At 42.7% G+C, this 288,358-nt stretch overlaps 1 protein-coding gene and 1 pseudogene across 2 annotated transcripts; one reads left to right on the top strand and one right to left on the bottom strand.

Moving 5' to 3' along the window:
• Window positions 1-106,877: 106,877 nt before the first annotated feature.
• On the bottom strand, window positions 106,878-252,070 carry MKLN1 (muskelin 1; the record flags this gene model as incomplete). Its single annotated transcript, XM_080701907.1, has 18 exons — window positions 106,878-106,999; window positions 116,247-116,301; window positions 123,536-123,638; window positions 125,491-125,630; window positions 130,137-130,251; window positions 131,847-131,994; window positions 155,610-155,739; window positions 161,572-161,793; window positions 169,817-170,029; window positions 176,029-176,141; window positions 194,140-194,205; window positions 197,894-197,971; window positions 209,463-209,655; window positions 211,646-211,755; window positions 218,836-218,924; window positions 220,899-221,041; window positions 234,043-234,112; window positions 251,973-252,070. 18 exons carry the CDS (start codon window positions 252,068-252,070, stop codon window positions 106,878-106,880), a joined length of 2,208 nt encoding a protein of 735 aa, XP_080558033.1.
• LOC308267058 (small ribosomal subunit protein eS1-like) lies at window positions 164,765-165,592 on the top strand (annotated as a pseudogene). Its single transcript has one exon. The product of its transcript is annotated as a small ribosomal subunit protein eS1-like (transcript).
• Window positions 252,071-288,358: the final 36,288 nt, after the last annotated feature.

The raw sequence follows: 288,358 nt of genomic DNA, 5'->3' as shown, positions 1-288,358 counted from the left end.
AAATTGCTGAGTCTGTCCTCGAACCTCCGACCTCTCAATGGATTATAGGTGTGCACCACTATACCTATCCAGCCAGTGGGTCTTTAGGGAGTCAACATATCTCTTCTGTCATCTTCTAAGCTCTCGGCTGCCATAATATGTCAAGGACTGACATCCATAAAGCAGAAACGATTTCTTTTCTTCTGTTGGGGTGGGGAAGCTGACTTAAACATACCTGTGTTTACCTAGGCACTGTGGCACATGTCTGTAATCCCAGTACTTGGGAGGCAGTACTTGATTTTACCTCTCTGGGCCTCAGACAGTTCCCCTGCAAATAAGAGCGAGGGATCGGGCATCATCATCCCTCTGAGGACTGGCTACCAATTCTCGAAGGGGCTCCGGCCACCGAATAGATGAAGCTGAGGGGCAGGGGAAGACATGAACTCGGCACTCGGGGCCAAACAAGTGTGGGCATCAGTGGAGCAGGATTCAGGAGAAACCATGTACGTACCCTGAACTCTTACTCTGGCTCCCCTGGGGTGCAGAAACCCGGTTGTACACCTGCCAGGGGTTTCCCTGGGATCCAGATTCCCAGGAAACTTCCGAACACACAGCCTGGGTGTCGTAAACTGGAGCGGGAGACTGAAGCTCTTGCTTCCTTCTGGCACTGATACAGACCCACAGACACCTGCTGAGTGGTGGGTGCAACTAGTGGTGGCCGGCCTCAGCCATTTAGTGAGACACTCAGAAACTTAGCAAGACCCAATTTCAAAATAAAAATAAAAAGCTGAGCTGGGCATGGTGGCGCATGCTTGTAATTTCAGTACTTGGGAGGCTGAGACAAGAGGGTGGCAGTTTACGGACAGCCTCAGCTATTTAGTGAGGCCCTCCACAACTCATTGATTTCAAAATAAAGAATAAAAAAATAGGCCGGGGGTATAGCTTGGAGGTAGAATGCCCCCGGGTTCAATTCCCAGCACCACCAAAAAAAAAAAAAAAAAAAAAAAAAAGCTGGGAATGTAGCTGGAAGGAAGAATGTCCCATTAAAAACATAAACATAGTTATATCTAGGGACAGCCTTAATTGGCAGTTTTGAAGATGGGGCAGCTGGGAATCTCAACAGTTTAGAGAACTAGATGATTGTGTGTGGTTCTGGGGACACTAAGTTGCTGAAGCTGGCCTCCAATCTGAAATCCTCCTAAATCAGTCTCCTAAGTACTGAGATTACAGGCGCGCATGCCCGGATGGATGATTGGTTTTTTGATACCCATGCAGCTTGTAGAGTCCTATGCTGTTCAGCAGACTACTCCTGTACTAACAGACGCAGGCACGGGTTCTTCAGATTGAACTTGCATCAGCTTCATCTGGAGGGCTTCCTGAAACCTAGGCTGCTAGGCTCACCCCAGAGTTGGTGAAGGAAGCCGAGAAATCTGCTTCTAACAGGTACTGCTGATGCTGCTGGTCAGGGGAGAAGAAATAAGCAGGCAGAAAGGAGACAGGAAGGAAAGGTAAAAATAAAACTTTAATATAAGAACCTGGAGCTAAAGTGCTTTAGCCTTTACTCCCCCAAACGGTTCTTTCCCAAGCCTATCTCTTCCAAAATTTCTGGGAAACCTGTAGATCCTAGAGTTAACCTCAAAACTCTAATTGCTCTGTGCTTTGTTAACAAGACAGATAGGATACCTTGAGAAACATATAATTTAGGACATTCTCCAGCTTATCTGTCAATCAGATAATGAAGATCTCGATCAGCCTGAAGACCCTAAAGATGACAAGACCATAAACTGCCGCAGGACTACCGGACCTGAGGTCATCCTCCCAAAAGCTGACCAGATCACAGACCATTAGAAGCTACCTGGGGACAGCTGGATTGAGATCATCCTCACATACCTCCTCTAGCCCACCCCTCACAAAAGTCCCCTAAAACAAAAGAGCCCTGCATGCCCAAAGGGTTGCGCTCTCTCTCTCTCTCTCTCTCTCTCTCTCTCTCTCTCTCTCTCTCTCTCTCTCTGAACCGCCTTCTCCACCTCTACATCCCTGACTGCTGCGTGCTGAAATTCTTTCCCATCACATTAGCCAAGGACCCTGTCAATCCTGAGTTTCTGAGTAGAGAAATGGACCGTCACCCCAAAAAGGGGCCTCACTTTGAGAACCACTGGAATAGGGTCTCCCCTGGCCTCAAGGAGTCTATACATCAAGTGAGACAGACAATACATACCTGATTTATCCCCCGAAACAGTTTCAAAGCATACACTACCACTGAATGCAATGAGCGCTGAGTTTAAGAGCATGGAAAGGATTAGACGAAAGGGGATATGTTTCCTGGGTGCCGACCACCCCCCAGGCAGTGTCCCCCCCAAATGTCATGAGATCAGTACAGTGGGGGACTGTTTGCTCCATTTCACAGATAAGAAAAGAGACGCTCAGTGTCGGGAGTTAGGTATTGGGTAGGCATCGAGGGAACAGAACTTCCCAGAGTAAAGGTTTAAAAAACACAAAATCCAAGACCTCCCCCCAGAAGGAAGGTGGTTCATGTTGTTCATTGGACCTAAACATAAACAATAAATGTAGAGGAGTGGTGACAAGATATCAAAAACTAGAGATCTACGTGCACCAACCATAGACCCATAGACTGTGGCCACTTACATACCACAGAACAAACATGTACAACAGTCTCATGATTTCGGGGAATTAACCGCCAGAGACGACAACTTAAGAAAAACCAAGATGAAAAAGGGGACTGCTGTTAATGTCTACGCAACAGGCTTCAAACCTAAATAAAGCCCTATGCTCAGCACCAATATCAGCTCCCCTCTGGGCCCCCCTCCTCTACAGGGAGTTTTTCTTTTTTTTGGGGGGGGTGGTACTGGGGTTCCTATTTTTAAACTTTTATTTGGAAACAGGGTCTCTTACGCGCTTCAAACCTGCACAATCCTCCTGTCTCTGCCTCCCAAGTGCGGGGATTTACAAGCGTGCGCCACCACGCCCGGCTACATGGGAGTTTTAACCCTGCTACTCTCTTTGGTGGATCGAGTGGACTTTGGGGGTCCCCCAGGCGTGATCTGCCCCCTGCCCCGCTCGGTCCTTTAAAATAAACTTCCTACTTTCACCATCCTGGTGTCTGAGGGATTTCATTCTTGTTTGACAAAGACCTGGTAAGAAAGTCAGTATCAAAAAGTCAAGAAACAAATAGGTGAGGATCAGCAAAGGGCACCAGGCGACCTGGGCCCAAGGGCCAAAGTTTTGGCAGACAAGCTTCCTCCAGGAAAAGAGCCTGGAGCTGATGAGGAGTGCTGAGCAGTGCAGGGTGGGGGGGGGGGTGCGTCCTGTTGAAGTGGGAGGGGCAGAAGCCAAAGGCAAACAGGGTGGCTGGGCAGACAGGAGAGCCACACCTCGACCCCTGGCCCAGACTCAGTGGCCAGAGGGCACCCCAGAGGGTTCTGAAGTCAGCAATGACACAGCAGGGCTAGAAGAAACTAGTATTAAGTCAACCAGAAGCAAGAAGAGCTCAGACAAGTCTTTCCAGCAAGTGGTCAGGACCAAGAGGGCGGTGACTCCCTCATCCTGCCTGGTGATCTCCATGCCACCTGGATGGGTCGTTCATGCGGTGACCCTGCCCACCCTCCCCAAAGATGACCTGTGGGGTGTCATTCCTGCTCTGTCTCACCCTCTGAAGGGTTATGGTAGCTGCCCAAGGACCCAGGGCTCTGCAGTAAATAAACTGGCACAACAAGGGCCAGCAGCCATTTGCCCAGGTTGCCAGGGGCCGCTGGTGTCAGGAGTAAATTTTTATGGCGTGGTTTTAAAAAAAAAGACACATGTTTGAAAAGCAGCTCAGCAAGGCGAATCTTACTTTTTGCAAAAAGGGATCCTGCAGCCAGTAAACACAGGTAAGCAAGAACAACAGGGAGGGAACAAGCTGGACTTTTTTATTTTGGGGGGATGGGGAGAGAAGGGCTTCTGCGCTGTGCTTCTATTGGTGGAAACATAACTTCACTATCCTTATGCCATTGGCTGACGGGGATGCCGGGGGAGGAGTTAGCACTCACAATTTTCAGTAAATGTTATCTTTACAAAATTACAAGTGCCCAAATTATACAATGGCAGTTTTACAAAATGGCGCCCAAGTCAAGCTATTCCTTTGATAGAAAAGATATAATTATTTCTTACACTGGTACCTCCAGTGTCCCTTGGTCTCCTCAAAATGTCTTACAGGGAGGATTCCATGGGCTTTTTTTTTTTTTTAGCCTCTTTCTTCATTCCTCAGGACGTTGTTGGAAAAAGAGTGAAAGAATGCTAACCCAAGCCAGGCGTGGTGGCGCACGCTTGTAATCCCAGCATTTGGGAGGCTGAGACCAGAGGATCGCGGTTCGCGGACAACCTCAGCTACTTAGTGAGGGTCTCTGCAACTCAGTGAGGCCCTGTTTCAAAATAAAGAATAAAAATAGGGCAGGAGGTGTAGCTCGGAGGTCGAATGCCCCTGGGTTCCATCCCCAGACCCGCAAAAAAAAGAATGCTAACCCAAAGGAGGCGCCCCCCCCCTTCTCTCTTTTGGTGGTACTGGAAATCAAACCCAGAGTTGTCTGACCTCTAAGCTACACCTTTTTATTTAAAAAGTCTCACTAAAAGTTGGGAGTGGTGGTGCATGCTTGTAATCCCAGTGCTTGGGAAGCTGAGACGGGGCAGGATCACAGTTGTGGCCAGCCTCAGCTATTTGGTGAGGTCCTCCACAACTTAGTGAGATCCTGTTTCAAAACAAAGAATAAAAAAATAGAGCTGGAGAAGTAGCTTGGATGTAGAATGCCCCTGGGTTCCAACCCCAGTATCACAAAAATAAAAATTTAAAAAATTTTTTTAAATGTCTCACTAAGTTGCAGAGGCTGGCCTCAAACCTGTGTGTGATCCTCCTGTCTTAGCCTCCCAGGCACTGGGATTACAGCATGCCTCACCCCTAGGGAAGGCTCCTCTTAAAGGCCATCCCCAGAAAGCAAAGTGTCCTAGCCGCCCTGGAGTGTGTGAGTCTTCCAGTCCTCCACCTGCCAACCAAGCCAGCAAGACTGAGTGCACTGTCCCATCCAAAGGTCCCTGCCAAGTCCCAGCAAGAACCCGACACAAGGCCCAGAGAGACCACCCGGGTCACGAACTATCTTCTTAACCAAGACAAGCCACAGGCCGAGCAGGAAGGTTCCTAATTTCGTTTCTCCTCAGATACAGGCTTTTAATCAAATGGGCAGTAGGCCAAGCCAGGCTGGGGAAGAAAGCCGCCATTGCCATCGGCAGGGCCCGCCTGGGGAGCTGGGCCAGGGGGTGGGGGAGACTCTGTAGAAGGAGGCATTTTGGAAATTCCTGACATTTTTGGCCTTTGTCTCTGGGCATTGAGATGGAGACCCACGTTTTACTCCTTTGCATTCAAAAGGAAGATCCTAGCAGAGCAGGGGAAAGAATGCTAGGTTCTTTTTCATCTCAATGACCTGACTGAGCTGCTTGAGGTGGGGGCATTGCCAGGAAATAAGCTTCCTCCATCCTTCTGGGCTGCATTTCCCTCTCACAGCCCAGCACCTGAGGGTAAGGGCTTGGAGGCGACCCTGGGCAGATCCAGTGTCAACACTCTAATAAGGGACTGGTCTGGTGCAGTAGTGCGCACTTATGATCTCAGGGCCTGGGAGGCTGAAACAGGAAGATCGCAGGTTGAGGCCAGTCTCAGCAACTTAGCAAGACTCTGTTTCAAAATAATAATAATAATAATAATAATAATAATAATAATAATAATTAAAAAATACAGCCGGGTGTGGTGCAATCCCAGCATTCAGGAGACTGAGACGGGAGGATGGCAGTTGGCACACAGCCTTTGCAACCCAAACCCAGTGAGATCCTGTTTCAAAATAAAGAATAAAAAATAAGGCTGGAGGTGTGGCTCGGAGGTAGAATTACCCTGGACTCCATCACCAGTACCACAATAAATAAACAAACAAACAAATAAATAACCTTAGGGTGTAGGTCAGTAATAGAATACCCCTTGGTTTAATCCCCCCCCCCAATTTTTTTTTTTTTTTTTTTTTTTTTGGTGGTACTGGGGGTGGAACACAGAGGCTTTCTACCTCCGGGCTATACTTCCAGACCTTTTTAATATTTTATTTGGAAACAGGGTCTCACTAAGTTGCTGAGAGCCTCACTAAGTAGCTGAGGCTGGCTTCGAACCCATGCGATCCTCCTGTCTCAGCCTCCCAAGCGCTGGGATTACAAGCGTGCGCCACCACGCCCGGCCCCAAAAATGTTTTTAAAAAGGGACAGGGACATCATAGCTATGCTCCATTAACAAGCTAGGCAGAGCTTGGCATGTAGCTCAGTGGTATACATGTGGCTTACAAGCATGGGGCTCTGAGTTCAACCTCCAGCACCACCAAAAAAAAGTTGGTGGGAAGTGCCCTTTGCTCAGGAATTTCAGCCTTCCTGGCACCACTCAGTTAAAATACTACTCTGCCATAGTGAATGAGGCTCCCTGGTTACCGACTTCAGATCCCAGCCTTCCATCCCTCCTCCTCCCCAAGTATTGCTTGCCCCCTCCCACCAGATGTCACTTTGCATCCAAATCTACTGATTTGCAAGCCTTTGGGGAGGAGGCCAGGGAGCCCCACGCTGCCCTAACTCCCTGCAGGCCTGGGCACCTTACCACCTCCCCCTCTTCCTGTCCTGGGCCCCAGCTCACCTGTGCTCTGAAGGGTTGTCAGTTTTCCTTGCTATTGAACTAGTGAGAAGGGGTGGTCTTGTCATGGAAGAAGAGAGTCTGATGAATTCCCAGGGAACGAGGTTCTTGCTTGACAGAAAAGAATTTCAGCTGCCGGGCGTGGTGGCGCACGCTTGTAATCCCCACGCTTGGGAGGCAGAGACAGGAGGATCGTGCAGGTTCGAAGCCAGCCACGCACGCTGGCTTAGGAGACCCTGTTTCCAAATAAAAATGTAAAAATAGGTCTGGGAGTGTAGCCCGGAGGTAGAAGGGCTTCCAGGAACCCCAGTACCACCAAAAAAAAAAAGAAGAAGAATTTCAGCACCTGTCAGTGATCCTGAGCTTCTTATCAGGTTCTTGTCTTATGGAGTCGAAGAATGATATCTACTGACACCAGGAAAGTGAAGATTATTTTTTATTTTTTTGCAGTACTGGAGATGGAACCCAGGGGCATTCTACCTCCAGCCCTATTTCTTATTCTTTATTTTGAAACAGAGTCTCACTGAGTTGCAAAGGGCCTCACTAAGTAACTGAGGCTGTCCATGAACCTGGGTCCTCCCGTCTCAGCCTCCCAATGCTGGGATTACAAGCGTGTGCCACCACACCTGGCTGGGAAGTGTATTTGAAAGGAATAAGCAAGCCAGGCGTGGTGGTGCAGGGTTGCAATCCCAGAGCTTGAGAAGCTGAGACAGGAGGATCACACAGGTTCGAAGCCAGCCTCAGCTACCTAGTGAGGCTCTCAGCAATTTAGTGAGGACCTTTTTTCGAAACAAAATATAAAATAGGTCGGAGGCATAGCCCAGAGGTAGAGGCCCCTGGGTTCCATCCCAGGGACCACAAAAAATAAATAAATAAAAATAAAGAAACAAGTAATCAGAGAGGTAGATTACCCCTCAGGGCTCTGGTCAACCCAGAAGTGTAACCCCGGCCACACACTGCACACCACAGACTAACCCACCAAAGAGAAACAAGCAGAAAGGCAGATCACCCCTGCGGTATCTTGGCCAACTCCAGAGCCCAGAAGGGCCTTCTGGCACTGCCTGAGTGGAGCCCAGGCCACGCACCCTCAATTGCACACCTCCTTGCCCCAAAGTCCACCCAATCCACCAAAGAGAGTTAAAGCTTCCTGCAGGGGAAGGGGCCTGATACTGGTGCTGAGCATAGTGCTTTATATAGGTGTAAAGCCCCTTTGCACAGACGTTAATGATGAAGAAAGTCCCCTGTTTTTACCCTTGTTCTTCTTGACTTCGTTTGTAATCTATGGGGGTTAATTCCCCGAAGTCACGAGACTGTTCCGCGTGTTTGTGCTGCGGTGTCTCTAGGTGGCCGCGGTCCGCGGGGCCACGGTTGGTGCGTAGGTCCTGACTCCTTCTTGAGCTCCGCTCCTCTGCATTTAATTGTTCATGTTGAGGTTCAGTGAACTACACGGAACCCCTTCCTTCTTAGGGAGGGTCTGGATTTTGTTTTTCTTAACCTTTATCTCTCAGGAGTCCTGTTGCCCTCAAAGCAAGGGAGAACAAGGCCATCTCCAGGAAGAAACCTTTGGGGCAGAGCAAGGAATACAGGTTCATGGTGAGACAGGACAGAAGAAAGAAAATAAACGGGGAGGAAGGACAAGAGCCTGGCACAATGGCTCATGCTTGTCATCCCAGTACTTGGGCGGTTGAGACAGAAGGCCGAAGGTTCATGGCCGGTTTAGTGAGGCCCTGGGCAACTTAGTGAGACCGTATTTCAAAGCAAAAGAATAGTCTGGGTGTGGTGGCACGCGCTTGTAATCTCAACATTTGGGAGGCTGAGACTGGAGGGTCCAGGTGCCAGGACAGCCTCAGCCACTACTTAGTGAGGCCCTTCTCATCTCAGTGAGACCCTGTTTCCAAATAAAGAATAAAAAATTATTATTATTTTTTTTTAACTGGGGGTGTAGCTTGGAGGTAGAATGCCCTGGGGGTTCCATTCCTACTACCACAAAAAATAAAATAAAAAAATTTTGAAGAAAGAGTTGGGAGTGCAGCTTGGAGGTAGAATATCCCTGAGTTCAATACACAGTAACACACACACACACACACACACACACACACACACACACACGGAAGAAAAAGAAGAAAAGGAAAAAAAAAAGAAAAAAGAAGAAAGGGGGGAAATGTTAATTCCTAATTTCCACATACCTTTGGAGACCTGTCACTGCCAAAGCCAGTCTCTCCCCAGGCTATCACTTCCAATTACCTGGGAAAGCCATAAGTCTGAAAGTTAACTAAAAATTCACAGTCACCTGTGAAAATTGCCTCTTGCACTGTTAATTAACACTCCCAATAAATAGTTTAAACCAGAGACATGATATCTTGAGAAATCTGTAACAGGGGACTTTCCACCATTATCTCCTGATCAGATGATGGAGACCAGGCAAAGCTCCTGGGAGACAGTGAGGCCCCATAAATCATCTTTAAATCACTGAACTGATATCATCCTCACATACCTGCTAGTACCCACCCCTCATCAAAAACTTTTTTTAAAAGAACTCTAGCCGGGCGTGGTGGCGCACGCTTGTAATCCCAGCATTTGGGAGGCTGAGACGGCAGAATTGCAGTTTGCAGACAGCCTCAGCTACTTAGGCCATTTGCAACTCAGTAAGACCCTGTTTCAAAATAATTAATTAAAAAATTGGGCTGGGTGTATAGACTGGAAGTAGAATGCCCCTGGGTTCCATCCCCAGGACTACAAAAAGAAAAGAAAAGAAAAGAAAAAAAACCCTACAAATGCATCTCTTTCTCAAAATGGCCCACATTCCCTCCCCCCTTTTTTTGTGGTACTAGGTATTGGACCCACCTAAGCACACCCCCAGTCCTTTTCATTTTAAAACAAGGTCTTCCTAAATTACCATACACTGATCTCCTTGAATCTGCACTCCTTCTATCTCAGCATCCCAAGTACTGGGGGGGGGGGGGGGTTACTGGTGTGCACCACCATGCCTGGCACCACATTTTTTTATTTTTTTTGGTATGAGGGATTGAACCTAGAGGCATTCTACCTCCAAGCTACATCCTCAGCCTGATTTTACTTCTTTATTTGGAAACAGGGTCTCATTAGGTTTTTGAGAGCCTTCCTACATTACTGAAGCTGTCTTTGAACCTATGATTCAGCCTATCTCAGCCTCCTAAGTACTGGAATTACAAGTATGCACCACCACGCCCGGCTCCAATATTCTCCTTTTAGTGTATATACCTTGCTTTCCTACGTAAATCTTTGTGACTGTACCAATTTGTGCTGAAATTCTTTTTTATAATGTCAAGGACCCCGCTGGTTCTGAGTCAAGTCCCCCACCCCATGAGCTCTAAAAGGTTCTGGTGGTCTGATCATTTCCCAGAATCCTGGGCTGATAACGCTCTCCCTCATTTGATCCATAGATAAGCTGCAAAGTCCCCTAGATTACTGGTTTTTCCGACCTATATCATACCTTTCTTGCTTAAACTATTTATTGGTGGGGTAATTAACATGCACAGGGTAATTATTACACACAAGTGAATTTCCAGTAATTTTAAGACTGTCTGTAAAGATTTATTGATTTCCCAGAAATTTGGAAGTGACTAGCCTGGAAGAGAGAACGGGCTTGGGGGGTGGGGGGTAAAAGTAGGGGGAACTTTAGCATGAGGCTTTCATATTAAAGTGATACTTCCCCCATCCTTCCCTTCTGTCTCCTTTCTATTGGCTTCTTTCATTTCCTCTATCCTATTCAGCCTGAGTCACTGTCCCCTTGGTTACCAAAATGAAGTCCTGATCAGCCCAAAAGAGGAGAGAGCCTACAGGGTGAAGCAGAAAGTTAAGGCAATCCCGGAACCCTTTCAAAGACACTTGTACCTTATTTCAGGGTTTTTTGTTTTGTGGTACTGGGGATTGATTCTACCTCCAAGCTACAGCCCCAGTCTATTATTATTGTTGTTGTTTTGTTATTATTATTATTTTGTTTTGAAACAGTCTCACTAGGTTGCTGAGAGTCTGTCTCGCTACATTGGTATGGCTGTCCTGGAAGTTGCAATCCTCCTGTCTCAGCCTCCCAGGTACTGGGATTACAGGTGCATCCCACCACACCCAGTTTATGTTCAGGTTTTGTCCCAGCTGCAGCCCCAGCCCCCCCCCCCCAGATAAATAAATAAATAAAAGCTGGCCCAAGGTAAGGGACAGCAGCCTTCTTAAACAAGCTGGCGGCAAAGAGCACTTACTTCCGAATCCCAGGTGAGTCACAACTTCCGAGCTTCATTTCTCTGAAACGTAAGGGTCGGCCCTGAAGTTCCTTGCACATGCACAGCCCAGAGCACAAGTGTGCCCTCCACATCTCACTGAAGGGGCAGCTCCTCCAGTGCCTCAGCCAGCCAGGTGCCTGCCCCACCCAGGGCACTGGCGTGGAGGGAATCCAGCATTCCACCCCTCCGCGGTTTGACCCTGTGGGTCGCTGCTAGGAGAAAACCAGACAGGTGACAGCCACACATCCATATAGTGTGACCCCAACCATGCTAGCCATTTCACTGTGGGACCCCCATCTAAGGCAGGTCCCTTCTGAGTGCAGGGCTCCCAGCCTAAACAGACACTTAGGGGGTTTTGTTGTTGTTTTGGGGTTGTGTGTGTGTGTGTGGGGGGGGTACTGGAGGTGAACCCAGAGGCATACTGCCTTCAAGCTACATCCCTAGCCTGATTTTATATCTTCTCTGGAAAGAAGCTCTCAATAATTTGATGAGAGTCTCACTACTTGCTAAGGCTATCCTCAAACCCTCAGTTCTCCTGCCTCAGCCTCCCAAGTACTGGGATCACAGGCATGAGCCACCACACTTAACCCTAAATAGACACTTTGAACACATCTGTGTCCTGGCTGCCTCTGCAAAGAACTTGTACTCTTGCTTTGGGGGTTTTGGTTTTGGTTTTTCAAGTTTAAGAAACACACTTTCCTTTGGAAAGAGATCAGATCAACTCTCCCAGGCACAACACCCAGCCCTCTCTGATGATGAACTCAGCAGGTACATGATGGCAAAATCCTAAGCATCAGAAAGAAGGTCTGTGTCTCTCTTCTGTACCAGATGGCCTCTGTCCCCTGTATCAAAAGACCATGCTTCACCGGGGCTGCATGCGGTCCTCAGCTCTCTGCTTGTTTCGATGGGTATGGCTGGGCCCTGTGTGTCTCTGAATCCTTGTCTTCCTGGCTCTCTGTGGATCTCTCTGATGTTTCTGGATCTCTGTCTCTCGGGGTGTCTTGTCCGGGTGTGTCTGTCTGTCTCTCCATGTCTGTCTGCTGTTTCTGCACACACCTCTCTGGGTGTATGTGTGGATGTTTTGCCTCCACCAAAATTAGCCTATTTTCTCCTTCTACTCTCTGCCAGACTTCTCAGATCTTTCTAGTGGCCAGCAGTGGGCTGAGCCCCCAGGAGCAACCTCTATCCTAAACTTGTGCCTTTCTGTTTTTTGTTTGTTTGTTTGTAGATCTGGGGATGGAACCCAGGGGCATTCAACCTCCAAGCTACACCCCCAGCCCTAATTTTTATTCTTTTTATTTTGAAACCGGGTCTCACTGAGTGGCAGAGGGCCTCACTAAGTAGCTGAGGCTGTCCGCAAACCGCGATCCTCCAGTCTCAGCCTCCCGAATGCTGGGATTACAAGCGTGCGCCACCACGCCCGGCACTTGTGCCCTTCTGGAGTGCAAAGTCAGCCCGGCCAGCCTCCTTCACACTCTCAAACCTAATGCTGGAAGTTTTGGTGAGTGACGTAGTGAGGTATGTTTCTTAGTCTCCATGGGGCGGCAGAGGTTGTAATACATACCACAACATTCAATCACACTGGCATTCTTGAGACACTCTCACTCTCTCCCTAGAACTTCGGAAAATGTCACATTTATCATGTCATTTATACTAGATGGGCGGACAGGCCTCTGGAAGACTTTTTCACATTTGCATACAAAACATCTTTTTGTGTGTGTGTGTGTGGTACTGGGGATGGAACCCTTCTACCTCCGGGCTATACTCCCAGACCTATTTTATATTTTATTTGGAAACAAGGTCTCTTAAGCCAGCGTGGCTGGCTTTGAACCTGTGCGATCCTCCTGTCTCCACCTCCCTAGTGCGGGAATTACAAGCGTGCGCCACCATGCCCGGCATACATTTTTTTTTCTATATGGGACTTGAGCCCAGGGCCTTACACATGCTAGGCAAGTGCTCTACCACTGAGCTGCATCCCTGACCCTTTCTGTTACATTTTGAGACAGAATCTTGGTCTCTTGGGATCGTCCTGCCTCAGCCTCTTTTAAAGGCACCATGACCACAACTGATTGAACTAAGGTTGGGCACCTGACCTGAAGGCTGTCACTCTATTGGTCAGCCGATGAGTGTCCTATGAGGTGGCCCAGCCCAGGAGCTTATGATTGTCTGAACTAAACTTTTCCCAACGCAGTACAGAAGGACAGTGGGGACTCAGGGACATAGAGCACCGCAGGCACACTGCGTTCCCATAATGCCTGCTGCGAGGCCTCTGGACAGAGTCCTGAGACCCCTCCCTTCCCTCCAACCACATCCTGTTCTCTGTGAGAGATTTGAGGCTGGGGAGGCTGCAGTGAGAGGCTTTCCTGTTCCATTCTGTCCTTCTTAGACCTCTCAGGACAAGGCTCTTTTCATCCCACTCAAGAGGGACCTCCGATCCCTCGGTCCTTGAGTAGAAGAGGTAATCCATCAGCACCCACAATTTTGTTGGGTCCCCTGGGTCCCCTCCACCCAATCTCCCCTGCTCCGGTGGCACTGTCCGGCTGAAGGGGAGTAAAATTGGAGAAGAATGCGTGGAAGTTTGTGGCTTTCATCTCTTAAACAAATAGCAAATTCCTCTGGGCTGCGGCTGCTGGAATTAAACAATGATGTGTTCGGGAGGCTCTAAGGCGTTACCTTAGCAACGCCCAGGCTGTTTTCAGGCGAGATCCAGTTAAAGAGGAAAGAGAACAAAAATAATAAAGGGCCGGGCCTGGACGGGGTCCAGCACGGAGGGTCTTTGGGCAGAATGTGTGCGTTTTGTGTTCTGATGTGTTTGCGGTCCTCCTTTCCGCTGAGCCTCCTCTGCTCCCCCGGCGCGTCCACGTCAGGAGGTTGGCGCTCCAGAATACTAATGGAGGTTGGGGAAAGAGACAGAGCCACGTCACAGCTGGGACTGCTAAGTGGGAGGTGACGTGCATGGAGCCTGCGAGGCTGGCTCGTGGAATCACGAAGGCACCGGCGGAAGAGAGCAAGAGGGAGACGGTTCCTGCCGGCCTCCTCCAAGGCGACAGGTGCGAGGGCCTCTGGCAGGGTGGAGGCCTGCAAGGGAGAGACCCCGCAGGCCCTGGCCACTCGCAGTGTGGCCCGTGGGCCCGCAGCAGAGGCGCCTCCTAGCAGGCTGATGGAAACGCAGTCGGGCTGCCACAGGCCTGGTGGCTGCGTTTTGGCAAACCCTGCAGGTTTTGCGGGTGAGGTATGCCTGCCTATAGGTTTTGTTTACAGTACTAGAGATTAAACCCAGGGCTTCTAGCACCCTACCACTGAGCTATATCCCTAACTCTTTTTTTTTTTTAATTTTTATTTCAAGGCAAGGTCTCACTAAGTTACTCAACTGGTCTCGAATTTGTCATCCTCCGGCCTCAGCCTCCCAAGTAGCTGGTACGGCAGGCCGGTGCTGCTGCACCAGAGCGACCACATGATGCTCTATGCGGGAGCGTGACCCGGGCTCTGTCTCTCTCAGTTCCTGCAAATCTGTCAGCACGTTTCTAGTGTTCCAGTGAACTACCAAAGGAAGGTATCAATCCCACATCAAAACAAGTAGATCCAGTTTGCCGATGCGGCATTCTCGGTGTGTTTATTTTTAACGTTGGCTCTTTGTGGTGATGATGGTAATGTTGGTGCTGATAACGAAGGTGGCATTAGATACGGTCGTGGTTTGGACTGTCCCCCCCAAAAAATACGTTAAAGTCCTAACCCTTCCCTGTCTACCTGGGAACGTAGCCTTATTTGGAAATACAATCTTTGCGGAGGTAGACCAGTTAAGACAAGTTCATTAACAAGAGCCCTAACGCGATGACTCGAGTACTTATTAGAAGATAGAAATGTGGACACAAACCCACAGGAGACACCCATGCGGTGATGGAGGCAGAGAGTGGGGTGATGGTGTCAGGCCGAGGAACACCGAGGAAGCGAGGACAAGGGGCTTGGGACAGAGCCTCCCTCTGAGCCCCAAGAAGGGACCAAGCCACAGACATTTGAACTTCAGACTTCCTGACTCCAGAAACGTGAGAAGGTGAACTTCTGTTTGAAGCCGCCCCCTTAATGGAACTGATGATGGTGACTCCCGCCAGCGAATCCAGCTCCCGTCTGGGAGGCATTTTGTTCTGTTCAGCAGAAAAGAGAGCCCTCTGAGCACCATGAAATATCACAAGTGATGACGGTGCAGGGCCCCGTGGAGCCTGCCGGGCTGGGGAAGAGGCTCACACACAGGCCATGCGCCCTACTGGCCACCTGGGCTCTGTCCCATGGTGGCCACCACCGCAAGGGGCTGGATGTCACAGCCCCTCTCCTCTTGGGTGAAAGCCCCGTCATCTGCATGAGCTCAGGGATGCTACCGGGAGCGTGTGTCCTAGCATGAAATGATGAATGATGCAGCCCAAGTATGCACCCTACCTACCTGCCATCCAGAAGCTCACGTTGAGTCGTCATCCGTCACCTCCGTAATGACCCTCTTCCTGAAGTCAGAGCACTCACACTCTCCATGAGGGTCCTGTTCATTGATTTGGCTATTTTCTGTCTCCTTTAGCAGAATGCAAATCCTGGTCCCCAAGAACGGAGCCATGTCCATGGCGAGACCTCTATAAACAGTGGGGAGGCTGGGCGTGTGTCTCGGTGGTAGAGCTCTTGCCTCAAATGAACGAGGCCCTGCATTTATCCCCACCAGTGAGGAAAGAGAGAGATGGAAAGAAGGAGGAAAGGAGAGAGAAAAAGAGGCAGGGTCAGAGACAATTTGCCAAAGTTAGAAGGCGCAAGAGAGACCAAGGGCAAATCCTGCCTCTGCGGCTCTTCGGTGCGGCTCCGGGGATGTTCTATCCCTTCTTCCATGCTGCTGCCACTGACTTGTGCTACCTGGGTCGGTGCAGCCTGCGGGAGCCCAGAGGCCGGCTATGTTCTGCCCTCCAGAACTTAGCTGGCTTCCTTTCCTCCAGAACTTTGAGCTCTTTTCTGAAAACCAATAACGGAAGTGGTGAAAGGTGAATGGGGGGGGGGGTGTCTGGCCAGCGGGTTAAACCAGTAGAGAGAGGGTACAGAGGGGGCGGGGTGGGGGGATTAGCTGAGAAGGCAGCCAGGAGCAACCCCCACCTTCTCAGACTCCAGGCTTATCCCTGCCCATGACACAGGTGCTACACCCCTAACACCGCCCTGGTTTCAGCTGAATTCAGCTGTTGGCTGGGAAGAAGAACAGCTTCTACCTCCCCCAACACAAAGGAGAAGGGGGATCCCTGGCCTCAGAGGAACTATGGGGTGACAGGCTTTTTAAAGTCCAGAGCCAGGCCGGGCATGGTGGCGCACACTTTTAATCCCAGCATTTGTGAGGCTGAGACAGGAGGATCGCGGTTCACAGCCAGCCTTGGCTACTTAGAGAGGCCCCTTGCAACTCAGTGAGACCTGGTTTCAAAATAAAGAATAAAAAATAGGGGCTGGGGGTGTACCTTGAAGGTAGAATGCCCCTGGGTTTCATCCCCAGTACCGAAAGAATTAAAAGTCCAGCACCCTCTCCCCATTGCCAGCTAAACCGTGGGAGGATATGCGTCCCCACCCCAGCCCGCCACAGCCTCCTCCCCTCCTGTCACCCGAGCAAGGTGGTCACTCTTTTCTGAGAACTCCCGAGAGTTTCCACACTTGGCCGATCTGTTCCTCCTGCAAGCCTGACTTTCCTGCCTGCGACCCTTTGTGAAGGCTGGGGCTATTTTCTCTGCCTGAAGTGCTCCTCCCTACCCTGCCCAAGGGTCTCCTGGGTCCTGGCTGGAGCAGCTGGGTGCCGCCTGCTCCAGCCTGCATGGAGGCAGCCCTCGGCACTGACGCAGCTCCAGGCGGGTTGGATTCTGGTTTTAGTTCTGCTGTACTAAGCCCCTGACTCCTAGGCTCAATGTCTTCATTCTACAGCAGTTAGGGCAGCTGTTGGTGGGATTCAAGGCTGTGGTACCTGCAGAGAACTCACCCTGGTGCCTGGGACCTAAGAGGCGCTGCAAAAGGTGGGATTGCTATTATCAGAGTATGAGCTTTGGGCCCAGCACCAGGCACCATGTAGGCCACAAAGACTGAGGAACTGAAGTGTCCACCTACCAGAAACCCACCAGGAATGAAAACCAGGAGACCGTGTGGGACCAGTCAGTGGTAGTAACACTGGGCAGTGCCTTAGTCCACCTGCTCTCACCCAACTTTTCCCAGAGGGCGTCTGACAGCACCTACCCTCTCCACGCCTGCAGCCCAGGCTCTTCTGTGGCCAGGGCGGCCTTCCAGACATTCCCACGTACGTGCAACAGAATAATCCCCAGACGGTAGGATCTGCTGGATAGGTGCTGTCCCCTTCTGTGCTTCCCCAGGTGACTGTGACACCCGGTCCCTGTATTCCTCAGAGATCCCCAACCCGGGCGCTGCGAGCACTGCCAGCCTGAAGACGTGTCCTTGGATGGGAGGAACGTGGTTGGTGGACAGCCTCAGCTACTTAGTGAGGCCCTTTGACAACTCAGTGAGACCCTGCTTCAAAATAAAAAAATAAAAAATAGTGCTTGAGGATATAGCTTTAAAAATAGTACTTGGGGATATAGCTCGGAGGTAGAATGCCCCTGGATTCCATTCCCAGTACCACAAAAAAAAAAAAAAGAAAGAAAGAAAGAAAGAAAGAAAGAAAGAAATTGGAAGGCAGCCTAAAACTTTAAATGTACTCCCCAAAAAAGGTTCAGTGTCAGCCAGGCACATCAGTACACACCTATAATCCCAGCTACTAAAGAGACTGAGGCAGGAAGATCACAAGTTCAAAGCCAGCCTGGGAGGCTTAGTGAAACCCTGTCTCAAAATAAGAAAATAAAAAAGGCTGGTAGTGTAGCTCGGAAGTATAAAGACCTTAGGTTCAATCTCTGGTACCACAAAAATAAAAATAAGATTTTAAGAAGGATGGGGCAAGTAGCTCAGTGGTAGAGTGCCCCTGGGTTCAATCCTAAATACAATATAAAAAAAAAGTTTGACTGTCGGGCTAAGAATGAAGCTAAGTGGTAGGGAGCATGCCTAGCATGTTCAAGGCCCTGGGTTCTACCCTCACTGCTGCAAACATTAATAAATGGAGAAATAGTTGAATATCGTAGCTTAGTGATAGAGCACTTGCTAGCATTCGTGAAGCTCTGAATTTGATTCCTAGCCCTGTAATCAATCAATCAACCAATGGATTGCCAATGAAGGATGCCATGAACAAAATTAGTAGCTGGATGATGAAATGGCACAGGCTACCTTCAGGTCTAAAACCAATACGAAATTTATTCTAGGTATGTTGTAACACTAGATCTGTTCTAATATCTAGACTATACAATGGACACCTAGAAATCAAGGTGAGGACAGCAACTCAACAGAAAGTAGGCAAAAGCTGGGCATGGTGGCACATGCTTGTAATCCCAATACTTGAGAGGCTGAGACAGGAGGATCACAGGTTCGAGGCCAGCCTCAACAACTCAGCAAGGCCCTCCGCATCTTAGTGAGATTCTGTTTCAAAATAAAAAATAAAATATGGCTGGGGATGTAGCTCAGAGGTAGAATGCCCCTGGGTTCAATCCTTGGCACCACAAAAAGAAAAAAAGAAGAAGAAAGTGGGCAAAATCTGGAGGCAAACTAGGCAGCTAAGGAGCACATGAAAAAGGTTTCAAGCTGGGCGTGGTGGTGCACGCTTGTAATCCCAGCATTTGGGAGGCTGTGACAGGAGGATCCGGGTTCACCAACAGCCTCAGCTACTGAGTGAGGCCCTTTGCAACTCAGTGAGACCCTGTTTCAAAATAAAGAATAAAAAATAGGGCTGGGGGTGTACCTTTGAGATAGAATGCTCCTGGGCTCCACCCCCAGGACCCTCCCCCAAAAAAAGTAAAAAAAGAAGAAGAAAAAAAAAAGGAAGGCTCCATGGTCAGTAATAAGGGCGCAGGAGCTGGGAGTGCCAGTGTGCTGCCCTCTCCGCGCCCTGGGACGGTCCTCAGGCCTGACCAAGCCTATGGCTGCTGCGTAGCCAGCCAGACATTCCTTCCAGGGTGCTTACCCTGGACGTTCACTGCAGCATCATCTCCGGTGGGGTTGGAAGGTGTAGGCCAGGCGCTCCTTTGAGGGGTTTGATAGATCTACTTCCTGATCCAGAGCCTAAAATATGCTTTATAAGCTGGGCATGGTGGTATACATCTGTAACCCTAGTACTTGGGAGGTTGAGACAGGAGGAGCTCAGGTTTGAGGCCAGCCTCACCAACTTAGCAAACCACAGCAACCTAGCAAGATCCTATTTCAAAATTTAAAAAAATCAAAATAATAAAAAGGCCTTTGCTGTATCTAAGTGGTAGGAGCCCATTGTGTTCAATCCCAGCACCACATGGAAATATATATATATATATATTTTTTTTTTTCTTTTTTTGGTGGTACTGGGGTTGTTCCTGGAAGCCCTTCTACCTCTGGGCTACACACCCAGACCTTTTTTTTTTTTTTTTTGGAAACAGGGTCTCTTAAGCCAGTGCGGCTGGCTTCGAACCTGCGTGATCCTCCTGTCTCCGCCTCCCAAACACGGGGATTACAAGCGTGCGCCACCACTCCCGGCTTATTTTTATTTTTTAAAATAAAAATACCTTGTAAACATTTGCGGTTGTCATTTAGTCTAATCAGGAGGAAATAAAAAGCCAAACCCAACAGGACCTTAAGAAGAGGCCTAGCAAGCCGGGCGTGGTGGCACACGCTTGAATTCCAGCATTTGGGAGGCTGGGACAGGAGGATCCGGATTCAGCCTCAGCTACTTACTGAGGCCCTAGGATGCCCCTGGATTCCATCCCCAGTACAGAGAGAGAGAGAGAGAGAGACAGACAGACCGACCGACCTAGTGACAAGGGAGAAGGAAGAGAACAGACTCTCCAGTGCCTGGGTTCCCCAGGAGAACAGGGAGCCCAGGTTTCAGCCCAGAGCGGGTGAGTGGCCAGGGTCTCAGAAAAGTCAAGAACGGAGGCACAGAACCTGGTGTGGTCTGGAGGGGTGCGGGAGATCGGAGAAGTAGCACAGCCCAGAGGCCAGTGAGGCCTATGCTCTGGGAGGGCAGGAGCCAGCTCGGGGAGCAGCGGGAGCCTGCCCCGCCCCTGCTCCCGCTCCTTGGCAGGTTCAGCTGTGCCCACCTGCTCAGCCTGCGAGGGGTGGGGGCACATGTCTAGAGGAAGCTCTGAGGGGCAAGCCATGGAGGGCGAGGAAGACACCAGCCAAGGAGTCTGGAAGCAGCCTCAAGAACAGAGATGCTTGCTTTTTTTTCTCTTTTTTTCGCTCTCGCTCTCAGTGTGTGTGTGTGTGTGTGTGTGTGTGTGTGTGTGTGTGTGTGTGTGTATTCTTAGGGATCGAAGCCAGGGGCATTATGCCTCTGAGTTACACCTCTAGCCCTATTTCATTTTTCATTTTATATTTTTATTTTGAAACAGGGTCTTGCAGGGGGCCTCGCTGAGTTCTGCGAAGCTGGCCATGAACCTATAACCTTCCTATTTCAGCCTCCCAAGTACTGGTATTACAGGCGTGTGCCACCACGCCCGGCTGACAGAGACGCTTTCTCAGGTGGAGAGGGTGGAAGCCCAGACACAAGAAGGCACGGGGCCTGAGCAAGGAGACAGGTCCCTGGCAGGGAAAGGCTCAGAAGCTGTTCTGAAACCCATCCCGAAGGCCCCTGTGATGGCCGTGAAAGAGCAGAACTGGAAAACCTCAGGGCTCCACGCTACCCCTGGGCATCCAGACTCTGCCCCGACCCCTCCTGCCGCCCATGCCTGGGCCTGGGGGTGTGCTGCCCCTCGCCAGGTGCTCCAGCTCCTCCTTCTCTCCCTCTGACCCACTTTGGCACTTTCCTGTCCCCTAAGGGCCCCTCTTGCCTTTCCCCGGGGATAAGGGCAGGTTATCTGTCCATCTGCTGGCCCCTGGCCTGTTTATCTTCTTAAGGCTTTCTTCTTAAAATAGCCAGTGGTTATCTAAGCTGCTGGCTGGGCCGCCTGCCTACCAGCGCCCTACTCCTCAGGGACTGGGCTCGTCCCTGGGTCCTTTAATCCAGACCCCAATGCATATTTATTAGGCCTCCCTAGAAACTCCGTGGGGTCCCCTCTCTAGGAGAGCACGCTCCCCTTCCCTGGGAGGTGTCTCTTAGCAGATGGGTTGTCTTCCCTTCTCACCAGCACCAGGCAGCTGGATCCCAGAGGCACCAGAGGTCCCCTCCACCCATGCCAAGTCACCTCCCTCTCCACGACTCCATCCCCACAGTCACCGCAAAACCCCGATGCTCCCAGGTGAAAGCCTCAGCACCGTCCGGTAGCTTGGCACCCCAGCAGAGGCTCGTGTTGATTTTGTGGCACTACACCCCCAGCCCTTTTAATTTTTTTTTTTTATTTGGAACAAACTCTTGTTAAGTTGCTGAGACTGACCTCAAACCTGCGATCCTCCTGTCTCAGCCTCATGCCTGTACTGGAATTACAGCCATGCACCACCACACCTGGCCCTGCTCAGGTCCTCTGGCGGCCTTTCCTCCAGGCTCTGGGATGCTCAGCCTCCCACACAGCTGCAGAGAACTGACTCCCGCAGTCATTTCCCCTAGTGCGCTGCGGGCTCCCTGCGCCTGGCCGCACGGCATCCGAGCACCTCCGCTCATCCAACATCACCTCCCAGGACTCCATCACGCAAGAGTCTGTGAAGCCTCTGCACAGGCGTGCTCTTTGGAGGCTCCATGTCGTGGCCTGGGTTGACCCTGACGCTGTAGCATTTCCTCCGCCTTGTCAAGCCCTCCTCTCCTCGCAAGTCCCAGCTTCATCCCTCGCTCTTCCATGCCATTCATTCATTCAGTAAGTGAGCAGTTCCTTACAGACCAGGCAGACGCTGCGGCAGCTCTGAGGCGCGACAGCAAAACTCTCCCATTCACTTTTTCAGAGAATCCCTGGAGGTCTAGTACCACCCGTGTTATTGGTCCGTGGCCCTCTGTGTCGTAAGTGCCCTGAAGGCAACAGCCTTGTCTCCTGCATCTTCTGCAGCCCCCCCCCCCCAGGCAGGTGCCCCTGGACCACCAACTTCACAAACTAGGGCCACTGTTTTCTTGTGTGTGTGTGTGTGTGTGTGTGTGTGTGTGTGTGTGTTACTGGGGATGGAACCCAGGGCCTTTTTATGTCCAGGCTACAGCCCCGACCTATTTTATATTTTATTTGGAAACAAGGTCGTGCTAAGTTACTGAGAGCTTAAGTAGCTGAGGCTGGCTTTGAACCTGTGCGATCCTCCTGTCTCAGCTTCCCAAGTACTGGGATTACAAGCGTGCGCCACCATGGCCGGTTTAGTGGCACTGTTTCTTCATGTTTGTTTGGAAGATTAGAACAGGACTGACAACTTTTTGTTTTATCAGATAAATGACTTTTTAATGATCACGTTGACATAAAGAAAAGCACATTTTAGCCAAGTGCAGTGGCAAAGACCTATAATCCCAGTACTTGGGAGACTGAGACAGGAGGATCACAGGTTTGAGACCAGTATACGGTAACTTAGCAAGACTTTGTTTCAAAACAAAAACAAAACAAAATAATCATCATCACCATCATCATCATCATCAGTAAAAATGCCCCTGAGTTCAGTCCCACATACTACTTATTCATTATAAGTGAATGCATAAACAAAAGCACACTTTTTAACAGTAAGAAAAAGAGGAAGAATACAGTTCCAGAATGAAGGACGACCCTTAAAATTGAATGTGCTCAGCAGTATGAAAAAAGTAACCACATTTTTTTCTGTCTTCATTTCAGAACATAATCTCAGAGTCAAAAGACGGTCCTTTCAGTGGAATAAATTGAGCAAGATGGAAAATTCATCATGTGTCTTTTGTCCTTCCATTCACAGAGGACACGAGACCACTTTATCAATGTCAATCCCGGCGTGTGGGCACCACCGTGTACATCCTCACCAGGACGGAGAACAGCTCAAGCGAACAGAACGGTTGGGAGATCCATTGTTCAGTGGCTGGCTGGAGAAACTGTCCTGACCTTCCTGTCACAGGGTCCCCGGCCTCCATCCCTGCAGATGCCACCTCCCATCTTTATCTTGACTCTACCACCAGAAGCCACGCTCTATAGCTCTGCAAGTGGTGGCGACATGCATTGAGTCCTACTCTGGGCCAGCCAATGGCATCCTTGAACCTCTTGGGAAGCATCTAGAACAACCCACCTGGAATGTCCGGCAGGAGCAGGAAGCAAATGAGCTGCAGAAACAGACCCCAAGCGGTGGCTTCCTCGGGCGTCAATGCTACTGAGATCTGCCGCTCACCTCCCCATCTGAGCCAGGTTTGCAGGGGACAAATCCAACCTCGACTTTCCACTGCCCAGCCCTGGATCCTTCCACTACTTCCATAAAAAGCCATTGCTCCCTGGACGAGAGAGAGAGAGAGAGAATTTTTCCAAAGGATGTATGTGTATTGTTGGGAGCAGCCAGCGTTTCGGTGAACTCCGGGTCATGACACAGCCTGACAAATGGCAGGAAGTCGGGAACTTGGGCTTGACATTTTTTGCACAAAGGCCCCAAAGCCCAGCCAGGTGAGCTGGGCCCTGGGATGGACACACAGGCCACCGCCCAGCACTTCCTGCCCTTTGTTGGCCTGTGTGACAGCCTTTCTTTCGTGCCTGGCTCCTGTTCTTTATTTATGGAGAGCAGAAGCTCAATATAGAAACGGGTGGGCCCAGGAGCCAGCAGCAGGATGTGGGACTGCAGACTGGAAGGGTGCCCGCCGGGCGCAGGATTGCCGAGTTACAATAATGTGGCCATGCACACTCAATAATGGGCCTATCTGTTATTTATATACCTGCTGAGATGCTCCACACATTCCCGGGCACGTTTTAGGGACTCACAGGCTGCTGGCCTCACCCTGGGCTTCTCATGTCCTGTGGGTTTAGCCACCTACAGACTCTCAGCTACCGTGCGCAACTTAAAACAGTTCTTGGAGCCGGGCGTGGTGGCGCATGCTTGTAATCCCCGCGCTCGGGAGGCGGAGACAGGAGGATCGCACAGGTTCAAAACCAGCCTCTCTGGCTTAAGAGACCCTGTTTCCAAATAAAAAATATAAAAAATAGGTCTGGGAGTATAGCCCGGAGGTAGAAGGGTTCCATCCCCAATACCACCAAAAAAAAAAAACAGTTCTTGGAGCAGGGTGTGGTGGTGCACGCTTGTAATCTCAGCATTCAGGAGGCTGAGACCGGAAGATCACGGTTCACAGACAGCCTCAGCTACTTAGTGAGGCCCTGTTTCAAAATAAAGACTAAAAAATAGGGCTGGGGGTGTAGCTCAGAGGTAGAATCCCCCTGGGTTCCATCCCCAGCACCCTAAATAAATAAATAAATAAATAAATAAATAAACAAAACAGTTCTTGGAATAGGTAGTAAGTTACATGACTCAAAAAGCACAAGTGAAGCCGGGTGTGGTGGCGCACGCTTGTAATCCCAGCATTCGGGAGGCTGAGACTGGAGAATCGAGGTTCAAGGCCAGCCTCAGCTACTTAGTGAGACCCTCTGCAATTTAGTGAGACCCTGCTTCAAAATAAAGAATAAAAAATTGGGCAGGGTGTGTAGCTTGAAGGTAGAATGCCCCTGGGTTCTATCCCCAGACCCGCAAGAAAATTTTAAAAAACCCACAAGTGAGCTGGGTACAGTGGCTCACGCCTGTAATCCAGTACTTAGGAGGCTAAGGTGAGGGGTAGTAGGTTCAAGGTCAACTCAGTTGCTCAACCTGGGCATCTCCTTAGAACTCCTGCCCTAGTAAATAAATAAAAACAGGTTGGGGATGCAGCTCGGTGGTACAGCATCCCTGGGTTCAATCCCTAGTACCACTAAAAAGATATATATATGAAATGTGAAATGTGATGACTACATGACTATTCTCATCCCATCCCTTAACAACCCATTCTCCCCATTCTCCTCCTTACAACCAATGTTATTAATGTCTTTTGGATTCTTCCAGAGATATTCTACTTGTGTACCAGGAAATATATATATATATATATCATAAAATTATATGTGTATAAAATATATTTTATTTTATTTTATTTTTGTGGGTCTGGGGATGTAACCTAGGGACATTCGACCTCCGAGCTACACCCCTGCCCTACTTTTTATTCTTTATTTTGAAACAGGGTCTCACTGAGTTGCAGAGGGCCTCACTAAGTAGCTGAGGCTGTCCGCGAACTGCGATCCTTCAGGTCTCAGCCTCCCTAATGCTGGGATTACAAGTGTCCGCCACCATGCCCAGCTCAAAGTGTACTTTATATATATATTTTTATGGGTTGATTTTGGATGAGAATATTTAATAATACAGCAATCCATCAGTTAAAATCCAACACCTCAGCCAGGCGTGGTGGTGCACGCTTGTAATCCCCATGCTTGGGAGGCTGACAGGAGGATCGCACAGGTTCGAAGCCAGCCTCAGCTACTTAGTGAGGCTCTCAGCAACTTAGTGAGACCCTGTTTCCAAATGAAATATAAAATAGGTCTGGGAGAATAGCCCGGAGGTAGAAAAGCCTCTGGGTTCCACCCCCAGTACCACAAATAAAAATAAATAAATAAATAAATAAATAAACAAACAAATCGATACCTCACCAGACCTAGTGGCATATACCTGCAAACACAGTACTTGGGCAGCTGAAACAGGAGGATCATAGGTTTCAGACCAGCCTCAGCAACTTAGTGAGACTTTGTTTCAAAACAAATTTTTTTTAAAAGGACTGGGATGCAGCTCAGAAATAGAATGCCATTGGGGTTCAATCCCCAGCATTAAAAAAAAAAAAAAAAAAACCTACACTTACCAAGTACACAACACTCAGCGCCCATCTCTGCTTCCAGAGCTGGTGTGTGTGTGTGTATGTGTGTGTGTGTGTGTGTGTGTGTGTGTGTGTGTACAATGGTGCTCCTGGGACCTCTTTACCACCTCATTCTTTTCTCTACTCTCATCACTAATGGTGGAATTCTTTCCAAATGGAATCACACATATCCCTGCTATCTCAGATAGAAGATACAGAACAGAATCTGAGCTTTCCGTGGAATCTCAGGATCTTTGCTGAGTCCTGTGTGGACTCACAGTAGTAGAAAGCAGTCTGTTCAGAGAGGTCCTGACAGGGGCCTCTCCTGCTCTCCCTACCTGGCAAGCTGTGCAGCCTTCGGCAGGTTCCGTCCCCTCTGGCCCACGGAGATTGGCCTGACCACACACAGCACACAGACACACAGTACTCATCACAGTTCTCACGTTTTGTGGCCCCATATTGGTTTTGGACGATGCAGTCCAACAGTGTCGTCATGCAAAAGTTACCAAAGTACATCAGGTCGTCTGTCCCCCACGCGAGGTCCTGGCTGACTTCCTGGGTTCGCATACCAGTGTTTGGTATATTCTCTTCTCTCCTACCCTTCCTTCCATTTTTTCTTCTCTTTAGTGCTGAGGATTGAACCCACCATGGCATTGTGCACGCTAAGCATGGACTCTACTATCTCCTGTGTTGCTTTTAAGCTAATTTTAGATCATTAATTATGGATCAACCCATAGTAGGAGTATTCCCTCTCTTTCTTTCTTTCTTTCTTCCTTCCTTCTTTCTTTCTTCCTTTCTTTCCTTTTTTTGCGGTACTGGGGATGGAACCCAGGGCATTCTACCTCCAAGGTACACCCCAGCCCTATTTTTTATTCCTTATTTTCAAACAGTTTCTCACTGAGTTGCAGAGGGCCTCACTAAGTACCTGAGGCTGTCTGTGAACCCGGATCCTCCTGTCTCAGCCTCCCGAATGCTGAGATTACAAGCATGCACCACCATACTTGTCTGCGTTCCCTCTTTCAAGTTTATGACTTCCTAAACTGCTAGAACTACATACACAATCAGAGTAAATTACCCACGCTGGGCGTGGTGGCGCACGCTTTTAATCCCCATGCTTGGGAGGTGGAGACAGGAGGAGCGCGCAGGTTGGGAGCCAGCCTTGCTGGCTTAAGAGACCCTGTTTCCAAATAAAAATATAAAATAGGTCTGGGAGTGTAGCCCGGAGGTAGAAGGGTTTCCAGGAACCCCAGTACCACCAAAAAAAAAAAAAAAAAAAAAAGTAAACTACACCAAAGTAATCACACAAATGCATAATTTATGTCAATACTTATACTTATGGCCTATTTCCAACTTATCAATGGCTTCTTGCTTCCTAGGTCTTGACCCTATCCCTGAACGCCAAGATCCAAAACCAAGAGGTATTACGATCTCTTTTCCATGTAGTTCTATCATGCTTTCATGGAACACAGGAGGAATTTAATAAATTATTGTTAGATGGGATAAAACTCCCCTTCTATTTACAAATTCCCCCTAAAGCTGGGCTCATCCAGTCCATTTCTGGGCTAAGGTTGGAGGTGAGGCTGGCCGGGCCCACATGCTTGCATTGTTCACCAAAGTCTTGCTTCTCTTCCCATAAAACAGAGCATTGCAGTTCTTCCTCTCGGCCTCCTCCCTCACTCATACCTCCCTCACTCATACAGCCCACCCTGTTACTCCCTGAGGAAAGGAATGAAGCATCAGTTACATCCCGTCCGCAGAGGACTCCCAGACACTGCTAGAGGTCACACAGAGGCACTGCAGGAGAGGGTGCTCGGAGGACGACGTTGCCAACGTTCCCACGGACTTGGACACTAGCCTGGCGATAACGTTTCGGCTGAAGATGAGCCGGTGGTGGTCCCACTGAACATGCTCTGTCCATGGGCCATACTGGACCCAAAGTAATATCATGGCACAAGCTGTTACTCACGTGTTTGTGGTGATGCTGGTTGAAACGAACGCACTGCCAGCCCTGCAAAAATGCAGCAGAATCAGGTACAGTAAATAAGACTTGAAAATGATAGCATAGCAGATGATTATGCAACTGGTGTATGTATTTACTATACTGCGCACACATATTAATTTTAATTTTTTTTTAATTTTCTGGTACTGGGAATTGAACCTAGGGGCATTCTGCCTCTGGGCTAGATCCTCAGTCCTATTTTATTTTTTATTTTGAAACAGGGTCTCACTAAGTTGCTGAGGATCTAAGTTACTGAGGCTGGCCTTGAACCTGTGATCCTCCTGTTTCAGCCTTCAAAGTACTGGTGTTACAGGCATGCACCACCATGTTCAGCTTATACTATACTACTATACTAAATATACTAATGTGTGTGTTACTGGGGATAGAGCCCAGGGGTATTCTACCTCTGAGACACACCCCCAGCCATTTTCTTTTAATTTTTAAATTTGAAACAGGGTCTCTCTAAGTTGCTAAGGACCTCACTAATGCTGAGGCTGGCCTCGAACATGTGATCCTCCTGTCTCAAACGCACAATGACGGGTGTTTTGCCGGGCTGGGATTGAACATGCTCCTAAGGGCTCTGCCCCTGAGCTACACTCCCAGCCCCAGCCTCACCTGTTTGGCCTTGGGGAAATTCAAAGTCTCTGAGCTCCCTGTCGATTCCCTTGACTAAAAGGGAGAACGGAAAAACTACAGCACTGGCAATACAGCCGCAACAACACAGTGGCAGCAGCGAGCGCTGCTCCTCGTTCTTCCGAAGGTCAGCGTGCGGCCGAGAATCCACGCACAGGAGGCACGTTATGACGTAAGCAGCGCCTGAGTGAGGCCCCGAGGATGCAGAGATGAAAGGAATAGACAAACAGCAGGCAGGATGCTTATCTTCCAGGGACCCATCTCCTTCATCCCCCGCATCCCTCTGCGTCCCTTCCTCTGTGTTGTCCCACCAGGCTGTGCAGAAGGATGGGCCACCTCAGTAAGCTCCCTGCCATTGTCTGTACAACTGCTGCTGTAAGAATTAAGAGACTTAGCAGGGCATGGTACTGCAAGTCTATCGCCCCAGTACTTGGGAGGCTGAGACAGGAGGATTGCAGGTTCCAGGTCAGCACAGGTAACTTAGCAAGATCTTGGTTTTTTATTTTTATTTATTTATTTAATTTATTTATTTATTTATTTTGCGGTACTGGAGATGGAACCCAGGGGCATTTTTCCTCTGGGCTACACCCCTAGCCCTATTTTTTTTTTTTTTTTTTTTTTGTACTAGGGATGGAACCCAGGGGCCTTCTATCTTCGGGCTACACTCCCAGACCTATTTTATATTTTATTTGGAAACAGGGTCTCTTAAGCCAGACGAGGCTGGCTTCGAACCTGCGCGATCCTCCTGTCTCAGCCTCCCAAGCGCGGGAATTACAAGCGGGCGCCATCACGCCTGACCGTGAATATATTTATGCATGTGTCCTGTCTCAGCCTCCCAAGCACAGGGATTACAAGTGTGCGTCACCACGTCCGGCTTAGCCCTATTTTATTCTTTATTTTGAAACAGCGTCTCACTGAGTTGCAAAGAGCCTCACTAAGTAGTTGAGGCTGTCTGCGAACCAAGATCTTCCTGTCTCAGCCTCCCAAATGCTGGGATTACAAGCAAACACCATCACACCTGGCTCTCAACATTTATTACTTTATTTATTTATTTATTATACTTCTGGTGTTCCTGGAGATGGAACCCAGGGCCCTTCTACCTCTGGGCTACCCTCCCAGACCTATTTTATATTTTATTTAGAAACAGGGTCTCTTAAACCAGCCGAGGCTGGCTTCGAACCTGCGCGATCCTCCTGTCTCAGCCTCCCGAGCGCAGGGATTACAAGCATGCACCATCACACCCGGCTAATTTATTACATTTTTAAATTAAGAGTTTCTCCAGGGAGCCTGGTGTGGTGGCCTATGCCTGTAATCCCAGTACTTGGGGGGTGGAGACATGAGGATCACAGGTTCAAGGACAGCCTCCGCTACAGAAGGAGACTGCAAGCAACCTAGCAAGATCCTATTTCAAAACAAAAATTCAAAAGAGCTGGGGCATAGCTTGGAAAGAGAACCCCCCTGGGTTCAGTCCACAGTAACACACACACACACACACACACACACACACACACACACTCACTCACTCACTGGGGGTATAGCTCAGTGATAGAGCACTGTCCTAGCAAGCATAAGGCCCTGGGTCCCATCCACATTACAAAAAACAAGCTTTCAATATGATTATCTGAGCCAGGTGTGGTGGCACCCGCTTGTAATCCCAGAACCTGGGAGGCTGAGACAAGCAGCTCAGGTACTTAGTGAGGCCCTCTGCAACTAAATGAAACCTTATTTCAAAATAAAAGACTAGCCCACACTTGTAATCCCCGCGCTTGGGAGGCTGAGACAGGAGGATCGCACAGGTCTGAAGCCAGCCTCAGCTACTTAGCGAGGATCTCGGCAACTTAGTGAGACCCTGTTTCCAAATAAAATATAAAGTAGGTCTGGGAGTATAGCCTGGAGGTAGAAAGCCCCTGGGTCCCACCCCCAGTACCACACAAAAAAATAAAATAAATAATAAAAGCATAAAATATAGTGAGCTTACTCCCCAATATAGAAAAAAAACTTATCTCAAAACATCTTTAAATTATTCTCAAAAACTGGGCATGGCAGAACACTCCTGATATCTCAGCACTTGAAAGACTGAGACAGGATCATGACAGGTTTGAGGACAGCCTTAACAGCTGAGCAAGACTGTGTTTCAAAATCAGATAAAACAGGAGCCGGACATGGTGGCACATGCTTGTTATCCCAGCATTTGGGAGATTGAGACAGGAGGATCCGGGTTCACGACAGCCTCAGCTACTTAGGCCCTTTGCAACTCAGTGAGACCCTATTTCAAAATAAAGAATAAAAAAATAGGGCTGGGGGTGTAGCTCAGAGGTAGAATGCCCCTGGGTTCCATCCCCAGTACTGCTAAATAAATAAATAAATAAATAAATAAATAAATCTAGAGGTATAGCTCAGAGCAGAATGTCTCTGGTATAGATCCCCAGAATCCCCAGTACTAATATATATATACATACATATATATATATATGTATATATATAATATATATCATATATATTATATCATATATATATACATATATATATATATCCTCAAAAAACCTTTCTAAATTTTATTAAGAGCAGAGTGATTTATTACTAATTAATCTTTTAATTAATGCTTATCATAAGTGATATATCAGTCTCAGGGAAAATTTGTGAGACAGCAGTATAATTTTTTGTGTTGCATGTTCATTTTATGGTTCGTTGAGGCCTCTTCTGTAATCAATGTGATTAGTACGTTTATGTACATTTTTTAAAAGCTTTGGAGCATACGTTTATTATTTTAAGTGATCATGAAGGTTTATAGCTCTTGGTCCTTATGACATCGCCAGTGACATCTGAGTTTTCTGATGCCAAGTTCTTACTTTTGAACACAACCTCCAAGTGCAGCATTATTTTATGGAGAACATATGAGCTGCTTTACAATGAGTTACTGTGTGTGTGTGTGTGTGTGTGTGTGTGTGTGTGGTACTGAGGGTGGAACCCAGGGGCTTTTCTACCTCCGGGCTATCCTCCAGACCTATTTTTAATTAGAAACAGGGTCTCACTAAGTTGCTGAGAACCTCACTAAGTAGCTGAGGCTGGCTTCGAACCTGCGGGATCCTCCTGTCTCAGCCTCCCAAGCGTGGGGATTATAAGAGTGCGCCACCACGCCCAACTATAATGAGTTACTTTCTGATTAATGGAGCACAAAGTAAAGAAAAGCGGTTCATTCTCCTTTAAAACTAAATTTGGACAGGGTTCGGTGGTGCACACCTGCAATCCCTGTATTTGAGAGGGCAAGACAAGAGGATCGCAGGTTCAAGGCCAGGCACAGCAATGTAGCAAGGCTCCAGCAAGACCCTGTTTCAAAATAAAAAATAAAACAGGGCTGGGGGTGCAGCTTGGAGGTAGAATGCTCCTGGGTTCCATCTACAGCACCTCCCACCCCCTGCACACACACACAATGCCACCCCATCCTCTCTCTTACCTTCCTAGTCTGCGCCTTATGTCCCAGGCCAGGAAAACTGAAAGGATCCATCTCAACCCATCCTGAATATATGAGGGTGTGTGTGTGTGTGTGTGTGTGTGTGTGTGTGTGTATGCACTGGGAATTGAACCCAGGGGCATCCTGCCATGGAACTGCATCCCCATCCTGTATTTATTTATTAATTTAGGCAGGATTTCCCTCAGGTGCCCAGGCAGACCTCCAATTAAGGATCCTCCCGCCTTCACCTTCCAAGTACTGGGGTTACCGGCAGGAGACACTGTGCCTGGCTCATTTATACTTTTCAATCATATGACTTACTACCTCTTTCAAAAGCCATTTTAAACCAATCCACCTCCCTAGTTAATCTCTAGATATGTACCAGATATGTATATTTTTGCCATGGCTGAATGCCATGGCGTGACATGGGATGTCACGGCACAAGGCTTAGGGTACGTGTTTCAAGTTATGCTCTGTGCCTTCCCAGCTAGATCCCGAGCTTCAGAAGGTCCAGTGTTGTGCCTTTTATTCGTTCTCTCCTCCAGGATCCCACGTCAGCGTGCCGCGCACCCCTAAGTTCACTGTGATTCCGATCAGCAGGCAGTGGTGGGGCTGCTTGGGAGCCCTGGGAGCCTGGAGCCAGCAACGGACCTGAAGCAGCATCCTCCTCTCAGGAGAAGGGCCGGAGTCCAGTGCGGTGCCACCACCTGTCACAGCTCACAAAGTGAAATAAACATCGTGCCACAAGGGAGCAAGCATAGACGGGTGGTTTCACAGTGGGGATACTTCCCAGCTGAGCCATGATACAGACAATCACGGGAGAAGAGGGTTCTTCAGAGAGCTGTGGCAGAGGGGTTAAAGGCATGCTGTTGACCATGTGGCTCCTGAAGCCCAGGTTTGCCATTATTGTGTGCCCGTGGTTTGTTGTGAAATTAAAACACAAAATTGTTGTGACTCGCATCAACAAGGACCTGACATAAAGTGCTCGCAAAACATAGCTATAGTATTACACCCTTTTATTATTACCTGATGCACAAAAAAAAGCAAACACCTTCAAGGATTGAACCCAAGGTCAGGAATTTCGCATGCCATCCCAAGCTCGCTGACTTTCTGCAGCTCCAGGAGGACCTCATTCCATTAATTCAGTGTGTTACAGTTTCCAAGTTAATCCTCTCTGCCTTGGGTGGAATTCTGGTTTCAAAAGAGAAGAGAAAGCCAGGCATGGTGGCGCAAGCTTGTAATCCCAGTACCTGGGAGGCTGAGACAAGAGGATCATGGATTCATAGCCAGCCTCAGCTACTTAGGCCCGCTGCAACTTAGTGAGACCCTGTTTCAAAATAAAAAAAGGGCTGGGGTGTAACTTGGAGGTAGAATGCCCCTAGGAGTGTGTGTGTGTGTGTGTGTGTGTGTGTGTGTGTGTGTGTGTGTGTGAGAGAGAGAGAGAGAGAGAGAGAGAGAGAGAGAGAGAGAGAGAGAGAGAGAGAAAGAAGCAAAAGGGCATACCTATAGTTCCAGCACTTGGAAGCTGAGGTAGAAGGATCATTTGAGCCCAGAAGTTGAAGGCCAGCTGGGCAATAAGGGAGGGAGGGAGGGAGGGAGGGAGGGAGGGAGGGAGGGAGGGAGGGAGGCAGGCAGGCAGGCGAGGGTTACACAAGGACACTGAGCTTGGGGGTGACCTGTGGTAAAGAGCCCTGCAGTTGGGTATATGTTGGGCATTGGGCAGAAGGACGCTTCAGAGCCTTTTTGCTGGATAGAAGGCAAAAGGCTGTAGCTGTGTGCTCAATAGCATAGACAGGGTGGTGTTATGAGCCTGTGGGAAGTAGTTACTGTTAGAAAAGCAAAGGCCCAACCAGGTGTGGTAGTATACACTTATAATTCCAATACCTGGGAGGCTGAGACAGGAAGATCACAGGTTCACAGCCAGCCTCAGCAACTTAGACCCTGTTTCAAAATAAAAAATAAAATAGGACTGGGAGGTTAAAATGCCCCTGAGTTCAATCCCCAGGGGATTCAGAGGTTTAAAAAAAATTTTTTTTTCAGCACTGGGGATGGAAGCCAAGGGCACTCTCCCTCTGAGATACACTCCCAGACCTATTTTTTTATTCTTTATTTTGAAACAGGGTCTCACTGAGTTGCAAAGGGCCTCACTAAGTAGCTGAGGCTGTCCATGAACCTCAATCCTCCTGTCTCAGCCTCCCAAATGCTGGGATTACAAGTGTGTGCCATCACGCCCCAGCTTCAGAGGTAAAATAATTGAATCAGGACTCAAATTTCATCCATGGATAAACCCACTGATGGATTAATGATTTAAACAGACTTACTGGGTGGTAACATAGGCTGGTTGAGTGTACCTGAAAGAGGGGGTGGGTTACTAAGGGCGTGGCCTTGAGGGCTTCCTGGACATCACTGAGTGGAGCTTAGTTTTCTTCGACCACACCCTGCTGCCACGCTGTCTGCCGTGGTGTTGGCCAGCTATGGACTGGACCTCTGAAGCCATAAGGCAAATAAACCTTTTCTTTTCTCAGTTGTTTGTGTGAGGTGTTTTCATCACAGCAATGCAAAGTAAACTAAAACAGCCCTGTTGGTCTCCAGATGGTAAAGGGAAGGGGCATGTTCTTTGTGGCCCGTGTTCCCCAGAAAGATAGCTTAACTAATGTGAGGCCCAGGCTTTCTTCTAAAGAGTCTAAACTATTTTACCCAGGAAGGTTGCAGTCTGGACAGAAGAAGAGGTGACGAAAGCTGTCGAAATCCACCCGCCTGACTCTCCCTATGGAAGGGTTGGAGACTGCCTCTTTCCAAAGGAACTAGGTGTAGCTCCACTTCAGGGCAGAGGGACAGACTGCGGGATCTCAGTACTTACACCTCCTACAGCAGTCACCATCTCTGTGCTCAGGATGTCATGGGTACCCAGCTCGCAGCAAATAGCATGGAGAAGGACTCATAAATTCCCCCCTTCAGCCAGGCATGGTGGCGCACGCTTGTAATCCCAGCATTCGGGAGGCTGAGACAGGAGAAGCTTAGTTTGCGGCCAGCCTCAGCTACTTAGTGAGGTCCTTTGCAACTCAGTGAGACCCTGTTTCAAAATAAAAAATAAAAATAGGGCTAGGGGTGTAGCTCAGAGGTAGAATGATCAGTACCGAAAAAAAAAAAAAAAAAAAAAAAAAAAAAAAAAAAACCTCCAGTACCCCAGTACCGTAAAAAAAAAAAAAAAAAATCTCTCCTTCATTGTTCGAAGGTTGAAAAATGCAGGATTCTTGAGGTGCCCTGGGAGTGCTCATCCCTGGAGTTTAAATTACTTGTTCTAGTCAGTATTAGAAAGCAACCTGTGTGACGTCCACGAGGGACTGTGAGGAAACATTAATAGTGATATGAACCTGATCTGTGATAACTGCAAAGACTCTTGCATTTCTCAAAGCTCTCATACAATTTTGCATTTAGACTTTAGAATTGTCTTCCTTCCTTCCTTCCTTCCTTCCTTCCTTCCTTCCTTCCTTCCTTCCCTCCTTTCCTCCTCTCTCTCTCTCTCTCTCTCTCTCTCTCTCTCTCTCTCTTCCCCTCTCCTTTTTTGTGGTACTGGGGATTGAACCCTAGGGCATTCTACCTCTAAGCTATACCTCCAGTCCTATTTTTTTAATCTTTATTTTGAAACAGGATCTCTTTAAATTTCAGAGGGCCTCCCAAGTTGCTGAGGCTGGCCTAGAACCTGCGATCTTCAGGTCTCAGCCTCCCAAGTATTGAGATTACAGTGCACCACTATACCCGACTCTGGAATTGTCTTTAAAAAGGAGTTAGGGTAAGATAGTCTTTCTCCTCTTTCACAGATAAAGAATTAACATTTAGAGTTTCCTGATACCATAAACTAGTGAGTAGCAGAGCAAATAATAGAGATACAACCTTTTTTGTGTGTGTGTGAGTCTGGGGATGGAACCCAGGGGCATTCGACCTCCAAGCTACACCCCCCAGCCCTATTTTTTATTCTTCATTTTGAAACCAGGTCTCACTAAGTTGCAAAGGGCCCCACTAAGTAGCTGAGGCTGTCTGCAAACCACGATCCTTTGGTCTCAGCCTCCCGAATGCTGGGATTACAAGCGTGCGCCCCCACACCCGGCTTGATACAACCTTTTTTTAAATTTTTTTTTTTCCTTTGAAGCGTCAGGACCAACCCAAGGCCCTGCTAGGCAAGTGTTCTATCACTTTCAGCCTCAAACACAATTTTTTTTTTCGTATTAAATTATCTCTGGAGATTGATTCTTTCCTCCAGCCATACTTACTGAGCGCCTACTAAGGCCAGGTCCTGTCTAATCAGGGTGAGGGAGACAGGGCCACATATGCAGACAGATCTAGAAATGTATGTGCCAGTCACACCATGAGGGAGGAGCAGGGGCCATCAGGGGGGACCCTGTACGTTTTAGGATTCTCTGAGTCTGTGACTTTATGTTTTCTATTTTTGGTGCTGGGGATCAAACCCAGGGTCCCAAACATACTAGGTAAGCATTCTTTTTTTTTTTTTCTTTGGTGGTACTGGGGTTCCTGGAAGCCCTTCTACCTCCGGGCTACACTCCCAGACCTATTTTATATTTTTTATTTGGAAACAGGGTCTCTTAAGCCAGCGCGGCTGGCTCCGAACCAGCGCGATCCTCCTGTCTCCGCCTCCCAAGCGCGGGGATTACAAGCGTGTGCCACCACGCCCGGCAACTAGGTAAGCATTCTACCACTGAGCTACAGCCTGAGTCTGTGATGAATCTTTAGGGTTTTTTTTGTTTTGTTTTGTTTTTGGTGCTGGGGATTAGATCCAGGAGCATTCTACCTCAGTCCTATTTTATTTCTTATTTTGAAACAGGGTCTTGCTAAGTTGCTGAGACTGGTTGTGAACCTGCGATCCTCCTGTCTCAGCCTCCCACGTACTGGAATTACAGGCGCCGCGTCACCAACGCCCGGGCCAAGCCTGTGATTTCATTCCAACTCCTGACCTACATGATTGTCAAGATTCTTTCCAGTCTGAAAATTCTGTTGTTCTCACTTGGCCTCTGCAAAACCCATCAGTGATGGATGGCTGGGAGCGGGGAGGTCTTTCTCAGCCCCCAGGCTCCTTCCTTGGCTACAGGTTTTGGTCTCCCAGCTATGGCTCTGACTCCTCCTCGGAGTCAGATGATTGTAGGCAGCTCCTACAACCCCAGCATTGTGCCTCCAGCGTGCAAATGTTATCAAAGTGCCACCGTGACAAGAGAAGAACAATGCTCCAGAGGTTAATGAAGTCATGGGAACCTCTACCACGCAACTCAGCCTCCTCAGTGGCTGTCACTTGTCCCTATCTGAGCAGCCTGTTTACCTTGTGGGTCTGTAATCTGGTCTCCTGGGCCGCCCCGCAGGGCCGCCCTAGCTGTTCTCATTCTGTAGCCAGGGAGAAGGACACCTGAGCCAGAGACTTTACCCAAGTACCTACCCCCCACCCCAATGGAGAGTGGATCTCAGGATTGAAATAATCGTGGAGTTGCATAATAAGTCTGGGTGTTGTAATCCAACTACCAGGAAGGTGAATAAAAATACTTAACAATTGCTAACTAAGTAAGACAGTTTGGAAGACCTCAGAAAAGGAGAAAGAGAGGTGGGGAACAATCGTGTAGAAGCGCTGGGGTGCAGGAGCAATTCTGATTTTTGCAGGTGGAGGGAATTGTCCAGAGACGTGAAGCATCTGCCATTGAAAGCCAAGTTATTATGCATGTTTTACTTAGCTGCAGGGCACTGGCTGGGCTATACACACATTGCGTGGAGTAGGTGCAGTAACTGAGACCAAGTCTGAGCACAGTTCCATTTTTGAGTTGGGTGGATTCTGTTGGGGATACAGGGTAGGTAGTGTGGGTGTCACAAGTGTACAAGAGGACTCGGTGGGTGAACCAATAACATGCATGGATCAAGAAAGCATACCTAGCCAGCACAGTAGCGCTTACCTGTAATTCCAGTATCTGGGAGGCTAAAACAGGAGAATCACAGGTTCAAAAGTCAGCCTAAGCAACTAAGAGAGACCCTATTTCAAAATAAAAAGAACTAGGCATGTAACTCAGCAGCAGAACACCCCTAAATCCAACCCCTAAATTCAATCCCTCATACTAACACGCACACACACACACACACACAATATGAAAGAAGGAAGAAACTTCTAGTTTGCTTTATCTATACCATATATTTTAGACTGTTCCTAAGGGCTGGCATTTCATCTTTTAACCATGTTTATGAGACACAGCAGGTAGAATTATAGTGCAGTGACTGTCACTTTGCAGTCACACCACATGTGTGCACTTTCTGAATCATGAGTGGCTTAGGAGCTGAGCTGCAGGGTTCAATCCTGATTAACAGCTGTGTGATCTTGGGCGGGTTACTTAATTTCCACAAGAGTTTCAATGCCCTATTCATAAATCAAGATTAAAGATAGCACCTACATCCTGGGGTCATTGCAAAGATTAAGCGGGGCTGTCCTGTTTCATCTGGCTGGGTGCTGGCCTCAGAGTGAGGGTCGAAGAGCCCCAGCTGTTACAGCGTTCTCATTCCTCAACGCCAAGTGCTCGGGCTCGAATGCGTCCCCAGATTCCTATGGTGGGAACTTGGTCCCCAGTGCAGCACGTCCCCGACTCAAGAGGGGGGCCCGTGGGAGGTGACTGGCTCATGGGGCTCCACTGTCATGAGTGGACGAAGGAGTTACCTTGGAAGCGGTTTATTGTAAAAGAGTTCTCTCAGCCATGCTGGCTCTCTGGCCGTGGGATGCACTCCGCCATGGAGTTACGAGCAGCAGGAAGGCCCCGACCAGAAACTCTGGACAGAGAGCTTCCAAGAGGGGGGGAAACGCACCAGCGATGATGTAGGGGTGGGTGCAGTTTCGCAGAGGACACAAGAATACCACCAATCCATTTGACGAGCACCAACCAGGCATTGCGCACTCCCCAAATCCTCACATCTTGAAAGACTGCTGTTGTGACTTATTTTATAGAGGAGGAGACTGGCTCACAGAGGTGAAGTGAAAGCCTAAGGTTACATGGCTTCAAAATCACAGAGCAGGCTCAAGTCCTGGGCTACTCACCCCTAGGTAACCCCGCGGCCCACGATGGACGGCATGTCGGTCCCACACCCTCAGCAGTGAAGTCCCTTTGGCCTGACGTTGGTCCCTGGTCCCTGATCCCCATCACGTCTCTTGTACCTTTTCCCTTTCTCCTGGCGTCTTCCTCCTGGGCACAAACATTTCCCGTCACCTGGTCTCCCTTCTTCCTGTCACACCCACCACTGCCTCCATTTCCTGACCCCACTTCACTGCCCAAGTGAAAATCACATGGGGTAAGACCCCCAGACCATCCATTGCCAGACTCAGCTGGTAGGTCTTAGTCCTTGCAGAAGGTGACACTCCTGACCACCTCCTCCTATTGAAACGTCCTTCTTTCTCCATTAATTTCCTCTTTTCTCTTCCCTCCCTTTCTCCCTTCCTTCCTTTTAATCTTCCTCCTCTTCCTCCTCCTCCTCCTTCTGATATCTGGGATTGAACCCAGTGGTGATCTACCATTGAACCACACTTCCAGCCCTTCTTATTTTTTATTTTGACACAGGGTCTTACTAAGTTGCCCAGACTGACCTCTAACTTGGAGATCCTCCTGCCTCAGCTTCTCAGGTAGCTGGGATGCCCGGCTCTTCCTCCATTTCTATAGCACTCTTCTCTCTTGGTTGACCTGTTCAGCAGTGCATCCTCTGTCTGCTTGCCCCAGCCCTTTCTGTAGGGCTCCATCTCTATCCTCTCCTCCTGTCCACAGCAGAAGGTTCCTGGCTTGTCTTCTCTGGTGCTGCAGCAGCTCCAACTGAATACTGATTGCTCTCCAGTCTGTACGCCAGGTCACAGACAGAACTTTTAGACATGGCCCCCGCGCGTGCCGTGGGTCTTCAGTGTCAATGCATTTGAAACTGTACTCATCATTTTCTTCTCCCGAATCTGCTTCTCTTCTCCCTCAACCATGGCACTCATAATCCACCCAGGAGCCTGGGTGGGAAGCCTCGACTCCTGCTATAGCTCGGGCCCACGAGCTGCATCACACCACGTCCACAGCCCTTCTGCTCTGCAGACACTCCTTGTGTCGGGCCCTTCTCTCCACTCTCACTGAGTTCAAGACGTTCAGGGTCAGTGGTCCTCGCCTCCCCACATGCCGTGCCCACCTCCGGCCTCATACCTGCCCACTTGTCCCGAAGTCTGCCACAGCTAGAATAATCTGGTCCTGTCTCTCCCAGCTTACAATGCTTCGGGGATGCTCCACGGCCTTAAAGGTCTTGCCCCCTGTGAACCTCCCCAGCCTCATGGCTCTCAACCCACCCCCCAAGCCCTGTGCCCTGGGTAAGAAGTTCCCGCAGACCTCAGCTTCGGCTCCACTTGGACCTGACTGCCTGTCCCAATGCCTTACCTTTGCCATCCCCAAGTGAAGCCCTTCACCTTCTTAGAGACCCACGTCCCTCTTCCAGGGGCCTCCATGCATCTCCCCAGCTGAGCTGAATGGTCTCGATCTCTGCTGCCCACTTACCACTACCCTCTCCAGCCATCTGTCCCAGCCCCTACCACAGGGTTTACATCCTCAGCAGAGTACACACTGTCCACATTTGCCTATTACAGTAGATGTGAGCATGACTTTGGGATAAAGTGCCCAGTTAGATCCCCAAGCGGTTGGTTATTCATAGAATCACATGCCATGACAGCCAGAGAGAAAGCCCAGCCTTGCTGATAAAATCCAACCATTTCTTCATCTCTTTAGACTTTGTGTATTTAACACCTTTTGGGCAACAGCCACCAGCCCTGCTGGGCACTGGATTCCAAAATGAAAACAATATTGCTATGGCCTTCAAGAATTTAGAGGCCAGTGGTTAGAAAACTCAGGTAAAAAGCATCCCTGAGGGCCTGGGATGCAGCTCAGTGGCAGAGCACTTTCCTAGCATGTGCAAGGTCCTGGATTCAAGATCCAGCACAGGAGAGATAGAGATGGAGAGAGAGAGAGAGAGAGAGAGAGAGAGAGAGAGAGAGAGAGAGAGAGAGAGAGAGAGAGAGAGAGGAGAGCGCGCTCCAACACAGGAGAGAAAGAGAGACAGAGAAGAAACACACAGGAGTGAGCATCCCTGACTTCTTATAAAGAGGTATGGAAGCCTTAGGATGGATAAATGTGCACACTCAATTTTTACTGGGAGGGATCTGAGGGAGGCTCTATCCCACCCCAGATGTTGTAACGAGGGATCAAAGTTATTCGGGATGAGGACCAAGATGACTTAATAGGCCTGTAGTTAGTGATGAGGTAAAAAATGTCAGCAAATTGTACTTTCAGCCAAGAATCATGCCATTGACCATGGAAAAAACTACTTTAAACCTTGTGCAATACCAACCCAGCTGGCATTCATGTTTGCATTCTGGATCTGCAATTCTAAGAGCAGCATGTAAGGTCTAATGTACAATTCCAGTGGGCACAGGAAGTAAAAGACAACCAGGGAAGACCCATGTTAAGGAGTTCAGTCTACTAGGCAGCGGGCCTGGTGGTGTACACTTGTAATCAGAGTACTTGGGAGGCTGAGATAGGAAGGTTGAAGGTTCGAAGCCAGCCTCAGCAACTTGGTGAGGACTTCCACAACTTAGTTGAGACCCTGTTTCAAAATAAAAAATAAAATAGGGTTGGGGGGTTGTAGCTCAGAGGTAGAAGACACCTGAGTTCCATTCCCAGTACAATAAATAAATGTCTACTAGGAAAGGTAACATGTGTACACAGATAACCAAAATGCAATAAACCCCAGAAGGATCGTGAGACAGCACCTATGTAGGCCTTTGCATTTTGACCAGAGTCTCTCAGGCTGGGCCAGCAAGCTCAGTAGCTGGAGGGCAATGTCAGATGAGGCCACAGGCACAGGACAGTTACCAGGGGACAGCTCTTCTCACTGACCACACGGGCCTTGTTCTGCAAGTTCTTTGGGCATAAGTGGGAGCTTGTTGGATGGTGGGGACTGGATGGGGGTGGAATGGTGGGGGTGGATACTTCAGTATCTTCGAAGAGTAACCCATTTGCTAAGCTTTTTTTTTTTTTTTTTTGTATCTGCTTTCATCTTAATTTTGCATGATCTGGTAATGGAACCAACCCTAAGTCGTGCAGATTTAAAATGCCCCAAGCTTTACAAAGTTAATATGATTGTTTCTAAGTTTTAGAGAACTTGATTCACTGCATGCAAAAACACTGTTCAAACCAAAGCGCCTAAAGTAATTTTTTTTAAATCCCGTGGGTTTTTTTTTTTTTTTTTTTTTTTTTAAGTATCGCTTGGTTTCAGAGGAGAAGCAAGCCTTTCCTTGGCACGGATGTCAGAGGGAAGAGGACTAAAAACACACTAGACGCCCCCTACACACACACACACACACACACACACACACACACACACACACACACACACACAATCTCAAAGTATCCACAGAGGGAATGCCCTCTGTCTTTCCCAAATGCGGAGTGGAAAAGGGGCCAGAATGATCCTGCAGAAACTTCCTGATGCTAACAGTCGGTCAACCCTTCCAAGCAGCCACCCGGCCCCAGCCAGGGCTCCCGTGCTGCCTTCGCCGCTGCACCGACGCGGGGCCCTGCAGGCAGAGGCTCAGCGCAGCCGGCCGCAGGGGCTCGCTGTCCCCGGCCCTCCAGACACCGCTGGGGGGTGGGGTGGGGGTGGGGGGGACAATGCTCTAGCGCAGCCCCATCTGGCCGAGAGACCAGATTAGCAACCCAGGAGTCACGTGAGACAAATTTACGCCTTTCCCTCTTCCACTGCTAATCACCCCTCCCCCTCCAGCTCCGCATCCGGGCGACGCTGCGGGGCCGCCTTCGCCGCAGATTCCGGGGTCTGTTTCCCCCAAAGCAGGTTTTTGTTGTTGTTTTGCAAAAGGAAAAGAAAGGGAAATAAGGTGGCAAGGAAGGAAAGAAGGAAGAAAGGAGGAAAGAAGTGGGGAAAGGAGGGAAGAAAGAAAAAAGAGGATGGCTTTTTTGTTCCTTTCTGGGGTGAACTGAGCCTTAGGGAATTCTCCAGACCCCACCCCCACCCTGGGTCGGCGCCCCTCTCTCTCCCGCACCTGGAGCGCGAGCGCTTCCTGCGTAGACGGTCCAGGTTCCCAGCCCTAGGCTGGTGCTTTCCAGCGCTGTCGGTCTCTAAGCTGCTCTTGGAGGCAGGTGTTATTATCCCTATCCCCCCCCCCCCCGATGGAAAACTAGGCACAGAGAATACCTCGGCACATCTAGGTTTGGGGCCCACGAGGGAGTTGACGCCAAAGCCCTAAATCTCTTACTGCTTTTGATACGGCGAGAGTAGCTGGTGCTTAGGGAGCAAATATTCCGTGCCAGATACCGAACAAAGCATTCTCCCAACTACGCTCGCACGCAGGTCTCTCTCTTCCCAGTTACGTGATTCGGAACAAGTTTTTTAATCTTTCTGCCTCGACTTTCCTTTCTGTAAAACGAGGCTAAAAATAGGGCTGTTGTGAAGGGCAAGTGGCTTAGTGCACGCGGAGCGCTTGGAGGACACAGCGGCACAGGTTCACCCCCGAACATTTTGCCTTTTGAAAAACCATCGCCTGGTTTCCCGGAGGAGGAAGCTGCGCGTGGCGGGTGCGGGCGGTCGAGGGGCCGCCCTGCCGCGCGCACACCCCGCAGCACCGACCTGCTGCCGAGGGGTGCGCGGTGCGGCCGGCCTGCAGGTGAACTGCACCTGCCCGGGGGGCGCCGCGCTGCCGGGGCCCGGCCGCAGGGCGCGCTGCAGCCCGGGGGTCCCGACGGCTCCGTCGCCAGCGAACGCACAGGGCTGGGGGGCTCGGGCTCAGAATTTGTGCGTGCTCAGGGCCGGCGCGGGGTGGGGGATCCGCCCGGCCCCCACCCCCGAAGCTCTGCGGCGGTACCTGGGCGCGGGGGGCCGGGCCCGAGGCCCCCACCCGCTTTTGCTCACGCACACACACACTCGTACACACACACTCGTGCACGCCCGCCCGCCGCGCTCGCCCGCCCGCCGCGCTCCCCCGCCCGCCGGCTCCAGGGCGGAGTTTCCTCCGCAGCTCATTGTTCGCGGCCCAGCGCCCGCCCCGCCGCCGCGGGCGCGCTCCTGGGGGAGGGGGCGGAGGCCGGCGCGGACGGGACGGGGCGGGAGTCGCCGCAGCAGCCCGCCCGGCCGCAGGCGCGCAGACACCGCCCGGGACGCCGCCGCCGCCGCCGCTCCGCGCCTGGCTCCGCGCCCCAGCCCGGCTCCGCGGCAGGAGGAGGGGCCGCCGAGCGCGAGTCCAGAGCCCCGGGCCCCCGCCAGGCCGCGGGAGCCTCCCCGGCCTCCCCGAGCGGCGCCCCCGCTCCCGCCGCCCAGACGCACCGACCCTGCGCCGGCGCCGCAGCCACCTGCTCCGGCCCGAGCGAGGACACCATGCGCCGCGCGCTGGCGCTCCCCGTGCTGCTGCTGCTGCTGCTGCTGCTGCTGCGGCCGGCGCTCTCCCAGGATGATGGTGAGTGGCCGGCCGGCCCAGCCTCTGCAGGACCCCTCCCGGGCTCGTGCGTCCCCGGCCCGGCTGCAGGGGAGCCGCCGCGACTCGTGGTCCGACTCCGGAGCGGCCTCTGCAAGGCCGGGCCGCGCGCGGAGTCCTGACCTTGTGCCATCCACGCCCCCTCCAAACTCCAGAACGCGGCAGGTGCCCGGCCCGAGCCTGGGTGGCCGCCAGCCCCCACGCGGGGAGGGGAGGGGGCCCTGGGGCACGCGGTGGCCCAAGGGGGTTTGCGGGGAAGAGGGAAAACTTAGGGCACCGCGGCACTCCTGGGCTGATTCTGTCTTCGTGTTGGAGGGGATGAGGGACAACAGTGTGTGTCGTAGGTTCCAGGATAACGCGGCAGGCTGGTAGCTCCCGGGGAAGTCGCTACACAGGTGACCAGCTTCCAGTCTGGGCCCCGGAGGGCCGCGTGCTCACTGGCCGGCTGCAGGGCTCTTCTCAGGCGTGCAGGCTCCACCCGGCAGCCCGTGCTGGAGCGGGTGCCGGGGAGTGACCTTCCACGGTCCCAGAGTCACCTGGCTGGGTAGGGACCCAGCCCCGTGTGGAAGAAACAGACCCAGCACCATGGGACCCCTCCTGCTCTTAGATACAAAGGAGAACTTCTCTCGTGAAAGTGGCTTGGGCGGCATCTTAGAAACCACACCTGACTCTCAGGAAAGAGGACTGTGTCTTAGAGACCTCCCTCTTATGTTCCTTCTGAAGGCTAACAGGAGCCGTCAGTGACTGCTGATCCAAAGAGCAGGTGTCTGAAGCCCCTGTAAACAGCGTCTCAGCCAGGGAGAGGCTCATTTCTTCTCTCTGTGCCCGAGCATCTTGCCTGCCAGGAAAAAGAGCATGTGCATGTGTGTGCGGTGGGGGGGAGTGAGGACCCCCCACCCCAGGGCCAAGAGGACTTTGGGGGATGCCTGCCCAGACAGGAAAGGGACCCTGCTGCTGCAGGTGGTGGCCCTTGGAGACCAGACTCTTCAAAGGGGTTGATGAGACAGCCAGACAGTGTCTCCTCAGCACTGCAGCGGACCTTGGTGGCCAGGAGGGCTGGCACTCGGATCTTGGCGGCTTGGGCTTCAGCGGGTGGCCCCGGCCTAATAGGGAAGGGCACTCCCAGTGTGTGTCTGGTAAGGAATGGTGGGGACAGATTGGGATGGCAGTCTCTGTAGATTTGTACAACCCTGTTGATGAGAAGTTGCTGGAGCTTGTTGGCGCCCCCAGCCCTGCTTCTGGACACCAGACTTCAGGGTGTGCCTACACATGCAGTCTTTGGGGGAGGGGAGCCTCTTAGCACCACCCAGAAGTGAGGATGGGTTAGTTCCTGGTGCTTCTGAGTTTAAAGAAGGAGGCAGAGCTACCCTTTCCTGGAGAGCAGAAACCCCCCCATTGTTTTGCCCTAAGGGGAGATAAGTCCAGCAAAGCCCCAAGCTCAGCTCACTGCTGGCTTTGAAACTAGGACTGTCTTTCTTGGCACTTGGGCCCTGCTCAGAAACCATGCCTCTGATGTGAATCCCTCCCCAAGCCCAGCACAGGAACATGGTAGGAGCTTGATGTGTGCACACAGCCTCCTCCTCAAACAGCAAGTCTCTTGGCCTTCCCCAGCTCTGGGTTCCCAGTCCCCCCAATGCAATTACGCTTTGCAGTGATAACAGAGAAGTACCTTGAGAGGTGGACAGTACCCCCCGGGGGCACAGTGATCTGCACACACTGAGGTCAGAAAGAGTTCAGGGGCCAGCTTGGTGTCCAGTAGCTTTAGCGACGCGCCCTTCCTGGGCACTTAGGGAGGCTGGCTGCTTGGGCTGCTGTCATCAGGAGTGGCATAAGCCCCCAAATTGCAGGAATTCAGTGGCTTGATGTGGAACAACTTGAGTGTATAGTGTGTCTTGCAAAGGAGTGATCCCCGGACAGGCTCTCAGGCTTACCTCCCAATACGCGGATCAGGAGGCCCCCAAGGTAAACAGCATTGAGCCCAGGGGCCTGCCTTCCAGTGCTTTCCGATTTGATGTCATTTGACTGGCCCACATGGCAAGTCAGATCTCAGTCTCAGTTTCTTATCTGTGAGATAGAATAAAAGAGCAGAAAAGACAGCTAGTTCCAGCATTGCAAGATTGCCGGATTCCCGTGTTCCCGCAGCTGCTGAAAGAACAGGCTGGATTAGTACCGTCACTCCCGTATTCATCTGATGGGTAAATTCTAAGCACAGGAAAGACAGCGTGGTGTGTGGGTGACACCCAGACTTTGGGTTAGATAGACCTATGTGACCGTAGACAAGTACAGAACCCCCTCCAGCCTCAGTTTCCCCCCTCCCCCGTCAGGTGATTGCAAACCTGCCCTGTGGCATGCTCTGGAGAAGATAACATGCAACGGGCTTGGCCTGGCGCCCAGCTCCTGGGCAGCAGTAGCAGCGATGATGATTCATGTAGCACAGAGCACGGACCCCTTCAAGCCCCCACCCCCCCAGTATCAGGATTCTACTGGCTGTGGGTGTCTACACAGACATGGGAGAGGGAGGCATGTATAAAAGAGTGAAGAGATTTGGATTGGACAGGGTGTACTAGGGACACTTGGGGAAGGAGATGGGGTTTTCATTACAGGGAATTAAGAATAAAAGGTGTCAGCACGGTACCGGAGACCACTTTGTAGGCTGGCTGAGGCGAAATGAATCGCAGGGTGTGGGGGAGATACGGGTTGAGGCCTGGGGTCCCCGACTATGAATCTCGAGGTTGCATCTGTGAACTAGAGGGGGAGGTCTGGGAGGAGGGAGTTCCCAGAGCTGGGGAGAAAATTCTGTGGCATGGGTGGGGGCGGGGTTCTAGGTGGGCACCATGTGGGCCAGGACTCACTGTGAGTGAGGCAGGAGTGAGCGGAACCCAGGTGGAGAGCAGGCCCAGAGAGACACGGGCACCAGGTGGCAGAGTGGGCGGGCCTGTAGGGAGCAACCTGGCTTGCCCAGGAGGGATCCTGGGGGGAGGCTGCCTGCCTAGCGAAGGCTGGGCAGCGCGGGGCGGGGGGGGGGGCGGAGAGCAGGGCTGCCCTCCTGCCTTTTCCTCTGGAGTCCACCTGGGGAGGGAGGAAGAGGCTCCGGGCTCCGGCTGGCTGTGGTTTTGATGCCTCTGCCCTTTGGAAGCCAAGAGGGGAAGGGGCAGAGGGAAAGGGGTGTTACAATTCTAGAATCCACTTCCCCACTCTCCTAGGTAGAACTGTGTGGTGTCCCATGCCCTCCATGCCGGGCCAGCGCCAGGTTCATCTCTACCTCTCGGCCCAGCCCAGCTTCCTGCACAGAGCGCTCACTGGGAGATTTCAGTTCTGGACTGCTGAAGGGAGCTGGCCCCAACCCTGGGCCTCGGTTCTCTGGAGGGGGTGTCCAGGGGTGTCCGTTGGGCACCTCCTCCTGTAGCCAGAGCTGGTGGGGGCAGCTATCGAGTGTAGAGGCTTCTGGGCTTGGGATCCCCAGCTGCTGTGACTTGGCGGCAGCTGAGAAGATGGCGCAGCTCCAAGCCCTCCACTCCAGTGAGACATGCGAGGAACCCCATGGGAAGCCCTGGGGACCTCCAAGGGCTTCCTGGGAGGGGTCTGGAGGCTGTAGGTGCCCCTCCTTACTTTGGGGAAAGAATTACTTTTTCATACCCTTGCAGGCACAGGCCTCAGGATGCACTAGACGCAAGCCATTGCTCTAGCTGGAATGGCGCTGCTTCTACAAAGGCTGACCCACTGGGAGCCACCTGGAGCCACCTGGGGCTCAGACCTGGGCTCGGCTCTGGTACGGCTCTGGTGTGAGGCAGGGCAGGGCGCTCAGCTGGTGGGGTTTCCTGTCATGCTGTTCCCAGGAACACCATGAAGTTGGATGAGTCTCTTTATCAGGTGTCCCATCCACTGGTGGGGTGCTCAGAAGATGGAAGGAAGTGGCAGTTCTGGGATCTGATTCTCGATGTCGCAGAAACCAAAGGTATTCCTACGCAGCTGGGCGTGGTGGTACACAATTGTAATCCCAGTACTGGGAAGGCTGAGATAGGAGGATTGCAGGTTCGTGGCCAGCCTCAGCTACTTAGTGAGACCTTGTTTCAAAATAAAGAATAAAAATTTGGGAGGCTGGGTGTCTACTGGGAATCATCTGCTATAACTTGACCGTTTTTCTAAAGGAGGGAGTACAAAATGGAGGTGGATCTCCAGAAGCCTGCCAGGAGGCCAGGCACAATGGCACATACCTGTAATCCCAGTATTTGGGAGGCTGAGACAGGAGCATCACAGATTCAAGGCAGCCTCAGCAACTTAGTGAGAACCTGTTTTAAACTGAAAAATAAAATAGGGCTGGGGGGTGTACCTTAGAGGTAGAATGTCCCTAGGTTCAATCCCCACTAACACACACACACACACACACACACACACACACACACACATCACATATACATATTCACACATACACTAAGCTTTTTCGGTGCTAGTTCTCTCTTTTGGGAACTACATAAACTTTTGATGGTGACAGATTTAGACTGCCCAAATCTTTCCCATCCCTCTGCTCTCAGGGTAAACTGAGGCTCGGGGCCACCAGGTCACTCAAGAGCTAGGCTCTCCACCATGCATAGTGCTGGCCACCGAGCATTGTGACTGTCTACGTCAGTGTCTGCCATTGGCCTCTGAGCCCCTGTAGTGGTGACAGTGTCAGCTGTTTACCTACGGTAAACACATGGTCATGACACGCTGGTGGGATGGATGGTGGCTGCGCAAATCCAGAGCTGCCGCAGGTTCAAGAGCAGCCCCTGCCCGCATCGCCCACATCCCAGGCTCCTGTACAGGCTCCGAGCCTTGCCCCACCTTGAGCCGCCCAGCAGCGGGAGCACAGCTCTGCAGCATGAGCTGGCCTCCAGGCCTCCAGGCCTCCTTCTCCTCCCTCTGTCCCCACCCAGCCCCCTGAAATAAGCACTGCCGCCCTTTCTTCCTTTCTAGCCTTATCCCCATTGGGTCAGCCACCTCGCACTTCCCCAGGGCCAGGGCATGGGTGACACCCCGTCCGCCAATTGTCACGGCCGGAAGGCTGTGTGCCCAGCCCAGGGCAGGAGGATCCTGCTGAGTGGCTGGGTGAGGCCCACATTCAGGCCTGGTCGGGGTGCAGGGGGCCCTCCCAGAGCCAGGCCCCGGAGACTGGGGTCCCAAAGCTATCCGACCTCTAGCCTGGGTCAGTGGGGAGGGAAGACCCGATGGGAGGGCGCGTTGTGAGTCTTTAACAGATCGGGCGCGTGAGGCCGTAGCCACAGAGCTGAAAGCCACCGAGCTTGGCCCAAGTCACAAGACCCCTGGGTTTCCGTCCAGTCTGATTCCACGACAGCCTACCCAAGCTCGCTGACCGCAGACGCAGGGCATTCTGGCTGCGCTAGCATGAGGTTGCCGATGGATAGCCTCTGTCTATCTCTCGGCCCATTCCAGAGAGGGGAAAGCTAAGAAACAGGCACAGGGACTGCAGTAGATCACACACCCAACTCTTCTCCCAAATATTGGCATTCTCCCAATGTTGGGATCCACCCACTGGGATCTCCCATGCTTGAATGGCACCTCTCAGGCGCTTTGGGGCCGCCTTGTGTGAACTCCTTCTCCTCCGCTCCCTGTCTTCTTACTCTGCTTTATTTTCTCCATAGTGCCTTTCACCTGATTATATGCACCTCTTTCTGTATTTCCACACCACCCTAGGCTGTATGACATTTCGTTAGAAAAGTGCTTGGTGTGGAGTGGATGTTCAGTGAGTATTTGGGAGTGAGGGTGTGGCAGAGCTGGTTTGGAACCCGAAGCCTCATCTGCCAGCTCCGCCCTGACTCTAGGTGAAGGGAGGCAGGGGCTGGCCCTGGGGCTCAGAGGAGTGGACCGGTGGGCATGAGAGGGAGCAGGGTACTCCTGGGAGGAAGAGTGGACAGTGCAGTAGCCTCAGGTCTCCAGCGCTGTTCTCACCCTAAGGATCCTTTAGTGATGCTGTTTATTAGAACTTAATTCGGCTCCTTATAGCAAATAAAAGAAGTAGCAAACTAAACAAGGTAGATGTTATGTGTCTCATATAATGGAAGTTCAGAGGGCTGATATGGCGGTTCTGCCATAATTAACATATAGCCTCATGGTCCAGGGTGGCTGCTGGGATTCCAGCCATCAGGAAAGGGGTAAAACAAGAAGGCTAGAGCTCCTCCTTTTGAGGGTGCATCCCCCAAATGGTGCACAACACTTGCAATTACATTTTGCTGGACAGAACTTAAGTCACATGCCCACATCTAGCTGCAAGGGAAGCAGGAAAAGAGTACTTTCCTTAGGAAAGAGTTATTTTTATTTCAGGCTCCCAGCTGTCCCACCAAAATATCGGTGGATCTGTTAGAAAGAAGCAGCGGAGAGCGGATATGGAGTAGGTGGCTGGCAAATGCTTTAGCAGAGCTGGTACCTGAACACCTTGGGCTTCCAGATGCCCTCAACTTGACCTGTGCAGGTTCAGCCCAGCACAGCTTAGCCCTTGGTATTTGAGGCTCTAGCCTTATACTAAGTACCATGACGTGTAGAGTTCCTATTAATCCACAAGGAAGCTCAGCTCTTCCCGCTCCAATTCCTTAGTCCCTCAGCTTGCTGGAAACCCCCCCCCCACACACACACACACACGAACTGGGCCTGGGTCAGGGCCAGCACAGGGAGGCCCCAGGTCCCACTGGCTTGGTGGGGAAGAAGTAAGTGTCTCTGCTTCCCGTCTGCCCCTTTCTCCCTGTGAAGAGAGTGCAGGGCCTAGGGAACCACTGTCTTAGAGGTTGGGTCCCTGCACCATTGGTGAGAACAGCTGAGGCTGGTGGCTTTCCAGCCTGGTGTACGGTAGGTCAAGAGTTCCTTGGAGGAAAAAGTCCTGCTGTCAAAGAGAAGAAAGATGGAAATCTTTCTACAAGATGCCCCTGACTTTGAAGTTCGAGGCTTGGGTCTTGCCCCAGCTTTGACATTTGCTACCCTCCTGATCTCAGGCTTGCTTCGTGGCCTCTTTCCCCTAGCAGTAAAATGGACACAACAGCCAGGCGTGGTGGCGCACGCTTGTAATCCCCGCGCTTAGGAGGCAGAGACAGGAGGATCGCGCAGGTTCGAAGCCAGCTGCGTGCACTGGCTTAGGAGACCCTGTTTCCAAATAAAAAATATAAAAAAAAATAGGTCTGGGAGTGTAGAAGGGCTTCCAGGGACCCCAGTACCAACCCCCCCCCCCCCAAAAGAAATGGACACAACAGACAGGTTGAGGGCAGGCAGGATGTGCTTAGCTACGAAGGGGCTGAGGTGACCAGCCCCTGGGCTTCTTGGGTCCCCATACTGAAGTGTCAGCTCAGCCCTAGGGGCCCTGCTCACTGGCGGTCAGTTCAAACAGGCTTTCCTGAAGCCACCAGCACGGTGACCCTGGCAGTCCTGAGGTTGCACCTGTCTCATGGTTCAGTGTAGTCTTGCGTCTCCCAGACTTTCTTCTGCGGGCTTAAACGCCCTCATGATTGGCCCTGAGAGCCTCTGGCCAGACCTGTGCACTCCTCCATCCAGCCTGCAGAACGTGTCTCCCTTTCACTTCCTCTAAAGAGCTCCCTTCCTGGCATCACCCACCCCTACCTGGACTCCAGCACCAGATTCCCCGCGAGCACAGGCGGCCAGGCAGCGGCGCGCAGTGAAGCATGATCCTTGTCCTCCTCCGGGAGGGGACTGGAGGAGGGAGGAGGAGCGTGGAGTTACAGTCCAGCAACCAATATGAGCCAGGGATTGGAGAAGAAAGGTGGGAGGAAGATAGGAAGGGAAAGTGGGAAGTACAGGTCTGCACAGACCCCAGGGGGACGCTGCTCCGTGCCTTAGTTTATCCAAGTGGTAAGCAGACCTAGCACCATATGGGTTTTTGTTTTTATTTTTACACTCCACCAATGCAAGCTACCTGCCCTATTGTTCAAAAAGAACTAATACTCCTCAAGATTTTACTAGGCTCTCATCAAATGTCTGATAAACAAGTAAAGACTTTTTAAATAAAAAAGTTTTGTAAATAAAAAAAAAGGAACCATGATCCAAAAGTTTGGAAAATGCTGCGTACTCTCTTTCCCCTTCGTAGAAGTTTAGTACATATTAGGATCTGGTTTTTACGCTCATGATGCCCCCGATGTAGGATTGCTAATTATCCTCCTTTAACCCTGTGTTCTCTATTTACTTTAACCAGGGACCATGTCTATTTCTCCATCCTCTTTTTTTAGTAAAATGTATATTAATTTTTTTTTTTTGCGGTACTGGGGATGGAACCCAGGGGCATTCTATCTCTGAACTACATCCCCAGCCCTATATTTTTCTTATTCTTTATTTTGAAACAGGGTCTCACTGTGTTGCAAAGGGCCTCACTAAGTAGCTGAGGCTGTTTATGAACTGCGATCCTCCTGTCTCAGCCTCCCAAATGCTGGGTTTACAAGCATGTGCCACCACGCTTGGCTAAAAGCATCTACTATTGAAACACACCAAGCCGGACATGGTGGCGCACGCCTGTAATCCCAGTACTTGGGAGGCTGAGACAGGAGGATCACAAGTTTGAAACCAGCTGCAGCAACATAATGAGACCTTGTTTCAAAATATATAAAAAGGGCTGGGGTATAGTTTGGAAGTAGAATGTCCCTGGGCTTAATCTCTAATGGCCAAATAAACAAAGCAAAAACACACTGAGCATGTTTCTGGGAGGTAGCTATGCAAGACCTTGTTGAAATGAAACCCAGATCTTAGCGGGCCCTTCTTATTTAAGGGACTTAAAGGCGAGCTCGTGGAGTTTGTGTCCACCGTGCAGGCTGCTCTCATGCTTCTCCAGAATCAGTGTCCCAGGTTCTTTGCTCCTCAGGGTGCTAACATTGGTGTTGCTTCCCAGACAGAAGTACTGTGGATGTGCTTGGGTGTGTTTTTGACCTTTTGATCTCTATAGTTTGCTGGTTGCCTTTAGCTGTCTCTCTCCCGGAGGGCCTCTGCTCCCTGCTGCTCTGAGTTCCTGACCCGCACAGCATCATGTTTCTGTTTTAAATTCAGTCTGAGACCTGTCAACCTGCCCCCTGCCCTGGAGCCTGGAAAAGGACGCCTGAGGGGGAGGCGTCAGCAGCCTGGCTAAGCGGGGCTGGCTGATCCTGTGGTGCCGGCTCCTTTGGGCTGCCCTTGTCTGGGAGCTGGGGAGCCACATGGTGGCCACAGCTTTGCCTGTGCTTTCCAAGCTCCTAGGCACCCTGCCTAGAGGACCAGGAGTGAGATCGGGTGCTCCTTGCTCAGGCAGCTGCACCTCCACCTCCCAGCCCTAGGAGGCGCTGCAGAGCAAGTTTGGGCAAATGCAGAGGCCCGCCAGCTCCCTTCCCAGGTCCCATGCTGACACCTGCTGTTGGCCCAGGGCCCTGCTGGAGACAGCCCACAAAGTTACCTCTCATCCCGAGGCAGCCCTGATTTGGGCTTCTTCATGGTTGGGCTTCATGGCCAGGGAGCTTGTGCTGTGGACAGACGGCTCCAGGGAACACTCGGGGTAGGAGCCAGTCCTCAGCTGTCATTCCCCTTGGCTTCCTGGCAGGTTCAACTTTAACAGGGAAATTCCCTGGCTTTACCCTGTAAACATCTTGGGAGAACCTGGGAGTCTGGTCCACACAGAATCCCATCTCAGCCCACGGGCGCTTGAAGCTAATTGCATGCACACGTCGCCCATTGCTGCCCGTGGTGCCTCCTGCTACTTAAGCTTTGGGTATTTTGTGGGGTCCGGGGGTGGGGGTGGGGGAGCAGACTTGGGGAAGAACCCAGGAGGGTCCATCTAGACTGAGGATTGAACTGCAGAGCAGGGAAATAAAGAGGTTTGCAGAAAGATGCTCCTCTGGACGCCTGCCCAGAGTCCTCTCTGCTGGCCGTAGTTATCGTGAACGAGGAGCCGGCCCAACAGCCTCCCGTCTCACATTTCCCATGGTCCTGACTTATATGACGATTTTGGTCCAGGTCTAGTATAACAGGACTGGATTCCCGGGTGGACACATCCACAGAGAGGGGAGCCCAGGAGAACAGGGTTCTGAGACCTGGGGGATGGCTGGAGGGGGCGACTGTCCTGTGGCAGGTGCCTGCTGGGGGCAGCCAGGGGCGCTGTGAGTTCTGGGTAATGTAGGCGGGTGTACGCCCCTGCCCGCCCATGGTGTTCTCGGGACCCTCTCTCTTCATTTCACGCAGGCCAGATGCCCCCCTCCTCCCGCCATCCGGTGGCCAGGAGAAGAGGCAGGAGCTGAGGCTGGGCATCCACGGGCATTCATACCCCACAGGCTAGGGACTGCTCTTGGGGGCTGGGCCACAGGCTCCAGGTGCTGAAGAAGGGTGGCCTGGCCCCCTGCACTCTGACCATTTCTCCACCTGGGTGGATCAAGTGATGCCCCTGAGGTGCGGAGGACAGTGATGCTCACCTGGCTTTTAGAGAGGAGGGGACCGCCCGGGCATGTGGTCTCAGCACGCTATGCGCTCAGCCACAGCCAGACCTGGCTGCTCAGTAGCTCGCTGCCTGGCCCTCGCCCAGCTTCCAGCCTGGGGCGATGGCATCAGCCCCTTCACCTGGGCATCGATGGGCAGCGGCTCCCTGGGTTGGGGTCTCTGAAATCCTGAGACACAGCAGGTCAGGGACCATTTGCTCCGTGGAGATCTCTCTTCCATTTGAGGAAGACAGGACTCTCTCTATAATGCTGAGGTTTCAGTGCTTTTGTGTTTTTGTTGTTGTGTGTTTTTTTTTTTCTTTTTTGCGGTACTAAGGATGGAACCCAGGAGCATTGTACCTCTGAGCTATACTCCCAGCCCTATTTTTTAGTCTTTTTTTTTTTTAATGAGGTCTCACAGAGTTGCAAAGGGTCCTGCTAAGTAGCTGAGGCTGTCTGCGAACTGCAATCCTCCAGTCTCAGCCTCCAGAATGCTGAGATTACAAGCATGCACCACCATGCCCAGCTCAGCTGTTTGGATTTTTTTTTTAAGATGAGTCTCCCCATTTGCCCAGGTACTCATGCTCCTGAGTTCAAGCCATCCTCCTGCCTCCGCCTTCAGAGTAGCCAGGACTATATGTGTGCAGCGCCATGCCCACCTAGCTAAAATATTTTTTTCTTTTTTCTTTTGGTACTGGAGATTGAAGATTTAACCCGGGGGCATTGTACCTCCAAGCTATACCCCAAGCCCTATTTTTTAAAATTTATTTACTTATAGCCAGGCGTGGTGGTGCACGCTTGTAATCCCAGCATTCGGGAGGCTGAGACCGGAGGATCATGGTTCGCGGACACCCTCAGCTACTTAGTGAGGCCCTCTGCAACTCAGTGAGACCTGGGTTCAAAATAAAGAATAAAAAAATCGGGCAGGGGTGTAGCTCGGAGGTCAAATGCCCTTGGGTTCCATCCCCAGACCTGCAAAAAAAAAAAAAGTATTTACTTATTTATTCATTTATTTATTTTGTGGTACTGGGGGTTAAACCCAGTGGCATTCTACTTCTGAGCTATACTCTCAGCCCTATTTTATTTCTTGATTTTTTTTTTTTTTTTTTTTTTTTGGTGGTATTGGGGGTGGAACCCAGAGGCTTTCTACCTCTGGGCTATAGTTCCAGACCCATTTTATATTTTATTTGGAAACAGGGTCTCACTAAGTTGCTGAGAGCCTCACTAAGTAGCTGAGGCTGGCTTCGAACCCGTGCGATCCTCCTGTCTCAGCCTCCCAAGCGCGGGGATTACAAGCTTGCGCCACCACGCCCGGCTATTTCTTGATTTTTGAAACAGGGTCTCACTAAGTTGCAGCTGACCTCACTAAGTTGCTGAGGCTTTGAACCTGCGGTCCTCCTGTCTCGGCCTCCCAAGTACTGGGATTACAAGCATGCGTCACCATGCCCAGAAATTATTTGAAAACAGGGTCCAGAGTGAGGGTTCCCTATGTGACACGGTTCCTGCTTTTCAGATGGGAGCCCCAAGGTGGGAAGAAGGCGGCACTTCTTATCCAGAGTCACGCCAGGAGGTTCCAAGTAGCCCCTTCCTTCCATTTTAGATTTGCTTCAGTGTTCTGGGCATTGGGGTAGCCGAATAAACTTGGGCTTGATATCTGGGCTTCTGCAGCCAGCTTATAGGGTAGGAAGATTGGAAATGCCAGAGAGAGCAGGGGAAGGAGGTGATGGGGGTGGCTGTGGGGCAGGAGACTGTGCCTTTCCTCTTGCGCCAGGCCTGACTTCAGTAGCTCTCCACGTGACCTAAACAAGCCTGCCTCCTTTCCTGTCTCACGGAACTTCAGAGGGATCATTACACAGTACTTCCGGTTTCTTGGGAAAAAAAGGGCCGGGAAGTCCGTGTGCGTGCGTGCGTGCGTGCCTGCATACTGTGATCACGCCTCTGGCCACCTCTCTGATATCATTAACTTCCTTGGCCTCTGTGCAGGGATGGGTGTGCAGCTCCTTAGACACCTAGCTCACCCAGGGCTGGCCTGGGATTCTTGATTCACTTCCTAGGCGGAGCCCATAGGAAACAGGCTTCCTCGACCAGCTCTGACTCTCAAACAGGGTGACGACTTGGCTTTGTTTAAAAGGAACCTGGGGACAAGGGAGCTGCTCCTCAATTGTTTAGTTACGTCCATTTACTTGATTCTGTTTGTTCTTGTTAAACAGCACCCCTCTCCCGCCCACACCATGCCCTACCCCATCTCCGTTCACCATCATTTCTTTGGTCTTCCAACACCAAAGAAATCCAAATTTTGTGCTCCCTGGTGGGCAGTTGTGTTGGGGACAAAGGGGGGACTGGGTTTCAGAGTTTGGGTTTTCCTTCTCCTCCTTTGCAGAGGAAGTGGGTGACAGCTGGGAAGCTGGACCAGCCCCCTATACACTGTGAATGCAAAGGTATTTATCCCGGGGAGTGTATTTATCCCGGGGAGTGTATTTATCCTGTGCAGCAGCAAGGACACAGGTGTTATTCCTGGAAGGCAGGGGGCGCTTCTCTCCAGGACAGAACACAGTTGGGAAATTTGGAAAGCTCCACCGGCCACCATGACCTTCGGCTTCCACCGGGTGGCCGCGGTCACTCCCTGGGAAATTCACAGGCTCCGTTTCACAGGACTCTCTCCCTCACTCCCGGGGCCACTGTGGGTGCGGGAGGTGACTGTCTCACAGCCGTGGACGCCAGCCTTCCCTCTGGCCTCCAGCCCTTGTTTGTTTCAGGCTGGGAGTGGAGGCCGGTCTCTCTTGGAGGTTTCCCGGGGCCACCGAGAAAACTGTACACATCTGGCTATTTTCACATTGGCGGGAGGCGGGAGGTGGCGTGGGAATGACAGCATGCGCCCTCGGAAAAATATTTACCAAGGTTGTTTTTGAACTTACTGGGAAGGGAAGAGTTAGGTGCCAAATGTGCACGGGCCTTGGCTCTGGAAGCGTGCGCGCTGCCGAGGGCGCAGCAGGCGATGCTCCAGGAGGGTGCAGCCCCCCCCCCCACCGTGCGCCCTGAGGGAGGAGCCTGGGTCCCGGGCTGGCTCCTCGCTAAGGGGCCCTCCCTGTCTAGTGCCCTCGACGCCGGTGAGACTGTGGTGCGACTGTACGGGAAAGGACTCAGCCCAGGGCCCCTCCGACACCGGAAGAAGGCCTGGGCGGGTAAACTTAGCTGATGGTCAAGCAGAAAAGCAGGAGAGGAACAAGGGTGGAGGCAGGTGTTTTATAGGCGGAGTCTTGAAAAGCCCAGCATATGAGGGAGAGGTATAGCACACCTGCGCCTCTGCCCCGTGGCCGCGGTCTCAGACAGCGGCAGGTTTAGGTAGCGGTACTCCTGGTCTCCAGCCTGCCATAGGGTACCGGCAGGGTGTCTGAGCCAGGCTCCCCCTTCTGGCCACACCTGCCTCCACAAGGACGGTCTCTAGATTTGGACTATTTTAAAATTTCGCCCCAAAGCTTATACATTTTTTAAAAAGTGCTCATTTTGTCTCAAGTTGGATATTTCTCCCTGCCTTGACAAATCAAGCCCCGGGGACACCCCCAGCTCACGTGGGGACCCAGGCCTCCAGGCCCAGGGCTTACCCTGTTTTATCTTTCTTTGTGGTACTTGGGTCTGAATGCAGGGTGCTCTTCCATTTAGTGACATTCCTTTTAATCCCACATCCCCATCCCTTTTTAAAATTTTTTATTTTAGCCGGGCACGGCAGCACACACTTGTAACCCCAGTATTTGGGAGGCTGAGACAGGAGGATCGTGGTTTGCAGACAGCCTCACCTACTTAGTGAAGCCCTTTGCAACTTAGTGAGATCCTGTTTCAAAATAAAGAATAAAAGTCGGGCGTGGTGGAGCACGCTTGTAATCCTCGAGCTTGGGAGACGGAGACAGGAGGATCGCGCAGGTTCGAAGCCAGCAGTGCTGGCGTAAGAGGCCGTTTCCAAATAAAAATATAAAAATAGGTCTGGGAGTGTAGCCTGGAGGTAAAAGGGCTTCCAGGAACCCCAGTACCACCAAAAAAAAAAAAAAAAAAAAAAAAAAAAAAAAAAAAAAGAATAAAAAATGGGGCAAGGGGGGGTGTAGCATGGAGGTAGAATTCCCCTGGGTTCTATTCCCAGTACCGCAAATAAATTAAATAAATAAATAAACAAACAGGGTCTCCTGAGTTGTGGAGGCTGGCCTCAAACCTGTGATCCTCCTGTTTCAGCCTCCCCAAAATAGAAATTTCAGGCATGTGCCACCATGCCCAGCTCAGGGCTTGCTTTGTTTTTTCTGTGGAGGCTTGATATACATCATGCAGGTAGCCATTGAAACTTTTTTTGTATATGGTGCTGGGGATTGTACCCCAGGGCATTCTACCTCCAAGCTACACCCCCAGCCCTATTTTTTCTTTTTTATTTTTTGAAACAGGGTCTAAGTTGCAGAGGGCCTCACTAAGTAGCTGAGGCTGGCCACGAAACAGGATCCTCCTGTCTCAGCCTCCCAAATACTGGGATTACAAGCGTGTGCCAACACGCCAGGCTGAATCTGACTTTAGACAAGGTGAAGGGGGCTCTGCCACCTCGCCCAGGCGCTGTCCTGTTGTTGTGACCTTTGCTTGAGAGCCTTGGCAGGTGAGAGGAGCCCGGGCCGTGGGCATCGCCCGCCCCACCCACCTGCTGGCCACGGTTCGGCTGCTCTGGGCGCCCTGCCCGGCCTGACAGATCAGGATTCACTTGGCCTGCGCAGGGAGGGGATTAGGAGGCCCCGGAGGGTATTGTTTTAAAGAGGTTAGTCTACACTTTCTATCTCAGGAGGAATCCAGCCCCTTCTCTGGGTAGCCTGGCAGTCCCTTCCTAGATGAAGCCTCAAGGACTCCGTGGGTGGACCCCTTCTTGTTAGGAACAGCCATGAAAGGCAGGGGCCCAGGAAAGGGAGGGAGCGCAGACGCAGGGAGAGGAGCCAGGGCCTGGGGACTCAGCGGCCGGGTCTGGTGGCACTGCTGATGGAGCGGCAGGCTCCTCTTGCCTCTGCCTTTAGCCGTAGAATCATACAGTGGATAATCCAAAGTAAGTATTTAGAAGTTTCCCACTAAGGGGCTCTGAGTAGGAGCGGGGAGTAGAATTCAGCCCCTGATCTAAGGGGTGTGGGTCTAAGGGGTGTGGGTTGGTGGGGTGTTTTTGTTGTTGTTTGTTTTGGTACTAGGGATTGAATCTAGGGATATTCTACCCTGGAGCTACACCCCCAGCCCTTTTTATTTTGAAATAAGATGTCGCTAAGTTTCTGAGATTCTCGATAAGCTACTGAGGTTATCCTTGAACTTGTGATCCTCCTGCCTCAGCCTCCTGACTAGCTACCATGTCCATTGTGGGTGGGATATAGTACCAACCTCAGCCCTTGGGGTTTTTTGTTTGTTTTTGTTTTTTTTGCAGTACTGGGGATGGAACCCAGGGGCATTCTACCTCCGAGCAACAGCCCCAGCCCTATTTTTTATTCTTTACTTTGAAACAGGGTCTCACTGAGTTGCAAAGGGCCATACTAAGTAGCCGAGGCTGTCCGCGAACCGCCATCCTCCTGTCTCAGTAATCCCAAATGCTGGGATTACAAGCGTGCGCCACCTTGCGGGGCAACCTGAAACATTTTAAATCAGAGTAGTAGTCATCTTTGGGGTACCATCCTATGTTGTGACCTGGTGTCGGTCACATTTCTCCAAGCTTTCCCCTGGAATAGGCACTGTATTGTAAAGGCCTGTAATTCTGCTTTGAAATGTTATCCCATTACTTGGGAGGCTGAGCCAGGAGGTCTGAGGTCAAGCTTCAGCAATTTAGTGCGACTCTGATCATCTTAGTGATACCCCGTTTCAAAAATAAAATATAAAGTAGGAGCTGGGCGTGGTAGCGCACGCTTGTAATCCCCGCACTTGGGAGGCTGAGACAGGAGGATCGCACAGTTTCGAAGCCAGCCTCAGCTACTTAGTGAGGCTTTCAGCAACTCATTGAGACCCTGTTTCCAAATAAAATATATATAAAAAAAAAGGTCTGGGAGTATAGCCCAGAGGTAGAAAGCCTCTGGGTTCCACCCCTAGTACTACAAAATATATATAAATATATACATATATATGGGCTGAAAGTATAGCTTGGAAGTAGAATACACCTGGATTCAATCTCAAGTGTGTATGTGTGTGGGTGTGGGTGTCTGTCTTACACACACACACACACACACACACACACACACACACACACACACACACACACGGTGGGCTGAGAGTGTGGCTCAGCACTTTCCTAGCATGCCCAAGGCCCTGGGTTCAATTAGCACCACTGGAGAGTTAGAGGGTTAGCTGGGTATGGTGGTGCTCACCTGCAGTCTCCAGTATGTGGGAAGCTGAGACAGGAAGATCACAGGTTCAAGAACAGCTTCAGCAAGTAGTGAGACTTTCTGCAACCTAGTGAGGCCCTGTTGTTTAAATAAAGGGGGGGCCTGGGATGGGGAGACTGGGAGTATAGGGGGTATAGTTCTAAGGTAGAATGCCCCTGGGTTCAATCCCTGATACTGGGGCGGGGGGAAGGACAGGGAAGGGGCCGTTCTCTGAGGCCCTGGTGTGAACTCACTCAAGAACCGCACCACCAGGCTCGGGCAGGTAGCTCGGGCGAGCCCCTGGGAGGAGAGCTGTGGACCCAGAGCATCCAGCCCCAAGGAGACGGAGGGAAAAGCAGGCTGCTGGCGGCTCTGCCCCAGCCCTGACCCCAGCTGGCGCTGCCCAGGCCTGCGAGAGCCAGGGGAGCGCAGCACCTGCCTGCGCCATCCCTGGAACCCGCTTATCAGTGTCCCGAGACAGGGTGCCGTGCGGGCACCAGGAACACCAGGGGCCGTCACAGGCCCTCCCACGGGCCTCAGCCTCCCAGGTGTGACCGGCTGGTGACAGCCCAGGAAGAGGGGGGCGCCGCGAGGAGGCTCGTCACGCCCTGGCCGCCCGCCCCTGGCCATCGCTCTTAGGATGTGGAACATTTCGATTTGTTAGCTTATTTATGACCTTTTCATTTTTTAATGTAGGTGGCAGTGTGGGTGTTTCCTTTGTTGGAGGTTGGAGTCCTATGTATTCTCGCTCGCTTTATTGCCCCGAGCTCACCCGAGGGGTAGGCTGGCACACACGGCGCTTTCGGGAAATCCCAGGACAGGACGCACCGCTGGGTACAAACAAGGCTTCTAGCCCCCGACTCAGGAGGCGTGTTGGACGTGGAAGGTTTCACTGGGTTGCAGCCGTACATTCACTTCCAGGTCACAGTCGAGCAGTTGCGACAGAGGCTGTGTGACGGATGGAACGAGTTGTGCATTACCCGGTCACCTTGTTATTCTGCTAGTGAAACGGGTGCTTCCCAGCCACACGGAGCCCTCAGGCTGAACTGACCACCTCGGTTTCTTTGATTTTTTTTTTTTTTTTTTGGTGTGGTTCAGTATATGTAATGTACCATTTAACTCATTTTTAAGTGTGCAGTACAGGGCTTAGGCACCTCCACACTTGTGTAACCATTACCAGCACCACCTGCAGAAGAGTTCCCCCTGCCCACAAGGAAACTCCGCCAAGCCCAGAGACTCCTCACTCAAAATGGCGTCACAAGCGAGGTATGGTGGTGCACACCTATAAAACTCCAGTACTTAAGAGGCTGAGACAGGAGGATTGCAGGTTCCAGGCCAGTCTCAGCAACTTAGTGAGACCCTGTTTCACTAAGTAAACTAGGGCGGTGGGGGGCTATCTTTGAAGTAGAACGTCCCTGGCCTGGTTCAATCTCCTGTAGCAAAAATTATAAATAAAAATGGCGTCACCACCCAACCCTTCCGTCATTCCGAGAGTTAAGTGAGATTCCGCGTGGGAGTGCCTGGCTCTCTGGACAGTCAGAGCCACACTTATCAGCTCCCCATCGCTATCCACACCCTTCAGGGGCTGGAGGCAGGAGAAATGACAGGGCTTCATTTCCCCAGCAGGAAGCTCAGGCCCAGAGGAGGCACACCCAGGAAGGGCCAGCTTCCCCACCTCGGGCTGCTCTCCTAGACGAGGCCGGCCGCCTGGCCTTCCCCTGGAGACAGGGCCCGGGGTGGCTGTCAGGGCACAACTTCAGGATGCTGGAGGGAAAGCCCTCCCTCCTGCCCCTCCTGCCTCCCCCAGCCCTTTTGAGGAGGTGAGGCCGCACTTCCCGGAGCCAGGCCCCACCCAGCCTCCGTTTCCTCCTCTGTCTCCCCCCAGCAGATTCAGACTCAGCGCCTTGTCTGGGCCTTCTCTTAACCCGAGCCCACCGGGTGCCACCCTCTTTCCTCCTTCCTCAAACCTGGGGGCACCTGGGAGCCTCTCCCTGGGAGAGTTAGGACAGAGAAGCCCAGGGGGCCTGGCCAGGCCTGGGTGCACCCTGCCTCGTGAAGGCCTGTGCCGGTGTGAGTGTCGGAGGGGCTGGGGAAAGTAAACGTGCTCATGTTAACTGAAATGCTGGCTGCGCACCCAGGCTGCTGGGTACCTCAAGGCACACCCCGCTTACTATTACGACCCTCCTAGCTACTTTGACAGATGGGGAAATCGAGGAATGGAGAATTAAGACCCACATGTTGATCGAGGCATGTGCCTGGCTGCACACAATGGGAGGGCTGGCAGCTAGGTGGGATCCAGGGGGGCCGGGCCAGGCCAGGCCAGGTGGCAGGCTGGAGCTGGGGCATTTCCAGGCACCCCCCCCTCCAGCTACAGAGGATGGGGAGGGATGAGGAATTGCGGCCCAAGGAGGAGGGAGCGACGTGAGCCGGGGTCTGTCCCAGGTCTCCCAGGGTCTGTCCCAAGTTTCCCGGTGGTGCCGGCCTCTGGGCGGGTAAAGGCTCAGGCGTCCCTGCTGGACAGTGGCAGTTTTCTGCCCTGGGATGCAGGCAGGCAGACAGGGCCTGGCTGATGAGAGTGGAACAGTCTCAGATTTGAAGAATGCCCGGAATTACCGCCCCTCTGAGAGGGGCCCTGCTGAGGAGCCACGCCTCTGATGGCCCCTGGGGTGCCTGGAGGTGATGCAGGGGCCAGCAGGGACAGGGAGAGGGCAGCGCACGTGCCGCATGCTTTACTTAATGCTTAGCCTGGGTGGGCGAGAGGGCAGGCTGGGGCCCTGCCCTTCCCGTTGGTAGTCTCTGCCCGGAAGCCCTCATCCGAGTCAGCCGGGGCTTTTGTTACGATACAGCCAGGTACTATATATGCCAGCTTAAACAACAAATTGGTGTAAATAAGAGTTCTGGAAGCTGGAAGTCGGAGGCCAGGGTGCGGAGCAGTCCAGTCCCGGGGAGGCCTGCCTCCGGGTTTATAGGTGGCTGCTTCATGCTGTGTTCAGGTGGCAGAGAGGAATCCCCGGTGTCCGTCTCTTCCTCTTCTAAAAGGACACTAATCCTCATGGTGGCACACACAAGTAATCCCCGCATTTGGGAGGCTGAGACCGTAGGATCGTGGTTCACGGACAGCCTCAGCTACTACTTAGTAAGCCCTTTGCAACTCAGTGAGAGCCTGTTTCAAAGTAAATAATAAAAAAATAAGGCTGGGGGTGTAGCTTAGAGGTAGACTGCACCTGGGTTCCATCCCCAGTACCAAAAATAAAGAAAAATAAAGAAAAGATAGGACTGGGGGTATAGCTTGGAGGTAGAATGCCCCTGGGTTCCATCCCCAGTACCAAAAAGAAAATAAGGCATTAATCCCACCAGCCCACCACGGAGCCCACCCTTGACTCAGCTAAACCCACGCACCTCCCAAAGGCCCCCCCCCAACACATCGGGGTTAATCAAGGGGGCACATTTGGTTCGTCATGTGCTCTGTGCCAAGCAAGTTGGGCAGGCTCACTGTTGGGGCCCTTCGGCTAAGCAGGGGCCATTTAGATGGCAGTGCTGGGGGGCGTTATACCTATCTTTTAGATGGGGATCTATAACAGATCAAAGAATGCCCTCCACTCAAATAAAGATACACAAGTTTCTGGGACTTGTAGTTATGACCTGGGCAGAGACTTCGCAGGTGTAATGAAGTTAGGGGCCCTGAGATGAGACCGTCCTGGCGTATGTGGTGGGCCTTACACCCAGTGACAGCCATCCTCATAAGAAACGGGAGGAGAGACCCTGGAAACAGACGAAGGATGCCACTGTGAGCTGAGGGATGCTGGCCACCACTGGGCGCTGGAGAGGCACGGGATGGCTGCCCCTTGGGACTTCCAGAGGCTCGGCCCCGCCCCGCACCCTGACCTCTGCCTCCTGGAATTGACCAAATACATCACTGTTGTCTTAAACCTTTGTGGTAATTTGTGGCAGCCCCAGGAGACTGATAGAGGACCCCAGGGGACAGGAGCAGCCCAGTGCCACCCAGGTTCAGTGCAGCGTGGAAGCTGGCAGGGCTCAGGCCCCTCCCGGGCTCCCAGCCCTGTGCTCTGACTTCTGCGGATGCTGCCTCCCCAGGTCAGGCCCCTCCCAGGGGCATTTACACCTGCCAGGGACCTAGCAAGAGTGTGCGTGCGTGCGTGCGTGTGTGCGTGTGTGTGTGTGCGCGCGCGCGCACGCACTCGCCCGCACACGTAAGCTTTCTAAAAGCCCACAGAGTGTAAGCATTCCTGTGGGGTGGGTGTAGGACCAATGAGATCCCAGCAGAACCTGGGAGCATGGAGGGCCCACACCAGGGACTGGAGACGCAGAGGGGCCTTTTGGTGGAAGGAAATGAGAGCCCAGCCAGCAGAGAGGGAGGTGGTGGCGATGTGAGCTGACTACGGAGCCCTGGTGAGCGGCCCCCTTGGAATAAGGGGTGCTTACTTAAATGACCAGAGACAGGGCGGTGGGACCCTGACCCGAGGAGCATCGGGTCTGTCGGAATGAGGGCAGGGAGCGAGGGGGCTGCTGCTGTGGGGGAGAAGGCACCTACGATCCCGGTCTGGGGAAGCCCCTGCCGGGCCTGCTCAGTGCCCTGAGCAGCCCCAGGCCCAGCCCATCCTGCTTTGCCAGCCTTCCAGCTGCAGCCCAGGGCCTGGCAGTAAACCCGGGCGTTAAGGGAGTGGGCCTGGGTTGCTGGGGGCTTAGGCCTCACGATGGCTGAGCCCAAGGCAGTGTCACACCGAGTCCTTCCCACGATCAAAGCTCCCTCCCGGAAGGACTGGGCTGCGAAGCAGGTGTCTCCTGCTGGGACGATGTGTTGAGGCTGGGCAGCCTTTGTCCCCACCAGCCCCCAAGGGAGGTGCAGAACAAGCCCCCTGCAGTGGCTGCTTAGGATGGCTCTGAAGTCACAGCGAGAGCAGACTTCCCTGTGTACACAGCATCTTGTTGGGCAGCGTGTGCACAGCCCAAGGGACCTTAGAAGTCATGCTGCCCATTTCACAGGCGTGTCTCAAGAGGGCACGTGGACAGGCGTGGTGGGCCACACCTGTAATCCCAGTACTTGGGAGGCTGAGACAGGAGGATGGCAGGTGTGAGGCCAGCCTCAGCAACTAGCCAAGACTCTCAGCAACTTAGTGAGAACCTGTTTCGAAATAAAAATAAATAAACAAAAAGGGCTGGGTGAATAAATAAATAAATTAAAAGCTGGGCATCGCCAGGCGTGGTGGCGCACGCTTGTAATCCCAGCATTCGGGAGGCTGAGACAGGAAGATCGCGGTTCGCGGACAACCTCAGCTCCTTAGTGAGGCCCTTTGCAACTCAGTGAGACCCTGTTTCAAAATAAAGAATAAAAAATTGGGCAGGGGGTATAGCTTGGAGGTCAAATGCCTCTGGGTTCCATCCCCAGACCCGCAAAAAAAAAAAAAAAAAAGAAAAAAAAAAGAAAAAAAAAAAAGCTGGGCACCGTGGCACACACTTGCAATCCCAGCTTTGGGGAGGTTGAGACAGGAGGACTGTGGTTCGAGGATAGCCTCAGCTACTTAGTGAGGTCCTTTGCAACTTAGACCTATTTCAAAATAAAGAATAAAAAATAAGGCAGGGGGTGTAGCTCAGATCCAGAATGCCCCTGGGTTTCATCCCCAGTACCAAAAAACAAAAAAAGGGCTGGGTGTGTAGCTTAGAGGTTAAATGCCCCCGGGTACAGTCTGTAGTACACACACACACACACACACACACACACACACACACGCGCGCGCGCGCGCGCAAGTGGCTTGCACAGGAGCTGGGGTCAGAGGCAGATCAGGGCAGAAGGCTGAGGCTCGCCCCTTGCTGTTGCCTGGTCTCACGAGCCCAAGAGGACACCAGCTGGTCTTGCCTGGTCTCTACAAGGTTTTGATGGCCCACCGTCTGGAGTGTCCAGGCCTGGAGCCTCCCGCCCGCTGCCTTCCTGCCTGCCTCTCACACACCCTCTTCCTGGGGCATTCTTTCCAGTTTCCTTTTCTGCTATTAATAGTCAAGAGTCAATCCCAGGTCTGGAAATGTCGGGGGACGGGAGGAAGGAGGCTCTTGTGGAAGGTTTAAGCCGGGTCTCCTCTCCCTGGGGAGGAGGCCGCATCGGCCTTCTGCTCCCCGGCCCACGTCCTCCGCCTCACTGGAGTTGCAGCAGCAGCCAGCTTGGCCTTGGGGACCAGCCGGCCAGCGTCTCCTGCCTGCCGCTGTCTGCAACCTCTTCTGCCCTCTCTGTCATCTGCTGAGCATCCGCACTGACCCCTCCATCTCTCTCTTTATCCCTGACTTCAAGACCCACCTGGACTCACAGGGAGATGCCCCAGGCTCTGAGTCTTCACCTCACCCCATCTCTACCTCCTTCTTCTCTTCCCCCATCTCACCCCAAACTGAATCAACACCACCAACTGCACTGCTCCTGACGCAGGATGCTGACGTGCGAGCTCAGAGCGCTGGCTCGCTGCGTACCAGTGCGTTTCCTGAAGCTCAGTCATCCTGTGGTGTCTGCAGGAGTCTGGTTCCAGGACCTCCTCCCCTTTCCCATCCCCCAGATACCCAAATCATCAGATGCTCCAGACCCTAATAGAAAATTATATATATAATTTTTGTGTGTGGGTCTAGGGATAGAACTCAGGGGCATTCGACCTCCAAGCTGCACCCCCTGCTCTATTTTTTTTTTCTTTATTTTGAAACAGGGTCTCACTAAGTTGCAGAGGGCCTAAGTAGCTGAGTCTGTCTGTGAATGGCTACCCTCCTGTCTCAGCCTCCCAAATGCTGGGATTACAAGCGTGCACCACCACGCCTGGCTAGAAAACGGCATTATATTTGCACATCACTTATGCACATCCTCCTATCTACTTTTACTCATCTCTAGGCTGCTTCCAACACGTAATATAACGCAGATGATATGTAAATAGTTGTTATACTGACTGGGTGTGGTGGTGCAGGCCTGTAATCCCCGCACTTGGGAGGCTAAGATAGGAGGATTGCAGGTTTGAGACCAGCCTCAGCAATTTAGAAAGACTCTCATTTCAAAATAGAGTAGGGCTAGGGCTGGGGGTATAGCTTGAAAGTAGAATGACCCTGGGTTCAATCCCCACTGTACTGTTTTTAAGGAACAATGGCAAACAAAATAGTGTGTACATGTTCAGTACAGATCCAGGTCATCGTGGCCGTGGTCGTGGTCGGTGTCGTCCTCCTCCTCCTCCTCCTCCTCCTCCTCCTCCTCCTCCTCCTCAGCCCACTACAGTCCACACCTGGCCAGTACCTCCAAGGCTGGCGCACCCTTCCCGGCTCAGGCTCACCTAGCAAAGCCGCCCCATGCCCAGGTCAGTTGTCATCTCCGCTGTTTCTATCCCACCCCCAAGCAGCTGAGCCCCGCCAGAGCAGAATCACACAATTTGGCTGATTGGATTAATTTTAAGCTCATGAAACCATGCCTTAATCTGGCGCCGAATACCACCTGGCAATCAGATTTTATTTCTCTAGTATAATGTCTCTCAAAGTGCAGTCCTCTGGCCAGCAGCAGCAGAAGTATTTGGGAACTTGTTACAAATGCAGATCACTGTGCTCTCTCCCAGACTGCCTGCCCATCACGTCAGTGTTCAGAGCCCTCCTTTCCAGCGGGGGCGGGTTGCTATTTCCAAGATGAATTCTCCCACCTTTTCCTGAAGCTTCCCGTGACCTCCCCAGCCCTCTCATTTCATCTGTATCTCGGTAGCAGCTTTCGACTGGACCTCACCGAAGCTGTCATGGAAAACTCTTCCCTTGCCAAACGGACAGTCTTCCTGTGCCACAAGTGTGTGTGTGTGTGATAAGTGTGCGTGTGTCTGTGCCGGTGAAGGCCAGGTCCTCGCGGGCTCTGGTCAGCCCAAGCGCATCCCCGTCCACATCTCAAGGACCCTGTGAAACACTAGAAAAAAACCAGCAGCCAATAAAAGAGCACGTCCCTACCGTTACCCGCTCTGGCACCTCCCGCCTTCACCAGGCAACTGAGCGGGCACCCCCAGCTCCTGCGGCTTCCTCTGCTCCCCCACATTTGACAGACTCGTCCACACAGGCGAGCGCAGGCATGCTTCTCACCACACACAGCCAGCCCGAGCCGGGCTGTCACCATGCTGCGCCCAGCGAACCTGCAAGTCCAGGTTGCCAGGCATAATTGCCCACGCCCTCCTCAAAGTGAATAAGTAAAGAGATATCAGAAGCCCCCCTCCCTTCGCATCTCTGTATTTTCCCTTAGAGTTAGTGCCTATCTTAAACTTTGTGTTCAATTCTCTGTGAAGTTTTAACATTCTATTAAATTTTAATATTTTTTTTGTGTGTGTGTGGTACTGGAGGTAGAAAAACCCAGGGGCTTTTCTACCTCCAGGCTATACTCCCAGACCTATTTTATACTTTATTTGGAAACAGGGTCTCACTAAGTGGCTGAGAGCCTCATTGAACTTTGAACCTGTGTGATCCTCCTGTCTCAGCCTCCCAAGCGCTGGGATTACAAGAGTATGCCACCACGCCAGGCAAGTTTTAACATTTTAACATAGATTTGAGATTCTCTGTTTTAGTAATATTTTCTTTCCCTTTTTTTTTTTTAAGGTACTGGGGATGGAACCCAGGGGCATTCTACCTCTGAGTTACACTCCCAGCCATATGTGTGTGTATATATAAATTTTTTTTTTTTGAAACAGGATCTCACTGAGTTGCAAAGCCTCACTAAGTAGCTGAGGCTGTCTGTGAACGGAGATTCTCCTGTCTCAGCCTCCCGAATCCTGGGATTATAAATATGCACAGCCATGCCTGGCTTAAGTTTTAGTAATGTTTTCTATTACTATTTCTATTAATACTTAGTAATATTTTCTATCCCTAAAATAAATTTAGTTTTCTTAATCCAATAAATAATCTTGTTTTATATTGTTTTCTGAGGAATTATTGCTCATTTTAAGTACTATTTGATATTCCAGCCCATAAATGTAATTATCACTTATTTACCTATACTACTATTGATAAACATAGGAGCCAATATAAAGATACCCTTAGAGGCTTGTAGGCCTCTTTCTCGGGTGAGCATCCCCTGGCGCACTTGCAAGCTTGAGGGACTGTGCATGTTTGACTTTACTTGATAATGCCATACTGTGTACGTCCCACCTCGCCCTAGTCCATATTCTTTTTTTTTTTTTTTAGGTATTCAAAACAGACTTCCACATTTACTTTTTGTTGTTTTGTCATAAAAATATGGAACGCTTCACGAATTTGCGTGTCATCCTTGCGCAGGGGCCATGCTAATCTTCTCTGTATCGTTCCAATTTTAGTATATGTGCTGCCGAAGCCTGCACCCTAGTTCATATTCTTGCTAGAGTTTGTCTGTCTGCAAAAGTTTTACCAATCTGGTGGGTATGAAATGCTTCCTCCTAATTTAATTTATACTTTCCTAATTATTAAATTTTTTATGTTCATGGGCTAATTGTGCCATTTTTTATTTGTGCCATTTTTTTTTCTGTGAAATTTTCTCTTATTTTTCCTCTACGCCCATTTTGTATTTTATTTTCTTTGCAGTACAGGGGATTGAACTCGAGGTGCTCTACCAACCAGTTGTTTTTAAATTTTTTTTAAATTTTGAAGCCAGGTGTTGTGGCCCACGCTTGTCATCCCAGCATTTGGGAGGCTGAGACAGGAGGATTGTGGTTCATGGACAGCCTCAGCTACTTAGTGAGGCCCTTTGTAACTCAGTGAGACCCTGTTTCAAAATGAAAAGAATAAAAATAGGGCTGGGGGTATAGTTCAGAGGTAGAATGCCCCTGGCTTTAATCCCCAGTACTGTAAAAAATAAATTTTCTTTTTGAGACAGGGTCTCACCCAGTTACCCAGGCTGGCCTTGAACTTGAGGTCCTCCTACCTCAGCCTCTCAAGTAGCTGGCATTATAGGCGTGTGCCTCTGTTCCTGGCCCTTCTATATATTTTTCTGTTGGATTATTGTTGACATTTTGGGGGAAAAATACAATTTATTTTTTAATACTTCTGTAAGGATGATTTATTCCTTTTCTTCTATGTATTCGATCAATTATTTACTTATCAGAATGGGCTCGTGGATATTTATTTTATTTTTTGGGTCCCAAGCTGATATTCTGTTGCTCAAATTGTTCTAGGTTTAATCATTGGGAGTGCTTTCAGGTGTGTCCCTCTTTCAGCTTGGATCCTGTGTCTTTTGGATGTGCGTGTGCGTGTGTGTGCGTGTGTGTGTGCGTGTGCGTGTGTTGCTAGGGATTGAACCTGGGGGCATTTTGCCTCCTAGTCACACCCCCACCCCCTTGTTATTTTTTATTTGGAAGCAGTGAGGGTCTTGCTAAGTTGCTGAGGCTGGCCCAAAGCCTGCGATCTTCCCATCACAGTCTCCTGAGTCCTGGGATTACAGGTGTGTGTGCCTCTGTTCTGACTGCTTTTTTTTTTTTTTTAAACTGTTCCTTATTCTCCGGCATTACAGGATGTTCCGGGCGCATCTTGCATTTTGCCCGAGTCAGCACTAGAATTGAGCTGTTCCTCAGGGAGCCCTGGTTCATTTTATTGGAGAGAGGTATTAGAGAAAAATCTGGGCACTGCGTGTGCTCTGGCTACCGGTTTATCACTGCTTTTAGATGCTCTTGGTAAACAGAGCTAGGAAATGCGCCTTTTTGTGCTTTTCTTATGTAAGCATGCACATCTATATTTATTCCTATCTCTCCATCTGTACATTTATTAAAACAGGAGTTCACGCTGACCTCTGTCTCTAGTCAAGCATCTCTGTGTTTATTAGTCTCCTCCCTACCCCCTAAGCTTATTTTTAACTCCTTGGAAAACTAGGTTTTTTACTCTCGAAACGCCAGCTACTTGGGTGGCTGAGATAAGAAACTCGAAAGTTGAAGGCCTAGGCAACTTAGACCCTTTCTCTAAATAAAACATAAAGCAGGGCACAGTGGGAATCTGCACCTGTAATCACAGTACTTGGGAGGCTGAGGCAGGAGAATTGCAGGGTCAAGGCCAGTTCGAAGCATGAGTTTTCAGAAAAAAAAAAATTTCCCCTTTGGAATTGGCTAGGACTTTCGGTACAGTGTTCAGTAGGAGTGGTGAGAGGATGTCCTATGCTTTTCACCAAATTTTAGGGCAAATCACTCATTTCTCACATTAAGTATGATTTTAGCTCTAGGTCTATTTTGACACGTCATTTATTAGGTAAGGGAAGTTTGCTGAGAGGCTGGTGGCTTTTGTTTTTTCCATTTCGTTTTGTTTTTAATCATGAATAAGATGATCATAGAGTTTTTTTTGTTGTGGTTTTGTTTTTCAGTACAGGGGATGGAACCCAGGAGCATTCTACCTCCAAGCTATACCCCCAGCCCTATTTTTTTATTCTTTATTTTGAAACAGGGGCTCACTGAGTTGCACAGGGCTTCCCTAAGTAGCTGAGGCTGTCCATGAACTGCGATCCTCCGATCCTCCGGTTCTCAGCCTCCCAAATGCTGGAATTACAAGCATGTGCCACCACACCCAGTGATCATAGAGCTTTTTAAAATTGTGTTTGTTGACATGGTGATTTGTGTTTATTGATTTTCAAATTCTAAATTATCCATAAGATAAACTTCATTTGGTCACCATGTATTGTCCTTTTTATGTATTGCTGGATTTGATTTAGTCATTAGGGAAACAAAAACTTAAGCTACAATGAGATAGGACTTCGGCTCGCTAATGGGGCTATAATGAAAAAGATAAATAAAATTGTTGGTGAGAATGTAAGAAAACTGGACCCTCCCCCCCCAAAAAAAAAAAAAAAACGCCGGGCGTCGTGGCGCACGCTTGTAATCCCCGCGCTTGGGAGGCAGAGACAGGAGGATCGCGCAGGTTCGAAGCCAGCTGCACGTGCTGGCTTAGGAGACCCTGTTTCCAAATAAATAAAAATGTAAAAATAGGTCTGGGAGTGTAGCCCGGAGGTAGAAGGGCTTCCAGGAACCCCAGGACCACCAAAAACAAAACAAAACAAAACAAAAAAACCACTGGTTGTCATGTAAAATGGTATAGCAGTTCCTCAAAAGGCTAAATACAGAGTTATCATATGACTTAGCAATTCTGCTCCTAGGTATCTATACCTAGAAAAATAAAACATGTCCCTATAAGAACCTGTACACAAATGTTCATGGTAGTGTACTTATATAATAGCTTAAAAGTCGAACTCACCCACACGTTCATCACCTGGTGAATGGACGAGCCACACTTGGTAAAGCCATCCTGTGAATACCACTCAGCGGTACAGAGGGGTAAAGAGCTGACACAGGCCTTAACACGAAGAACTTGAAAACAAAGGTGGAAAGAAAACTCGAAAACAGAGCTAAGTGAAAGAAGCCAGCCACAGAGGACCACATACTGCATCATGACATTTCACACGAAATGTCCAGAACGGGCCAATCCACAGGCAGAAAGTCAATTAATTAGTGGTTGCCATGGCAACCAGAGCACTTTTCTTCTGCTATGTCTTTGGTGTGAGGGTTTCTGTAAATCTAGTCAGGGGCTGGGTTTAAAATCTCCTGTTGCTATAGATACCTTGAATGCCCAAGAGGCTGCAGACCCCTGTGGGATGCATACCTCCCCTCTGCTTGGCTGTAGGTCTTTTTTGCTGCTCCCCGAGGGTCTCTTTTCAGCTCCCTATTCCACTGTCACAGGCACTTGCTGGCACTGTGGGCCTGGGAGGGGACATTCTCAGATGTTCTGATAGGTCTCAGTCGGTCAGTGGTACAGCTGCTTGAGGGTGTGGCCCCACCAGCCTTCCGGCCTCTTTTCTAGATGTTAGGATTAGCCTATAACCCTTAGAGATCCCATTCTTTCCCCTAGCTGCAGAAGGCACCCACCAGTATACACCAGTGCTGTAGACTCTGTTGTGCCCCATCTGGAAGGCTTTCTCCTTCTCTTTGTAGGATACAGGCTTCGCTTTGGCTTCCCTCTGGGCACCTGTTGGATGCCTTTCATACTATGCGGCTCATGATTTCACACTCAGACCCAGACGTTAGCAATTCACTTAAAAATTTACCTGGGTCAGGTGTGATGGTACCTGTAATCCCAGTATTTGAGAGGCTGAAACAGAAGCATTGCAGGTTGGAGGCCAGCCTTAGCAACTTAACTAGGCTCTCAGTAACTTAATGAAAACTTGTTTCAAAATAAAACATAAAGCCAGGAGTGGTGGCGCAAGCTTGTAATCCCAGCATTTGGGAGGCTGAGACCGGAGGATCACGGTTTGCGGCCAGCCTCAGATACTTAGTGAGGCCCTTTGCAACTCAGTGAGACCCTGTTTCAAAATAAAGACTATATATATATATATATATATATATATATATATATATATATATATACATATACATATATATATATATATATATATATATATATATATATATATATATATGGCTGGGGGTGTAGCTTGGAGGTAAAATGTTTCTGGGTTCTATCCCCAGTAACGCAAAATAAAAAAAAATAAATAAATAAAAAATAAAACATTAAAAACCAGCTGGGCATGCACCAATCAGCCCCATTCTCTACTCTGTAAGTTTTATTACTTCTTTGGGTGAATACAAGTGCCTAACTTCTTTAAAGCCAACAGTCAGCCTTTTTCTGTGGCTTGCACTTTTCATATTTTGTCAATGGGCAATCAGGTATAAACATCCTTTTTACAAACACGTATTTCAGCAGAGCAGACTACTATAGAAAATTCATGTAAGGCTCTAATTATTTGATACACAAATTCAGTTTTGGTGCTTCTATTTATGAGGAAAGTATTGACAACCTTTTCATTTTCTTTATAAGTTCAGGGCAACTTATTCTTTATATTTCTTCTTGAGACACTCTGATAAGTTGTATTTTTAAAGAAATTTAGAGGCGCATGGTGGTGTACACCTGTAATCCCAGTACTCGGGAGGCTGAGACTGGAGGATTGCAGGTTTGAGGACAGCCACAGCAATTTAGTGAGACCATATTTCAAAATAAAAAAATAAAAAGGGCTGGGGGATGTAGCTCAGAGGTAGAGTGCCCCTGGGGGCGTGGAGGGGGGGGTTGAAAAAATTTGTCCATGTCATCTGCTTCAAACTTACCAGCATTTGTTCATGATGGACTACGCTTTAAGTAGTTACTATTACTTTATTTCTCATTGTTTATATCTTTGAATTTTTTTTCCTTTGGCTAACTTTGCCAAAGGCTTTATTATTTTATTAGCTTGGTTTAAAAACTTTTAATTTTGCCAGGTGTAGTGGCACATGCTTCAGGCTCACCTCCTCAGGAAGCTGAGGCAGGAGGATCTCCTGAGCCCTGGGGTTCAAGGCTGGCCGGCAACAGAGTAAGACCCGGTCTGAAAAACAAAAACAAATCTTTTTTTTGCCTTTTTAATATTTGAGATTATATTTTTGGTTCTACTTTACTTTGTTCTTACCATCGATAGTTCATTCCTCTCATTTTTCTTTTTCTTTTTCTTTCTTTTTTATTCTACCTCCGAACTACACCCCCTGCCCTATTTTTTAGTCTTTATTTTGAAACCGGGTCTCACTGAGTTGCAAAGGGCCTCACTGAGTGGCTGAGGCTGACTGTGAACCGCGATCCTCCGCTCTCAGCCTCCCGAATGCGGGGATTCCAAGCATGGGGCTTCCTCTGGTCTTTCTTTAGGTTTACTTTGTAGCTTTCCAGGCTGCTAACAAAGCTTTCCAGCCTGAGCAGGTGGCAGCGAGGCGCACCTCCTTAGAGCGCCCTCTCCCGCCCGAGGCACCTTTCCCCCCGCGCAGCCTGAAGGTCTTGGAGGGGTGGCTTCCTGGGTCAGTCCACCGAGCAGTGTGGAAGGCAAGCCTGCTTCTAGGTGCTGTGGGTGATATGCTGGTGCCAGCCCAGAGCGGACAGCTCCAGGATGGTAGCTCTGTTTTGAGGAGACCCTAAAGGAGATGGTAGGAAGAAAATTCTTTCCCTGGCCAGGACTTTGGTGCACTTCCTGGCCACTTATTTGGAAGCTGGGTTACACTGAGGTTAGGGCGTGAGCAGACTCAGAGGGCACAGCTAATGTTTTTCTGAACCGTGCTTAGGAAGGAGGAAGGAGAGTCCGTGTGTGGGAGCGCAGGGATGGCGCGGGGACACACCAGAGAGGAGGCTGCCTCTCTCATGCTGAAGCTCCACGCGCCTGACGGTCTTGGTGGCTCCTATGCACAGTAGTTCATTTCTTTCCCTATCACCTAAAGGTTACCCCGTGGGCCCAGGGACAGTGGCCTTGGAGCAGGGAGGCCGCTGAAGCAGACCCATCCAGGACCTGCACTGTCCCCACAGCCACGCCTCCACTGGCAGCACCGCCCATAGACTGAGCCTGCCTCTCTCTCCCGCCACGTGGTCCAGAGCCCAGAGCTCCTCCATGGGGCTCGCTGTCCAGATGAGTGGAGCATCTAGCTCATGAGAGTCACTCTTCTTGCCACGAGTCCTACATGCTGCTAAATAATGAAGCAGAGAGGAATATGGATGGGACTCAGGGGACTCCCCGGGGTCCCCCAGTCATAAAGGCAAATGGAGAGACTACTTCTGACAGCATCCCTCAAGACCGCATCTCTCAGAAAGGAAAGCCAGGGTCCCGTCCTCATGGCGGCAGCGGAGCAAACACAAGCAGCTCGCACTTGGTGCTGGCAGACTGGTGAGTCAGTGCCCAGACGCTCCTCACCACACCAGGTCAGGAGAGGTCTGGGCACTGACTCAAGCCTGATTCTCTAGCCATCCCGAGTATTTGATTAGCTAAGTAATTATCTTTTTAATAGACTTTGTTTCTGCTTAAAGCACAGAGAGTTGCTTTTCTTTCTTTCTTTCTTTCTTTCTCTCTTTCTTTCTTTTTTGCAGTACTGGGGATTGAAACCAGGGGCATTCTACCTCTGAGATACACTCCCAGACCTATTTTTTTATTCTTTATTTTGAAAGAGTCTCATTAAGTTACAGAGAGCCTCACTAAGCAGCTGAGGCTGGTTTCAAACCTGTGACCCTCTTGTCTCAGCCTCCCAAGTGCTGCGATTACAAATGTGTGCAACCATGCCCAGCTCAGAGTTGATTTCTAATTTTAGAAACTGGTTCTCATAGCCGGGCGTGGTGGCGCACACTTGTAATCCCTGCACTTGGGAGGCGGAGACAGGAGGATTGCACAGGGTCGAAGCCAGCTGGGCTGGCTTAAGAGACCCTGTTTCCAAAAATAAAAAAGTATGAAATAGGTCTGGGAGTGTAGCCCAGAGGTAGAAGGGCTTCCAGGAACCCCAGTACCACCAAATAAATAAATAAATAAATAAATAGAAAGAAAGAAAAAAAAACCTGGTTCTCATAACAGTATATGAGGGCAGAGTAGGTGGTTAAATAGTGTACCCTAAAAGGAAATGTTCCAGTCCTAACCCTGACACTGGATTTGACCTTATTTGGAAATAGGGTCTTTGCAGATGTAATCGGGTGAAGATGAAATTGTATTGTCCTTATAAGAAGAAAGGCTGGGGGTGTAGCCCAGTATTAGAGTGTGCATTAGCATGTACAAGGCCCCAGGTCTAATCCCCAGCACTAAAAAGAAAAGCAGAAGGTATATAGATATCAAGGCTAAGGGCATAGCTCAGTGGTGGAGTGTGTGCTTAGTATGTGCAAGGTCCTGGATTTCATCCCAGCACCTGTCCCCCTCCCACAGAGACACACAGGGAAGAAGGCCATCTGTTGATGGAGTCAGATCAGATCACAGGATGCCGAGTGTGATAGCATACACATGCCTGTAATCCTCATATGTGGGGGCTGAGACAAGAGGTTTGCAGGTTCATAGCCAGCCTCAACAACTTAGCAAGGCCCTGTTTAAAAAAAAAAGTAAAAAGGGCTTGGGGTGTAGCTTAGAGGTAGAGTGTCTCTGGGTTCAATCCCCAAGAAAGCACACCACCATCACCACCACCACCACCACCACCACCACTATCACCACCACCACCACCACCACCACCACCACCACCACCACCACTATCACCACCATCACCACCACCATCACCACCACTATCACCACTACCACCACCACCATCACCACCATCACCACCACCACCACCACCACCACCACCACCACTATCACCACCATCACCACCACCACCACCACTATCACCACCATCACCATCACCACCACCACTATCACCACCACCACCACCACCACTATCACCACCATCACCACCACCATCACCACCACCACCACCATCACCACCACCACCACCACTATCACCACCACCACCAACACAACCACTATCACCACCATCACCACCACCACCACCACCACCACTATCACCACCATCACCATCACCACCACCACTATCACCACCACCACCACTACCACCATCACCACCACCACCACCACCATCACCACCACCACCACCACCACCACCACCACCATCACCACCACCACCACCAACAACACCACCACCACCACCACCATCACCACCACCACCACCAACAACAACACCACCATCACCACCACCACTATCACCACCATCACCACCACCACCACCACCACCACCACCACCACCACCACCACCACCACCACAGTGATACGGCTGCAAGTCAAGAAGCAATTGTCAGGAATAGGCAAGAAAAGATTCTCCCAGTTTTTTCATGGGGAGCATGGTCCTGAGTTGAGGTGTGTAGCTCCAGGACCACGGGGGATACATTTATGTTGTATCGAGCCACCCAGGTGAGAGACATGTCACAGCAGCTTTCTAAAAGGAATTCACACTTCACTGGAGGGAGCGGCTGTGCAAACATCAAGTCCTGGGAACGGGATAAGTATCTCTGTTCTCCATTGTCTCTCCACACAGCTCTCAGTTTGTTGAGTCTGCAGGAGGAAGTTGAGAGCTGCCCACCCATTCTGACCCTTGTGAAGCTCTTTGGTGTATTGTTCTGGATACCACGCCAGCCTTCCCTATATACCTTTTCCATGGGAATTAAATTCTGCTCTTGCCTCTACCAGCCAAGTGATGTCCTGCTCCACTGGAATTAGCAACATTTCCCACTAACATTTCTGGCCACTGAAGAACCATCACAACAAAGATCTTACAATATGCTATTAGTAATAGCATATTGTAAGATATGCTCAGTCATAGCCCCAATTTAATCCAGTCCAAGCCAATGTCAGTTACAGGATGCACTACTATGTTATGAACAACTTAGAAAAACACACCACTGTCAAAGTGTGAGCTACAGTCCTTTACAATATATCCTCATTCCAGAGACATGAAAAGATGTATATCTTAGAACTCATGAAATACAGTATTTCCGGAAGCCTTGTGAAGGGAGTGCCATTTCAGCTCTTTTAGAGAGCAAGTAATTCATAATAAACACTCTTCACACTTCTCTCTCTCCAAGGCCTTGGATTTCTTCTAATACATTATTCCAGGTGATTTTTGGCAACTCAACTTTTAGTACATTTTGTGTTGCTATAACAAAATACCTGAGGGCTGAGTACTTTTTAAAGGAAAAAAAGGCTTCTTTTGCACATGATTCTGGTGGGTAGGAAGTCCAAACAGCCTGGTGCCAGTGTCTCCTGAGGGCCCCTTGGCAGACGACATCACAGGGCAGGAGGAGAAGCAAGAGAACAGGGAGGGCCAGGGGCCCCGTGCCCTAAGAACGGGCTCTCACAGGAACTCATCCATTGCTGTGACACCCAGCCCGCTCCTTGAGACCAGCATTAATCCTCTCCTGAGGCAGACTTGACCCAGTCGCCCCACACCAGGTCCTCTTCCTAAGGGTCCCTCCAACTTCAAAACAGTTACACTGGGAAACAATCTTCCAGCCATGAACCTTTGGAGGGCAGACTTCATCCCACTGTAGCACCGATATTATGTAATGTGGGCTATCAGGTCTCAGTCAACCAAGAAAACAATCAGAACTGCTTGAGCCAGGATATTGAAGGCAGAGTCTCCGGTATGTGTTACCCACATTGGTAAATACAGCTAGCCGTAAAAACCACCATCCTTCCTGATCTAGCATCCTCGTAGGTATTTATTTGCTAGATTTTTTTTTTTTTTTTTTTGGTGGTACTGGGGGTGGAACCCAGAGGCTTCCTACTTCCGGGCTATACTCCCAGACCCATTTTATATTTTATTTGGAAACAGGGTCTCACTAAACTGCTGAGAGCCTCACTCAGTAGCTGAGGCTGGCTTCGAACCTGCACGATCCTCCTGTCTCAGCCTCCCAAGCACGGGGATTACAAGCGTGCACCACCACGCCCGGCTAGATTTTTGTTATTTTGCAAGTATTTTTAGTGTGCAAACATTCTCCTGGGTCAGACTCCATTTGTATCCCTAAGGCATTCAGGAGGCTGAGACAGAAGGATCGCGGTTTGCAGACAGCCTCAGCTACTTAGGCCCTCTGCAACTCAGTGAGACCCTGTTTCAAAATAAAGAATAATTTAAAAAAAGATAGGGTGGGGGTGGAGCTCAGAGGTAGAATGCCCCTGGGTTCCATCCCCAGTCCCCCCCCCCCCCACACACACACACATCTGGTTGGGACAGCAGGTTGGCCCCCTGGCAGGCCCTGTATCTCGAGCTTCCCTTTGTCCTGAACTCAGTCTACACCCTTCTCTCAGCCCCTTCCCTGCCCGGGTCTTTGCAGGCGCGTCTCCATCGGAGACACGGCTCCCATTTTTCACACAGCGGTCTCCTCGCCATCCTTGAGCTCTGAGCGCAGCGGCCATCTCTGGGCCACCTCTCCTTCCCTCTGTCTCCCGTGTCCTCTTCTGTCTGCGTGCGTGAAGCGGCGTCTCGGTCACCAGTGAGGGCCTAGCGTGGCGCCTGCCATGTCACGTGCCCTCAATAAATATTTTGTGAAACAAACCAATGGCAGGCCTCCCTTTCCTCTGCCTTCCTCCTCAGCTGGGCTCAGGCAGGATGTGATGATGGCTTCCCTGCTGGCTTCTCCTGGCTCGGCATCCTTGGGGGAGCCGCATGGCTCTTGCTCAGCCCAAGATCTGTTACTGTTGCTGATTGTGTTGGGGCACTGGGGACTGAACCCGGGAGCATTCTTCCTCTGGGCTATACCCCCAGCTCTTTTTCTTATTTCTAACCAGGGTCTCTAAGTTGCCGAGGGTCTCGCTAAGTTGCTGAGACCGGTGCGATCCTCATGCTTATCTTTTTTTTTTTTTTTTTTTTGTGGTACTGGGGTTCCTGGAAGCCCTTTAACTCCGGGCTACACTCCCAGACCTATTTTTACATTTTTATTTGGAAACAGGGTCTCCTAAGCCAACGCGCGCGGCTGGCTTCGAAAGCACCGGTCTGTGGAATCTTTGGGGTCCCTGCGCCTGGTGCTGTGTAGCAGGCCCAAGGGGCTGCCTGTGGGCCAGGCGGGGAGGGCACGGGGCCTTGTAGTTCTGTGGGTAGCGCCTTGGCTGGCCCCATCCACCTCTTCTGTAGAACTGCCCCATCTTCTCCCACCTCACTCTCAACCTCCCTCCTAGGGGTTTCCTGATTCCCAGAACCCTCTGGACTCATAAAGGACCCACTCGTAGGCAAGTGGTGGGGTGCTGCGTCCTGGGAAGGGCCAGAGAGCCGCAGAGAGAACAGCTCCGTCTGGCGCCCTGTCCTGACTCTGTTCTCTCTCAGCCGCAGGCCAGCCCGTCAGTGACCCGGATGCCGCTGCCACGACCACAAAACCCCCCACAGACCCAAGCAGGAAGGACCCAGCACCATCAGTAGCCGTGACCACAGCCGCAGCAGTGACCACAGCTAAACCCCACACAGACGCTGCAACCAGCGGTCCAAGGACAACCACACTCCCGGGCCAGGGAGACAGCCCCAGGGTGGCCAAGGACCCGGCGGTGACCTCAGCCCCTACCTCAGTGGTGCCCACCAGCCCAAGTATGAAGCAGAGCACGGACAGCCCTGCTGGACCAGCTGGTGGGTCCCAGAGCAGCATCGAGCATCCCTCCTCCACCCCGAAACCACAGGCACCCAGCCCTGCACCCACAGACTCCCAGACCCAGAAAGGAACTGTTGCCCCTGGAGACCAAAAGAGCGAGCCTGCTACTACCGGCCCCCCGACGACCATCGCGGGGAAAGGCCAGACGCACCCTCAAGCCACGGACACGGTCAGCACCACGAAACCCAGCCCCGCGCCTGCGGCCACCAGCCCAGCCAGCCCTCAGCCGTCGACCCAGGCCACGTCCAAGGCCCCGGAGAGCTCACCCCAGGGGCCGCACAAGCCCACCATGGATTCCAGTACTCTGAGCCCAGGGTCTGGCACAAGCCTCACCCCCACTGCAGAAGGCTCGCCCACCACACAAGGTAAGGAAGGCCTTGGGCTTTTGATCCCCCCACCCCCAAGCAAGAATAAACATTTTCCCCAGCGCTTGCTGGGGAAGGAGATGCAGGGCTGCTTGGTTGTGGTGGCAGAGTGTTAGAACATTCTAGAACAGTGTTTCTCAGACCACCATCATAAAAAACACATCTTCATGTTACATTATGATCCAGAAAATGCATCTGGCCTGGTGCAGTGGCGCATGTCTGTAATCCTAGCCACTGAGGGAGGCGGGGGCAAAAGGATCACAAGTTTGAGGCTAGCTGTGGCAATTAGCAAGATCTTGTCTGAAAACAAAGAATAATAAGGAGCTAGGGGCGTAGCTTAGTGGTAGAGCACCCTTGGGTTTAATCCTAGTACAGAGAGAGAGAGAGAGGGAGAGAGAGAGGGAGAGAGAGAGAGAGGGAGAGGGAGAGGGAGAGGGAGAGGAGAGGAAGGGAGGGAAGGAAGGAAAACACATACAAATTGGGCTTGGTGGCATAGCCCCGCAATCCCAGTACTTGGGAAGTTGAGAGGAGAGGATCTTAGGTTCAAGACCAACCTCAGCAATTTAGGAAAACTCTGTTTCAAATGAAAAAATAAAAAATTAATCTGCGGCTATAGATCAGAGGTAGAGTGCCCCAAGGTTCAATTCCCAGCCCTGGGTGGGGGGAAGGGAAAAAAATAAAATATACATACAATGTATTTTACAGGATCTATAACATATAGTTTTCATCCTGATGTTTTCTGTTTTAATTAACTCGTTTCTTTTGTGTGTGTGGCACTGAGGATTGAACTCCAGGGGTATTCAACCCTGAGCTACATCCCCAGCCTAATTTTATTTTTTGTTTTAAAACAGGGTCTCACTAAGTAGCTGAGCCTGGGTCTCCAACTTGTGACCCTCCTGTCTCAGCCTCCCAAGTACTGGGATTTACAAAAGTGGGCACCACCATGCCTGGCTTATTAACTTATTTCTTAAAGCGCAGGTCCTAACCTAGTAAATAAATTTCAAAGTATACTGATAGATCGTGAGCCCCAAAATCATCGCCCGTCTCAGATCCACTAAGCCACAGAGCCTGCGTTTCTAGGTGCTTCTGAGCAATACAGACATTTCCTGAAGTTCACGACCTGCTGCATCCCTGAGTTTTTAATTTGGAGAAGCCTGTATTCAAATCCCTGCTCAGCCACCTGCTGGCAAATGACATTGGCAAATAATGGCACACAGGATGGTGTGCCTCCCTCTAGAGGTGCCTTTGAGGCACTTAGCACAATCCCTGGCACCAAGCAAGTGCCGTGTGAATGTTAGCCCTTGCTGCACACGCCCTTGTCGTGGCTGTGACCTGCTTTGACTGGCCTCTGACGCAGCTCATCCAGTCTGTCCTGTTAAACAGTATCGGGCCACACTCTGTCCCTCTGTCCCTTCTCTCTACCGGCTTCAGCTCGGGAATGCTATGGAACCAGAGAGCTGCCCTTTCCTCTGCAGGCTCCGCTCTTCTCTTAGCCTGTTTCCCCCTCTACAGCAACTCCAGGCACCCCACAGGGAACTCAGCAGAGCCCCACGCAGATGCCAGCCAGCCCCACGCCACCACCGTCCGCCTCCACCACCCCACAGCCAGAGCACTCTTCATCAGAAGCTGTGACCACGCCTGCTGTCGGCAGACCCACGGTCCCCAGCACTAGCTTGGCTTCCACAGCCCCCCAAAGCCCCAGCGCACCCTCTCCCACCTTGGATCATAGGAATATCACGGTAATTCCAGCAGGGGTGGGACGAATTTTTAAAAAGCCCAGATTCCAAGAAAAGTGTTTGTATTCTTCCTTCCAGCCTAGGGTCCTGGCTGTGACTGTGATGAGCCCTGTCCATCCCTATCCGCCACCCCACCCCTTTCCCCAGGGCTGCGGGCAGCTGGGCAGCCAGGGACTGACCCGCTCCCCAGCCAAGCCCCATCTTACCATGCACACAAGGGTCCCAGCCCTCTCACCCTGAGCCTAATCCCTCACCTCCTGGCTCTTCCAGGTGAAGTGCCTGCCCCCTGAAGGACGCAACGAGAAGCTACTGGTCCTGAACCTCACAGAAGCCAGCCCCTGCGTGAGTAGCAGAGCCCCCAGCCCCACCCCGCAGGCTGGCCCAGAAGGGCGCAGGGACCATCGTGTTCCTTCTAGAGGGTTGCTGGAGGAGTCATCCATGCCCCTTACAGAGCAGCAAGCAAGTTCAGACTTCTCTGAGACAGGGTGCCACCGGGCCAGAGCAGGACCCAGGTCCTCTTGCTTTCATGTGTCCCTACTAACCATGTTTGGCATCCGATCCTGGTTCCCCTTTGCTTCCATGAGTCAGCCTAACCTCTGTTCTAAAGGTGGCTTCCTATTTCCTGGGCTACATGCTCCCTGAGAACCTCCCTCAACTCAAGGAGTAACAGGGTCTGGACTGAACACCAGGCAGCTGCAGCCCAGGGCTGGAGAGTCAGTCTCCCAAGGACTTGGTGCCCCGCCTACTCAGAGCACAGGCGACGGCTGGCTCGCTGCTGCCATCTCCTGGCCAGCGCCTAGTTTTGCAACCACCCGTAGGAGCTGGAGCTGTTTCTGTAGGCTGGACTTGCAGCTCTGCATGCTGCTGTGCCCCTGCTGTTGTTTTCTCCTGGGCATTGTTTCAGCCGGAAAGCTCACTGCCGTGACCCAGCACCCGACACACGGTCTATATATGTATTTCATTCATGCCAGCTGCCAAGGAGGACCCAGAGCGACACAGGTGCTCTGGGCGTGATGGTAGAAAGCCAGGGAAGCCAGGGGAGGTGTTTTGGGACATCTGTCCTCCCCTGGCCACGTGCCCAAGACACTTCTAGTCACCTCCTGCGTTCAGAGTCGCACACCCAGGGACCCGCCTCTGCGCCTGGCCGCTCCAGAGCATGAGGTCCGGGGGACACTTTACTTTCAAACAGTAGCAGGCATCCACTTTGCTGGTCTGTTCCACGTCACCTTGCAGAAGCGCACATTGGACCATCAGTTTTTTTGTTTTTGTTTTTGGGGTTTTTTTTGGGGGGTGGTACTGGGGATGGAACCCTTCTACCTCCGGGCTACACTCCCAGACCTATTTTATATTTTATTTGGAAAGAGGGTCTCTTAAGCCAGCGTGGCTGGCTTCGAACCTGCGCGCTCCTCATGTCTCAGCCTCCCAAGCGCGGGGATTACGAGCGTGCGCCACCACTCTTGGCCGTCGGGGATTTTAAAGGGAGCGATGTTCTCCTGGGATTGCACTTTAGGGAGAAGGCACGGGTGGCATTGAGGTTGGCTTTGGGGACAGTCTTTGGTGGCTGTGTACTGGTGGTAAGATGCATTTTCCCACTTTGCTAAAAAGGAAGACGCAAAGCCCGGGATCCCTTCCTGATGTCTGGGAGGGGAGTTACCATGCCCGTGGTAGTTCCAGGTGGCACCACAGCTTGCGGTTTGTGGGGTCCTGAGGGAGCCATGCCCGGAGGCCTTTCCTTCATGGCAGCCCTGCACTCCAGAGTCAGATCAGAGAAACCTCTGAGGGGAGCCCTGGTGACTAGGCAGGACCGCATCCGGGCACCCAGTGGGTAGCTTTACCCCCGGCCCACAGCCCCGTTCTCTCTGCTTTGGGGTGTGTAAACGGCCCCGTGCGCGGCTTCAGGATCCCCCTTATGTTACTGTATCCTGCGGCGCCTTGCCACCCCCTTCTGTTGCCTCGGTCTTATCCTCGGGAGGGCGTGGGCACATTGTTTGGGGCTAGACCTCCTTCAGCTGAGAGCCGGGGACTTCCCCTCCTGTGGTCTTTGAGCTGGCAGCAGAGGCTGGCAAATGGCGGGTTCAGAGAGCATTGAGCTCCTGCTGCCGGCAGTGCGGTGTTGTGTAGCCTCCTGCTCCCCTTGTAGGGAGAGACACGGTTCCCGATGCTCAGAGACCTTGAGGGGAGGAAAGGGGGAGTGGGGGAAAGGCGCAGGGCGTCCATAGACAAGCCCAGCAGGCTGATGAGGCCGAGAGCGGGGACTCACCCAGCAGAGAATAGGAAACCCACCTCTGACTCCTAGCAGGGCCGGAATGGCCGCAGCAGGCGTGCGGAGGGGAGTGGGTCCCGGCAGGCCCCCAAGCGTAGGTGGCCCTCATGCCCTCGCACATCACCCATGCTCTCTCCCCGCAGGCAAAGGGCTCTCCTCCCGATGACAGACTGGCCGCCCTGCTGTGCCGAGCCAGCAAGCCCACCTTCGACCCCGCCCAAGATTGGTGCGATGTACAGCTGGCGCCTATTCAAGGAGACCAGGCGGTGGCCATCCATAAAATCACTATTCAGAGTGAGTTGGGGGTGCGGGCGCCTAGGCCCGAGTGGGTGGGCGGTGATGGTCCTGGAGCTCCCTTAGTGTCGGGCCAGGGGGTTACAGTCAAGCCCTGCACCCTGCCCTCTCATGGCTACCCAGATTGGGCCACACGCGGTCCCTCTTCTGCCACCGCAGCACGGAGCAGCCCCTGAAGGCAGCCCCTCTCCCTCTCTCCTGCAGCAAACCTCCACTCCAAGGACGTGTACGAGGTGCTGAAGGACAAGTGGGACGACCTCCGAGACGTGAGTGGGCTCCTGTGTGCACCAGGCACGGTGCCTCCAGAGGCCCCGTGTCCCCTCCGTGTGGGAGAGCCCCGGCCATGCAGGCAGTGGCAGCCCCAGGCCGAGGAGCTCACGATAGGTGGGGGCTCGGGGAGAGGGGCCCCAGCCTCTGCTCTCTGGCACATAACTCCTCTCTCCGGGCCAGGTGGGCGTCAGTGACATGCAGCTGGGGAGCGAGGGGCCACCGGAGGAGCCCGACGACCGCTTCAGCATGCCGCTCATCATCACCATCGTCTGCATGGCGTCCTTCCTGCTGCTTGTTGCAGCCCTGTATGGCTGCTGCCACCAGCGCCTCTCCCAGAGGAAGGACCAGGTGGGCACCCCCCCTGGCTGGGGAAGCAGGCTGGTCTGCGGCGTTTCCCAGAGGATGGACGCACCCGTCTGGCAGGCAGAGTCCCCGCTTCTGGGGGACGCCGAAGAGGCGGCGACAAGGCCGGAGGGAAGAGCAGGACTTTGGAGCAAACACAGGCTGGAGCCCTGGTCTCTGTGTGACCTCGAGTCCCTCTTGGAGATTCCGGCTTCTCCTGGCAGGGTGGGGATGATACCGACCTTGCAAAGCTGCTCTAGGGCTTGATTGATAGAAATGGCCCTGATCAAAACTCTTGATCCAGCCGGGCGTGGTGGCGCACGCTTGTAATCCCCGCGCTTGGGAGGCAGAGACAGGAGGATCGCGCTTGTTCGGAGCCAGCCATGCTGGCTTAAGAGACCCTGTTTCCAAATAAAAAGTTAAAAGATAGGTCTGGGAGTGTAGCCTGTGGGACTGTATCCCGGAGGTAGAAGGGCTTCCAGGAACCCCAGTACCACCAAAAAACAAACAAACAAACAAAAAACTCTTGCTCCTACATGACTAGGACTCCTGTGTTTACAGTCCCACCCGGGGCTATGGCTCTCCACCCTGGGTGCGTGCCACAGAAGCTTTAGGAAAATTCCCTCGCCTGGCTTCCCCACACCCCAGCCGCAGCACAGTTTCTGTCTCATGGTGTATTCATAGCTCCTGGCTGATTCTATGTGCAGCCGAGGCTAAATCCCAGAGAAAGGGCTTGTGCCATTGCCAGGAGCTGCCATTTGCAGCAGACGGGCTCATGGGGACTGCTAGACCCGTCTTGCCCAGGCGTGGTGAGGTCCCCGGTCAGCTGGCCCGAGGAAGGTCATTTTCTCAACTGTCCTGCCCAGTTGATTCTGTGGTGAGGTGGGCACCTGTAGAGGTTTAGGGGAAGACTGAGGAGAGAGGACAAAGTTCATCTCCACCAGTGTCACAGGTGTTTGCCCTCTGGGTGAGGGTGAATGGCCAGCACGTCTTCCAGACTGCGCTGGGGAGTTTAGGGGCAGTGTGGCAGGCCAGCGGCTAGGGTAGCCTCCAGGGGAAGCCAGCGCCCAGAGATGGACAGTTAGGGCCTGCTTCAGCCATGTATTATACACCTCTCTATAGTCCCAGCTACTCAGGAGGCCGAGCAGGAGGATCTCACGCTTGAGGTCAGCCTGGGCAACTTAGTGAGATCCTGTCTCAAAACTCAAAGAGCGAGAGTGAGCGAGAGAGCGAGAGAGAGAGAGAGAGAGAGAGAGAGAGAGAGAGAGAAGCCAGGCGTGTGGTGGCACACACTTGTAATCTTAGCACTTAGGGGACTGAGATAGGAGGATTGCAGGCTTCAGCAACTTAGCAAGACCCTGTTTGAAAATAAAAAATAAAATAGGACTGAAGGTATGGTTCAGAGGTAGGTAGCGTGCCTTCAGGTTCAACCTCCAATACAGATATACATACATGTATATATGGAAGCTGGGGTGTTGCTCAGTGGTAGAGTGCTTGCCTAGCATGTGCAAGGCCCTGGGTTCAATCTCCAGCACTGCAAAAGAAAAAAAAAAAAAAAAAAAGACTGTGTGGAGGCTCATGGTTTACAGCCTTAAAAATGACCCTTTTTCCTCCCTGGATTGTCTTCCCCACTCTAGCAACGGCTCACAGAGGAGCTGCAGACGGTGGAGAACGGTTACCATGACAACCCAACCCTGGAGGTGATGGAGACCTCTTCTGAAATGCAGGAGAAGAAGGTGGTCAACCTTAACGGGGAGCTGGGGGACAGCTGGATCGTCCCTCTGGACAACCTGACCAAGGATGAGCTGGATGAAGAGGAAGACACGCACCTCTAATCAGGTCTGCTGGCGTCCCTGCAACGCCACAGGCTCTGGACTGACACCTGAAGTGCCATTGGACAGAGGAGAAAAATCCCTCCCCACTGGAGGAGGGCAGGACTGGGGAGGGAGAGTGGACTTCCAGGGCTGCCACCTCCCAATCCTTACAGGGCCTTAATTTTTCCCTTTTCAAGCTCAATGAATCACTTTCTGTCTAGATTCCTCTTGTAAAATAACCCACTAGTGCCTGAGCTCAGAGCTGCCGGAAGACAAGAGGAAGGGAGGTGGAGGGAAGGCCACGTGAGGGGTCCCCTCTGCGGTCTCCAGCAGGTTCCTTTTGTTTTGAGGTGAGATGACAGAGTAAAGAGGGCAAGCGGCTGGCACGAGGTCCCACAGCCACGTGGTGACAAAGGCTCCTGCCTCCGCCCAGTGCTGGCCTGCACCGCCATGACGCTGTGTTCTCTTGCACCCCCTCTCCAGAGCTGCCCCGGCAGCGGGGGGTGGGCTGGCGAGGAAGGCAGACCCACCCCAGCCTCAGTGGTATCTGATTATTCAGAAGGACGGGTCCAGCATTTGGGTCCCACATCTCCGTGCTCTACCCCAGCCTCATCTGCCAGCTCTGCCCTCTCCTCCTCTCAGTTTCTAGTCCCTCTCTGTCGGACTAGCACAGGCCATTCATCACCCTGAACCCCCTGTTCTGTATTCTGATTGCTTTGCATTTGCTTAATGAGATTGAGTCTTGAACTTCCATGGGCCTTCCAGTTGGAATGAGGTCGCTTAGGGAGCAGTGGGCAGGTGAAGGGGGGAGCCCTTGCTTGTCCCAGGGTGGCCCCATGGCAGCTGACTTGGGCTCAGCACTGACACTGGCCACCCAAGGCACTCCTTGAAGACAGCCACTCTCCAAGACCTCTGGCCTTCTGCTCCCACCAGGGAAGAAAATCTGTAGTAGCTACAGAAAGCAAGATGTTCTCCCTACAGCTCACGGCTCAGCCAATGGAGCTGCTCCCCCCGAAGCCCAGTAAGAGGAGCAGTAGCGGTAGGACAGACCTGTCCCAGGGCCTCCAATCGGCAGAGTAGACAATCGATTGAAACCGCTGGAAGACAGGCGTTACCCTGTTTCATAGGAAACTCAGGGACTTTTCAAGTTGCTGAGAGTTTTGTTGTATTTGCTTGCTTTTAAGTCCAGCCCTGCACTGCCAAAGGCCAAAGCTAAAGCTACTGGAGACTCTTGAGTTAGCTCATGTCACTGGTTGCCGCTCTCCTGTGTGGTGGAGAAAGGTCCAGGTGCAGTGCGTTTCGAGGTGGCTGCCTCCCCACTCCCCGACACGCAGCTCGGCTGTCCCCCACTGTGTTCCTGCTGGGGCTGCTGCAGGCCTCCTGTTCCTGGTGGCATCTCAGGGAAACACAGGTATGTCTATCCCCCAGCACAGGGTCTTTGCAGACTCAGCAGTTACCTGCCTTGTAGATGGCTTCCAGGGACTGGGCATAGTGCTCTGGCTCTCTGACAAGGGGGAATCCTGCCGCTGAGTTTTGAGCTTTGAACATGGTCTGTCTGTTCCTGGAATAAGTACCCTGGGATCAGTTATCTGTTTTGGAACAGATTATTTGAAAAAGAAAAAAAGATGAGGAAGTAGGGGGGAAGATCCATGTCCTTTCCTGGCTGTCTGATTCCTTCTTCATGGCCTGTAGACATTTGATGTCCTAGGGAACAGGGAAGTCCAGGTGATCAAGAGCCCCCAGCAGGTTTTACAAGAGCTAGAGGGATGCCAGGCTGACCAGGGTTCAAAGTATCTGCCCAGCTTCTCTAGCATCTGGTGGAGAGCAGTGCAGGTTTGGGGTGAAGTAGAGAAAAGCTGGTGAGTGTGGAGAGGTGCGTCCCCTCCTTCCTGCCTGGTGGCAGGCCCTCTTCACCCAGTGGTTTGTCATGACCTCTGTGCTAGAGGCCAGGCTGGATTATTGCTCCTCTGCCAATTCTGATCACATTCACCAGCCAGGGCGTTTGACAGAGACAGCACACACTGCTTCTCCAGCAGTGCGTAGAAGAGGCTGCAGCCCCGAGGCCTATTGTAGAGAGCCGAGGACTAGAGGGCAGAGCTTATGCCTGGCTAGAAGCAATGTGTGTGGCTCTCACCATGGAGAACCTGAGAAGCTCTGGGCCAATTCTGAGGCTCCTCCTTTCAGTGCATCCAAACTGTGCTGCCTTTTAGTGCAACTTCAGGATCCGATACCTGGTCTTGGCTTGCTCTTGCTGCCAGGACATCTGTGTCAACAGACAACATCGTCAGCATCTGCAAAGGTCATCTTCTTTCCACGCCTTTCCTGGGTTCTCAGTGCCACCTGTTAATTCAGGTTCTGGGGCTGAGGAGGGGTGAGAACACCTGGGGCTCAGCAGAACATTTGTACCAAAGAGAAGTTAGGAGCTCTTTATTTTAGTGTAAACTGTGGTTTCCCCCAGCTGCAAAAACCATGAATCCAATGATTCCCAAGCTACAAAAACTGTGGGTCTGATGGCAGAATGGGCGAAGGAGACCCAGTGTGCAGAGTGCAGCCGTGTGGGTACGTAGAGGAGCCATGCTCGTGAAGGAAGTACAGAGTAGCTCACATCGGAACACAGAACGCAGGTTTAATCCAGTAGATACCCCTCTTGATTGGGAAAGCTACAGGTTTATTTAAACCATTTCTTGAGTTTTTTCTCTTTTTTGACAACATACTAGAGAAACTTTGAAGAACAAGTTTGATCTGATATATAGATATACATATTTTTGACAGTGTAAATACAACAGCCACATGTTAATCTATCCTGCAACTGCTTTAAGAGAATATACTTTGAAAAAATATTTGTTAGCTAGGGGAAATAGCTAAGTTTTTTCCCTGGACTCTGATAAGAATGTAAATGTCTATCTTACTAGAAATGGCAAGTCTTTGAATGTCTTTCACAAAAAATGAATATAAAAGAGAGGCTGGTGACAGTATTTGTGTTGCAGATTGGGCATTTTAAAAATAGGGCCATTCTCTCTTTTCCCCTGCGAAGTCTGTCCTAATTCAGTAAGGGCTGAAGTGGGTGCACACTGGTTGAAAAGTAACACTCTGGTCACAGGGACAGAAATATAGAGATCTAGCCCAATCTTTTTCTATAGAAGAAAAATAAAATGTAGAGATGTAGTTCAATCTTTTTCTACTGAACCCCACAAAAGTAAAGTGATTTGGTCAAAATCCCATGGTCAGTGATAGAAACAGAATTAAAACCTGGGTCTCCAGACTGTCCCATACTATGTGTCTCCAACAGGATCAGGGAACTAAGGCCTGTCATTCCCAGACACCAAGATGATGCTATGTACGCCATTCCTATCTCCCAAGTTACCCTGACAGGGCTGGGGAGGTCACGAGGCACGAAGAGGGTCCTGCGGGTCTGTTACACTTTCTCTGAGTCATTTAAGGCAAAGATGTAAATGAGCGATTCTTTCTGTCAAGAGTTTTCAGTGACCTGTCCATTCTGGAACCTCCCGCAGACTAAGGATCGGAGGGGACAAGCGGGCAGGTGGAGAGGGAAGCGTGAAGCCACCTCTAACTTTTCTCACTGCCACTAGCTGAGTGGAAGCAGATTACTATTTCATGGGTTTTTTTTTGTTTGTTTGTTTGTTCATTATTAGTGAATGTTAAACAATTTGCCCAGGAGACTGGGGAGCACGTGTCTTAGTGGACAGGAGTCTGAAGTACACTGGAATTTATTGAGAAACTTGTTTGTAAAGACTATAGTTAATTATTACATTTTCTTACAAAAATATATTTTTGAAAACGGTATACTGTCAATTAAAGTGCTTTTATGTACGCCGGTTCAGGCCCTGCTATTTTGCTGTGGTTGGCTTGAATCCTTCAGCTGTGTCTCACCACTGAAGCGCCTGAGGATATCAGGTGATTCCCCTAACAGCAGCTGGGGCACCTGCCCCCTGTGGGTACAGAGGAGGGGAGGGGAGAAGTGGGAAGGAAGCCTCCACACCACCTCAGGCTGTCCTATGGATGTAACCAAGCGGGCCCCATTGCCCCAGCGCCCTGGTCTGTAAGTCTATCTCAGATACAACTGTGAGTCACTACCACCAAGATCCCCTGGGGGCTGCTGAGCCCAGATCAGCTATGAAAACACTGGCCGAGAGACAAACACAAATAAAAATATAAAAAACAAGCTCTGTGCTGGCCATTTCTGCCCACAAACAAACCTGTTTACTTGTCACGAGCGGCTTCTGCCAGTTTCTTCTCCGGGTCCACGGTGGAAGTTCAGGGAAGGACTCCGGTTCGTCTCACCTCCTGGGGGTGGTGGTGTCGGCAACTGCACAACTATCAGGCAGATTTGGTCCACACTCTTGGTTGCTAAACAAATCTCCACTGTACAATTTTATAAAACATTCCCTCACCGTGTGCGTGTGTGTGCATGCGTGCGTGTGTGTGTGTGTGTGTGTGTGCGCGCGTGTGTGCGTGTGCGTGCGTGCGTGCGTGTGTGTGTGCGTGCGTGTGTGTGTGGTGCTGGGGATAGAACCTAGGGGCATTCTACCTCTAACATCCCCAGCCCATTTTATTTTTTATTTGGAAACTGCCTCAGTGAGTTGCTCACTGAGCTGCTGAGGCTGGCTTCAAACCAGCGGCCCTCTTGTTTCAGCCTCCCAAGGACTAGGATTACAGATGTGCACCACCACGCCCGGCACATTTTCACAAAGCTTACAGAAGGCTGTCCCCACTCTAGAGGGAAGCAAGGTACGGAGAGTAAGCATTCTCTTAGGGCAGATGCAGCCACTGATGGCAACCTTAGGCCTAGACTATCTTCTCTCTCTTTACTCCTATGTTCTTTTCGCAAAATCATATTCAAGCTTGCATTCCAACAACCATGATTTCCCTTAAATCTGGGAGTTCTGAAAGGCAGCAAACATCCCTAAAGGGTGGGCCCAAGGTATTCTGAGGTTAACCTAACAGGGTGCCAAGAATACCGAAAAAGTCCCAATGTCAGGAACTCCCGCAGGACCCTGGCCCTGCAAGGGCACTGTTCTAACACTGACTCACAGTTTATCATGGCCACAAATTAGATCTAAGACTTCATTCTTTTCCTGAGTAGGTCACTGACCCCGCTCCCTGCCCATGGAGAGGCACTCTCGGTCGGCATAAATGTTCCGCCCTTTGTGTCACTGGCAACCTTGCCATCTTACAAGCTCTGTCCCAGACCACTCATTTCTTCTAGATGCCAAGGGAGAAAAGTTAAAAGAAAGAATAGCTCTGGCTACTCTACACAAATACTAGTGATACTGAGGTAGCATTTTTCAAAGATCTTGGCGTTTTATAGATTAAGGAAGTCAGCAGAACCCCAGCAAAGAGGATCTGCATAGCCGGGCGTGGTGGCGCACACTTGTAATCCCCGCCCTTGGGAGGCGGAGACAGGAGGATCGCGCTGGTTTGAAGGCAGCCTCGCTGGCTTAACAGGTTTTTAAGTAAAAATATAAAAATGGGTCTGGGAGTGTAGCTTGGAGATAGAAGGGCTTCCAGGAATCTCAGTACCAACCACCAAAGGGGGGGGGGCAAGGATCTGCGTACTTGCAGACTACTTGAGGCTGCTCAATGCTACCACAGAAGTCAGCGGCGGGCAGATGTGGAGGCGCAGGACTCCTGGCTCCTGGCTTTCACGTGCATGATGTGTGTGCCGTGCACACTGTCAAGCACCCTCAGCATCCTGTTGGGTTTTGCCAGTCATCAAAACTTACTAAGAAAGGGGGCGTGGTGGCACATCCCTATACGCCCAATACCTGGGAGGCTGACATAAGAGTATTCGAAGCCAGCCTCAAGAACTCAGCGGCACGCCCCCCCTCACATACACACACACACACACACACACACACACACACACACACACACACACACCTTACTGAAACCTTGTTTCAAAATAAAAATAGGTCTGAGGGTGTAATTCAGAGGTAGAAGGCCCCTGGATTCAATCCCAGTACCCCTCTTCCACATACACACAAAACTTATTAAGAGTGCTGGCCAGGCCACTTTTGCCTAATTTTCCTCTTTCCTGTAATGGCAATGGCTCTGGCAAGGCCATTAAGTGATGGCCCTTGCTTTTCCTGGGTGAAGGCCCTTCCTGTGGTGCTCAGAGAAGCCACAGAGAAGGAATGTTCAGATAATTCCAAACTGCCCCTTCCCTACACTGCAAGAAGCCCAAGTCTCCACTCCTCTCCCCTGTCTCAGCCATGCAGCAGGCAAAAGCAGTTTGTGGTGCTGAAGAGAAAATGCAAATGCAGTGGTGTTTGAATTTGTCTCAGGACTAGCACAGCCTGGAGAGCCATGGGCGAGTCTTTCTTGGAAGAACCACAAGGCAGAAGGATTAAGGAAGGTTGCCTTTATTGACAGTGACAGTCTTTTTTCCCCTCTAATTTCTATGAACTCTGGTCATCACTGTTTTGTACAGGTAGATATGGCCATAAAGTAGCAGCATCCAGTCTGGGCATCACTAGCTCAGCGCCAAGCCTCCTCTCATTGCCGTCCGTCTTCTGGCGGGGACGAGAATTCAGTGATGGGAATTGGTCAAGGACCAGGTCCTATGTTTTAACCCCTTCAAGTAGGTTTGTTTGGAGAAAAGCCAATTCCTTACCTTATAACTGCATCTCATGTTTTTGTCTTTAGAATACAACAGTTACTTCCAAGCCACATTCAAAGCATAGCCTAGAAATGAAAACTATACAATAAGACAGGGTTTACTTGATTTGTAGACTGAGAAAACATAATCCCTATTCTGAATAAGTAGCAGACAAATCACGACTCCAGAACACAGCATCACAAAGCCAAGAACCTGCGAAGCAGATGAGATGACAGTGGCTCGGACCTCCTTGGTATTCAGAGGCCATGGACAGAGGTCACACTACCCCAGCATCCCAGTGTCTTTATCTGCCATATTTCTAAGTTTTTTTAAAAAATTATTTTTGCGTTACTGGGGATAGAACCCAGGGGCATTCCACCTCTGAGTGACATCCCCAGCCCCATTTTTTTAAAATTTTTAATTTTGAAACAGGGTCTCACTGAGTTGCAAAGGGCCTCACTAAGTAGCTGAGGCTGGCTGTGAACCTGGATCCTCCTCAGCCTCCCAAATGCTGGGATTATAAGTGTGCGGCACCACGCCCAGCCCTCTAAGACCTTAAATTCTTTAGATCCCTGATTTTTTCTAAACTTGGGTAACACCTCTGGGTTTGGATCTCATTTTACTATCTTTTCTATAATTAATTTTCTATTTTAGTTTAGTTTCTCCTTCTATTTCCTAACTATGAGTATGTCCCTCTGAAAGAATATCTAGGAAACAAGTCCAATTCACAAAACAGGTAAAATAAGGCTGGTGGTTAATAGCAAAAAAACATTTCATTTAATAATTTGCCAGAGTTATTTAAAAATGGAAACTTCCAGCCAGGCATGGTGGCACGCTTGCAATCCCAGTACTTGGTAAGCTAAGACTGGAGGATTGTGCAGGTTTGAAGCAGGCCTCAGCTACTTAGTGAGGCCTTATTTCCAAATAAAATAGAAAATAGGTCTGAGAGTATAGCCCGAAGGTAGAAAGCCTCTGGGTTCCATCCCCAGTACCACAGGAAAAAAAAAAAAGGAAACTTCCCCCAGAAACTCTGTGAGCCTGACCAATACTTCTTTTAGTCTCAAATGAAAATGTCACAAAGCCCAGAAAAAACTCACCTTTTTGAGGAAAAAAGATAAATATTCTAAAATCTATACACATTTTAAAGGTTGACTCCAACATAGTTTTGGCCAACATGAGACATCTTAGAGCATCCATATATAACTTTTTATTAAGAAAATGAACAAAATACATTCTTTCTCCATATGTACATTACATACAGCATAAGTCTACAATTGCAATTGTTTAGCAGATCACTCAGTTTTTATTCACAAAGTGAAGATAACATATGTACCAAATCTAGGATTCGAAAATTACTTGTACTAAGAAAAAAAAGTCCCCAAACATCCACATGTATCAGACAAAAGGTAAACCAAAGAGGATCATCATGGGGACAGGAAGACCAGAACACAACCCCACCCCACAGTAAGTTAGAACACTTCGTGGTGCAGTAGAGGCCTGATGCCCACAGGAGCTCTGTACGCTAACCAATGCTCCAACTAGCTCGTGCCACCCATCCAGGTGCCTTGTGGTTTCTGTTTTGGATTCGGGTACTTCTGGAAACAGACTGACTCCACACGTCACAGAAGAGGGGGTAAAGAAACGAGGGGAATCCACCCAACAATGTAGATTCTCCTACATGCACTAAGAGAAAAAAATCTCATCTGAAATAGTAATGAGTTTCAGAATTTCTGAATTTGGCTGGTGTTTAGACCAATACAATTTTGGGGGGGAGCTGTGTGTTTAAGCATGGTAAGGAACTCTTTTTTTGTGGTACTAGGGATTGAACCCAGGGGCATTCTACCACTGAGCTATATCCCCAGCCCCATTTTTTTTTTAATTCTTTATTTTGAAACAGGGTTTCACTGAGTTACAGAGGACCTCACTAAGTAGCTGAGGCTGGCTGCGAACCTGTGATCCTCCTGTCTCAGCCTTCCAAGTACTGGGATTACAAGCGCGCGCCACCACGCCTGGCTATGGAAGAAACTCTCATATTGATGTTCAGTTTGTCTGTATTCCTTTTGTTTTGCCTTGCCTTTTAGCCTTTGAAAAAAGCACCTTATCCTTTCTGGGTGTGGGTGTATTATGGCCAGATAAAGAAGTGCATCACCAACAGAAAGCTCCTCGTGGTGTGAATAGGCTCCATGTGCCCTCAACGGTACTGAAGGGCTTAGCAGCTCAAATGAGTCTTAGGAATGAAGCTGTCAGCTCTCTACAGCTGATGGTCACATCCGTAGTTCACGCTTAAAGAGATCAACATAATTGTTTTTATACTACCCAGAAAAGGGCAATACTTAAGGAAAAAAGTAAGCGTGGGACATACACCAGCAACCCGGACCTCCTGCATACATGTGGCAGAAGACTGTTAACATTTTTTTTTTAACCTTTTTTGGCCTTTACCATTTTTAGTAATGGAAAGAAGTCAGGAAAAAGAAAATGAAATCTCATCAATTAATAAGGGCTTTTCTTCTTCACACTTAGCAATTTCTTAACTCTACACAATAAGCATTTTATAATCACAAAAACCAATACATATTATTAAAGCCTCATAATGTTGTATAACACTCTCCAACTTTCAAATGGGCTGGCTGCTGCCACAGCTGTTCCGGCCCAGGAGATGTCCTCACAGGGAAGGGCCCACGGGCAGCACTGACGGGCAGGCCTGCGAAAGACAAGGCTTTCTAGTTCAACTTCCAGTTCAACTGTGGTTTTGAAGATCTTTTTCTATCAGAAGAGATCTTAATTTCTGGCCACCAAGTACTTCTAATTTCTAAAAGTAAAAATATTGACTTAAAAAATTTCTAACTTCTTTCTCAAGCCGCTTAGAAATAGGCCATTTTGGAAAGATGAAATACTTTTTGTTCCTAAGACTAAGACAAGAAAGAAGTCCTCTGCTTAGCTTTCCTGTATTTTTCTTCTAAGAGTAAAGATTCAACTGTAAATAGCTTTTAGAGTGGTGGTAAGGGAAGGAGTACTTCTAAAAAGTAAAAAGAAACACACACAACACACACGCACATATCCACAAAGAAACCTGCTCACAGAAAATGTCACAGTATTTTGCAAATTGAACTGAAGGTTATAAAAAAGACAATTCTATATAATCTAATTTAATTCACATCAAGACATTGCATACAGGTCAGAAGAGTATGTCGGCTTAAAAAAGAACACAACCACATCTCTTACACAGGCTAAATGCGGTGGTTAGGAAAGAAATCCACTTGTGTTTTCTAAATGGATGGTTTACAAGTGAAGAAGCTTTTACAACTGTCAGTCACCAAAATCATTTACTGGGAAAAGTTATCTTGAGGATATCAAGTATATGACTAAAAAAGCCAGCCCCTATAGAAGACTACTCACATTTCACCCCGTATTTTAAATTTTGATATTCTATTATCAAATTTAGGGTTGGGTTGGGCTGACAATTATTTTCCTATGTCTTACAACTTCCTATTTAGTGCTCTCACAAGTACAGTGAACACACACATATGTGTGTGTGTATATACATAAGTAATGCCAGTCTTACCGAGCTCGAAGTGCCCTCAGGCTCTTACGGTGGGCAATTTTAAAATGTTAAATGACCTCTCCCCCCTCAGTGGCCCCTTTCATCTGAAAAAGGGGAATACAGAGCCGGGGGAGGAGTTCGGTGGGACAGCAGTTTGCCTAGCATGTGGGAAGCCCTGGGTTGATTCACCAGCACCACAGAAACAAACAAAATATAGTAAATATAGTAATTACAAGGCATTTGCAGATTTACATTGGTTGTAGCACTAATACTTTAAGATTCTCTCTTGTTTCAACTAAATTTGTAAAGCTTTGCCAGCTATGACAGAATTGGGATTTTATTCTAGACACCTTTAATCAATCACTTTATAGACATGAAGAAGGCCTAGAGAATAAAGCAAAATTATTAATTAAATACTTCTAATGTCCAAGATTCATATACTTTTGGCAAAGCAAAATATAGATCTCTGGGATTATATGTGATTAATTTATTTTTATTTATTTATTTTTTTTGCGGGTCTGGGGATGGAACCCAGGAGCATTTGACTTCCGAGCTACACTCCCTGTCCTATTTTTTTATTCTTTATTTTGAAACAAGGTCTCACTAAGTTGCGGAGGGCCTAAGTAGTTAAGGCTGTGCGCGAACTGCGATCCTCCTGTCTCAGCCTCTCAAATGCTGGGATTACAAACATGCGCCACCACGCCCAGCTTCGTGATTAATTTGTTTTAAAAATGAACACTAATGTCAGTTCAATTCTGTATGGGTAATAAGTCATATATAAAATGATAATCTTCCTACTTTAAAAGCCTACTAAGTGAACATCAACTGAATGCCACTAGCTAACCTGTAAGGAAGACTTTCTTGAGATCTGCTAACTAAGGAGAGGGAAAAATCTCAAAACTGGCTACTTGAGCACCTCCTTTCTCATGTACACAGGTCTGTCCCACACAGCACACAAAGTGTTTCTTCTTCCTGCCAATCAACCTGGCATGCATTAAGTAGTGGACCAAACTCCTGAAGAAGGACATCCCCCCAAGGTGGTGCTTGTGTGACGGCCAGCTCGCTATCGGAACTCACTGCTGGGAATGCCAGTGCCCTGACAGTCCAGAGCCATGCTACAGGGAGAGCTTAACCCTGACTACTGCATCCTTTGTGAGCTCAACAACCATATGTGAACATTCCTCCCTGCTGGTGTGCCCTCTGAATCCTTGAAGGAACTGGCTGTACAGAAGAAACTGTTCACCTAGTGTAGAATCTAGAGGTCATCACACTGGGTTTCTGTTTCACAATCTCCAACAACTATTTGGGAGGAGGGGAGAGAGGTAACTTATAACAACTTGCTATTTTCCCCAAGACTACTCAAAATGACTGAATATTCTAGAAACAGGAGCTTTGATTCCTTCTGGTGGACTTTTCCCCAACATTGTATTAATAAAGTTATTCAGAGTTAAAAGTGAAGAGCTTTCTGTTTCTTTACATTTGTAAACCTTTAAATTTATAGGCAAAAAGCTCCCACTTTTTCTTTGCTAACATTTTTATTTTTAAAAATTATTTATTTATTTATTTATTTATTTATTTATTTTTGGTTGTACTGGGGTTCCTGGAAGCCCTTCTACCTCCGGGCTACACTCCCAGACCTATTTTATAATTTTTGAAACAGGGTCTCTTAAGCCAGTGCGGCTGGCTTCGAACCTGCGCGATCCTCCTGTCTCCGCCTCCCAAGCGTGGGGATTACAAGCTTGCACCACCACGCCCGGCTCTTTGCTAACATTTTTATTCTCCTCTCTATTCCTGAGGTTCAGTACTTCAAAGTCAAAATGTTTTGGATAGGTAAAATGGACATTGCATACAAATGTGTAATAACTCACTGAGGCTCTCTAAAGAGCAAATAAAAAGGAAGACGTACGACTTCATAATTGCAAGTGATTTCTCAGCACTAGTCTCAATCCCTACCAAACATCTCCCTTTCCCACCATTTTTTTGTTGTTGTTGTCGACACTACAGTTCTCAGATGACCCATAAACTGTTTCCGGGCAAGCTGGGCAGTATTTGGGGACATGATGATATATTAACAAATCTTAATTTCCAAATGATAACTCTAATGTAGATGAACTAGAACCATCCTTTGTCTTTTGTATTAATAGTAACCCAGGACCCATTTTAAGATCTTTAACTTAAGAGTGCTATCTGAGAGAAAAAGGTAGATAAAGAGAATATTCCATGAAGGCCCATCTCACTGCAGCATGCAAAAATCTAACTTGCTGTAATCCGAATGACTCCTTAGATGAAGAGCTACAGAAGCCACTGTCAGGTGATTTCATCACTGGCTGTGTGACTGGGAATGAGATTTAGTCAGCTGGAACTCGATCGAAACTCATATTCTTGAGAAGAAGAGACATTCATACAGCTGCATTATTTTTATTTCAGGATACCAAATATTCATGCCAATTAAAGATACTCCTAATATTAAACTGTAACAGAAACTGAGAATCAATTCTTAAAACAAATTCCAACTTTGGCAGAAACTCAACCCTACTCATAAGAGGTGGTAGCAGAAAAGAAAAAGGCAAAAAAAAAAAAAAAAAAAGAAAAAAAGAAAAAAAAAGAAAAAAGAAAAGAAAAACAACCCAAAATGAACAAACCAATGAAAAGAAAAGACAGAGCTGGGCAATGGTGGTGTTCACCTGTAATTCCAGTTGGGACCCTGAGACAAGAAGGATCAAGGCTCAAGGCAGCTTCAGCATTTCAGTGAGATCTTCAGCAACTGAGAAAAACCCTGCTTCAAAATAAAATATAAAAAGGGCTGGGGTGTGGCTCGGAGGTAGAATGCCCCTGGGTTCAATCCCCAGTACCAAAAAATAAAAACATAACGAGTAGGCAAATGGAAATTCTGGCAGTATTCTGAATTCTATGAGTCCTTCTATAAACGCATACTCTACCAATACTTCTTTGATAATAATTCTTAGTGCAAGAAAAAGAAGCCAGCAAAGGATCCACCGAGAGCTGCCATAGCCATTATTATTATCCCCAATGAAAATGACACATTTTATAGCAATATCTAAATGTTATTACTTTTTAAATTATATTTTAAATTTCACTATTCTGTGTCATAAAAGAAAGGATAACAGTGCATGTATGCCTCAGGATGATTTGGACATCTTTGGCTAAAAAGCTAAGAGTTAAGTTAAATTAAGTAAGAAATATAAATGAAAATAAATTTCACAGTATTTGGTGAGTATTCAAGGTTAAAAACCATATATAAATAAAATCTCTAGCATTTATTAAGAAAAACGAAAAGAACATTTGGTGAAGAAATCAATTCACTCATGAGTCCCACATCTAAACAAACTATGGCAATGCCATTCGGCTAAGCTAGTCAAACTTAGAAACTCTGACCTTTAATTGACACATCTCTACACTAGAAATTCTGAATAGCCAAGTCATTCAAATTTAACACAAGTCACTTAGAGATAATCCACAGTCAAAACCACAAAATAATAATGTTATTTTCCTAACATGGGAAACAATCTTTGCATTAATGAGTCCAAAGATTTAAAAGTGTTGTCATATGCCGACCTTTATAAACTCCTCCAACTATAAACTTCTGGGGGAGCTTACACATCCTCGATCAAGGATTAGTTAAAACCAGGTGAAAATTCAGGTTAGAGATTTAGCAAAGGAATGAGATTGTGGATAAACAAGAATTTTTAAGAAAAGTGTTAGGGAGAGCATATTTTTAAAATAGCTGCATGACTTTATTTAAGAGTACAAACTGTCATGATCTCCGCCCGTAGAAATCACTTCAAAGTGTAATTCTCAACTGCTGTGTAGTGTTCAGTCAGCTCAGGATTTCACAAAACTTTCAGGAAATAATCAAATGACCTACAATGAATTCCATGTAGTGTTAAGAATAATTACAGGGTAACTGCTGGGTGTAATTACCATGAAATGGAGCATAACTGAAAAAATATAACCAGGAACATATATCTTATGCTTTTGACCCATTAAACATCATTCTCTCTCACAAAATGATTAAGTGCCTCAAACTAGTTTTCATTCCTATGTTAGATTTTAAAATCCTGTTTTATGAAATAAAATTCTGTTAATGTGTAATCTCTACAATGTATGTTTTTACTTTTTTTTTTTTGGCAGTGCTGGGGATTGAACCCATAAGTATTCTACCTCTGAGGTTTATCGTCAATCCTTTAAAAAGAAATATTTTGAAGCTGGGCATGGTGGTGCAATGCCTATAATGTCTCAGTACTTGAGAGGCTGAGACAAGAGGATCACAGGTTTGAGGACAGCCTCGGGAAGTAGTGAAATTACTCAACTTAGCGAGACCGTATTTCAAAATAAAAATAAAATAGGGCTGGGGTATAGCTTGCAGGTAAAATGCCCCTGGGTTCAATCCTCAAAACCACAAAAACAAAAAAAATTTTTTTTGAGAAAGGGTCTCTTCTAATCAACTTACAACCCACCTGCCTCCCAGGTAGCTGGGATTAGAGGTGGGACAGCATTCTTAAGGCAACTGTGAAGAAACCCATTGGAACAAAGAGCTACCAACCATTTCTATGCAGTATATACTGTATTTCACTCAGAAACGCAGTTTTACAAGCTTAAACAAATCACTGCATCCCAAATCTAACAAGCTTTTCTATGACAAACCAGTGACTTAACTTTCTAATGCTTTGTAGCAGTTTTTACTTATTAGATGTGGGCAATAAATTTGGTATAAATGAAAACCACATCTATAAAGATAACCTTGATAAAGGTTATAAATGTCTGTTAGCTTTAGCATAGAGGTAGGCACTCTGAATTCCTTTGCTTTGTGAATAAGAGTGATATACTTAATCAAGCTGGCCATGTGAGGTTTCTAACATTTCATTAAATAAAATGCAAATACATTTGATCTGTAAATAAAATGACTTCTCATGAAATATAAACATTGAAAATAATATCAAAGGTCTGGTTTATTTCTGAGTGAAAACCATATATTTAGCTGGGGAAAAGACAAATGGGAATGGAGTGGAAGCCAGGGATAAAACTGGGCAAGCTGTATCCCACTAATTACTCTGGCTAAATCATCAGCCAGGAGTTTCAATTTAGGGTTCATTAAGCTAGAATTAAAGAATTGTTAAGTATAAAGCACACGTTATACTTAATGTGGCTACCTGAGTACTAAATTTATTTTTAAAAAATCTGCTAAAATTCTTGGAATTCTACATGTAGCTCCTTTACTAAACATATAAACGAATTCCAGATCAGGGCTCTGATGTGAAATGGTGGGAGCAACGTGTCAGTCTTGGTAATGGACGACAATGTCTTACATTCTCTGTGGTCATCCTAGCAATGCTCCGCTAAACCTGCAAGGTGCAGATCCTAACTTAGTCAATTACTTAAGTTCATCTCGCTTAGTAAAACTAAGTGGCTCACCGTTGTACACCCTGCTTAAACATGGTAGTGAAAAATAATTCTAGAAATGAGGGAAAAAATCCACCTAAATGAAATGAAGAAAGATAAAACAGTCATGCATTTAAAAAATAACTAGGGAAAAGCAAGGATAACTAAAAACAAAGTCACTGAAATAGAGAACTAAATTTCCTCCAAATAATATGGAGTCTAAGGAACTGATGGAAAAAAATTACAAAAAAGGCACTATAAAATAAATGGTGGAGGGCAACAGAATTTCATTTGGTTAATGTTTTTAAAGTGCCAGAATTCACAATAGCCAAACTACAGCTTTTAAATTTTGGCAATCTTACCAAGTTGAAGTTCTTCTCTGATGACCTTCTGATTTGCATTGGTCTCAACAAAATAAGATCTAACAGGCTACAATATTAGTGATAGTAATATTTTATTCTCTTAACTGATACTCAGGGGAATCATTCTATGAAACTGTACAATTTTATAAACAATAAATTTACTCAACTGTATAGTCAATTGGTTATTCTGCAGCTACCTAATTTGGTATTTGCTGAATTATATACTATACTTTTCACAAGATAAAATACAGACCTAAATATTTAATAAATCACTATTAATTGCTTGGGATGCTTGAAAGTCAAGAAACCCAAGATTCAAGCCTAGATCTAGCAAAAATACATTTCTGTTCATTCTCAAAAGAAGATCATGTAATAAAGACAGAGCTAAAACACACCTTAAACTCCCATTGTGTACATGATACTTCTTGAAAGTGCAGGCCAATTTCTTCTCTCTGGTGAGGCCTCATCCTGCTACTCAGGGATATAATTCCATAAAGTCATTCACTCCCAACAGTGGACATATGGACATTATACTTCCAGAATGGCAGAGAAGAATTGAATAAAGCACACTTTTTGAGCAAATGTGAGCACAAGCTAGATGTCCATTTCTCATATTACATTCTACAGCACTTCATAGGAAGATATAACTTCCATTCCCACATACACAAAAACAGAACCATGGAAATGCTCATCTGTTATACTTTTCTTTCTGTTAAAGCCTGGACTGTGTGTATAATGAAGTGGCTGTTGGTCGTACACCAAGGGACAATCACAAACCATTACACTGCAAAATATCAGTATTTAGAAGTAGATGCAGGGAGACGTATAGGAAAAAATGAAAGTGCAAGTCTGGAAACTTGCTCCCCCTCCAACACACGCACAAAGGAAACCGCTACAAAGAGCACAAAAGAAAAATGAGAACCTTGGTTTTGTACAGCTCTACCAGAGGGAAAGTCTTTTTGTTTTTTGAAATTGCTAAAAGGACTTCAATGAGCATATTAATCACCATTGGATCTCTCCAGCCAGTGTTTTCAGAGTGGTGGTTAATGTTTCTCAACTCTGATCTTCTCAGTTTCAAGTTCCTATGACTCAAAACGAAATGCTATTTAATATTCACTATAAAATATATCACTACAGAAATATTATATACCAATCTCTGGTAGGGTTTCTCAGTCAATCTTGGGTTTCATGTTTTAAGTACAAATTTGAGCCCTCTATCCTGTCTACTGTTTAATGTAATACGAGCAAGCCAACACAAGACATTTATATTACCTAAACATATATCAACTGTCCTACAGAGCTGACCCGTTACGAATGGAGAGGTGAACACCATTACAAGCAGTTGCACAATGTGAGGTAAAGTGAAAGGGGAAGGGAGGAGAAAGAGGAAATAAAGGCCCCAAAACAAAATACAATAATCTTGTTCAAATGAATCTGTTAATAGTGCTGTTTCCCCAATTTAAAAAAAAGAAAGAAAAACCAGAAAAGGAAAACTGCCTAGTTTTTCTTTTATACTCATTAAGTCTTAAAAATTAAAGTAAGAAAAAATATATGTATTTAAATGGAAAGTATACCAATTTCACTTTATTAGCCTAATTTAGGAATAAGATGAGGAAAAGGGTGGGTTGAGGTCAAGTATGAAGAAGAGGGTTAAAACGCGTGACGGTAAATATCCCTTCAAAACTCTGGCGCAGTCCTTCACCACTGCAGCTTCGCCTCAGCCAAGGGGTTGCAATCCCAAACACTGAAAGCAGCTCCTGTCCTCCGGCCTCCATGCCCAGTGACTCTGCAGCTAGAGTGTGATGAGGTCGACCAGGTTGCCTTTAGGAGGAGTCATGCTGTCAGGAAAGAAGTTTACTAAGGTGTCAAAGAGCTGAGTTCTTTGAGCATAGGTGTGATCCACATCCGAAAAGCCTGGTGAAGAAGAGATAAAAGAAACTCATCCACTATGCTTAAAGCTCAACCTAGAACAAAAAAGCCAGCGGATACCAGCAACAATGTACAGTGGAAAACAAAATCGAATCAGGCTTCCAAACCAGAGACTATACTAATGTGCTCCCAGTTCTACCTGGCAGTGGTGTGAATTCAAGTATTATCAGCCTCTCCAGCTTTCAGCACATGTTTCTTCAGTTATCAATCTGTGATAATCCTGCTTACTTCATGAAATTATTGTGTAGATTAAATGCAATTATATGGAAAGCATTTGGCACTTTGGTAAATAAGACTGATTTCTCTTCCTTCCAAGGTTTTTCCTCTGCTGGTATATTAAGGAAAATACCTCTTTTCTGACTATTTAATGCTTCTGACCCACTAAATTCTCTTTTTATAAAAATAAGATAAACTCAAAATTAAAAGAATCTTCTTTCTAGAGAATCTGTAGAAAGTAGTCTAAAATCACTAAGGCCTTGAGAACTATAAGTACTATCAAAAGACTGAGCAAAAATGTAGGTGACGAGGAGAAAGAAATACATGTACAGTATATAGAATGGCGCATAGCAAACACCATCTATATTGTGGTAGTACACACCAGGTTCTATGCTAGGCATGCATAAGAATAATGAACTAAGCCAGGTGTGGTAGTGCACGCTTCTAATCCCAGCATTCAGGAGGCTGAGACAGGAGGATCATGGTTCGTGGACAGCTTCAGCTACTACTTAGTGAGGTCCTTTGCAATCCAGTGAAACCCCATTTCAAAATAAAGAAAAAAAAATAGGCCTGGGGCAGCTCAGAGGTAAAATGTCACTGGGTTCTGTCCCAAGGACCACAAAAAAAAAAAAAAGACAAAAAAAAAACCCCAAAACTATTTCTATTTTTAATCCAGAGAAATATAAGAAAGTAGATGATATTCTTAAAAGATGGAGACTGTTCATCTAAAGGAAGTTCCTCCCCTTAACAGTAAACATGTGATATTGGAGTTCACATGGCTACTTGATACTCAGCGAGACCACTCCTCCTTTGAGTTACTTAGTGCTTTGATCTAAGCTGCTTCAGTTTTCTTACACACAAATGAGGTATTTAAATAATATAATAAATGATCTTTCAATTTCTGAAGTGGCTAAGACATGAGAACCCTGCTGAGAACCATCAGAAAAGAACTAGCGCCATCATGAATCGTATTTGACACGATGGTTCCATAAAGACTGCTTCAAGCCAGATTGATTTCCATTCAACTTAGAATAGGGCCAATTTGTTCTAATCTTATAAAGAACAGGAGTAGAACATAATATTGCAAGGATACCAGTTTTCTGGAAGGAAATAAACAATGCCTCAAGAATGGCACATTCCTTTCTTATTTAGAAAATTATTTTACATTTGATAGGAAAATGTTTCTACCTTTGATCTGAGCTTAAGATGAAACAAAAACTTATATAAATGAATACAAGTAAAATATTAGCAAGGCTGGTCTCTGAATGGTGAGATTATAATCTTTTTTCTGTATTATACTTTTAAATTTTCCAAACTGCTTTTTTTTTTCTTTTTGTAGGAGTAGGGTTTGAACCCAGAGGCAGTCTACCTCCAAGCTATACCCCCAGTTCTATTTTCTAATCTTTATTTTGAAACAGGATCTCACTAGTTGTGGAGGGCCTCACTAAGTAGCTGAGGCTATCTGCGAACCGCGTTCCTACGGTCTCAGCCTCCCAAATACTGGGATTACAAACATGTGTCACAATGCCTGGTTTATTTTCAATTTTTTATTTGAAAAATTTCAAACCCACAGAAAAGGTTCAATAGTACAATGAACACCCATATATATCCTTTACTTAGATTCATCAATTGGTAAGATTTTTGTCAAGTATGTTTTTTTGAGTGAATGTGTGCACCCCAACTTGGTAATAGATTTTGTATATACTTGCCCCTTAGTTTTTGTTTTCTGTGCATTCTATCTCAGAGCTATACCCCCAGCACCCACCCTTCTTCCCTTCCTCTTTTTCTTCCTTCTTTGTAGTACTGGGGATAGAATCCAGGGGGATTCTACTTCCAAGGTATACTCCTAACCCTATTTTATTCTTTAATCTGATATAGGGTCTCACTAAATTGTAGGGGGCCTCACTAAATTGCCGAGACTGGCTGCGAACCTGCAATTCTTCTGTACTGGAATTGCAGGCACCACACCTCACTTTATTTTTTACTTTGAAATAGGGTCTTACTAGGTTGCTGAGGGTCTTACTACTTGCTGAGGCTGTCCTTGAACCTTCTGTCTCAGCATCTCAAGTGCTGGGATTATAGGCTTGTGCCACAATGCCGGCTACCCCGTAATTGCAAGAGTGCCAAGAAGTTTTTAGTCTGTATGGTGCCACACTTTTCAAATTTTGGAATTGCCGACTTAATTGTTCAAAATGGCCTCCAAATGTAGTGTTAAAAATGCTATTTAGTGTTTCTAAGTGTAAGACACAATGTGCTCTATGGAGAAAATAGTGTTAGATAAACTTAATTCAGGTATGATTTACAGTGCTGTTGACCATTGAGTTTGATGTTAATAAATCAACAATGTCTTTTAAATATGGTATCTTTAAACAGTAACACATACAAGTCAGTTAAGAAAACATTTTGAACTGAGGCTCACAGAAACTGAACTCTACTTCCTATAGGAACAATGATTCCATATTGACTAATTCAATGTTCCTCATGGCATAATAAAAGGTAATTACTTTGAATAATGAGAATCAACTGTATTTATGTCCCTTTATATGTGTGTTTTGTAAAGCTCTACCAGAAATGGCAGAGATACGGGGAACAGAGACTGAGAGAAGTGGTTTAAGAGGAATTTTAAACTTTATCTGTAGTTTGTTTATTTTTTGCAGGTCTGGGGATGGAACCCAGGGGCATTCGACCTCCGAGCTACACCCCTTGCCCCATTTTTTATTCTTTACTTTGAAATAGTCTCACTAAGTTACAGAGGGCCTCACTAAGTAGCTGAGGCTGTCCCCAACCCACGGTCCTCCAGTCTCAGCCTCCCAAATGCTGGGATTACAAGTGTGTGTCACCACGCCCAGCTATCTGTAGTCAATTTAAACACACACACACATGTGCGGGATATGTGTGTTGCATGTATAGTCACACAATGATTTAAAAGCCAGAGCAGAGCTAGAGCAAAAAGGTCATATTGATTCTAAACCTTCTGTTCCTAATAACTAAGTTTCTCTCACTTTCTTTCACTACAAAATTGAACGAGAGACTACCCGGCGTGGTGGCGTACACTTTTAATCCCAGCAGTCAAGAGCGGAGACTGGAGGATTGTGGTTTCAGACAGCCTCAGCTACTTAGTGAGGCCCTTTGCAACTAACTCAGTGAGACCGTTTCAAAAAAAATAAAAAGAGCCGGGCGTGGTGGCGCACGCTTGTAATCCCCGCGCTTGGGAGGCAGAGACAGGAGGATCGCGCGTGCTGGCTTAGGAGACCCTGTTTCCAAAAAAAAAAAAAAAAAAAAGTAAATATAGGTCTGGGAGTGTAGCCCAGAGGTAGAAGGGCTTCCAGGAACCCCAGTACCACCACCACCAAAAAAAAAAAAAAAATAATAATAATAATAATAATAATAATAAATAAAATAAAATAAATAAAAGACTAAAATATAGGGCTGAGGTGTAGCTTGGAGGTACAATGCCCACAGGTTCCAAACTTGGTACCGAAAAAAAAAAAAAAATAGAATGAGGAATTAACCGCTCAGAACATTGGATACTGCATGGGAATTAAATGAGTTAGGACACGCAAAGTGCTCAGAATAATACCTGGACCCACAGTAGGTGTTCAGTTAATATAACCAGCTATTACTATATCACTGCTACTTTGGCTAAAGAAGGTGATCTACTAGGAATATACTATTAATCCTACACAGACCAGCTGATGTGTCCTATTTATGGTAAAAAAAATCTTGAGAATTTTTATTTTCCCTAGCATATAAATTTTTTAAAAGTTCCATTTCTAACACTAAACTTTTTATATAACAAGCCCCTATACATGTGGGCTTTATAAAATATTATTAATAGTAAAAATAATATTTCTAACACTAAACTTATTATTTATGTTACAAGCCCCTATATACACGTGGGCTACAGATAGGAGGCTGAAGAAAGTATTTTACTGAAATATAAGTTTGATGGATATAAAAAAATTAACTGTTAAAAGCGCAAAACACATGCTCTGAAATTCTTAAAGCTACTTCACAAATATCAACAGAGTGCCAAAAAGCACTGTACTCAAGACATAAAATGTTTTAAACATTTGTCTAAATTCCTATTTGCATATCATATTTGGATTGGAAACTTCAAAAGACAGGTGTGAAGCCTGAAAGGCAACATGCTCCACAGACTAGACTTCCTCCTTGTCACACACCTTGCTGAACACAAGTCTAATTGCTCCAATACTTCTAGAAGACACAGCTGTGTGTGGTACTGGAAGTGGAACCCAGGGACCTCTACCTCCGGGCTATACTCCCAGACCTATTTTATACTTTATTTGGAAACAGGGTCTCACTAAGTTGCTGAGGCTAACTTCGAACCTGTGTGATCTTCCGTCTCAGCCTCCCAAGCGCTGGGATTACAAGCGTGCGGCACCACACCCGGCAAGACACAACTTTTAAAATAGTAAAACAGTCTGATCTCAAAGGTGCTACAGCAAACAGAAGCTCTAAAATAAAGATCCTTAGAGGATATTTGCCTCCCAAGTCAGTCTTTTTTCTAAAAGTAAGAGAATACCAGCTGTAAATCACTTTCCATTTGATTCTCTAAAATATTACAGATAACATGAATATGTGCTTTTTAATATAACTTAGATCAATCTTGAAGGAAGCCAGTCAGAAAGTATGATTGAAGCTATTTTTTTTTGCAGAGTTTAGAAAAGGAAATATCCATCTATATGATGAAAAGTTTGATAAATAACCCATTTTATTTCAATTCTAATTATTGTAAAAAGTAAAACAGTCTGACAGAATTCGAATGAGAGCAAGAACCAGGAACTCTGAATAGTCATGAAACCTTATGAAAAGAACTTCAAGTTTATAATGTCAAATTTATCGTTATTAAAATTAGCATACAACCTGAATTTGCTCCTCATTCAAATTCACCTTGGTTATAAAAAGTACATTTTTTTTTTTTTTTTTTGGTGGTACTGGGGTTCCTGGAAACCCTTCTACCTCTGGGCTACACTCCCAGACCTATTTTATGTATTTTTTAAAATTTGGAAACAGGGTCTCTTAAGCCAGCAAGGCTGGCTTCAAACCTGAGCTATCCTCCTGTCTCCGCCTCCCAAGCCCGGGGATTACAAGCATGCGCCACCCCGCCTGGTGCCAAAAAGTACATTTTTAAGGCAGATATTAATAATAGTCCCCTTGCCAAGCATAGTGGCATATGCTTGTAATCCCAGAATTTGGGAGGTGAGACAGGATTATCATGGTTCAAGGACAGCCTCAGCTACTTAGTGAGGCTCTCTGAAACTCAGTGAGACCCTGTTTCAAAATAAATAATAAAAAATAGGGCTGGGGGTGTCGCTCGAAGGTAGAATGCCTCTGGGTTCCATCCTCAGTACTGGAAAAAAAAAAAAAAGTCCCCTAAATGGAGCATTTGCTACACGGTCTACTGTAAGTGGTTTCTATAATTCTTTCACTTAATTCTCTCAACAACTGAGGTCAGAACTTTCATGACCTTCAGTTTATAGATTAAGAAAACCGATGGTTATTAAGTAATTTGTTCAATTCCACTTAAACAAAGAAACAAACAAAAATGTTTGCTTGTTTGTTTATCTGTAATCCCAGTACTTGTGAAGTTGAGACAGGAGGTCTGCTGGTTTGCAGCCAGCCTCTGCAACTTAGTGAGGCCCTCTGCAACTTAGGGAGGTCCTCTGCAATTTAGTGAGACCCTGTTTCAAAATGAAAAAATAAAATAGGGCTGGGGGTGTAGCTCAGAGGTAGAATGCCCTTGGGTTCCATCCATAGCACCAAAAAGTTAAATTAAATTAAAAAATAAGGTGCTAGGGATAGAACCCAGGGCATCACACAGTCTAAGTACTACCACTGAGCTACACCCCCAGCCCCAAGGTGACCTTTAAAACAAACCAGTGGCAGAGCTGAACTTCAATTCTGACTGGTAAATACTATGCTACATTCTAACTTCCTAGCTACTCAATCTGTACCACCTCCCTTTAGACAAGGTAGGAAACAAAGGCTCACAGCATTTTCCTTTTGCATTTTTCTCTGTTGTGTTTTATTATTCTTTGTGTATCTGTGGTTTGTTTAGCATCCAAGTAAAACAAACTGTTCCTGAAAAAATATGTTAGCTGGCAGGGAACAGGGCAGAAACAACAGAAAGGAGTGAAGCCCAGGGCAGAATATTTGCTGATGCTACTCAAACATTCAAATTACTGCCAAGAAATTCTTGTCCTAAAGGCTAGAAGTCAAGTCAGCTAGAGACAATTTAGTGCTGCCCACCAATAAATAAAAGCAATGTCCCTGGGTTATGGTCTCCATACATAAGGCACATATTCATTCAAATAGAATATCTGCGTGTCAGGCTTCCAAAGTTCACACAGGCCAGAGCTTTCATAAAAACACCTATCTAGATTCTCCATCATCACAGGCTGAGATTTCTAGTAGCCTGAAAAGCTTTTAAGAGTCTCTGAAAACATGGAATAGTGGCAAACAATTATCTAAATTCTTAGGAGATCCTATTTGAGGCCTAATTTTATTTTATTTTATATTTTAGTATTGGAGGTTGGACCCAGAGGCATTCTACCCCAGCCCTATTTTATTCTTTTATTTGGTATTGTTAAGTTGCTAATGGCCTCACTAAGTTGTGAAGGCTGGTCTCCAACTTGAGATCTTCTTGTCTTAACTTCCCATGTACTGGAACTATAGGCATGTACCACCATAACCAGCTTTTCCTTTCTTTCTTCTTTCCTTTTTTTTTTTTTTTGGTGTGTGTGTGTGGTACTGGGGTTCCTGGGAGCCCTTCTACCTCCAGACTACACTCCCAGACCTACTTTTTATATTTTTATTTGGAAACAGGGTCTCTTAAGCCAGCATGGCTGGCTTCAAGCATGCACGATCCTCCTGTCTCCGCCTCCCAAGCACGGGGATTACAAACGGGGATTAAAAAGGTGCACCACCACGCCTGGCTCTTTCCTTTTTTTTTTTTTTTGCTGGAAGTTGAACCCAGGGGATCTCTACCCTCTGAGCTATACCTTCAGCCCTTTAAATTTTAAAACAGGGCCTAAGTTACCATACTCTGGTTTCAAACCACACCCGGCTAAAATTCTCTTTCTTTCTCTCTCTCTCTTTCTTTCTTTCTTTAATTTTTTTTTGTGATCCTGGGGATGAAACCTAGGGGCTACCTCCAGACTACACTTTCAACCTATTTTATATTTTATTTTGAAACAGGATCTCACTAAGATGTTGAGAACCTCACTGAGTAGCTGAGGCTGGCTTCGAACCTGTGTAATTCTCCTGTCTCAGCCTTCTAAGTACTGGGATTACAAGCATGCATCACCATACCTGGCTTAATATTCTCATATTTCAAAAGAAATATAAAGGCCGGGTGTGGTGGCGCATGCTTGTAATCCCAGCATTTGGGAGGCAGTGACCAGAGGATTGTGGTTTGCAGACAGCCTAAGCTACTTGTTGAGGCCTTTCACAACTCACTGAAACCCTGTTTCAAAAATAAAGAGACTAGCCCAGTATGGTGGTGCACGCTTGTATTCCCAGCATTCAGGAGGCTGAGATGGGAGGATCACAGTTCGAGGCCAGCCTCAGCTACTCAGTGAGGCTCTCTGCAACTCAGTGAGACCCTGTTTCAAAATAAAGAATAAAAATAGGGCTGGAGGTGTGGCTCAGAGGTAGGATGCCCTGGGTTCCATCCCCAGCACTGCAATAATAAGTAAATAAATAAGTAAATAGACTAAAGGCTGGGGTGTAGCTCACAGGTACTGTACTCCTGGGTTCCATTCCCTGTACCCCCACCCCACCCCCCAAAAAAAAGAAAAGAAACATGAGAAGATTGGTGAAAAATTAAAGCTCCCAACGAGTTATTCTAAAAAAAAAATCCTTGAAAATTCACCTAAATAAAGTTAAGTTCTGGGTCCTAGAACTTTGATGTAGACCTTTTTCTTTATTACATCTAGTTTAACTACTTTAATAATTCATTAATACTAAACAAAAGTACACGGTGTGTGTGTGTGTGTGTGTGTGTGTGTGTGTGTGTGTGTGTGTGCTGGTGGTTGAACCTAGAGGTATGCTACCTCCAAATTATATCCCTAGCCCTATTTTTTATGTGGAAACAGGTCTTGCTAAGTTGCTGAGAGCCTTGCTAAATTGCTGAGGCCATCTTTGAACCTGTGATCCTACTGTCTCAACCTCTCAAATAATGGGATCACAGGCATGTACCACCACACCTGGCCAAGAGTACTACCCCCCCGCCCCGGTCTGGGGATGGAACCCAGAGTTATTTGACCTCCGAGCTACAACCCCTGCCCTATTTTTTATTCTTTATTTTGAAACGGTTTCACTGAGTTGCAAAGGGCCTCACTAAGTAGTTGAGGCTGTCCACGAACCATGATCCTCCTGTCTCAGCCTCCCAAATGCTGGGATTACAAGCATGCGCCACCATGCCCAGCTCCAAGAGTACCTCTTAATGAAGACTGATGCCCACACTGAGATGTCTGAGAAAGAACCAAGTTCCAACTGGAACTGTTCTTAAAGATTAAGATACCAACAAGCAAACAATCATTTTAAAGAATAAAATCATTTATTTTCTCTGCTCCCCTAAAATTTACTTCATTGCCTACCCAAATGGCATTCTCTTGGCACCACACAATTCCAAAAAGAACTACGAGGAAAACTATTTAAGCAAAAAGTGTTATCTAATAGCATGTACAGCTGTAAAACAGCCTGCATCCCAAAGCAGTGCTAAACAATTGATTTATTTTGACCATGCTTCTATTGCCATCTGTTTACATCACAACAAACAACTGGTGAAACAGGATCTGCAAAGTGGTCCATGAAGTGATGAATGATACTTCAAAAGTAACCTTTCAGCAGGTTACTAAACATATTCTGTGCTACCTTAAAACTTGCTCCACTTATATGAATGGTATCTCACCTAATGTTACATTAAAAAAAAAAAAGGAACCTTAAATGGGAGGGCTCCTGACTGTACAAACGATACTGGCGCACTTACCTAGAGCTGTAAAATCTGAACCAGACTTGAATAGAGCTGAAGCTAGGAGCTGAAACTGTAAAGAAAGGGGAAACATTAGTAGGGTAGCATATTTGAGAAAAATAATTTTTAAAACTCTGACCATTTATTAACCTCAGTACGTTTCTGCACCTGTTACATAGGTCTATTCACCAGATGTCAACAAGAAAAACCTCACATTTAAATTAAAGAACCTGCTGAATTTTCTATTGGACTGCTACCACTGGTTTCCAAAATACTAGAGCAAGTCCTGAAATTGTTTTACTTTTAAGTTTATTAAAGCATGTATGTGTTAAGGAACAATAGGTCACCTGTAATAAAAAGAAAATAACTCATTTGGGACTCTTATAAACAGATTGACTGGTACCTTGGACACTGTTGTTGAGATTTTAGTATAATGCACTTTTACCTCAAAAATAAAGACACTGTAAAACACTTGCTATCTCTGCTATCTAAATCAAACTGTGAGAAAAAAGCATTCATAGGCCATTCCAAAATTATAAATTGGGATCCTACAATCGTGTATTAATTATACTGTAAAACTCAAAAGCCTCTTTAAAATATACTTTTATTGGTGCATTACAGCCTCACATCATAATGAAAATCCTGTTGACAGTGACATACAAGCACACAGCGCTTGGCAGGCTTGCCCTCAGCTCCCTCCCTATCCCCCTTCCCAATATATGGAACTGAGACTGACACTGGTCTTCTCATATATGTACATAAAGCCAATGGTAGTAATTTTATTGATCCTCAATCTTCCCCTTCCCCTAGACCACCTCTGTGGATCCACTGAAGTTTCTCCTTCTTTGTTTGAAATCCCTCTAGTATCCCAATTACTTCCTAGCTTCCACATATTAGAGAAAATATATGACCCTTCACTTTCTGTGACTGGCTATCTCATTTAACGTAATGTTTCCCAGGTCCTTCCACTGTCCTGCAAATGACATAATTTTGTTCTTCTTTATTGCTTAGTAGAATTCCATTGTGTGGACATTCCATAATGTTGTAATCCATTCATCTATTGATGGATACCTAGGTTGGTTCCATAATTTGGCTACTATGAATTGTGCTGCTATGAACACAGATATGCATATATTACTATAGTTCTCTGATTTCAGTTCCTCAAAGGCCTTTTTAAATGAAAATAATACTGTAAATGATGATGAGATTCTCAGGCTAGTCAGCTTAAGTTAGTTTAAAACAGACAACGTAGCCGGGCGTGGTAGTGCACGCTTGTAATCCCCAAGCTTGGGAGGCGAAGACAGGAGGATCTTGCTGGCTCAAAGCCAGTCTGGCTGGCTTAAGAGACCCTGTTTCCAAATAAAAAATATAAAAATAGGTCTGGGAGTGTAACCCGGAGGTAGAGGGTTTTCAGGAAACCCAGTACCACACACACACACAAAAGACAATGGAAATGAACAATGACAAAACAGTAAAGACACGATTATTCCAACACTGGCAATTTAACAAATTATTAAAATACTTTAAGAAAAACTAAGAGCCGGGCATGGTGGCGTACACTTGTAATCCCAGCATTCGGGAGGCAGAGACTGGAGGATCGCAGTTCGCGGACAGCCTCAGCTACTTAGTGAGGCCCTCTGCAACCCAACCTGTTTCAAAATAAAAAATAAAAAATTGGGCGGGGGTTGTAGCTCAGAGGTCAAATACCTCTGGGTTCCAGCCCCAGACCCGCAAAAAAAATTAAATAAATAAAAATAAAAAAATAAAAACTGTATTTATCCTGAATGAAGATGCTAAAAAAGAAGAAAGTTAAAGGAATAAAAAAGAGTAGACAAATGAATAGATTATCAATAGGAGTAAACTGATACTTCCCTATACTTGAGCAGTTGATACCATCAATTCCTTGGATCAATGTTTATATAGCTTTTAAAATTACAAGTATTAATCACCGTAATATTTATAAGCCCTGATTTACAGTCTGCTGAAGGTCCTGAATGGCATACATATTTCAGATGTACCTAAGCACAAGTTAGGAAAAATGGAATAAAAGGAGGAGTTAAAACTACGTGTAAGATCTTTGCTCTAGATAGAAACCGAAGTCAGATTGGTCTATGAAGCCACCGGAAGTCTGTTCTTCAGACACCGCTCTGCAAATCACTCCATCAAATTCTTCAAGTCTTTGTATGCTTTTTTTTCCTTTTTTTTTTTTTGTGGTACTGGGGATTGAACCCACAGGCATTCTACCTCTAAGTTAAATCCCCAACCCAATTTTATTTCTTACTTGGAAACAGGGTCTCGCTAAGTTGCCAAGGCTAGCTACGAACTTGAGATTCTCCTGTCTCAGTCTCCCAAGTACTGGGATCACAAGCATGCACCACCATGCCTGGTTTATACATCTCCTTTCTCACCGAGGTCTACTATGATCATCTTTGGACTGCAGCTGTCCAATACTCATCTCTTGTACTTCTGATTTCCCCGATCCTTCTGCTAACTTTACTTTCCCACACTACTTACCAAATTGTAATGTGCTATGTAACTTGTCTACTTTAATGTACTCACTGTCCCCCCATCCCTCCAATAGAAATCCAAGCACCTATGGATGATCATTCCAAAAATGAACGCATAGTTTCTAATCCAGAAAAAAATATCCGACAGCAGGAATCTGACATTGAAGAAATATGGGCCCATTTTAAGAGAGCTAACCTAAGAATAATTGGAATAGACGAGGGAAAAGAAAGTGAAACCAAAAGGATCAACAATCTCTTCAAGGAAGTAATAGCAGAAAATTTTCCAAACACAGAGCAAGAAGTTGATACACAGATCCAGGAAACTTATAGAACTCCCTTTAGACAGGATCAGAGAAGAGGATTCCCACGCCACATAATTGTCAAAATGACCAATGTGGAAGCCAAGCAGAGAATCTTAAAGGCAACAAAAGCAAAGGGCCAAGTGACATTCAGAGGCAAACCAATTAGAATCACTCCAGACTTCCCAAACCAAGTTATGAGAGCCAGAAGGGCTTGGAGTAACATATTCCAAACTCTCAAAGAAAACAACTTCCAGCCAAAAATTTCCTACCCAGCAAAACTTTCTATCAAATTAGATGGGGAAATAAGAAGCTTCCACGACAAACAGAAACTGAAGGAATTTATGTCTTCAAAACCAGTGCTAGAGAAAATACTCAAAGAGATTAACTACAAAGAAGAAATAGGTAACACACACCAGAACCAGAGAAACAAGATTCTCCATCCAACAGACAACTAAGATTGGTTATCTGTGGAGATTCATTATGTTAGTCTTTTACCTATCTCTAAATTGTATTGTTTGCCTTTATTGTTGTTAATTTTTAGAATTTCTAGTTGGAATATTAATATACCTTCAGATATAGCATTTGGAAATATTTTATCCAATTCTATTAGTAACTTTTAACTCTGTTTACATTGTCTTTGGATATACAATATTTTTTTATTTTTTAGGGAGTTTGTATACTCTTCTGTTGCCTGTACCATTGAAATCATATCCAAGAAATCACTGCCAGTTTCAATGTTGTGAGGTTTTATTACCCAGATTTTCTTCTAAAAGTTTATAGTCTTAAGATTTATATTTAGGTCTTTTATCTATTTTGAGTTAATACTTGTATATGGGATTAGGTAAGGGTCCAATTTTATTCATGTAATTATTATTTTTCAACAATATTTAGTTAAAAGATTATTATTTCCACCACCAAATGTTCATGGAAACCTTGTCAAAAATAACTTGACAATATAGGGAAGAATTTAGCTCTAGGCTTGTATTTAACTCCAATGGTTTATATATCTGCCTTTAGAACAGTACTACACTGTTTCAATTATTGTAGCTTTATATGGTTTGAAATCAGAAAATATATATCTTCTAGCTTTGTTCTTTTTCAAGATCGTTCTGGGTATCTAGAGTCCATATTCCATATTAGGATAGATTTTTTTCTGAAAAATAAATATATAAATATATGATAGTTTCACCTAAAAAATAGAAAAAAAAATTCTCTGGTAAGAAAGAAAGCAAAAAGAAATATTGAAATGTTATCTTTAAGTCATCAAAAGCTTGGTATCAGACAAATGAAACTATTATGTGAGATTATCATTTTTAATTTTGGATAAATTGCTATAATACTAGATGTCAACCACTAAGCCAAGCATGGGAAGGAGAGATGGGGAGAGAATGGGGTGGGGATCGGGTGGGGGATGACTGGGTGATGTGTGCATGTATGTCTACAAAAGTTTGTATCTAGGATGTATGAATACAGTGCACCAATAAAAATAAATAAATTAAAAAAAGAAAGAAAATGAAGATCTATTTGCATCACTGACAAATCCTGTAAGCAGATATACTTTAATTGTCACCACAAAATTCCTTTCCTAAAAAAAGATTGTTGAAAATAAAAAAGTTTTTAAAGGGTGTAGCTTGGAGGTAGAATGCCTCTTGGGCTCAAATCCCAGCAGAAAAACAAAAAAAGAGTGGTTTCTATTTTTGTTACACATGCAGACCAAGGAGAATCTTCGGGTACAAGTACTGTTTTGAAAGTTTCTGAGGTGACTATGATGCTAACACAAAATTTTAAACTTCTTCTAGGGCTAAACAACACTTGCTTGATTAAGCTTTTAGGGAATGGAATAGAAGTGCATAGCTTACAAAATACAAAGTAAGCCAGGCATGATGGCACACACTTGTAATCCCAGCATTTGGGAGGCTGCAAAGGAGGATCTCAGTTAGAGAACAGCCTCAGCTACTTAATGAGTCTCTTTGCAACTCAATGAGACCTTGTTTCAAAATAAAGAATAAAAAATAGGGCTGGGGGTGTCACTCGAAGGTAGTATGCCCCTGGGTTCCATCCCCAGTACAGAAAGAGAAAGAAAGAAAGAAAGAAAGAAAGAAAGAAAGAAAGAAAGAAAGAAAGAAAGAAAGAAAGAAAGAAAGAAAAGAAAAATAGAAACTAGCTACCAAAATTTTAGAAATGGTTCTGTTTGAACTTCAGATACCTCCCTGTCCTGATTTTTCCCATTAGCTTAGCTAAGAACAAACTATTTTCTTTGGCCTACTTACAGCTCACACAGCTAAAATTACTTACTTTGAAATATTTTGTTTTGTTTTGGTTTTTAAAAATAAGAGGAAGTCAGAGATGGTGGCACATGCTTGTAATCCCAGTACTTAGGAGGCTGAGATAGGAGGATCACAGGTTTACAGCCAGCCTCAGCAACTTAATGAGGCCCTCCACAACTTAGTAAGACCTGTTTTGAAATAAAGAATAAAAATATATATATATATGGCTGGGGGGGGTGTAGCTTGGAGGTAGAATGCCCCAGAGTTCAATCCTCAGTACCTCAAAAAGAAAAAGAGAGATGCCGGGCATGGTGGAGCATGCTTGTAATCCCCGGCTTGGGAGGCTGAGACAGGAGGATCGCACAGGTTCAAAGCCAGCCTCAGCTACTTAGTGAGGCCTTCAGCAACTTAGTGAGACCCTGTTTCCAAATAAAATATAAAATAGGTCTGGGAGTATAGCCTGGGGGTAGAAAGCCTCTGGGTTCCACTCCCAATACCACCAAAAAAAAAAAAAAAAAAAAGAAAAAGAAAAAAGAGAGAAATGACTATGCCTGGTTATAGCTATTTTATATAGGATATGGAGAAATAATCACAAGGAAATATATTTATAATTTTCAAATGTATGGTTCAATAATTAACATTAATGTTCTATTCACAACTATGAAGAGTTGTAAGTCATAACGGATTAAACAAAACATATTCTACTTCTTGACAAAACAATTTCCCCTATTTCCAACATGAACTGAACTGAAGTGTTAATGAAAGACAACGAACTACCCCCATACCGAGGGTCCTAAAGTGTGTTTTGCTGATTCTCTGCCTAGTGAAGGCTTGTAACCAATACTAAGAGAAATAGGACTTATTTTCACAGCAGAAAAGTATGAAAGAATATCTCTTTGCTTTGGTGCTGAGGACATGCAAGCTTTATTACTTTGAAAGTACAATGAACCTGGTCCCTGAAAGTAATTTGAAATTAAATCTGAAATTTGGCCTACTTACAGCTCACACAGCTAAAATTACTTACTTTGAAATATTTTGTTTTGTTTTGGTTTTTAAAAATAAGAGGAAGTCAGAGATGGTGGCTGACTGTATCAGTGCTGAAGAAAGAAAAGCACCACTAGATATTGCTATTACAAAACCAAAGCAAAGTAACAACTGAAAAAAAAAAAAAAAAAAGGAGGTAAGGAATAGAACTGCAGATCATCCAAAACAATTCTGTGAGTGGGAAGGCAGAATGGACGGCAGTTCAGATGCTTCTAGATAAGCAATGATGGCTGGCAAAAGAAAGAAATGACACAAAGATTTTCTGAAGTTAAAGGAAAGAGATGCTGTAAAACTATGAAAGTCACTGCAGTCACATCCACACAGTGGGTGAGCATATATGACGTTAAGAATGCGACATCTTGCCGGGCATGGTGGCGCACGCTTGTAATCCCAGCATTCGGGAGGCTGAGACCGGAGGATGGCGGTTTGCGGACAGCCTCAGCTACTTAGTGAGGCCCTCTGCAACTCAGTGAGACCTGGTTTCAAAATAAAGAATAAAAAAAGAAATAGGGCAGGGGGGTGTATCTCAGAGATCAAATGCCCCTGTGTTCCATCCCCAAACCCGCAAAAAATGAGACATCTTTAGAAACAGTTGCTTTATCCCATGTGCCAAAAACACTGAGAAGTCATAATCAGATAATGTTCCTCAAGATTAGGAACTACTGACGAATAAACTTAGTAGTCTATAGTCAAGCTTTACTCATACAGCATTCATACATGTAAACATTAAGGCAGCAAGGGGGGCTGAGTGGGAGCCACGAGACCCTGTGCTGCCCTCACACCCCCAGCAAGGCGGCAGGGATTCTACTCCCACCATACTCTCTTTACCTTCTCCCTACAATAAGGGGATTTTCCCCCCTCTTTTTCCTTTTCTTTGATCTTGAGTATCAACAGAATCATGACATAATTCTTAAGTAAAAGAACCATGGGATTATGGAAAAAATAAAAATGTCTACTTTCCTAAAATATAATAGTAATATCTAAGTTAAACTTTTACAACTGAAATTCCTATTTTGAATGGACTAAGGGTTTTGAATTTTATCAAATGAAAATGTTTTATTTTTGTTTCACCTGCTCTGTGTCATTTTAAAGATTAGTGTCACAATATGTTCTTCATTTTTCTTTAAACACTCAAGTTAGAAACATTTAAAAAATTCAATTTCTGGTTTATTACCACCATTCTTTACCTCTTTTGTCTCTTCTGGGTCTGAATGATCCACTGTTATATAAAGATCATTTTGTAAGTATTTCAGAGCACTAAGGGGATCCATTTGGGCCTTTTCTTCAAACCTAGAAAATATAAGCAAGAATAATAATTACCTTGAGTTGTAAGAAAACATGAGAAATGCCTTTAAGACCCGGAGTGAATATAATGTATACAAGATGAGTTACTCTGTACATCTAAAAAAACTTGTGTTTGGGAATCCAGAGTAAGAACACTGCTATGCAGATGGTGCAGATGTGGAGTCCTTGGCAACTGAACGGCAACCCAGGTGCCACCAGCAGTTGTGTTGTGAGAGAACAGGTGAGAGTACTTCCTACCCTCCTTTTAAAACCACATTCAGGAATTAAATCAACTACAAAACTGAACATATAATACCTTCCATAACAACTGCAAAAGAGCTCAATATATTTCATCAAAAACAAAGATACAAGATCTACTTAGATTTGTAGAATATATTTTCTCATGAAGTACTTAATCCTTTAGAAAATGAAATGTGTGAGCTGGGCGTGGTGGCGCACGCTTGTAATCCCCGCGCTTGGGAGGCAGAGACAGGAGGATCGTGCAGGTTTGAAGCCAGCCGCGTGTGCTGGCTTAGGAGACCCTGTTTCCAAATAAAAATGTAAAAATGGGTCTGGGAGTGTAGCCCGGAGGTAGAAGGGCTTCCAGGAACCCCAGTACCACCAAAAAAAAAAAAAAAAAAAAAAAAGAAAGAAAGAAAGAAAGAAAGAAAGAAAGAAAGAAGAAAATGAAATGTGTAGTGTTTTATTTTCTTTCTCTCTTGCTGTGTGTGTGTGTGTGTGTGTGTGTGTGTGTGTGTGTGTGTGTGTGTGTGTTACTGGGGACTGAACCCAGAGGCAGTCTACCTTTGAGCTATACCCTTAGCCTGATTTTTTTTATTTGGAAACAGGGTCTCACTAGGTTGATGAGTCTCACTACTTACTGAGGCTGTACACACGTACATATGTTTATGTACACACACACACACACACACACACACACACACACACACACACACACATACCACAGTGGTTAAGTAGACAGCTCTTAAGTCAGAATACTCAGAATCAAATCTTTGTTACTTATGTTTGGGTTATATAAACTATATAATATATATTAAAGTGCCTCAGGTTTTTTCTTTGATAAAACAGTGATAATGACAGTAACTACTCCATTAGCTTACTGGTGAAAATAAAATGCAGAACTTGTAACATAATAATTACTTAACTTTACCTAATCTTTTCCTCTCAACCTACAAATTTTTATTACCATCTGACACTCTCAGTAACCAAAATGATAAATACATATTACATTGTTTTAGTGGTTTATCACCACCATTGTTTTAACGGTTTATCACTCAGACTAGAAAGTAAACATGTCCCAGGAGATATACAAGGAAATATTTAATTACATGATATTGCAATTAACTGTTAAGGGCAATGATGCAAACCTATAACCATATTTTAAAGTCATATTGTGAAACATCAAACTATAAAGGACTACTATGAAGTCCATTCTATTACCACATCCAATATCAAGAGAGTCATGAATAGGTTAGGGATTTGTCAATAATCTAGAGCTGATATCACTTGTAGTAGTTAGAACTTAAATTACTCCAAGGTAGGCAAATCATCTTCACAAAAATTTTTTTCTATTACTTTAATATTTGAAAAATTGTACTTGCTTTGTATTTAAAATTTTAGCACCAATATTTGTCTTCATTTTGCATCTTCCTTTGAAAAAGGAAAGCAAGAAATAACTAGAACTAACAGGATATTTATAAAATACATTTCTTAACAATATTCACATTATCTTCTTATTAAAGCTGCAAAGAGTATTCACATCTTCAAAGCTAGGTAATATTAAAAATAGTTGATAATGTTAATTAAAAGTTTTCAGTGAATTTTTTTTTTTTTTTACCTGTGTTTTCTTATAAGGTACTTGCAATGCCTCAGTAAGTAATCTTTTGAAGGTCTACACAATTTCAGTGACCAGAAGTCATCAAGTCTCATCTTTGGAGAGCAAGATTTTCCTGGATTCCCACCAAATAAATAATGAACCTATAATAAAAACAAATGAGATTTTTAAATAGCCACATATTGCCAGGCCTGGTGGTGCACCCTTGTGATCCCAGCAGTTGGGCGGCTGAGACAGGAGGATCCCACAGGTTCGAAGCCAGCCCCAACTACTGAGTGAGGCTCTCAGAACTTAGTGAGACCCTGATTCCAAATAAAGCATAAAATAAGTCTGGGAGTATAGCCCAGAGGTAGAAAGACCCTGGGTTCCACCCCCAGTACCACACACACACACACACAAAAAAAGTCACACATTGTCAAGAAACTATAGAAGCCACTATAAAATTTCTCCATTTAGTAGCAGTGTTAGTAGGAAACCTTACTCTTAAAAAAATAAAAATAAAAAAATTACATTTTTCTCAAAAGCTTCTCTTGGTTTTTTCCATTTTCATTTTACTTTAAAGCACTATAGCCGGGCGTGGTGGCACACGCTTGTAATCCCCACGCTTGGGAGGCAGAGACAGGAGGATTGCGTAGGTTCAAAGCCAGCTGTGTGCGCTGGCTTAGGAGACCCTGTTTCCAAAAAAAATGTAAAAATAGGTCTGGGAGTGTAGCCGGGAGGTAGAAGGGCTTCCAGGAACTGCAGTACCACCAAAAAAAAAAAAAAAAAAACCACTATAGCTCTGTTCCTAGACTGTATTTTATACTATAATAAGTTTTACTAGCATAATTAAAATGACTGTGGAAGACATGAATCTAAAGCAATGACAGAAGAAGCTACCCAAGATACAGTTTATGGAGGTAACAAATAATAGGGTTATCAAGTGACACAAGTGCTGATCAAAACAGCAAATGCTCTCTTTTTGAAAACAGTGACACAAGTCAAGTACAGTGGCACATGCCTGTGATCTCAATGCCTGTGGATCCCAGTGTTTGGGAGGCTGAGACAGGAGAATCACAAGTTCACAGCCAGCTTGGAACTTAAGACCATGATTCAAAATAAAGAAAAATAGCTAGGTGTGGTGGCACATGCTTATAATCCTAGCATTTGGGAGACGGAGACAAGAAGATGGCGGTTCGTGGACTGCCTCAGCTATTTTCAACTCAATGAGACCCTGTTTCAAAATAAAGAATAAAAAATAGGGCTGGGGTGTAGCTTGGAGGTAGAATGCCCCTGGGTTCCATCCCCAGTACTGGGGTGGGGGAGAAAAAAGAAGAGAAGAGAAGAGAAGAGAAGAGAAGAGAAGAGAAGAGAAGAGAAGAGAAGAGAAGAGAAAAAGCGTTAAGGGTATAGTGGTAGAACAGGTGGGTTCAGTCCCCAGTACCACCAAAACACAAAACAAACAAACAAACAAACAAACTCTCTGAAATGCATGTTGAATCAAATCACTGAAGGTTAACAATACATTAAATACTTAAAAATTTTACCATCTCATTTTGCTTTAACCTAAGTACAGGTATTAAATGGCATATATTTTGTAAAATAACTTTAAAACACCATTATTCAATTAATATAAAAAGAGAGAAATGTTTAATGCAATTCCACATATTGATCTGCCTTACAGTTTCTTGTGTCTTTGGAGTCTTGCTGTGAAAGTTTTTACCTGTGCCTATGTGTTGCAGTGTTGGACCTATGCCCTCTTCAAAGAGTCTCAAGGTCCCTGGTCTAATTTCCAAGGTCTCTGGTTTAATTTCCAAGCCTCTGATACATCCTGAATTTACTCTTATGCAGGTTGAGAAAGTGGGACTTATTTCCATTTTTCTGCACATGGTTAACCAATTTTGCCAACACTATTTGTTGAACAGGCTATTTTTTTTCCAATGTATGTTTTTGGCCCCTTTGTCAAAAATCAATTGGCTGTAAATGCACAGGGTCTTCTATTCAGTTCCATTGGTCTATGTATCTGTTGTTGTGCCAGTACCATGCTGTTTTTTTGTCTTTTTTTTTTTTTTTTGTGGTACTGGGGTTCCTAGAAACCCTTCTACCTCCGGCCTACACTCTCAGACCCATTTTTATATTTTTATTTGGAAACAGGGTCTCTTAAGCCAGCGAGGATGGCTATGAACCTGGGTGATTCTCCTGTCTCCGCCTCCCAAGCACGGGGATTACAAGCGTGTGCCACCACGCCCGGCTACCATGCTGTTTTTATTATTATGACTTGTAGTATAGTTTAAAATCAGGTATTGTGCCGGGCGTGGTGGCGCACGCTTGTAATCCCCGCGCTTGGGAGGCGGAGACAGGAGGATCGCGCAGGTTCGAAGCCAGCCGCGCTGGCGTAAGAGACCCTGTTTCAAAAATATAAAATAGGTCTGGGAGTGTAGCCCGGAGGTAGAAGGGCTTCCAGGAACCCCAGTACCACCAAAAAAAAAAAAAAAAAAAAAAAAAAAAAAATCAGGTATTGTGATTCCTCCTGCATGATTTTTGTTAGCAGAACTCTTTGGCTATTCTGTTTTTTTTTGTTGTTCCAAATGAACTTAAGGACTGATTTTTCTATGTCTTTGAGGAATGACCTTGGTAATTCAATGGGTATTGCGTTTAATCCGTAGATCACTTTTGGAATATGGCCATTTTCATGATATTTATTCGGCCTATCCATGAACATGGAAGATCTTTCCGAAAGGTCTTCTTCAATTTCTTTTTTCAATGTTTTATAATTTTCTTTGTAGAGGTCTTTTAGAGCTTCTGTACAGCAAAGGAAACTATCAAGAACCTCATCAAGCTGACAGAATGGGAAAAAATTATTCCCACCTACTCCTCCGATAGAGGACTAATATCTAGAGTATACAGAGAACTCAAGAAACTCAGCACTATGAAAACAAGTAATCCAATTAAAAAATGGGCAAGTGAACTAAATAGACACTTCACAAAGGAGAAATTCAAATGGCCTATAAATGTATGAAAAAATGCTCAACATCATTAACAATCAGAGAGATGGAAATCAAAACTACCCTGAGATTTCACCTAACTCCAACTAGAATGGTAACTGTTCAAAATACAAACAACAACAGATGTGGAGAAGTGGGAACTCTAATACAGTGTTGGTGGGATTGCAAATTAGTGCAACCACTTTGGAAAACAGTATGGAGGATCCTCAGTAGAATGGGTATAAACTTAACATATGATCCAACAATACCATTTCTGGATATCTACCCAAAAGAATGAAAACCAAAATACCAAACTAATGTATGTGTATCTATGACCATAGCTGCACAATTTACCATCGCCAAACTATGGAGTCAGCCAAGATGTCCATCAACAGATGAATGGATTACAAAACTATGAGATTATGTACACAATGGAATTTTACTCAGCCATAAAGAAGAACAAAATTACATCATTTACAGGGAAATGGATGAAACTGGAAAACATTATGCTAAGTGAGCTTAATCAGTCACAAAAAATAAAAAAATTGAATGTTCTCCCTAATATGAAGAAGCTAGGGGGGGAAAAAGTCATAGGAGGAACTCTAGACAAAGGAGAGACTACCGATGAGAAAATGAGGTGACCTAACTAAGGGGGATGAGAGGGTTAGAGGGAAATTCCCTAATGTACAGAATGTAAATTAACAAACATCAGTCAATCACTAAGCCAAACATGAGAAGAAGAGAGGGGGAAGGGAATGGGGTGGGAACTGGGTAAGGGCTAACTGGGTGATGTATGCATGTATGCCTTTACTATCTTGTACTCCATTAAGATGTATGACTATAAGCACCAGTAAAAAAGTTTAAAAAAAAAGTAAAAAGAATTCAATAATGATTTCACTATTTGAGTTTTCATGTTTTTCTACATTTATACAAAACTATAAAGCATTTCCTGAAATTTTAAAACACTTGGACTGAACATTACTATACAATAAATATGGGATTTCTATCTTGTATATGGAAATTCATTTAATCCCTTCCATTGGGAGACTCTAAGAGAAAGAGCTTTTATTCCTGCAGTATCTTTTACCTCGAGCTGTCCAATAACATTGCACAGACATTTAATCAAATGTAGTCTAACCAGAAAGAATCAAACTTTGTCATTAAGTTTCTATATAATCTGAGTTTAAGTACTAAACTTTTAAACTTAAAGAAATAGTTAAAGAAACCAAGCTGAATATTTAGTGACACTCAAACTTCAAAAGACCATTTTCTCAAGGCTGATAAAAAAGGTCACCCATATGTAGGAAAAATATAGATAAAATGACATCTTACACAACGAGAAATCCAAAAACCAACCTGATCCTTTTCTTATCATGGGTCAAATGCTCAAAATTGTACCTTTTCTTTTTTTTTTTTTTTTTTTTTTTAGTGCTGGTAATTGAACAGAAGCAGCCAATAACTATTTCAAAAGAGAAAAAGTGCCAAGAATTATAAACTATTTAAAAAACGATTTCTCCTTTTAGGGAGAATTGATACTGAATATCTGCTACATCTTCCAATAAGTGACTGCTATGTATTACAATTTTTTATTTAAGTCTACTTAAAATCAATCAGAAACAGAAAAATCTTGGGATTCCTTCAGATTGCAAGTGACAGAAAGTTTACAGGTCAAAGTAGTTAGTATACCTTGTGTAACTCATCATAGACAAGCTGGTGGGCAAATCTTGGACATGGTTCTTCCTCCTGTAGACTTTTGCTTGGATTATCCTTTGCAGCTTGATCATTCTTATAGACACAAGACCTGTAAGACATTGCTTTTAAGGTATTCTACCCTAGAAGTTAGCAACAAACATACTGATAATACAAATATAGCAAGCAAATTAATTGCCACTGTCCAATTATCAACAGGAAAAAATTATACGTTTGCTCATATCAAAGCTTAAAGTTCGCCGGGCATGGTGGCGCAAGCTTGTAATCCCCACGCTTGGGAGGCAGAGACAGGAGGATCGCGCAGGTTCAAAGCCAGCTGCGTGCGCTGGCTTTGGAGACCCTGTTTCCAAATAAAAATGTAAAAATGGGTCTGGGAGTGTAGCCCAGAGGTAGGAGGGCTTCCAGGAACCCCAGTACCACCAAAAAAAAAAAAAAAAAAAAAAAGCTTAAAGTTCTGCTAACTCCCATAAAATAATCTAAAGTTCTTTTAATAGCCATCAAATACCTCACTTCAGAATAACCTCATGCTGTGAAGTTCAAACAACACACATGAAGGTTGAAAGGGTTACATTCCTGTTTGTTCATAATTAAAAAGACTCACAGTATAGTGCTTTCCTTCTGACTGTAAATAAAATGTCCTATTTAGAAAACAAGATATTCTTTAATTGCTGAGCACTACTCTCCATTGAGAATGGAGGAAGTTCTTTGAAATGCTTCTGTTCTGTATAATATTCACGTATGGAGCAATTACAGAAAATGAGAGTTGAATCTTCTGGATCAGGGTTTTCTGTAGCAAACCATGCAACACCAATTCTGTGAGATAATATGTGACAAGGTGTCCTAGTTTGTAAATACTAAGTAATAGTGTCCCAAATCTGCTTTAGCCAGATCTTTTCTTCACTTTATGAAAACTGAGACCTTTCGGGAATGGTGGCACACACTGTGTGTGTGTGTGTGTGTGTGTGTGTGTGTGTGTGTGTGTGTGTGTGTGTGGTGGTACTGGGGTTCCTGGAAGCCCTTCTTCCTCCAGGCTACACTCCCAGACCTATTTTTTAAATATTTTTATTTGGAAACAGGGTCTCTTAAGCCAGCGCGGCTGGCTTCGAACCTGTGCAATCCTCCTGTCTCTGCCTCCCAAGCGCTGGGATTACAAGAGTGCACCACCACGTCCAGCTGGCACACACTTTTAATCCCAGCATTTGGGAAGCTGAAACAGGAAGACTGTGGTTCACAGACAGCCTCAGCCACTTAGTGAGGTCCTTTGCAACTCAGTGAAATCCTGTTTCAAAAATAAAGAATAAAAAATAGGGCTGGGGGTGGCGCTCAGAGGTAGAATGCCCCTGGGTTCCACCCCTAGTACCACACACACAAGCACACAAAAAAACTTAGACCTGAGAACATTAAAAACAACATTGTTCTCGGGTTCACACATCTACTTTATAGCTGAACCTAGACAGAAATGCAGTTCTCTGAGCTCCCTCAACCAGAACTATCTATGAACTGAAGAACACAGAATTTCATTCACTCAACATCATCGCTTATATAGTCACTGATTTTGCCTATGATAGTGATTGTGTAGAATGTTTCAAATTAACATAAAACTGCCATTTCTCTCATCTTCTGAGTAAACCAACAATCTTATATAAATATGACACTAATATTGCAGCACACACAAGAGTTACTTACCAGCTATTCCTCACAATGTCATAAATCCAGAATGAATTTCTGACATTTTCTTCTCTCTTTTCCTTGTCTTTGCTAAGTCCAGATAAGACATGTATTTCATTCAGTTCTGGGTCAATAGTTGCTCTCTGTGTGAATCCTGTCATTGGAACTATAAATTGAAGAAAAAATAGGATGACAGTGTTCACATTAGGTAACATATTAGTATTAACTCTCTAAAAAAAGACTATACATCCTCACACTGTCTATAGGTCCACAGTTCTTATCTTCTAATAAACTATATAATCTGTTATCACTCAACAGCAAATTGCTCACTGCCGCCTCCTTGCTCTAGAATACATGCTCTGTGCAGCAAAGGTTGTCTTGCTCATTATTTTGTTCCCAATACCTAAAATAGATATTTAAACTCTATCTTCATGAGATAACAATAATTTCCAAGAAAACAATTAAAAATTCTGAGGCATATTATGCCATTTTGTTTTTCTGAGTTGCTTGAACTCCCCACTTAATAGTACTTTATTTTTCTAAGAAATCCATTAAATAAGTTATAGTCTTTCTGTTTTATCCAGTAACTTGCAAAATACTGATAGGGAAAATGTAAACTTTTATTTTTATTTGAAAATATTAGTTGTAATGTAATTTTATATATAATCTACATGTTCTAGCTCAGCAACTTTACAAAGTACCATGATATAATGCTTTGCTTCAATGTTGTATTTGTTTTACCCATGAATAACTATAACTCAAAAAGCCAATCAAACATCAGATTAAAGTATAATATTTAAATCAGTCTAGAATACAATGGCAGGAATTCTTTTTTGTGCTTTTATTGGTGTATTATTATCTCACATCATAATGTAAATCATTTTGAGAATGACATACATGCACACACTCTTGGTGCCCCCCGTTTCCCTCCTCCCAATATAGAATAACCAGATTGATGCTGTTATATATTCACATGTATACATATAATCTATGGTAGTATTTCTATTAAGGAACCTAAGTCTTCCTCCACCCTGGCTCCTCTCAGATTTCCCCTCATTATCTGAAGTTTCTTTTGTATCCTAATAACTCTCCATCCTGCACATACTAAAAGAAACATATGACCCTTCATTCTCTGGGATTGGCTAATTTCATTAACATAATGTTTTCCAGGTTCTTCCATTCTCTTGCAAATGATGTAATTTTACTTTTCTTTATTGCTGAGTAGAATTTCATGGTGTATATTTCTCATAATTTTTCAATCCATTCATCTGCTGATGGACACCTAGGTTAGTTCCATAATTTGGCTATTGTGAATTGTGCTGCTTTGAACATGAGTATGCATATATTACTGTAGTTCTCTGGTTTCAACCCCTTTGGAAAGATACACAAAGTGTCTTTGGTATGGCTGGATCATATGGTGGTATATCTGGATAATATGGTAGATCCATTCCCAGTTTTTTAAGGACTCTCCACAGTGATCTCCAAAGTGGCTGAACTAGTTTGCAGTCCCACCAACAGTGTAGAAGTGTGTTTATTTCCCCACATCCTCACCAACATTTATTGTTATTTGACTTCTTTATGATTGCAATGGCAGGAGATTCTAACTAGACTGATCTTGATTCTTTGTCTCTTTTGCAGGCCAAATAAGCCAGTGTTTATTTTTCATAGTTTATCTTAAACTCATGTGTCCTTTTACATTCCTATTCAATAAAATTAGGACATTTCAAAGAATATTCAAAAGGATTCTATAGCATACATGTTATGAAATTATATGTACACAAAAATATAATAATTTATATCCATACACACAGAATACATTTATATTTACTTTTATACTTATTCACACACATACACTGACCTAATCTTGATAATAACCTCAACCCTCATGCCATGGTCTTTAATGGTTATATACAGTCTGGTATTTTTAATAAAGCTTGGTAAATTTTCAGAAGGGATATACTGAGGTTCTGACTGATGTTCCTCAAATAACCTTGGAAGAAAGATAAAACAGTGAAGAAATGGAGTCACCTTCATAAGTGGTGGAAGTAGGAGATAAAACTGCTTAAATTTATTGTACTTAAAATTCTTTACCTCACTTTGTCTTGTTAGTAAGCATATTAATTAAGAATTTTAGGGACTTCCGGGAAGATGGCGACTGAGAAAAGCAGTGTTTTAGAGTCCTGCTAAAACTCGATCTCTGTTGCCACAAAATCAGCACTTTTCATAGCAGGAAAACACCATCAGCAGAGAAATAAAAAATGTAAACACAAGGGACAAAGAAAAAAAAAGACTAGAAGAACAACCAGAGACCAGAAATCAAGCCTGCAATGCGGCGGCAGAGCAAGCCGGCACCATCTTCCCTCACAGCACAAGGCTCCAGAGAGGAAAGGTAAACAAGGAGCTGAAGTGAGCAGCTGCGGATCATTCGGGTGTAATTCAGCAGTTCTTTCAGTGCAAAGAACGCCTAAAACTCCTAGTGGTCAAGCTCATCACGCCTTCCAGGGACTGAGAATGGAGCTCAAAACCAGAAAAGAAATACGCCAGCCTCATGGCCGAGGGCGTGGCAGCGGCGCCATATTGCCAGCAGCTACAGCGAGTTAGCCGCACCCCACCACAGCTCCAGATCTGCGCGCACAATAACCGTGAGTGTAACTGCGGCCCCTAAAGGAGAAATCCCTGTACTGCACTCGCAGGGACTTGAGTAGCTTTGATAATCTCATTGGGTCGGATATTTTGCAGTCCAACCCAGTGAAGGAGTAGCAGTGGCAGAGATACCATACCCTAGCCACAGCTCCCTGTGGGAAAACACCCAGCCCGGCACCCCCAGGGTCTCGTGCAGCCTCAATTAACTTCCTGGGTATGAGACTTTGAGATACAACCCAGTAAAGGAATAGTGGTGGCTGAGATTACAACAGACTCGAGATACAGAGCACCCTAAGTGAAGTCGTAGTGACCCAGGGAAGGCACAAAATTTTGAAATCATGGAAAAGAGGAACAACAATAGAGCAATGAATGCCCACAACCCCACAACATCAGAATCTGATAACAGAGAAATTCAGAGATCTCCAGAAGATCAAATCAGAAAAATAACTGTAGAAAAAATAGAGGACTTTCGAAAAGAATTCAGAGAGAGTCAAAAAGAGATAAAGGATGCAATCATTGAAGTAAAGGCCTCAATTCAAAGTATAAACAATTGATTAGATCACATGGAGAATAGAATCTCGCTCCTAGAAGATGATCACTCCAAAAATGAACGCATAATTTATAACTTAGAAAAAAAAAATCCAACAGCAGGAATCTGACATTGAAGAAATATGGGCCCATTTTAAGAGAACTAACCTAAGAATAATTGGAATAGAGAGGGAAAAGAAGGTAAAACCAAAGGGATCAATAATACCTTCAAAGAAATAGTAGCAGAAAATTTTCCAAATATAGAGCAAGAGGTCGATACACAGGTCCAGGAAACTTATAGAACTCCCTTTAGACAGGATCAGAGAAGAGGATCCCCATGCCACATAATTGTCAAAATGACCAATGTGGAAGCCAAGCAGAGAATCTTAAAGGCAACAAAAACAAAGCGCCAAGTGACATTCAGAGGCAAACCAATTAGAATCACTCCAGACTTCCCAAACCAAGCCGTGAAAGCCAGAAGGGCTTGGAGTTATATATTCCAAACTCTGAAAGAAAACAACTTCCAGCCAAAAATTTCCTACCCAGCAAAACTATCTATCAAATTAGATGGGGAAATAAGAAGCTTCCATGACAAACAGAAACTGAAGGAATTTATGTTTTCAAAACCAGCGCTAGAGAAAATACTCAAAGAGATTAACTACAAAGAGGAAATCAGTAATACACACCAGAACCAGAGAAACAAGATTTTCCATCCAGCAGACAACTAAGCAAAGAAGAATATATTCATGTGGTTATAGGTTAAAATCTTTGGAGGTTCATTATTTATTTCAGTCTTTTACCTATTTCTAAATTGTATTGTTTGCTTTTATTGCTGCTAATTTTTAGGATTTCTATTTGGAATATTAATATACCTTCAGATATAGCATTTGGAAATATTTTATCTCATTCTATCAGTAACTTTTAACTCTGTTTACATTGTACAATATTTTTTTTATTTTTTAGGAAGTTTGTTTATTCTTTTGTTGCCTGTGCCTTTGAAATCATATCCAAGAAATCATTGCCAATTTCAATGTTGTGAAGTGTTATGACCCAGGTTTTCTTCTAAAAGTCTTAAGATTTACATTTAGGTCTTTTATCTAGTTTGAGTTAATATTTGTATATGGTGTTAGGTAAGGGTCCAATCTCATTATTTTTCAAGTAATTATTATCTTTTAAGTATTTAGTGAAAAGATTACTATTTCCTTCACCAAATGTTCTTGGAAACTTTGTCAAAAATAACTTGACCATATATGGAAGAATCTATTTCTAGGCTTTTTATTATACTCCACTGGTTTATATATCTGCCTTTATAGCAGTACTACACTATTTCAATTATTGTAGCTCTATAAGGTTTGAAATCAGAAAATATACATCTATTAGCTTTATTCTTTTTCGAGAGTGTTTTGGGTATTTAGAGTTCATATTTCTTGTTAGGATAGACGTTTTCTGAAAAAAAAATGTACGAGAGTTTTACCTTAAAAAATAAGAAAAAATATCCTCTGGTAAGAAAGAAAGCAAAAAGAAATACTGAAATGTTATCATAAGTAATCAAAAGTTTGATATTAGACAGATGAATCTGTTATGTGAGATTATCAGTTAATTTTGGATAAACTGCCATAATATTAGATGTCAACCACTAAGCCAAGCATGGGAAGGAGGGATAGGAAGGGAATGGGGTGGGGATTGGGTAGGGGCTAACTGGGCAATGTGTGCATGTATGTCTACACAAGTTTTTATACCATTATGATGTATGAATACAGTGCACCAATAAAAAAAAAAGAATTTTAAGACATGGTTTGGCAAACTACAGCTTGATATTTCCTACTCAGGCAGGGTCAAATCAAGTAGTGACCATTCATTTACATGCTACCTATGGCTGTTTGCACCCCACCCCCAAAAATAGTCGCAACAGCGAATGTACAGCCTGTATAACTGAAAATGTTTAAGCTAGGCGTGGTGGCACATGCTTGTAATCCCAGCTTGTAATAGCCTCAGCTACTTAGTGAGGCCCTCCGCAACTTAGTGAGACCCTGTTTCAAAATAAAGAATAAAAAAATAAAATAGGGCAGGGGGTGTAGCTCGGAGGTCGAATCACCCTGGGTTCCATCCCCAGACCCTCAAAAAAAAAAACCCCAAAATAAACAGGCAAACAAACAAACAAACAAACAAAAAAAAAAAAACAAAGAAAAACAAAAAACCTGACACTGTTTATAGCTAACTTTTTTTTTTTTCCAGTACTGGGGATGGAACCTAGAGGCATTCTAACTCCAATCAACACCCCCATCTCTTATTTTTTAGTCTTTTCATTTTTGAAACAGGGTCTCACTGAGTTGTGAAGGGCCTCGTTAAGTGGCTGAGGCTGTCCTCTGGTTTTCCGCCTCCTAAATGCTGGGATTACAAGCATGTGCCACCACACCTGGCATTGCTAGCTTTTTATACATAGTTTGTTGACCTCTGTTCTACAATCTTTTAAAATATAAATATGGCCGGGCATGGTGGCGCACGCTTGTAATCCCCACACTTGGGAGGCAGAGACAGGAGGATCGTGCAGGTTTGAAGCCAGCCGCGCTGGCGGAAGAGACCCTGTTTCAAAAATATAAAATAGGTCTGGGAGTGTAGCCTGGAGGTAGAAGGGCTTCCAGGAACCCCAGTACCACCAAAAGAAAAAGAAAAAAAAAATATATATATATGTATATGTATATGAAGAAAATTCATATGAACCACAAACTGCTTATCATGTAGATAAGGATCCATGAAAGGAATAGAAATTAATGAAAGGAAAGAAAAGGTGAATTCTATAAAGTGATGGAGAGGTTGTTACCAAATAGAAGGTAATAGAAAAACATTGGGCGAAGAGGGGCATATAAGAGTATAGAGAAGTATAAAATATGTAAAGACAAATTTTGTATGTATCTTTTTATATATTATCACATTAAGCTTAGAATAGGAGAGAATAACATGATCTGCCTTATAAAAACAGAGCAGCAGACAAGCTTACAATACTCAAGACATAAGAGGTACCATGTTTATAAAATCTGTAGCATAAGGTATTATTATAAATTATTTTTATTATAAATATACTACAAACTATGTATGTCCCATTTCTTTGATCTTTGATATCCAATATGACTTTTACTCTACATAATATTTTTGTTTCCACGTTATACAAAGTTATTGTAAAATCATCCCCATCTAATTTTAGAACATTTTAATTATTTCAAAAAGAAACCCTATACTCAGTAGCAGTCACACTCCAACCTCCCATGCAGTTGCTATGGTGGACATTTTACATGTCTACCACTAATTAATGAGGGTTTCAATTTCTCTACCTCCTCATTGACATCTGCTACTGTGTATCTTTCATATTATAGTTATCTTAGTGTATGTGAAGTGACATTTTATCATGATTTTCGTTTGCACATTTTTTTTAGTGGTACTGGAGACTTAACTCAGAAGGCATTCTATCTCTGAGCTACAACCATTTTTTTAATTACTTATTTTGAAACAGGGTCTCTAGGTTATTAAGGGTCTCACTGAGTTGCTAAGACTGTCCTCGAACCTGTGATCCTCCTGTCTTAGCCTCCCAAGTATGGGGATTATAGGCATGTGTACCACACTCAGCTTGATCTGTATTTTCTAGTGACTACTGATGTTTAATATTTTTCCTGTGCCTCTTTGCCATTTGTGTATCTTCTTGGACATCTTTTACTTATTTTAAAATTAGATTGTTTTCTTAGTATTGAGTTATAAACTCTTTATATACTCTGGATATAGGACCCTTAAGATATATGATTTATGACAAATTTTTATCATTCCTTGGATTGTCTCTACATTTTCTTTCTTTCTTTCTTTCTCTCTCTCTCTCTCTCTCTCTCTCTCTCTCTCTCTCTCTCTCTTTCATTTTCTTTTTTTCTTTCTCTTTCCCTTTCCTTTCCTTTTTTGCGGTGCTAGGGATTGTACTCAGGGGCATTCTACCTCTGAGCTACACCCCCAGCCCTACTTTTTATTTTGAAACAGGGTCTCACTAAGTTGTGAAGGGCCTCACTAAGTAACTAAGGCTGCTGCGAATCTGCAATCCTTCTGTTCCAGCCTCCCAAGTACTGGAATTACAAACCTACACCACCACGCTCTACATTTTCTTGATGGGATTCTTTGAAACACAAAGATTTAAATCTTGATGAAGTTCAGCCGGGCGTGGTGGCGCACGCTTGTAATCCCCACTTGGGAGGCGAAGACAGGAGGATCGCGCTGGTTCAGAGCCAGCCTTGCTGGCTTAAGAGACCCTGTTTCCAAATAAAAAAATATATAAAATAGGTGTGGGAGTGTAGCCCGAAGGTAGAAGGGCTTCCAGGAACCCCAGTACCATAAAAAATAATAATAATAATAAAATAAATTTTGATGAAGTTCAGATTATCTATTTTGCTGTTTGTGTTCTATTACTGATTTTGCGCCAGCTACAGTTAGAGTAAAATATTAACTAATTAAGAGTAATAGTAATAAATTAATAGTAATAAATTAATAATTAATTAAGACATAACATGCTAAATTATGAAGCCAATACACTTGCTCTTCAAAGCAAATAATGTCAAATTATAGCTCAATAAAGCCTATTATAATAAATCACTGCATTAATATTGGTTTTACTGTCTCAAATGATTTCAAATCAATAAATCTTTAAATCTTTAATCCTTTCACACACTAATATTCTTTAGAGTGTGATGGAACATTCTTCAGAATGTTCCTTTTTATAGTACCTCAAAATTAAAATATTTTTGTAGCATTATCCTTCTTTATAAGATATATTTTCCAACTTACATCAGTTTGAAGTATCTTGTTATAACACAGAAAACAATTGGTTTTTGAAGACCAGAGCAGAAACTTATATACCAAAGAGTATTGAAAGTAAAAGGGAATGGAAACAGAAAATCTCATTGTAATCTAGATTTCCCAATTAATTATAAAATTGCATGCAAGAAACTGGGGTCTGTTTTTTCATCTAAAAATTCAAAATTAATCTTGACATACTGGGTGTTTTGAAGGTAGAAGTTTCTGTTTTTGAGATAAAACCCAGAAGAGTAAAGAATAAAAGCTCTTGGCAAGAATTAACTTGAATAGGCAAAATGATAGGCTCTTGAGACACGGAGACCAAGTAGGAAGTTGTGATGATGGCAATGGAGTGAACTGGAAGCAGGGAGTGAGAAAAGATCAGTAAAGAAACATTTCTTGCACCAAATGGATATCATTGGTGGAAGAAGAGTGAATGCTATATACGAAAAATCTCTGGACTGGCACTAACTGAGACCAAGAGTGAAAGTTATATATAAAAAAGCTCTGGATAAGCACTGACTGAGACCAAGATTGAAGCAGAAATTTGTGAAAAAACACTGAGTAAAAATGTTTCAACAGCTAGGCATGGTAGCCAGTATCTCAATCCCAGTGACTGGGAAGTTCATTCAGACTGGAGGATCACAGGTTTGTGACTTGTCTCAGCAACTTAGTGAGGTCCTCAGCAACTTGGTGAGATCTTGTTTCAAAATAAGCTCAGAGAAAGAATGCCCTTGGTTTCAATTTCAAGTTCCTCCCATGCGCATGTGCAAATACGCATGCATGCACACATACAATAAAAAAAGATTTCACCTTCAAAACACTTTTCTCCAAGAGTACTCGAAAGTAAAATCTCTTACGGTACAAAATTTGTATTAATCCTTAAGTTTTCAGTCCCTTTCAAATATGAGAAAATGTTTATATTTTAAATACATGTTTACATGTGATAGAAAAAAGTATCAAAGAATATATATCAAACTACAAATAACTGTTATTTGGGAGGGCGTGTCCTAGAGTACTTTTGGTTCCTAATATATAATAAAAACTTTTCAACATACAATGCTTTTATAATCATAAAAAAGGGAGAGAGACAGAGACAGAGAACATGAGATTAGCTCAGAGCAGATCCGAACCAATACAGAAAAAAGTTTATATGGCTAATAAGTACTAAGGACTTTGAATGATGAGTGAAAAATTCTTGTATTCTTCCAAATTTCTTTTTTTTAATTTTTTATTGCTGCACTGTGGCCATACTCAAATTTCTTATAAACAAAATTCCATATTAATATTTGGAATGCTGTTATTTAAATAGATTCATAAGTCTGATAGTTTTACTGGAACTGAAAAAATGTTTCAAAGTAATTCTGCTGGCATGATAGTTATAAAACTAGGCATTAGCTGGGCATAGGGGATGATACTTAGGAGCTGAGACAGGACAATCAGAGATTTGAGGCCAGGCTCAGCAACTTAGTGAGGCACTTGGCAACTTAGCAAAACTGTTTCAAAATAAAAATAAAATAAAACAAAGTGGAATTGGGGGTGTAGCTCAGATATAGAATACCGCTGGGTTCAATCCCTAGTACTTACCCTCGTGTGTGTGTGTGTGTGTGTGTGTGTGTGTGTGTGTGTGTGAGAGAGAGAGAGAGACAGGCTTGAACTAAAAGGCATTTTACCTACAAGCTACATCTCTAGCCTTATTTTATTTTTTATTTAAAAATATGGTCTCACTGGGTTGCAGAGGGCCTCATTAAGTTGCTGAGGCTGGCCACAAACCTACGATCCTGTCTCAGCCTTCCAAGTATGCTATTACAAGCATGCATTACCCATGCTCATCTTAGGTATAAGTTTTTAAAGATTAAAGTGTCTTAGAATTTTTTTCTTAAAAAAATGAAAATGATAACTTACCTCTAAGAAGTTCCTAACAACTAAGGAGTGGCAGTGTGCGGTTAATTCACTTACACTGAACTGTAACTATGTTAATGGCTTTTTACCTTAGGTTTACAAACTGCTTTTAAACTTACTTCCTGCTTCTACCCATTCCAAAGTGATGATTCAAAAGACTTTTAAATAGAAACAAACTAAAAATATAGTTTCCACATTTACTTTGAAAGCAATCTAAATTTCTCCAAGAAACTATTAAATGTTAATTTCTGTAATACTATAAATCCAACTTTTTACTTCCCTTTTGTAAAGAAGAAAAAGACTCTTTTCCTTTCAAAGATTTTATGAATTCTTATTAAAAATCAAAATGTAAACACATGAAATTTTATAAAAACATTTCATATAAATATAAAACATATCTAGCATGAGTGGCATTTTTTTCCTTTTTTATGGAATTAAGGACTAAACTCAGAGACTTTCTACCTCTGAGCTACACCCTCCGCCCTATTTTATTTTTATTTTGAAAGAGGGTCTTGCTAGTTTGCTCAGGCTGTCCTCAAACCTGTGATCCTCCAATCTCAGCCTGGGATTTCAAGTGTGTGCCACCACACCTGGCTATGAGTAGCATTTTGACCCTTGATTTGTTATTAACAGAAGCAGCTTATGAAATCTAAAGGTTGGACTTTTGAGTTTCAGATAGCAAACTAAGCAACAAACTACATTATTCCTCTTTCCCTTCACCCCACCAAGTTGGCAGAAAAGACATTCATAGCAAAGGAGGGAAAAGCAGCACTAGAAAAAAAAGTGGATCCTCAGGAGTTAAGTTTTCAAAAATCTTGAGAGAAGTTGAGTCCACACCGATAAACCAGACAAGAAAAAGTCCAAAGCACCAGAGATAAAAGATGGACCCTTCCCATACGTGATCAGACATAAAAGGCAGAAGTAGAATGTGAAGGCAACTCCTTCATCTGATTAGGATGATCTAAATTTCTTCATTATGCCGGGCGTGGTGGTGCACACTTGTAATTCCTGCGCTTGGGAGGCGGAGACAGGAGGATCGTGCTGGTTCGAAGCCAGCCTCTCTGGCTTAAGAGACCCTGCTTCCAAATAAAAAAAATATAAAATGAGTCTGGGAGTGTAGCCCGGAGGTAGAAGGGCTTCCAGGAACCCCAGTACCACAAAAAAAAAAAAAAAAAAAAATTCTTCATTTAATGTTTTTAACTTTACTGTTCTTTAAACCGTTTAATGTTGCTATTGAACTGTCTATTATAGTTAGATATAAAATATCCCCTGAGGAACTCGTTATTAATGTTTGGAGCTGATGTAATTGAGTCATGATGTTGTATCTCAGAAGTAAATCAATCCACTGTAATGGATTTATCTGGGTGGTACTGGGTAGGCAGTAGGGTGTAACTGGATGAGGTTGTCCCTAGGGTGCGACCATGGATTATATCGATGGCTCCTCCTCTTCCTGCTCGCTCTTGCTTCTGGCCTCTCAGATGAGCATAGCCCATATGCTGTACCTTTGCTTCCAGTCACATGCCCTAGACCTATGGCCCCTGGCTTCACATGGACTGAACCCCAAACCACATGTAGATAAATCTTCTTTCTTCTAAGCTATGTGGTCAATCTTTAGATTGTAGCTGCAAGAATGCTGACTGGAACAAATTATGGTACCAGGGAAGTGGGGCTACTACTTTATATAAGTCTGACCATGTGGACTGACTTTGGAACTGGTTTGTGAGAGGAAATGGGAAGGACCAGAATGTGGCTGCAAAGGCAGATGGTAAAGACCATGCTCAGGAGATTTTGAATGGCAAAAAGGGCTCCATGGGGAAGTGGCGTAGAGGCCACATGTGGTACACTTTGGCAAAGGACTAATCTACATTTTGCTCACATCCTGAAACTATGTGTAAATTTAAAGATAAGCCAATTAAATTGGTGGAGAAAATCTCGAAACAAAAAAAAATATGCAAACTGCAATATAGACATTAATGTCCACGTTCAGCAAACTGTACATGGAGTTTCAGGAGCAGAAAGTAAAGAGAGACTTTAAAGATTTGCAGTTGGCTGAAAAATGTGTAGAGCTGCCAACCAGAGAGATGATGTAATGCATAGATGGCTGAAAGGAAGGAGGAAGCACTGGCCATGATGGAGGCGGGGCCAGTGATGGCCATGATGGAGGCAGCAGATGAGGTTGGGGTCAGGGGCGGCCCAGATGGACTTGGGGGACCAGAGGTGGTCTGGATGGATGAAGCAGGCCCAGGGGCTGTTATTAAAAAGGCCCCAGAGGCAATGATTAAGGAGCACATGAGTAGAAGATGGAGGTTCTGGCTGAAAGGGAGTCATGTTTATCTCAAATTATTGGTTCATCTATTTTAATAACTTTGCTTTTGATTTTTAAAAAATAGTTATAGTCCTCAACTGTCTATGTTGGTCTGTGAGGTAATGTTTTCCAAGAAGCCAAGATCTTCTTTTTGAACATATATACTGAGGAAGACTCAGGGGCCAAGCTTGAAGTGACATGGGTACCAGTGAACTTAAGTGAAATGAGAGCCAGATGGTAGTGAAACCCAGGTGCAAAAAACCAGTTTATATCCTCTATATACTATAGCACCCCTGTGCAGGGATTTCCTCTTTTTAAAAAGCTTTGGAGAGCACAGAAGGCAACTTCCCTGGACTTGAAGGCAGAAAAGAGGAAGAAGTGAACAACTGGGCGCGAATGTCACTTCACATGTCTTTATCAACTCTGAATCTCAACAGGCTTCTGTGCTGCACACTGCTGCTCACTCATGCCACGGCAGGATGAGCTACCTCTACTGGCTTTGCTAGCCAAGGGGCAAGATTTAACTCACCAGCTTGGGAGACAGACAGCCTTTGCATTTATTCACAGTGAGTTCCTAGAATTCAGCTATCTTTCATTTTTTATTTCTCTAGGGTTGGTTTTGGGCAAAGGGCTAGTTGGCAGCCTGTGTTTGTTTACTACTTTTGCAAGAATACTTAACATTTGATAGTATTCCACATAGTTTAAGTGTTATCTTATTAATTATGTGCACATTACCAAACCCCCCCTCCCCCAAAGATCTAAAAGGTCAAAACCAAGAAAGATGTTTTTTTATTAACACAGCTCAAATATTAATACGGTCTTCTGTATTAATTTTCTTCCAAGAAAAAAACAAAGTTCTTTGTGGTACTGGGGATTGAACTCAGGGGCATTCTACCTCCGAGCTATACATCCAGCCCTATTTTTTATTATTTATTTTGAAACACAGTCTTACTAAATTGTGGAGGGCCTCACTAAATAGCTGAGGCTGGCCGTGAATCTGTGATCCTCCTGTCTGAGACTCCCAACCACTGGGATTACAAGAGTGCACCACCACACCCTGCTCAAAGCTGTCTTTTAACTTATTTGTTTCTAATGGGCAAAGGGGCGTGGGGGAAAAGAATCAGTGATGACAGTTCTCTAACATATATGATTTTAAAAGGTTCTAAGTTCAACTACCAAAAGGCTTGACAGAATACCAGAAGTATTTATTTATTTATTTATTTATTTATTTATTTATTTATTTATTTATTTATTTATTTATTTATTTATTTTGCAGTACTGGGAATGGAACACAGGAACATTCTACCTCCAAGCTACACCCCTAGCCCTATTTTTTATTCTTTTTTTAAAACAGGATCTCATTGAGTTTCATAGGGCCTCACTAACTAGCTGAGGCTGGCTGCGAACTGCGACCCTCCTGCCTCAGCCTCCCAACTGCTGGGATTATAAGCGTGTGCCACCACTCTTGAAGGCTCAGAAGTATTTATAAAATGACTCAAAAAATTAAGTAGATCAATAAATGAGATTTTATGTTAATCATAAACACATTTTGAAAGGACACTTGTCTGAGAAAAGAATAAGAATTGCACAAGAAACAACTAACACTGACAATCTATTAGTATGAGTGCTTTTTCAAATAATTTTTTTTTTTTTTTTTTGCAGTACAGGGGATGGGACCCAGGGGCATTCTACCTCCAAGATACACCCCCAGCCCTACTTTTTTTTAAGTTTATTTTGAAACAGATTCTAAGTTGCAGAGGGCCTCACTAAGTAGCTGAGGCTGGCTGCGAACCCAGATTCTCCTGTCTCAGCCTCCCAAATGCTGGGATTACAAGCGTGCGCCACCATGTTGAGTTGAGTGTGCCACCATGTTGAGTGTTTTTCTAAGAAATCACAATGCAAGCCATTCAACTCCTATTTCTTCTTTAGCATCTTTAAAACTTAAATAAGACAACTTAAAGAGGAAGTAAAATATCTTATCTGACAAACTGAATCATACTTTCTTTTTTCTCCTTCTGTAGCTTACCCAATAGGCAGATGGAGAAAACCACGAGAACTTTTAACTTACAAGAAAACCTTAGAATGGAGGGGAATAAAATAACATAATATTTTTGAAGTCTTTTTAATTCCAGAAGAAGATACATTAATGCATTAATTAGTTCATGGATTCATCTCTAGTTTTGTTTTATGGTCCAAAGCACATATTCACTATTCATTATTTTAGCTAAGATACAGGAAAAGAGCAATTTTCAGAACTCTCACAGAAATATGAAATTTATAAAAACAGCTTTCTGTGAATTGTTAGTATATTTTCAGATCCAACTCACAGAAAACCTAACAATGGATCAATTAACAGTAGATTAGTTAGCTCATGTAGCAAAATTTTGCAAGTAGACAGTTCCAGGATTGTCTTAGCAGTTCAACCAAATCCTGGCGATAGGCTAATACCTCTTTCTTGGCCTTCCCCTCATTTTTCAGCATTGCCAGTATCAGCTGTAAGCATCAGATCCTTATGTAGAACACTCAAAGTAGAGATGGGAAGGATGCTTTTAGCAGTTCTCAGTTTTGATTAGAGAGGACTCCCCTCCCACCCCAGCAGACTTTTCTATGTCCCGCTGACCAGAACTGTGTCACATGAAGAGAAGTAGAGTGACATAATCTGCCAAAGGATAATGCCTGGTTTAAACTAATCATAATTCATCTCCTGGAGCTGGGCACCTTGCCATCAAACAAAACTGAGGTTTGGTGAACAAAAATAAAGGGCCAATGGTTAATTGATTAGGCAAATAATAGTGCTGACATTTTTATTTTCTAAATTTGGGACATTTTAAATACTGGATAAGACTCTATAAAGTTCTAGCAATAACTACAGTTTAAAAATCCTATTATTTTACCCAAACCTGGGTTTCTAACGCTATTTACTTTTTCTAGAATTACAACTAGCTTTTGACATTTAACAATGTAGTATTTATTGATCTATTTCAATTGTATTATGCTACAAAGAAATGATTTATTTAACTGATGGACAATCAAATAATCAAGTAAATTGGTAGACAAAGTTGTCTGTACATTTTTGCCTCTTGCAAACAATACTACAATAAATATCTCTACATTTTTTAAACTGCAAATGTATAAGTATATAAGTGGAAAAATTACTGGAGGAAAATGCTTATTCAAAGAGTATATATTCTTTATATTTTAATAGATCATGGGAAAATACCCTTGGTAGAATGCCCTTGGGCTTCATCTACAGCACCACGCACACCAAAAATAAAAGTATAAATAAGTAAATTTATTAGCTATTTGAATTATTTTTTCTTTCAAGTATTTACTCATATCATTTGTCATTATTCTATTAAAGGATTATCCCTTTTTATTGATTTAAAATAGCCTTTTGTTAGCCAGGTGTGGTGGCTCACGCTTGTAATCCCAGCATTCGGGAGGCTTAAGACAGGAGGATCACAGTTCGCGGACAGCCTCAGCTTAGTGAGGCCCTCTGCAACTTAGTCAGACCTTGTTTCAAAATAAAGAATAAAAAATAGGGCAGGGGGTATAGCTCGGAGGTCAAATGCCCCTGGGTTCCATCCCCAGACCCGCCAAAAAAAAAAAAAAAAAAAAAAAAAAAAGCTTTTTGTTTACAATTTAGTCTCCATTGCTACTTGGTCATTTATTACTTAATATTTAAGTATTCATATATAAATCTATTGATTTGTAAACCAACCTTAATTTCTTTATTACTTCTGGGTTTTGTGGCATGTTTGAAGTCTTTTCCCAATCCTAGACGATTAAAGACAATTTGTATAACAATTTAACTATAAACTTATATTTATATTTTCTTTAATATACAGAGCTCACACAGGAATCTGTATTTTTCCTCTGAAAATGCCAACTCTTAAGTGATGTATCAATGTCATTTACTGTATAATCAATTTCTTTCCTGATTGAAAATGCCAACTTTACCATAGACTCGGTTATCATATGTATTTAGGGACTTTTCCTATTGGTGAACTGTAGCTGGACATCATAGTGATGTGCTCATAAATGTTCATGCTACCACTCCTTCAGTTTCCCTCCCCACATGCCCCCCCCCGCCCCGTACATGACAGTGAGAACCCTAGTGACACATTTATTTATGCACACCACGCTGTTTAGTCTCTCCTTCCCCACATCGCCCCTTTTCCTCCTCTCTTCCCTCCTCGGTTCTATATTGGTGGTATTTTTATACTATATGTTCTATTCCATTCTATTAATTTGTACCAAACTATAGATGTATTAATAACTAGTAGTGCTAGTACTATTTCATTATCTTTCATTTGCAAAACTGTCTTTAGTGTTCTTCCACTTTAGCTTTTATAGGTGACCTCTAATTCATTCACTTACTATCAAATAATTTTTATGTTAGCAAGATGATATATATTTATAAGCTTGGAACTAGCAAAGCTTCTACCCTAAGAGAACAGAGAAGGAAAAATTAGATAAAATTATTACTATAACTAGTAAAACTGTTACTAATCATTATTGCCAATACTTTTTATTTTATTTATTTTTAAATTTTTATTTATTTATTTATTTTTGGGTGGTGGTACTGGGGGTGGAACCCAGAGGCTTTTGACCTCCAGGCTATACTCCCAGACCTTTTTTTTTTTTAATATATTTTATTTGGAAACAGGGTCTCACTAAGTTGCTGAGAGCCTCACTAAATAGCTGAGGCTGGCTTCAAACCCGTGCAATCCTCCTGTCTCAGCCTCCCAAGAGCAGGGATTACAAGCGTGCGCCACCACGCCCGGCTTGCCAATACTTTTTAGATTACTAGTAATTATGAAAGAAAATAGGTCATAATCTGTTTTTATTAGGAATAATGGCACACCAAATACAAAAAGATATAAAACAGAAAGCAATGAAGCCTAGTTCCACTTAAAATAAGTACTACCATTCCTAGTTCAGTAATATATTAATTACAACAAATCATTAGCTTCAGAGTCTGCTGTGTACTGCTGACTGGCTATACTCAGTTATTTGGTAAAAGTCTAGAATTAAAAAATATAAGGGCCTACTAATAAAATTCTAAAAATAGCCAGGCATGGTAGTGCACACTTGTAATCCCAGAATTTGGGAGGCTGAGACAGGAGGATCTCAATTCAAGAACAGCCTTAGCTACTACTTAGTGAGGCCCTTTGCAAACTCAGTGAGACCCTATTTGTTTCAAAAGAATAAAAAATAGGGCTGGGGGTGTAGCTTAGAGGTAGAAGGCCCCTGGGTTCCATTCCCAGTATCACAAATAACAGAATAAACTAAGGAAGTATACTGATTTAAAAAACAACTGTCAATAAGTACAAGACTTTGCTTTTAAGGTTTTCCACAAAATATATTTATAGATAATTAGATCTTACAGACATAACTCATGTAGCACTCATATGTTAGTTTCACAGCCCGAGAGTAGAAAGAAAGAGATGAAATATAGTTGTTAAGTGTTTTGGAGCTAGATGAACTCTTATGATCAACTGGTCCAATCCTCTCATTTTCAGATGAATAGTCAGGTTCAAAGAAGTTATGTAAGTTTGCCAAAGTTACAAAAGAATGACTGGCAGACCCAGATGAAGATGGACCAAATCTTAAAATATTAAACTCATTATTTCAATTATACCAATCTGCTAGAATGGTTAGAACAGAATGGAGTAAACAATGGCAGGTGTAGAAAGATACAGTTAACAGAATTTGAAAAATTTAATAAGTAAACACAGAACTAATATAGACCAGAGATCAGGTTATAAGCGCCCTGCATCAACAATACTTAATTTAAGCATCTGCCAAAGACCTCATATAGGCTTACCTTGAATGAATATAAATATGAGAAAACATTCCTACTGTGACAGGAATTATATTCCTGTTATAGCAAATTATAAAGCTCTTGTGGTGTGACAGATCATCTTCTAAACATAATTAAGTGTTAAATACAGAGCTCACATACGGAGAGTCTGCTAATCCCCTTGTGTTCACGGTCTTATTGCCAGAAGTTATTCAGAAATAAACCCGAATCTTAGATATGCTGAATTTGTATGTAATTATGTATGAATTAGACACAATGCTAATAAATCCCTTCTTTCTAAGCAACTGCCAAATATACTGATTTGAATTATTTCCTTCTAAGGGGAGCATAAAATTTTTACTCTATTTAAAAAATAGGAGTGCAAGTTTCTTCAGTTCTTTAGATGTTTAATCTCAGGAAATTCATTTAAATAACTATAAAGAGCAATGATTTAAGATTTTATGGTATCTGACACACACAATTATAAAAAAAACCAGCAATGTTGCTTACCTAATCTCTGATGATACCAATAGTTCAAATTTCTTCTATGAATTCTAACAGTACAATTTGAAACTCACATTACAAATGCAGTTTTAATCAAATAACCTACATTAGTCAATCATAAACAGTAATTTTATGTTAAGTCTATCTCAAATTACAGTAATTAGCTGTAGTAAAAAAAAGCATTAAAAGAATAGTTAATAAACAAGAGAATAATTAAATAAACCACAAAACATCTACATAATAGGCAAATTTGGTATTTTCTAAGAATACTTAATGATATGAGAATTTAAATAGTATGCTGCTTAATTCTTAAAATAACTTCTCATTCCTTAAAAAATCAATAGCATTCAAGTCAGATAAAATGTAAATTTTTTTTGGGGGGGGTGGTACTGGGGATGAAACCCTACTACCTCCGGGCTACATTTCCCAGACCTATTTTATATTTGATTTGGAAACAGGGTCTCTTAAGCCAGTGAGGCTGGCCTCGAACCTGCGCGATCCTCCTGTCTCCACCTCCCAAGTGCGGGGATTACAAGCGTGCGCCACCATGCCCAGCAATGTAAATGTGTTTTTTAAAATAAAAGTTGTTCTATGGGAGGACAATACAAAATGTCATAGTTCTGATGAGAAGTCTTCTGGATAGTCTAACTTAATCCAGAAAGATTTTTAGGAGATATGGAGTACTGGAAAAACTGAATGCTCTTTGCGAGATCCTGAATTAAGTATGTACATTTCCCCAGAGTTTTTCACAGGTTTTGAGAAGCAGAATCAAAATTGTCCTGCCAAATGATTCCTATAATTAAATCCATTAAGGTTGCAGCCATATATTTTCTAACTTGGACTTGAGGAATTAGAGAAGAATTTAAGGAGACAACCACCTACATGTGAGTGGTGAGCACAAGCTAGTTAGATTCGGGAGGTGGGAGGAAAGGGTAGAGAAAACGGCACGAGGGAAAGCCCCAAAGCAAGAAAGAGCATACTGTGCATGAAGATTTCATATTCAGTGGCCACGAAACAAAGAGTTGGTGGCAGGAAAGAAGTGGATACCAAGAATGGGGCTGATGAACTGAGCTGGATCCTATCATGAAGGAGGCTGTAAGTCAGGCTGAGCTTAGACTTACTCTTAAGGGCAAGCACAAGTGATTAAAAGATTTGAAACAACAAAGAAAACTCACCAGGTTTATATTTTTTAAAGGTCTTTTCTTATCTAAATTAGCACTACTGATCAAAAGGTTGGTCAATTTACTTGTTTTTCCTCTCCATGCACAACTACCAGCTTCATGAAGATAGAGCCCATTTTCACAGCTGTATCCTAGGGCTTATTAGCTTATCATCCAGCATCTAGTAGGTGGCCATAATCTTCTGAATAAATGCAAAGGCATATGGGTCTGTTTGTAATTGATAATACAGAATAGTTATATTCTGCTTGCAGTGTGGAGAATGGCTTGGGGAAGAGATGAAGTACACAGAGAGAGAAGACAATAGTCAATGCTACTCCAAAACCAAGATAGAGTAAAGCACTAATGCTAAAAGAAGGAGAAAAACTGACAGGACATGATGGCCGATGGGTGGATGAGAATTACCCAAATGTATTGACATCCTACTGAGAAAACTGAAGCACCAAACAATAACACCAGCATAAACCGGAGTATAATACATTTCTATTTGTAGAGAAGCTATGAGGAAGCACATTATGTTCTTTAAAATATAATTCTGTTGATGGAGACCTAGGTTGGTTCCATATTTTGCCTATAAGAAATTGTGCTACTATGAACATAGGTATACATATGTTACTGTAGTTCTCTGATTTCAACCCCATTGGAAAGATACCCAGGAGTGGTATAGCCAGATCATATGGTGGATCCAATCCCAGTTTCCTAAGGAATCTCCACACTGATCTCCATAGTAGCTGAACTAGTTTACACTCCCACCAACAGTGTAAACGAGTTTCTCTTTCCCCCACATCCTCACCAGCATTTGCTGTTATTTGACTTGCAAAATTATGGGAAATACACAAAATCAAATTCTACTCAGCTATAAAGAAAAACAAAGTCATGTCATTCACAAGAAGATGGAAAGATCTGGAAAACATTATGTTAAATGAGATAAGTCAAGCACAGAAAGAGAAGGGACATATGTTTTCTCTAATATGCCCAAACTAGGGAATATTGGGGATAACAGAGGGACTCCAGATAATGGAGGACCTCAGCAAAGCTTGAATGGAAGGGTAGGAGAGGAAGAACGCTGAGGTTGATTAATGAAGGAGCTAACATTTGAATATGTGTAAAGGTATGAATGTAGCATGGTCAACCTGGACACTCATTGTTGGGAGGGAGGAAGAGGACACCAAGCACAGTCTGAATGTATGCCATTTTCAATATGACCCACATAAAAATAAAAATGAAAAAATATATAATCCTGGTGCCAAGCATGGTGACTCACACTTTTAATCCCAGCATTTGGAAGGCTAAAACAGGAGGATTATGGTTCAGACAGCCTCAGCCACTTAGTTAGGCCCTCTGCAACTTAGTGAGAGCCTGTTTCAAAATAAAGAATAATAAATAGGGCTGGGAGTATAGCACAGAGGTAGAATGCCCCTGGGTTCCACCCCCAGTACTGAAAAAAAAAAAATAACAACAACAACAACAGCAACATTAATTCTGGTCACTTACGAATGCAGAAACTAAGACTGAGATATTAGAGAGCTTGCCTAAAGCAGCTTAACTAAAGACTGAAATGGGCCCTAGAGAGGTAGGAACAGTGGTTCTCAATCCAGCCATGTATTAGAATGCTCTAGGAGAGTGAAGGGGAAAGGAGAAAGGAATACTGTGGAGGGAGCAAAAAGGAAGGAGGGGGGACAGCAATGGGGGTGGACAAAGAGAGGGGGAAGGAGGGAAGGCTTCAGTTTCACTCCAACATATCAGCAGTGCCACTGAGGTTCCTCAATTCCAAGAATAAAGTATAGCTCTTTGTGTGTGTGTGTGGTACTGGGGATTAAACAGACAGATTCAGCAAGTACCACTCTTAACAGTTTTAAGGTGAGAAGAATTTCCAAGTAGCTCTCATCAGATGCTCCACTCTTCCATAAATATCTCAGTACAACACCCACTGCACACGGCCTTTAAACAATGCAACTCAACAGGGATACTGTTGAAAGAAACTGCCTAGAAAATGTGCACCAAGACAGGAGTAGTATTTTCAAAGCAAATCAGATCAAGATGCTGACACTGAACCTTTCAAAGACTTACTTTATTTAGATAAAACTCCTCAAATTTCCTGTATGTGTACAAGGCTCTTAATAGCTAGACTAATAGCTTTATCTTTTATCTCATTTCATACAAACTTTGCCCATCCTCAATTTGCACCTGTCCCATCCGTTTCTAGGACATACCAAGTTCTTTCCCAATTAACAACTCTATACTTGCTCTGCTTTCAATTCTTTATGTGGTTTTTCCCTATTCTCTTTTCATACTAAATCTACAGATTACCTCCTCAGAGATGGTTTACCAACCCACTCTACCTAAATGGGAACTCACAGGCTATTCATAATCATAGCATCCAACTTATCTTCTTCACAGTATTTAGAACACCAGTGCAGGTCTCTCTCCACCAGAATGTAAACCCTCTGAATGAAGCCGGTGTGGTGGCGCACGCTTGTAATCCCAGCATTTGGGAGGCTGAGACAGGAGGATTGCACAGGTTCGAAGACAGCCTCAGATACTTAGTGAGGCTCTCAGCAACTTAGTGAGACCCTGTTTCCAAATAAAGTATAAAAAAATAGGTCTAGGAGGATAGCCCGGAGGTAGAAAAGCCTCTGGGTTCCACTCCTAGTACCACCAAAAACAACAACAACAACAACAACAACAACAACAACAACAACAACCCACTGACTGATAAAATCTAATCCCCCAAGTGCCATATGAATCCCAAGTGCCCGAAATAATACTTGGCAGACAGAAGAGAATGAACTACATGAGAAAGGAGAGAATAAGAGAGAGAAACTAGATGCTAGCAAACAATCAACAAATATTATTAATAAACTTATTTGTATTGTGGGATAATTAATCATAAGCCAATTAAACACTGCACAGCAAAAATGATGATTATGATTTTAGAAAATAAAATTGGGCTAAGGGCATAGCTTGAAGGTAGAATACCTTTGGGTTCAATCCTCAGTACCAAAAATAATAAATAAATAAATAAATAAATAAATAAATATAAATAGTCTTAGTCTTGCTCAAAGCTACTCTACTGGATAGAAATCAGAGGCAAAGTAGCTACTGTGTAGGGTAACTATAAAGTTATCAAAATGAAACACTTATCAGCACACACCTGTAATTCCAATAACTGGGAGGCTAAGATAGCATGATTACAGGCTTGAATTCAGCCTCAGCAACTTAGTGAGGCCCTCAGCAACTTAGTAAGACCCTATTTCAAAATTAAAAATAAAAACTTGGGCTGGAGTGTAGCTCAGAGGTAGAATGCTTCTGGGTTTAATCCCCAGAACTAAACCAAACCAAAACAAAACCCAATAAGAAACTTTTAAAGTGAATATGGCACTATTAATAATTAAACCAGGGCAATATGCATAAACTAGGCAAAGCAATTACCCTATTACTAGGAGAGTTTTTTCTTAGATGCAAAGCTTATAAACTTATAGTATTACCAATCACAAGAAGTTCTCCCTTAGAACAAAGACATATCCTGCTACGCTATTCTCTAGTAAGTAGGTCACTAAAGTGAAAACAGAAGGTAATGAAATATAAAACAATAAGATATTGTTAAGATATTGCTTCTTGTAAAGTCTCCTCCAGTAAGCACACAAAGAATTCCTTTAGAAATTTACATACTGTCTTTTGGCTTGAATGAGCATAAGTTGTTAACAATTTTATTTATTTTTTATTTTTCTGGAAAAACTGGGAATTGAACCCAGGGGAATTCCACCTCTAAACTACACCTCCAGCCGAATTTTTTATTTTTAAATAGGGTCTTACTAAGTTGTGGAGGGTCTCACTAAGTAGCTAAAGCAGGCTGCGAACCTATGCTTCTCCTGTCTCAGCTTCCCAAGTACTAAAATGGCAACCATACATCACCACACCTGGCTCATATATTTTTAAATAGAGTTTTCTTCCTCTTATTCAGAATTATTTCAATTAAAGAAATAGAGAAAGTGTCAAGAATGGTTAGAGAAAAAAAAAAAGAAAATGGGCTAGAGTTTTCTAACTAAAGTAGTTAAGGCATAAGAGTAGAGGTCACTAAGTGCTCTTACCCATCCCAGAGTCTTTCTTGGTGCCATCTGATATTATGTCTACATGATCAGAGTCCACATCATAACTAAAGAAATCATTCAAATAGGTCTTTGACCGCTGGCCACCAAATACATATAAGCAACGATTTTTCTGAAAAAGAAGAACAAAGAAAGTTGTAACCTTCATGAAGAATTTAGAATGATTCTTCTTAAATTAAAACCACTACCAATATAGTTTGATGATAAATACCATGCAATGAATTACTATGCAGGTATAAAGAGGAAAGACATTCTCTATATATTACTAAGAGATGATCTCCAAGATATTCTGTTCAATTAAAAAAGGCAAGATGTAGAATAACATATAAAGGTTGTTGCTTTTGTGTAAGAAAAGACAAAAAGTATATGTATAAGCCAGAAAGAGGGGTGTGTGTGTGTGTGTGTGTGTGTGTGTGTGTGTGTGTGTGTGTATCTTTTCAGGTTAAAATCCTTCTTCATACAACAGTATTATTTTACTTGCTTTATTATTTCCAAAATAACAAAGCTAACAACAAAAGCAAAGGAAGGACTTTTAAAAAGCAAAGGAAGGCCAGGCGTGGTGGCCCACGCTTATAATCCCCACGCTTGGGAGGCAGACTAGAGGATCACGCAAGAGACCTTCCTTGTTTCCAAATAAAAACGTATAAAAAATAGGTCTGGGAGTGTAGCCCAGAGGTAGAAGGGTTTCCAGAAACTCCAGTACCATCAAAAAAAAAAAAAAAAAAAAAGCAAAGGAAGGATAAACTAAAGCCTAATAAAAGGTAGCTATCTATAGAGTAATAAACAGAGCTTCTTTGTATTCTTACCCAGAAAATAGGGAAAAAAACCACATCTCTCAGCTAGCTATGGTGGTGACAAATACCTAAAATCCCAGCAACTAGAGAGGCTGAGTCAAGAGGATCCCAAATTCCATTCAACCCTGGCAAACTCAGTGAAACCCTGTCTCAAAATAAAACAAAAAGGGCTAGGATGTAACCCAGAGGCAGAGCAGTTGTTGAGTGTGTGAGGCCCTGGAATCAATCCCCAGCACCATAAACAAAAGACAACAACAAACCTAAAACAAAAAAAGATTTTTCCAACAAGTATTGTAACTTAGCTTCAACATGAGAACTACCTATCTGTTTTCATTTAGTGAGAAAATAAAATCATTTTAATAAAAAATCTTTGGAATTTGAAAAAAAAATCCACAGACTTATCTATACATAAACTTATCTATACATATGAACACAGAAACATGACCATTCTGGGAAAGATCTGCAGTATTTTTTTTTTGTTGCTGCTGTTGTTTTGGTACTGGAAATGGAACCCAGAGGCATTGTACCTTCAAGCTACATATATATTTTTAAAATTTGGAAACAGGGTCTCGTAAACCAGCAAGGCTGGCTTCAAACCTGCGCCATCCTCCTGTCTCCGCCTCCCAAGCACAGGAGTACAAGCATGCGCCACCACACCCGGCTAGTCATTTTATTTTTGAAACGGTCTCACTGAATTGCGAAGGGCCTTGCTAAGAAGCTAAGGCTGTCTGCAAACTACAATCCTCCAGTCTCCGCCTCCGGAATGCTGGGATTTCAAGAGTGTACCACCACGCCTGGCTTGTAGTGTTTTGTTTTTTTTTTTAAATTCACAATTTTTTGGTTATCCATTCCCATTAAACTAAATCCTAAACAGAAAAAATAATCAGAAAACAATGTTATACAGCTCCAAGTGATTTTTGTTGTTAGTTTTGTTATTTTGGAAATAATAAAGCAAGTAAAATAATACTGTTGTATGAAGGATTTTAACCTTAAAAGATACACAAGTACAGAATTAAAGTCATTTAATAAAAAAATTTAATTGATTTTGCTTTAATCAGTATAAGCTCATGATTTCTCTCTTAAAAATATATGTAGATAGCCAGGCATGGTGGCACACACTTGTAATCTCAATACTTGGAAGCCTGAGACAGCCAATCTCAGCTACTTAGTGAGGCTCTCTGCAATTTAGTGAGATACTGCTTCAAAATAAAGAAGAAAATATAGGGCTAGGGGTGTAGCTCGGAGATAGAATGTCCAGTTCAATCCCTAGTTCTGCAAAAAAAAAAAGAAAAAAATATATATATACATATATGGATAGATAGACAGTAGGGGAGCTCCTACTGGACAAAAAATAGACAAAGTTGAGGACTAAAAAAAGAATAATAAAAGTACTAGGTTTAAAACTATCAAATATATAAAAATCCATGAGTTAATAATTATACTTAAAAGCACCTCACTGGTTAACTTTAGAACCTTAAGTGCATTAGCATGAAAATAAAAAATAAATAATAATCATATATTTATACTATTTTGCATTGTTTACATTTCGGGTACCCAAATAGTTAATGAAAAAAAGTTTACTTCTTTTAATAGTAGAATCAGTTAACAAATGTAAATGAAATGATACTGGAAAAATCCAGATAATAAATAATGATGGCGACTAGGTATAAGGTTATAGAAAATTTCAGAACTGACCCATCAGGCTGACAATAACTGAAGCCACCATCAGAAATATGACAACTAGACATTAAATGTTCCTTGATATTTCACAATCAGGGTATTTATGGAAAACTCTTGCATGTGCCCTCTTAGCCTCTCCAAAGAAGGATAGTAAATCTGTTATCAGCCCTCTGGATGTAACTACGAGTTTACAGGAATTATGAAGGATAGAGGAACACACTAAATAAAATTATAAAGATAGCCGGCATGGTGGCACACTCTTGTAATCCCAGCATTCAGGAGGCTGAGACCAGAGGATTGTGGTTCGCAGACAGCCTCAGCTACTTAGTGAGGCCCTCTGCAACTCAGTGAGACCTGGTTTCAAAATAAAAAATAAAAAATAGGGCAGGGGGTGTAGCTCAGAGGTCGAACGCTCCTGGGTTCCATCCCCAGACCCGCAAAAAAATAATAAAAAAAATATATAGATAGATAGATAGATATAGATATAGATATAAAGATAAAACTAGTCAAATTGAGAATATGAGAGATTTCTGAGTACAAATACACACTTTATTTTATTTTATTGCAGTACTGGGAGTGGAACCCAGGGGGATTCTACCTCCAAGCTACACCCCCAGCCTTATTTTTTATTCTTTTTATTTTGAAATAGGGTCTGAGTTGCAAAGTCTCACTAAGTAGCTGTCCGCAAACCACAATCCTCCTGTCTCAGCCTCTCACATGCTGGGATAACAAGTATGAGCCACTATACCCGGCCACAAAAACTCACTTTAAAAGACACAAATAAATAAAATAAATACGTAGCATGCAGAGGGAAAAATAGGAAGGGGACTATCATGAAATAAAAAAAATTTAAGAGACATAACAATCAGATGCAATGCATAGCTTTTTTTTTTTTTTTTTTTTTTTTAAGATCCTGACTTGAACCAAGCAGCAAACCACACAGGGAAAGGTAGGGGTGGGGTGGGGTGAGGTGGGGTGGGGTGGGGTGGGGTGGAGTGGAGTGTGTGTGTGTGTGTGTGTGTGTGTGTGTGTGTGTGTGTTCCTACAGACTGAAAACAGGGGCATTTTACTTCTGAGCTACAACCCCAGCCCTTTTTATGTTTTTCTTTTGAAACATGATTGGAATACGTTGCCAAGAGTCTCATTATATTGCTGAGGCGGTCCTCAAACCTGCAATCCTATCTCAGACTTCCTTGTACTGGGATTAAAGGTATGCACCACCAGACCTGGCTGAAAAGGTATTCAATATTAGAAAAAAATGAATGCAGACTAAGTGTTAAGTAATAAGAAATCTCTTTGTTTGGTTGAGTATGATAATGATAATGCAGTTATGTTTTTAAAATGTTCTTCTCTGTTAAAGGTATATACCATGTATTTATAGGTACAGTATTTTATTCACTACTGGCAAGGGACTGGTTTCAGAATGTCATAAGGATATCCAAATCTATGGGTAGCAAGTCCCTTGTATAAAATGATGCAGTATTGGTAAATACTCCCATATACTTTATATTATCTCTAAAATACTTATAATATTTAGTATAATGTAAATTCTTAACATACTGCATTGTTTAGGGTACAGTGGCAGCAAGATCCATATGTTCAATACAGACAACTTTTTATGTGTGGTAGGTACTAGAGACAGAACCCAGGAGTGTTCTAACCCCGAGGTATACTCCCAGCTCTATTTTACTTTTAGATTTCTGAATCAGGGTCTTGTTAAATTGCAAAAGCTGGCCTTGAACCTATAATCCTCCTGTCTTAGCCTTCCAAGTACTGGGATTATTGATGCATGCTACCATGCACATTTGACAAAAAATTTGTGTGTGTGTGGAACTGGGGATGTGGAACCCAGGGACATTCTACCTCCGAGCTACACCCCAGCCCAATTTTTTATTCTTTACTTTGAAACAGGATCTCACTGAGTTGCAAAGGGCTTCACTAAGTAGCTGAGGCTGTCCACGAACCGCGATCCTCCTGTCTCAGTCTCCCAAATGCTGGGATTGCAAGCGTGTGCCACCATGCCTGGCATCCCTCAAATTTTTTAAATTCATGGTTGGTTGAATCTACAGCTACAGAACCAATGACTATGATGGGCTAACTATATATACACACAATGCCTGGCATCTCCTTTAGTCCATTAAGTCCCACATTTTTAATTCTTCAAACATTTCACTGAAATTGACACAGATAAATTAATATAGGTTGAAAATAATAATTTAGAACTTAAATATTATGTTATAATTAATATGTAATTATATTCTTATTCTTTTTATTATATATTATTTACTATATTTAAGGTTTGGGGGAGTTAGTACTAAAGGTCGAAACCAGGGGCTTTCTACCTCCAAGATATACTCCAAGCCCTACTTCATTTTTTATGTGGAAAGAGGGTCTCACTAAGTTGCAGAGGGCCTAAGTAGCTGAGGTTGGCTGCGAACCTGAAATCCTGTCAGCCTCCCAAGTACTGGGAGTACAGGCATGTGTCCCCAGCCCAGGCCATATTTAAGTTTTTATAGGTGTTTCACATCTTAGATAATAGGGAAAAAATATTCCAGCAAAATAAAATTTAAGAATAAACTTAAAAATCAAAGACACATCAAAAAATACAATTAAATAAAAGCAGGGTAGATTTATGAAAAATTAATAGCAAGTTACTATTATCGAAACTCATGCCTCTATAAATGTTTATCATTGCATTTTCTACTTCCTAGAGAATACATGTTTTAAATACATGTTAAAGGATACATATAAAATATTCCATAATATTGGTTGTTTCTGTTGTTTGGTTTGTTTTACTTTTTTGTGGTACTAGGGACTGAATCCAGGGAGATTCTACCACTGAGGTATGCCCCCAATTCTTTTTATTTTGAAACAGGGTCTTACCAAGTTGCTGAGGGCCTCACTAAATTGCTGAAGCTGGCTTCAAACCTGTGATCCTCCTGTCTCAGACTCCCAAGTATTAGGATTATAGGCTTATGCCACCAAACCCAGCTCATAATATTGTTTCAAAGCTATGTTCACAAAAAGATTAAAGTTTCAGTAACACATTTGAGAAGAATAAAGAAAAGTCTAGATGTTTGGCATGCTGATAATTTTTAATTCTCAGTCTATAAAAGCAATTCTTAATTCTTTGTACATAATGGAGAGTAGCAGAGGGCTTCCTCTGCTTTAACAGATTAAAAAAAACCTGTCCTTGTAATTACTAAGAAAAGTCACAAAGTATAAAGTCTTAAGAAAGGGAAAAAGATATACTATCTAATAAGCAGTAAAATCAGTCATAAACTTGCCTAGGTTATTCAGGTGATAATGTGTAGAAGCTACTAAGTTGATGGGAAGAATCTCATAATTTGCAACCAGTTTACTGAAGTTTTATTTTTCTCTGTCATTGCTAATTATTTATTTCTAAAAAAAAAATTATCTCTTACTGAAGACTTAGATTTCAATAAATGTGATGCACAGAACAACCATACCGAGTGGAACAGCATGCAGTGTCCTATCCGAGACTGGATGTCCTCAGGCCCAGCATTACAGGAGTCCTCCCGAAGAAGTTTCCAGGTCTGACAGTGACAGTTGAAGGCAAACAAGCCACTGAATTGCGGTTCACTAGCTCTGCTGTCATCTACGCTGCCATTACATGTCAAAATTCTACCACCAAAAGTGTAGATCATATGTTTTTCTGAGTCCATACACATCTATCAAAACAAGGCAAGAGATGGAATAGTTTTAGTTTCCTCCTGTCATAGGTGCATGCAGTTTTACATTTTCCAAAACAACCCTGAACTTTGTCTTTAATAATACTAAATGCCAACCCTGATTATCATATGCATATACAGTAATACTCTTCACAGCCTGCAGAGATTCAAGAGAGATTTCTAAATACCTTTTCAGGTTTTATTTGTCTCAATGAGGGTAAAACATGTTGGACCAAAGAGTGTTTTGCTTTCTTGAAACACATAAACCTTACCAAAACCAATCAATAATACACACTGCAATGATGCATACTCAGGAGTGAATACTGGTCATACTTTATGGTGACTGTAAATCATACTCCTCTTTTCTATCTTCCTCACAAACACTCCCTTCTTTTTATTCTAAGCATCCTATTCATATTGCTTCCATTTAATATGAAAATAGCCAAATAAGAGTAACGGAGCAAAATTTACTTCTGTATTTATTATACAAAACTCTTTAAATTAAACAAAAAGACATCTGCAATAGTCTTCACACTGACTTCTACAGTTTGAAGAATTTTTCCCCTTTAAAAAAAACACTGTAAACCGGGCGTGGTGGCGCACGCTTGTAATCCCAGCACTTTGGAGGCTGAGACAAGAGGATCGCATAGGTTCGAAGCCAACCTCAGCTACTTAGTGAGGCTCTCAGCAACTTAGTGAGACCCTGTTTTCAAATAAAATATAAAATAGGTCTGGGAATGTAGCCTGGAGGTAGAAAAGCCCCTGGGTTCCACCCCCAGTACCACAATAAATAAATAAATAAATAAATAAATAAATAAATAAATAAATAAATAAATTTTGAAAAGACAAAAAAAAATTGGGCTGGGATGTAGCTTAGAGGTACAGTGCCCCTAGGTTCCATCACTAGTACCACAAAAATAAATAAACAAACAAACAAACAAATAAATAAATTGAAAAATACTATAACCAGGGCGTGGTGGCACATGCTTATAATCCCAGCATTCAGGAGGCTGAGACCGGAAGACCGCAGTTCGTGGGCAGCCTCAGCTACTTAGTGAAGCCCTCCGTAACCCTTTTTAAAAATAAAGAATAAAAAATAGGCAGGGTTGTAGCTTGGAGGTCAAATGCACCTGAGTTCCATCCCCAGACCCACAAAAAAATTAATAATTTAAAAATACTATAAATTGTACTTTCTTTGGATTAAGCTGTGTAATTTATGTTTAAAAGCCAACCTTGATTCTTTCAACCTAAGATTATAGTTTTTCATAAATAAGAAAACAGCCATTTGTCACAAGATAGTAAGAATCAAATTCTATTTCAATATATAATTCCAAATTGAAATATGTTAAAACACAATGTTTAAAGAATTACACATGTAAAACATCAGCTAAACACAAATATTGTTATATTTCAATTTTTCTCCTCTTACCTAATTACTGTCACTAATCTACTATATTTTTAACCAAAAACTGTTTGAATAATTTTGAAGGGTGTGTATGATGTGATAAATACACACACACACACACACACACACACACACACACACACTCCTCACACCTAGGGATTGAACCTAGGAGGGGTTCTACCACTGAGCTACATTCCAGCCCTTTAAGGAAAAAAAAACACAATTTAAAAAAAAAAAGAATTGAAATGGAGTCTAAATTAGAGCATGCTGGTCTTGAACCTGAGATTCTCCTGTCTCTGATTCCCAAGCACTGGGATTACAAGTATGTGCTACTATAGCTGGCTTAAAGGTTGCTTTTTGTTTCTTTTTTGTAGTACTGGGATTGAACCCAGGGTCATTGTACCTCCAGCTACACCCCAAGCCCTATTTTTTTATTCTTTATCTTGAAACAAGGTCTCACTAAATTAGAAGGGCCTCAGTAAGTAGCTAAGTCTGGAGGCAAACCTTGACTTGCCACTAAATGTATCTGCTTCTTTTACCATTGTGCATGTTCTGTCTTTAGACTCTTGATGAAAGCTTCCTCTGATGAGCACAAACTTTTTAGTTTAATGTCATCCTACTTATTCTAATTTCCTAAGCTTTGGGGAATTTATTGAGAAAATTTCTATCCATGTCTAGATGTTGAAGTGTTAGACCTATGCCCTACTCTAGGAATTTCAGTCTCTGATAATTTCCAGGTCTCTAGAAAAGAAAGAGTTGACTCTTGTGCAGATTGAAAGGTAGAGGTTTACTTTCATTTTTCTTTTCCAACTGGCTTCCAATTTGTTAAAAAAAACTGTCTTTTCTCTAATGTATATGTTTGGCACCTTTGTAAAAAATTAATTGGCTATAAGTACGTGGACTTGTTTCTGTATCTTCTATTCTGTTCTATTGCTCTATGTGATTATGTTTGTGTCAATACCATGCTAGAGGACTACTACCTAGAATATATAAAGAACTTAAAAAAAAGTTACACAAAAAAATAATTCAATCAAGAAATGGGCACATGAACTAAACAGATACTTCACAAAAGAAGAAACACAAGTGGCCAATAAATATATAAAATATTTTATATCATTAGCAATCAAGGAGATGCAAATCAAAACTATACTGAGTTATATCTAACCCCAATCAGAATGGCGATCATCAAGAAGTCAAACCACAATAAATGCTGGCGAGGATATAGAGAAACAGAAACTTAAACACTTTTGGTAGAACTGCAAATTAGTACAGCTGCTATAGAAATTAATGTTGAGATTTCTCAGAAAATTAGGGATGGAACTACCATATGATCTAGGTATATCATTCCTGAGTATCTTTCCAAAGGGACTAAATCAGAATATTATAGTAATATATGCATATCCATGTTTATACCATCACAATTCACCATAACCAACTATGGAACCAACCTAAATAGATGTCCATCAACAGATGAATGAATTACAAAATTATGGGATATCTACACAATTGAATTCTACTCAACAATTAAGAATAAAATTATGCCCTTTTGGCTCTCCCAGCGGCACCATGGCGGTCGGCAAGAACAAGCGCCTTACTAAAGGCGGCAAGAAGGGAGCCAAGAAGAAAGTGGTTGATCCATTTTCTAAGAAAGACTGATATGATGTGAAAGCCCCGGCCATGTTCAATATAAGAAATATTGGGAAAACACTAGTCACGAGGACTCAAGGAACTAAAATCGCATCTGATGGCCTCAAGGGTCATGTGTTTGAAGTGAGCCTTGCTGATCTGCAGAATGATGAAGCCGCATTTAGGAAATTCAAGCTAATCACTGAGGACGTTCAGGGTAAAAACTGCCTGACTAACTTTCATGGCATGGATCTTACACGTGACAAGATGTGTTCCATGGTCAAAAAATGGCAGACCATGATTGAAGCTCATGTTGATGTCAAGATGGTTATTTGCTGCGTCTCTTCTGTGTTGGTTTTACTAAAAAACGCAACAATCAGATACGGAAGACCTCTTATGCTCAGCACCAACAGGTCTGCCAAATCCGGAAGAAGATGATGGAAATCATGACCCAGGAGGTGCAGACAAATGACTTAAAAGAAGTAATCAATAAGTTGATTCCAGATAGCATTGGGAAGGACATAGAAAAGGCTTGCCAGTCTATTTATCCTCTTCATGACGTCTTCATTAGAAAAGTAAAAATGCTGAAGAAATCCAAGTTTGAATTGGGAAAACTAATGGAGCTTCATGGTGAAGGTAGCAGTTCTGGAAAAGCTACTGGGGATGAGACAGGCGCTAAAGTCGAGCGAGCTGATGGATGTGAACCACCAGTCCAAGAATCTGTTTAAAAGTCCAGATTTTTAATAGTGACAAATAAAAAGTCCTATTTGTGAAAAAAAAAAAAAGAATAAAATTATGTCATTTGCAGGGAAATAGAAGGCCCTGGAGAACATTATGTTAAGTGAAATTAGCCATCACAGAAAGTGAAGGGCCATATGTTTTCTCTCACAAGCAGAAGCTAGGGAGTAATCAGATATGAGAGGGAGTCCAGATAGTGAGAAGAAACTCCAAGGGAGCCAGGCAGGTGGTCTAGATGAGTGGGGGGGACAGAGAGATCAATGAAGGAGTCATTTCCATTGACACTGTGCACATATTTGAGAATGCCAATGCCAATCTCAATACCCTGTATGAGGGAGGAGGGGAGTGGGGAGGCAGAGTGGGGGGTGAGCCCATCAATGATGTGAGACTATAAGTATCTACCTTATTTGCTATTTCCTAGGTTTCTGGAAGACTTTCATAAATTAAGATGAAAATCTATTCTTTCAAGGGTAAATCATAGTGAATAGAGTTGGAAAACTAACACAACAAAGTCTGATGTCCCAGCACTCCACAGAAAGTGTTCCTGCTCTTTAATTTTAATGGATTGTGTCATTAAAATAATCCATATACTGTTGAAGACCAGTCAGTATGGCCTCACTCAGCTACTGTTCTCCAGTATAGGGTTTCACTGAAGCTGAGGCAAAGTACACTCTCCTAAGTACACAAGGCCCAAATCTCCCCCAAATACCTGAGGATTTTGGAAAATTCTGGAGATCCATGTTAAGTGAGTCTATCTTCATTTTCATAAATTCAAAATTCATAATAGGAGCCAAACTCTGTTTAACAAAACCCGGGGTTCTATTTTATACAGCTACCAAGGAAGTATGTCTCTTTCCTTCAGGGATAGTTAAGCTAATGTTTTGTTTGTTTGTTTTTTGTTTTTTTCTTTTGTGGTACTGGGGATAGAACCCAGGGGCATTCTATCACTGAGCTATACCCCCAGCCCTATTTTTTAGTCTTTATTTTGAAACAGGGTCTCACTAGGTTGCAAAAGGCCTCAATGAGTAGCTGAGGCTGTCTATGAACCGCAATTCTTCTTAATGCTGGGATTATAAGCATGTGCCACTATGCCCGGCTAAGCTTAAATTTGATGTGGCTTATTTTCACTGTTCAGGGCTCAAATATAAAAAATCCTCATCTTGGTAGCTCTTTCTGGCATACCATTCCAAACCAAAACAAGAAAAAGCAACACTCTATTAAGCATGGTACTTTTTCCTCTATCTTCACAAAAAGGACATAAAATAGAAATAAATTCCTTCAACTACTTACTCTCTGAGCTTGGTTCTTCCCTTTATAAAATATAGAATTTCAAAAAGAGGCAAACAACAAAAAATTTGCCAGGCGTGGTGGCGCACACTTGTAATCCCCGCGCTTGGGAGGCTGAGACAGGAGGATTGAGCAGGTTCGAAGCCAGCCTCAGCTGTATTAAGAGACCCTGTTTCCAAATAAAAATATAAAATAGGTCTGGGGGTATAGCCCAGAGGTAGAAGGTCCCTGGGTTCCATCCCCAGTATCACTAAAAAACAACAACAAATTTTATTCTAGGAAACTTTATATTGTTGATCAGTTTATGGTTTGCTCTTCATTTTCTATCTCCATTTGGTTTTTTACCTTTGAATCTCTGAAAAATGTTTCTAAGAAGCTAATGGCAAACTATGTGGTAATGTCTTTTCTATCAATGATTTCAAGAAATTTTTAAAGTGAAAAGTTGGAAGACTATTCATGTACTCTGTCAGGTTATATATTTAATTTCTAAATCCAATAAAGAGTAGATAACCACTCACTGTTCTAGAAAACTATTTTTTACATCTAGAAGGGATTTTACCCTATCACGTGAACACAAGATTGGCAAAGCTTTAGGCTGAGTTCAAAATAATTTTCTTCTCACAAAATTTGAAGATTTTGCTATAAAGCCTCTTAAATATCCAATTTAAGATTGTTTTCCAATCTACCACTGTCTTCTACCAATCCACACAAACATCTTATACCAGTATGATTCTGAGTCTTGCTTATCTACAAAGCTTTCTCTCCATAGCTGCTTTTAGAATTCTCTCTTAATCCTTGGTTCTGAAATTTCGCTAAGAAACTAAGTAGGAGGGATTTTCTCCTTTCACAGTGAATATGCACTTGCTGATTCCCTACAATCTGATAATCATGGCGTTCTTCAGCTCTGAAAATCTTCATTTTTACCTTGAGAATTTTTTGTCTTTATTCTTTTCCCAAGTCCAATTAGGTAGATATTGGAATGTTAGGAGGCTGAGACAGGAGGATCACAGGCCCTGTGCAACTTAGTGAGACCTTGTTTCAAAATAAAAAATAAAGCTGAGGGGGATAGGTAGCTTGGAGGTAGAGTGGCCCTGGGTTCAATTCCCAGTGTCACCAAGAAAAAAAAAAAATCTGTTCCGTTTGCCAATGACCAGTCAGCCCAGGGAGAAAGTCAAATGAACTGAAACCTCAATGCTTCTATTGAAAATGTTCCTACTACTTCTTGGTTAGTACACATTCCATTTTCAATAATTTCCTCAAAGTGTTCATACTTGAAGGACAGTTTGCCTAGACAAAAATCCTTGGTCCACACTATCTTTTCTTAATATTTTCTAGATGCCGCTGTATTGTCTCCTGATACTTGCTATGGTTTGAATATGGGAAGTGTTCCCCCACAGGTCCATGTACTAAAGGCCTGGTCTCTGGAGTAGTGCTACTGGGAGGTGTGACCTCCAACAGAATTGTGGGACCCAAGCCCATCCTCTTTTCCTCTTTTGCTTTTTGGCTCCTGCTGTAAAAGGTTTGCTCTGCCATATGTTCTTGCCATGATATGCTACTCTTACTGGGTGCCCAAAGCAAAGGTACCATCTCATCTTGGACTGGAACCTCCAGAACCATGAGTCAAAGTAAGCCTTTTCTCCTTCTGAGTGAAATGCCCCAGGCATGTCACTAGGGTAATGGAAAGCTAGTACAACACTGAATAGAGGCAGTAAAATGATAGCAGTCTCATTTCAGTTCTCTCCTAAGTGACTGCATCATTTTGCCTGGTAGCTGGGGAAATGTCTGTATTTTTTAAATCTATGTTACTACTATATACTCTACAGTTAACTGTCGAGGTCACTTTTCATTGAACACAGTGTGCACGTTCAATATATGAAGTAAGACCTTTCTTAAATTTTTCATATTTTATTTATAAATACTTGTTTCAATTTGTTGCTTTGGTTTTATTCTTTAAGAAGTCTTCAATGACATGTGTGCGAGTCTCCTGTCTATTCTGTCTGTAATTTCCTGGCATGTTCTTTTTCCTCTTCGTTTTCTTTCATATTATCCCTATATGATACTTACCTATTCTTCTTTATCCTTCCTATTGACTAGTCTTAATTTCTGAAACTGTTAATGTTTTTCTTCAATTTCTTTTCCGAGTTCTACAGTCTGGTTTTACCTACTCCTATTATTTGGCTATCTGGTCTGTGTTTCTGAAGTTTTGCTTAATAGTCTTCTTTTGTTTCAAGCTTCATTAAGTAATTTAATTCACATTAGGATATAGTTTTCATTTGTGTGTAAAGGAAAGTCTTGCTGTTATCTATGTTTTCATCTTCTTTGAAGTAACTCTCTAAATATTTGGTGTTTTTTGCTGTTGACTGTTTTTCACATTCATGTAAGTTCATTTTCCCTGAACCAGATAATTTCCAATAGAAGGGGATGGTCTTACTCAGTGATTCCTTCCTCTGTTGCTATTCAATTAATTGGTTTCTTCAAAATATGAAGCCTTTCCTTTTCTAGCTCTATAAGCCTCATCTCATTTAGGGGGACTCTATTTTGAATTCTCTCAGTTTCTCCCTGGCTACTGTGAAAGAAGCCACTGCCTTCACTTGTCACAGTGCTCCCTCCACTTTAGAAAATGGTACTTTCTAACATCTGCCACTTCTGCCTCTTTCAGAACTCTCCAAATGTAAATTCATTGGCTGATCTCCTGGTTACTTCTGTTCCTGAAACTCCTCACTCGGATACAGCACTTCTAGGCTCCTTCTACGCCCACTTCCAGTTCTCCTCATTGCATTATTGAGGGATTCAACACAAGTTCTGGGTATTTCAGTTGTTTCTGGTTAAACTTACAAGAAACTGGGAGTTGTAGATTACTTTTTTATCCTGGTTTTGCTAAATATGTGTTTTTTTTCAATCTTTAATAAGCTCTAAGAATTATAGAACACTAAAGAATTCCATCATATATTTAACTGTGCATCAAACCTGATGATCAAACACCAATTTCGGCCCTCCGTCGGCAGCAGTATCTTCACTTAGTAACATCCATGTGTTTGTATCAATGTCGTAACGATAGAAGTCACTTTTCAGAGACTTGCTATTCCTCACAGAGGAATCCAAATAACGCCCTAATGTGTAGATTTGTCTCCGTTGAATGTCAATACACATTTTATGGCATGATCTGGCACTAGGACCATTCTGTAGAGAGACAAAAAAGGGAGAAGGGATTCAAAGAACAAATAACAAAAAAGTAAAATTAAATGCCCTCTGTTACCTTTCATTAATAGGCTTGCTTAGAAGCTCATAACAAATCAACTAATATGGTCCAACACTAGAAATAATTTTCTAAGTAGCAAAAGCAGTAGCAAGAGACACAAAGCATACCTAGAAATACTTATCATTTGCAAGATATATGTGCCATCTATCATATACTACATTTCATTTTAGTCATGTGTACACATAGCTCATTCCATCTTCCATGGCAATCTACTTTAAGATTGTTTGGTCTTTAAAAACATATTTGGCCGGGCATGGTGGCGCACGCTTGTAATCCCCACGCTTGGGAGGCTGAGACAGGAGGATCGCACAGGTTCGAAGCCAGCCTCAGATACTTAGTGAGGCTCTCAGCAACTTAGTGAGACCCTGTTTCCAAATAAAATATAAAATAAGGTCTGAGAGTATAGCCCGGAGGTAGAAAGCCTCTGGGTTCCACCCCAAGTACCACACACACACACACACACAAAAAAAAAAAAAAAAAAAAAAAAAAAATTTGTATTTCTCACTAGAATACAGCATAAAATAGGTATTCTAAGAATATTCAGAATTAGTGAATTTCAAAATTGGAAAAAACTTTAAAAAGTAATCTTCTGTTTACTTCCCCCCAGTGAGAAAATAGAAGTCCCAAAAGGAAAGGTGTGATCCTGAAAGCTAATAAGGTAGTTGTAGAAGCAGGAGAATCTAAGTCATTGACTTCTTCATCCATCCATTACATAAATAAAACTGATCTCTTTATTGAATAACTAAAACAACTATTATCAAATCACTAGAGAACAATATTAAAAACTGTATTTTCTACAATAATTCGTTGAAATCACTTGTATCATAGGAGTCAATAAAATACAAAAGAATATTGTACTACAGCCAAGATAGTGCATGGTGGTGGTGGGTGTGATGGGAGGAATAACTTACTGGGCAAGATTTGATTAGATGAAAGGTTGAAAGATAACTAATATTAAACATTTCTTAAATTCTATTTATGCTATTACTGGGTATGTATGCATATGATTCATTTAATTTTTATAAGAATTCTATAAAGAAATATCATCACTATTTCACAGAGTTTAAGTAATTTGTCAATAGTGAAAAAACTAAGATGTAAGATAGCAAATCTAAAACTGAGTATAACCTTAGCCAAAAACTATGCTCTTCTCACTATTCTACATTATTTTTTCCAGATGCGAAACTAAAGCAACAATACATTTGGTTAATACGGTATTATGTGGTTATGACTGAGATGAAGAATTCCTACTGAAGAAATAACAAACCTGAACTATAAAGAAGAAATAGGAAGCTTGGTGAATAACGGACAGGGGATGTAATATGTAGGCAATTAAAAAAAAACTATTATAGGTTTGTAGAGCAAGATATAACATAGAAAACAGTATTGTGTGATAGTAATGAAACAATATTAAGTAAATTAGAATAAACAGTCTGACAATTAGTGTATTAATCCAGATATTAAGGTGATTTAAATTGATACTTTAATAGCCATCCAAATAACTGGGTTTTTTTTGGGGGGGGGTACTGGGGATTGAACCAAGGAGCATTCTTCCTCTGAGCTATACCCTGAGCTGTAGTTTTTAATTATTATTTTGAAACAAGGTCTCACTAAGTTTCTGAGGTTGACCTTGAACCTGTAATCTACCTGGCTGCAAATAACTATTTTAAAACTTATTTTTAAAGATTTAAAAAAAAACCTTTTTTTTTTTTTTTTGGTAGTACTGGGGATGGAACCCAGGGGCATTGCACCTCCAAGCTACACTTCCAGCCCTATTTTTTAGTTTTTTTAAAATTTTTGAAACAGGGACTCACTGAATTGTGAAGGGCCTTGCTAAGTAGCCAAAGCTGTCTGCAAACCGTGATCCTCTGGTCTCACCGTCCCTAATGCTGGGATTACAAGCGTGTACCATCACGCCCAGCCTCAACCTTTAACAGTGCCCCCACCACATTCTGACTCTGGACATAGTAACATGATTTCCATTCACTAATGAGACAAGAACAAATTTATGAATTACAGCTCTGCCCTTGCCAAAAGAAGGATCTCCAGGCAGCCTAGAAGAAGGTAAGAAACTATGCAGAACACAGCCAGGTAGTCCTAGTGCAATCCATCCTAGACCAGCCAACAGATAGCTGATTCCCAGACAAATGAGAGCACCCAGCCTAGACCAACAGAATGGCCTACTCAACCTGCTGATTCATTAGCAAATAAGTGCTTTATCATTAACACCATTAAAATTTTCTGAGTGCTGCTAATGTAACACAACTAAATCAGAAACTGAAATGTCAATGGTCAAATGTGTTTTTAAAGACTATTCATAAATGGAGATAATATCTGGAGGCCAATAATGATAATCAAAAAGTTAAGAAACCATAAAGATGGGTTAGTGCCAATAGGAATAGAGACGAAAAGACAAGTGAAATGCAGTACTGAATTCTAGTGGAACTTTGACACAGATTAGATGAAGACTTTAAGATGAATCCTAAGAATACTTACAGATGTAACCAACCTAGATCTAAATAAGTAATAAGGAATGCGAGGGCTTCTGTTTTTAAAGATGTCTTTAATTTTATTAAGAATAGAAATAATCATTCCAAAATATGGTACCTCAATACTGACAGTGGAAGGTCATTTTTATATACATTTGCCAAGGATATAAAAAAGAAATCAGAATTTCAATGGTCTTTTAGGAAAAAAAAATTCCCAAATTGTTAATTAATCCCTGGAGCATACTGTGTAAGTAATACCCAGTTTCTTAGGACTGAAGACACAACCAGATCTTTTAAAATAGTCTTCCAAAATGAAAATAAGAGGGGTGTGAATTAGGTCTTTTTGCCTGCTCTTCACATTCGGCTTCTGTTTTAATATAGTTTATTTTTAATTCATAATCTAAAACAGTTTAGAGGAAGCAATAAAGTTCTCTGAGGACAGTGGTGCATTCCTATATTCCCAGCCTGTAATCCTAGGAGGCTGAGGCAAGAGGGCACAAAATTGAGGCTAGGCTTGGCAACTTAGTGAGACTGTCTCAAAATTAAAAACAAAAAGGGGTGGAGAGGTAGAGCACCATTGGGTTCAGTCCCCAGTACCTCAAAAAATATTATTTACTTTATCCTATGTATATTATTTACTTTATTCTATGTATAATTATGTACTCGTTTAAGCTGTTAAACCAAGCCGCCTATTCACTATGGACATGCTTACATATATTTATGGACATTCACATTAATGCATACATAAATATAATTTTAATTAAATAACCACGTCTTGTGAAAACTGATATGGGGTCAGTTGTAGCTATTTTTAAATTTTTTTTATTGGCACACTGTGGTTGTACATCTTAGTGGAGTACAAGATGGTAGAGGCATACATGCACATACCACTCACACTCAATTAGCCCTTACCCAATTCCCACCCATTCCCTCCCCTCCCTCCTTCTCATGCTTGGCTTAGTGACTGACTCTGATATGTTTGTAAATGTACATCATGTTTAGAGGTTGCAGCTTAATGACATTTGGAGAAATGCATTGGTACATTATTTTGCCACTGTAAAAACTTCCAAGAGTGCACTTAAATGAGGGCAGCTACAGTATCCTAGGCAGTATGAATTAGCAGACTACTCCTCCCCACATAAGTGGCCATCACTGACTGAGGAGAATGTCGTTGTGCAGTGCATCACCATTTAAGGAAATAGTGAGGGGCCAAAATAGGCAGTGAGGCGCTAGAAGAGCAAAAGCACATTTTTCCAGAGGAAATAAAAATATGAATGCTGAAAACAATAGCAGAAAAGATACGAACATAAGAAAAAAGACAGTTATTTAATTGTATGTCTGGGCTAAAGTGGTTTAAAAGTTAAATAATAAGGGGCCAGCGAGGCCGGCAGCGGAGCCTGCCGTGAGGCAAGGCCGGTACTGGGGCCTCCGAGGCCAGGATAAGAGCCTGCCGAGGGGTTAGGCCGGTGCCGGGGCCAGCGAGGCCGGCATCGGAGCCTGCCTTGAGGCATGACCAGTGCTGAGGCCTCCGAGGCCGGGATCGGAGCCTGCCGAGGGGTTAGGCCGGTGCTGGGGCCAGCGAGGCCGGCATCGGAGCCTGCCTTGAGGCAAGGCCGGTAATGGGGCCTCCGAGGCCAGGATAAGAGCCTGCTGAGGGGTTAGGCCGGTGCCGGGGCCAGCGAGGCTGGCATCGGAGCCTGCCTTGATGCATGACCAGTGCTGAGGCCTCCGAGGCCGGGATCGGAGCCTGCCGAGGGGTTAGGCCGGTGCCGGGGCCAGCGAGGCTGGCATCGGAGCCTGCCCGTGAGGCAAGGCCGGTACTGGGGCCTCCGAGGCCAGGATAAGAGCCTGCCGAGGGGTTAGGCCAGTGCTGGGGCCAGTGAGGCCGGCATCGGAGCCTGCCTTGAGGCAAGGCCGGTACTGGGGCCCCTAGGCCAGGATAAGAGCCTGCCGAGGGGTTAGGCCGGTGCTGGGGCCAGCGAGGCCGGCAGCGGAGCCTGCCATGAGGCAAGGCCGGTACTGGGGCCTCCAAGGCCAGGATAAGAGCTTGCCGAGGGGTTAGGCCGGTGCTGGGGCCAACGAGGCCGGCAGCAGAGCCTGCCGTGAGGCATGACCAGTGCTGGGGCCTCCGAGGGTGGGGCCGGAGCATGCCGAGGGGTTAGGCCGGTGCTGGGGCCAGCGAGGCCGGCATCGGAGCCTGCCGTGAGGCAAGGCCAGTACTGGGGCCTTCGAGGCCAGGATAAGAGCCTGCCGAGGGGTTAGGCCGGTGCTGGGGCCAGCGAGGCCGGCATCAGAGTCTGCCTTGAGGCATGACCAGTGCTGGGGCCTCCGAGGCCGGGATCGGAGCCTGCCGAGGGGTTAGGCCAGTGCTGGGGCCAGCGAGGCCGGCATCGGAGCCTGTCTTGAGGCAAGGCCGGTACTGGGGCCTCTGAGGCCAGGATAAGAGCCTGTCAAGGGGTTAGGCCGGTGCTGGGGCCAGTGAGGCCAGCATCGGAGCCTGCCGTGAGGCATTACCAGTGTTGGGGCCTCCGAGGCCGGGATTGGAATCCTGCCAAGGGGTTAGACCGGTGCAGGGGCCAATGGCCAGCATCGGAGCCTGGCGTGAGGCAAGTTCACTCCTGCGGCCTCCAAGGTCGGGACCAAAGCCAGCTTAGGGGTTTGACCGGTTCAGGGGCCAGCGAGACCAGAACTGGGTCCTCCCATGAGGCAAGGCCGCTGCTTGAGCCAGCGAGGTCTGGATCAGTCCACTGAGTAGCCAGGCCACTACTGGGACCATCAAGAGTGGGATTGGTACTTCCAACGCAGCATGCACAGAGAAATATCGCAGAAAATATAAATCAGACGCTTCTCTTAATCAGCAATAACTAGGAGGAAAAGGGCAACAGGAAGAGGTTGAGCTATAGAAAGGGCCCTATAGTGAAGCAACTAATGTGACCAATCAGAGGGTATGTAATACTGGAGGACGGAGCCTCTTTAAAACGCAGGAGGTACATAAACAAATGTATCAAAGTAAATCACCAAAGAAGTGTGGGATGGAGGGAGGGGGAGGGAATGGGACGGGGGCTGGAGGAGGGCTAATTGGATGATGTTTGCTTGTATATCCTCTCAAGTCTTGTACTCCAATGTGATTGATATATGACTACAATGCACCAATTTAAAAAATAAATTAATTAAAAAAAGTTAAATAATAAACAACAAAATATCCATTTCTATTTGCTTTCATAAACTGACTTGTTTTTGTATATCAGTAGATGAGAAACCGGATAAGAGGCTGAAATGCAGATGTATTTAAACCAACCTTGTATACCTCAAATCCTTTTGCTATACCACTCCTGATAAATATTAGAGAAAGAAACAATCATACAGTAAAAGAAGTGTTGCACACTCTGTCCCTAATGCAATACGGATGCATGAGAAATCTGAGAGCTTGCCTCTTTCTCAGTGTCTCTGGAGATACATGTCCACTGGTTCTCCTTCACACTGTACGCCCAGAAGTCAGCAAGATCTTGTGTTCCATCCCAGCCACCAAACAAATAAACGGTCTCTATAAAAACAGGAAAAAAAAGTGAGAACAAAAATAACAACAACTTAAGGAGAAAAGTATGAATACCAGATCTAGCCAGTTGATTCAAACATCATCTAAGAAAGTACATCTAAATACATTTTAAAACGAGGTTTTGTTGTTGGTAATGTATGCGTGGGTTACTGGGGATCAAATCCAGGGGCATTCTACTTCTGAGTTACACCCTCAGCCCCTTTTATTTTTTAATTCTGAAAGGGGTTTTGCTAAGTAATTCAGGGTGGCCTTGATCTTCCTGTCTGTTTCCCAGGTACTGAGATCACATGTGTGCACCACTGCACCTGGCTAAAATGATATTTTTACACTGGTAACTTTCCAAAATGTCTATACTATACGAGTATTTCCTAAACAAGAGTAAATGAAAAGGCTTCTGCAGACCATTAGTTTGAGAGATTTATTTTAAAAAGATCACGAGGGTTTATTCCCCAAGAATCGAATTCCATAGTTCTTTGATAGGTTAAAAAATATTGTGTACTTTCACAGTATTCCAAATGAATCTGATGTATAACCAGTTTAAGTTCTGTGTTAAGCCATAAAAAATTTACATTTACCAGCTTCCTAACAATGCAGTCTTTTTTTTTTTTGTGGTACTGAGGTTCCTGGAAGCCCTTCTACCTCGGAGCTACACTCCCAGACCTATTTTGTATTTTTTTATTTGGAAACAGGGTCTCTTAAACCAGCGAGGCTGGCTTCGAACCAGCGCGATCCTCCTGTCTCCGCCTCCCAAGCGTGGGGATTACAAGCATGTGCCACCACGCCCGGCCTGCAGCCACTTTTTATCCACTAAAGACTTACAGAATTTTTTACTCAAATTATAAAAAATAGAAACCTTGGAGGAACATACAGTATAAAAGTATTACATAAGGACATTTAGTTACTTCTGAAAAAAAACTATTTTATATTTTATTTTGAAACAGGGTCTTCGCTAAGTTGCTGAGGTTGGACTTGAACCTGTGATCCTCCCAACTCAGCCTCCCAAGTACTGGGATTACAGATGTGTGCCACCACACCAGGCTAAAAAGTCATATATAAAGTAGCTTTTAGTTGGATGTGGTGGTGTATGCCTGTAATCCCTTTCCTTATTCAATAATGGTGCCTTTCCTTTATTCAGTGATTTCTTGTTCAGTACTTGAGAAGCTGAGACTAGAGGACTGCAGGTCCAAGGCCAGCCTAGCAACTTAGCAAGGCCCCCAGCAACTTAGTGAGACTTTGCTTCAAAATAAAAATAAAACAGGACTGAGGTGTATAGCTCAGAGGTAGACTGCCCATCGTTTCAATCCACACTACCCCCAAAAAATTTTTAAAAATGTTTTAAGTAGTTTTCTAATTTTTCTCTATAGTAATATCAAAACCCATGGTTAAAACTAGCTGTGAGTTGAAGTTAGATATCTTGAGAAAAAAGTGATTCGTAGCTTTGGTATTCCTATTCATAACTGGAGTAAGTATTTCCCAAATATATTGTGGTAGGTTTAATGCCTCAGAAATTAATCATTAAGACATTCTAGGTATCTTGAAAATTAGGTTTCTTCTGACTCTGAAATATCTATTACATTTATGGGCTTTATCACTGTGACAAAATGATTTCTTGTTCAGTGAACAGTGAATCTTCATACATATAATGCTGCATCTTTCCTTACTCAATAATGCCTTCCTTTATTCAAAATCACCCTCTTTATAAATATCCTAGCTCAACTGGTTAAATAAACACACAATGATTTTGTGTGTGTGTGGTACTGGGGTTCCTGGAAGCCCTTCTACCTCCGGGCAACACTCCCCAGACCTATTTTATACTTTTTTATTTTTGGAAAGAGGATCTCCTAAGCCAGCGTGGCTGGCTTTAAACCTGCGCGACCCTCCCGTCTCCGCCTCCCAAGCCCAGGGATTACAAGTGTGCGCCACCATACCCGGCACAATGATTTTTTTAAGGTTAATTAAAACACTACAGAAAAGCTGTAAAGTCAATGACTGACATGTCCTAGCCTCTATATATGGTGACTGTACTACATTGGATCCCAAAATGAAGGGTTATAATCCAAAGTGCATGTGGAAATACTGTATTACTAAGAACTCTCTTCCATTCTAGAAGATAAGAGTCGGGCTATCTTCTAAGATATTTCTGTCATATTTTCATATAATTTCAAACTTTAGGTAAATTTCTGAAGTGAAATGTCCATTCTAACCCCAAATAACAGGGAAATCAAAACAATGCTTCTACTGCTCTCTGGATAAAAAGATCCCATTGGGGTAGGACTAACTAAATTCTAGTCCTCACTGGGTGATCAAGTAGAAGTCATTTAACCTCCTTGGGCTTTAGTTTTTTTTCTTTACAAAACACTGAATATTGTGAAGTTCTTTAGCTATAAGTTACATAAAAGCATTCTGAAGGCCATCACATATAAATAACACTTCTACCTTTATGACATAATAAAACTAAAAAACACTTTGTAGTAGATACAATGAAAACTGTATCTGACTTCATATCTAATTTAAACTTTTTGGAAACATATAAATATGAAATAATGGAGATTATCTTAAAACTACTAAAAAACTATCATATCTTAGAACTAAAAATCCATTGTAATTCAAAGCATTCTGTTTCCCAAATGGCATACAGTGATACCCAGACACTTAAAATTTCACAGGGCAAATTAAAAATTTTTCATCAGGTTTAAAAATTATTCACCCAAAATCTGTCTATAAAGGAAATTAACCCTCTTAAATTCTAAAACCCGAAGGAGGTGGGTATATAACTAAAACAGCAATAGCAATTGACCTTTTGTTTTATGGTGTTTCTGGGCACTCTCTGGATAAGGTTACCCTGGTTCATTAACTTTAATAACCCTTTCTCTTGGGCTCTGGGTTCTCAATGTTCTTTCTGAAAAGCAGGTCTCTTTGTACACAAATTCTCAAAGCAAAGAAAACCCACATTTTCACAACAGCCTCATTGATGGCTGAGAAAAATAAAATCTGGCACAGAGCAAGCATCCCACTGGAATTAAGCTACGACGTCATTCTTGTCCATGGAAGCTTTGTGATTCCATCTGAAGTTTAAAAGTGAAATTAAATGAACTAGATGGAGACTGGACCTTTTTGATATACCTGAATGAAAATGCATAACAACAAATTTAATTAAATTATTTGATCATTTAAGTCATTCAAGAACAAATTATCTAAAAACAACCACCAGCAAGTTTTATGTAATGTTTGAGATATCAAAGGCCTGTAAAAGTATGGTAATAATCAGAACTATAGAGAGAAAGAAGTAGAAAAGAGAATGGAGAAAGCTTAAGTTTTTGCAGTAGAGTAGCAAATTGGTTTACTTAGCATCCACTGTCTTGTGCATAGGTTATATAACTTCTGTACATCCCGAGGCAGTACAATCCTCAAGCAACTACTCTTTCTCTATACATTTTCTTAGTGGAGCACAGGCTATAGAGGCTGTCCATTTCTCCTAGCACTACTCTGAACTAGCAAAGTGGTTTAGGGAATTAAAAAAAAAAAGGGGGGGAGGAGGAGGAGGAGGAGAAAGAGGAGGAGGAGAAAGAGGAGGAGGAGGTGGAGGTGGTAGAGGTGGTGGTGGTGGTGGTGGAGGAGGAGGAGGAGGAGGAGGTGGTGGTGGTGGTGGTGGTGGTGGTGGTGGAGGTGGTAGTGGTGGTGGTAGGAGGAAGAATAGTCTCTACCCTGAAGGAGCTTACAATCTAATTGAGAATATAAAAACTGTACACAAACCCTGTAATGCAAGATAAGTGCCATAAGAAAAGTAAAAAGTGTCATAGGGGTTTACAAGTGGGAAGACTATCTATCTGGTTGAAAGAACTCAGGAAAAGTTTGCAGTGACAGTAGATTTGTCCTATGCATCAAGAAGTCAGCTTTGTGTTCTGGTAGGCAGAATGGGGGACAGAAAAGAGGATTTCTTTTTTCAAGCAGAGCAAATAGAATAACAAGAGTCCAGATACAGAAAAACACACCAAAACAATTTAAAAGACATACATTCTAGCCAGGCCGTGGTGGTGCACACTAGTAATCCCAGCGCTTGGGAGGCTGAGACAGGAGGATCACACGAATTCAAAGCCAGCCTCAGCTACTTAGTGAGGCTCTCAGCAACTTAGTGAGAACCTGCTTCCAAATAAAGTATAAAATAGGTATGGGAGTATAGCCCAAAGGTAGAAAAGCCCCTTGGTTCCAACTCCAGTACCACAAAAAAATGTAATTTTTTTCTGTGTGTGGTACTGGGGTTCCTGGAAGCCCTTCTACCTCCAGTCTACACTCCCATACCTATTTTTATATCTTTATTTGGAAGCAGGGTCTCCTAAGCCAGCGTGCGGGGCTGGCTTCGAACCTGCGTGATCCTCCTGTCTCTGCCTCCCAAGCGCGGGGATTACAAGTGTGCGCCACCATGCCCGGCTCAAAAAAATTAAAAAATTTTAAAAATTAAAAAAAATTAAACACATAGACTCTAAAGTGAGGGCAATATCAGCCACAATTCTGGCTCCATAACCACAATTGTGTGACAACTACCAGGTTTCTTAGCTGTTGGCTTCCTGATCTCTAAAATGTGATACAGTACCTATCCCATACAGCTATTGAAGAAGCCAGGTGAGGTCGTGCCCACTTGTAATCCCAGCACTCGGGAGGCTGAGACACAAGGCTCACAAGTTTGAGATCAGCCTCAGCAACATAGAGAGACCCTTAGCCACTAAATTAGACTCTGTTTCAAAATAAAAAATAAAAAGGTGTGGGGGTGTCACTTTAGAGGTAGACTGCCCCTGGGTTCAATCCTCAGTTATCAAAAAATAAAAGCTACTAAAGAATTAAGTCTTACATGCAGTGATTAAACTATGAGATGAATAAATGCATTGTTTGATATAAATGAAGAATATATAGGTAGCAAGGTAGAGATGAGGATAAAAACACAAAGTAGACAGATTGTGGTAAATATAAACTAAGATAAGGGCTTTGGCCTTGACTCCACAGACAGTGGCGAAGTTACAGAAGCTCTGAGTAGAGGTCTAACACGGTAAGATCTAAACCTCAACCCACGGGACTGACAAGGAGGAGCCGAGGGACTGCGAGGAGCTGGAGCTAACGTGGCCTACCCACACCAGTCTCATTCTAAGAGAGTCAATCAGCCAATCAATCATCACTCAGGCCACAATTACTAATTCAACTATATTCTTTGGTACAGCATATATACCAATTTGGAAACAGTACCAAATATACTGTGTAACTACTTATTACAAATTATATCAATCTACACACCTTATGTGCACTAAAAATAAGGTATGTTAAGACATGTAAAGACATCAGTGTTTTCAAAATATTTTGTACCATAAAACTGGTTTTTTACTTTAGGTACTCATAAATTTATAGTTCTACTGTGATTCTTAGGGATAAATCAAACTGTGGTGATTGCATAATCTGCCACAAGATGGCACACTATTTTCATAATTAAATCAGTTTTCCCACTTTGAAACTGTATAGAATACACAAATTATGCACTGACACAGCACAGCACATGCATAAAAATTAAGACACAACTCTTGTGTCTAAAAGAAGCAATAGAAAGGTTAACAGACTGGTGAAAGAAGTTAGGTATATACTCCGTTTAAATAGACATCAAGACAGGCATGGTGGCACACACTTGTAATCCCAGCGCTTGGGAGGCTGAGACAGGAGGATTGCATAGGTTCGAAGCCAGCCTCAGCTGAGTGAGGCTCTCAGCAACTTAGTGAGACCCTGTTTCCAAATCAAATATAAAAAATAGGGCTGTGCTACAAAGTATAGCCCGAAGGTATACAGCCTCTAAAGTTCCACCCCCAGTATAACAAACAAACAAACAAACATGAAGAGAAAAACAGAGAGTTCCGGGAAGATGGCGGCGGAGAAAAGCGGGCTTAAGAGCCCCGCTAACAACCAATCTCCAGTACCACAAAATCAGCGCCTTTCATAGCCAGAAAACACCATCACCAGAGAAACAAAAAAATCACCAGGCGCCAGATAGAAAGGGGACTGAGAACAGAACTCAGAGCCACAGAGGAGATACAACGGCCTCACGCCCGAGGACGCGGCAGCAGCGCCATACTGCCGGTGGCAGCGGCGAGTTCACCGGACGGCTACAGCACTGAGGTGAGCCGCTGCGGAACAGCCAGGCGGGATTTTTCAGTGCAGGGAGCATCTAAAGCTCCCAGTGGCTGAGCTCAGCACACGCTGCAGGGACTAAGAGTGGAACTCAAAACCTAGAAGAAATAAGCCAGCCTCATGGCCGAGGGCATAGCAGCAGCGCCATATTGCCACCAGCGGCAGCAGCAGTGAATCCACTGAGTCCAGTACAGCTACATCTGCGAACTCAAGAACAGTGAGTCAAATTGCGGGCCACAGAGGAGAAATCCCAGTACTATACTCCCTGGGACTTGACCCAGTGGGGGAGTGGCGGTAGCAGAGATATCACACCATAGGAGAACGTGCAACCTGGCACCCCCCATAGTTTAAAACAGTCTCTATCGACTCCCTGGGTCGGAGACTCTGTGATACAACCCAGTAAAGGAGTAGTGGGGTCTGAGATACTACAGACTTGAGATCCAGAGAACCTTAAGAGAAGTCATAGTGACCCAAGGGAAGAACCCAGAGAAGGCACAAACTTCCGAAATCATGGGAAAGAGGAATAACACTGGAGCAATGAATGCCCACAACCCCACAACATCAGAACCCGATAAAACAGAAAATCAGAGATTTCTAGAAGATCAAATCAGGAAAATAACTGTAGAAATAATAGAGGTGCTTCGAAAAGAACTCAGAGAGAGCCAAAAAGAGATAAAGGATGCAATTAATGAAGTAAAGGCCTCAATTCAAAGCACAAACAACCGATTAGACCACATGGAGAACAGAATCTCGCTCTTAGAAGATGATCATTCCAAAAATGAACGCATAGTTTCTAATCCAGAAAAAAATATCCAACAGCAGGAATCTGACATTGAAGAAATATGGGCCCATTTTAAGAGAGCTAACCTAAGAATAATTGGAATAGAGGAGGGAAAAGAAAGTGAAACCAAAGGGATCAACAATCTCTTCAAGGAAGTAATAGAAAAATTTCCAAACATAGAGCAAGAGGTTGATACACTGATCCAGGAAACTTATAGAACTCCCTTTAGACAGGATCGGAGAAGAGGATCCCCACGCCACATAATTGTCAAAATGACCAATGTGGAAGCCAAGCAGAGAATCTTAAAGGCAACAAAAACAAAGCGCCAAGTGACATTCAGAGGCAAACCAATTAGAATCACTCCAGACTTCCCAAACCAAGTCATGAGAGCCAGAAGGGCTTGGAGTAACATATTCCAAACTCTCAAAGAAAACAACTTCCAGCCAAAAATTTCCTACCCAGCAAAACTTTCTATCAAATTAGATGGAAAAATAAGAAGCTTCCATGACAAACAGAAACTGAAGGAATTTATGTCTTCAAAATCAGCGCTAGAGAAAATACTCAAAGAGATTAACTACAAAGAAGAAATAGGTAACACACACCAGAACCAGAGAAACAAGATTTTCCATCCAACAGACAACTAAGATGGTTATCTGTGGAGATTCATTATGTTAGTCTTTTACCTATCTCTAAATTGTATTGTTTGCCTTTATTGTTGTTAATTTTTAGGATTTCTAGTTGGAATATTAATATACCTTCAAATATAGCATTTGGAAATATTTTATCCAATTCTATTAGTAACTTTTAACTGTTTACATTGTCTTTGGATATACAATATTTTTTTATTTTTTAGGGAGTTTGTATACTCTTCTGTTGCCTGTGCCATTGAAATTATATCCAAGAAATCACTGCCAATTTCAATGTTGTAAGGTTTTATGACCCAGATTTTCCTCTAAAAGTTTATAGTCTTAAGATATATATTTAGGTCTTTTATCTATTTTGAGTTAATACTTGTAATATGGGATTAGGTAAGGGTCCAATTTTATTCTTTTCCATGTAATTATTATTTTTCAACAATATTTAGTTAAAAGATTAGTATTTCCACCACCAAATGTTCGTGGAAACCTTGTCAAAAATAACTTGACAATATAGGGAAGAATATAGATCTAGGCTTTTATTTAACTCCAATGGTTTATATATCTGCCTTTAGAACAGTACTACACTGTTTCAATTATTGTAGCTTTATATGTTTTGAAATCAGAAAATATATATCTTCTAGCTTTGTTCTTTTTCAAGATCGTTTTGGGTATCTAGAATCCATATTCCATATTAGGATAGATTTTTTTTCTGAAAAATAAATATATAAATATATGATAGTTTCACCTAAAAAAATAGAAAAAAAATATTCTCTGGTAGAAAGCAAAAAGAAATATTGAAATGTTATCTTTAAGTCATCAAAAGCTTGGTATCAAACAAATGAAACTGTTATGTGAGATTATCATTTTTAATTTTTGATAAATTGCTATAATACTAGATGTCAACCACTAAGCGAAGCATGGGAAGGAGGGATGGGGAGAAAATGGGGTGGGGATCGGGTGGGGGCTGACTGGGTGATGTGTGCATGTATGTCTACAAAAGTTTGTATCCCACTATGATGTATGAATACAGTACACCAATAAAAAATTTTAAAAAATAGTAATAAAATAAAAAAAGAGAAAAACAAGGAAAAACAAGATAAAACAAGGCTTTAAAAAAAAATTGTTTCTGGGCATGGTGGTGCACTCTTGTAATCCCAGTACTTGGGAGGCTGAGACAGGCAGATCAAAGATTTGAAGCCAGCCTCAACAACTTACTGAGGCTGTCAGTAACTTAATGAGACTCTATTTCCAAATAATAAAATAAAAAGAACTGAGGGTGCAGCTCGGAGGTAGAATGCCCCTGAGTTCAATCCTCAGTACCACAAAATTAATAATATATAAATGAATACATACATACATACATACATACATACATACATACATACATACAGTAAAAAAATGTATCTTCAAAACAAAAGAAACCTCGTGAGGACACTTTAAGACTTTAAAGCCTTCTGAAAGGTCAGTAAGACATGATTTACTAATGGGTCAATAAGATAAGCTTTTGCAGGGGGTACTGGCACACGCCTGTAATCCCAGCATTTGGGAGGCTGAGACCTGAGGACTGTGCCAGTTCAGCTACTAAGTGAGGCCCTCAGTAACTTAGTGAGACCATTTCAAAATAAAGAATAAAAAATAGGGCAGGGGGTGTAGCTCAGAAGTCGAATCCCCCTGGATTTCATCCCCAGACCCACACACAAAAAAAGATAAGCTTTTCTTTTCTCTTCTTTTTTTTTTACCCTGAATTGAAACCCAATTCACAGTTGAAAAATGTTAAGCAGATGCCGGGCGTGGTGGCGCACGCTTGTAATCCCCGCGCTTGGGAGGCAGAGACAGGAGGATCGCGCAGGTTCGAAGCCAGCCACGCTGGCGTAAGAGACCCTGTTTCAAAAATATAAAATAGGTCTCGGAGTGTAGCCCGGAGGTAGAAGGGCTTCCAGGAACCCCAGTACCACCAAAAAAAAAAAAAAAATAGTTAAGCAGAGGTGTCAGATACAGGGATTACAATCAATTAAACTGACATACAAATCCAGTAGGATGAAATACTACATTTCTTTTCCACTGTGGTATAATAGGATTCCTTTAGGATGAAAGAAAGCTTTGAAAATTAAATAGTAAAATCATTCTATCAAGTACTTTTATGGTCACTTTCTCTCTTAGAGCTAAAGAGCTAATGGCAATATGGAAAAACAAAACTTATTGACCAAAAAAATAAAACTAGGTACCATCAAATCTTTAATATTTAAGAAAATAAGGTATTCTAAATATTGGAAAGCAACAACTAGTTGAAATATAAGTCACATTAAATAAGCTGGAATAAGCTTTAGTTTTACTCCAGAGACACTGTTCTTAATTTTTTTCATGAAGAGTCTCTGATAATTTGAAGCTAAAAATTGTTGTCCCAGAAAAATATACAAAAAGACAAAATGCTGCATCTATCTTCAAATCTGCAAAATGCATACAGAAAATGACTGGGCTTCTTTACTTGACTGCTTATGTATTAACTTTATTAAAATGGAACTTCCAGGTTTCTTGAACTCTACTTAGGAAACGTGATTCTTCACTACTATATCTATGTGATCTTTATCAACAAAATTCTTAAATGGACTTTAATATTTTTAAATCTTAAAAGTATATTGCCGGGCATGGTGGCGCATGCTTGTAATCCCCGCGCTTGGGAGGCAGAGACAGGAGGATCGCGCAGGTTCGAAGCCAGCCGCGCGCGCTGGTTTAGGAGACCCTGTTTCCAAAAATGAAAATGTAAAAAATAGGTCTGGAAGTGTAGCCCGGAGGTAGAAGGGCTTCCAGGAACCCCAGTACCACCAAAAAAAAAAAAAAAAAAAGTATATTTATGGTTTTCATTTCTTTCTAAAATATCAATTAGGACAGAATATATAAGAGATGAAACAAATATACCAAAAGAACATTGGAGTTTTAAAATGTGGGATTATAAAAACTCTCAACACTGCCTTTCAACTGTTTTCTCTCTCTCTCTCTTTTTTTTTTTTGGTGGTACTGAGAGTGGAACCCAGGGGCTTTCTACCTCGGGGCTATACTCCCAGACCTATTTTATATTTTATTTGGGAACAGCGTCTCACTAAGTTGCTGAGAGCCACACTCAGTAGCTGAGGCTGGCTTCGAACCTGTGCCATCCTCCTGTCTCAGCCTCCCAAGCACGGGGATTACAAGCGTGCGCCACCATGCCCGGCTTCAAGTTTTCTTAATATCCTTATATTGGTGCATCACAGTCTCACGTCATAATGTAGATCATGTTGGCAGTGGCATACGTGCACAGAGCACTGGGGCCACTCCTTCCCACTTCCCCCTTCCCAATACAGAGTACTGAGATGGCATCGGCATCTTCACATATGCACACATAGTTGATAGTAGTATTTCCATTAATGAATCTCAGTCTTAACCCCCACACACACCCTTCCCTTAGACACCCTCCCTGGATCCACTGAAATGTCTCCTCCATTATCTGGAGTCCCTCTGGTATTACAACTACTCCCTAGGTTTCACATACTAAAGAAAACATAAGACCCTTCACTCTGGGACTGGCTAATCTCACTTAACATAATGTTCTACAGGTCCTTCCTTTTTTTTTGGGGGGGGGAATGACATAATTTTATTCTTTATTGCTGAGTAGAATTCCAATGTGTTTATTTTCCATAATTTTGTAATCCATTCATCTGTTGATGGATACATCGGTTGGTTCCATAATTTGGCTATTGTGCTGCTATGAATATGGGTATGCATATATTACTCTAGTTCTCAGATTTTAGCCCCTTTGGAAAGAAACCCAGTAATAATATAACGAGATCATATGGTAGGTCTCAGTTTTCTGAGGAATCTCCACACTGATTTCCATAGTGGCTGAACTAATTTGCAATCCCATTTACAGTGTAGAAGAGTTCCTATTTCCCCACAACCCTGCCAGCATTTATTGTTGTTTGACTTCTTGATGGTTGCCATTCTCAATGAGTTAGGTGAAACCTTAGTGCAGTTTGGATTTGCTTCTCTCTGATTATTACTGATGCTGAACTTTTGGCTTTTTTTTTTTTTTTTTGGCAGTACTAGAGATAGTACCCGGGGCATTCTACCTCTGAACTACACACTAACCCTATTTTATTCTTTATTTTGAAACAGGGTCTCACTAAGTTACAGAGCGCCTCACTAAGTAGCTGAGGCTGGCCGCGAACCTACGATCTTCCTGCCTCAGCCTCCCAAGTACTGGGATTACAGGCATGTGCCACCACACCCTGCCAGCCTTTGGCCATTTGTATCTTTTCTTTCGTGAAGTGTCATTCAATTCAATTGTTCATTTCTTGATTGGACTGGGTTTTTTATAAGTCTTTTAAATTCTTTGTATAGTCTAGATATTAATCTTCTGTCAGAGGGAGAGCTGGCAAAGATCTTCTCCCATTCCACAGGCTTCCTCTTTTGACTCTTGATGGTTTCCTTTGATGTGCAGAAACTTTTTAGTTTAATGCCATAATTGAAGTTGTTTTAAACTATTTTCAAATAAATTTTTATTTAAAAGTATTTTCAAAGTGAAATTTCATCAGATTAATTAAAACCACAAAGGAAAGTTCTCTGCATTTATATAAAATCCTCTCAGCATAATCACTATATATTATAAAGTAAAAATATGGAATACTGCTGGGTGTGGTGGCGCATGCTTGTAATCCCCGCGCTTGGGAGGTGGAGACAGGAGGATCGCGCAGGTTCGAAGCCAGCCACGCTGGCTTAAGAGACCCTGTTTCCAAAAATAAAAAAAATTGGTCTGGGAGTGTAGCCCGGAGGTAGAAGGGTTTCCAGGAACCCCAGTACCACAAAAAAAATATATATATGGAATATAATATGCCTATTATATAAAATAGCATATGTAAAAATACATTTCATTTAACCATCATAACTTAGTTTATTATTCCTGTTTATAGCACTACATCTAAGATTAAAACACAAAGTCAATAGTAAAAGCAGAATTCAATTTCAGGTATGTTAGATACACACTCCCACCTTCCCACAAACACAACACCTAACTACTATATTTAAAGACTAACTGGGAGCCGGGTGTGGTGGCGCACGCTTGTAATCTCCGCCCTTGGGAGGCGGAGACGGGAGGATCGAGCAGGTTTGAAGCCAGCCTCACTGGCTTAAGAGACACTGTTTCCAAATAAAAATATAAAAAATAGGTCTGGGAGTGTAGCCCAGAGGTAGAAGGGCTTCCAGGAACCCCAGTACCACACACACACACACACACAAAAAAAAAGACTACCTGGAAAAGAGTCTTTCAAAGATTTATGATACATGTCTCCTTGAAGATGATTAAAATCAACTTTATGGCAGCAATTACAAGAGGATTCTGGTACCTGCAATATATGAAAGCTCAGAAAATCATGCTATTAATAGTCTTATAGAGTTGGGCGTGGTGATGCACACTTATAATTCCAGCATTGGGAGGATGAGAGAGGAGGATCATGGTTTACAACCAGCCTCAGCTACTTGGTGAGGCCCTTTGCGACTCAGTAAGACCCTGTTTCAAAATAAAAAATTAAAAAATCAAGCTGGGGGTGTAGCTAAGAGGTAGAATTGCCCCTGGGTTCCATCCCCAGTACTGCAAAAAAAAAAAAAAAAAAAAAAAAGTCTTTTAGAGAGAAAATCTCAAGGATATATAAGATTCAGCTTTTGTGCCAAAATTAAGGTCAGAAAACACTAAATTTTACACTAAAGAATCAAAGCTCTATAAAACACTTGGCTTTTCTACCCATGTCCCAAAGTAAGAATATCTATAGCTTCAGGAAGTATAGTCTAAATACAATAATTTTAAAAAGTAGCCAGGTGTGATGGCCATTTAATAGTAATAAAAAAAAAAAAGGCTTGTTATCCAGCATTTGGGAGGCTGAGACAGGAGAATCATGGTTCTCAGACAGCCTCAGCTACTTAGTGAGGCCCTTTGCAACTCAGTGAGACCCTATTTCAAAATAAAATAAAAATAGGGATGGGGGTGTAGCTCGGAGGTACAATTCCCCTGGGTTCCATCCCCAGTACTGCAAAATAAATAAATAAATAGGCAAGTAAATAACAGTAAAAAGCAGAATTTTCAGGAAATTTTAATATTAGAATATAATAAAAAAGATTTACCTCAGAAAATATTTTTGAAACATTTTAAAAACTTTTTTTAAAGCAAAGAAAAAGAATTTGATACAAAAATATTTTACAAATTACTCTATTTTGGATGTAAAATGTCCCCTGGATGGCTTGCTCTGGTGGCAGCCATGATATAATAAATGATATAATGCATGATCCACTTATCAAAGTTTATAGCAATATGTGAATATGGTTTTCAAGTAAATATTTTTCTTTCCACTTGAGGGGAAATAGATTTTAGGTACAAAAACAAATATTTACAGTAAATCTACTTACACCAAGCTTAGTGGCCATTAAAAAAAAAAAGGCAAAATTCATTGTCTTTCCTACCTCAGCAAGTCCATTGGCACTGGAGAGCTGAATAAACAAGAATGGTATACACAATACCTTTACTGGCAATCTAAACTTATGTAGAACTCAGTCTACAGGGGCCAGGTGGAGTGGTACACACCTGCAATCCCAGTACTTGGGAGGCTGAGACAGGGGGATTGAAATTTCAAAGCCAGCCTCAGGAACTAAAGACCTTTTTTCTAAATAAAAATATAAAATAGGACTGGGAACGTAGCTTGGAAGTGGAATGCCCCTGGGTCCAATCCCCAACATAGCCATGCACACATACATACTGGTATACTAGGAATCATAGAAATAAGAGTAGGAACAAAACATTACGTAAATGTAGGGAGGCAATGACTATTCTGCCTGAACCACTGCTAGGACTAGAGGTGTAGCTTTGAGGTAGAAACCTCCTGAGTTCAATCATCAACAACACACACACACACACACACACACACACACACACACACACACACACACACACACTCTCTCTCTCTCTCTCTCTCTCTCTCTCTCTCTCTCTCTCTCTCTCTCTCTCGCTTTCTCTTAAAGATCTTTCCCGAAAACTACTCCAATACAAAAATTCTGCATACCATCACAAGACTCTTGTGGAACCTCCTAAAGTCTATTCATGACAGGTTTTTATTTTTATTTTTTAAAATATACAAAATAGCCGGGCATGGTGGCGCATGCTTGTAATCCCTGTGCTTGGGAGGCGGAGACAGGAGGACCTCGCTGGTTCAGAGCCAGCCTCGCTGGCTTAAGAGACCCTGTTTCCAAATAAAAAATATAAAATAGGTCTGGGAGTGAAGCCCGGAGCTAGAAGGGCTTCCAGGAAACCCCAGTACCACCAAAAAAAAAAAAAAAAAGTATGTGTGTGTGTGTGTGTGTGTGTGTGTGTGTGTGTATATATTATATATATAATATATATAATATATACATTTTTATATAAATATATAATTTAATTTATATATAATTTAAATATATATATATATATATATATATATATAATTTAGTGTTTTCTGACCTTAATTTTGGCACAAAAGCCGAATCTTATATAGCCTTGAGATTTTCTCTCTAAAAGACTTTTTTTTTTTTGCAGTACTGGGGATGGAACCCAGAGGCAAAATATATATATCTAAAATATATATATATTTTAGATATATTATATATATACGTATATACATATACATATACACACACACATACACACACACACACACACACACACACACACACACACAATAAACAGTAGTTGAGGCAAAAGACAGAGAATGCCAATATATGGAAGTTATTGTTTTAAGTACTAGTTTTGGGTTCTTCTCTCTTGATGAGAACATATTTCTGGATCACTGGCCCTCACTACAAAACATCTGTTTCAATTTAACATGAGCCATAATTTCAGAATCTTCTAAAAGCTAAAAGCTTTCTCTATGACTCATTTGAGTTCCAGGGCATCTTTCTTATATTTCTCTCTACTTCTAAACACCTGAACCCTTAGCTACCGCACTTCTGCCGTACCTTAACAAGGACCCTAGCTACTTAACCAGTTTCTACCGTGATATAAAACTGAGCTCATAAACCAAGTGAGGCCAGTGGCAGGTATTCTACTACCATTTTGTGTTTCTTTTCTCCTGTCCTAAAAAGCCAATGATCTTAATTATTTTTTAAAAAAATCCTCTACAACCAGGTCTCCTGAGTGTTTTATTTTGTACCTTAAAACACTTCCACAAATATATATATAAATATATATATAAAAGAAACACTGGTGAATAAAATTTTTTTCTAACATAATACACATCAATCACAGAAACGCTTAATTAAAGAAGAACATTTTAAAGCCACTGGTGAATGTACTAAGGAGAAATAACTCAATATTTTGGTATGTGTCTTATAGTTTTCCCTTCTATGATCAACAATAAATTTAAAAAAGGAATCCACTTTTATCCCAGTTCCCATATCAAGATATCAAAACAGGGATAAGAGGTCACAGATACAGATAGTATCTTTTTTTTTTTTTTTTTTTTTTGGTAGTACTGGGGTTCCTGGAAGCCCTTCTATCTCCAGGCTACACTCCCAGACCTATTTTTACATTTTTATTTGGAAACAGGGTCTCCTAAGTCAGCGCGCGCGGCTAGCTTCGAACCTGCGCGATCCTCCTGTCTCTGCCTCCCAAGCGTGGGGATTACAAGCGTGCGCCACCACGCCTGGCCAGATAGTATCATTTTTGAAACATTTTTAAAACTTTTTTTAAAGCAAAGAAAAAGAATCTGATACAAAAATATTTTACACATTACTCTATTTTGGATGTAAAATGTCCCCTGGATGGCTTGCTCTGGTGGCAGCCATGCTTGGAGGTGGTTGTAAACGTGGCCAGGTACAGTGTGTTAGAGCTGCTTCTGAAAGGGTCCCTGGGGTGGCTGAGGGTGTGTGCGTGCGCGCGTGGCCAGGTACAGTGTGTTGGAGCTGCTTCTGAAAGGGTCCGTGGGGAGGTGGCTGAGGGGTGTGTCTGTCTGTCTGTCTGTCTGTCCATCCATCCTCCGACACCACCTAGCTACAGTATCTGGCTCTAACCTTCTCTCTCTGGTCTTTTGCGCTCTGCTCCCTACCATCAAGCTCTAATGACCAATTGCCCTGGCTCCTACTTGACAACTGTGCAGAATGGACTATATAAATGTATAATATATATGTATATATGAAATTTCCAGATCCATAAGCAATAAAGTTTGCTTCCTTTAAGCATTTTATGCCTCAGGTGTTGGGGTAAGTCACAGTGGTGAGAATGCTGATGGAAATAGACTATTACTCCTACCAATCTGGTTAAAACTCTTTCAATTTAACATTCATGTACTGTTTTACACTCTAAACATCAATGGTAATGTACTAAAAATTACTTGCCTCTTATTAGGAACAAGTTACTATTAAGTGACCACTAAGCTATATTATACTTTAAGGTTTTGGTTCCTTGTAAAGGCTGAAAATCTCGTTTTGTCACTATCCAGAGACCTAAATAAAGCTTGACCCAGTATTTAGAAAGAAGAGTTGTCTTAGGCTCTAGAAACCTAAGGAAAATTTTCGGCAGGCAAGCTTCAAAATAAAATTTAAAAGACAGTAAAAAAGAACAACTAAGCCAAATTATTTATAGGCTTGTGACAGTGTTTAACGATTAAGGACCTCCTACCACTTCATTTGATATTCTCTCCCCCTAAAAATATATCTTAATTCTTTTACCCTAATAATTCCCATATTACTGAATAGTAATGTGCACTGAAAATCTACAAATGTTACAATTTTCCATAAAAATACAACACACACACACACACACACACACACACACACACACACACAGAAAGATGTAATGTGCAGGGGGTATGGTGTGTGTGTGTGTGTGTGTGTGTGTGTGTGTGTGTGTGTGTGTGTGTGTTACTGGGGGTGAAACCCAGAGGCTTTCTACCTCTGGGCTATACACCCAGCCCTATTTTTTAATATTTTATTTGGAAACAGGGTCTTACTAAGTTGCTGAGAGCCTCACCAAGTAGCTGAGACTGGCTTCGAACCTGCACGATCCTCCTGATTCAGCCTCCCAAGCGTGTGCCACAACACCCAGCAGACATTACATCTTTTATGTGAGCTAATTTGTGCAGCAGCCTCACTTCTCATACTGGGCCCCTAACTAGTGTAGGTTATGCCTGTGACAGTGCTTGCTTGTTTTCTTTGCTATTCGGTTAAATCCAGTAACATTTAGCCTTGATAATAGAAGGAAAGAAGTATATTCACAGTTATCTGATATTTTTTAAATCCAGGTCTATGATATGTTGGCATTTATTACCTGAAGTTACCACTGATGTAAAATTACACTTTTTAAGTCTTAGAATTAATTTTAAAAAAGATTTTTCTTTCCATTGTAAGCGTTACTCACCTGTTTGAACATCAATAACCATCTGATGGCCTCCTCTCATTCCTGGTCGGTTATCTTCTCCATCACCTGAAAACAAACAATATTTTCTTTAAAAGAAATATTAAAGAATAACTACAAATCTAGAGTAAATTCACTCATATCTGTAATAAAGAGTAAAAATTCCCATACATATTATTTAAAAATATTAAAATAAAGGATTCATAAAAGATCTAATACTTAAATTATCCTGATCTATTTTCAATTGCATTCATTTTTTAAATTTAAGCTATTAATACAAGTGAAAGAAGCTATTTTCAATTTATTTATGAACAATGCCATAAGTTGGCAAAAATATTGGATATTCTACAAAAATTTAAGACAAAATCTCTGAACTACTGGAGTGTCAACATAAAGATGTAAAACAATTCCAAAATTAGGTCCCATGTCTAAATTCCAAGCATAGTTAATTAGAATCATTAATAATTTTCAGTAACGGTACATGTCTGTAATCCCAGTATTTGGGAGGCTAATACAAGAGGATTGCAGGTTCAAGACTAGCCGCAGCAATTTAACAAGGACCTGAGCAAATTACTAAGACCCTGGTTCAAAAAAATAATAATAATAATAATAATAATAGGATCAGGCAGGGACGTAACTCAGAGGTAGAATACCTCTAGTGTTAAACAAACAAAATTAGATCCAGGCATCATTTAGAATGAATAGCTTTAAGGTTCATAAAACAGTTACTTGAGCTGGGCATGGTGGCGCACGCTTGTAATCTCCGTGCTTAGGAGGTGGAGACAGGATGATCGCGCAGGTTCGAAGCCAGCCACACTGGCTTAAGAGACCCTGTTTCCAAAAATAAAGTATAAAATAGGTCTGGGAGCGAAGCCTAGAGGTAGAGGGGCTTCCAGGAACCCCAATACCACCAAAAAAACAAAAACAGAAAAAGACAGTTACTTGAAAACTAATGTTATCAAGTAATAATTTCCTTTATTTTATGCCAATATTTCAGAAACTAGTTCCCACAAAATTATCATTTTATCTGAAAACTAAGAAAATGTTAAGATTTACTTCACTTTGATTTTTAATTCTACTCAGAGCTTAATAGGAAGTTTAAACATAATCAATGAATGTTTTTGAAACTTCTGAAGGAGAAAACTATTGTCCTACTTAAACCTAATCCTACTTCACATCAAATCTCAAAAACTATAAAGAACTCCATTTCAACGATTCATAAGGTGATAGGATTTTTTTTATCTACGATTAAACCAGGGTGTCCCATATCTTAGTCAAATGTGATATCATTAAGCTACTCCCCAGCCATTTTTGTTTTGAGACAGGGTCTTAGTTAAGTTACTGAAGCTGGCCTTGAACTTGTGATCCTCGAGCCTCAGCCTCTGGAACAGCTCGGATTTACATACATGCATACTCACACCTGGCTCAGATTATAGGATTCTAATTCTCGGGGCATCACAAAAATACCAAAATCACAGTTCTTACACAGTTGTGCATAATTTAAGGATGAGGATACTTTTTAAAAAATGTATCCATAGATTCTGTCATTGTATGAACATTGTAGAGCATATTTACACAAGCCTAGATGGTATATACTACTACATTGGTAGCCATATGGTAAAGCTTATTGCTTCTAGGCTACAAATCTGTAGAGTGGTTTACTGCACTGAAAAATGATAAGCAACTATAACACAATAAATAAGTATTTATGTATTAAAACATATATAAACATAGAAAAGGTTCAATAAAAATAGGTGATAGGAGTTTTTTTTTTTTTTAGCAACATTATAAATTTATGGGGCCATCACTGACCAAAATGTTGCTGTGCAGTGCATGACTGTATACAAAAAACAGGAGGCAACATCAAATCCTTTTGTTATTAATGTACTGCAACATTTACAAGCTCCCTGCAAATTCTCCTTTCTAATAAGTGGCCTTCTGGATTTTTCAGCTCATTATCATTAAAGTTTTGCCCTTTTCTTTCTTTCTCCTGCCTGACAATATTGTTACTTGCAATAAAAAATTTTAATAACATTAAAATACTCATTTTCAGCCGGGCATGGTGGTGCATGGCGTATAATCCCAGTATCTGGGAGGCTAAGATGGAAGGATCACGGTTCACAGTGGAGTCCTCTGCAACTCAGTGAGATCCTAGTTCAAAAAGATAAAATAAAAAAATAGAGCTGGGGATGGTAGCTCAGGGGTAGAATGCCCCTGGGTTCCATCCCAGTACTGCTAAAAAAAAGTAAAAAACTTCACTTTCAGTAAATTTGCATTTTATATTTGTCTTTGAAGAAAATTACCTCATTCAAGACTTATGAAATATAGGAATGATGTTTGTAGAACAGACATTTTAGATGTCCAAAGGCAAAATTTCCCTGCATATTAATATATAAAGACCCTAAGAAAAAAATGCTAAATATCCATAGAACTGCCTTCCTTTAATGCCAAGTAGTTGAATTAAGGAACTAGTTCACTTACGCTATGATAATTATCTGGTAAAGAAGTTAGCGCTGATGAAGGAGTGACAATAACTTCCCCCATAGTAAAATGATAGGTTAGACAAGAAGTCTAAACTCTGAAACAGATCTTGAGTTTTGATTAAAACAATCCCTATAAGGAACAAATGACCTGCAGAATCTACATCAAGAACAAAGTGTGAGTCCAAAGGCGTAAAGTTCCACACTTACTACCGTAACATAAGTGCTTTTAAAGATTCAACCATACTATATTTTTATTAGAATTACTGCAATAGCTTTTATTAGTATCTGGTTATACAGTTCCAAAGATTTAGAATGGCTTGCCTCCTATCTTTCTCAGAGCCCTGTCAGGTTTCGAGAGAAATTTTGTAAAATTTAAGGTTTCTCAAGAGCACATAGTATGGCTTTGTAACAGTCTATAATGTTAGTGTCTCTGTGAAAGCCATTTATAATGGTATGGGGTATTAAAAACTGCTTATGTGAGCTGGGCGTGGTGGTGCACGCTCGTAATCCCAGCATTTGGGAGGCTGAGGCCCAAGGATCGTGGTTCCCAGATAGCCTCAGCTACTTAGTGAGGCTCTCTGCAAGTTAGTGAGGCCCTGTTTCAAAATGAAGAATAAAAAATAGGGCGGGGGGTTTAGCTCGGAGTCGAATGTCCCTGGGTTCCATCCCCAGACATTAAACAACAACAACAAAAAAAACTACCTATCCCTCTGTAAACTGTGGAACAGTAAAACAAATGTTTAAAAGATAATAAACTACTGCTGGAGACGTAGTTCAATGATAAAGCACTTTCCTAGTATGCATAAGGCTCTGGGTTTAATTGCCAATACCACAAAACAGCTCATATATACATATATAAAACTAACTGCCATCAGGCAAGAAATCCGTGTCTTGTTTTATTTATTTTAGTGTGTGTGTGTGTGTGTGTGTGTGTGTGTGTGTGTGTGTGTGTGTTTGTGAAAGATAGGCATAGGCAGACAGACAGACAGGGAATGGAATCCAGGGGTTTTCTACCTCTGGGCTACACTCCTGTATCTATTTTGTATTTTATTTGGAAACAGGGTCTCACTAAGTAGCTGAGGCTGGCTTCCAACCTGCGAGATCCTCCTGTTTCAGCCTCCCAAGAACTGGGATTATAAGTGTGCACCACCACGCCTGTGTCTTGTTTTAAACACCTGCTTTTTATTAACAGAGTATGATGAGATATGTGCTATCTTAGGAAAACTGAAGACTGAGACACTAAGAAAAAATCACCATGTCTAGGTGTGGCTTACCTTTGGTACTTTTGGGAATGATTTGACTCCATCGTGGCTTATATTCCTGTTGACTGATATACTGATTGAATAAGCCATCTGCAAATATCAAAGAATGAGAAAGAATTACAACTTAGCCGGAGTTTTTATTATAAAAAATGAATTAAAATGTTGAACCCTATGTCAGAGCTTCCAAAACTTACTTTGTTTGGGAAATTTAAGAAAAATTTTTAGAAAAAACTGAACAACTACTCAGCATTCCCCCTAGAAATCTGCCTTCTTTAAACAACTTACAAAGTGTAGTGACAAATTTGCATTCTTTCATGTATTTATATTTCAGTCCATCCTCTTCTGAGGGCTAGAATGGCTAACTTTGGTAATCTATGGCCTACAGTAAGAGAAAGTACTAACATGTTGCTAATGCAGTAGCATATTTATAAAATATTTTCCCTTCATGGTATCCCAAATATAAATACTAAAGTTTCACTTGACAAAACCACATCAACCTACTGAATTCTTGGCAGTTCCTACTAAACTTATTCCATTTCCCATTACTACTGCACCTATTGGATATAAAGACATCACTGTACTCAATAGACAAGTATGTGGCAGTAAAAGGAGTTATTGGAGAGAAAACATTAGAGAAAAATTTAAGGCTACAAAATCAACAGTAAGCCGGGCGTGGTGGCCACGCTTGTCATCCCCGTGCTTGGGAGGCGGAGACAGGAGGATCACGCAGGTTCGAAGCCAGCCGCGCTGGCTTAAGAGACCCTGTTTCCACATTAAAAAAAAAAAAAAGTATAAAAATAAGCACTGGGAGTGTAGCCCGGAGGTAGAAGGATTTCCAGGAACCCCAGTACCACCAAAAAAACCCAAAAAACAAAAAACAAAAAAATGCACTTATAGGTAAGAAACTTGTAAAGCACAATAACAGCTGGATCAAAACACACTTTACAAATTATTTATTACAGCAGTTTGTTCAACTTCTGAAAAGAGAAGTATGTGTGTTATGCTAGTTTATAATATAATAAATCAATACAGTGAAACTGAACTAGTAAAAATTTATTAGGACAGTAAAGGGTTTAGATTTTGGTGCCTGAGTTCAAATCTTAGCTCTGACTAGGTATGATGTCTTAGGCAAACTACTTAACTGTTCTTGATAATTTAATGGGGACAACAATATTCTACTTATCATAGAAAGTATGATAATTTAAAAAATGATATAAGGGACTTAGATGGCATATATATATATATATATATATATATATATATATATATATATATATATATATATATAGATGACTGATGTAGTGTTTGAATTGTACTTGGAAGAAAACTAGCAATCATTTTGATTCACAAAATGAGAAATATGGAACTAAGCTAAATAGGAGTTAAGAGAAAGAAGGAAACCAGGGGCAGCGGCACACACCTGTAATCCCAGTACTAGGGAGGCTGAGACAGGAGGATAGCAGGTCCGAGGCCAGCCTCAGCAACACAGCCAAGACCCTCAGCAGCTTAGTAACACTGTTAAAAAAAAAAAAAAAAAAAGCCTGGGGGTAAAGCTAAGAGGTAACTGCCCCTGGGTTCAGTCCCCAGTAGCACAGAGTGAGTGAGTCAGTCAGTATGAAGGAAGTACCTAGGTGAGGGAATAATAAGACATCCTGAAAAGGGTAGCCTTGAAGAATGAATTATAAGAAAATAATGATGAGAAAGGAAGTGATCAGCAACATAATATGGCACAAAGGCTAGAAAGCATAGACTAGCAGAAGTTATAGAAAGAAGCCATGTATCAGGAAACACACAACCTGACAACCAGGTCAGGTAAAAAAGAGACTGTGCATTATGAGCACTGCTGAAAGGAAACAGCATCATAGGGGGGGAGTACACGGAAAAACCTGCTATTACAGAGGACAGCCGAGTTCCCGACTCACAAGGAGCTCTTTATAAACAGACAAGAAAAATCCACATTATTCAAAGATTACTAATAATCAAAAAGAACCAACCAAGGACTCACACCAAGATACAAAAAGAAAAAGGAAAGACAGAATAAAGTGGCAGATAAATCTGACACAACAGAAAAATGTAGTCATGAAACCAAAGAAAAATCACCAAATCCTTTTCCATTAATATAAAAAACTTAACCAATACTCTAAAAGACATGAGCACAGAACAAAGACATACACAGCTGGAAAGAAGTTTATAAATGGTCGGAAAGATAATGAAATAAAATATGAATTGCTAGAGTTGAGGGAGAAGAAAAAGGAACTGATAATATCACTGCAGTGGAGGCCAGAATGTTCAATCTAAAGCAGAAAAGACACTAACATAATGGCAAGGGGTCAGAGATTTGAGAAAGCTTAAAAAATAAAACAGAAATGTGCAGTTTAAAAGAATAACTGAACCAGGCGTGGTGGCGCACACTTGTAATCCCTGCACTTGGGAGGCTGAGACAGGAGGATCGCGCAGGTTCAAAGCCAGCCTCAGCTACTTAGTGAGGCTCTCAGCAACTTAGTGAGACCCTGTTTCCAAATAAAATATAAAATAGGTCTGGGAGTGTAACCCGGAGGTAGAAAGCCCCTGGGTTCCATCCCCAGTACCACACACACACACACAGAATAACTGAGAAAATGAGATAAACAAAACTGAGACAAAGGCAACATACTTTTAATTTAAAAAACCAAACTACACAACAGTCAATGGCTGCCACACTAGAGGTTAGCACTGCAACTGCTGACAGCCTTGTTAATATGACTACAAAATAATCAAGAACAAGCTATTCAAAGAGCCCCAGGAAAAGAAAAGTTACATTAAAGAAACAACAGGGTTTTTTTTGTTTTGTTTTGTTTTTATTATGATACTGGGGATTAAACTCAGGGGCATTCTACCTTCTGATATACAACCCCAGCTCTATTTATTTATTTACTTATTTTAATTTTTGAAACAGGGTCTCACTAAGTTGCTGAGGATCTTGTCAAGTTGCTGAGGCTGGCTTTGAACCTGTAATCCTCCTGTCTCCGCCTCCCAAATACTGGGATTACAGGCGCCCACCACCACAACCAACTGAAACAACGTGTTTTTTTTTTTTAATAGCAAAAAATGGAAGCCAGTTAACCGTGGGATTATATTTAAAGAGTGCCTGAAGAAAATAACTGACATATTTGAATTCTATAGGCAACAAAAATGTCCTTGAAAAAGAGACAAAATGTTCAAACAAGCAAAACCTGAGAAATGTTCTACATTAAAAGAAATTTAATGTTCTACATTAAATTACGTACTTAAGATAAAAAGAATCCAATCCTAGATATAATATAGATCACAGATAAAAAATTATAAAGAAAAATATCAAGCCGGGCATGGTGACACACGCTTGTAATCCCCGCACTTGGGAGGCTGAGACAGGAGGATCGCACAGGTTCAAAGCCAGCCTCAGCTACTTAGTGGGGCTCTCAGCAACTTAGTGAGACCCTGTTTCCAAATAAAGTATAAAATACTTTTCTACCCAAAGGTAGAAAATCCCTTGGGTTCCAACCCCAGTACCACAAAAAAACTAAAAAATTTTAAAAATTAAAAAAATTAAACACATAGACTCTAAAGTGAGGGTAATATCTGGTACAATTCTGGCTCCATAACCAAATAAAGTATAAAATAGGTCTGGGAGTATAACCCAGAGGTAGAAAAACCCCTGGGTTCCACCCCCAGGACCACCAAAAAAAAAAAAAAAAAAAAAAGAAAAAAAAAAAGAAAATCTGATCAACTATGATCAACTATATATATATATATAAAACTGCCCTCAACAACTCAAGAATTCATATAATGTTTAAGTGTGTATAGTGAGAATATACAAGTGTATGTAGAGATATTTATGTGTATAAATATACACACACATATATGTTTATAAATCTAAACTATCTGGGCCACAGGGCCATTCTATAAAAACTTCAAAGGATTAGAATCATACAGAATATATACTATGACCACTGTCCTATTATACAAGAAATCAGAAACAAAGAAAATAACCATAAAATCTTCACATATTTGGAAATTAAAAATGTTATGTCTATACAACTACAGCTTACAAATGAGCCATATTGTTTCATAACAAAAATTCTGAACTGGACAAAAATGAAAATACTTCATAACATAACTAAAAAATAGAGGAAATATTATACTCTTATATGCATATATGTGAATATTTTAAAGTCAAAAACTGATTAGCTAAGCATCTATCTTAAGAAAAAGTTATATAAAAAGATAGCAAATTAATCCCAAAGCAAGAAAAAGACAACTCTAAACAGCAAAATTCAAGGACACAAAACCACCAAAAGGATCAATGAACCAAAAGTTAATTCTCTCAAAAGACCAGTCAATTTAATAAACTTCTGATGAAAGCAATGGGGAAAAAGAAATAATTCATAAGTAACCAATATAAAGAACAAAGAAAAGGCACTGCAGGAAATCTATGAACATTAAAGAAATAATAAGGGGTTATTAGGTATGCTTTAACGAGTATATGTTTGTAATTTTAGATGAAATAGACAATTCCTTAAAAAAATAAGGTAATCTATTAAAGCTGAACCCAAAAACCTTGACTATTTCTATAATGGTTAAAGAAACTGAATTGAGTAAAAACTACTCGCACCAAGCAAATTTCAAGCACAGATTGCTTCACTAGTGAGATCTCCCAAGTACACAAGAGAGAAATAATTCAAATCTTAATACATATGCAGAAACAAAGAAGAAAAGATTACTTTCTCAACCCATTATGTAGAATCAGTATAACACTAAACCTGAAAGGAACAGAATTTACAAAAATAAAAAGCTAAAGGAATACTAACAAAGTATTAATCAATCTAATTCAAAGATACATTAAAAGGAATACATGATACAATTAAACATATCTGGGAAATGCACAATTGGCTTAATATTTAAAAAAAACAGTCACTATGCTTTCAAGCACAAATAAAAATATCATAAAACAGAAATAAAATACAATAACCATTTGTAATATAAACTCTTTGCAATCTAAAAATCTGATACATAAATCTGCAAAAGCTCCAAATCAAACATTTTATTCAATAATGAAATGTTGATAGTGTTTCTTTTGAGATCATACAAATACCTAAGGATATATGCTAACGTTATGCACCAAATTTATTTTAGGAATCTTTACCCAAACATTAAACACAATGGAAAAAAGGCATAATGACTGGAAAGAAGGAAGAATGTTTCTTTATGCCTAAGTATTTTTAACTGAATGAAAATAAAAACATAGCATAACAAAATTTGTTAGACAGTAAAGAATTTGTAAGAAGGAAACTTTCTAACACTAAATGCCTGCATTGAGAAAAAAAAATATCTCAAATCAATAGTCAGTGGTCATTTTAAAAATTAGAAAAAGTAAAAATAGAAAAATTAAAACAAATTAAGTAAAAGAATATAAGACAAAGGTAGAAATAATAAAAAAGAAGAAAGAAACCAAGAACTGTCTTCTTGTCATAAAACTGATAGGCCTCTACTCCCACTACTGAAGAAAAAAGAATGGAGAAGATATCAATTACCAATATACAGAGTAAGACATGAAGCTGGATGCAGTGGCTCACGCCTGTAATCTCAGTACTTAGGAGGCTGAGACAGGAGAATTGTAGGTTTGAGAACAGCCTCAGCAACACAGTGAGACTCTCAGTGACCATGCAAGACCCTGTTTCAAAACAAAAAATAAAAAAGGGCTGGGGGGGGATAGCTTGAAGGTAGAATACCCCTGGGTTCAATTTCCACCACAAAAATGAAGAAAGAGGAGGAGGAGGAATATAGAATACAAACAGCCCTTTATTATTTTTTTTTCAGGGTGTGTGTGTGTGTGTGTGTGTGTGTGCGTGCGTGCGTGCGTGCGTGCGTGTGTGTGTGTGTGTGTATTTTGCTGGGGTTTAAGTGCAAGGGCATTCTTTCTCTGATCTACATCCACAGACCTATTTCATTTTTTATTTGGAAACCAGGTTTCACTAAGTTGCAGAGAGCTCGCTAAGTTGATAAGGATGAAATGGCTTTGAACCTTCAATATTCCTGTCACAGTCATAGAAAAACTGGGATTTTTTAAATTTTTTATTGAACATAAATGGTATACATTTAAAGTATACTTGATGCCCTCTCCCCCCTCCCGCCACTGTTTTCCCTTCCCCCCTCCCAGCAATAAAACAATGATTGTCCCGGGTAACCATGCCATATTCATAATTTTACATATATTCAGATGTGGACCCTCATTAATCAAGTTCAAAACAGCCCTCTATTTATTCACAATCCTAAAGTCTATAGTTTACTTCACTACAAAGTTAACTTCAAGCCAATGTGCCTGCTCTGGTCAGTTCTACCTTGTTACTACTCTTTCACATAAAGATTTTTCAGGACACTCAGGAAAGAATAATGCTCGTCTAAATATTTAAAGCCAGATCTACCCAGACACCAAAACAAGACATAATATTACAACAAAACTGCAGACCAGTATCCAAAACACTCAAATACACATAAAAATACTCAATAAAAGTTCAGCCGATCAAATCTAACAATATTTTTTGAAAAAAAATTATTACTAAGTAGTATTTAAAAGGAATGTAGCCGGCATGGTGGCACAAGCTTGTAATCTCAGCATTTAGGAGGATAAGACAAGAAGATGGTGGTTTACAGACAGCCTCAGCTACTTAGTGAGACCCTCCACAACTTGGTGAGACCCTGTTTCAAAATAAAGAATCAAAAATAAGGCAGGGGCTGTAGCTCAGAGGTCAAACGCTCCTGGGTTCCATCCTCATACCCGCAAAAAAAAGAGGGGGGGGGACATAAAGTTGAATTGAAAATTGAAAAAACAACCAATACATTAACAGATGACAATAGCAAATCATTTTATCATCATCTCAAAAGCTACAGGAAAAGCATTTGATAAAACACATCCAATTCTGAAAAAGATTCTAAAACTAGGCACAGAAATTTCCCCAATGTGAAAAATGCATCTATAAGATGCTTATAACTCATACCATAATTACTTAATAATTACAAGTCAGACATCTAATCTCACCATTCTATCCAACATCCTACTGAAGGTTTCAGCCAGTGCAATAAAACAAGAAAATCAAATAAAAAGCACCAAGAATAGCCAGAGACTGCATGTATCTGATAAAGGACTTGTAGTCAAAATATATAAAGAACTCGCAAAATATAACCACAGGAAAACAAATGACTAGATTTTAAAAACGGGCAAAAGATCTGAACAGAATGTTCACCAAAAAAACATGGAGATAGAAAATAAACACATAGCCAGACGCAATGGAGCATGCCTACAATCCCAGTACTTGGGAGGCTAAGACAGAAGAATCTGAGGATTGCAGATTTGAGACCAGCCGCAACAACATAGAGAGGCCTTGGCAACATAGTGAGATCCCGTTTCAAAATAAAGAATAAAATAGGGCTGTGGCTATACCTTAGGGGTAGAATGCCCCTGGGTTACATCCCCAGTATAAAAAAAAAAGAAGAGCCAGGCATGGTGGCACATGCTTGTAATTCCAGCATTCGGGAGGTTGAGACTGGAGGATCACGGTTCACGGACAGCCTCAGCTACTTACCGAGGTCCTCTGCAGCTTAGTGGGACCCCGTTTCAAAATAAAGAATACAAAATAGGGCAGGGGGTGTAGCTCAGAGGTCAAATGCCCCTGGGTTCCATCCCCAGATCCGCAAAAAAAAAAAAAGAAATATACATATAAAATATACTAAATATTATTAGTAACTGGGGGAATACAAATTAGAGACACACTACATTACCATACACCTATTAGAATAGCTAATATCAAAATTAAATTATTGCCTTTATTACATATTGGCAATGATACAGAGCAACTGGAACTGGTATAAATTGAAGAACTGGCAGTTTCTTAAGTTAAACAATACACATGCCATGTATCAAAGAAATCCCATGCCTAAGTATCCACGTAAAAAAGTAAAAACGTATTTCCACACCAATGTTCAGAGCAGCTTTATGTGTAGTTACCCCAAACTGGAAAGACTCCAGATGTCCTTTGCTAGATGAAAGCGTAAACAAACTGCAGCAGATCCATACTATGGATGATTATTCAGCAATAAACAGAAATAAATATTGATGTATGCAACAACATAGATGAAATTAAAAATAACTAAATGATTGCAAGAGGTCAGATAAAAAGGTGTGATTCCATGTATGTAAAGTGATAAAAAATGAGAACTAACCTACAGTGACAGAAAGCAAATCAGTGGTTGCCTGGAGATAGAAATGGAAGCATTGAGAGGAAAAGTTTCATCTAAAAAAGATGAGAAAAATTGGAAGTGGTAAAGAAAATTGGGGGTGACAAGTATGTTTGTTATTTTGAGTGTGGTGATGGTGTCATGTACACATACATGTCAAAAGTTATCACCAGGTGTGGTGGGTGCATGCCTGTAATCCTTGTACTTGAAAGGTAAAGACAAGAGGATCGCACGTTCTCGGCCTGCCTCAGCAACTTAGTGAGACCCTGTTTCCAAGTAAAAAGTAAAATAGGGCTGGGGGTGTAGCTCTGAGATAGAATCCTCTGGGTCCAATCCCTAATACCAAAAATAAATAAAACTTATCTAATTATACCTTTCAAATATGTATAGCCCATAATATCAATTATATATCAATAAACTTCTAAATAAGCAAATAAAACAAAACCAAAAAAGAGCTGGGAATGTAGCTTGGAGATAGAATGCTTCTGGGTTCATTCCCTGATAAAACACGTGCACACACACACACACACACACACACACACACACTTGAAGATCATACAAATTAATATACTAAATACACTAAAAGTAGTTTTTGTTGTCTCCATTATAAAGGGTTTGATAGAAGATGCCTTTGATTCCCTAGACTTTCCTCTTTAGTACGCAAGAACTTCTTGTTCTCTGCTGTTTTTAGAGAAGCAGAAGAAAAAAAAAAAAACCTGCACTATTTACTTCCTTATTTGTCCAACAAATCATCAGTGAGGTTAGCAGCAAACTCAACAATCCCAGGAGGACATTTATTAACTAATCATGTTCCAAGCCAGTTCAGGAAAGTCCATAACAGTACAAAAATATAACTTGACTCTAAGGTTAAAATATAGAATTACTATCAATTTTTCTCAGCTCAGTTCCCTTTGTAGAGCCAGAGGATGTTAAGTATTTGTGGTAATCAAAGCTGCATTGTGCTTTTAATAGCTGCTCTTAACCAACTGAGTATCCTACTACAGAGACAGACACCATTAAGACATAATTATCTTTAGCCATACAATTGCATAAAGTTTTATCGATGGTTGTTGTTGCTGTATTTTCCCTTAACAATATCACATTAAATGTCCTAATGATAAAGATTAGGAACAAACCAACAAAAACCCACAAAATTACCTCATTGACTGAGGTTACAAAAGTAATCAGTTCTCAGAAATAGTATACATATTTGTATATTGTCACTGCAGTTTTAATGGTTTGGTGGGAACATTTTTTTAATATATTCTATTTGTTTACACTTCAAAGTATACTCTATTTCAAACACATCAACCTTATTTGCAAGCAGCAATCATCATCAGCTAAAAGAATAGTAACAATGTACAAGAGGCTTAGAGGCAGGTTTGTCATTACATTTAGCAAAGAGTGGGAAGCAATTCATTTTAGGTAAACTTTAAATTTATAAACTTAAAGAAGGTGCTATGAATTGTTTTTTTCTCTTAATTGTATAATGGTATCTGATAAAATAATAATAGTAGTGGATAATAATAATAATAATAGATAATAAAAAAATAGTAATAGTGGATAATAACAGCAATAAGACTAAAACACTTGAAAGTGAAACACTAAAAAGTCTACATTTTCATTTTCTTTTTATAAAAAGATGCAACAGTCAGGGCGTAGTAGAACACTCATAATCCTAGCATTTGGAGGCTAAGCCAGGAGGATTGTAGGTTCAAGGACAGCTTCAGTGAGTACTAACACTCTCAGTAACCTACCAAGACCTTGTTTCAAAGTGAAAAATAAGATAGGGCTGGGGTGTCACTGACAGATAAAATGTTCCTGAGTACATTTCACAGTACATACGTACATACACACATGATGTAACAAGTTCAATTCCAAAAGTTTTATATTGAGCATCTATTCTGTTCTTTCTCACTATGAAAGTTACTGTGGAAGAGTAAAAATTAAAAAAAGAAAAAAGGTGTTATTCTATAGCAATAAGAGTCCCTTTTTTATTTTAAATAATACAATATACTTGTCCTTAAATATTCAAATGGTGGGGTGCTCTGGAGATCAGTGTGGAGACTCCTCAGAAAGCTGGGAATGGATCCACCATGTGGATCCAGCCATACCACTCCTGGGTATCTTTCCAAAGGAGTTGAAACCAGAGAACTACAGTAATATATGCATACCCATGTTCATAGTAGCACAATTCACAATAGCCAAATTATGGAACCAACTTAGGTATCCATCAATAGATGAATGGATTACAAAATATGGGGTATCCACACAATGAAATTCTACTCAGTAGTAAAGAAGAACAAAATTGTGTCATTTGCAAGAAAATGGAAGGACCTGGAAAACATTATACTAAGTGAGATTAGCCAGTCACAGAAATTGAAGGGTCATATGTGTTCTCTAATGTAATATGTGGAAGCTACGGAGTAATGAGAATATCAGAGAGACTCCAGATAATGGAGGAGAAACCTAAGTGTAGCCAAGCAGGTTGTCTAAGGGAAAGGGAGGGGGAAGAGTGAGGTTCACTAAAGAAATTACAAGCATCAGCAATGTGTACATACGTGAAAATTCCAATGTCAATCTCAGTACTCTGTATGGGGAAGGGAGGAGATGGGGAAGTGGGGGATGGAGGCATCAAGTGCTGTGTGCATGTATGCCACTGTCAACATAATATACATTATGATGTGAGACTATAATGTACCAATAAAAGCATATAAAAATGTTAAATGTTGAAAAAATATTCAAATAGATGTTATCCTCCAAGGCAGCTATTAGCTTGGGAGGTTATATACATATATCAAATAGTCATATTTCATTCAAAGCCAGATTATAAATTACATAAGAAAAAATAGTGACTATTAGCATTCACACCACACAGAAAATATTTTTCATAGAAATTTCCTTGCCTATTACAAGTGTTTGCTAATATTACTTTAATATCCAACCCTCTTGAAAGTTACACCTTTAACAAAGTTAATGAATATTGGCTAACATACTGACAAAAATATTTAAAGGAACAGGCCTCTGATACTGAAGACAACATAAGAATTGTTTCTAACTTGGCCTACTGCTAGATAGTTAAGTGGATGGTTTCCCACAATGACAATTTAAATTTAGTTATGTAAGTACCTTAATTCATGCTTTTTTCAAGTCTCATTACACTACATAGATATTTTACATGAAAAAATTTCTAATTCCAGAAACTAACAATCTTTATAAGAGTTTAGGAGGGGGCAAAAAAATAGAGTAGCAACTGGCAACATCCTATGTTCTTTTTTTTAAAAAAAGTGTCCAGTATTCACTTGATATTACCCTAATAAAAGTTTCATACCATTTACAGCTTTTTCAATCAGCTCTTCGCAAGCATCGAAATCACCCTTCAACACCAGTTTGTCATGCAGATCTGTTAACATAGGATGTTCCAGTGCAATCTTGGTTTTCTTTTGCAGTGATTCAAAAGCCTCTGTATAGTTGTGTTGTCTGAAGTGTTTTAGGCAAAGGCGAATGGCTTCTTGTTCACGGTACTACTAGAACACAAGAGAAAGTGTGAAAAGAAGAGATCTGCTTAGTTATTACTGTAGAAAGTAATAACAATGGTGAACATAATCTAAACTGAGCATTTACAATTTGCCAAGCACTATACTATCCTTTTCATTAGGTATCATTATTTTGATCTTCTGAAAGCAAAGCCAAAGCTTAGTCCACTGTAATAACCTGTCCAAGGTAACAAAGTGTGTTGCTGAAGATAAAACCAGACATACTTCCAGAACCTGAAATTTGAAAAAAAGTTGCAACATACTACGTATTAAAGCCCACATTAGAGTGCAAAAATTATAATTCCCGTGACATCAATTAACCACATTGTAAGACTGGTGCTGAAAGCACAGACACCATTAAATAATATACTCAAATTATGTGCTTTCTGTTCTTAATTATTAACATTGACTTATTACTTGAATGACAAGTATTAACAAATATATGGGTATTAAATTTATAAACAGGTTTTATAACTCAAAAATCATCATGAGAAGACTAAATTTCATCACTATCTACAGCTAGGGTATCTCATATATTAAGCAGCTCTAAAATAATTATCTCAATTAACTAGAATCCAAAAAATGGGCACTCAGTTTACAATCTTTTCCCCTAACATGAAGAATACAAAAAATATATAAGCTCATAAAAATAAGTGGTTTTTTTTTCTAGTACTGGGGGTGGAACCCAGGGGCATTCTACTTCCGAGCAACACCCCCAGCCCTATTTTTTATTCTTTACTTTGAAACAGGGTCTCACTAAGTTACAGAGGGCCTCACTAAGTAGCTGAGGCTGGCCTCAAACCTGTGATCCTTCTATCTCAACCTCCCAAGTACTGGGATTACAGCCTGCACCACCACGCCCAACTCAAAAGAAGTGTTTAAAAATACATCAACTTCAAGTATATGTTCTGGGATATTGTCAAATCTTTTAAGGAAACCTGTGTGTGATAAGAATTAACAAAATAAGCTGGAGGCATGGTACATGTTTGTAATCCCATCACTTGGGAGGCGGAGACCAGAGGCAGTTTATGAACAGCCTCAGCTACTTAAAGGAGGAGGCCCTGTTTCAAAAACTAAAAAGACTAAAAAATAGGGCTAGGTGCATAGCTTGGAGGTAAAATGCTCCTAGGTTCCATTCTGTACCTCAAAACAAAACAAAACAAAACAAAAAAAAAAAACAAATAGATGACAGATAAACACTGTATGATAACCAAACAACAAACAATGATTTAATTACAAGTATTACCCCTTAATAAGGCAAGAGAATAAGATTTGAAGACTTGAAATACAAATCAGTTTGTAGTTAGCTGAAATCTTGACTAATAAATACTAAACACTTATTCCTTACACACTATAATTACCAAGATTCAGCCTCATTGAATAACCAAAGAATGGTTCTAATTTTACATTACTTGTCCTTTGCTTATGGCATCTAAAAAATATTTATCATTAACTATTTATCTAATAGTATACAGTTATATTAAATAGTAATACCTGTTTATCAGGTTGACTGTAAGACTCATCACATCCACATCTTAAATATTTTTCATAAAGCTATAAAACTAAACAACTAAGACAATGTTCAAAATATTTATGTAAATATATTAAAAACAAAATATAAGGTCAAATGAGTATAATAGGCTAATGGGAGAGCATGGAGCCAAACTACCCAAGTTCATGTACTGGCTTGAGCACTTTACAACTGCACAAGCCTAAGCAAAATACTCAGCCTCTGTATGCTCCATTTCCTCTCAGTAAAATAATAAGCATAATAATTTTACCTACCTCATAGCATAACGATTAAATGAGTTATCAAGACTTAGAAACTAGCAGCATGGCTTAAGAAATGTTAGCTGATTAATATCACTATAATTATTATTATTCTCAATATTTTAATTATTCACAATGAAGATAAGAGATTGACATATTTTGCCTTCCACAGAAGCACTAAAGTTGGAATTTTAAAATACTGTCCTACCTTGCTGTACCAGTTGAGACAGGGCTGTACTACATCAGGATCATCAATGCCACTAAGTTCAACATACCAAATGCTAAAATTAAAGCTGGGCCCCCAGGACAAGAGTGGAACTTAAAGGAGAAAAAACAAAAAGAAGAAAAAAATTAACATAGTTCAAATAAAACTTTTAAAAAGCAAAACCACTATTCAAGCTTCTAACAATTACTCAACAAACTTATCTGACCACCTTCTAGATGCCTACCACTAATGCTAGGTACTAAGACTACCATAAGCAAAAAGAGACATATGACATGTGTCGTCATGAGATTTCCTTATTAACTAAGGAAGAGCAATCCAAAGTGAGTCATATATCCACCTTCAAATAAACACAACCAGAATTAGATGTTACAGTTAAATTTACCAAACCTATGTAAAGCAGATAATTACTACATTATTTAAACTATATCAGAGTATAGAATGAAATTAAAGTTCAATTATTCATCAGTATATAGCCCTGAAAACAAAATTAAAGAAAAAAGCCAGATGTGGTGGCGCATGCTTGTAATCCTAGTACTTGGGAGGCCAAGACAGGAGGATTTGGGTTCGTGGCCAGCCTCAGCTACTTTGTAAGGCCCTGTTTCAAAATAAAGAATAAAAAATAGGGCTGGGAGTGGAGCGCAGAGGTAGTATGCCCCCAAGTTCTATCTCTAGTACAGCAAATAAATAAAAAATATATATACACATATATATTGAATATACATATTGAAGGTATAAAATTATACATATTGAATATACATATTGAAGAAAAGAGATTTAAGATCAGTAACAACTATGAACAAATCCAAACTAAAGAGGAAAAAGTATGCAGAACATTCTACCAAGTTTTCATTGTAACCAGACTTTATACCATGAATAGAAGAATGGTTCAATAACAGGAACTATATTAATAAAATTTACCACCTAGGCAAAATGCTAAAAGAAAAATGTTTAATTAGTAGATGTTAACAAGAAATCAATAAAATGTATGTCCTATATGTTATTGTTTTTAAAAGTCTTTAATGTATAAGGAATAGAAGACAAAAGGAAAAGTTCTTAACCAGATATTTTTCACATCAATACTTTTATTTTCTTAACTTGTTTTTTTTTAATATTTCCACTTATTGAGGTAAAATTTTTATGACATAACCAGGGTCATTTTAAAGTGCACAGTCCACTGGCATTTGGAACCTTCGTAATGTTACATGCCCACCACCACCTCTATCTAGTTCCAAAATACTTCCATCCTTGCACAGTAAGATCCTGCCCCATTAAGCCGTTTCTTCCCATTCATCCTCCCATTGTCCCTGGCAACCAGTAGTCTGTGTTCTGGCTCTGTGGATTTATCTCTTTGTTATTTCATATAAATGTGACTATATTGCTTCTTTTGCTTAGAATAATGTTTTTGAAATCTATCCATGCCGTCGCATGTATCAGTACTCCATTCCTGTTTTACTGGCAAATGACAGTCTACTGTATAGACACATCAGAGTTTGTTTTTCCATGCAGCCATGATGGACACTAGGCTGTTTCTACTCTTCAGCTGTTGTAAATAGTGCTGTTGTGAACAGGTGTATTTGTTTGTACTTGTCTGAGTGCTTGTTTTCTTGTGTGTGTGTGTGTGTGTGTGTGTGTGTGTGTGTGTTACTAAGGATTGAACCCTGGAGCACTGTACCTCTGAGCTACACCCACAACCCTATTTTTGTATTCTTTATTTTGAAACAGGATCTCACTAAGTTGTGGAGGGCCTCACTTAGCTAAGGCTGGCTGCGAACCTGTGAACCTCCTGTCTCTGCCTCCCAAGTCCTGGAATTATAAAAATGTGCAACCACACCTGGTTTTGTTTTTAATTCTTTTGAGTTCATACCTAAGGGTGAAATTACAGGGTCACATGGTAATTCTATGTTTCACATTTTGAGGAGCCATCATTTTTCACATTTTGAGGAACCATTATTTTACATTGCTACCTATTATAATGTAAAAGTTAACTCGATTTTTAAAAAGCATCACTAGCCTTAAAAATTAAATCATACTAAATATAAATACTCCCATTCAAGTCAGAACATGACAGAACATTAACACCATACAAGAGGTTCTTGTCAATGCAATAAGAAAAAAAAAATTGAAGATGATACAGATGTCTACTAAAAAATCCAAAAGATTTAACTGAAATACTTTTAAAGTTTGTTTATAAGAAAATATGATCATTTTTTTCTATACTTACCATAACCAATTAGAAAAAATAACAAAAAGGGCCAGGGATGTGTCTCAGTGTTACAGTGTTCACTAAGCATGTGTACTCTGGGTTCAGTCCCTTATATTGCAAACAAACAAAGAAACAGTTCTTTATATTTTTTTTTTATTTTATTTTATTTTGTTTTTATTTTTATTTTTATTTTGTGTGTGGGGGGGGGGGTGCTGGGGATTGAGCCCAGGGTTATTCTACCTCTGAACTACACCTCGAGCCCAATTTTTTATTTTTTGTTTTGAAACAGGGTTGCATAAGTTGAGGAGGACCTTGCTGAGGCCGGGCACAAACCCTGATCCTCCTGGTCTCAGCCTCCCAAGTACTGGGATTACGTGTGAGCCACAATGCCCGGCTAAAATGTTCTTTTTATGATAGCAAAAAATAATAAAGTTGAAAATATCTCAGAATACACCTAGCAAAAATATGCACTATTTACAAAAGAAAACACAAATTTGTCCTGAAAATTTGGAAAATTAGTCCAGGACAAATTTGCCCCTGAACAAATGAAGGGGCATCCTGTTTCTAGAAAGAAAAACTCAATGCTATAAACTTTTCAATTCTTCCCAATTCACTATAAATTTAATGTAACCTCAATCAAACTCCAAGTAGTATATATTCATTTTTTCATGATATGTAATTGAACAAGTGACTCTTAAAAGATAATTAAAGAATATTCAAAATAATAAATATAATAACACAAGTATGCTATACAAAGATACAGTAATTATAAGTCTGATAGTAGTTCAGGATAAGGAAAGTAATCAGAGAAACAGAAAGAGTATCCAACAATCTGTAAACTATTCAGGAGGATTTAACATGTGATGAAAATAAAATCTGACATGGATAATGCGTGTACATAATAAAAGTGTAAATCTGACCCTTGACCTCCTGGAGCTCCCAAGGCTCTTTCAGGAAGCCCGCTGTGGTCAAAGTCCTTTTTCATGACAACACTAGGTCTCTGTCAGGCTTCTGTGGTTAACACTAACTTTTGCACTACAGTAAAAAACAACAGTAAAACTGCTAACACCTTGGTACCAAAGTAATGGAACCAAAAGGTGCTAGTGTCCTAATACAGTACAATGTACACTGTCCCTCACCATCATATACTTGCAGTTTAACAACAACAAAAGAGTTCATTTACGAATATCCTTGATGACACAGTAAAAAAATTAGTTTTATTAAATCTTTATCATTAAATACACATCTTATTTTATGTGATAAAATAGGAAGTATATATATATCACTTTTGCTGCATATCAAAGCATAATAGTTATTTCAAGGAAAAGGACTTTACTTACACAGTTGAGTTGAGCCAAGATAGCATACATTTTTTTTAATAGGATTCTTACTTTTTTTTGGTGGTACTGGGGTTCCTGGAAGCCCTTCTACCTCTGGGCTAAACTCCCAGACCTATTTTTATATTTTTTGAAACAAGGTCTCTTTAACCAGCGCAGCTGGCTTTGAACCTGAGCGATCCTCCTGTCTCCGCCTCCCAAGCGCAGGGATTACAAGCGTGTGCCACTACGCCCGGCTAGGATTCTTACTCTTGAAAGAAAAACTGACAATCTATGATTATTTACAGTGGGGTATTTGCTAGACATTTACCTGTCACTTAAAAAAGGCAACTTTAATGATAGTTGCTATCAAGGATAAAATTCAAGCTTTAAAAGAAAGTAAGAATTTTGGAAAATTGGTATCTACCACTTTAAGCTTGACTGCTTCCTTAGATTTTTTTCTGAGATTGGAACTGATATTAATGAATGTCTGATTGTTAGCATATTATATGATGAAATGTTTCAATGTCTGAAAAATCTGTGTAACTCAACCACCCACATTTTCTAAATAACATTACAAAATCAGGATAGACTAAGAAATTTTATTGTAATAAGTTCACTAACATGGTTTCAGAATCAACAATGCAACTACCTTAAAAATATAACACTTAGCCAGGTGCAGTAGAGCACCCTTAAAATATCAGTACTTATGAGGCCGAGATAGGAGGATTACAAGTTCCCAACCAGCCTCTGCAACTTAGTGAGGCCCTCTGCAACGTATATCCTGTTTCAAAATAGAAAATAAAATAAGTCTCAGAGATAGAATGCCCCTAGGTTCAATCCCCATTACCACACAAATAAATAAATAAATAAAAAAATAAATATCTAACAACTGTCAAGTTTGGGTTTTTTTGGTGGTACTGGGGGTGGAACCCAGAGGCTTTCTACCTTGGGCTACACTCCCAGACCTATTTTATACTTTATTTGGAAACAGGGTCTCACTAAGTTGCTGAGAGCCTCACTAAGGAGCTGAGGCTGGCTTTGAACCTGTGCGATCCTCCTGTCTCAGCCTCCCAAGCGCGGGGATTACAAGTGTGCGCCACCACGCCCGGCTCAACTGTCAAATTTTGATGAAGCATTAAAATAGAATATCCGTAATATCTGACACTAGGCCTACTGATTTCCAAGCTTGTCGCTTTCTTCAGCACATCAGACTGAATAAGAAACTAAGAAGTACTGGGTTGGATACTTTTCTGAGTTACTGTTTAAAGGAAGCTGTGTGAGTGAAGACAGACATAGGCTGTAGAAAACAACTATGTGGACATGGGAAGGACTCCTGGAATGTTTAATTTAGCTTTCAGTTTACATGGGCAACAAACAAAATTTTCAAAAAGTTTTATATTAATAAATACTAAATTATAATCATTTATGCATTTATGTAGCATTCACATTTTAAAAGTCTACCTTCAATATCACATAGGAATAACCATCAAGTAATACGAGTCAAAATAAAATACCCACAGGTTCAATAACATAGTCTCTAAATGTAAGCAGACAGATATTAGTCAGAAATTTCTAAGTTCAAGTTGAATAAACTAAAAGAAAGCAAAAGAAAATCTTCCTATTATATTGATTCAAGAATTATTAAAGCTATACAATGGTCTTTAGAAACTGGGTAGTCTAAGTACTGATGAAAAAATTACTTATTAGTACAAAAGGAGAAATAACCAAGATCTACATTTACTCAAAATATATTTTTCATAAATTATTATAATAAAACAGAATACAGGTTCTTATTTATAGTTATTTATAACAGAAATTACGCCTACAAAAATACATATAAAATTTAATTAGTCTAATAACAGAGTTCTGTCAATAATTAGTCTCTATTAAGTCCTCATATATTCCTTTTGCCCAATATTTCTGTTAGTTCTTTGGGTACACAAAAGAAGTCTCACTAGACACAAGTGTTTGAGAGGTTTTAATAAATGAATGTTTTGCTAGGACTTGAATAGATATAATCCTTTTCACTCTAAGTTTTTATTAGGATCACAGATATTTCTTTTGACTCAACAAAACATACAGGTCTACTCTTGATAAAGTGGCAAACAATGACTATTAAAAAAGCACTGCTTGTTACAAAAGAGCAGCTTTCTCCCATCAAATGAGATTCTGGCTTTTATTATTATTTTTTGTGGGATCTAAGTCACTTTAATCCCAATTTTAATGTAATATTTTCAAACGTGAACAATATAGAAATCAAAAGACTCAAGTCTTCAAATTTTCTGTCTTCTAAATAATAAATACCAAAGAAAAATTATAACTTTAAACATATCTTGTTTGGAAGATGCATTATAAATGCTTCCTTAAGCTAAAACACATTCGTTTTTTTGTGTGTGGCACTGGGGGGTGGAACCCAGTGGCTTTCTACCTCCGGGCTATACTCCCAGCCCTATTTTTTTATATTTTATTTTGAAACAGAGTCTCACTAAGTTGCTGAGAGCCTCACTAAGTAGCTGAGGCTGGCTTTGAACCTGCTCAATCCTCCTGTCTCAGCCTCCCAAGAGTGAGGATTACAAGCGTGTGCCACCATGCCCGGCTTTAAGCTAAAACACATTCTAAATAAGTTTATGACTAAAGGTAGCTTTTTTTTTTTTTTTTTTTTTTGGTGGTACTGGGGATGGAACCCAGGGGCCTTCTGCCTCTGGGCTATACTCCCAGACCTATTTTATATTTTATTTGAAAACAGGGTCTCTTAAGCCAGCTGAGGCTAGCTTCGAACCTGCACGATCCTCCTGTCTCAGCCTCCCAAGCGCACCGGGATTATAAGTGTGTGCCACCATGCCTGGCTAAAGGTAGTATTTTTTAAATAGTGGTTTTACAACACATGAAATCAACTTACTAGGTTTGGTCAGTATCTCACTTAAAAAAATACTAAAGAAATAATTTGGACAAAGTTTAACATGAAATAACATCACTTAGTAATTGATTTTTTTTTTTTCAGTACTGGGGATTGAACCCAGGGGGGCATTCTACCTCTGAGCTACATCCCCAGCCCAATTTTTTACTCTTTATTTTGAAACAGGGTCTCACTAAATAGCTGAGGCTGACCGCAAACCTGTGTTCCTCCTGTCTCAGAGTAATTGATTTATAAAGCAAAACTCAGCAAGTTTTTTCTGTAAAGGACCAAACTGTAAATCTGAGCATTTGTGGGCTATCTGATATCTCTTACAACTACTCACATCTGCCTTTGAAGAAGAAAAGCAGGAAAAGACAAAAATATGTAGACTAACCAGTACAGCAATGTTCCTATAAAACTTTATTTCAAAAATCAGAAACTCTAAACTGGGCGTGGTAGCACACACTTGTAATTCTAGTACTTGGGGGGCTGAAATAGGAGGGTCACAGGTCAAGGACAGTCTCAGAAACTTAGTGAGATTCTGTTTCAAAATAAAAAAAAAAACAAAAATGGGGGTGTAGCTGAGAGGTAAAACATTCCTGGGTTGAATTCACACACACACACACGCACGCACGCACGCACGCACGCACGCAAACACAAAAAGAGGGGTTTAGAGGACTTGATCTGTGGGCTATAGTTTGTGGACCAATGGCATAAAAAAATCTGTTTCTATTTCAAAATGCTTAAACCTTACCTATTTTAATGAATCGACAAGGAAACATCTGTTCATCAATTTTATGTTTCAGGGTGAATGTTTCTTTGTTATAATCATTCTTCAAGCCACTGTGGGGAAAAATGTTATCAAATCTAATTTTATAATTTATAAATATACTAAAACACAGACTAATACATATTCAGATTTTTTAATTTAAACCAGTTCTCATAATATATGACCAACAATATAAACAAGTAGTTGAATGGGAATGTAGATCAAAACTTCTACATTCAAATCAAATTCAATATAACTATATTTTTTAAGGATCTAGGGCTAAGGAAAAACATTTGGTATTACAAAATATGGCTACAGTGGATGCTTGGAAATGTGTGACAGAAGCTAATGTTTTTATAATACAACTGAATATGACATATAAAATATTTAAATACTTGAAGATAAATTAAAAACAATTCATGTTCAGGGCTGACAATTAGCCCAAACATTAGGATCTGCTGAAGAATTAAGTAACTTAATTCTCAATGGGATGCCAATATTCTTTTCAAAGTCTATCCTATTGTATTGGTTGAACAATATTTACCAAAACCTAGATATTAATGCTTATCACTTCTTTACTTAATGAGCTAGAATTGACACAACTAACTAGCATTTATGGGACCATCACTTACCTTGACTCTGTCTTAGGTCCTAAAATACTTTCATAACTTAAATAAAATGCAGCAAAAAAGTAAGTATTTACTTATGTAAAGTACTCTGTCATATATATACTAACTCTCCATGGATTTATGCGTCCCTTCCCATACATGTTAGTGAGATTGGTACTGATACCTTCATATTACGGGCATAACATTATTTGAACTGTTCCCTTCCTCATGCCTTGTTTTTCTTCTCACCTTCCTCCCTCACAATTTATGTTTTAAAAACATAATTCAATAGAAAGCAACAACTGAGCAATTCGATGATTTAATTAGAGTTCTGAGGAGCTCAGTGAATACTTACAATCCCCTCTGTCACTGGAATCACACTTGCCTCTGGGCCCTAGCATTGAAGAGTCACATCTCAAAGCCTTCTAGGGATTCAATATTTTGTTTACTGTATCTGTAAAAGAGCTTAACTTGTTCTGCATCATTTAAAAATTGTTTTGATTTAAATTGAAATGCTTCTAAAATTGCAAATAAAAATAGAAAATCAATCCCAGCATTAAAAAAAACCCTTAAATTTAGCTGGGCATAGTGGCACACACTTGTAATCCCAGTACTTGGCAGGCTGAGACAGGAGGATTGCAGGTTCATGGCCAGCCTCACCTACTCAGTGAGATCCTCTACAACTCAATGAGACCCTGTTTCAAAATAAAAGATTAAAAAATAAAAAAACTGGGGGTATAGTTTGGAGGTAGAATGTCCCTGGCTTCAACCTCCAATGCTGGGGGGAAAAAAATCTCAAACATACTGTGCTCAGCATAGTCACATATTTTTTCATTTACAAGAACTTTCTTCTGTTAGTTTCCAAATTAAAATAAAATCTTAAAATACTACCTCTGAATTGGGGCAAATGATGTTTTGAAGGTAATCTATATTTTTATAACAAAGAGTGTTTTTTTCCTTACCAATCTCTGTCTCTCTCTATGGCAAAGATTTTGGTTAGATCTGAAAGTAATTCTGAAGTCACCGATAGTTCAATATAAAATTGAAGAAAAAAAAAAGCTAACTACTCAAGCCACACTATTAAAATAATTTACTAGGAATAAAGCAGAAGAAATATTCTTTATTCTTTGGGGGGGAGATGCTGTGGATGGAACCCAGGGGCATTCTACCTCTGATTTATACCTCCAGCCCTTTAATTTTTTTTTTTCTTGCTAAATTGCTAAGGCTGGCCTCAAACCTATAATCCTCCTGTCTTAGCCTTCCAAATACTGAGATTACAAGCGTGTGCCACCTGGCTCATTCTTTACCTCTGAAAACAAAAACAGGCAAATTTAGTAAAAAAAAAAAAAAAAAAAAAAAAAAAAAACCAAAAACCAAAAAACACCTTAAGACTACAGTTTGTTTAGAAGAAAACCCTTTCTTTCCCATACCATAACTCACCTGGACAATAGCTCTGTCATGTTTTCTTCATTCATTCCACCAAAAACTTTAAATTTCTTCAAATTACAGACATGAGTTTTCTCATATTTTCCAAATGTGATATTCTGAACTATAGCAGGCCTTTCAAGCTTCAGAATCAAGTACTAAAAATACAAAACCAAATGATAAATCACAATTTCCATGAACCATATTTTAATAGCTAAATCAATGTTCAAAATCAAGGATAAAATGTTAAACCTAGAAACAAATTTAGAGATTTAATAACCACCCCTGCCAAGTTCATGAATTAAAAAACCCAGACCTACTATAGATATGTCATGTTTTCCTACCATGCACTTGATAAAATGGGTCAGTTAATTATGAAAAACTTTATGCAGACTATTTTGGATTATACAAATTAAAGAGAAAAATCACCACTGATAGGAATACATGTAAAAAAAGCTACTCAGAAAAACAATTCAGATGTTTTGTTAGAGAGACATTATGTTTAATAGATTATATAGGCAAATAAGAAAAATATTCATAACCTTATCTCTTATAATACACAAAAATTAACTTAAAATTGGTCAAACATTAAAATTCTTAAAAACAAAAACACAGGAATTATAAAGCTTCATTCATGGCTTTGGATTTGACAATAGATTCTTTTTAATTTCTTTTTTTTTTTTTTGGCATACTAGGGATGGAACATGGGGCATTCTACCTCTAAGCTATACTCCAGCCCTATATTTTATTCCTTATTTTTGAAACAGGGTCTCATAGGGTTGCAAAGGCCTCACTAAATAGCTGGTGCTGTGATCCTCCTGTCTCAGCCTCCCAAATGCTGGGACCACAAGCATGGACCACTATGCCTGGCTGACAATAAATTCTTAACACACAAATAGTACAAACAAAATATAAGATTTGACTTCATCAAAATTAAAATTTCTATACTGGAGAACACTATCAATAAAGTGAAAAGTCAATCTATAGAATGGGATAAAATATTTGCAAAGCACATACCTTATGAGAATCTATGTTATAGAACACACAACTAATTCTTACAATTCAACAACAAAAAGACAATCCAATTTAAAACTGGGTGAAGAACCTGAAAAGCTCTTCCTCCACAGAAGATAAACAAATGACTAATAGGATACAATTTAAGCCAAAATGAAATGCCACTTTCATAAATACGAGAATGGCTACAAAAAAGACACAACACCACACAGAATAACAAGTACTGGCAAACATGAAAAGAAAAAAAAAAAAGAAATTCTCATACTTTGCTGGGAAATGCCACTTTCATAAATACGAGAATGGCTACAAAAAAGACACAACACCACACAGAATAACAAGTACTGGCAAACATGAAAAGAAAAAAAAAAAAGAAATTCTCATACTTTGCTGGTAGGAATGTAAAATAGTATATGCACTGTGGAAAAGTTTGGCAGTTTCTGTAAGAGTTAAAGAAATAATACAGGACTAAAAAGTTCCACCCCAGGTACATACTCAAAGGAAGGGGAAAAAAAGTATTTTTTAACAAACTTGTACATGAATGTTCAGACCAGTACTACTCACAATAGCCCAAAGGTATAAACTCAAATATCAGCTGATGAATGGGTTAAAAAAAAAGGCAGTGTTTTCATACAACAGAATACCCTTCAGCTACATAAAGGAATGAAGTACTGACATGTGCTATTACATGAATTAACCTCAAAAAACATGTTAAGTGAAAGAAGTCAAACATAAAATTCATACATTATATGATTTCATTTATATGCAATATCCAGCGTAAGTATACTAAACACAGAAAGCAGGTTAGTGATTATCAAGAGTTGGGTTCAGGGGAAAAGGAGAAACTAAGTCCTTGAATATAATGCTTCCATGTAAATAATAAAAAAATATTTGAGACCGCTGGGTGTGGTGGCGCACGCTTGTAATCCTCGCGCTTGGGAGGCGGAGACAGGAGGATCGCGCAGGTTCGAAGCCAGCCGTGCTGGCGTAAGAGACCCTGTTTCAAAAATATAAAACAGGTCGCCGGGCGTGGTGGCGCATGCTTGTAATCCCCGCGCTTGGGAGGCAGAGACAGGAGGATCGCGCAGGTTTGAAGCCAGCCGCGGGCGCGCTGGCTTAGGAGACCCTGTTTCCAAATAAAAATGTAAAAATAGGTCTGGGAGTGTAGTCCGGAGATAGAAGGGCTTCCAGGAACCCCAGTACCACCAAAAAAAAAAAAAAAAAAAATTATATATATATATAACAGGTCTGGGAGTGTAGCCCGGAGGAAGAAGGGCTTCCAGGAACCCCAGTACCACCAAAAGAAAAAAAAAAAAAAAAAAAAAATATATATATATATATATATATATATATATATATATATATATATTTGAGAGCTAGACAGAAATGACAGTTGGAAAATAACATAAATGTACTGTATGCCACTGAATTTTATATATACTTTAAAATAGTTAATTTTACAGTATATGAGTTTTACCTCAATTATTTTTTCCTTTAAAGAACGATTTCAGACCAGAAGTCTGAAATCAAGGTGTCAGGAGGATCATGCTTCCTCCAGAGGATCCAGGGAAGGATCCTTCTTTGCCTTTTCCAGTACCTGCTGGCTCCAAGTATTTATTGCTTGACTCGTGGCGGCCTAACTCCACCCTCTCCCTGCATCTTCACACATCTTGCTTCCCTCTATCTGTGTCTTCTTTTGTGTCTAATAAAGACACTCATCACTGGATTTAAGACCTACCCTAATCAAGGATAAACTCAACTAGAGATCTTCACCTTAATTACATCTGCTAAACCATTATTCCAAATAAGGTCACGTTCTAAGGTTCCACATATATTTGGGGGAGGGGCAACCATTATTCAATCCACTACACAGGGCCAGCCAGGCAGGAAAAAAAAAGCAATGAAAGCTTATGAAAATGAGTTCTAGGTGCCATTAAAAAGTCAGTGGAGTTTAAGCCTAGTGAGCAAGGCAGGAAATGGCAAGGTTGAGAATGAAGAGGCAGGCAATCACCAGATCATGCAGTGTGTGCTACTATATGGAGCTCAAAGGACAAATGCAGTGGGATCTACTAGGCACAATGGAAAGCCATGATCTGGCCACTCACACAAATACAAACAAGCCAGCTCTGTGGAATATGAATGAGAGGAACTGGCAGCCCAGTTACGATGTTTTATTAATTCAGGCGAGAATGAGATGAAGGAAACTTGGACTACAGTGGTGTGAAGTTGGAGAGGGGTAGACAGCTTTGACATGTGTATTGGAAAAATAACTGGTGGGATTTGGTGATAGATTAAAAGTAGGAATTGAAAAGAAGGTAACAAATGATTATGTTTCTGACTTGAATAACAGGGTAGCTGGTAACAAAATTTACTCTGAAGGGAAAGACTGGCAAACAAACATAAATTAAAGATATGAGGCTAGTTAAGTCCAGATGGTACATCTATATAGGCTGAATATAAATCACCATGTAACTTATTATTTCTCATGAGTTTTGAGTTCACTGCACAGTTCTTCCACTGTTACCTCCTGGACCCATTCACGTAGATGTATCAGCTGCTAAACTGACTAAGGAACTGGGCTTAGCTGGGGTGGGGGAATGGGGAAGCTGGATTTAGCTGGGATTAGTCGATGCTTACTTTCACTCTCAAGGAGTCTAGATGGACTTTATTTAAAAAAATTTTTTTATTGGTGCACTGTATTCATAATCATAATAGGGTAAAAAACTTGTGTGGACATATATGTACACATTGCCCATTTAGCCCCCACCCAATTCCCACCACATTTGATCCTCATCACTCCTTCCCATACTTGGCTTAGAGGTTGACTTCAATATATTTAAGTACATTGTGTGTTTTAGAGAATTTCCTTCTTCCCCCCTCTCATCCCCTCATTTAGGTTGTCTTGTTTGCTCCTCTATAGGATTTCCTTATTCATCTAGTGTTCCTCCTATGACCCATTTCTCTGTAGCTTTCACATATTAGGGAAAACATTCGATTTCTTTTTTTTTTTTATTTACTAATCTCGCTTAGCATAATGTCCTCCAGTTCCATCCATTTCTCTGAAAATAATGTAATTGTATTTTTTTTATGGCTGAGTAAAATTCCATTGTGTACATATCCCAGAGTTTTGCAATCCATTCATCTGTTGATGGACATCTTGGCTGGTTCCATAGTTTGGCTATGGTGAATTGTGCAGCTTTGAACATAGATACACATACATTAGTTTGGTAGTTTGGTTTCCTTTCTTTTGGGTAGATACCCAGAAGAGGTATTGCTGGATCAAATGGTAGATCTGTTCCCACTCTTCTGAAAATTCTCCATACTGCTTTCCAAAGTGGTTACACTAACTTGCAATCCCGCCAAAAATGTTTTATAGTTCCCACTTCTCCACATCCTGGCCAGCATTTGTTGTTGTTTGTGTTTTGAATGATTGCCATTCTAGTTGGGACTAAGTAAAATCTCAGGAAGTTTTGATTTGCATGTCTCTGATTGCCAATGATGTTGAGCAGTTTTTCATGCATTTATTGGCCATTTGTGTGTGTGGGGGGGGTACTGGGGTTCCTGGAAGCCCTTCTACCTCTGGGCTACACTCCCAGACCTATTTTATATTTTTTTATTTGGAAACAGGGTCTCTTTAAGTCAGCGAGGCTGGCTCCAAACCAGAGCGATCCTCCCGTCTCCGCCTCCCAAGCACAGGGATTACAAGCATGCGGCACCACGCCTAGATTTATTGGCCATTTGAATTTCTTCTTTCGTGAAGTGTCTATTTAGCTCGCTTGCCCGTTTTTTGATTGGATTATTTGGGTCTTTTTAGTGTTGAGTTTCCTGAGTTCTCTGTATATTCTAGATATTCGTCCTCTATTTAAGGAGTAGGTGGAAAAAATGTTCTCCCATTCTGTTGGCTCTCAATTGAGGTTCTTGACAGTTTCCTTTGCTGAACAGAAGTTCTTCTGTTTTATGTAATCCCACATATTGATTCACCTTTTAGTTTGTTGTGCCTTTGGGGTCTTGTTGAAAAAGTTTATACCTGTGCCTATGTGTTGCAGTGTTGGACCTATGCCCTCTTCAAGGAGTCTCAAGGTCTCTGGTCTAATTGCCAAGTCTTTGATCCATCTTGAATTGACTCTTGTGCAGGGTGAGAAAACGGGATTAATTTCAAATTTTCTGCATATGGTTCATCAGTTTTGCCAACACCATTTGATGAAAAGGCTTTTTTCCAGTGTATGTTTTTGGCCCCTTTGTCAAAAATCAATTGGCTGTGTGTGGATTTGTTTCTGGGTCTTCTTTCTGCTCCACTGATCTATGTATCTGTTTTTGTGCCAGTACCATGCTGTTTTTATTACAGTGGCTTTATAGGATAGGTTAAAGTCAGGTATTGTGATTTGTCCTGCATGGTTTCTGTTGCCGAGAACTACTTTGGCTATTCTGGGTTTTTTGTTTTTCCAAATGAATTTAAGGACTGATTTTTCTATTTCTGTAAGGAATAATCATGGGCTTATTGTAGATTGCCTTAATAATGTTGAAATATGTTCCTTCTATTCCAATTCTCTGCAGTGTTTTTATCATAAAAGAATGTTGAATTTTATCAAATGCTTTTTCAGCATCTATTGATATGATCATGTGATTTTTGTCTTTGATTCTGTTTATATGATGAATTACATGGATTGATTTTCGTATATTGAACCAGCCTTGTATCCCTGGGATGAACCTTACCTGGTCATGGTGTATGATTTTCTTGATGTGGTTTTGAATGCGTGTTGTTAGTATTTTGCTTAATAGTTTTGCATCCAAGTTCATCAGAGATATAGGCCTGTAGTTTTCCTTCCTTGAACTGTCTTTATTCGGTTTGGGTATTAGTGTGATGTTGGCTTCATAGAATGTATTTGGGAAAGTCTCACTTTTTTCTATTTCATAAAATAGTCTGAGAAGTATTGGGTTAGCTCTTCTATAAAGATTTAATAGAATTCACTTAGAAAACCATCTGTTCCTGGGCTTTTCTTTGATGGTAAGCTCTTTATTGCTATTTCGATCTCTTTGACTGCTATTGGTTGGTTTAAATTTTTTATATCTTCTTGGCTCAGTTTAGGAAGGTTATATTTATCTAGAAAGTTGTCAATTTCCTTCAGATTTTTCATTTTGCTGGAGTACAGTTTTTCAAAGTAGTTTCTGATAATCCTCTGGATTAATACACTATCAGTAGTAATGTCTCCTTTTTCACCTCTTATCTTCATAATTTGGGTTGATTCTCTTTTTTTTGGTTAGGCTGGCTAATGGTTTATCTGTCTTGTTAATTTTTTTGAGAAACCAACTTTTGGTTTTGTTGATTTTCTGTATTTTTTTATTCTCTACATCATTAATTTCTGCTCTGATTTTAATAATTTCCTGTCTTTTACTAGCTTTGCGGTTAGATTGTTCCTTTTTTTCAAGGGCTTTGAAGTGTGTCATTAGGTTATTTGAAGATTTTCAGTTTTTCTTATGTAAGCACTCAGTGCTATGAATTTTCCTCTTAATACTGCCTTCAAAGTGTCCCAGAGATTTTGATATGTTGTATCTCTATTTTCATTTGTTTCTAGAAATTTCTTGATTTTATCTCTTACATCTTCTATGACCCATTCTTCATTCAGAAGTGTGGTGTTCAGTCTCCACATGTGTATGTGGTTTCTCTGGGTCTTCTTATAGTTAATTTCTAGTTTCATTCCATTATGGTCTGAAAAGACAGGGAAGTATGTAACATTTTTTGAATTTGCTAGTGCTCATTTTGTGACCCAGGATGTGATCTATTTTGGAGAGGTTCCGTGAGCAGCTGAGAAAAATGTAAACTCCGCTGTAGTTGGGTAAAATATTCTATATGTGTCCAACAGGTCCATTTGATTAATGGTGTTCTTTAGGTCTGAGGCATCTTTACTAACCTTTTGTCTGGAAGATTGGTCTAATGGTGTGAGAGGGGTGTTGAAGTCTCCCAGTACTATTGTACTGGAATTTATGTATGACTTAATGTCACAAAGAGTTTGATTTATGAAAGTAGTTGCCCCTATGTTTGGGGCATAGATGTTGATTATTGTTATTTCCTTTTGCTGGATTGTTCCTTTTACCAGTAAAAGATGACCTTCTTTGTCTCTTCTAATAAGTTTGGGCTTGAAGTCTAACTTATCTGATACCATAGTTGTTACTCCTGCTTGCCTTTGAGTTCTGTTAGCATGGATTACCTTGCTGCATCCCTTTACCTTAAGATTGTTTCTATCTTTACTTTTGTGTTTCTTGCAAGCAGCAGATAGATGGATTCAGGTTTTAATTCATTTTGCCACTTTATGTCTTTTTATTAGGGAATTGAGGCCATTTATGTTCAGTGTGGTTATTGAGAGATGATTTTTAATTCCTAACACGTTAAGATTTTTCTTTCTGTTTGAGATACTATTTATTCTTCTTTGCTTAGTTGTCTGCTGGGTGTAAAATCTTGTTTCTTTGGTTCTGGCGTGTATTACCTATTTCTTCTTTGTAGTTAATCTCTGAGTATTTTCTCTAGCGCTGGTTTTGAAGACATAAATTCCTTCAGTTTCTGTTTGTCATGGAAGCTTCTTATTTCCCCATCTAATTTGAAAGATAATTTTGCTGGGTAGGAAATTTTTGGCTGGAAGTTGTTTTCTTTCAGAGTTTGGAATATGTTACTCCACACCCTTCTGGCTTTCATGACTTGGTTTGGGAAGTCTGGAGTGATTCTAATTGGTTTGCCTCTGAATGTCACTTGGCCTTTTGTTTTTGTTGCCTTTAAGATTCTTTCCTTGGCTTCTACATTGGTCATTTTGACTCTTATGTGGTGTGGAGAACCTATTCTCTGATCTTGTCTAAAGGGAGTTCTATACATTTCCTGAACCTGTGTATCGATCTCTTGCTCTGTGTTTGGAAAATTTTCTGCAATTACTTCTTTGAAGAGATTATCGATCTCTTTGGTTTCACCTTTTCCCTCCTCTATTCCAATTATTCTTAGGTTAGTTCTCTTAAAATGGGCCCATATTTCTTCAATGTCAAATTCCTGCTGTGGGATTTTTTTTTTCTAAATTAGAAACTATGCGTTCATTTTTGGAGTGACCATCTTCTAGGAGCAAGATTCTTTCTCCATGTGATCTAATCGGTTGTTTATACTTTGAATGGAGGACTTTACTTCAATGATTGCATCCTTTCTCTCAGACTTTCTCTAAATTTTTTTTGAAATTCTTGTATTATTTCTCCAGTTATATTCCTGATTTGATCTTCTGGAGATCTCTGTATTTCTGTATTATCAGGTTCTGATATTGTGGTTCCTCCTTCCCATGATTTCTGTAGTTTGTGCCTTCTCTGGGTTCTTCTCCAGGTCACCACGACTTCACTTATGGTGCTCTGGATCTCTGGGGTTTGTGGTAATCTCGGCCACCACTACTCCTTTACTGGGTTGTATCACAAAGCCTCAGACCCAGGGAGTTAGTTGTGACTGCATGAGACCTTGGGGGTGCTGGGCTGGGCATTTTCCCACGGGGAGCTGTGACTAGGGTGTGGTATCTCTGTCACCAGTACTCTTTCACTGGGTTGAACTGCAATATCTCAGACCCAGGGAGTTTATCAAAGCTCTGCAAGTCCCTGGGGATGCAGCACTGGGATTTCTACTGTAGGGGCCACAATTTCACTTACATTTTTGGTGCACACTGGTCTGGAGTTCTCGGGTGTGGTGAACTCACTGCCCCTGCTGGCAATATGGCACCACTACCACGCCCTCAGCTATGAGGCTGGCATATTTCTTTTCTAGTTTTGAGCTCCGCTTTGAATCCCTGGAGGGCGTGATGAGTATGGCTGCTGGAAATTTTAGATGGTCTTTGCACTGAAAGAATTGCTGAGTCATAACCGACTGATCCACAGGTGCTCACTTCAGATCCTTGTTTACCTTTTCCTCTCTGGAGCCTGGTGCTGTGAGGGAAGATGGTGCCAGTGCAGCGCCCGCTGCCAAAAAGCAGAACGGTTTCTTTTCTGCTCTCTGGTTGTGCTTCTAGTCATCTTTTTCTCTGTCCCTTGTATTTAGTTTTTATTTCGCTACTGATAGTGTTTTCTGGCTATGTAAAGCGCTGATTTCAAGGCAATAGAGATAGAGTGTTAGCAGGACTCTTCAATGCTGCTTTTCTTGGTTGCCATCTTCCCGGAAGTCCCTAGATGGACTTTCTTCAGAGCATAATTATCTCGAAGTCCCAGGAGCCCTTCCTTAGACTTGTGTGATAGTCAAAGCAAGTCACAAGGCCAGCCAAGATTCATGACATAGAAAAATGAACTGTAACTCTTACTGCAAGGAATTGTAACTTCTGTAAAGTAGGGAATTTAAACTCTATTCTAGGGGATGTAAAAACACATAAAAGAGTTGTATTTAAGGTGTGATATAGAAACAACAAAATTTAATATCCATTCAAAATTAGAAGTTCTCAAAAAACTACAAATAGAAGCAAACTTTCTCAAAGTGATATATGTCAACTATAAGATATTCATAATGTAAAATGTCACACCTGCTGGGTGTAGTGGCGCATGCTTATAATCCCAGAGCTTGGGAGGCTGATACAGGAGGATCACATAGGTTCAAAGCCAGCCTCGGCTACTTAGTGAGGCTCTCAGCAACTTAATGAGACCCTATTTCCAGATAAAGCATAAAATAGGTCTGGGAGTATAGCCCCGAGGTAGAAACACCCCTGGATTCCACCCCCAGTACCAAAAAAAAAAAAAAAAAAATCATACCTAATGGTAATTCCCTCTAATTTTGGAAAACAGAAGGCTCAGGTAGGGGAATGGAAAAGCCACAGATAAAAAATATTTGCAAATCATATATCCAATAAAGGACTTTTATAAACCATATAAAGAACCCTAAAAAATTAACAATAAAAAAGAAACAAATCTTAAATGAACAAACATTTTTTTTTTTGGGGGGGGGTGGTACTGGGGATGCAACCCAGAGGCCTTCTACCTCCAGGCTACACTCCCAGACCTATTTTATATTTTATTTCGAAACAGGGTCTCTTAAACCAGCTGAGGCTGGCTTCAAACCTGAGCAATCCTCCTGTCTCAGCCTCCCAAGCGTGGGGATTACAAGCATGCGCCACCACGCCTGGCAATGCACAAACATTTTAAATAGACATTCCACCAAAGAACACTTAGGAAGTCAAACAAACAAATGAAAAAGATAATCAATGTAATTAATCATTTTTAAAAAGCAAATTAAAACCACAAAGTCTTGTACATTAATTTCAATGCATCTTTATATATAATAGCCCCCAAATGGAAAATAATTCTATATCCATCAACAAGTATAAAGATCAACAAATTGTGATATCACAACAGAATCAATCATACAGTAGAATTCAACTACCTAACAAAAATGGATGCATCATTGATGCAAACTACAAGACTGAATCTCAAAATGATTATTTTGAGTGAAATTAATCAGACAAAAATAAAAACCGTTAATCCATTTATATACAACAGCCTGAAAATGCAAACTAAAAACTAGAAAATGCAATCAATAATGAAGAACACAGATCAGTGGTTTGCCTAGAGATGGGAATGAAGGTGGCTAAGAGGGATCAAAATGGGACATGGGAAACTTTTGGAGGTAACAGATAATGTTTAAGATGTTAAGTGTGCTTGTATTCTAGAGGGTATGTATGTCAAAACTTACCTAATTGTGTACTAAAAATGTATGTCAACTATACCACAATAGATGTTAAACACAGATTAAATACTGTGCTAAGAAAATAATTAGGCAAACCACAGACTTATAGAAAATATCTGTAACATATAATTGAAAAAGGATTTATATCAAGAAAATATGTAACCAATTACTACAACTCAATAATCAAAAAGTAAACAACCTTAATTTTATAAGTAGGCAAGAGAACTAATAATAAAAGTAAAATAAACAGATAAAAAGCAAATGAAAGAAAGCACTTAATATAATATTATTAATCATGCCAGATATGATGGCGCAGGCTTATAATCCCAGTACAAGCTGAGACAGGAGGATCATGTTTGTGGTCACCCTCAGCTACTTAGTGAAGCCCTCCGCAACTTAGTGAGATCCTGTTTCAAAATAAAGAATGAAAAATAGGGCTGGGATGTAGCTCAGAGGTAAAGTCCCCTAGGTTCAATTCCCAGTACCGCAAAAATCATCATCATCATCATCATCATCATCATCATCATCATCATCATCATCATCATCATTCACCTGGAATTATAAATTAAAACTACATCATACTAACAATAATCACTAAATTAAAATGTGTCTACACCAAATACTAAGGCTATGAAGCAACCACAAGTTTAATAATTTACAATAAAATTAACATATCCCTCTCTTATATAAGCAATAAATAATTCTACTTTTGAATATTTACTAAAAAATTTTAAAATATGTATCATTTTTAAAATTTTATAAGTCAAGCCTGGTGGCTACACCTATATCCCAGTACTTGGGAGGCTGAGACAAGAGGAACACAGGTTCACAGCCAGCCTCTGCAATTTAGTGATGCCCTCAGTAACTTGGTAAGATCCTGTTTCAAAATAAAAAATAAAATAGGTCTAAGGGTAGCCGGGCGTGGTGGCACACGCTTGTAATCCCTGCCCTTGGGAGGTGGAGACAGGAGGACTGCGCAGGTTCAAAGCCAGCCTCCCTAGCTTAAGAGACCCTGTTTCCAAATAAAATATAAAAAAAATAGGTCTGGGAGTGTAGTCCGGAGGTAGAAGGTTCCATCCACAGTACCACCAAAAAATAGATCTAAGGGTGTAGCTCAGAGGTAGAATGCCCCTGGGTTCAATCTCTAGCACACAAAAATCTTATTAAAGAATGTCTATATAAAATTTTTTACAATCACCAAAAACTAAAATAACTCAAATGTCCATAAAAAAGAATGAATATTAGCTGGACGTATGCGCATGCTTGTAATCCCAGAGCTTGGGAGGCTGAGACAGGAGGATCAGGCAGGTTCAAAGCCAGCCTCAGCTACTTAGTGAGGCTCTCAGCAACTTAGTTGAGACCCTGTTTCCAAATAAAATATAAAAAATAGGTCTGGGAGTATAGCCTGGAGGTAGAAAGCCCCTGGGTTCCATCCCTAGCACCACACACACACGCACACACACACACAAAAAAAGAATGAATATGTGGTATATGTGTACAATTGAACAATATTCTGTAATATAAAGAAATGAACACGACAACATGGAAAAACACCAGAAAACATGGTGACCATAAAAAATGATATAATAAAAGAATATGGACACATACATACACACGCACACACTCTATGACTTCTTTTTTGTGTGTGGTACTGGGGAATTAAACCAGGGGACTTATACCTCCAAGCTATACCCCCAGCCCTATTTTTTATTCTTCATTTTGAAACAGGGTTTCACTGAGTTGCAAAGAGCCTCACTAAGTAGCTGAGGCTGTCCTCGAACTTAGATCTTCGTATCTCAGCCTCCCAAATGCTGGGATTACAAGCGTGTGCCACCACACCCGGCATCAAAAAGTTTTATTTACCCATCTACTTTACCTATCTCAGCATTACTTTCCTCAAAGATACATACAGACATTATAAGCATGCCTTGTATATAATAAGCATTAATGATGAAAGTGTATAATTGAAAAAATGATTATAAATTTAGATACCACTTGTTTGCTGTGGTCCTAATACCATCTAATACTATTTTATAAAATAGAAAACTATACTAAGTGCATTTTCCCTAAAAGGCAGTCAAAGTTTGGTTTACTAACATCTCCTTAAACGTTTACAGGATGACTTGAACATAATGGGACAGGGACCAAGGTCACCACCTTTGCTGAGATCAGAACAGCAACAATACCCTAGCCAGTTAACATTCTCCTCATAAATTAGCACAAGAAACTTAGTTTCACATCATTAGTGATCCAGAAAAATATCAATTACAATTTGAATCTTCCAGTAATCAGAAACAAAAAGTCTAGTTAATCCAATTCCACATTATATTTCCCTTTGAAACCAAAATTTAAACACAAAAAAAAAAAGAAAGAAAAGGAAAAGGAAAAATTTACCTGACAATACCAAAAGTGAGTACGTGTCTATCTGAATTCCAACTTCAAAACAGTGTTAAAGGCTACGTGTAATCTTACCTGGGGAGGATAGTTGCTCTCTGAAGACCATCTTGAAGACTGATCATTTGGTTTATCCACTAAAATATTCCTGAAAAAAGAGATGGGAATGATTTCAATTAATTTTAAAGGACATGATAGGGCAAAGAAAGGAATAATGTACCAGATGCTGAACTTATCAGAGTCACATAATGTTTGAAGCTTGAATAAGAATAGAATAAGATCTGTGGGTGGTGGTACATATTTGTAATCCCAGCATTTGGGTGGCTGAGACAGGAGGCTCACGGTTTGTGAATAGCCTCAGCTACTTAGTGAGGCCCTTTGCAATTCAGTGAGATCATTTCAAAATAATAGAATAAAAAATAGGGCTGGGGATGTAGCTTGGAGAGGAAATGCCCCTGGTTTCCACCCCCAGTACCACAAAAAAAAAAAAAAAAGGCAAAACTATAGGTGAAAAAAGAAACTGAAATAGGTAGAATATGATGCTTTTACTGGAAATCAAACTAAACATCAACATTATACTATATATGATGAAATGTTTTGCACAGGACACGTTAAAAAATTCTAAAACATTTCACATATACTGGAGTTAAACAAATATATAAATGAATAGTAGATATGGAACTAGGTTTCTCACTTTTGGAGTGGGAAGTTAAGACATAAATAAGGCTGTGTCCCTCGACAGGAATATATATTATTAAACTACAGGTGTGTGTGTTTGTGTACATGAGTGAACACACCAAAGTAGTATTTTTAGCTTTGTCCACTGAGAGACCAGATGCAGTGGCACAAAGGGTAATGAGCAAACCCCATAACCGGATCTTGATTTCTATTTATCATTTTCCAATAAAAGAAAATGGGAATTCTTGGACAAGAAGCTGATTCTAGCACTAGAGAAAGGAACAGAAAATAAGCCTGAAGCATTTTGTACTAAAAAGAAAGAAATAGCTGGGCATGGTGGTCCATGTCTATAATCCCAGTAGTTGGGAGGCTGAGACAGGAGGATCACAGATTAGAGACCAGCCTCTTAGACCCTCAGCAAATGAGACCCTTTTTCAAAATAAAAAATAAAAAAGACTGGGATGAATCACAGATGTACCCCACCACCACCACCAAAAAAAAAAAAAAAAAAAAACATAAAAAAAACAGAATGCAGGTGTAAACTGTGTATGAAAAGATTTCAGTACAGTTAAAAGCTAACGTTTGCCGGGTGTGGTGGCGCACGTTTGTAATCCCCGTGCTTGGGAGGCCGAGACAGGAGGATCGCGCTGGTTCGGAGCCAGTCTTGCTGGCTTAAGAGACCCTGTTTCCACATTTAAAAGTTAAAAATTAGGTCTGGGAGTGTAGCCCGTGGGAGTGTATCCCGGCAGTAGAAGGGCTTCCAGGAACCCCAGTACCACACACACACACAAAAAAAGCTAACATTTAAAACCTATGATTTTTAATACATTGAGAAGAATGTTAAAAAAGCATAAAGGCAAATGTAACTTTAATAAATGGAGAACACAAAAATCAGAAAATGTAATAAAATCAAGGAGGTAAAGGTCACATGACATGTCAGGTAAATCCTTCCTAGTTCTTAAGAAGGGATCTTTCTATAGCCAGGCAAGGTAGAACATACTTGTAATCCCAGCATTCAGGAGGCTGAGACCGGAGGATTGCGTTTCCCAGACAGCCTCAGCTACTTAGTGAGCCCCTCCCCCCAACTTAGTGAGACCCTGTTTCAAATCAAAGAATAAAAAATATGGCAGGAGGTGTAGCCCAGAGTTAGAATGAATGCCCCTAGGTTCCATCCCTAGACTTGGACAAAAGAAAAAAGGAAGTGATTTAAAAAATACATAAATTAGGGTGTACTCATTCGAGTCACCCCTCCAGGCCAGCCTGGTATGGAGCTGTTCCTATTCTCTGTATTTCTATCTTTTAATAAACTTCTTTAAATCTTCAAAAAATAAAAATAAAAATAAACAAATAAAATAAAAAATACATAAATTAAAACAGATACTTAAAATGTACTTCAAGCAAATCTTCCTAAATTAAAACTTGAACATATATACTAAATACACTGTACTAGGGAAATTCAACCCAGAAGACACCAAGGTATAATCTACTCACTTGACTTATTTTTTTGGTGGAATCAAGGGGCTTCTACCACCAGGCTATACCCCCAGACCTATTTTATATTTTATTTGGAAACAGGGTCTCACTAAATTGCTGAGAGCCTCACTTAGTAGCTGAGGCTGGCTTTGAACCTGTGTGATCCTCTTGTCTCAGCCTCCCAAGCGCAAGGATTACAAGCGTGCGCCACCACGCCCGACCTCACTTGACTTTTAACTATCAGCACCAGGCAAATATACTTGTAAGAAAAAGAAATGTATGTCAAAAGACTTCATAACGGCTATGTTTCATACCTAAATATAATAAAGCAAAGTAATTTTTAAGATACTCAGGCAAAAAAAAATTTTTAATATGAGCTTAGGACTTTATAAATAGCCAAACTATTCTTCATATTTAAAGTCATATTTACAACATGTTCCTTGAGCCCTTCCTAAAGACCCCGCTAAAAAACAAACTATACCTATCCAAAAATGTCTTGAAAGCCTCAGCATAAAATCTGGTCAAATGAACTAAAAGAACTGAACTACAGAACTAAAACTATGAAGATAAGGATGACACAATAGAATGTAAATGTGTTATAAAAATGTATATAAGATAGATCCAACCAAAAAATGAGAAAAAATGGCAACTATAAGGAAAAGCTAAAATATTCTCATTGATTTTGTTAAGAATATTAACTGGAAGCCGGGCGTGGTAGCGCACGCTTGTAATCCCAATACTTGGGAGGCTGAGACAGGAGGATCACAGGTTCCCGGCCAGCCTCAGCTACTTAGTGAGGCCCTCCTCAACTTAGTGAGACCCTTCCTCAAAATAAATAATAAATAATAGGGCTGGGGGTGTAGGCTCAGAGGTAGAATGCCCCTGGGTTCAATCCCCAGTACCGTTTAAAAAAAAAGGAAAAAAAAAAGTTAATATACTGGAGCCAGCATGGTGGCACACACTTGTAATCCCAGCACTTGGGAGGCTGAGACAGGAGGATCATGGATCAAGGACAGTCTAAGCTACTTAGTGAGGCCCTTTGCAATTCAGTGAGACCCTGTCAAAATAAAGAACAAAAAAATAGGGCTGGGGGTGTAGCTTGGAGGGAGAAGGCCCCTGGATTCCATCCTCAGTACTTAAAAAAAAAAAAAAAGAACAATAACTGGAAGAAAATAATTATCACTTGAAACTAGCTGCTGGGAGAAAGGAAGGAAAAAGGGTAAGCATTTGGGAGGCTAAGATGTTTGTGACGTCCTCCCCAACTTAGTGAGACTCTGTTTCAAAATAAAGAATAAAAAATAGGGCAGGGGTGGTTTGGGGGTCAAATGCCCCTGGGTTCCATCCCCAGACCCACAAAAAAACCAAGAGGCTCTTAGTTAATCTCCTCAGGAAGATTTAAGAAAATTTTATTAAGAAGACTGAACTAGAGGGATAGGGAGGGAGGGAGGGGGAGAGGGAGAAAGAGGGAGGGAGGGAGGGAGGGAGGGAGAGGAAAGAAACAAGTCATCAAAAAGTCTGCTAAAAGCAAGGGGGAAAAAAACATGAACTGAAGCATTAGAACCAGAGTCAGGTATAGATTTTGAAATTATCTTTTTGTACGTTCATTGGTACATTGTAATTACACATCATAGTTAGGTTCAAAGTGATACAAACATATATGCACACATCACTTGATGTGTTTCCTTCCACATTCCAGCTGGATCCCCTCCTCACCCCACACATGTAAGCCTGGTAGCGCTACCTTCATATATAGACTTAGCAGTATTTGAACCGTTTCCTTCTTTGGTCCCCTTTACCTTCTCCCCACTCTGTCCCCTCATCCCCTCCTCTCTCACTTATCTGAAGTCCCTTCTGTTTCCTGTTTTCCCTCTAGCTTCCACATATGAGAGAAAATATAGGACTCTTGACTTTCTGAGACTGGCTGATCTTATTTAGCATAATACTCTCTAGTTGTATTCATTCTCCTACAAATAATATAATTTTGTTCTTTATAACTGAGTAGCATCCCAGTATGTGTATATATGCCACATTTTCTTTATCCATTTTGTTCGAATAATAATAATAATAATAAATAATGGGGGTTACAACATACAGACAAGTGAAATTAATAAGGATAGTGTTATATGTGATAGGAGGGATCCTAAAGTTTCTTCCCTCCAAAATTGTGTTGAAATTTAACTACCATTAATACAGTAATAAGAAGTAGAAATTTTAAGATGTGATTAGGTTATGAGGACTCCCATTTTTATGGGAGTGGGTTTGTTATAGGAGTTCCTTACAAAAGAATCAGGTCAGCCAGATATGGTGTAGTACACTGGTAATTCCAGTACTACCCTGTTTCAAAATAAAAAAAAAAGAAAAGGGGTAGGCATGGTAGCACATGCTTATAATCTCAGCATTCAGGAGGTGGAGACCGTAGGATCACAGTTTGCAGATACCCTCAGCTACTTAACAAGGCCCTTCGCAACTCAGTGAGACCCTGTTTCAAAAAATAAAAAGACTAAAATAGAGCTAGGGGTCTAGTTGGAGGTACAACGCCCCTAGGTTCCATCCCCGGTACCACAAAAAAAGGGGCGAGTAGGATTGTAGATCAGAGGCAGAATGCTGCTGGGTTCAATCTGCAGTATCATACGTAAGTAAACTGGTCCTCTTTCTGTACTCCTCCCTTTTCTCCTTCCCTCTCTTACTTTCTCTTTGTCCTTCTGCCAAGGGTTTATATAGCAATAAAATGCTGGTTCCTCCATACTGGACTTCCTAGCCTCTAGAACTGTGAGCCCATAAATTCCTGTTATAAATTACCCAATCTGTGGTATTCTGTTATACCAAACAGATCAAGAAAAGGGAGGAATAAAAAAAGTCTGATATAAGGCACATGCACTACTCATGAACCAACACACTTACTTAAAGCTGGACTTAATCAATGTATATTAATAACTTTAGGACAGAGCTGGGCACAGCACACACACTGTAATCCCAGTACTCATAATATATATTAATAATTTTACAACAGAGCCGGGCATATTGGCACACACCTGTAATCCCAGTACTTGGAACACTGCAGCAGAAGGATCACAGGTTTAAAGCCAGCCTCAGCAACTTGGCAAGACCTTGTTTCCAAGTAAAAAATAAAATAGGTCTGGGTGTCACTCAGAGGTAGAATGCCTCTGGGTTCCGTCCTCAGCAACATGAAACAAAAATAAAACAGAAAAACCACCACACAAAAACATTAAATACAAGTTTAAAAGAAGTATGATTGGTTTACTAAGAGACAGGAGAAAATAAAACCATACTGAATATTCAATTCAAATTAAAGAGGACAGAAAAAGAGAAGATACAAAGACAAGTTCAATGAACAGAAAGCAGTTACGAATCAATGCAACTTTTCCAAAAATCAATTTATATGTGAATAATTTAAAGAAATCACTTAAAATATAGGACTCAGAAAAACACAAAGTTCGTTCACATGTGAACCATAAGAAAATGCACCATAGAGACACAGATATTGAATATAAAGAAAAGGAGAGAGATATATAATGCTTCAACTAGAGAGTAGAATAGCTATATTAGTATCAGTCAGACTTAAGAATAGGGAAAATCATCAAGGATAAAGAGAGGCATTAATGAAAAAAGTGTCAATCCTCTAAGAAGACATAACAATCCTTAACGTGTCTGTGCCAAACAAAAAGTGTCAAAACACTTGTGGGAAAAACTGACAGAACTTCATGAAGCACTATTATATTCAGAGACACCAACCTCCCTCTCTCAGTAATTGACAGATTCAGCAGGAAGAAACTCAGAATACCACCAAAGTGAGCAGCACCATCAGTCAACTAGATCTAATTGACATTTATAGAATAATTCATCTAACCAGAAGAACATACATTCTCCAACCAGAATACACATAGCATTTGCTTAGCAGGCAGGAGGCCCTAGGTTCAATCCCCAGCACCATCTTCCCCGCAAAAATTTCAAGCTCCCCATAAAATATATAGTAGTGGACCAGGTGTGGTGGTGCACACTTATAATTCCAAGCTGAGACAGGAGGATTGGAGTTTGCAGGCAGCCTCAGTTACTTAGTGAGGTTCTTTGCAACTCGGTGAGACTATTTCAAAATAAAGAATAAAAAATAGGGCTGGGGTGTAGCTTGGAGGTAGAATGCCCCTGGGTTCCATCTCCAGTAGTGGAAAAAAAAAAATGTATACATATAGTAGTAATGTAAAAGAATAGAAAGTATACAAACTATGCTCTCAGACCAAAATGGAATTAAATTAGCAATCATTCATTGAATCCTAAAATAACTAGAGAAAATATATCTTCAAAAATATATAGGTCACAGCCAGTGACCTATAATATATGGTGCTTATAATCTTAGCATTTGGGAGGCTGAGACAGGAGGATCGTGGTTCACAGAGAGCCTCAGCTACTTAGTGAGGCCCTTTGCAACTCAGTGAGACCCTGTTGCAAAATAAAGAATAAAAAAAATAGGGTTGGGTGTGTAGCTCAGAGGCAGAATGCCCCTGGGTTCCATCCCCAGTACCACACACACACACACAAAAAAAAAAAAAAAGAAGAAAGAAAGAAAAAAAGGAAGAAAGGAAGAAAGAAAGAAAGAAAGAGAAAGAAAAGAAAAATGTGTGTGTGTGTGTCACAGAATTGTCTCAAGATAAATTTTAAAATATTTTGAACTAAATGAAAATGAAAGGAAAACTTACAAAAATATGTGGAATACAGTGAAAGCAATGCTTAGGAAACTTAGAGCACTGAATATACATTAGAAAATCAGAAAGATTTAAAATCACCACCTAAGCCAGGAAACTAAAAAAGAAGAACAATTCTAGCAAAAAAAAAAAAAAAAAAGCAGAATAAAAAGTTTCATAAAAATGAATAAAATGAGAAAAGACCTAAACAAAGAACCTACTAAAAAGAAAAAGTTGACAATGTCTAGCTAGGCTAACCAAGGGGAAAGAGTGATGGGGGGGGGGGGACACAAGATATAAATCACTAATATTAGAATAAAAGCAGTCATCACTACTGTCCCTTAAATATTAGAAGAAAAATAAAATGAGTATTTTGAACAATTTTAATCTCACAAAATTGGTAAAATAGGTGAAACCCATCAATTCCTTGAAAGATACAAAAGCCAAAACTCAAAAGAGAAAAAAGTTCTGAAGAGGTCAAAATAACTGTTAATGAAACTCAATCAATAATTAATAATCTTCCAAAAAAAGAAACTACCAGGCCCAAATGGTCTCACTAATGCTTTTTATCAAATATTTAGGGAAACAACTATATCAATTCTCTTTACTATCTTAGAAAAATAATAAAAGGAAACCCTTTCTCATTAACCTAATACAAAAAGCAGATAAAGAGCTAGATGTGGTGGAACATGCTTGTAATCCCAGTACTTGTAATCCCAGGCTGAGACAGAAGGATCACAGGTTCAAGGGCAGCCTCAGCTACTTATGAGGCCCTTTACAACTTCTTAAGACCTGTTTCAAAAAAAAAAAAAAAAAAAAAAAAATTAGGTCCAAGAGTGTAGCTTGGAGGTAGAATTTTCCTGGGTTCAACTCCCAGCACCAAAAAAATAAAGAATAAAAAATAGGGCTGGGGTGCAGCTCAAAGGTAGAACATTCCGGGTTCGATCCCAAGTACCAAAGGGGTAAAAAAGTAGTACTTAAAAATAAACATAGAAAAATATATATAAGATCAGTGAGAAAAACTACAATCTCTGAGGAAACAAATCAAAGAAATACAAATGGAGAAACAGTCCATGTCCATAGATACAAAAATTCAGTTTGGTTGGGGGGGGGTACCTGGGATAGAACCCAGGGCCATTGTATCTCTGAGCTATATGCCCAACCCTATTTTTTCTTTTTATTTTTTGAAACTGAGTCTCACTGAGTTGTGAAAGGCCTCGCTAAGTAGCTGAGGCAGTCTGCGAACCGCAATCCTCCGGTCTCAGCCTCCCAAATGCTGGGATTACAAATGTGCACCACCATGCCTGGCTTAAAAATTCAGTATTTTTAAGATGTCAGTTCCTCCCCCCAATTTGATCTATACATGCAAACCAATCCCAAAAAAATCCCAACAAGTCATTTTATGTATATCTACAAAAGGATTCTAAGGTATATATGAAAAACAAAAGACCCACAATAGCCAAAAAAATGTTGAAGCACAAAGTTAGAGGACTGACCACACCCACCTTTAAGTGACCAAGAAAATATGGTCATGGCAAAAAAATAACTGTATAGATCTATGGGTGGGCTCCAAAAACAGACCCCCAACACAATTCATTGGAGAAAAAAAGACATTTTCAACAAATGGTGCCATATTAATTGGACATCCATTTAAGAAAAAGAAAGACTTTATACCTTTCATAAGAATCAACTTAAAATGAATCTCAGACATAAATTACACAAAATTATAAAACTCCTACAAGAAAATCTAGGTGACTTGGGTTAGGCAATGATTTTTTTTTTTTTTTTTTTTTTTTTGCTATAACACCAAAAGGTATAATCAAAGAAAAAAAATGTAAGCTGGGATTTGTTAAAATTAAAATTTCTACTCTGCAAAAGATACATTAAGACAATGAAAGATAAGCCAAATGCATGGAAGTAAATATTTGCAAAGTACAAAGCAATAAGAAAACAGCCCAGTTTACAAATGGGCGAAAGAGGTAAACAGACACCTCACCTAAGATGGAAAAATGAACACATGAAAAGACGCTCAACATCACCAAGTTATGAATAAGCAAAGTAAAGCAACATTGATAGTGAGTGCATCTGTTAGACTGGCAAAAGAGAAAGAAAAATGACAGCACCAAAGACTAGCCAGGATGCAAACAAAGCAACAGCAACTCTCAGTCACGCTGGGGTCAATGCCAAGTGCCACTCTGTAAAACCACATCACTTACGGGAGAGAAAAGGATGCTGACCTTGGAAATGAAGAGCATTTATAAGACTAAAGTCAAAAGAAACCGTACTAACACTGTACTCTAGTCCAGGAAGTTGTGCACTACCACGTACAGATGAACAATCCTGATGCTCTCTATATTCATGCTACAATTAAACAATGAAGTAAATGCCTACCAAATAGTTGAGGTCAAGTTTCTCACTACTGGGGTGAAAAAAAACTACAAATCAGAAGAGGAAGAGCCTAGAATCACTCATGTGTTAATAGATTAGAGGAGACCTATAAAAATACTTATAGATATGTATATACACACAGGTTAGCAAACATACATTCATTTCTTTGCTCTGTCAGCTCAGAGGGTCTAACAAACAACATGCCAAAGCAGCACATAGAGCATCTGATTTCTGATGCCTTTCTCCAATAAAAGAACCACAGGTTCCATGAAAACAATGAGGCAGGGAATAAACAAAATGAGCCTGAGCATCTTATAATACCACAGATTAAGAAAATGCTTTTACAAGAGAGAGAGAGAAGGTTATGCCATGGGGCAGAGAAGTTAACTGAAAGAGCTTCTAATAGCCAAAGCTGAAACAAGTGATGCATAAAACTAGAGTAGTATTGTAATATAACCTAAAATATGAAATAAGTATCCACGAATCCAAACTGGTAAGTATATGACTAAAGAAATAATATGGAGAAAGAGACAAATCTCCCATGCAGAAGAATTCCTAATAAATTCCTAATATTACTCCTAATATTCCACACAAAGGGATAAAAGCATAACAAATTCCCCAATTCCTAAGTGTGGGCTGTTCATAGTGACTTCCAAAAAATACAATATGTAAAGGGAAGAAAAGGAGTAACTTTAGAATGAAGAAAGCTGGCAAGCACTAGCTCAGGTAGACATGGTCATCATCTATCAAGAGTAATACATTATAATGAAGGTATGTGCCCTTGATATAATGTAACAAAAAATGGCACCTTACCTGTGATCTTCCTTCCAAAAATCAGTAACTCCAGATTTATCATCAGGAAAAAGAAAAATCACACACGTTTAGTAGAAGGGCATCCTACAATATACCTGACCAATATTACTCAAAACTGTCAAAGTCATCAAAAACAAAGAAATTCTGAGAAACTGTCACTGCCAAAAGGAGCCTAAGAGATGAAAATTTATTGTAATATGCAATATGTTAACTTGGATAGAATCCTGAAACAGAAAAAGGACATTAGGTAAAAAACAGTATGAACTATGGACCATAGTTAAAACAATAATGCATCAATATGGCTCATTACTTATAACGACATCATACTAAAGTAATATATTAATAACAGAAATAGCTTTCAGGAGGCATAGGGGAACCCTCTATACTATCTGCTCAATATTTGTATAAATCTAAAACTTCTAAAAGATAAAGTCTACAATTTAATAGAGAAAACAATTATACAAATTTTAAAAATGGAAAATGGTAACTCTGTAGATGATAAAATTATATATCTTAAAGATGTCAAAAACATGGAAAAATTCTACAAAAAGGAGAATTTAGAAAAAATAAAAAATGCAAATTTACAAGAGAAGACGCTCATTCACAATAACAACAACTAGGCATAAACTTTAAAAAGAAATGTACAAAGCTGGGCATGGTGGTACACGCTTGTAATCCCAGCATTTGGGAGGCTGACACAGAAGAATCCTGGTTCGAGGACAGCCTCATCTACTTAGTGAGACCCTGTGCAACTCAGTGAGACCCTGTTTCAAAATAAAGAGTAAAAAATAGGGCTGGGGGTGTCGCTCGGAGGTAAGAAAGTCCCTAGGTTCTATCCCCAGTACCACAAAGAATAAAGAAGAAAAGAAAGAAATGTACAAAGCCTAAAAGGAAAAAAAAAAAATTTAAACAATCTTGAAAGACATATAAGTAAGCCTGAATGAAATGCAAAGACATATCATGTCCCTACATAGACTATTAGAGAGACATCAATTCTCTTTACACTAATTTGAACATCTAATGATAACTTAAAATAAGCAAATTTTCCTAAAAGTAGATAAGTAAGGTTAATATGCCTTACATAAATAATAAATCTCATAATAAATTAAGCAAGTGAAAACATACAACCTTGAAAAAAAAAAAGAACAAGAGAGGACTTATGATGTTAAAACACAGAATACAATCTCCCTAATTAAAGCAGTGGGTACTTATATATGAAGAAGCATCAGGAAAAAAAGAGAAAACACTAAAATAGACCAAAGTGAAAAAAAAAAATGATCAAGGTTAAAATCCAGAACCAATGGGGCAAATACAGAATTTATATTAAATGATGTTGAAAGAACTGGATAGCCCTTTACAAATAAGCAAAATTAGATTTGTATCTCATACTGTATGCTTGGCTAAATTCCAAATATATCAGAAAACAAAAATAAAATATAAAAACATACAAGTAGTAAAAGAAAGAAAGCACATCCAGTACTTGGGAGGCTGAGAAAGAAGGACTGGCAGTTCGCAGCCAGCCTCATCTACTTAGTGAGGCCCTCTGCAACTTTGTGAGATGCAGTTTCAAAATAAAGAATAAAAAATAGGGCTGGGTGTAGCTTGGAGGTAGAATGCCCTTAGGTTCCATCCCCAGTACTACAAGAAAGAAAACACAAATCCTTCACACTCTGACACAGAAAAAACACCACCTAAATATAATTCAAACTACAGAAAAAGTCAAACTTGGCATAGTCAACTAAATAAAAATACAGGTTTCAAAAAGAAAAAAAGAAATGAAACATCCTATTTTCAGATAGCATGATATGTCTAAAAGAAAAATCCAAGGAATTACCTTCCTCCAAAATCTATAGCCAATAAGTGAATCCAACAATGCTACAAGATACAAAATCAACATATAACATATGCATCTCAATATACTATGAACATGTAAATTCAAAATTAAAAGTGCAAGAAAAATTACAATTGTTTAAAAGGAAATGAAATAAACATAATACTAAAAAATGAAATAAAATGCACAGGATAATCTCTATCCTGAAAATTACAGTGAGGACAAAAGACCTAACTAAATTAAAAGACACTGTGGGCATGGATTAGAAGTGTCGTGTGTGTGTGTGTGTGTGTGTGTGTGTGTGTGTGTGTGTGTGTGGTGGTCTAATGACTTGCTTTTTACCAAATGAACAATGGAACAGGGAAAAGGTGACCGGGTGTCATCTATGGGCCTAGGCGTTTGCTAGTAAACTCCCTTATTGACTTTGATGAAGCAAAACACCATGTTGAAGAAACCCACAGGGCAACAAACTGAGGGCAGCCTCTGACCAACCATCTCAAAAACTGAATCCTGCCGACCACCACATAGGCGTAGATGCACATCTTTCCCCAATCAAGTCTTCAGATGAAACTGCAGCCCTGGTCAAAATTTTGACTCTTGGGCCCTTATAAGAGACATGAAACAGCGAATCCCTAATCCCTATGCAAACTCTCAGTAGATATGTACTGTTTTAAGCTGCTTAATTTGTGATAATTTTTATGAGGCAAAGATAATTAACACCATGTCGTCTTTTGGATTCCTGACGTATTTAGGAATGAAATAAGTTAGATTCACTTTAAAATATACCACAAGAAAGATAAATAGGTGTAAATAAAGGTTGAGAAGTAGGGATATTAATGGTCTAGCAAATAGATGGCCACTAATATCTGCTTACCATGTAAAGCAAAACTCAAGCCAGCTTATTATCACCAAGCACTTGAAAATGAGCCTGTAGCAATTATCTCCAAGGACTCAAAATACTTTGGGGACATAAACCTATGTGCGTACTCCACACAAATGAACAGAGCAACCTCTGGGAAAGGACAAGGGCAACAGAATAAAATAAACATTCCTATACAAGAAGAATGATGAGATAGGAAAGTCTCACTGGCCAAAAATCAAACTATGAAACTAGATAATATGGTTTGGTATCTCGGAGGAAAAAAATAAAAAATAAAAATCTGCAGAAAGACTCATATACACACAGTCCTCATTTACTAAATATCTCAGAATGCTTAAATTATCAAATGTTTTAAAGAAATTAAACGAGCCAGGCATGGTGCACACACATAATCCCAGCACTTGGGAGGCTGAGACAGGAGGATCGCGCAGGTTCAATGCCAGCCTTACCTACTTAGTGAGGCTCTCAGCAACTTAGTGAGACCCTGTTTCCAAATAAAAAATAGGACTGGAAGTATAACCCGGAGGTAGAAAGCCTCTGGATTGCACCCCCAGTACCACAAAAAAAGAAAAAAGAAAGAAAGAGAAAGAAAGAAATTAAATGGCCCTTCAGAATACATTTTAAAGCTAAAAACCTGCCCCTTTTACCTAAAGCAATGATTATTACATTTAGATATGATTTAGGGAAAGTTTACTATTTAGTATATACATTCTTCAAATCTCAGACAAAATAGCAATATATAGAGAGAGTAGAAAGATATGAGAGATCAAACTGTTTCAAAGCACCCTCAAAAAAGCTACATTTATAGGTAAATAATTTACCAAAATAATCATTATCATTACTTCATCAAGGTCTCAAAATACCTTTGCTGGGCAATAGTTTAGCTTAGAGGGGAGACTGTGGTACTTTGATCTTATAAACATGCATGAAGAATAGTGCTTAACAACAGAATCATAGTTGAACAACAGAATCAGGAACACATACCAAAACACTAAGTTATAAAACAAGTTTTATCACTCAGATTATGAGACTGAGATGAAGATCACAGGTTTGCAGCCAGCCTCAGCTACTTAGTAAGGCCCTCTGCAACTTAGTTGAGACCCTGATTCAAAATAAAGAATAAAAAATAGGGCTTGGGGTATAGCCTGAAGGAATGCCCTCTGGGTTCAATCCCTATTACTGCAAAAAAGAAAAAAATTAAAACCACTATCAAGGAGATAACTAAAGAATCCTAAATGTTCAAAAATTAAACAATAAAGCCAGGCATGGTGGCATACACCTGTTGAGCCAGCTACTCAGGAGGACCACTTGAGTCCAAAAGCTAGAAATCAACCTACACACCATAACAAGACCTCATCTCAAAAAAAAAAAAAGGTGGCACATGCCAGTATTTGAGAGGCTAAGATAGGATGAGCATAAGACTTAGCAACTTAGTGAGACTGTCTCTAACTTTTAGAAAATTTTAAAAAGGGATGGAAGTGCACGGTGTGGTGGCACACACTTGTAATCCAGTACTTAAGAGGCTCAGGCAGGAGGATGGCTAGTTCACCGCCAGCCTCAGCAACTTGTGAGACCCTCCGCAACTTAGTGAGACTGTTTCAAAATAATGTGGTAAAATGTAAGTACCACCAAAAAAAAAAAAAAAAAGACTGTAAGTGTCATTTCCTTTCTCCCATGTATATTTTTAAACATGGATACATCTTAATGGATAACATTTATTTCATTATAAACAAAAACCTTTTAAATAAATAGTATCTTTGTTGCCAAGAGTATAAATATATACATATGTAACTACCTATAACCTGTTACTTTGACTTCACAATATTTTTGTAGTACTTTATTAACCTGTGATCCTTCTGTCTTAGCCTCCCAAATACTGGGATTGCAGGTGTATGCAAATATTTACAAATATTCATAGTCATGAAATTCTTGCACACTGAATCTCCCTCCCTCACACCTGCCCCCTCCCCCACACAACCGAGACTGAACCCTGAGCCTTGAGTATATTGGGCAAGCACTCTACCACTGACCTACACCACCAGCCCCACACACAGGAAATTTTTTTAAAGAAAAATGTCTTCCCAGATATTATATATCTGGGAAGCACACCAATACTAAAAAGTATTACTTACAGAGGAAGTGGGGGGAAGGACTTTCCACATTAATAGATTTTATACAGCCAGACTTCTCAGACGTGTATCTAACCAAAGAACCTCTTTAATGGGCAACAATGTCAGAAACTAGCCATTCACAAAATATTCCATGGGAAATCATGTGGTATACAATTCTATAAACTATCATTTAAAGTTAATTTTTTCTATCAATTTCCAAATTATATATAAATTTCAGAAAAGAAAATCTAGCCAAATTCTTTTAAGCATACTGAAAAATAAAAGGCCATTTTGTTACTTTCAAAGTAAAAATGTGTTATCTATAACTAGATCTGCTTTAACATTAAGGTCCAAAGAAACCTAAAAGAGTTAATGATTCAGTTTATTCTGCTTTGAGGAGAAGGATAAAAATCTAAAATCCTTAGAAAAAAATTAAAATGGAAATTTTTTGTATGACTTCTATGCCTCCAAAACTAAAATTCAAGTGTATTTAATACCAGAACTGACTGGGGAGCCAGACTGCCTGGGTTCAAATCCTGATTCCACCTAGCTGTATAGTCCCGGCAAGCTCTCCATTCCTGTTTCCCCATCTGGAAAATGGAATCCTCCTTACAGGATTATTTTAAGGATTAAATCATTTAAAATACTTAAAATGTTCATGATAGTGTTTCATATGTGGAAAGTGTTTACCATTTTTATCACTGTGTTATTACTGTCACCTCAAAAAGTTGTCAAAAGTATTTGCTATTTTGTGAACAATTTCAACAAATAGTTACATCTACAATGAGACCTATTTAAGAAGTGCTTTAACATGATTTCCACTGCTAGTAAAGATACAGAAATTGCCCTTAGAGAGGTTTGGGGAGATGGAAAATCAATCCTTAATTGCTTGTAGAAGTTCAGAACCAAGGGTTTTACAGTTTAGGAATGGCATTCACCCACCAAGCATACAAAACTCTCAAATTCAAGCTCCATAACACTCAACCATACTCCTTCAAAGAAGAAAGTTGGGATTACTCTTCAATTATAATAGTTTAGTGTTTTAAAATAAAAACTATACTACATCTGTCAACAGAATGTAATCAGGATCAAATAAAATCCAGCAAATATGAGCCAGGCATGGTTATGTATGCTTGTAATCCCAGCACGTTGGAGACTGAGGCAGAAAGATTGCAGGCTGGTGACCAGCCTCAGCAACTTATTGAGATTCTCAGCAACCAAAGGAGACCATGTCTCAAAAATACAAATTAAAAAAAAAAAAAGGGTGGGCTGTGTTGGAGCTTGGAGGCAGAATGCCTCTGGTTTCAATCCCCAGTACCACATATTCATAAAAAACCCATATACATATTAAATACTATTATCGAAAGAGATTTCTCCAATTTCTTTTTTTTTTTTTTTTTTTGTGGTACTGGGGTTCCTGGAAGCCCTTCTTCCTCCGGGCTACACTTCCAGACCTATTTTATATTTTTGAAACAGGGTCTCTTACGCCAGCACGGCTGGCTTCGAACCTGCGCGATCCTCCTGTCTCCGCCTCCCAAGCGCGGGGATTACAAGCGTGCGCCACCACGCCCGGCATTTCTCCAATTTCTAACAGTTGCTTTCTAACTTCAAAACTAATTTTTGTCCACTTCAAGTCAGGGGCAGAATAACAAGTCAGATTAAAGTTGCCATCTCACCAAATCATTTGCTATTTGAAAGGTACTCTTCAGATGATTCTGTTAGGACCAGGACTTTAAAGGAAAAGGCTTAGAAAGTTCTAGTTAGCCTAGAAAAGGCTTAACTCAAGAAAAAGGTCTTTCAAGGTATTGGATCAAACACTACCACCCTAGTTCCCAAATGTCTATGATTCTAACCTGGATACAGAAAATGCTGATGCAAAAATCAGTTAGCACAGAAAATCAGAGGTCAAGAACCTAGGGCCACATTTCAGCTGGGAGCCACAGTATTTACCTGGCTTACTCTCCAATTAAAAGTCAAGTCCTAGTATCAATCAGGGACAGGGCCATGCAGCAGCCATCAGTAAAACGCAGGACAGACAAGACCACAGGTCAATTGGCACCCTTCTTTGAGGCACATCCTACTGAATGCATGATTGCCAACCGCTGACCTGGTGAAGAGGAGGATTGGTTGGCAGACGAGAGTTTCTTCTTGTTACAGCTTCATTCTGAGATTGACTGATTTGACTAGCAAAGTCAAATCCGGGGAAATGTGAAGAATTTTTGAAATATTGGTAGAAAACGTCTCTGTGGGTAGGCTTCACAGATCTGCTCGTTTTATTTCTTTAGTAACAACCACCTTATTATTAACTGCTTGTTTTGTTCGTAAGATCCTCTCTGGGCCGGCGAGATAATGGTCCAGGGGAGAGCCTGCACTTTTGCTGGAGGATCTGCACAGATCTTAAGCCTTTACTAAACCAGTTTGGAGTTAGCTCTGCTCCTCTCCAAGATAAGCTGAAAATAAATAGCATTTGCTACAGAACACTGTAGATGGAACTCCCATCTGCATGAACACTGGAGTTAAGATCTCGAAGATAAGCTTAAAATAAGTCACCTTTGCTACAGAAAAGAAGGAATTTGCTGCAGATACATATATAATAGTAATGCAATGGAAGTGTCTTTAAAAAAAAAAAAAAAAACACCGGAGGGTCCACACATCCCCTCTGCCTCGGGGTTTCAAATTCATTGAAGCCATCATGCCAAATTTTTCTGTTTACATTTGAGCTTCTGGGTTGGGAAACCTCTGTGTCTACACAAATCCACCACGGGGAGCCGTGACTCGAGGCCCGGACACTCCTCGAACGTCCTCTAGCCATTCCCTGTCCTTTTCAGAACTTGTCATCCCAAAGTACATCCACAAGACACCCCGCGCCGGGCTTCCCAACTTCTCCCCGCGGGCCGGGACTGGGCTCCTCCACTCGGCCACCCCGGCGGCTCCGGGGAGCAGGCCCGCCGGGCCGCGGCAGCCGCACCCCCGGCCCCGGCCCCGGCCCCGCGGCCCGCGGGCGGCGCTCTCTCCGGCGGCGGGGCCGCGACCCCGGAGGCCGCGCGTCCCCTCGCAGGCCCGGCCGGGGCCTCCGCGCCCGCCCCGCACCCCGGCCGGCCGCGCACCCGCGGGCGAGCGCAGGGCCCCGCGCTTACTCGGGAAGGTAGGTGGAGGAGAAGGAGCTCCACTTGTGCAGCGCGTAGGGCAGAAGCCGGCACTCAGGCGCCGCAGCCACAGCCCCGCCAGCCGCCATCTTGTCAGCTCCCGACGGCCGCCGCCGACCGCCGACGCCAGGGGCGGGGGCGGGGCCTGCGCTTAAAGGGGCCGCGGCGCCTGCGCTCCCGCCTCGGCTTTCCCACGCCGCGCGCGCCCGGGGGGCTGGCGGAGACCCGGGCTGGGGTGCGGGCCCTTGCGGGGCGCTGCTGGGAGGCGTGAGGAGAGCTTTTTTTTTTTTTTTTTTTTTTAACAAGCAGAGGTAAAGACAGAGCCAAGGATATGATGAAATCAGCTCTAGTAGTGGTCCAACAAGGGAAAATGACAAGACCAACTTGGAAAAGGGAAGGAAGCCTGGCGAGTTTGGAAACCCGAGGCCCTCAGCAGTTTATAAATCCCCGAAGAGAGCCGGAGCGCGGTCGCGTGTGTTCTCTCCTTCTGCGGTCGTGCGGGGCGGCAGGGTGTCACCCGGTCCCGGGGTCCAGGCGTGCCCTCCTGGCGGGTCGTGCTCAGTCCGCGCTGCCCGTCTTGGTAAACAATCCTGGAGATTAGCAGGCCCTCTCCCGCTCGTCTGTGGCCTTGGTTTGCTCAGGAATGACGTTCGCCCACAGTCTAGAACAGTCGCAGAGCTGGGAAGCTGTGTCATCATGGCCCCAGTTGGTACCTCAGCCCGCTCTTAATTCCAACAGAAATTTAGCCCGTAAGTGCAGAGGCAAGAGGAAAAAGTTCGAGGAAAAGGGAGACTAGTAACCCTTATGCCCTGAAAGTCACGTGGATATCATCCCAGCTTCTTAAGACGAGAGGAACAGTTGGTCTAAATAGGTGACAGCTCCAGCTAACGCTCCCTTCAAGTGTCTGTTTATCAGGGTTGTGCATAGCCACTAGGTTACCAAGCCTGCGCCATTCATTACCTAAGAGCTTGGACTCCTCAAAGCCTGGATGGTACGTTTCATCACCTCCACCTGTCGCGGAAAACTCAAGGAGTTTCTCAGTGAATGCGGGTGAGTCAATAATTGTACCGTCATCTGTTAGGATCATTAGCCTGCCCCAATTCCCTCCAATCCTTTCCTGACTACCTGATTCCATAGGAGGGGAATTTTGTGGCCTCCACTAGGATGCCAGATCAAGAAGGCCAAATAGAAGCTGGTTGTGGTGGTGCACACCTGTAATCCCAGGACAGGTGGGAGGTTGAGCCTGCAGAATCTCAGGTTCGCTGACAGCCCCAGCAACTTAGTGAGACCCTGTTTCTAAATAAAAAATAGAAAGTGCCCAAAGTATAGCTCAGTGGTAGAATGTCCCCAGGTTCAGTCCCTAGTACAAAAAAAAAAAAAAAAAAAAGCCAAATATAAAGGCCACGAGTATATTAACCTGTAAGATTACATGTACTCTCTGTGTTGCAACATGTTGGAAAGTCTTAAATTTTATGGAGTTCTCTTTTGTTTTTATGGTACTGGGTATTGAAGCCTTGTGCCTCTGATCTACACCCCCAGCCCTATTTTATTTTTTATTTTGAAACAGGGTCCAAGTTGCAGAGGGCTTCGCTAAGTAGCTGAGACTGTCCTGGAACTTGCAATCCTCCTGTCTCAGCCTCCAAAGTACTGACCGGGATTGCAAGTGTGCACCACCACATCTGGCAAGTCTTTAATTTCTGAGGGAATGCTATAGCCCCAGTGACTTGTGCTAGGGAACTGCCTGAGACAGTGGGAGATGGCCAGAGGAGGTTAGTGCCAGAGGTGATTATCTTTGGGAAAAGAAAATATTTTAAAAGAGAGATTAAGCCATACCTGTGCTTGGGAGGCAGAGACAGGAGGATCGCAGGTTTGAAGCCAGCCTCTCTGGCTTAAGAGACTCTGTTTCCAAAAAAAAAATTATATATATATATATATATATATATATATATATATATATATATATATATATTAGGTCTAGGAGTGTAGCCTGGAGGTAAAAGGGTTTCCAGGAACCCCAGTACCAAAAATAAAAAATAAAAAGAGAGATTAAAACAGAAACTCACTCCAACTAGTTTGGGCCCCAAATTTGCTAATGCCCTCTCTTACCTTAATATTAGTAAGTAAACTCATTTTTTTCCAGGCAGAGTTATGGTTCCTGAACTTTTTTTTTTTTTTTTTTTTTTTTTGGTGGTACTGGGGGTGCAACCCAGAGGCTTTCTACCTCCGGGCTATACTCCCAGACCCATTTTATATTTTTATTTGGAAACAGGGTCTCACTAAGTTGCTTAGAGCCTCACTAAGTAGCTGAGGCTGGCTTCAAACCTGCGCGATCCTCCTGTCTCAGCCTCCCAAGCGCGGGGATTACAAGCGTGAGCCACCACACCCGGCTCCTGAACAATTTTTTAAAAAAAGAAAAAATATATATGAATGTATGTATGTATGAGCTCTTACTGAGCTTAGATCTTCCCAGTGACTTTCTACTCCCTTCTAACCTGCCTAACAGAGCCCCCCATAACACCCCTTATTTTTCCAACGTTCTCTTCTCTCTCCTTGGCACTCTACTCCAGCGACACTAAACTAGCATACTGAATTGTTACCCATGTGTCCTGTGTCCTCCTTCCCTTCGGAACTCTACCTGAACCAGTCCTGAAATATGCTTCCCCAACTTTACCTACCCATATCCTCTTCATCATTCTGTTCTGGAAAAACCTTTCCTCATCACCTATTTGGAAGTTAGGTCACATTTTCTACCTTTCCCTTAGCACCTCAAGTTTCCCCTCTTTAATTGAACCAAGACCCTAATATTGTTTTAATTTCCTCTTTATTTTTCTTTCTCCCCAAAAGAAAACTCCCACAAAGGCAGGAGTCGTGCATATCCTGTTCACAGTTGTATCTGTTGTTGTCTTTACACATAGTAGATGCTCAATAAATATTAAAGGAGAGGAAGCCAGGCACAGTGGCGCACACCTGTAATCCCAGGACTTGGGAGGCTGAAATAGGAGGATCACTGGTTTGAGGACAGCCTCAGAAAGGAGTGAGACTCTTACCAACCTAGCAAGACACTGATTCAAAATAAAAATAAAATATAGGGCTGGGGATGGGTATAGCTCAGAAGTAGAATGCCTCTGAGTTCAATCCCCAGTACCAAAAGAAAAGAAAATTTTGAGACAGAGACCGGAAGGTTGTAAGTTCAAGACCAGCCTTGGCAACTTAGTAAGACCATTTCAAAATTAAAAATAAAAAGGGCTGGCAGTGTAGATTGAAGGTGGAATGTCCCTGGGCTCAATCCCCAGTACAAGAAAGAGAGAAAGAAAGAAAGAGGCTAAAAGAGAATTTCAATCAGAGATTCAGACATTGCAAAAGGAAAAGAATGCCAAGATTTTTCAGGCTCCAAATATGTATCCTAGAGGTATGATGGCTAAGCAGAGTATAAAGACCCAAAATAGCAGGGCTTTCCTACAACGCATATTTCACAAATGGTAAAATAATTTAAAGCATTTCTGTTTCAACATAGATACAGATGTTTTATAATAATACCAGGCCTACAATTTGTATAAATATTAAGATAAAATTGAAGACTAAAGAACTGGCAAACTCTGAAGAAGGCTGCTTTAGCTAGACCTTCAGCTCTCCCAGGGATATATCCCTCTGTCTCTGGGGTATGATTTTGGTGATGGGGCGTGTTGTAAGGATATGCAGGGAAGGCCTAGAAACGGTCAGCAGCCATATCGTCTCTCTAGTTCCCTTGCACCTCAAAGATAGGGACATATTTTTAGCCTCATGGAGAACATGAGGCTTCCCAGTGGGTCATCATTCTTCAGAGACCAACAGCAGGTGTGTTGATGCCACAGCTCTAGTGACCCAGTCATTTCATCATCCCCTATAGGCCTTCTCAGTGTGCTTCATACAATAGATGCTGCCCAGAGAGAGTAACTAATTGTATTTGGGTGTTTGCTCTCCATTCTCTTTTGCTGCAAGAAAGACTTACTGAGAGGCTGTGATGTGCCCAGCCCTGTCTTAGATGCTAGGAAGACAAAGGAAAGCAGATGAGCCAGATGGGGGCCTTACGACAGGGAGCTCACATTCTGTTGGGGAAATTATATAACAAGTCAGTTAGATGATTTTCATTCATGTTAATTGCTAAAAAGAAACTAAAGCAGGGTAATGTATAGATTGAATGGCAAAGGAAATCTTCTCCAAGAAGGTAATATTTGAGCTAGTACTTATACAATGATAAAGAACCCACAGATTAAAAAAAAAAAAAAGAAAGAAAAAGAAAAAAGTCCAAGCTGAGACTGGGACACTGACTGATACGATGATTTATCCAAGGAGATATGGCTAGCCAGTGATAAAGCCAGAATCTTTTTGATTCAAAAGTTCATCTTGAGCCGGGCGTGGTGGCGCACGCTTGTAATCCCCGCGCTTGGGAGGCAGAGACAGGAGGATCGCGCAGGTTCGAAGCCAGCCGCGCCGCTGGCTTAGGAGACCCTGTTTCCAAAATGAAAATGTAAAAAATAGGTCTGGGAGTGTAGCCCGGAGGTGGAAGGGCTTCCAGGAACCCCAGTACCACCAAAAAAAAAAAAAAGTTCATCTTGTTTGGTCAGATCACATTTCTTCTCAAATAAGTGGATATATGGTAAGTGATTTAATGAACTGTAAAGTAATATTCAGCTATCTGATACTGGCAAATAGTAATAATAAAGGCCAGTAGAGTTAAAAAGCAAAACAAACACAGCTGAATTTATTTATTCTCAGGTGAAGGAAGGCACTCACCAGTTGGCTGAGGGCCAAAAAGTGTGAGGTCTTCATTGTAAAGGAAGATATTTAATAGATGTTAGGGTTATTAGTTAATTCACACACTGCTATAACAAAATACATGAGAGAGGGGAGTTTATAAAGAACATAAATTTATTTCTCACACAGTTCTGGAGACGGGCAGCTCCAGCTCAAGGTGCCAACAGGTTCCGTGTCTGGTGAAGGTCCAGTCTGTCAGCTCCCAAGATGGAGCCCTGCAGCTGCGTCCTCCAGGGGGAGCAGTGCTGTGTCTTCACGTGGTGGGAGGAAAAGAGCCTGGCTAGCTCCTTCCAGCCTTTTATTTTATGATTATGATTATGATTATGATTATGATTATTCCGGGCATGGTGGCACATGCTTGTAATCCCAGCATTCGGGAGGCTGAGACCGGAGGATCACGGTTTGCGGACAGCCTCAGCTACTTAGTGGGGCCCTCTGCAACTCAGTGAGACCCAGTTTCAAAATAAAGAATAAAAAATAGGGCAGGGCTTGTAGCTCGGAGGTTGAATGCCCCTGGGTTCCATCCCCAGACCCGCAAAAAAATAATAATAATAATTATTATTGTTATTATTATTATTATTATTATTTTATTTTGGTGGTAATATGTGTGGAACCCAGAGGCTTTTCTACCTTCAGGCTTTACTCCCAGACCTATTTTAAACTTTATTTGGAAACAGGGTCTTACTAAGTTTCTGAGAGCCTCACTAAGTAGCTGAGGCTGGCTTCGAACCTGTGCGATCCTCCTGTCTCAGCCTCCCAAGCGCCGGGATTACAAGCGTGCGCCACCACGCCCGGCTCCCAGCCCTTTTATAACAGAAGTAGTCCCTTGCAAAAGGACCGAGCCCTCATAGCCTAATTATCTCCTAAAGGACCTGCCTCTTATTACTACTGCGTTTGGAATTCAGTTTCAACATGAATTTTGGGGGGAACACAAACATTCAAACCATAGGAAAGGATTAAAAACACTGAAAAGAGGTTGGAATAAATCCATAATTCTATACGTGATTGGTTAAAATAAGACACATAGGCACAGTGGCACAGGCCTATACTCCAAGTACTTGGGAGGCTGAGACAAGAGGATCGCAGGTTCAAGGACAGCCTCAGCAAGTAGTGAGACTCTCATCACCTAGTGAGACTCTGTTTCAAAATAAAAATTAGAAATACAGGGCTGGGGGTGTAGCTCAGAGGTAGACTGTCCCTGGGTTCAATCCCCAGTCCCCAGAAAATAAAAAGGGATAGAGGGAGGTGTAGCTTCATGCTAGAACCTACTGGGTTCAGTCCCAATACCATATAAAATAAAGCAAGACCCATAATTCATCTGCCATACGGGAAAAATCTTTAGACATGGAGTTCTGTAAGTCTTGCTTTAGATTACCAGGGTCACTGAAGCTCAGGGTTTCTTTAACAGATTTTGATGGTTTGGACAGGTGAAGCACAACACGGTATTCAGTGTGCCAGCTTTTAGGCAAGCTCTGCTACAAATGAAAAAAAAAATGTCCCTTATGATCTCATACTATTTAACATTGAAAAATACAGTATTATTCTATCGACGAAGAAACGAAAACCCATGTTGTCTGTTATGCCCAAGTCATTTATACAGCTGAGCTGTTTGATTATCTGTAATCTAGGACCCAAATCCCTAATTTCAGTCATCTTTTCCTAATGCATCTAATGGGAAATATTTGAAGCCTACACCTACATCATTGCTCCTTAAATCCTCTAAGACCAACACAGAGTAGGTACTCAAGAACTCTTTCCTGAATTGAGTCTCCTAGGTTCTCCTGAATTGCTTCTCACTAATTTATAATTGTTTCATAAATAAATAAATAGTTTGCTTAGGGATCATCTATAAATCAGAAGAATGGACAGAAGTAAAGGCCTGGGCTCTCTGTCCATTTCTTGGTCAGCAATGAAGAAAATCTCACGGGAGACTGAGACTTGTCTCACGGTAATTCCCCACTGAGCATTTCTTGCATGCCAGGAACTGGCATGTATTATCTCAGTCCTTACAACAGCACTCTAAGTAAACTGAGACTCTTGGAGGCTTCGATTCACCGAGCTCATAAGTACCCTCTCAATTATGAAATTCTTGATTTGCATACATTCCTAACATCACCCAGGATTCAAGGTTCAGAAAGCCAAGAAAGGAATCTCTAATATATTCCTAAATCTAATTAATGGTTCCGCCTCAATCTTAGCTCTGTACTTTCATGGCTCCCATATTAACTCATTACAGCTTTGTTATGGTTGTGCGAACTCATTTCGTTGCCAAAAGGAACAAATGAGAGGCAAAGAATAGCAATGAGAAGCCAGGCGTGGTGGCGCAGGCCCGCAGGCCCAGTACTTGGGAGGCTGAGACAGGAGGATCACAGGTTTGAAGCCAGTCTCAGCAAGTTAGCAAGGCTCTCAGCAACTTAGTGAGACCCTGTTTCAAAATGCAAAATAAAAATAGGGCGGGGGGTATAGACTGGGGGTAGAAAGCCCCTGAGTTTAATTCCCAGTACCACCAAAATAAATAAATAATAATAATGTGTTTTGCTTTCTGAGTAAGGGGACATCCTTTTACTTTCTAGGACAAGGGAATTTAAGTCCTGCTCCAGGGAAGCCTTTGCCTGTGCCAGTGAACATTGTACCAGGTGAACATTGAGCCCAGCTTCCTGTGAAGCTAAAGGTCTGTCTTCTCCCAGGAGGTGGCAGCAGCAGCAGCAGCAGCAGCAGCAGCAGCCGCCTAGGCCTGCTGGAGGAATCAGACAGAATTCATCTGCTTTCCTCTTGGCATCCAAACCCAGAAATTTCTGGTTCCAGAGACCACTTTATCTCCTCCTGGGTTTGCCGAGCTTGGTTGGAGACAGGCACAGGGAAAGAAGGAGCTGGCAGGGAGACCTTTCTATAAGTGCCCGTCTTTTTTTCTTTTTTGTAAACATTTTGGCCTGAGCTGTGACCTTGAAGCATGTGTGAAGGAGGATCAGGGGGGAAAAAAGAGCTTTAGAAAGAAACAATAATTGAAACACATTCACGCCAGCATACATCTGAGGACACCAGTGCAAAGTTTGGTGCGGCACAAAAATTTTAGACTCTGGATCTGCCCTCCCAGGTACCAGCTGCCTTGACCTTGTCCTCGAACCTGTCATAGACGCAACGTCCTCATCCCCTCAGTGCTCATGAGGCGATCTTGAAGCCCCTGCTTGATTCTTAGTTTATCCGTTACTGTGCTTTTTTTTTATTTTCTGGATTAAGAAAGGCTGAGCCTTCATCCTTTCTGAATTTTAAAAATTCAGACACAACAAAGTGCTACTGGTTCCAAGTTTATCCCAGTCGAGTGCGTATCCTGGCTTGGCAGACGCTGCCAGCTGCATAGGAGGTGGGCAGGAATCCCAGGAAACGTCTGGACAGTGCACAGCTGTGAATAAACTGTCCACTGCTGGGGGTTGCTTTGCAAAGTACCACATCGAAATGAAGCTGACAAAATGATATTTCAAAAAAGCAATTAACACTGATTCCTAGTGTATTTGGAACCAAAGGCCTGGGCGGGGGGAGGTGAAATTGGCCCAGAAAAAGAGCATCCCAGCCCTCTGGGTAGAAACATTCAAGGTTAAGGAGACTCTGAAGTCAGAATCTGTCCAAGCCTCAGGGGAGGCTCAGCCTGCTCTTTGTGAAGGTCCAGGCGGAACTAGCCCCCTCATGTTTGCCTGCTGCTCTGACTCACACTGCCTGGATTGGTTAAACGTCCATCCATTCATACAGTAATTAGTACCTCCCTCCCATTCCCAGGGGCCAGGAATTCACCTGGCTAATGAGGAGCTCAAAATCAAGTAGGCAGACGAGATCGGGCGCGTTCATGATGGTATGGCCATAGAAGAAATCGGATGCTTTCCCTAATGTGCGAAAGCTAAGGAGAAATGGGTAACAGGAGGAACTCTGGATGAAGAAGGAGATCCTATCGAGGAACAAATAAGGCGACCTAACTGAAGGGATGGGAGGGGGGAAGAAACTCTCTAAAGCACATGATGTACTTAAACATATCAAAGTCAATCACTAAGACAAGCATGGGAAGGAGGGATGGGGAGGGAAAAGGGTCCGGATTGGATAAGGGCTAATGGGTGATGCGTGCACGTATGTCTACACAAATCTTGTATCCCATTAAGATGTATGACTACAATGCACCAATAAAATATTTTTTAAAAATCAAATAGGCAGATGTTAAATGAATTAATATACATTCAGAAAGAATTGGTATTCAAAATATAATACCAGTGGTGGTAGTAGGGGTAGCAGTAATATTATCTCTATAAGGCCACAGGTTAAATATCATATTTCCTAATAACAGCTTTGTGTAAAATATAATAGAATCATCTAGAAATTACCCCCACAGTCCTACAGGGATTGGACCCTGTGCATCTGTTAAGGCAATCTTTTCTTCCTGTTGAAAAATCCAGAATTTCTTCTAGATTAGGATATTTGGCTCCAGAAAGCCACTATAAATGGAAGTATGTCATGGGGCATGGTGGTGCACACCTGCCATCTCAGTGCTTAGGAGGCTGAGACGGGAGGGTCACAGGTTCCAGGACAGCCTCAGCAACTTAGTGAGACTCGGCAACCTAGGGAGACCCTGTTTCAAAACAAAAAATAAAGAGGGCTGGGGGTATAGCTCGGAGGTAGAACAGCCCTGGGTTCAATCCCCAGTGCCACACACATGAAGTGGAAGTATGAAAGGACCAGGTTAATGGGGCGCAGGTTCCTCCTCTGCCTGGTTTACCTGTTAGCTCAGGGGACGGGCAGGTTAAATGTCTCAGTCTTACTGAGACACAGAAAGCTGGGGAGTGATGGAGATAGGAGCGCTTGGTAACAGCAAACTCCAGCTGGCTCCGCATTGAAGTGGAGAACTAGGGGCAAGTCAGAGAGCAGGGGGACCCCAGGCCGTCCGGGCTGGGCTGAGCAATAAGGTACCACAAACAAGCAGAAAAGAAGCAAGCCGTGCCTCCTGGTCCACAGCCTAAGGTCAACTGCAGTTTGCCATCCAAAAGACGCCAGATGCCCTCATAAAGCTGGAATCAAGGTAAAGCATTTCTCAAAAAGCAAATACTTGGGAAGGCCTTTCTTATTATGTTGATAACTGATTTGTTTTCCTCTTGCATACTTCGAATAAGCTCTAAATGTGGAATATCCCATCCTCCCCCAATTCCACAATTGATTCACAGCCGGGCTGTTAACGAAACATATAGCACAAAGGTTGACAGTCTTGGGGCTTTGACTTACTTTTCTCCAACTTAGCATTCGGGTCACTGCTTTCATTGGCTAAAAACCAGCCAGTATTATAATGGGATTCTCAGGTGAGCACAGAGCGGGGCCTGGACACAGTGGTCCTCAACTTAGCTTCACAATGGAATCACCTGGGATACCTTTTTTTTAAAAAAAAATCTTTTAAGTCAGGCATGGTGGCACATGCTTGTAATCCCAGCATTCGGGAGGCTGAGATGGGAAGATCCAGGTTCCCAGACAGCCTCAACTACTTGGTGAGGCTCTCTGCAACTCAGTGAGACCCTGTTTCAAAAACAATAAAAAACAGGGCTAGAGGTGCAGCTTGGAGGTAGAATGCCCCTAGGTTCCATCCCCAGTACCGGAAAAAACAAAAAAAAAGGTTGCTATTGATACTTGGCATTGGTGTTGATAATTTCACATGTGCTCATAGTATTATTTGAGCTGTTTCCTTCATCAAGTCTCTTTCCCCTTTTCTCCCTCCCCCAAACCCCTTTTATTACGCCACTGGAGTCTCCCTTCCTTTATCTGGAGTCTCTTTTGTTTCCCAATTTCTGTCTTCCCAATATGAGAGAAAACGTACAACCCTTCACTTTGAGACCTTGACAGTATTCCTGTCATCATTTTCAAGCTAAGTTGTTGTCCTGGGAGAAGAGAAGATTCAGTGAAGGGGCTGGAGGAGTTCCCATTGGAGGAGAGAGGGGAGCTCAATTTGAGACAGACTCTCTTATTATTTATTTATTTATTTATTTGTCTTTGTGGAACTAGAGAGTGAACCCAGGGGCATTCTACCTCCAAGCTATACTCTCGGCCCTATATTTTTATTCTTTATTTGAAAACAGGGTCTCACTAGTATCGGAGGCTGGCCACAAATGTGCAGTCCTCCTGTCTCAGCCTCCCAAATACTGGGATTACAAGTGTGCACCACCACACCCAGCTTCTCCTGCTTGATTTGACAACTTATTTTTTTTTTAATTAACGCATTGTAGTCGTAGATCTTAATGAGGTATAAAATGGTAGGGGCACACATGCACACATCACTCATTTAGCCCTTCCCCGTTTTTTACCCATTCCCTCTGCTCTCCCTCCTCATGTTTGGCTTAATGATTGACGATTTTTTTTTTTTTTGGGGGTACTGGGGATGGAACCCAGGGGCATTCTACCTCTGAGCTACACCCCCAGCCCTATTTTTTATTCTTTATTTTGAAACAGGGTCTCACTGAATTACAAAGGACCTCACTAAGTAGCTGAGGCTACCACGAACCTCAATCTTTCTGTTTGAGCCTCCCAAATGTTGGGATTACAAGCGTGCACCACCACACCCGGCTTTGTGATTGACTTTGATATGTTTGTAGATGTGTATCATGTACAGTAGGGATCGGGGAGCTTTTAAAACTCCTTGCACCACACCACGGACATGTTAGGAATGGAACCTGAGCATCCATATGTTTTGTGGTCCTGGGGATTGAACCCAGGGGTATTCTACCTCTGAGGTACATCTTTGGTTCTATTTTGCTTTTTATTTTGAAACTGGGCCTTGCTAAGTTACTAAGGCTCACTTTGAACCTGCCATCCTCCTGTTTCAACCTCCCAAGTCCTGGGATTACAGGCGTGTACCACCAATGCACTCAGCTAACTATATACATACATATATGTGTGTGTGTGTATATATATATATATATATATTATATATACATATGTGTGTATATATATTATATATACATATATGTGTGTGTATATATATATGTATATATATATATATATGTGTGTGTGTGTGTGTGTGTGTGTGTGTGTAATTTTTTTAAGATCCTGAAAAGTTTTCTGTGTGCTGCCAAGCTTAAGAACTTTCCCTTCTTAGGTCAGGATAATGAGGAGGCAGGAAACTACTAGTCACCTGTTTCATTAGAAATTCCTCTTGAAGCTGGGCATGGTAGGCCACACTTGTAATCCCAGTATTTGGGAGGCTGAGACAGGAGGATCGCGGTACGCGGACAGCCTCAGCTACTTAGTGAAGCCCTCTGCAACTCAATGAGGCCCAGTTTCAAAAATAAAGAATAAAAAATAGGCCGGGCGTGGTGGCACATTCTTGTAATCCCTGTGCTTGGGAGGCAGAGACAGGAGGATCGCGCAGGTTTGAAGCCAGCCTCGCTGGCTTACGAGACCCTGTTTCCAAATAAAAAAATATAAAAATAGGTCTGCGAGTGTAGCCCGGAGGTAGAAGGGCTTCCAGGAACCCCAGAGCACAAACACACACACACACACACACACACACACACACACACACACACACACACACAATAGGGCAGGGGGTGTACCTCGGACATAGAATGCCTCTGGTTACATCCCCAGATCCACAAAAGAAAAAAAAAGAAAAGAAAAGAAAAGAAATTCCTCTTGAGAAGCCAGCTTGACACCCACTTTGAAAGGTTTTCATTTCTGCTTTCCCCCCTCATCGACCAGATCTACAATTACATAAAGTTTCATGAACAGTAATCAGTGTTTTGCTGAGAATTGGTAACAGGTGATGGTGGTATAAACACCATGCTCCAGAGATCCCATTTTTTTTTGTGTGTGTGGGTCTGAGGATGGAACCCAGGGGCATTTGACCTCTGAGCTGCACCTCCTGCCCTATTTTTTTATTCTTTATTTTGAAACAGGGTCTCACTAAGTTATGGAGGGTCTTACTAAGTAGCTGAGGCTGTCCTTGAACCACGATCCTAGGTCGCAGCCTCCCGAATGCTGGGATTACAAGCGTGTACCACCACACCGGACTCCACATTGATTTTAAAGACACACCAGTACTTTAAAAAGTATGCCCTCCAGAGCTGGGAGTGGTGGCACACGCTTGTAATCCCGGTACTTGGGAAGCTGAGACAGAGGCTCAGGTTTGAGGCCAGTCTCAGCAACTTAGCAGGACCCTGTTTTAAAATAAAGAGAGATAGGGATGTAGTTCAAAGGTAGAATGCCCCTGGGTTCCATCCCAGTACCAAATAATAATATATCTATATATAATGTACATATGTATGTATAATGTATATAAATTTTGTATATATGCAAATAAATATATATATACATATTTTCCCAACTCCAAGTCTTTTCCTTCATCCATTTTTCCATTCCCCTTTCTCTCTTCCCACCTGGCTGTCTCCTTTACCTGTTCTCCATCTCCATCACTGTCATTCTGTCTTTTCGTCTTATTCCTTGTTTATCTTTCATTACCATCTGGGCCTCCCTATTCTTCCTGCATCTGTCTCATTTTCTTAACTGTTTTCCTCCTTCCCACAGCACACACCTCTCTCCACTATTTTATCAGCTTTCTCACTGCTCTTTAATTAGCTAATACAAGGGGGGAAATAAATTGGCAGATATTTGTAATTGCTAAGATAGTTTGTTGTTATTTTTAAAAGCAGATAAGTACTAAAAAATACATTTTACTCTCTAAACGGGGGGCCATGCTTGTGGTTAACACTTCTTAAATACGATCTATTATAATAAATACTAACCATAATCATCTTTTTAACAATGCCAGGGATCAAACCCAGGGCCTTGCAACACGCTAGACATCCCCAGCGCTAGACTCATTATTTTTAATAATTTCCTTTATTGGCCCTAGGTTATTTTTTTCCTGTAGTTCATTGACCTTCAATAGAAAATTAGCTCTCTGTTCTTCAATAATCCTGACTGCAGCAGCTGACATCAATGTAAAAAGAGAAACAAGCTAAAAACAGTAGTTGAGTGTATACACCCTGAATTGCATATTCAGTTGCAAAATCATCATAATTATTATTGTAATTACAGAGGGGAGGCATTTCAATAATTGTTCCAAGTGTCTTCTTGAGGAAATAACTAAATCAAGGCCAGCTGTCACAAACCAATCTGCAATAATGATGCCCGTATGTGCATCTCCAGTATTTCTAGCAACTCAACAATAACAAGTTTGCGCATTCATTTACTGTCCCTAAACAACCTAAAAAATAACAAACCTATGATCATGACTGATGTCTCACTTGGTAGCTGACCTGTGTTTTTAAGCAGTGTCCCTTACGTTGTTGTGAGATAATAAAGCACCAATAAAAGCATATTTAAAAAAAAAAAGTGTCCCTGAGTAACCTTAGAACTGACAAAGAAAAATTGCAACATCAATTTAATAAACTAGGGTGGGTACCCGACATCTATCTACCTGTAAGACGGCAACAAATCTAAGTGCCCAAGGTAGACAGAGCAGCAGACAATTAGAAACCCTTAGGAGAAACAGCCACAAAGACAGACATCTTTTATTGACTTGAAAACTGTAAACAAACAAACGGGGAACTGCGAAGGCCTGGTTTTTAGTTTCCTGGTGAAATCAGACAGAAGTATTTGAGACTCTCTCCTCCCAAGATACAGCTGTGAAATGACTAATAGGAATCAAGTGAGCCTGCTGTACCAGGAACTGAATGTGCCACTTCACTGAGGACAAAAAAAAATGTTCCCCTGATAGAGGCCGTCCCTCACATTAATACCTTCAGATAGGATTGGCCAGGCACGGAGCTGATGCATTCGTAAAGAGCAAGAATCATCCAAAAATTTTCCCATATTTCAGTACCTTTGAATCTTGGTTATATCTTTAATTTCATGTTCCTAAAGAAACTCCGGAGAGAGGGAGAGAAAGGAGGAGAAATAAAATTCTTACCACTTTTTTTTTCTTTGTTCAGCCACTTTGACTTCCCAAACAGGATTCTTGCTGGAGCTACATACAACTCTAGGAACTTGTTTACTGCTCTGATGCGGCCTTCTTGGGTTCTGAATTTCATACTGTTAGCGGCAATAGCACAATCCCATTGGCATATCTGCATCCCCAGCTTTAGAAAAATGAACCCACACACAACCTTACCCTATTTCAGTAGCTAAAATACTTTCTACAAAAATATCGAGAGAGGCACTGACTGACATTGCTTAGAGTTGTTTCAAGACACAGCCTGAATATTTTCTTATTGGAAACCTAAGACATGATCATAGTAAAAGTACACTGAAACTTCAAAATAGTTTAAAATGAAAGGGAATAAAATCTTCTCAAAAGGTCAGCACTGAGAACTATTTTTGTATATTTTTTCCATGTAAGGATATATAGCATTTTACACAAAGCAGATTATATAATATATGATGCCCTGTACTTTGCTTTATTCATTTAATTACATATTAGAAGTATTCCAATGTCAGCATATGTAAGTCTTTTAATCCTTGGGTGTGTCATAAATTTATTTAACCATTGCCCAATCTATGAACATTTAAATAATTCCCACTTGTACCATTATTATAAACAAGGTTTCCACAAATATCTTTATACACATATCACTGAAACTTGCCTGACTTTATCTGTAGGATGAATTCCTTTCAGTGAAAATGCTGGATCATAATACGTACACACATTTAAGATTGGGTTAGATGCTCCCAAATTGCAACCCCCCAAAAGTTGTTCCAATTCACATTTCCATCAGCTATGTAACTTCTGTTATGACTGTGCCAAAACTAAATTTTATTGAACTTTAAGCTTTCTGGTCACTCACATGTTATTATGAATCGCATTTTTCTAAGCACTAATAAAATTGAGCATTTTTCCAAGTAATTTCTGCCATTCTTCTTTTGTATGAAGCATTTGTTCATATTCTTTGCTCTTTTTTTTTTCTGGTAAGACTACAAGATTTCTTTGTCTAATGAAGGAATCAACACTTTCCTGTTGGGTTGCGAATGGTGCTTTTCTGCTGCGGCCATTTCTCATTGGCTCTGTTGATGGTGCTTTTCTGCTGCGGCCATTTCTCATTGGCTCTGTTGACGGTGTTTTCTTGCTGTTTGTTGTCATCATTTTTGCTTTTACCCTATAAAAACTTTAAGTGTTTTACATAAATGCATTTTATCAGCATTTTCTCTTTTGGTTTCCGAGTTTTGTCGCGTTTTAAATGTTAGCTGATTTGCATTTGGGTCTCTTTGCAGTTGTAGTTTGAGCCGAATTCCACTAAGTTGCTGGGCATCTCTCTGAACTGCTGAGGCTGGCTTGGAACCTGTGATCCTCCCGTCTCAGCCTCTCAAGTACGGGGATTCCAGGTGTGTGCCAACACACCTGGCTACTGTCACTCTTTCCATCTCTTTTTGGTATATGTTACAAGTGTGAGACCAACCTTATTGGTGAAAGGAATAGTCAACCTATCTTGGCACCAGGCAGCCTGGATTTGGTGCCAGCTGTTTGCCAGAGCTTTCTGGGAAACACAGACAAACTACCCAGCACCTAGATTTTTGGTCCTGTGGGATCTACACAAGGGAAAAGAAGCCCCGTGGTCCTATAGGAGGCTAAGTTTGTGTCCTGTTCCTAGGGCAGAGAAGTCTCAGCCTCAGTTTCAGCTGCCCACAGGTGGTTTGAGCTATCCTATTGTCCAGGCAATGCCAAGGGAGCACTGAGATTCATCTGAAACACCTCGCCTCTTCTGTCCTGTCAGATGTATAAGGATCTCGGCAGTAGAGATGTGAGCTCCTTTCCCCCCACCAGCTTTTTACTTTGATACATTCCAAACCCACAAAGGTCAAAAGAATGGTACAACAAATGCCCCTATAATTTTCACCTTAATTCAGCAATTCTTTTCCTCCTTTGCTTTATCTCTTTGTATAAGAGGAATTTTTATCCATTGAAATATTTGAAAATAAGTTGAATATTTCAACTTATATTCAACAGTTCACTATCTTTTTGTTTGTTTTTGCTTTTTGGGTGGTACTGGGGGTGTAACCCAGGGGCTTTTCTACCTCCGGGCTATATTCCCAGCCCTACTTTATACTTTATTTGGAAACAGGGTCTCACTAAGTTGCTGAGAGCCTCACTCAGTAGCTGAGGCTGGCTTCGAACCTGTGTGATCCTCCTGTCTCAGCCTCCCAAGCACATGGATTACAAGCGTGCCCCACCACGCCCAGCAACAGTTCACTTTAAATAATCCAGCATAAATCTCCTAAGAGTAAAGGCATTCTCTTACATAACTGTAATATCTTTAAGTCCATTTTTTTTTTTATTTCTTCAGTTGCCCAAAGACTTTACACAGGAAATTTTGGTCTTTGATCCAAAATATTGACAAGGTCCATGCATTGCATTTGATGTGTCTCATTAATACATTGTCCCAAAAGAGACTTGTAGTGATATCCAGAGACATTGTTTTTCATGACTAGGGGTGCTCTTGGCATTGTATTAGTTCATTTTCTCTTGCTATAACAAAATATCCAAGGCCAAATACTTTATACAGAAAAGAGGTATATTCACTTCACAAAACAGGAAGCTAAAAATCCTAGATGAAGTAGCCTGTTTGGCCTCTAGCAAGAGCCCCCTTGGCTACATCAAAACATAGTAGAAAAACAGAAAGAGATCCAGCGTGCAAAAGGGGCAATCACATGATGGGTGGCCTCCTTTATAACAATCCATAGTTGTAAGAACTAAGTGGGGTCTAGCGAGAGCTACATTAACCCCCTCAGAAGGCAAGGCCACTAAGGATCGAATCACCTTCCACTAGGCCTCCCTCTTAAAGGTCCCACCACCTCTCAACATCCCCAAACTGAGAGCACAGGAACCAGTGGGTAAAAAAAACACACCCAACCCATAGCAGGCACCTAATGTAGTAGATTAAGACCAGAGGTGCCTGCTAAGTACCCTGTATAAATACCCAGTCCCCCATAATAAAGAAGTACCTGGTCTAAACCCTGTTCTAGTCTATTGAAAACAGTCTCCCAACTTTGTTGTTTGTTTTTCAACAAACAACATTTTTCAACATTGACTCTTTTTAGCATCTAGGCCAGTCTTTTGGTAGTGTGTCCCACACTGTAATTTCTTCTGATTGTTTCCTCATGTCTCGTTTCTCCTTTAAACCAATAACAAGAATATTATGTAGATGATTATAACAGCTATTACTGCCTAACAGATCACCTCAAAAAACTCAATGGCATGATTTTAAGAACCACTGGTGAGGTAGTTCTGCTGTTCTGGATTAGACTTAGCTGGGGTTTCACCCATTCATGCATCCAAGTCAATTGGCCAATTAAATGGGGGCTTGCTGGTCTGAGATGAGCGCCACTGGATCAGTTTACCTAGCCTATCAGTTAGCAGGCTACTCACTAGGAGACAGAGGGTTTAAGACAGAGGGCTGGGCATGGTGCCATTCACCTGTAATTCCCGCTACAGGGAAGCTAAGGGGGGAGGATTGCAAGTTCAAGACTAACCTGGGCAACTTAGTGAGACCCTGTCTCAAAATTTTAAGAGTGCCAGGCGTGGTGGCACACGCCCATAATCCCAGTACTTGGGAGGCTGAGACAAGAAGACCACAGATTCAAGGACAGCCTCAGCAAGTAATGAGACTCTCGTCAACCTAGCAAAACCTTGTTTGAAAATAAAGGTAAAATAAGCCTAGGAGTGTAGTTCAGAGGTAGAATGCCCCCGGGTACCATCCCCAGTATAAATAAATAAATAAATAAATAAATAAATAAATAAATAAATAAATAGGGCTGAGGTATAGCTCAGAGGTAGAATGCCCCTGGGTTTAATCCCTAATACCACAATTTTTTAAAATTTTCTTTTAATGTATGATACTGAGGATTGATTGAAACCAGGAGCATTCTACCTCCAAGCCACACCCTTATCCCTTTTTTATTTTTTGTCTTGAAACAGGGCCTTGCTAGGTTGCTGAGAATCTCGCTGTTCTTAAACCCGCGATCCTTCTCAGTCTCCCACGTACTGGGATTACAGGTGTGTGCCACCATACTTGACTTAACAACCAGCATTTTTATACAACCATACAAACAATATTTTCTTGATCCAATTATCTCAAGCTTGACTAATTATATTCCATACAGCCAATGCTTAGTGAAAGAAAACACAAATAAATGTTTTTTTTTTTTTTTTTTTTTTTTACTTAAAATAAATTAGCAGGGCATGGTGATACATGCTTGTAATCTCAGTATTCAGGAAGCTAAGACAGGAGGATTGCAGGTTTATGGCCAGCCTTGGCAAGTAAGTGAGGCCCTGTTTCAAAATAAAGAATCAAAAATAAGGCTGGAAGTGGAACTCTGAAGTAAAATGACCCTGGGTTCAATCCCCAGTAGTGGGGAATTTTTTTTTTTTTTTTAATGTAGCTGAGGCTGGCTTCGAACCTGTGTGATACTCCTGTCTCAGCCTCCCAAGTACTGGGATTACAAGTGTGTGCCACCATGCCTGGCAGGGAAAAAAAAATTAAAGCAAAAAATTTAAATGTGATCACTCCAACTAACCCACCTCTACAGGACCTATTTCTGTCACCCAGCTAAGTCAAGACTTGTTTTTCTCCCTAGAGCATCTATGAGATTGTTCCCAGGGGAAGCATCTTAACATCTTTCCTAAAGTATAACCCTAATGAAAGCTGTCATTTACTGAGTACTCTGTTTTGCATATATTTATTTGTAACTGTCACAGCAATGCTACACCTAAGCAGAGTTACATATTACAAGTGAGAAATTTTAGGCTTACAGTGAGATGCTAGAGCCAGGCACGATGATGCATGCCTGTAATCCCAGTAAGATAGAAGTCTGGAGGCTAGCCTCAGCAAGGCCCTTAGCAACTTAGCAAGATTCTGTTTCGAAATAAAAATAAATAAATAAAAAGAGCTGGGGGTATAGCTCAGAAGTACAAAGCCCTTGCGTTCAATCTCTAGTACCAATAAATAAATAAATAAATAAATAACCCAAGATACTAGAAAAAACATAGATTGAAACTGATGGTTGGAATCCAGGCTCTGACCTTTTGGGGAAGTGGCTTGGGCCCTTGCACACCTTGGTTTGTCTGTCTGACTATGGTGATAATGAGATACGTCTCAGAGGTTGAGCCTCGCAGCTTGTCTAACCTGGAGCAGGTGTTACAGTCTCCTTACACATCCTGATGACGAGCTGTGACTTCTAGGTCACTTCGGATGAATCACGGGGCCACAGAGCCCACCAGCAATTAGTCAGGAATCAAACTATTTCATGAATTCAGAATGTGCTCATTAGAAATTAAAGATACTTTGACCTCCCTAAGTTTTCAACTAAAGTTTGCATTAAGATATATTTTGGGGAAAATAATTTGCCAATCAGTTTCTTAAACAAGATTGTAGGAGGGAGGTCATAGCTAATAACTTTTTTTGTGTGTGTGTGGTGGTCCTGGGGGGGGGAACCCAGAGGTTTTCTACCTCCGGGCTACACTCCCAGACCTATTTTATATTTTATTTGGAAACAGGGTCTCACTAAGTTGCTGAGAGCCTCACTAAGTAGCTGAGGCTGGCCTCGAACCCGCGCGATCCTCCTGTCTCAGCCTCCCAAGCGCAGGGATTACAAGCGTGCGCCACCACACCTGGCATAGTTAATAACTTAAGAGAACTAAAACTTAGAGGAAGATCTTTAGCAAGTCACTTGCACATTACAAAAGTCCTTTACAAATCGGTCTTCCAGCCGGGTGTGATGGTGCACTCTTGTAATCCCAGCACTTGGGAGGCTGAGAAAGGAGGATTGCAGGTTCATGGCCAGCCTCAGCAACCTCGTGAGGCCCTCTGCTACTTAGTGAGACCCCGTTTCAAAATAAAGAATAAAATAGGATTGGGTATGTAGTTCAGATGTAGAATTACCGTGGGTTCAATCCCCTGTACCACACAAAAAAAAATAAAAATCAGTCTTCAAAATAGACTCCAACTTTGTTCATCTGAAAACAGTGCGTTCATTCATTCCACAATAATGATGGATGGAATACATTCTGAGAAATGTGTAGTTACACACTTCTGTCATCGCGGGACATCACAGAGTACACCAACACAATCTGAGATAACTGGCATCACTCAATGAAAGAATTTTATAGGAACACTTTTTTTTTTTTTTTTTTTTACTGAAATGTCATAATGTTGCACATGAGAGACACCTACCATACCCATGCGATGTTCTAGGCAATTGAGAGGCATCAGAAAATAAAACAAGTCTCCTTGCCCTCTGGCTGGGGGAGATAAGTGAAAAAAAAAGTGAATTTATCTGGGTGTGGTGGCGCACAACCGGTGATCCCAGCATTAAGGAGGCTGAGACAGGAGGATGGTGGTTCTAAGACAGCCTCAGCTACTACTTTTAAGGCCCTTTGCAACTCAGTGAGACCCTTTTTCAAAATAAAGAATAAAAAATAGGGTTGAGGGTGTCGCTCTGAGGTAGAATGCCCCTGGGTTCCATCCCCAGTACAGAATAAATAAATAAATAAATAATAAATTAATTTCCAAATAAGAGTATTCAAATTAGATAAGTGCTAATGAGAAAAACAAAGCAGGGAGTTGACAGAGAATCGCAATTTTAAGTAGGTCTGAAATTATTTAAAAGGTATCCTTGAGCAAAGACTTAAAAAAAGGTGAGGAAACCTGCGATCTGGAAAACAACAGGTCCAAAGGTCACTAGGCAGGAGTGTGTTTGGACTGCTGCAGGCACTGCCATGAGGGCAGCGGACTGGAGTGCCCTAGATTAGCTGGGCTTGGTGATGCAATCCCAGTAGGAGGGAGGCTTAGACAAGAAGATGGCAGGTTCAAGACCAGCCTCAACAACTTAGCAAGATCCTGTTTCAAAAATAAGAAGGAAGCCAGGCATGGTAGCACACGCTTGTAACCCCAGTACTTGAGAGGCTGAGACAGGAGGATGGCAGGTTCACAGCCAGCCTCAGTAACTGAGGCCCTCTGAAACTTAGTGAGACCCTGTTTCAAAATAAGGAATAAAAAATAGGCCAGGCATTGTGGCTCATGCTTATAATCCCAGCATTTGGGAGGCTGAGACGGGAGGATCGCAGTTAGCAGACAGCCTCAGCTACTTGGTGAGGCCCTTTGCAACTCAGTAAGACCCTGTTTCAAAAATAAAGAATAAAAAATAGGGCTAGGGTGACGCTCAGGGTTAGAATGTCCCCGAGTCCCGTTCCCAGTACCAAAAAAAAAATAAATAAATAAAAAATTGGGCTGGGGGGTAGCTTAGAGGAAGAAATACCTCTGAGCTCAACTGCCGGTTCCACACACACTATATATATTCCAAGTACTATGTATATATATTAGACACTTTTTTCTACATGAGGAAACTGAGTCACATCAAGGTTAAATAACTGTCCCAGATCATACAGCTTGTATGCGATGTAGCTAGACTTGGAACTCAGGTAGTCTGTCACTAGGGATTGAAGTTTTAAACACCAAATTATGCTATGCTTCCTCCTAGAAGTAAGAGATAAGGTCTTGTAAGTGGGGACTGGATCCCATAAGTCACGAAAGGCCACTGGTAAAGATTCAGTGTTTAGGGCGGAGGTAGAGCTAGGGCTTGCCAAGTGTGGGTGAGGCCCTGGGTTCCATCCCCAGCACCAATGATTTGGCATTCACTGAGTGGTAAGAGTCTTGGACAGAAGAGTGATGTGTGTTTATACTGTTCCAGAAAGTTCCAAAGCATTAACATTACTCTTGACATTTAATGTACTTCTAGGTTCAAAAGGGTTTCACTTTATGGGAACAAGGGAAAATTTGGCCTGTATAATTTAGAGGTGATATCCTACCAGTTATCATATATATAGTTATCTCCAAGTGTTAAAGTCGTATGAGAACCTCTTTTTTCTGTGACTCTAGGAATGTTTTATGCACTTGGTGTGCTTCCCTGGGCACCAACGCAAAGTTTTGGCCACAAAACTTTATACTCCTACTTTGAAGGGGAAAAAATTATAAGAACAAGTGGATTGTTTAAGACATGCCCTGCCAGGCATGATGACACATGCCTATAATCCCAGTACCCAGGAGACTGACACAGGAGGGTCACAGGTTCACAGCCAGCCTCAGCAACTTCATGAGGCCCTCGGCAACTTAGTGAGACCCTGTTCAAAATAAAAAATAAAACAGGGCTGGAGGTGTAGCTCAGGGGCAGAATGCTCCTGACTTCAATCCCCAGTGACACACACACACACGTTCTCTCTATATACCAAAGGTGATGGGTAGGTGCCGCCTTCTTGGAGCATACTGTGTCAGGACTCCAAAGGGGGCCACCAGCCTTTCTGGAGTTCCATGACTTTGAGAGTAGAGGTCGAAGGGCTCAGACTGGAGCAACTCACCCCATTCCGGAAACACTTAGGACCAGCACAGGAAGAGTCCATCAGGGCAAGGGAAGGCTGGGAAGAGTACACAGTCATCTGAGAATGGTATTAATAAGCATCACAGCCACAGGATAGTTAGCATTTGCTGGATGTCTAAACTGGAGCAAGCTATCTTGAGCATCATCATCCCCACGTTATGGGGAAGAAAGCTACAGCTTAGAGAGGTTAAGTAAATCATCTGAATCATACACAGTGCGACTTCAGCATGGCTCTGCCCATCTCCAAAGCTCATGTTCCACTCACTCATCTATGCAGCCTAGAAATATAATCCAATATGGTACCTGGACAATTCCCTCTGGAAACCTCAAAGCACTGAAGTGGTTCGAGTTCTTAATTTCCAAGTGTCTGTTGAACATCACTGCAAATTTCCGCCTTAGCCTTCTTCCCTCAGTATATAAGATTTATCGTGGGTACCTCATCTCCCAGACCCTCAGATGCCTCTCTGTCTCAGCCTCCACTACAGCTGTTTGGATCTATGTAGTCCTCTACCAAGGGCAGGGGCTTACCTGCCACTTTCCCAGCCTCCGCCTGGGCTGCCTCTGAGCACCCGAGCTCACCAGCTATCTGCCAGGAATTTCTGGTTTTTCTCTCTACTCCTCAACCAAGATTAAAGGCCATGCCAGAGAGCACCGGCTGTGGCTTGCCATAAGACAGACCAAAAGCGGGAACAGGTGATACGATCTTTTTCATACATGGAAAGTAATTCCCGGTGGGGTAAATGTCAATCACTGGGAAATAGATGGGAAGTGACCGTGAAAATGGATTCTTTGTCCTTCCTCCTCCCAAGAACTTACCTGAAGCACACTGTCACCGTACAGCCTGCCCGGGGTATTCTGCACCGCCACACAGGCATCCCATTGTCTTTCTGTAGCTTGATCATGCGTCATCTGAAGGGCTTCCCAGTTTCTCCTGTCTCTCCTCCTCTTTTCTCTGACTCTCACCACCCTGGGATCACAGCTCCTAAATTAAACATTAGCATTAATTCTTGGTTTGGGTTCTGGTTTTCTTGAAAACATGAACTGAGAGATCATGCCCAATGCCTCTCAGCAGAACCACTTCCTAAATTATCTTGGCCCAAAGCCAAGCTCCCAAGAGTGTGTCTCAAAAGATAGTACTACTTGATGGTAATTTTGTCGATATGATCAGTATTGCTGATGAAATTTGTGGACTTCCCCTCAAAAAGAGTACAGTTTGGAGCTGTGTGTGGTGGCACACACCTGTAATCTCAGTACTTGAAAGGCTAAAACAGGAGGATTAGAAGTTCAAAGTCAAAGCCGTGCACAGTGGCAGCGCACGCTTGTAATTCCAGCATTTGGGAGGGGGGGCTGAGACCTGAGGATCGCGGTTCGCAGACAGCCTCAGCTACTTAGTGAGGCCCTCTGCAACTCAGTGAGACCCTGTTTCAAAATAAAAAATAAAAATTGGGCAGGGGGTGTGGCTCGGAGGTCACATACCTTTGGGTTTCATCCCCAGACCCTCAAAAGAAGAAAAAAAAAGTTCAAGGCCAGCCTCACCAATTTAGTCAGACCCTGTTTAAAAAAAAAAAAGTCAGGCGTGATGGTGCACGCTCGTAACCCCAGCACTTGGGAGGCAGAGACAGGAGGACCGCCCAGGTTTGAAGCCAGCCTCTCTGGTTTAAGAGACCCTGTTTCCAAATAAAAAATATAAAATAGGTGTCTGGGAGTGTAGCCCGGAGGTAGAAGGCCTTCCAGGAACCCCAGTACCACCAATAAATAAATAAATAAATAAATAAATAAATAAATAAATAAATAAATAAACGAATGGGCTGGGAGTATAGCTTGGAAGTAGAGCACTCCTCAGTTTAATCTTCAGTGCCAAAAAAAAAAAAGGAGTACATTTTGGGATAAAATAAAAGGAATTAAAAGGGTCATTGGTGCTAAAAAGATTTGGAATCAACAGCTAAAAATCGACCTCACTCCTGGGTTCTATCCTTTCTTGACAACCCAACCAGCTCTCCCCTTCCTCCCTAGTCTTGCCTGGCCTCAGGTCCCTATTCTTCTCACGTGTGTGTGTGTGTGTGTGTGTGTGTGTGTGTGTGTGTGTGTGTGTTTTATGTGTGGTACTGGGGTGAATCCCAGGGGCATTCTTCCTCTAAGCTATACCCCAGCCCTATTTTATTTTGAAACAGGGTCTCACTAAATTTATAAGGCTGCCCTCAGGACCCCACTTAGTTGCTAAGTCTGGCCTCAAACCTGCAGTCTTCCTGTCTCAGCCTCCTTAGTACTGGGATTATGCTGTATACCACCACGCCCAGCTTCACTTAGACTCCTAGTATTGCTTCCTAATTCTTTCTGCTGTCACTTCTCCTTCTACTGAGTCAAACTAAATAGCACTGCCATCATCAGATAAGTGGGCCTAAAATTATGATCTTGCTTCCCAGGTACCAAAATCTTCAGTACCCTCTCCCTGCCCATAGGATAATGCCCAGAGTGCCTTCAGCGATGAACCTTGGTTTGACTCTGACAGTAGCAAAAGCCTGGCACTCACGGTCCTCTGCATGCTTGCAACCCATACCTGTAGCTTTAATACCAACTACAGTGTTTCTCTATTTGACTTGTACCACCAGCTGGGCTGCCTGCTTTTCCTTAAGTGTGTGCTGTGCTTTCTGCTAGTGTGTGTGTTGTGTGTGTGTGTGTGTGTGTGTGTGTGTGTGTGTGTGTGTATGTGTGTGTGTGTTTACTGGGACTGATCCTAGGGGCATTCTCCTCTGAGCTACACTCCCAGCATTTTATTGTTTTGTTTTTGAAACAGGGTTTCACTAAGTTGCTGAGAGTCTAAATTGCTGAGTTTGGCCAGGAACCTATGATCCTTCTATCTCAGTCTCCCCAGGACTGAAATTACCATCATGTGCCACCGTACCTGGTGCTTCTCCTCTGTGATTGAAATGGACACAGAAGTGCTTGTAGGTTTCGATAAACACCACTCTCTCCTACAATTGCCAGAACGCCTGCCCATCCCTAACCTCTTTTAGGGGTCTCTCAGAGACACCAAATTTTATATCACACCTCAGTCTGCCATTCCAAACAAAGCTGCGCAGGCCAGGAGGGCACACCTTGTCTCAGGCATCAAGCCTGTGCTGATGAGATGGTTTGTCTAGAAAGCTCTGCCCAGCAGCCCAGCCGGCCGGATCCTTCTGCGGAGTCGAATAGGAAACACCCTGGAGAGACAGCTGTTGGCAGCGGCAGAAGCTGGGAGATGCACAGAGGGAAGCAGGAAAGCCGGAGTCAGGCGCAGCAAACACCAGGAGGCGAAGCTATGAAAAAGAGCAAAGAGTAGAGAGTGTGAGGGGCGAGAACAGCAGGGGACCGGGGTGCAGCGACAGATGCTTACTGCCCGGGAGCCGGATGGCCTGGCGATGGCTGGACCGTGCGCCAAGCACCTTCTAGTGCCCACTCATCAACGCACAGCTCTGCTCTGGAAATTGAATTTTTGCTTCTTGAAACCTCTGTCAGCCAAGATCCTGGCTAGAAACTGAAGATGCACTCAGCCAGAATTAATTAATTATTTTTCTGGTACGGGGGGATTGAACCCAGATTCTATCTCTGAGCTACGCCCCCAGTTTTATATTTTATTCTTTTATTTTGAAACAGGGTCTCACTAAGTTGCTCAGGCTGGCCTCATACCTGCGATCTTCCTGTCTCAGTCTCCCACATGCTGGGATTATGTATGTGCACCACCACGTCCGACTTCAGCTGGAATTTTGAAAACAATTCAATGAAGACATATTTACGGGAATATAGGTAGGGTTAAGGAAACTTAAGAGGATATTCAGGCAACCAAGGACTAGTGGAAGCCCAGGGCTGACAAGAAAAGGGAAGAAAGTAGTTTTATCGAATTCTAGAAAGAGCTGAAACTTTGGAGGGGCATAAGTGCTAAAGCAGAGAAGAAAAGAGAGAAAGTGCCTCAACTTCTTTTTCCTGCTACCCTCTGACACCTATTGGTGCCTCCCACTGGCAAAGCCAGCAGCAGTGAGCCAGGGGGCAGGGGAGCCCAGGGCACATGCTTCGGGGGCACAGAGCAGAGAAGGATGCACAGCTGTATGGTGGGCCCCTTGCTCCCCTCTCCCCTCAGATGTCCACAGCCTAATCCCCAGACGATTACATTATGGAACAAAAGATGTGATTAAATTCAGAACCTGAAGAGAAGAAGCTTATCCTAGATTATTGGGGTAGAGCTTAAATGCAGTCACATGAATCCTTATGAGAGAGAAGCAGAATAGCCGGGCGTGGTGGCACACGCTTGTAATCCCAGTACTTGGGAGGCTGAGACAGGACTGCAGGTTCAAGGACAGTCTCAGCAAGAAGTGAGATTCTCAGCAACCTAGGAGACCTTGTTTCAAAATAAAGGATAAAATAGGGTGGCGATATAGCCCAGAGGCAAAATGCCTCTGGGTTCAATCCCCAGAGAGAGAGAGAGAGAGAGGGAGAGAGAGAGAGAGAAGCAGAGAGAACTTTAAGAGGGGAGAGGAGGGGATGATGTGACCACAGAGACAGAGATTAGAGTGAAGTGGCCACAAGCCAAGGGAAGCCCAGAGCCACCAGTGACTGCAAGAAGCAAAGAATAAATCCTCCCCTGGAGCTTCTGGGAGCCTCTGGCCCTGCCAAAACCTCGACTTCAGACCTTTCGAACAGTGAGAAAATAAAATCCTGTTGTTTCAAGCCACCCAGTGTGTAATAATTTGTTGCAGCGGTTACAGGATACCAACACAGGGCCAAATGGACAATAACCAACCGAAATTTCTTTATCTGCAGTGATGTGATGATATATATTACCGGTCATGTTAGCTGGCCATTCTTATGACTACCTATCATATTCCCTTTGGCACCCCTTTTGGGACCACTAAAATATGCTTCAGATTACATGCTCCCAAATTGCAGCAACTTCTGCAGCATACACAGGTCTTTTCATCCCCATAAGATAGTAACTTCTTTCCAGCAAGAACCCTGTCTCTCCAGGTTCTCTTTGCAGCTCCATAAAACTCCTCGCATGGCCCTTTGAACAGAGTGCCCGGGCTGTAATTGGTAAATGAGAAAGCAAGCTTCCATTTGTCCATCTGTAAATGGAAAATAACAATTCCCCCTGACTTGCCTTTCAGAGATAATGATGGCCATGTTTCCTGGAAACAGTTTTTGTACCTGTAACAGAATGCTATCTCTGAAACACCCATTTCCTGCTAGAGCAATACCGTAGGAACAAAAATGGCACTTATTTTTAGACAGCCCTCCATTTCACGCAGCTTACCCCAAGAAGAAAAAAGAAGAGGGTAATTAAGAAAACCTAAGAGCCAAAAATTGATGTTTACTCAGAACTTTGATTCATTCAATAGATATTTATCAGAAGACTGCATGTAAAATGCGGTCCATAGAAGCCACGTGTGCGCGCGCACACACACACACACACACACATGCACACAACATAAGGCATGATCCCAAGTAATTGTCACACAATATAATAAATGCTTTTGTGAGTGTGGGGGAGGTACCAGGGATTAAACCCAGGGGAGGTTCTACACCTGAGCCACATTCCCTGCTCTGTTTTACTTTTTATTTTGAAACAGGATCTCACGAAGTTGCTGATGCTGGCCTCGAACCTGCAATGCTCTGGTCTCAGCCTCCCGAGTACTGGGTTTACAGGCATGCACCACCACCAGACCTGGTCGATAAAAGCTTTTCATACGAGCAAAATGTTCTGGGAACAAAAGAAGGGAATGCTTAACCCTCGAGACGGGAGTTTACTCCAGAAAGAGGCGCACTCAAGCTGGTTTTTTAGAACTTCAACAGGCAGAGGCGAAGTTGAGAGCATTCCAGGACCAAGAGAAATAACTTTGCCTTCTCAGTTGCCAAGTCAACCACACCCTGCTCGGCCCTATTGTGTCCACAAAGGCCTATTTTTATTCATTATCCTCCTAGCTACTTTTTCAGAAGAGAACGCTGACCACTTCCCTGTTTTGCATCCAGGTATTTTCGATGGCAAAGAAAAGACATCATCAAGAGGGAAAGTAGAGGTTGACCTCTGACAAGTCCAAATGGCCACCCGAGACTGAGTGTCCATGGAAACGCTTACCTTTCCAGGGTTTCTACCTCATTTCTGAAAACTGCATTGGGCTGTCATGGGAGACTCTGTGATACTGGGGCACTTAGAGCTCAGGGGGCAGCGGGCAAAGGACTGAGAGCACCCCTGCCTCACGCCCCCCACCAGTAGGCACTTCTTTGGGACAAACAGCCCTTGGATGGGAATCTGGGCTGGGGCCCTTTTCCTCCCCTGGGCTGACCTTCAGATCACTCGGTGGGGAGCAGCGCTGTCCCGGCACACCCAGCTTCTCTCCCAGGCCAGCCCTGCCCGGCCTCTGAGACCAGAGGCGCGCTGTTTGTGAGTGGGAATGAAAACTCTTGGGAAAGCAGCCAGGAGAGGAGAAAAGACCGGCCAGAACCCGCGAAGGGCACGGGGGGCCCCCATCCTCACCCTGCAGCTTCCACGGGACAGGGGCGAGCTGGGGAGCCAGCGCCCCGGCCTCAGAGCCTCATTCCTGCTTCTTGTTTTCCCAGGAAGCCTCTACCTTCCAGACCCTGCCAGGAAGCCGGCGGCATTTTCATGAAGCAGTAATAACAAGGACAGAGCGTTCTAGCCTGCTGGAGCCTGCTGGCTGCTCACTCTTTCCACTGCCTTTTGTTTTCATGCATCATTCCCCTCACTTGCTTCTCAGATTCCTCAGGGCTTTGAAAAAGCCACAAACGCTGCACAGTGACACCACCCAGCCGGACAGCCACCTCGAGGACCCGCAGCCTGCCCTGAGCCATCGCACCTTTGCAAGACTCGAGCGCTGACATCCACCACACACCTAAGAAGCTGCAAGGCAGCGTCTAAAAGCACCCCCAGCCAAGCTGGCAAGGGTGGGACTTTAGATTAAGTACCACCCAGTGGACTGATATATCACGTCCTGCTGTTTTATTAAAATACATCAGAGCCAGGCATGGTGGCACACGCCTGCCATCCCATTACTTGGGAGGCTGAGACAGGAGGATCGCAGGTTCATGGCCAGCCTCAGCTACTTAGTGAGGCCTCTGCAACTTAGTGAGACCCTATTTCAAAATAATAAAATATAGGGCTGGGGGTGGGGCTCAGAGGTAGAATGACCTTGGGTTCCATCCCCAGTACCAAAATAAACAAATGACATACATCGGCCAGCTACGATGGGCCGTGGTACATCATCCTTCTTTCTAAAAGATCTAAATGCAGTCGATGCAGTTGTTACCAACAGAGCAGGCGTGCTAGATCATATCCATGCACACACGTGTTTCAGAATTACCTGTGGCCTGCTTCAAACCACACACCACAGCTAGCCTAGCAGGATCTCTGAGAATAGGGCCCAGACGTGTGTGTTATTTCTAAAACTTGAAAGTGTGGAAATTCCCTAATGTTCATGATGTACGTTCACAAACATATCAAAGTCTATCACTAAGCCGAACATGAGAAGGAGGGAGGGGGAGGGAATGGGGTGGGGATTGGGCAAGGACTAGTTGGGTAATGTCCGCATGTATGCCTCTACCATCTTGTACTCCATTAAGATGTATGACTACAATGCACCAATAAAAAAATTAAAATAGAATACACTAAAGCATTTAAGAACATTGAGAACATTTAAGAATAGGAATTAAATAATGGGGAAAAAAGAAAGTGTTCGTTAGATACGGGGCAAGAGAAATTCTCCTCTATATCTAAGAGTAAAAATTAGTTCAGCTACTGTAGAGTTACCTGGAAAGCAGTCTACTAAAGTTGAGAATATGCATATCCTATTCCCTAGCCATCTCCATTCTTGATGTAATCCCTAGGAGAACTCTCACCTAAGTGAGACATTACACAAAGACATGAATGACATCATGATTTGAAATAGCAAAAAACTAGACATAACAATTATCCACGTACCGGAGAATGAAGTCTAAGATATTTATACAATGGGATTGTACATTACAGTACTTTGGAGTATAGTATTACTGTATTATAAAGAATGAACTAGCTCTACAAATATCACATGGATAAATCTCAAAATCGTGGTGTTGAAAAAAAGCAAGCAGCAGAAAAATATGCACATGACTTTATACATGTTTAAACACTCAAAATTTGCATGTTGTATAGTAAAAAAAAAAAAAGGTTACCTCTGGGGAGAGATAGATGGAAGGGTCTTCTCTCACAATGAAAATGTTTTCTTTATTAAAAAAAAAAAAAAGTTAAGGATCTGGGTGTGGTGGCACATTGCTGTAATCCCAGTACATGAGAAGCTGAGAAAAGAAGATTGTGGGTTTAAGGACAGCCTCAGTGACTTAGCAAGACCCTGTTTCAAAATAAAAAATAAAAGAGGCTGGACTTATAGCCTGGAGGTAAAATGTCCCTAGGTTCAGTCATAATAATAATAATAATAATAATAATTATTATTATTATTATTACATATCTATATAAGGAATATGGTAAGCTTATTATTCATTAAATCTGAGTGGTGACTGGGTATGGTGGCACACACTTATACTTGGAAGGTTGAGACAGGAGGATGGCAGGTTTGCAGCCAGCCTCAACATCTTTTTTTTGTGTGTGTGTGTGTGGGTCTGGGGATGGAACCCAGGGGCATTCAACCTCTGAGCTACACCCCTGCCCTATTTTTTTTTTTTTATTCTTTATTTTGAAACAGGGTCTCACTGAGTTGCCGGGCGTGGTGGCGCATGCTTGTAATCCCAGCATTGGGGAGGCTGAGACCAGAGGATCACGGTTCGCGGACAGCCTCAGCTACTTAGCAAGGCCCTTTGCAACCCAGTGAGACCCTGTTTCCCTGTTTTCTAAGAAGTTGGGCAGGGAGCTAATGGGAGAGAAAGAAGCAAGACTCTTGGAGGAAAAGAAGTTAGGAAAAAAAGAAGGAAGGGAAGGGGATCCAGAATGAGCCTTCAAATTCAACTCGGTCCTTCCTCCTGGACTTCTCTAGCCTGGAACTGTCTCTGTGTCCCCTGGACTTTGCTAGCACTTATCTAATGATCTATAACATTCATTTTGCAATTACATACTTCCCTGTACACAATTCCCTGTAAGACGGGCTACTCTGTGCCCAATGGCTTATGTTCTGAAATAGGGTAGAAGCTTCTTCTGAACAAAGCCCATACCATAATCACTTTGTATTTCCTATACTAGCTAACACAAAGAAAGCAGGAAAGTGCCATGTAAGATAAAACAAGCTCGGGAACATGGAAGAACATAGGATCCATATATAGGAATCAACTATATTTCTGTAAACAAGCAATGAAGAATCTGAAAATGAAATCCAGCGCAATTCCTATCAAAATCCCAACCCTTTTTTGCAGATATTGACAAGCTGATCAGACAATTTATATGGAAATACAGACCAGAGAAAGTAAAACCACCTTGAAGAGGAAGAACAAAGTTGGAAGATGCATATTTCCCAATTTTAAAAAATACAAAAAAATCTTACCAGACTCCTAATAAGAGTCAAGACAGCTTCTGAAAGACCCTATCCCTTCAGCCTAGCAGGCAAGGACAGAACCACAAAAAAGTACAGTCATCAGATATAAGGCATCAGGACGCACATATAGATCAGTGTAATAAAGCTGAAAGTCCAGAAAGAAGCCCTTACGTTTATGCTCAATTGAATATGTTCCAAGACCATTCAATAGGGCAAGAATAGGTTTTCCAACAAAGGGTGCTGGGACAACAGAATATCCATATGCAAAAGGGTTAAGCGGCACCCTCCCGAACACTAGACCACTCACCCACCCAACAAAGCTAACTCAAGACGGATCACAGGCCTAAATGTAAAAATTAAAACTAGAAAGCTGGAGCTTGGGTTATAGCTCAGAGATAGAGTATGCTTAAAATGTGTGGGGCTCTGGGTTCGGTCCCCAGCACAGACATACACCTACATATACATACATGAATCTCCCAGAAGAAAACGGAGGAGTAATCATCACCTGAGATTTCCCAAGAGGTTCTTAGATATGTTGCCAAAAGCAGAAGTAATAAAAATTTAAAAAACAGATAAATTGAATTTCAAAAGTGACAACTTTGGTGCCATTAAGAAAGTGAGGAGGCCCCTGCAGAAGGGAGAGCATCTCTATGGATCAGATGTCTGACAAGGGCCTTTTATCCAGAGTTCAAACTTATTACAACTCAGTAATAAAAAGACAGCCCAATTAAAACATGGATAAGGAATTTGAATAAACGTTCTTCAAAGAATACTTACAAATTGCCACCAAACACATGCAGAGATATTCAACATTATTACTCATTAGGAAAATACAAGTTAGCCAGGCATGGTGGCACAGACCTGTAATCCCAGTACTTAGGAGGTTAAGACAGAAGAATCACAGGTTGAAGGCCAGCTTTAGCAATTTAGTGAGACCCTATTTCAAAATATAAAAATATAAAGGGCTGGGAGTATAGCTCAGAAGCAGAATGCCCCTGGTTTCAATCCCCAAAACCCCCCTTCCCCCCAAAAAAAGGAAAATACAAGTCAAAACCACAGTGAGACACTTTTTTTTTTTTTTTTTTTTTTTTTTTTTTTTTTTTTTACCCACACACACAAAAAGAACTATCATAAAAACAGACAATAACAAGTGTCAGTAAGGCGGTAAGGATATAAAGAAATTGCCACTGTGCATGTAAAATGGTGTGGCCATTTTGGAAAACAGCTTGGCAGTTCCTCAAAATGCTGACCTAAATAATTGCCAAATTACTCAGCAGTTCCTGCCTAGGCATACATATCCAAAGAAACAAAAACTCATACATGACTGTTCATGGCAGCATTGTTTGTTTGTTTGTTTATTTATTTATTTTGCAGTGCTGGGGAAAGAGCCTAGAAGTGCTTGACCACTGAGCTATAACCCAGTCCTATTTATTTTCATTTTTAAACTTTTATTTTATTTTATTTTATTTTATTGTGTGTGTGGTGCTGGAGACTGAACCCTGGAACATTCTATCTCTGAGCTACAACCCCAGCTCTATTTTTTTTAATTTTATTTACCTATTTATTTATTTATTTATTTATTTTGCAGGTCTGGGGATAGGACCCAGGGGCATTTGACCTCTGAGCTACACCCCTTGCCCTATTTTTTATTCTTTATTTTTAAACCGGGTTTTATTGAGTTGCAGAGGGCCTCACTAAGTAGCTGAGGCTGTCGGCGAACCGGGATCCTCCAGTCTCAGCCTCCCGAATGCTGGGATTACAAGCATGCACCACCATACCTAGCCCTATTTTAATTTTTGTTTTTCAAACAGGGTCTCACTAGGTTTCTGAGTGTCTTGCTAAGTTTCTGAGGCTGTCTTGAACCTCCTGTCTCAGCCTCCCACGTAATGAGATTACAGGCATGCGCCACCACACCTAGACTTTTTAATTTTTTATTTTGAGACACGTCTCTCTAAGTTGCCAAGGCTGGCTTTGAACTTCCCACCCTCCCGCCTCCACCCCTGGAGTCCCCAGGTATGCTTCACCATGCTGGACTGCCACCTTCTGATCTGTCTCTTCCACTGGAGTTTAAGCTTCATGAGAATAAGGAACTTGTCTTAGTCACAACTCTATATCCTTATGTCTAAAACAGCATCTGTCACACAGTAAACATTCAATAATATTTATTGGATATTGAGTGAATGGAAGGTGGCCAACTTCCAAGCTTCACTTAATCGAAATCTTCATTTCCCAGCTAGGAAATTGCATTATAATAATAATTACACTTACCCCATAGCATTATTGTGAGTGTTAAATAACAATGCATGCAAAAACATAGCTCACTGTAGACATTCAATAAATGTTAATAGTAATTATTGTTCCTATTCCCACTACCACTACTAGACTATAATTAAAATGGTCCACATGCGCACTTGAGCTAAGCTTTTTGTTGGGGGAGTTTTTCTTGGGGGGGAGCAATTACTAGGGATTACACCCAAGAGCATTCTACCTCTGAGCAACCACTCGGCCTCTTTTTTTTTTTTTTTTTTTTTGAAATAAGGTCTTACTAATTTGCTGAGGAACTTGATAATTTGTCCTAAGTGCCTAAAGCGTAAATTTGAACCACCTGAGGAGCGAGGCTTAGGAGTGAGGTGTGTGGAAGTAGGTCAGGCAGCTAGGGAGTCACTTTTACCTGCCAGTCAGCATCTACATCTAGACTGGTCACAGTTGTAGTGATACCCATTAAAAGTCAGAGTCACAGCAGGGCGTGGTGCCGCACCTGTCATCCCAGTACTTGAGAAGCTGAGACAGAGGATCACCGGTGCCAGGTCAGCCTGAGCAATTGCGAAACCCTATTTCAAAATAAAAAAAGAAGAGCCAGAGCTGGGCATGGGGGCACACGCTTGTAATCCCAGGACTTGGGAGGCTGAGACAGGAGGATCATAGATTTACAGCCAGCCTCAGCTACTTGAGACCCTCTTTCTTTCTTTTTACTTTTTTTTTTTTTTTTTTTTGGTACTGGGGATGAAACTCAGGGGCACCGCACCTCCGAGCTTTCCCTCTAGTCCAATTTTTTTAGTCTTTTTTTTTTAATTTTTGAAACAAGGTCTCACTGAGTTGCAAAGGGTCTCACTAAGTAGCTAATGCTATCTAAGTACCTAACCTCTCGTCTGGTCTCCGCCTCCTGAATGCTGGGATTACAAATGTGCCCTACTACGCCTGCCAATTCTTTCTTCTTCCTCTTCGTCTTCCTCTTCCCCTTTCTCCTCCTCCTCCTCCTCCTCCTCCTCCTCCTCCTCCTCTTCCTCCTCCTCCTCCTCCTCCTCTTCCTCCTTCTCCTTCTCCTTCTCCTTCTTCTTCTTCTTCTCGATATTGGGGATGGAACCCAGGGCATTCTACCTCCAATCTACACCCCCAGCCCTATTTTTTTATTTTTTATTTTGAAACAAGGTCTTACTAAGTTGCAGAAGGCCTCACTAAGTAGCTGAGGCTGTCCGTGAACCACAATCTTCCTGTCTCAGCCTCCTAAATGCTGGGATTACAAGCGTGCGCCACCATGCCTGGGTGAGACCCTCTTTCGAAAAATAAGGAATATAAACCGGGCGTGGTGGCACACACTTGTAATCCCAGCATTTGGGAAGTGGAGAATGAAGGATCGCAGTTCATGGCCAGCCTCAGCTACTTACTGAGTCCCCTCACAACTCAGTGAGACCCTGTTTC

This window comes from Muscardinus avellanarius (genome assembly GCF_963383645.1).
Source record: "Muscardinus avellanarius genome assembly, chromosome: 9".
Taxonomy (NCBI): Eukaryota; Metazoa; Chordata; class Mammalia; order Rodentia; family Gliridae; genus Muscardinus; species Muscardinus avellanarius.
This window is presented reverse-complemented; position numbering and strand designations above follow the sequence as displayed.